Source organism: Odontesthes bonariensis, chromosome 7, assembly GCF_027942865.1.
Source record: "Odontesthes bonariensis isolate fOdoBon6 chromosome 7, fOdoBon6.hap1, whole genome shotgun sequence".
Lineage (NCBI taxonomy): Eukaryota > Metazoa > Chordata > Actinopteri > Atheriniformes > Atherinopsidae > Odontesthes > Odontesthes bonariensis.
The window spans coordinates 21,526,531-21,790,067 of record NC_134512.1 but is presented as its reverse complement, the minus strand read 5'-3'; the positions used below and the strand labels follow the sequence as shown (position 1 = coordinate 21,790,067).

Sequence of the window (263,537 nt, the reverse complement as noted above, 5' to 3'; positions counted from 1 at the left end):
TCAGGCATCCCTCTGAGACTGTTTGATGTGAGATTCTTAAACTTACATATCAGTAATACTTCTGACTCTGAGCAGCATTTGAGCAAACATATGGTCATATATGTATGTCTATATAAGCTAACCCATTTTGCTGCGTTTTAGGTCAAGTGCATCAGTGTTTTCAGTGGCAAATGCAGAGGTGAAATAAACTGAGATGCCTCTTAAGAACTTATTTGTACAAACTTTAATGTAGACAAACAACGCTGAGTGAAACAAACTGAAAAATGAACACCAGAGAGAGTTCCTCGTGATGTGAAAAAAAGTCAGAAGAACAAATTTTAAAGTTAATATCAACATAAGATAACATCACTGAGGTAAACAGGACCAGAGCTAAAAGGATACCTGCATGCACGTCCAGCTATTATTCGGTTTTCGGGGGGAACTTCCTCTACACGCACAGTACAATATGTACAACACATATGCGGCGTTAACAATTCAGTTTACAATGTGAAACACGCAGGACTGGAATCTTCAAACGTTTAGGGAACATGAAAAAAAGTTGAAACTGAAGAGTTCACTATTTTGCCCACAGTACAGACCAAAAGAATATCTGTGGTGTTATTCAGCTGCAGATTACATGACATTTCCTAATTCATTTGACTTCTTTTGGACCTGAGGAGTTGTCAGCACTGGGCTGAGAAGCTTGTCTCTGTAGAGCATGAAGGCAACCAGTGGAACTACAGCCTATTTTGCTATTAATAAGAGCAAACTGAAACGGGGAGCTTGTCCTTACACATGGGAACTGTGCTGGCTGTTCTTCATCTGGTTGTTGGTAAAAAAACAGTTGGTAGTGAGGGTCAGTGGCTTCCTAACTCATGTTAATCATCTCATATTTGTCCTTCAGACTGCTGTCCTCGTCGTCTTCATCCTCCTCCTCCTCTTCCTCCTCCTCTTGCTGCTTCTCGGACTCATCGTGGGGGTGGTGAAGCTCGATGAACAGGAGGTAGACGACAGCCGCAACCACGCCCCCAACCATGGGCCCTGCCACTGGGATCCACCACCAATAGTCTGCAGTACTGTAAGCACCGAAAGAGAAAAGAGTCAAACACGAAACTGGCAGTCACACCAGCCACTTGCAAAAACGCCGCTGTAGATGACTGGTGCCATCACTGGATCGTTCACGGACATCGACTGCTCTGGTGGGAGCATGTGACTTTATATAATACAACATGTCAGGGTTTACTTCAATAAACATCCAAATAAAGGCATGGAGGGACATTTGGAGGATTTGGGGCAAAGCAGGCATCTCAGTATTTATACGTGCACATAATGTTCATATGCCAACTATGACACATTTTTATCTTTATATATGTGTTGAAACAACAAAACTATTTTCTTGATAAATAAAACAAAACATCACAAAGTTAAACAAACAAACCAACATCCTATAACTGATGTTGGTTTAATCCATAATTAATATGTTATATACATATATATATATATGTATATATTATGAGTGTAATTCACACTAACACATTTAGACACTTTTAATTTTTAAGTTTATTCCTCATTGCTTTTGCTTTAATCACATTGTCACATTTTATTGTATTTAACAATACTACTGAACAGGATATAAATTACACAGTAGACTTAACATAGACACTAGAATTAAAAGCAAAATCCTGATCTTCACTTACCTAAAGACGTCCATCCCCCATCCTGCCACTGCTGTGAACAGCCGGGGTCCCAGGTCTCTGGCGGGGTTCAGGGGGTAACCACAGTTGAGTCCCATGGACACACCAATGGCCATGATGATCAGGCCAATAGCCAGCGGCTCTACGCCTTTAGGAGCTCCGATGTTTCCACCATCGATGATAGCAAGAATACACAGAACTAGCATACCTGTCCCCACCACCTGTAGAAGTACAACAGCTCTTATTTGATAAATCAAAACTTGTTATTAAGGAATATATATTACATTTATTTGATGTAAGCCCAAGCCCTTCTGCACATGCATATAGTTACTTTATGTGACTTAATATCATATTTTGCATCTTTCACAATCATTTAAATACTTCAAATACAAACAAAAAGAAGAACACAAAACATGGAGAGTTTATCTGTAAAGTTGTCAGACACTAAAAATATGATCAACAATATTCTCACAGTAATATTTAGATTTTTCCAAACTGGATACAGTGTTATGAAACTCCTGGTGATTTACGGTGTGTTGACAACAGTACCTTGTATACTGCAGATAAAAGCATAAAACTGAGTGAACCAACCATTACACAAACTTTCAGCTGTGTACCGACTGACAAAGATTATGGATGTTCACAATAGATCAGTTAATCAGTTGCCCCACAGGGACAAATAAAGGTTCTAAATCTTGAATCTTAAATCTTGAGCTCTGTTATCATGAGTACAGTGGCTTCATGGACCGAGTTAACAAATGTGATAAATCTAAGTAATCTAAATCGTGTTGGTGTTTAATAACCGTTATGTTTAGTCTTTATTTGATGACATTATTGGCTTGACTGGTTCTACTTATCTCAGCGGCTCACCTGACGTAGTTTGCAATAGTAGACATGTTATTTGTGGATTCTGCCACCAACTAAACAAACTGAAAATGGTGTTAAGTGTGTCTGACCTTCCAGTGAATGCCAGAAAATGGGTCATTGGACACAAACCAAGCAAAAGAGGGGGTGTTCTCAGACTAATTGGGGCAATCAATGCTGCATTAGCCACATTTCCCAGACTTTGCACTATTTAGAGGCTGAGCAGGAGCAGCGGTGCACAAAAGAGGGGAGGTCATTGGGTCATGGCGACCAGAGCTCACCTGATCGATGAAGCCGCCGAGGACTGACAGGTGTCTCGCAGGGTATGAGGCAAAAATGTGAGCTGTTGCATTGATTCCAGTCACTGACAGAATCCCACTGGTGAAGTCCATGAAAGCATCTGTGACGAGGACAACTAGACATAGCTAAGTGTGCACAGGCATCGTGTTGATTCTTATATAAGCATGCAGCTGAAATGCTTTGACTGCAACATCTAAGAGTTGACTCTCTCCAATCTTTGGAGACATGAAGCACATAAGCACTTCCGTTAGTAACAACTATCATGCTATGGTTTTATAAAAAACAAAATGTAAAGGATAGTTCACCATAGTATAACCCGAACACTGCAGCAGCTCCTGCAAAAGCACCAAGAAACTGAGCGATGACATAGAAGGGAAACTTCCAGATCTTCAGTTTACCCAGAACCACCATGGCCAGAGACACAGCAGGGTTCACATGGCCTCCTGGGACAGAGAACAAACCAGAGAGTGACAGAGGGGTGCAGTGGGTGGGGGCTGGCTGGCATAACATCCACCCCGTAATTAGTGAAGCCATCACATTTACGAGAAGCAGCAGAAGGGGAGCAGCCCCACGCCATTCAGGGTTTTTATTATGCACATCCAAGACGAATAAAGCAGAATAATGGTCACTGATTACAAATTCACCCTCAAAAAACAATCATTAATCTTGAAAAGAATTGGTGGAAAAGAGTATTCTAATTATCATTAGATTTATATTGCACCAATACACATGCATCATTAACCAGAATCAACAGATAATTTTCTTAAAGCTCAGTTCTGGAGATATCTTAAGCCAAGTCACATGTTGCAAATGATCTTAGACTCATTGGGGAGCCCAACATTTTTCAGGACATTTAAAAAAAAAAATTTGCTGAGGAATGTGATATGTCTAAATTTTGTGCAATGCTTTTGGAGTTTAGAGGACTACATTTTGGCTGGGAAAGGAATTTGGATGTACCAAGTTATGATCACAGATGGAATGAGATCTGCTGTAATACCCTGAAAATGATGAGACATCCGAGGGTGACTTATAGCTTTGAACCTTTTCTACTGGACCCGGCGTGTTTTATATCAAAAGATTCTCAAACCTGCTGGAAATGTTTAAATATTTAGGTGGTATGAACATCCCCCAAAATCCACCAATTCTTGATGAGGAATTACCGTTAAGGTGGTGTATGTAACAATAATGGTGTTTGCATGTGGTCCTAAGCTGTATATCTCAGGAGATTCCAAGATGTTATCCACTTTCTTACACTTACTGAAGCAATAGCTCCACACTGCTGCTACGATCAGATGGAAAATATTTCTCAGGAACTGAAAAGATGTTTTTGGACAAATATACGTGGGAGATATAGTTGGCAGTAGATTTTAATGCAAGCCACTCTTTACACAGGTCGTTCACCTTTGTTTCTGAGTTGTGGGGTCTGTGTCTTCATGAAATGCTGTTGGTCTTTTGATTTGGCATCAGGCTGCAGACGAGGCGAGTATTCTCTGCTGGACTGAGCCTGGTCTCTGTCAGAGGCAGAAGCCTCTAATCAATGGCTTTTGGAGGACATTTATTGCCCAGGGTTATGTACAACCCCAGAGAGGCTGTAGGCTAGTGCTAATAAATCAATGGTCAGCGCATATTCATTTAATCTGGACAGGGAAGTGGCACGTTACTGCTGACACTGGAGCTGTGGAGGTGGCACATGGCTATATGGGAAGCTATAAAGTTTTATGATTACAAGCAGCAAGCCTCATGAGAAACAAATGTTTCATTACAGCACATCCAAGAGAGCTGCGTCACATTGTACTACATCCTCTGGCAGAAGTTGTTTCTAATAACCATGAATTGTTTCAAACATAAACATGTCTGTATTGTGAAGCAGTGGCAGCAAAGGTGCCCAGTATGCAAATGACAAGTTCATTATAACCATCCCATTTATACATTTGTTCAGCAGATTTGACAGGATGTCATGCGTTGACCTTTGATTATCAAAGTGTACTCGTCTACACCAAGTGTATCGAATTCAAAGTGGCAAAGTTTCAAGCTTAGCTGGAGGAGTATTTCTGCTAGATAATTAATAACAGAAGAGCTAGATGAAAGCACATTTACCTGACACTCCACCAGCCACATACGCTGCCATCATGAGGCCCACAGAGAAGCCGATGTGGACGGTAAGAGGTTCTCCCAGGGTGTTTCGACTCAGGACAGTCTGAGCAACTGAGCCACAACCAAACAACTAACAAATACAAAGGAAGATAACAACAGGTTTGAAAGACATCTTTCAAAAAAACTAAAAAGGTAAAGCTAAAAAAAAACACCAACTCTTGGATAACTTAATGAAAGAGCTTACTGAACATTCCTAAACTTCATCTGTAACTTGAAACCATTTCAAATACTGTAGAGGGTGCAACATTTTAGATTTTTGAGGAAAAATTATACTTACAACCAAGACAAAAGTCCCAAGGAATTCTGCCAGGAATTCCTTGAATATTCCATGTTTGAGAACACAATGTTGCCTCATACTTCTCTTGTGTTGTTCTTCCATGTATCACTGCGCCTGTAATTGTTAAAACTGCCAGACATCCAGCGGTGACACTTCTGGAGCTGATCAGAATCAAATCTCCACCTCTGCACTGCTGCAGCCATTCAGCATCGACCATTGATTCATGAACTCTCTGTCCTCCTCAACTCAACAGTTTTTTTTTTACAGTAGGCAGCAAGCAGGATGACAGGCATATACATCTATATATATATTTTTTTATTAAATTAATTTTACATGCAAATATGAGAATATTAATTTCTTTGTTTATTTGTGGTCAAAAACAGTCAAATCTGCAGAAACATCACACAGCTGCATTTATTTCAGTTTCTGTAAGACACACTGGCAAATATTGAAAAAGGATTTTAATATCCATCCATCCATCCATTTTCTATAATGTATAATTCTATTCTATTAATCCGTTGGTTTGGACGCGGGGGGGGGGGGGGGGGGCTGGAGTCTATCCCAGCTGTCATCGGGCAAGAGGCAGGGTACACCCTGGACAGGTTGCCAGTCCATCACAGGGCCACACAGAGACAAACAACCACACATGCTCACACTCAGTCCTAAGGGCAATTTTAGAGACACCAATTAACCTAACATACATGTTTTTAAGGACAGTGGGAGGAAGCTGGAGTACCCGGAGAGAACCTACGCATACACAGAGGGAACATGCAAACTCCACACAGAAAAGCCCCAGCTGGGAGTTGAATCTGGAACCCTTTCGCTGTGAGGCGACGGTGCAAACCACCACACCTCCGTGCAGCCCCGATTTTAATACATTTGGTTATTTATTCAAGATTTGTAGTTTAATCTTAATTGCCATCTTAATTCACGCAGTAGCAGAATAATTTACAAGATAAAACATAAATCATTCTGAAAAATAAGTCTGCATTGGCCTGCCGTTTTGAAATGTGTAGTTATAAATAATTCCACAAGAGGTCAGCCTTGGCAAGATGCCATATAAATCAAACTGGAAAAGTCACACCTGAGTTGTTAACTGAATCAGCTTCAATATTTCTTCATAGTACGTCCAACGTTGCTCTACTGAGTCCATAAATGTCTGTTCAGTTCATTGTTCCAGGTCAGTCACTCAGTCAGATCCAAAGTCATCCATGTCATTCACATCATCATCCACAACCTTGATGATGGAAGGGGATTTCTTCTTTCGCCTGTTGATGCAAAAGAAAAAAAATTTGAAAGATGAAGGATGAAATTTGAAGAGCTGCATGACAACATGATTTAACGCAACAGAATATCAACGGCAGAACGTCACCTCATCTCATTCCGCAGTGCACTTAGCTGGCCATGGAGCTGCTCGTTGGCCTCCATCTGCTCATCAAGTTCTCTTTGCAGCTTCTTTTTAGCGTGCTCCAGACGCTCGATCTCCCCCTCTGCCTCGTCCATCTGCCTCTTCGCCGTCTTCAGCCTCTGAGTCAGCTGCCGTGTTCACCAAAGTGAGAAACTGAATGATGAGTCAAGTCTCCTGCTCTCAGGTTCATTTCTATTTCTCAATGTTCTCAGATGTGCATACCTGATCTGTCTGGCTCTGCAGGTTGATGCGCTCCTCATCCGCCTGCATCCTCATCTCCTTCACCCTGCGCTCCAGCTTACGGCTGACTTGTTGCAGGTTGTTGTTGTCCCTGAGAGCAAAAGCACCAAGAGATCAGATAGCTGCTGCAGCGCCCTGTAACCAAACACCCTTCTGTGTTTGGATGAGAGATACTCTCACTCTTACAACCATAGGGAAAGTGATATATGAGTGGGTTCAGCTTCGACAGCCAGCACTACATATAGGATGGAGCTTTTATCCACAGTATTATCCTACAGTGACACGTACATACTTTGTATATGTATCTGTTAATAAACAAATATTTCTATTAGACAGCATTAACAGGTCTGAGTTCATATTTGAATGTGTAGTTGCTCACCTCTCTTCTCCTTGCAGCCTCTCCTCCAGTTCCTGGATGCGGCTGTTGAGTTTGGAGACGAGTGAATCCTGATTGGTTCTCTGCGATCCTTCCAGATGAGTCAGTCTGCTCTTCAAGTCTTTATTCTGATCGAGGAAACACTTATTTTATTTTTTTTTTTTCTAATAGCACTGCAGCGTCACACTTCATCGGCTGAGCCCAGTTTTTTTGTTTTTTGTTTTCGCACTTGATTTTAAGTTTCACTTTCAGATGCTTAGTTCCTAATTTCACAATTGACTTCAGATGAAGAAGTTTGAAAATAAAAACTAGTAGAAGCTGACCCAAGTTAAACTTTGACCATGTGAATCTGTCTAATAAAAGTCTCAAAATGAGTGGGTTTTTTAAAAAAGTGTTAACAAGCCATAAAGGATCACAAACCAGACGTATGTTCATTGTTGGTCTCAAGGATTATCTTCAAGAACTTTTAATTGAGAAATGATTGGGCAGACATACGGTTTGTTTGTTTGCTTGTCTCAAGACCACACAGAAGCTACCTGTATGAATTTCATGTGACTTGGCAGAGAGGCAGAATATAGCCTAAGGATGAACAGACCGCAGTCTTTTTTCTTATAAATCGTGAGACAGAGCAGAGGCCCTCCCAGCTTAAGTCTGGCCTCTAACTCCTCTTACTCAGTGTTGCAGTGTGAGGGGGCAGGGACCATTACCTGCCTCTCCATGCTCATCTTGTCACACTCTAGGTCCTGCCTAAACGCCCGCTCCTGCACCAGCTCGCTCCTCATCTGATCCATCTGTCACACACACCAACCCCGGAGAGAAACATGGTTTTTAGCGTTCAATCCCAATTAAAAAGCACAACTGTTTAATGAGTTAACACAGTTAGACATGTGGACACTGAACCACTTATTCTTAGTGCCAACTTATAACCACAGAGCTTAATATGAGCTAACCCCTCATTTGTTTCTCCTTCAATATTGACAGAAAACATGGCTGTTTGGTATCACACAGGACAAGATCAGGTGACAAACACGTTCAGCATAAATCCTGACTTCACAGGAAATGCTGTCTGGTTTGAGTGGCCACATCAGATCGAAGTACATCTCGTCACTAACAACATCTAGAGGCCCAGTGAAGGGAGTGTGAATAGCTGGTTCACATTTGTTCGCTGTTTTTGTCTTTGCGCTGGACCCAAAATAAGTGCTTTGTTTCAATTAGTCTGCACCACTTTGTTCCAGAGAACGGTGGCCTACTTCACATGGACGCTGAATATATGAGTCTCTTCTGATAATATTTGAAGGTACATCACATATATCAGACCTCTCGTAGTGAGTTATAACTGAACATGAGGAAAAATAGTTGTTTCCCAGCCAGGTTCAACGCACCAATCAGCAGCTGTCATTGTCTGGGGGGGAAATCTGAGCTCTCCGCCCTTCATCTGTTTATATTGAAAACAGATGTAGAGCTGAGTCGTCATACTGGAAACAGTAATTATATGAGTGATAGGATGTAGTGGGAAAATTTATGAATGTTTGCTAATGCAAAATGAGAGCTTTGTCTTCAAAAAAAAAAGAAGAAAAAGACACAAGAAAGCATCAGTGAAACATGCCTGCTCTTTGGTTTTGTCTAGGCGCTCCATCAGGCGGTCAGCACTGCTGTGCTCTTCATCAAGATCCTCTTCCAGCTGACTGATACGCCCCTGAGAGGAGGGGAACACATGACAAATATTACACGTTGTGATATGCTGTCATGTCGACCAGCAAAGCAGATAAGACAAGGCTCTGGGGTGTGGGCAGTGATGTATTTCAAATGCATAACGAAAAACATTACAACAGTAATCAATGGATTTCATACATGTTTTTCTGTTGCAGTAAGTGTTTGACGAAGGAAAGTGTTGGTGGGGGAGAAAGAGGATCTCTTGGAACTCTCAGACAGGTCTGATAGCTTTTTACAGTCAACATGAGCTTCCTCGGTTGATATGCAGTGTCAACAGTGAGCATGCTCTTGTGTAATGTTTTGTAATCAGCAGAAAGAACAGAGCTGAGACGGGCTATGGTACAGGCATCTGAACAGATAAACACTTGAAAACAGAGAGAGATGTTGCATTAGAGGTACTGCACGTTTATGACTACGGAGTTACCTTCATGATAGCTATCAGTGTGGGAAAAGTCAAATCTAAGGGAGGATTATTTGTGGGATTCCCACAAGACTCAGCACTTGGCTCCAAACTGTTGATGCTGTGTTTAATCGTATTTGTAGTGCGTCCGCATAAACAGTATTTGTTTTATTTGCACATGTTGCGGTCAAATTGTGGAGTTACTGTGACAAAGAATCAAATGATAAAATGTCCACATACAAAGAGCCTGCTAGGTTCTACGAAGCGCTTTGTTTGCTTATCTGAAACTTAAAATAAAGTCTGAATGTATGCTCCAATGAGAATCCATTCAAGGATTAGATCTGCTCCGAGCGCAGATGTGTTTTATATCATTTGGTTTTAGGATTAGTAGAAAGTGATCTCCTACAAATAGTTAACAGCTCACTGGCATCAGGCATTTTTCCCAAGTCACTAAAGACAGCTGCCATTAAGCCACTCCTAAAGAAGAGAACTCTAGACGCCTCTATGATGAACAACTACAGACCTGTCTCTAACCTCTCTTTTATATCCAAGATTATTGAGAAAGTTTTATTTAACCAGCTCAAGGACTTTCTGAATGAAAGTGGAAGTCTTGATAACTTTCAATCAGGCTTCAGACGTCATCACAGCACTGAAACAGCTCTGGTCAAAGTGTTAAACGACATCAGGTTGAATACTGATTCTGGTAATGTTTCAGTCCTGGTTCTGTTGGATCTCAGCGCTGTGTTTGATGCTGTAGATCACAGAATCATGTTGCACAGGCTGGAAAACTGGGCTGGACTTTCTGGAGCGGTCCTTAACTGGTTCAGGTCCTACTTAGAAGGCCAGAGTTATTTTGTTACAATTGGCTACTATGAATCTGAGCGAGTGGCCATGACTTGTGGAGTCCCCCAGGGGTCAATTCTTGGACCTCTTCTGTTTAACTTGTATATGCTCCCTTTGGGTCAGATATTGCAGAATTTTAACATCAATTATCACAGTTATGCAGACGATACACAACTTTATGTGTCTCTGTCACCGGACGACTGCAGCTCAGCAGACGTACTGTGTCAGTGTCTGGAGGAAATAAACACCTGGATGAGAGAGAATTTTCTACAATTAAATGAAGACAAAACTGAGATCATTCTGTTTGGTAGCAAAGAGAAGAGGGTCAGCGTTGGTAAATATCTTGAGACTCGGGACCTTACAATCACTGACCAAGTTGGTAACCTCGGAGTGTTGATAGACTCAGATCTGACTTTCAGCAGCCACATCAAAGCTGTCACCAAGGCAGCTTTTTACCACCTCAGAAATATCAACAGAATTAAAGGTTTCCTCTCCCAAACAGACCAGGAGAAACTCATCCATGCATTCATCTCCAGTAGACTCCATTACTGTAATGCTCTTTTAACTGGACTTCCCAAAAAGAGCATTAAACATCTGCAGCTCATCCAGAACGCTGCTGCTAGAGTTTTAACCCGGACTAAGAGATCTGAACACATCACACCAGTTTTAAAATCTTTATACTGGCTTCCAGTCAGTCACAGAATAGATTTTAAAAGCCTGCTGATGGTTTACAAATCCCAGAACGGTTTAGGGCCAAAATACATCTGTGATATGTTCAGAGAATATAAACCGAGCAGAGCTCTTAGATCCAAGGACTCAGGTCAGCTGGTCCAGTCCAGAGTCCAGACTAAACATGGAGAAGCAGCATTTAGCTGTTATGCTGCAAACAAGTGGAACAAACTGCCAGTGGAGATTAAACTTTCACCAAATGGAGACATTTTTAAATCCAGGCTAAAAACATTTCTGTTCTCATGTGTCTATGCATGAAATCTGCACGCTATCTTTGAACTTATCTGGACTGTTGCTTGTTTTTAAATTCATTTAAATTATTTTATTTGTTTCTCTTCATATTCTTTTATGTATTTTTAATGCTTCTTCCACTCCCTGCTGCAATGCTTTTATTTTATGTAAAGCACTTACAATTGTTTCGTACATGAAATTTGCTATACAAATAAATTGGATTTGATTTGATTTGATTGTCCGTTTAAAACTGTACAAAGCAACATTTATGGGTCTCATCCTGTTTTTCAGGACATAAGAGTATCAATAATCTAAACAAAAAGACCATTGCACCTATAAACGACTGTTGTAAACTCCTCATTTTAAGTCTCTTTATTTATGATTTATAAGCACCACATAAACATTTAAGATTTAAAACACACTATATTGTAGCTGTAAGGAGATCTCTCCCTGTGAGATAAAGCAAACGGAGGTCAGTGTGGTGGGTGTATACTAAAAGACAAACATAGCAAAACATTGTTGTAGTACTATCAAATATTCTTACTTTGAATGAATACTATGTAAACTATTTATCAAATGTTTATGAATTGCAAACAAATGTTAAAAAAAGCAGTAAGAATGACATTTTTTGCAGGTTAGAATCAGTAAAGAGGGAGCAAATCACAGGGGCAGCATTTTGACGCGCTTTTATCTTTCTGCTTTTGTTTTCACCCAACGGTGACACCTCACTTATATGCACGTTGTTTGTAATGTTCCTTTAGAACTGGAATACCTCCATGAGTTTGACCTGCCGCTCTCGCTCCTCCAGTGAGGCCCCGTTCCTCTCCTCCAGCTCCCCCACCCTCTGCTCCAGCTGCCTCCCCCTCAGCTGGGCCTCCTGCTGCTCCCTGCGACACTGCCGCAGATCCTCCTCCAAAGGAAGCAGCTGGCCAGAGAACAGACCAGAAACTCAAACAAGTAAATCAAGATAAAGCAGCATGCATTGATGGCGAGAAGTGGGGAGTCCGCCTGTTAAAGTTCTGTCTGATCTTCGTGTCATTTTAATTGAATCTCTTGTTTACACACGTTACACAAAACTTTAAAAGATTTGATTTACGAGCCCCTTATCATAAATATGAAGGGAAAAATAACATCAAAGATATTGGAAAATAAATCTTTTTCAATTTGTATTTGATTTGTTATTTAATCGGGGACTCGGACAGCTGAGCCAATCAAAATGATGAATCCGAGACAATGAGTACCACACCTCTTCCTGCAGTTTTTTGGCTGCCTGTCTGGATTTCTCCAGCTCTGCTCCCTTTTCCTGCAGCTGTCTCCGCAGCTCAGCCAACTCCCTCTGACTCCTCTCTTTGGCCTCATCGACCTGGTTCTGAAGTACATCTGTAGACACCTCGCACTCCTCCATGATGTTATTCATCTGAAGGGACAGATAAGCAGAGAGCTCAGATACAGTATATGGACATGTGGGATTAAAGAAGCATGTAAGCACACAAATTATTGGCTGTTTCTGCTGATCTCATGCCTAAAAAGTCTGTTTAAAACAGTTTTTCAAGCTTCACTTGGTTCCTGAAATATGTGGAATTCTCTCACAAGGATGGGTCCTTGTGAGTCAGAAAGAGAACACTTTCACTTCTCACCTTCCTCTGCAGTTGCTCCATAGTCCTGTCTTGTAGGCTCCTCTCATCCTCTAGTTCAGTTTTTTCCCTCCACAGCTCCTCGATTTGTTTCCTCTCTTCCTTGAGTTTCTCTTTCAGCTCCTTGTGTTCATGGTTTAGTTTAGACAGCTTACTCTAAAAAACAAAGGAATAATCCACGGTCCCATGTCTAGACATCAATTATGTTAATTTATTTGGCTATTTATTCGGAACATTTGTGTCTTGTCACCTGCACATCTTCCAAGCGAGAAAGCAAAGACTGGTTAGACTGACACATCTCCTCCTCGTTCTTCCTCACATCATTCAGCATCTCCTCCACCTGCTGCTTTTCCCTCTGAGGAAGAAGGGGAACAAACAGGATATGTGAAAATGATCTAGTTTGTGGGATAAACTCTGATCAAAGGAATCTAGAAACCAAAATTAAATCAAATATTATGCTCATGTTTGTTTCAGCTATATCTCTCTATCACCACCCACATCTTCTCCCCACCTCCAGCTGCTTTGCTCTCTGCTCCATCAGTCTCTCTGTGGTTTTCGACTCCTGGCTCGCCCGACTCAGTTGCTCCACCCTGTCGTTGAGTTCTCTGACCTTTCCTCTCAGCTGATCTCTCACCTGGCTGAGCTCCTTCAGCTGCACCTTAACTGTACCTCTCTCCTCCTCTGCAACAACCTTTTCCTGACCCAGCATAGCATTGCTCTAGGAGATAGAATAAAGAAGTCAATTGATCAAAGTTAAAACAAAACACATTATTACAGCTTGAAAATAGACTCTCTTTTACCTCTTTAGCAACGTCTAAATCCCTTAGCAGCTTCTCAATCTCCTGATCATATTCTTCCTTCAGAGCAGCTATGTATTGATCATGAGTCTGCACCTCCTCTTTAAGCGCCCCCTTCAGGTCACTAAGTTCCCTCTCTGTGTGGTGCAGCACCTCCTCCTGCTCCTCCTTCACCTGTAGTATCTCGTGAAAGTCCCCACGCAGCTGTGCCAAATCCTGACAAATAGAACCCCAGCAAACAAAAAGTCACAGGTCAGGTAAGAAACTTTTCCAGCTGCTGCTGATTTGGGAGTTTTTTCTGCTCCATGTGGTTTTACTTACCCGAAGAAGGACTTCTTTTTCTGTATTTATCACTTCTGCCCTCTTTGCTTGGTCCAACTCATCATGCATCTCAGACAGCTGCTGCTGAAGGTCTTTCATCTGTGCCTTAGATCTTTCTTTCTCTGACTTCATCTCAGTCAGCCTAACAACATGACATAAATGCAGGAGATACACATTTGAGATCTAGGAGAAAAGCTTGCTTGCCCTTCTTTAAGGTTACATGAAGATGCTAAATTAAAGAAAGTGAAATATGGCATTCAGCCAAGGTGCATGGTATTCTGTTTAGTTTATATCCGCTTGTTGTTTTTTGGAGCAGCTGTAACACAAGTGTGGAAGAGCGATCATCTGCCAAGTGGAAGGTTGGCAGTTTGATCCACAGCTTCTCCAATTTGTGTGTTCAAGTGTCCTTGGGCAAGATACCTTGTTATACTTTGCCTCCAATACATTAATTGATGTGTCTTTTAAGAAGGGGCCTTAAAAAGACAGGGGGCTAAACTGTTTTGCTACATAATGGTCCAGTGTGAGATACATTAGAATTTTCAAAGTGCGAGTTGAAAATCTGCATAAGAGGTCTTCTGTAGAGAAACAGTTAGGTCAATCTTAAGAATATACTTATTTGGTATTTTGCAAAGCATTAGTTGAGCAGATCAAGGATGCTCTTTGTCTTTATAGTAAACATGGAGCTACTGCCAGCAGGTTGTTAGCTTGGTTTAACAATAGAATGGCACTGGGTAAACAGTTAGCCTGGCTCTGTCCAAATGCGACAGAATCTACATGTCAGCTCCTCTATAGCTCACATCAAATCTTATTCATTTGATCCATATAAAAGAAAAGCACATGCTGTTTTTATGTGAATCATGTGGCTCAAAGGTCAGGAGCAAAAACTTTTAGAGGACAGGAACTACCTGGTGCCTGAGCCCCCTGGCCTGTTTGATGGCCACGTCTTTTCGATGTATTTGAAACACAAGAAAAGCAGGACAGCTTATCCTGGTTCTACTCTTTATTCTACGCTAATCTAACTAACAGCTTGCCCTGCTTGATATTGTGTGAAAATGGCAACAACTTTGTTGTTTGACTCTAAGAAAGAGTATCAGCACAACAGATAGAGTATTCCTGTAACCAGATGCCAATGACCCGCACAAACAGTGTCCATTTCTATTAAACTGAAGAGAAGAAAAACAGATTTTGAGTATCTTCAATAAACAGTGCTTTACTTTCAAACTGTGCTTACTCCTGTTTGGTAGACTGAAGTTCTGCCTCAATTTCAGCAAGTTTGTTCCTGAGTTTGGAGAGCTCTGCCTGACTTTTGGTCAACTCCTCCTGAAGTTTCCTCTTCTCAGTCCTTGCCTTCTCAAATGCCTTGGCTAAAGTCATTTCATTCTGCACAACACAAGAACAAAAGAAGGGAACAGAATGAGTCACAGGAACGGGAAGTGAGTTGTTGGGAGTTGAATCAGCAGGATGGGGAGTTGTGCAACACCTTTATCTCAATTTCCAGCTTTTGCTTTAATTGAGACACTTCTTTTTCCAGAGCTGCCCGTTTGTCCTGCAGCAGCTTCGCCTCCGTTGCATATACCTACATATTTGAAAAAGAGACATCCAACAATCCACAATGTCATCAGGGGTGTAAACCAAAGACATAAATTATGCTGAACAGCGGTCAACTTTGGTAACATCTCACTTTCTCCTCCTCCTCCACACTCTCAGCTGTCCTCCATTTGAGCTTGTTTATTCTTGCAAGCAGCAAGTTGACTTTTCTTTGGATGGTGGAGTCATCATCGGTCGTCCTGAGAAGCAAAAAACAAAAAAAGGTCACAAACATGGTAAGAGTATGAATAGGGTGTGATGACGGAATTAGATTTTAGCGGCTGCTGAGTAAAAGCATGATTTATGGCAGCGCAGGACCTCATAGAGGTGTGAATTTGTCTTAGTTAAGGTATGGGCAAAAGAAAACATGCAACCTTTTTTTTTTTACTTGACCTGTCTTAGGTCTACAGCAGATAATAGGTCTATTTCAGCAAATATTTCAAAATGGCATAAAACAGGCACTGGTGGATGTTTGACATTTTCCATGTGAAGGAGTTATTTTATCAGTTAAAGAAAACATGTTCATGCTCTGCATTCCTGACTACTGCGTGAATGAGTGCGCACAGCTGGAGCAGCAGCCAGATTCTTACTCCACCACATGATCACTACCACAAATTCATCACTAAAAGAAAGCTTTGAGACGGGGTTAAAAAGGGTCAGTCTTATGGAAAACGAAGAGTCATTTTCAAAAACAGACTGAATAACCCAACTCATTTAAATTGTTCTAATGGTATAGAATCTGTCCGTTTCTTTATTTAGGACATTGATCCAATATTTATTTATCTGTGAATGGCAGCTCGTAAACAGCTTCGACTCTTGAGACTTCCATGGCTTTTCTCACGTGCTCTGCTCCCTTTAAGGCCTATTGGATTAAGTTTAAAGCTTTGATCTGGCCATTCCTACTCTACGGCTTTATTTGTCTTTGGTAGAGCAGGTTGTGTGTCTTACAGGATGATCCACTTTACCTCAAGAGTCTGTTTACAGACAGATATCCTAAAGTTGTCCTTTAGAATTGGTGGTATAATTCGGAAGCCATTGCTGCATCAATCAATTAAAACATGCCCAAATCGTCAAAAATAGCGCCACCATCTATGTTGGAATGCAGAGTTTTTCAAACTTTACATTTATTCAGATCACTTTTGGTTCTGTTTGTACATTAAGTCATTTTCTAGGAGCCCTCCGGTTTGACTGTGTGAACTTTGTCAAGCGACAAAACCGGCAGCGATGTTCTTTGTGGAGCGCAAGGAAAAATTTGTAGTTTGCAGTGTTATCTTCATGGTGGAATCAGAGCATTGGTATTACCCAATACGAGAGGTCTTAAGTTGTTGAAAGCCTGGGTTTCTTTGTGACCCCACAGACTTAATCTCTTTGTTTTTGGAGTGATCTGATTCCCGCCATTTGAGCACAATCTGTCTGCCTGTGGATTAGTGGAGTCCAAACTGTGTCAATATGGTTTTGTTGCCCTTTCTTGCCTGATGAGCACCATCAACAGTGTTTTTCTGAGGTCCTCAGAAATACCTTTTGCTTGTGCAACGACACACAAAATTAACAGACATATTTCCTTTTATATCCACAACATTGAGATCAGACTTATGTCCACGGTCTCCAATTAAAGCAGAGCGCACACCCATCTTTTTTTCATCCAACTGACTGGAAACAATGTTTTTCTGAACTAATAAAGGACCAAGTAAAGTATTTCAGTGTCGTTTTTTTTTACATTGTCTAATCTTTAGCTACTTTTAGTAGGCTTTACTTCTCCACTTACTTACTTTTGGGAAACCTGTAAATGTTTTGGGTTGTATTTATGCAAAGATATTTTATCATTGAGATGACGTGTTAGACTACGCCAACGTTTTTATGCCCCTTAAATATATCTATACGCCGAACATAAAACAATATAACTACCAGCTTATATTTGCCAAGGATCCCTACACCTCATGAAGGTTTTATCTCTTTTGTTTAACTTTTGATGGTTAACGCTAAATGCCAAGAAATAACCCAGAACAGCAGTTTTTTTTCCGACCCTTCTCTTTTTTTGTCACGTTAAACATAAAATGATTTCAGTTGTTATTTAGAGAGCTTTATAGGTGCTTGCGGCTGTATTTTCTTTCAATTTGCACAACGTCACAACAGCTATTCTTCCCTGTTTGCAGTTTGTTCGTTTAAAAGCTATACAAATAAAGCGGCCCGGTCCTAATGCTAAGCTAACCTTAAGTCTTTTCATATTTACCGTTCAGATTAAAATTGTCACATACTCGCAAAACGTTGACCTGCTGCTCCAACTTAACCCAAGACCTGAGGTGCTCGCTAAACATGGACACAGGTACAATGATAGGTTGCATCAGCTGTTGCTGACTTTAAAGTGCAGAAAGCTGAGAGGCACTTACCCATCCTTCAGGAAATTGATCAGTATTTGCCCTGTTGTGTCTTCGGCTAGATCAGCTGAGAGGTCTTGCCGCCCTTTCAGGAGATCAGGAGTGACCTGTTTAGGACAGATACCGCAAATAAATACGAGCTTTTAAAAGAAAACTCTGGCTCTTCAAAAAAAAATTTACCGGTGCGTCTCGTTCTTCAGATTCAGCAGATTGATCATCGCACGGCCTGGACACAGAGGGTTTCTCTCCTCTGAGAGAAGGTTTTGCAGCCTGTAGTGATACAGTCTCTTTGCCGTGTTGTCCTTTGAACAATGTCCTCGGCTGACTGTCCTCCACCTTTCTTGTCAAAGTGGCTTCTCCACCAAGGAGTCGAGCCCTGGCCGAGCCAGGAGGATATATCACACCTGGGGTTTCTGCCCTGATGCCCTTCATGGATGAGGGTCTGCTTGGAGAAGATGGCAACGAGGAATCTGAGGACTGACTGCTGTCCACACTGCGTGACCGCCGACACGCTTCCGGGTCCAGTCTATTCCTTGGACCCCTTCCCCTCCGCAGACTGCTGTTAAACTGGCTTATTAGCTTTCCTACAGACACGATGGAGTCTGTGTCCACTGTGGTTGGGAACCGTGCAGGAACATGCCCACCTGAGTGAGGTATCTTGTTTTGAGTAAACTCGGCTGGATCTAGTTCTGGGCCCTCAGCGGGCAGTGGGATCCTTGGCTTGGCTATATGAGCAGTCTGGGTTCTCTCAGAAGGAAGGCCAGTATGCAGCTGCCCGGGCCGAGAGGCTGCTTGAGAAGGAGTGACGAGGTTCAGGCTATTACTTTCAGGGTCATAAGGTCTTAGGATCTCTGGGTGTTTCTGATAATGAAACACAGAAGAGTTGGCAGACCTCTGAGGCTCGGATGGAGTCTGTCTTTCATCCACAGACCTCCTCACCATGCCCGGGTTGTACCCTTCCTGGTGAGTTATGACAGAAACGTCCTTGTGGCTCTCCTGTCCAGAGCTGTTCAGAACCACGAAAGGTTGACCTTTGATGCCCTGAACCTGGACCCTCACTCCAAACTGGTTGTCTTGGCTGCCTCGGGGACTGTTCTGCAGGATGTAGCCCTTCTGTGTCCTTACATCCGAAGAGCTGCGAGACTCCATCCTGCCTCTGCTGGATTCACAGATAATCTAGTGAAAACACAGATAGGCATGTCAAAAAGGAAACTGGCCCTGCATGGGAGAGTGAATTGAAAACTGATGCATCAGGCTGGTCAGGCTAAATAAGCTGTTTACAAAACACTGAAGCAGGGTGAGGGGTTGACAGACATCCTGGGAGCTCCTCACCCAGCTGAATTCAGCCAGCATAAAGACAGACACGAAGACCCGGTGAGAGGCTGATATTGCTGTGCAATGAAAACAGCTCCTTCTGTGTGCTCATGACAGGGCACTATTGTACAGCCAAAGCCGAACCAACTGCATGACGACTACAACTGGCCGGGGTCGCCGAGGTGTCGTCACCCACTTCATGCTTCATGACACTGGAGGAAAACGTTTGTCAACAAATACGCCACTGTGAGGCTGAAACACCCGAGCACAAGAGGTGTTGTGTAGTAACCAGTGTGGTAGCATCTTAAAAGCCCCATCCAGGGCAGGGACACTTTGAATGAACAATATGACAGAGTGGAGCACATTTACATGATCAGCAAAAATCTTCTTTAATTATTCTCCATCTCCTCAGGACTCAGTGTTTGCTTTATAAAAAAAAAAAATCATGCACAGATTTTAATAGATTTGTTAAAAGCCATTTGTGTTGCCAGGTTACTTGAAATCTCTCACACACACGCTAGAACTTAAATTCATCAGAGTCCAACATAATCCCAAAATATGTTATTTTTTACTCGTCGTTTTCTATTGGAGGAAAAAGGAAAACAATGTGAAATCCCGCTCTGTGGTCAACTCGCCATGCTTTTTTGAAATTTCATCCCCCCTCTAATTTCCCCTCATCCTGTCCCTTGTGCTCATTGGCTGTAGCTCCACACTGACTCCTCCCATCTGCCTCAAGATTGGGGCTCCTTTCAGCAACCTCCAACTTTTGAAAAGCGTGGAAAAAAAACTTGTCGCATGAACCTGGCTAAAGACTGCGTCAGGAGGTTGGTGGGGTGGTTGTGTCCAGGCTAACATAACGTTCACCCAGGAGGCAAAAGTTTCTGTCCCACCACGAATTTGATGCTTTTTAGACTCAAAAGCAGTTCAGTTTTTCTTTTACAAACATGTTAGGATAATCTTTTTTGTTTAATCTTAAAATGCATCTGTTATTTCCAGGCTTGTTGCCATTTTTTCCAGACTCCGTTCACTTTTCCATTAGTTGTTTTTATCAGACTTGGGCGACAACAGTAATTATGTCGGCATGAAAGGGCTGTGGTTTGGGTTGAAATAGACACTTTCAACAACAATCGCTAAACCTTGTCAGAGAGGTACAGTCCCTGCTCCAATGACGTGCCTCCAAAAATGAGGCCCCTTTCTAAAACTTAGAGATTAATTGCTTTATGGACCAAATGTAACTAAAAACACATTCTGATGCAATACTAGGTTGTTTTAAACCTGAATTCTGTGAAAATTTGTGTGTGTATTATAGCATCTTCACAGTTAAGCCTTAAGGCAGTAATTATTTTGAGTTGCCAGGTTACAGAAAATCCTCCTTCAATGGGACGCATGTTTTAATCTTGTAACTAACACATAAATCCATCTCAAAGTCCCTTTTTTTGTGGACTCTTCCACTGATGTGAGAAAGCAGCTAATAAATTATTTTGGTGGTTGAACGTTGGGTAACTTTCACTGGAGGATGTCCAAATGAATAACAGCTTTACAATCCATCTGAGGATGTTCTGTTGACAGCTAAATTATTCATCAACTCAAACATCCTTTAAAGCTAAGAAAACCTGTATAAAGTCTGCTCTACTTATATTAAAGTGACTGTAACAATCAAGTTCTCAGCGTTTGGCAACTATATTGTGAAGGCAGGAGATTTTATTTGTTCCTTTATTTCACTGTGCAGGTAAGCTGTATGTAAACTATACTAACTGTCCAACTGCTTGCTTTTATCCAATTTTACATTCATTTCACTCCACTACGACAAATGGACAGAAATATAGGTTTTTTTAATTAAAAATCAGAAATCGTGTTTGACACAATCACACACACACACACACACACACACACACACACACACACACACACACACACACACACAAACTATGTTTTAGTGTTGAATGCCAGCAGGAAGTGGGAAAGATGTAGTTTAAAGAGGTTCAAACTAAATATTTAAACGCACTGCCGATCACAGCAGATGGTAAATCGCTACAGAGTCAGCAGCTTCGAGCGGATCTTGGTCCCAATCGATCAGAAACTTACCCGCTGAGTGTGTCCAGTGTGAGCGGTGAGTCTTCCTCTCCTGTCCGATCAGACTGGCCTGCCTCCGCCCGGACACGACTACTCTGCCCCGCTCAGAGAGGCGTTCACTCCCGGCTCTGTCGTCATGTGACTGCTGCTGCTTAGTGCTCAACGTGATGTAATGTGTCAACGATGTGGGAGCCCATGATAAGAACAACAGAACTAACTGTTTAAATGATTCTAATATAATGATCTACTGAAGTCCCGAGCAGCATGGGAATTGGACTCATCCCGGGTTTCCAGAGGATTAAGGTTTAATGCCACTCCTTATTTTTGAAAACAAAAAGCAGTTTATCAGCAGTTCTGTATGTGTCACCATTGAACTTAACTTTAGAGGAAGCATAATTCTGTTTTGCATTACATTTGTATCCCTGTAAACTATATTTTTGTGAGTTAAAAAAATAAAGATAAAGCCATTTTATCCGCTGTGGAAAGAAATTGGTGTGCAAGTTGGATCATTTTTATTTTTGGCTTGTTTAGTTTTTTCTGTTATAGATACATCTACTTATCACCTTTCAGGTTTCTTTGAAAGCTCACACACATAAGATGATTCTTTAACCTTTATGGCTAAAATAAGATACAGCCAAGTGGAAAACAGCCAGTTTTGATTTGAACAGAACATTGAAAAAATGTTTTTTTTTTAATATACATCTGGTCCAAGTCAGCCAAAATACAGGAGCAGCGTGTGAAAAACTTTGATCCCCTTCACTGCAAACATGAGAATTAAGAGGGTAAGCACCAGCCAAATGACGCTAATGAAATTAATTGATTAACGGATCAAAAGCCACAGCATATCAGCACAAACACCTCATGCCAACTGTCAAGCACGGTGGTGGAGAGGTGATGCTTTGGGCTTGTTTTCCAACCACAGGACCTGGACACCTAGTTGTCATTGAATTGACTCACAGCTCCACTACATACCTAAATATTCTAGAGTCAAATGCGAGGCCATCTGTCTCACAGCTAAAGCTTGGCTGAAATTGGGTCATCAACAGGACAATGATCCCAAACACATCAGCAAATCTACAACAGAATGACTGAAAAAGAAGAATTCAAGTTGTTTCAAAGTCCAGGTCTTAACCTAAAATGCTGCGGGGGGACCTGAACGGAGCTGCGCATAAATGAATGCCAGCAAACCTCAATGAGCTGAAACAATGTTGTCAGGAGGAGTGAAGCAAAATACAGAAAATAATGACTTCAGGTTATTTCTGCTAAAGAGGGTTCTGCAGGCAACTGAATCAGGGAGACACTTTGTTTCTTTTTCTTTTTTTTTTTTTTACACACACTGTTCTGAGTTTTTTTTTTTAATGAAAAAAAAAAGATAATAATGACATGATCTAATATGTGTTTTTCCTCAGAGGTTGAACTTCTCTAGCTCTCACACCTGGTGAGGACTTTTTAAAAAATCTGTAATCCTGATGGTTTATTTTTAATAATTCTTGATATGTAAAACCTCACAATTGAAACTAGGGCACACTGTCTTTTTTTTTTAAAGACGAAAGTAAGTGTCTCTGCACTTTAATAACTGCACAGGATGTTTCCCTTCCTTTGTTTTAAATTTCTACACTGCAGAAAACAGAGACTCAAATGATTGGAAAAAAGACATTTATTGCTACATTGTTGTGTTGACACATGCCTGCAAGCTACCTCAAACTGTACACATACTGTACACATTATATTTTCAGATTATCTTCATTATATTAAGCAAACATTGATATTCTGTAATGCTCAGAGCATAAAATGTGGCTACATCTAATGCACAAAAACTTCTTCATGTGTAAAATCATTAAGAAAAGCAAATAGAGACATTATTATGTTCGCGATATTTGTATAAAACATAACTTAAAACTTTAAAAAAAAAATGAATGTTCTATCAGAAACTCAAACAGCAACGAGCTTGTTTGACTACATCTGGAGAGCAACAGTTACACTGAGAGGAGAGATTCTGTCCACCAGGGTTTCAGTAAGCGTAATCCCATTAACAGTGCAGTGACACAAATATATTTAACAAATGTACAAACATCAGACGATGCCCACGTGTCAGAGAACATTCTTGGGGATCTGTTCATTCACAGAATGCTCAAACCCCTGTAGCACTCGCACACAACATCCCACACCCTTGTGCGCGTATACACACACACACACACATACCACAGGACAAACTAAACACGTTGTCTGAAAACACAAATATGAGAATGTCAGTCGTCTGAGCTCAGTGGAAAGCGTATGCGGGAAATAGTGATACTCTGAGAATACTCATAAACCTGTCTGGCTCTGCCAAATTTCAAACTGCAGATGAACACGTGCCACCACCAGGGTTCCTCCACTCTGGTATATTGCAACAGGAGGGTCGCCAATAAATATACAAAATATGTACAAAACATCTGCAGCTTACAATGCATTTGTCTTTTAAAAGTAAAGATCAGGCACAAAGTTGAAAGTCCATTTTGGGGAGTGAGGAGATGATTGTTTAACTGCATCACACTTTCTAATCAGGGAGGCTGAGCTCTCTGCTCCTCTCTGAATCCATGCTGGACATCCGACACAGCTGGATGCTCCTGGGATGTTCTTCACTCAATATCTGGACAACAAAGAAAAATTGTACAGGAATTAGTGGTCATATAATATGAAAATAAAATATTATTCTACGATCTACTTTCACTGTATTTTAAAAAGCAAGAGGAGACACTATGGTTGGATAGCATTAAAAGTTTGTAACAGTCTTATTTATCAAGTTTTTCTACAGGCTGACTATAATACATCATGCGTGTCTTAGTTTGGATAATCATTCAAACTGAACACTGATAAGAAATTATATGAGGTACATACTTGATTATAGACTTTAAGTTGTCAGTATCAGGCGCTCAGAGGTGGCCCATGGGGTTTGTCGGGTCTGTCAGACTGGGATGAAAAGCGAGATGCACGGACTGTGGATCGGTCATGACAGAAGACGCCTTCTCTTCTTCTCTTCTCCTCAGACACGCTGCCTTTGGGTTCAGGTTCCTCTCTGCGGGATGCAACAACAACAGCACAGTTAGCGTTTTGACTAAATGAAGAAACAGAATCATTTAAAGTAGATGATTATTATTAACAGTAACACACTTTAGAGTTTAGTGTATGTTCACCCAGATATTTTTCATTTGTGGCTAATTAAACACAGTGCAGTTCATAAACAGGCGGCTTCAGCATGTCATTTCTATGCGATTATTTCTTCTGTTTGCACCTTACTGTGCTGCCCCCATGTGGACAAAAATGTATGTATTGATGCAGGTCTAACTTCAGCAAAAATGCAAGCAAGAAACTATGATTTGCATCACTAGATATAGTATCATAATATATGTTTTATGTCGCTGTCTAGCGTGTCAGACAGGGGACGTCCCCATATCTCGCTCTGAGGATGACTGATGCACTGACCTCTGACTTGATGCTCCAGGCTGAGGATCACAGCCACGGCCTGGTGCAGGACCAGCAATTTGGTCTGCGGTTTCTCGCTCTTCAGGTGCAACTGACACATGTGACCCAGCTCCTTGAAGGCCTCGTTGATGTCCCGCACACGCAGGCGCTCTCGAGCGTTATTGGCCATCCTTCTCTCTCGCTCACGCTCAGCCTTCTGCTCTGGGCTCAGATCCTCATCCTCGTGAGTGCTGTTCAGGAGCACACGAGTAAGGTTACAGATCGATGCAGACAAAAGAAAGACTCACATTCAAGGTACACTGGATGCAAATAGAGAGAGAAAGAGAGCCGCGTTTGGTTATGCTGTGGATTTCTCTGCCCTCTGCTGGTCAACGAATCAACGTTATGTTATTAGTTCCTCTGAGATAATCTGAGATAATCTCGTGTTCTGTGAGAAGGATTGAATCAACAATAAGCTCATATAAATTGATAAATTAACAATTAGAAGATTTGTGTTTTGAAATCACTTTTAGTTGAAGCCCGCTCTTCGAGTCACATTTTCACATTCTTGTATTTTCTGCATTATTTTGTCATTTAGTTTAACTAAAAAAAAAGGATAAAAAGAGATAAAAAGAAATTTGGCCTCAATCGACCTCTAAAAGTAGAGAAACCGGGACATGCACGATAACCTGTGAGAGGTTTTAGGGCCAAGTTTGATGTCATAAACCAATTTGAGATTCTGAGTTGATTCACCTTGAATTTTGGATGCAAATAGCAGCCTTTTTTTTTTTTTTTTTTTTTGCAAAAATGATCATTTGCTCTGTTTCACATATTTTTCTTTGATATTCTGCAACTTTAACCAGAAGCAATTTTTTTTGTCTCTATATCATAGGTTGATGGTTACTTCTAACGATATTTGGCAGAATAATCAAGTCACAGTTTATATAGTTGTGGTACAGCTCCGAATACTGATGGAAATAATCGCTGTTTCACTTAAGGAGCATTAAAGTTTACAATGTATACCAAGGCAGCGGTTGTTCTTAATCTTTTTCCTTCACGTAATTAACTGCAACTTGAAGCAACATAAAGAAGAAAACAGAGGCTCATCCACCACAGGAGGAGGTTTCACAGTACTCTAAAAAGTTCAAAATTAAGAAGGAAATTCTTGTTTTAAGTGAGAAGACTTTGAAAAAAAACCTGAAATTCATGTTTATTCTGTCACATTGATGTTTCATGGATCTAGCTTTAGTCATTACAGATTATTAATCATCATTTATGATGCTCCCTGCTCCCACATTTATAACAACAGTTTCTCTTGAACAACTGAATGTTTACCTGTTTATTTCGCTGTGTTCCCTGTGTGTGTTGTGCTCACTCTCCTCATCTGATCTCGGGCTGTCCGGGCTATGACCGTGATTGTTATGCATCATCTCTTCCATTTCCCCGCTTTCCATCTTAAGCTCCAGATTACCCAGAACTCCTGTACCACCTGTACGAGGCCACATAAGAAAAGCTTTTTTTTAAAAAGGCTCAAAAGTGTGGATAGACATGTAAAACGTATGAATGTTGAGGTTTATAAATGAGGGGAATAACTCGCCTCGACCTCCTCCTCCTCCTTGTACAGACTGAAGCGTGGCCCTTTGTCTGGCTGGGTACGGGTGGCCATTTTGTGTGCGGTTCTGGAAGGCTGAGTGGTTGTTGTTCATCGTGACAGCTTCAACCTTTATGGCACACAAAGAATGAGATAAGTGTGTTAATATGTCTATGATCAAGTATTCAGCTGATGAAGATCCTCTGAATGTTGAGAGTTAACAATCTTATGGCTTACAATACAATATCCTACCAGTGACACATAAGTCACAAGACAAACATCTGCCCTGTCATTTCCAAAGTATCCCTGCGTAGATCTCTAGCTCTACAGAATTAATTTAATCTAAGACGATCTTAATCCTTCTTTTAAAACTACTATATACTCCCTAACCATACCCCTAATTCTCTTCAGGAATGATCCACTTCAATTTGATAAACTCTTTGGAAAAAATAAAAGTAGAGAATTTAAAACCCCTCCCCCAAAGGATTAGACTAACAACCCCTTTCCCCTGCATACTGGGAACTTCCACTCCAGCTGGGCTAAAATCCCCCTGGTCTGCCGAAAGGGAAACACATTGGAACGGGAGTGCACAATGCTGCCATCCCCATCTCCCCGCAGTGGAATTACAGTCTGCACATACTGTACGCTTTCCATACAAGGGTGACACATTGCAGCGCTCTCCCATTGTGCTCAGTTTCCTATTTCAAGGACAACAACCTTTACATGAGGAAAACATGCAGACATGGCTGGTGGAAAATTCTTGAAATTGAATACCAAGAGCACTCAACATGGAATTTCCATGCAGACAGCCCTGCCCCGCTTTAAATACTTCAAAGAAATGTTTGTTCACCATGGCTGGAGTGTGACAGGTGAGTGGTAAAGTGCCGGCGGAGCCCGGATGACTGTGGTGGGTTTGGTTCAGCAGGCCATGGATGTCAGTGGGTAGACCAGCTGTGGGGCCCACGGCGTGGTTCCTCAGAACATGGATGACATCATCTAGTCTGTCCAGACGGTCCTCCACCTGAGACTGAAAACATCAGGACACAATTTTTTCAAAAACACAAGCTTAAGCAACCATTCAATTAGGTAAAGACAGAATTCAGCTCATTCGAAACACTAAAGCTACATTCATGCTTCAGTTATAAAATCAGGTTTTTGTTTTTTATTAGAGCAGAGTAACAGTCTGGGATTGTTTTAAGCAATTACAAGTCTCCATGTAATCTTAATGGGCAAATTTTCAGTCTTATGCCCTTACCCTGGGCATACATTTGGATGCATATGGAGCCAGATTGTGCTTTTGTTACCAGTGCTCAGCACCTCACCACAATTTTTGGTCTGCTATACTTTTCTACTCTATAAAGAAGCTCTTTACCATTGATATGAGTGAGGACTCATAGTGTGGTGACACCGGTGCCTGAACTGAACCGCGGGGCCACATGTTCGTCCCTGAGAGGAAGAAAAGAGCAAAGAAATAGCATGAAGGGATGTGGAATTAATAAAAGACATTTCCATAATATGTTGCAGCCATGCAGCTTCAAGCTGCATGCTGTTCATCAGTTTACCTGCAGGCTCGGCCGCGTTTGGCAGCGGAGACGGAGACCTCACTGGTGTGGAGGAGCTGGAGGGGAAGCTGCTGCTGGTGTGATCGGGGGAATAAATCTGACAGAGAGAAAGAGCAGGAGAAGTGAGACCGGGGCATGGATCATTTTAAAAGCACAACTTGTCATTTCTGTGTAGGATTTTACAGCTGCTGCCACAACCCTCAGAGCTCACCCGCTCACTCATAACCTGAGCTAAACTCATCAATTCTGGTCATTTTACAAGTCTGCAGCCAATAAAAAAGTCTTGCTGCATTAGAGTAGCCCTTCTTTAATATGTATTGCCCCGTTACTGGCAGGGAAGAAGTTTTGTATTATACCTCTGGGGCTTAAACGACTTGTTTTTTACGCTTTGACCTGGCTGTGTGAACATAACAGGGCATAGAGAAGCTGCCCTAATGGGACTGAGCCGGTGAATACTTACAGATGCCAGAGCTTTTCCCAAGGTATCACCCGTCTGTGATGCTCCTGACATATTTCCATGGGTCCCTGAGCCTGAATAAAAACACATAAGGTAAAATTATTGATGAAAAGTGCTCAAATCAGAGACAAAAAAAAAAGGCTTTTTTTTCCAAGTGTCTTCACCTGTTGAGTTCTCTGAAGTGTTGACTGACGCAGTATGAGACACTGTATTGTTGCGATGAAAAGTGGACATTGGTGGAAGACTCCTGTTCATATCAGCAGCCACCACTGAATGTGGAGAGAAGTCCTGAACGGTAGGCAAACACACAGTTAAAACCACAGGTGTCAAAAAGCTCTTTAATGTCAACATCCAGGCTGGTGAAGGTAAGCTCACCAGGTGACTGTGTGTTGGCTGCAGGCTGCTGTAGCTTCCCGGCTGTGTTTGGTTGGTCGAGGTTGCTCCCAGCGCACCTTCATAGCCCTGCTGGTTCAGCCCATTTACAGCATTCCAGATGTCAGGCGAATTGCTCATCCCCTCTGAAATGAAGAACAATGTTATAGCCTGCACTGGCACAGCATCTAAAACAGCCAGTCATGAAGTCATGAAGCAGAAAAGTGGGCCCCCATGAAAACAATGGAGTGCTATCACTGAATTCCACAAACTGAGTCAAACTATACACAACATGTTTTAAGGATGCAAATTCAGAGTGTTTGGTTCTTATTTGGTATTGTGTTGTTCATTCTGGAAGTTTCACTCTCTCTCTCCATCTCTTTTGTGCATCTGAGCTGCTAGTTTTGGACCTCTTTGTGGTCACCACCTATGTTTCTCCTACCTCCTTATGAGCATTGTCAAAGGTATAATAGTTTACAAAATCACATTTAAGACAATTTACATGATGCAACTGAAAGAAAATGTAGTTATGTGCCATGTAAAACATGTTACAATTCTGAAAGATAGACGACGGCATATAACTGTTTTATAACCGAGAAAATGGGAAGTCTTTGAGCCCTTATTGTGCAATCTCTATGTTTTTTGCCGTGGACCAACATAGCTGGAATATGTTATTATTCAGTTTGGAATGAATAAACTGGACTGGGCAGTGTCATCAGCACGTGGAAATATAAGCTACATTATTCATGGCTGTAATAAACAAAGTAGTGGTCATTGAGGAGGAAGACACAACACTAAGATCAGAACTGATTTAGAAAAGGCATTTCCTAATGCAGATCAGTTTGTTATTATCATTTTTCTTAATTGAATACTGACATTTCCATCAACATTTTTCAATCTGCAGCTATGAAACGCACATTCAAAATGATGGAAACCCAACTAATCTGGCATTAAGTCAAACTGAGCAAAAATTGGCAACACACCTTTCTTTAAAAGAATTTCTTATTCTAATCTTTTTTGTCACGTTGAAGGACAGGTAGTTAATATATGAAACCATTGATACAATGATGTTTAAAACGTTTTCTTTGCAAGCATGCATTACAAACATTATAAGAAGATAAGCCAGCTGGCTAAAATATTTTTTTTAATAATGATTTTTCCCATTAAAATGCAGAATTTTCTTGAGACCAACTTCTCATATTATACCGCCAGCAGGTCGGATCTTCAGTTTGTCCAATTCTCTGATTTCATCAAACCAAACTTACTAAACACTTCAGCTCTGAGGTCTTAACTGTTGCACATTGAGAACCTTAAGCAGACACAGCAGGTGACTCGCAGATTTATGTGGTTGTTTGATGCAACGTCATTCTGACCCATTACGTTTGTGCTTGTCAAAGAGGCCGGATTACTGACTGGATGACAGGTTCAAATGAGTAAATCCTCTATGGATAGACAACAAACATTTTGGAGGGGTTTGAGCTCACCAAAGAATGTGCTTGCAAACACATTGCTGGGGGCCTTGCTTGATGGGTGTGAAGAGGAGTTCTGGTTGATGGCATCAGCGCAGGGAGGCTGCCCATAAACCTAAAAAGATAAAGAAGAAAGATATCTAAAACAGGAAACCCATTTTTTGGTATATGTGATTCACTTAAACCGTTCTGACTGATGCAAATGAGTGAATACTCTGAGTGTAAGCTGAAGCAACAGCATTATGAAAACAAAGCAGAGAGCTGATGCACACTTAGAGCTATTGCGATAATCCATAAGCTGCAGATCCATGCACCTCCTCATCCGGATTTAGGAACCATTCACCATGAGAAATCCCTGTGTTAATCATGATCAGGTTCGTTCAGCTGGCTTCATACAACTCAGTCACAATTCACCCCAAAATAGAATTTAATTAGAACCTTTCTCAGACTTGCTCTCGGAAAGAAACCAAACATAGAACCGAGTCTGGCTTTAATGATCTTTCCTTGTGAGGAACAAAATATTCTTAAAGGCAAACAAATCTAAGAAGTAAACTTGAGATGCTTCTATTGTTTTAACTGTATGGTACAATGCAGCAAACTGCTGATATGCACACAAACCACACCAACACATGCTCGCTCACTCAAACACACCAAGAGATCTGGGCTGCACCTGCAGTTCTCTCGATTGCTTTGATGTGCCCCAGGAAATGAAAATAAACCTCCCTGCACAGCATCAATGGGGTGTCAGTTACCCGGACGACAAGTTCTATAAAGCAGGCTATTAAAGACTCTCTTGAGTATGCGTGTGCATGGCTCATACATTTAAGTACACACACACACACACGCAGCCGTGACCCTGGCTGGCATGAGTCCCATGGTGATTGTGGGCTTGGCCAAACAGAGGAGCCCCTGTCGACACTGGGCCCGTCTGAGCCTCCATGGGCAGCATATGGCAGAGGATAAAGCCAATTGTCCTCCTTACCATCAGCATAGCAGGCGACCCGTTAATAATGGTCACACCCCCGCCCCAGCACGCCCTCTCTGGCCCCCTCTGGAGAGGGGCCGTCACCATGGCATCCTCTTTTAGCATAGCATTGATTTAGGAACCATCAATCATGAAATCACAAATAATAATGGACCTCTTTTTTCTGCAGTTCAAGATGCACATAAGAAGAAATTGGAATACAATAAATCAATGTTTTCTTGAGATTATAATTTTGCATAAGTAACCTTCATGACTTTATCTGTCAACAGAGAGCTTTTTTTTTTTTAATCTTTTGAAGTTTTACAAAGAGAACCAACAGCTGCATCTCCTTCCCCTTTGTAAATGCACACAGTATCAAGATGCTAGATAAGTGCAATATCAACTTACTATTCAAGACCCATGCTTTGCTTCACCATGGCCAACTCCAGCCACATGCAACCAATTTTCTGCCTCTGTGATCCACGGTGTCTGGATATGGTTAGTCTCTCAGAGATCAAAGCTGCCTTTGATAATGGTTGCAGTGGTGGAGGGACTGCTCCAACATAGCAGGGTTAAATCAAATAGAAATAGAAGCAATCTGCTTCATGTCAAGATGTTTTCAGCTGCCAGGCTTACACGGTACTCTGCAAACAGGAAGTCTCATCGTGGCAATTTTTAGAATTAGTAGATGAGTTGTTGTTTTCTTTTTCTTTTTTATCCCTAAAACTAGAAAACTAGGCAGATATCACAGTATTATCTGAATGGATTCTCAGTGTATTTGTATGGGCATGAAGAGTTTGTCATTTTTGCTGAAAGACAATTTAATTCATATGTAAACGTATTGCATTTCATTCATAAATTTCATTCATATCTGCTGCTAATGAGAAAATAAAATGTTAACTTATGATGTCACAGACTGTAACCTGCAATAATTCTTCTAAACTGCAATTTCTGATGTGCAAGAAAAAGCTTTAAATTGTGCATGCAGCTTATCAGGCACTGACTTATTTGAAACATGAAGCTCCTTCTTCCTCTTATTTTTCCACTCCTACACACAAAACATTGCTGCATTCTGTGTCAAATGTCTAGTTCAAGATAGGAAAAATTCTCACAAACTCTTAAGTGCCTCACAAAAGGAGCCAGTGACAAAGTGACAAAATGATACAAGTAAAAGCCTCCAACTTTTACACAAGTTGCACAAGTAAATGTCTCTTACTGTGAATTTGTCCATCTACTAGAGTACATATTGTTCACCCACAAACACATGAAACAAAACAGCACAACATCTGACAAGACAATGTCAGAATGCAACAGCCTTATCACCAAACCCATTGACAGTGTCATATATTCTAATGTGTGGAGAATAAAAACAGAGGAAAACAAATGTACTCACTGGTTTCATGTTGTAGCAGTACATCAATGAGTTGTTGCCTGTGCCGGACACAGGATGAGCACAGTACATAACTCTGTCTGGTTCAGTGCAAGACTCCAGGTTCACAATACAGTCCACACGCAGTTCCTCTGTCCGTGTCTCTACTCATGTGTGTATAGTCCACATGCACTCCTTTCTCCTAACCTACCCCTGCTGGTCATGCAGCTACCCGCAGACAACTTATGCAAATCAGGGCTGGACCATTTCAGGTAGCTAGAGAGGGGTGGCCAATGGATGACACTTTTGCTGTAGCACAAGCCTGAACATCAATATTATGTGCATCATTTTGAGTTTTTGGGGAGAAAATTCTCCTGTATTATAGACTATCTGGCTGTGGTTTTGACTGTTAACTACTGACTGTTGCTTTAATGTACAAACTGGCATCACAAGAGCAAATGTAATGTCTAATAATCAGGGAATTCCCCACCCAAGCATGAGCAAACAACTCCCTGAACACACCAGAGCAAAGAAAGACTGTTTGGCTACACATATTTTGTTTTCTTTCAAGTGTTGTCCTATAGCTCCATCAGGATGTGTTAGTGAAAAATCTAATGTGAGTAGAGCTAGAAATCCAACCTCAGTAACATTGAGCAATGATGAGTGCACCAAGATAATCTTCTGTTAGGCAGGTAGAGGTTTCCAGTAAACAGAGGATACCACACCCTTGTCTGACCTACATTTACAAATAGAACCAAGTCTTAATTTGTAGGCACGTGTAGCATGGCAAGCTACTCGAGTGGCTGGGTTCAGAGGTAATGTTGTCTGTCTCGGTGATTGTCTAACACCCAACTTTAGTCAGTTTTCCTGTTTGAGGTCAAATCTACTGTCTGCTGCCCCACTGCTGAGATTTACACTGTCTGAGTGCAAATAAAGAGGTACAACAATGAAACAGGATGTGCAAAAAGTGCAAGCTAATTTGCCTCATGCATCATAGATGTTGCTTGGATAATAGTCAGAGAGTAAAAAATCCTGCAACTGGCACAGAGCCGCAGTGCGTACCCTCTCCCATATGTCATTACGTTCTACAGATGTCGTAACAAAAATCAAGTCAAAGTATTCCCTACTTAAAACATTTTGCTGACGGGCAAGTGTTTACTCTAAAGCCACGGTGGATCTGGGGTAATGTGGGGCTCTGGAATATTCAAATAATGCTTATTTCTATTTAAAACCTAATCCTATGAAATGCGTGGTTGACTACGGTATAAATTTTAATGGATATTCAAAACAGTTTGGAAATGTAGATCCAGCCCAAAAGCCAGAGAAAAACATTTACATTTTGTGTTTTGAAAAACATAGTTTTAAAATAAATAAATAATTAATAGGAAATGTCTCAGATCCTACTTTACCGTTTTACTTTTTTGGAAATGTGTGCTTTATTCTACATAAGAAAATGTCTCATCAACCAGCAAACAAAAAACTGCTTGGTTGAGTTTGTTCTCGTCTGGAGTAAAAAAGTTAGAATATAATGCATAAAGCACACACGTCCATGATATACTGCAGGTATTAGACAAAAGCGTGTACAAATTGTAAAAAAAAAAAAAAAAGTCCAAACACTAGGATAAATGCTTCCTTGAATATTTATCAAATGGAAACATCACACTGATGTTTTGAGCTCAAACATCACTTTGAGGCGCTAGTTTTACAAATGTTCCAGATGGCATTCATCCTAGTGTGCAGACAGATGTATAATACAATTTTTAAAAACTCCCAAAGTGTCACTAAGTGATGAGGCAGAGGCATACATACAACAGTGGATGTAGTCACCATGACACCATCCATTGGCTGTTTTGTGTCTTTGAATTCATCATCTAGCTGTCGTCATTGGTATCTCTGTGGCCAGAGGTGACCATATGCTCCTTAAAAGCTGATTGGGTATGTTTACATATCTTTGAGGACCGCTAATTTTTTGTCAAAATGCCCACCAACACACTGATAAGAAGGAGCTAGTCCACTTAATGACACCATCATGATTTGATGTTTCAAAGATTGGTGGAGCCCTTTATGGGAGAGCTCTTTAGACACATTTTCAAGCATTGAGATTGTACAAATAATTTCTTGTAGAAAATTAAAATGGCAATATTACAGTTCAGCTGTATTTGTGTATACAGATTGAATAAGCAGAAAGCTGTTTTTCCAGCGGCAGGATGATACATTTAGAAACTGCAAACTGTAACAGACATGTGACTGTCGTCTTCTTTCAATCTGTCTGAAAGGTGAGCCGCATTCCGCTCAGCTTCCTTAAAGGCAAAGTCTAATCCAGACTACCTATGGTAGTGTTAACTGGGTTAGGAGGTCAGTCAGTTTATCCTCAGCAGAGCAGTAATTTGTTGACCTTTACATCTTTACACAAAGAATAATTTTATTTTCTTCTAATAGATCTGAGTAAGATATAACAGGACTTTTCAGAAATTTCCTTAAACGCTGCCGTAAAGAATATTAAAGAGAGTGTTTTCTTAAAAAATAAATCCCGTTACACTGGTGGCTACTGAATGACCTTCTCCTCTGACAGAGATCAGTCATCCTATCTGACATGCTCAGCGTTCATAACACAGACAAATCTGATCCAAGAGTCAATATATACAGTCCCTTAACCCTGAACTTTGCATCAATCTTAGTTAATTGCAGTTTTGTCAGAAGTGTGATTATTCAAACAGGTAATGCAAATGTTAATGAGATAAAATTAGCATATCTTTACTTTCCCGTGCTTTAAATGTCATTGGTTCTGACACTTAACAATAAAGAATGTCACTCCTGATTGCCCCCTGATATGTTGTTGGCCATTAGAGAGGGGAAAAAAAGAGCAACTGAAGGAGATGGACGACAAATGAATGAGGAGCCTGCTTAGAATAGAACGATGGCTTTAAATGCGTACAAATAAAAAGACACTCTTGCACAGTCAAAATCCTCAGCTAACAGAAGAGCTAATTGATTTCTGTGTTGCAAACAAAAAGAAAATATGTACTTCTCTGCAGATGGAGTGGTTGTTCTTTTATTGTAAGACTGGCTGTTGTGCATACTATGCCTGCAACACACACTTCAAGGGTTGTTGGCATATTGCTCGTTGTCATGCGCCTGATTTGACATGGCTTAAATAACTATCTTCCTGCCAGTGATTGGCATTCACACAAGAAGGGGTGAGTGGGACTGGGGAGCAGATGGTGACATTCCACATGACCAAACTGATCAATCAGCATGCTGGGACGCAGGTGCAGCACAGGCGGGCAGCACCACACCATCTATTTCACCATCTACGGGGCACAAACACATGGGCACCAATCGTGGCACCCTGAGGGTCTGCATGCTCCTGTGCCCCGCTGCGCCAAGGTTGATGACATCAGAATTTCCCATCCGCTCTTCCACAGGACGCCAAGAAAAGGGAGGGAAAAAAAGCACATTATAAAATCTCCAATAACAGCTTGGCCTGGGAAAGGTTGTGTAAGTGACGTCAAAGCTAGGGACTCCCATAATTCACCCTGGCACCAAATATGAGACGGAAAAACAGAAGTGGACCAAAGTACACACACATTTTAGATAAACTTTATTTTGGGGTTGCGATAAAAGCACTGAAGTGTGAAATAAGGAACAGTACTTCCTTACAGCTTGGACAAAAGTTGTTGTTTTTTTCCTCTGAAATTGTCAAACAACACAACCATGACTAAAACACTGAAAAACTTTGCTAATCTTTTGTTATTTTCTTATGTGTTTGCCCTTAAAATGTCTGGAATTAGAACATTTTACTTGTAGTTACTGGAGTACCCCATATCTATTTGTTTCAAATAAACACTTAAATGCTTCGTATCACATAATTGTGACGAAGAAAAGTTGCCATCATGAAGTATTTTTGCCCTTGGTGCTTGAAAACTTTGCAAATTGATTTCTTAATGACTGACCAACTGTAAGGCCAGTTGCTTAGCTGTTATAACATCTTTTATTAAATGAAATTGGTCAAATAACTTTGGTTTAGCATATTTACTATTATATGTCATTGTGACTTGATTGTAGATGCACAAGTCATAAAAATGTAAAGGTGAGCTATCTCCTGCTGTGTTGGAAGACATGTCTGTGAATGCATCATACAGTAACAGTCAAGCAGGCCTGTGATATGTGTGCAGAAGTTAATAGGTTGTTTGATACCTGCTGGCGTGACTCCGTGCTGAGGATCTACTCTATCTTCGGGATAAGACCTGAACACAGCGCGTTGATCTCATAGTCTGGCCTGAGTGCTGGAGGAAGTAGGGGGTTGTAAGAGGATTGAACTGGCTGTGGGTGCACGTGACGGCCAGACTCACCAACCTCCTCATTATGCTGACCTCGCCGTCCCACATTCACAAGTACCAGAGGACGTGTGACTTCAGGTCTCTGCCAGAATTAAGTGTGACCTGTTTGATCTACTGGAGACGTGTCACGGAAACAAACAAAACAGACTACGCTCATGTTATGCATGTCGGCCCCACGGCAAGACAGAAGATGAACAAGGTGGAACTTTCTATCAGTAGATTATACCATTAAACCTCAGCAAATGTTTACTTACATTGAGAGATTAACTTTGTGTACAAGTGTTCAGAAATTTCACATTTAGACATGGCAATGAGGCATCATCTTATCTTTAATGGACAGATTTAGGCAAGGCAAGGCAAGGCATCTTTATTTATATAGCACATTTCATACCACAGGCAACTCAATGTGCTTTACATAAAGACAAGGCATTTAAAAGAACAGAAAAACAAGCATTTTAAAGAGAATAAAAAAAATAGAATAAAAATTACAACACAGTTAAAAGCAATCAAAGAAGAGGGGAAAAAGAAAAATAGAAACTCAACCATAAGCACACCGAAAGAGAAATGTTTTTAACCTGGATTTAAAAGTGCTTACAGTTGGGGCTGATTTCAGTTCTGCTGGTAGTTTGTTCCAGTTGTGTGCAGCATAACAGCTAAAAGCTGCTTCACCGTGTCCAGTTTGAACTCTGGCCTCCACTATCTGACCTGAGTCAGTAGATCTCAGAGCTCTACTGGGTTTATACTCTACTAGCATGTCATTCATGTATTCTGGACCTAAACCATTCCGTGATTTGTAGACGAGTAGCAGAACTTTAACATCTATTCTGTATCTGACCGGGAGCCAATGTAAAGACTTGAGAGCTGGGGTGATGTGATGTGATCTCTTTGTTCTGGTTAAAACTCGGGCTGCAGAGTTCTGAATGAGCTGCAGCTGTTTGAGACTCTTTTGGGGGAGTCCAGTCAGAAGACCGTTACAGTAGTCAAGTCTGTTGGAGATGAAAGCATGAATCAGCTTCTCCTGATCTGTTTGGGACATGAAACCCTTAATTCTGGATATGTTCTTAAGTTGATAAAAGGCTGATTTGGTGACTGATTTGATATGATTGTTGAAGGTCAGGTCTGAGTCTATCAGCACGCTGAGGTTCCGGACTTGGTGTTTAGTTTCTAGAGACAGTGACTCAAGGTGTTTACTGACAGCAAACCTCTTCTCTTTGTTGCCAAACACAATGACCTCAGTTTTTTCTTGATTTAACTGAAGGAAATTTTGGTTCATCCACTTTTTGACTTGCTCTAAGCAGTCGCACGATGACTCTATAGGACTGCAGTCATCTGGAGACAGTGCGAGATATATCTGTGTGTCATCTGCATAGCTGTGGTAGTTGACTTTAGAGTTCTTCAGAATTTGACCCAGAGGCAGCATGTATAGGGTGAACAGAAGGGGTCCAAGAACTGACCCCTGAGGAACTCCACATGTCATAGCCACTCGATCAGATTGATTACTTCCAATAGTCGGGTTTCCAACCTGTTCAGCAGTATACTGTGATCCACAGTGTCAAATGCAGCACTGAGATCCAACAGGACCAGAACTGACACCTTGCCTGAGTCAGTGTTCAACCTTATGTCATTTAACACTCTAATACTAACATTTTAAACAGAAATCAGTCAATTTTTTTTATTTTGTTGACACATTACAGATAACGGTTTCCACGAGGGGAATTTCAAATATCTATGATATTTTATGTTGAAAACTCCTTTAGAGATACCAAGGATACAGTTTGATACACATAAAAAGGATTATTGCACTAACAAGTGATTCCTAAAGAAATGTTGGCATATCTCAGCATGGTGTGCTGTGTCCTTAATAGATATCTAGAGCACATGAACAGTATCTGAAAGTGATGTGTTTAAGAAATAAGACAAAAATCTAAGGAAGTCCTGACACAGGAACTGAAAGATGTATCTGGACCATCTGTTGATCCATGTACTTTTCACTGAAGCCTCATCAGAAATGGTCTCCATGAAGGGTGGCTGTCAAGAGCCACCCTTAGGAGCGGGAGGCTGAGGTATGCCAAATGACACAAGAATTGGACTGAAAATCAGTGGTGACAGGTCTTATGGAGTGATGAATCCTCCCCAGAGCCCGGACCCCAACATAACTGAAGCAATGTGGGATCATCTTGACAGATAACGGAAAAAAAGGCAGCCGACATCCATAGAAGAACTCCATAGAAGAATGTCCTTCAAGAAGCCTGGAGAACTATTCCTAAAGACTACTTGAAGGGATTATAAGAAAGCTCGTCTAAGAGGGTTCAGGCCAGGATGAAGCATAAAGGTGGTCGTACCTAATACTGACTTTTAAGCTTGTTAGACTTTTACTCATTTCATAATGTGTGTTTGCACATGTTTCAGTATATCACAACACTTATTCCCTGTAATCCTGGTGATACATAAAGAAATGAGCAATGGGCTCAAGACTTTTGCAAACTATTGCATTAGTAAGTGTCAGATTAAACTTCTCCAGATGATTTCATACATTGACATTATTTTTTAAATTTACAAATCTTCTAAAACTGAATCTTTGAATTTAAAAATGGTTTTCTCACATTAAGTATGTACTAATTTGCATAAATTTCCAACTGACAAAAACAGAGTCAATTTAAAACCTAAATGTGTACTTTACCTTTCCATTTCACTTCTTTGCAAGCAAACATGTTTTTGTGGTAAAATAGTTGAAAGTTTCATAAATGTTCTCAAAAGATGTCTGTCATCGTTGTTATTTTTGCTTTCTTTCAAACTGGATAATCTTGGTCTGATTTACCTTTTTTCTAACATTTTTAAGTAATTCCTTTAGAGTGCTGTTTGCATGAATGTGTTTGATACATCATGGGAGATATGCATTCTAGAAAGAAGTGATATTCAAGAGATACTGTAAAATGTCACCATTGCATTACGTGGGCACAAAAGTAGGCGACCTCTTTGGGATGAGTGTGGTGTAAATCTTAACATTTGGAGGAATGAGCAAGGGCAAAGTCTGCAGAGATGAGACCTTCCAAGCCAAATCAGAAGTGACAGGAGATTGACAGTAAAATAAATCAGTCCAGAATAGCCAACAACCGAAGGTCAAAAATAGAGTGAGAAAACAATGACTACCAAAGAAACAACATTTTCTTGAGGTTGAGATGAAGTACCACATTGGGCTGGTTAACAGGTCAGCAATGACATAATTTTATGAGTTTGCGTGACACATTATCTAAAAAAATGGACAAAGTGAGAAAGATTTCAGTCGCAACTAAGATTGGACAACTTAGTTTTTGGCCATCAGATTGTAATCATTTTTGGAAATATGACTATTCATAGTAATTGATATCACTTTTCACATGAAACATATGATCAGAACAACCAAAAAGGGTTAAAGCATTTGCTTCTCACCCCCTAATGACTAAATTCAATCTTATAACTTTACATCATATTCGTTTTATTCCGAGGTAAGGACTTTATGTTGAATAGTCAACATTTACATTTGATTAAGTCGTCCTCAGTATAATCAGCTTGTGGTACTAAAATGAAATGGATTGATGTCTTATTTGAATGTTTAAGGCCAAAGAAGGCAGAGCTCACAATAGATGTTTCATATTCCCCAGAGAAGCAAAAAGGAGTCAAATATAACCTTTTTAAGAAATACCATACTTAGTATTATATACTTTGCTCCAGAGTTGCTCCTCACCTCATATGACTCCTTCAACACACGATGATTAAAAAAAATGTGCCTTTTCATTTTCTCAGACCCATCTAATCCCACTCTGCTGTGTTTAAACCACCAACCCACTACATTAGGTCAGTTTTCTAATGACCAAACACTGCCTGTAGAGCAGGCCTTTCACATTTTTAGTCCACTATTCTCTTTCTCTTCAATGCAAGGAAGGGGAGGGTGAAGCAGGGATACTGAGATAGTTGTAATCTCTGGCTATGCCCTTAGCTGTCACTATGTCCCACAAACTGGGCTTTTAACTCGTGGAATCCAAAATCTCGGTGTTCTAAAAGTAGGACTGGCAGTATTCGGAGAGACTCTTCTCATCCGCAAAATGTCCTAATAGATTACATGGTTCATGCTGGAACATCTGATGTATTATTTTGTCAGAAGAATATGCAACCTCCAGTGGTTGTCAGAGCTACCGCATGAAGTGTGAATATTGTGTCCAAGAGAGTCGTGCTACCATTGTAAAAAATCTTAGCCATAACCATGACTGTTTCCTAACTTTAACCGAGTGATGTTATTTTCTGCAGCCAACCAGAGTGTTGACATGCTTCACTGTAACGTGTCATCTTCATGAGTAACCACGGCAACTAAAAAAATCGCGTCAATGAAGGTGACTATTGCATAGTAAAAATAATGCATTCTTTTTAACATTAGCCAAGCAATGTTATTGCTAGTATCTGACCGGGAAGTGACAAGAGTGTTGTGTTATTGACTGTGTGTAACTCAGAGGCGAAAAAAAACATTGTCATATGTTGATCTTAATTTCACATCACACTACCGATACGGTCATTTTAATTGGATTGTCTTGTTGTTTTCAGCTATTATCATAAAAAAAAAAGCATGACCTTCAAACATTTCTTAAAAAGACACAAGCCAAACATGTCCCCATAATGTCCCCACAACATGACTAATAGTGTCTGCGCCTCTGACCGTTTGGGTCATGTCAAAGACTCATTTACAACAATGCAGACTGAGAAAAAGGCTTACTGACAGCATCAAACAAGCAGCGAGGCTGTTACGCAGACTAAACATATAATTAAGATTAGATATGGTGACATGATCCTCTACTAACTTACAGAGTAACCTTTAATATGATCCCAATCTAATCAACTCTGTGGCTATTTTTAAACTAAATGTATTGATAATTCAATCATGCTCATCGTATATTACTTTATTTTCACATATTCCCCGAGTCTGAAAGTACACATGCCTTTTGAAATTTCCCCTTGTGGGACGAATAAAACTCTATCTTGTAGAAACAGATTATGTCTATATGCACATGAACTCTTTTGTATAAACAACGTTTTCTTTATTGTTTGCTTTTAGAAAAACTAATCTATTTTGTTTGTATAATAACCTCCAATCTGATTTAGGACTTCTCTGGTACGAGTTCGATAAATTGAGTGCAGAAACTGGAGCAGAGCAGCTTTGAGTTCTGAAAAAGATCAGAGACGAAGCAGCAACATTTCTATTATTTATGACATCAGTCACCACATGCTGCCACAAACATGCCGTCACGATGCGTTTCTTTGACTGTCTCGCATCCCATTTCATTAACGTGCTGTCAGTGAAGCCGTGGAGTAACATTCCCTGTTTCCATCGACAGATGGCAGCACAAAATAAGTCATGATGAAAGCATGTATTTAGGTCTTGTTTTTCATGACCTGGTGACTTCATTCTCCAGAATTTCCACACGTTTCTTTTCGTGAGAGTGGTCCACAGACTCATCTCTGATCATTTATTGGTTAAAAAGGGGCAATTAATGTGGATAGATTGACACGTGTGTAAATTGTGTGTAGAACAGACACACTGATGGGAAATAATGAACCTCTCATTTCTGTTTCGTACATACAGTCTTAATTCAGATCATGCTCTCAGGTTTTTCTTTTCTTTACCGACTAACTGTTTCTCAGATTTCAGCTGAAGGAACAAATAGTGGCCTTAGCTGTTTGATGAGCAATGACAGTTTTGGAGCAATCTGCCTGTGATACCTGCCTCAGCATAGCCTCACTTATATGTGAATCGTTTTACAGAAACACATCTGCTGATATCGGGATCAATATATATGTGCTGATAGCTGCCCGCTTACACGGTACAGTGATATCATCCTGGCTGTTCACCCGTCATTGTCACTATCTGATCAACCAGCTTCCTGCAACAGCGCCTCTGCAGGCCGTCAGTGGATCTGCAGCAAGTACACAACGTCAAGCCACACATAATTAAGCACATATTTCCCTACGAGGTATTTTAAATTAAAACGCATCTTAAATTAGATTAGCACATGAGGGAAACGAGGATGCATTTATGTGTCGACAAATGAACTTCCCCGTTAAGCTGGATGAGGAACACACCAGGATATATTCTGGGAGAGACGTGTGGCATGTTTAAAGCTGAACGGCGAATCGCAGTTTCTAGACTTCTTCTAAAATGTTGAACAAATATAATGAAATGGCACATTAAAGATGCCCTTTAAAGCCATTTACATTACTTAGGGTTAAGCCCCAAAGATAAAGATATTCATAGAGCAAAGTGAAATAAACAACTTAAAATGGCTTGAAATACATTTTCACTGTCACATTTAAAACAATGGCCATTCTACCAAAGTTTAGATCCAGCGACTTTATCGGAAGAATTTGTTTCCAGAGCTGCCAAATCAGTAGTTTGTGATTCAGGTACGCACAGCCAGTGGCCGTGAATACTTTACTTTGGCAAAAGTGGTAATGTCAGCATATATAAATCTGCCACTATTATCTGTAAATATACCTGAAATGGTCCAATATGCTGGAAAGATTAGCTTTTGTACAGGTCATCTCATCATATATCTTTCTATAGCTTTATACATCATATAAATTACATAACACAGTCAATTTTAGTTTATTAACATGTGGTAGATTTTTCCACTGAACAGTAACTCCTATAACAACTCGGAATTTGTTTATTTCTAAATAAATGCTGTGATTTAGAGGAAATTGAAAGTTATTTTGACCCTTAGACTTCATAAAATATCATCTGACCAGCACTAAGCAATGGTGTCAACAACATGGGGGAGATGAACAGAGTTAATTAATGAAAACTGAAATACTGAAATGGTAGCAACTACAAATAACTGAACACCGAAATTGCTCACTGATTGAGTGTCTAGTAACAAGTATCTGTGTATGTGAAAACATGTAGTGGAGAAAAAGCACTGAAATATACTAAGATGAAGAAGTACAAGTTGCCTTGTTAAGTACCTCCATTAACTGGCGACTCTGTTTTCTTTTTTGACAGGAGACAAAGTCATTTGTGCATTACGGTTCTCAACAACGTGTGTGAGCAACTTGCCTCTCTTCAACAATAACTTTGAGAAGCATCTATTTGATCTGATTTATTACAGCCATGGTGCACATCGAGTGCACAACACAGTCACGCCAGATGAGTTACAATAACACAGAGAAAGTCAGAAAGTGAAGAGAAAAAAAGAAAAAGGGAGAAGCATCTTCCCAAAACATGCCAATATTTCTGGGGGAAAAAAAGAAGAAATCCTAAAAACACCATGACACCAAAGGAGAGAAACCAAAAGGGTTAGCAGTGTTTTATTTCGACTGCACTTCCGGTGTCGTCAGTGCTTCCTGCGTGCACCTTGACGCAGGCAGCTCGTCTGTAGCTGCTGCTGGCTGCTGCAGGCGTGCTATTTGCGGCAGCGGAGATACCTCTGCGAAATGCCTTTTGTATGCCCGGTTGTGTTTTTTTAGCTTTTGTTTGTGAGGGTCTGATCGCAGTGTTTGTAGCCATGCTCTGTGTTGGATTCAGCGGGCTGTCCTAGCTGACTGAGCCGCTCCAGCAGCGGTGGGTCCGGTGCAGTGCACAGCCGGGGATGAGGCCTACTTGTTAAAGCTCCCCCACCACCCCTCCATCGCGATGGCTGATGATCAACAACAACCTGGTCAGAAGCCTGCCTCGGGATTAGGCTCTCTTCCAGCGCTGGTGCCAGGACTCCAGGGGCCTGAGGCTAACGCGTTACAGTTCAAAATAAAGAATTCAATTTGGTAAGGATGGGAACGATCACCCCCAAAGCAGCCACACTGTCCTTTTCGCTAGCCGTAGCCTCATAATTAGCGTATCTGACTCTGTAGTGGAAGGAGGGAGGGAAGGAGGGGAGGGAGGGAGGGGAAGGGAGGGGAGGCACTGTGCTGCACAAAGCGGCCGAGAATAACACCAGTGCTCCCCAGCTAACCACAAATATTTAACCGAAATACGACGGCAGCGAGCCACGAGACGCTGTCCGGGTCCCGTGGATGCAGCAATAACACGGTAACATCGGGTTACTTGCATCGGTGGCAGCTCCGATCATTAGCGTCGAGCCATAGGAGGCCATGTTATAATAGATGACACCAAAAACACACCGGTGGTGCTGATGCTCGGGATGACAGGTGTCAAAGCAGACGGCTCCACGGAAGCGGCCTCACCGGGGTTTCATGCTCCCAATAAGAAAGCTGGCGCGTTTGCAGATTATTGTCGAAAAGGCCCTGCCTCTGATCGCGATTTACTTTTTGACATTTGTATTTTTTACGCACAGAAGGTTTGGGAAATTATTCATATCCCCCGTGAATTATTATTAAAATCATATATTCATCATTCCCCACGGGAAGCTGCACGGCGTGGGCAGAATTCAGACCTATTCACATTTTTTGCACACGTTGATTTGAAATGGATTCCGTTTCTGAGTTAACTCGCGGCAGAAAAAAAAGTGAAAAACGTAGCTATTAAAGGGTTTTGCTTATTTAACCAAAATAAATATTCACAGGCTGTGCTGCTCGTCCTTTGATCGCACTGCTTTGATGGTCTTTGTAAAAGTAGTGCTCTATGTGTCCCCTTCATCATGTTATCTGCGTGGCCTAAATTAGCCTATGAAAGAGCCACGGATACCTGTTTCACTCCTGATATCTCCTTATTTACACAGCAGGGAAATCGCATGTGTATAATGCAACTAATGAAGGCTGAATTCGGTCCAGATTTTGTGTGGAAGCTCTCTAACACATCGTTGTGTTTATAGAGAAAAGACCCCCTTATTAGGTGTGTTATCTGTGCTTTTAAAAGTGAAAATGTCTTTCTTGTGAGGAATGTCCTAAGGAACAATGTATAAATGACTTGTGCCTTACACTAAAGTGTGCAGCACTACATCTGTCAGAGATAACCTGAAGTGTATAGTTTAATTCAGGGGGGGAGTAGTGAACGAGCCAGGTCAGCCAGCCCGTTTCTGTCTGACAAATACACAGGTCAGGTAATCCTGGGAACCCTTAACAGATGTATACATGTGGGTGAAAGCTTAAACATTTCGAATGCTCTCAGGAGCATTGTGAGCTCATCTGAGGTTTGGGACTGTGTCCTCCTGGAGTCAAACTCTGTAGCTAAGTGAGCAGCCTGGGCACTTGTTCATGGCTTTATCTCAGGGGAGCAGCGGGCAATGTTTAAGGGCTTATAGTGCAGCTCGCAAAGATCTATGGGATGGAAATCTGAGCCATAGTTGCATGTAAATGCGCAGAAATTTTAAAAAGGCTAATAAATAAAGTTAAATTGTCATCTGACATGGGTTTTTTTGTTGTTGTTTTTTTCAAACCTTCTGAAACATGTTAACATCATGTTAATAACATTAACATTATCTTGATTTGAATCGCGCCTTATTAGCTCAAGGTGCAGTCAAAGGTCGTGTTTCATCATTTATGCCGCCTTTGAGTTCAGATTCACACTTTGTGGCCTGGCAGGCAGTTTGTAAAAGAGCCCATGTTGGCAACTTGTGATGAACCGGGAGAGCCGATTCATCAACTCTGCTGGAATGGTTGAGAAAAATGCTGAATGTATCAATGTCATTTTAATGCAGGTTTGTTTTGATTCACTTGCCTGGATTTTGCTCTTTTTCTCATTGTAGCAAATCTGTACAATCAAAAGTGGACAGCATATTGGTGAGTATCCATAAATACCAGTCTTTTTGTTACTTAACAATTACCCCATTATTTACCAGTTACCTGTAGCTATTTGCTTGTGTGCGGACCAGCTCTTATTAAATGTTAAATGTTTGCTGTATGCATGAATTCTTTTTAACGTCTCACCTAAAGTTCACATGGCTACGACGCGTTCAAAAAGGACACATTGATGTTGACACTAAAACGTGAATTATTTTCTTTGTAATAGTGCCACTCTGTTGTTTTAGATGAGCCTGTAAATGTATAATAGTACACACAGGTATATATATTTATATATATATGAGTTAGAACAAGGCATTTATTCATTTCATGTCTTTTTACACTGTCTAGTTATGCACATTGTGCTTTAGATTTGTCCGAGCTGAAGTTCATCTCAGCTTTTTTCGGCCACAAAAGCCACACCAGTGACATCAAAGCCACATGAGAAAGCTTTGTCTGTTTTGTTTTTTTTGTCATAAAAGAAGAAAAACATCTGTTTACCTTAATTTCAACCAATGTGTCTAGAGTTTGGCAGCGTTAGTTTCTTTTTGGCCTAATGAAAAATCCGCCATTTGGCACCTCTGATGCTTACACATCACATAAAACAGGATTAAATAAAAAAAAAAAATTAAAAAAAAGGGATTTAAAAGACCTTTTAAACACATAAGATGTGGCTCTTTTTGTCTTTGTTTGCTGGGCTTAAAACCTTTGAAGTGTATTCAGTTCACGTGTGTATTTTTAATGCTGAGAATAGTAGAACGTAGTAGGCTTCGGATGCGGCCGTCTTTCAGTTTTCATCTAAGAAAAAACGTGCCTGCTTTGTTTTATCCTGTGACCTACATATCAAGACACACGTGGATGCAAAATTCCCTCAAATCCAGTTTTATCGTGAGGTGATAATGGGCTTGAGACGACGAGAGATTTTGCCGTGATATAAACAGCTGCTAAGAAGGTCAAATGATTTACGGAAAAAGACTTAAACACATGATGTCGTCTTGTTTTTGTTTTTTTTTTATGTTCAAATATAATGGCTTGTGGGTGCCAGGATTGAAAGTTTAGATGGTGATTTATCTTTACCTGTATCTGAGACCAGGGATTCCTCGCATCAGGTCATTTCAACAGGATACAAATTTGGAAGTCGCTTGTTAACGTTCACGCTAGAAATTTTTGGAAAATATTTAGCAGGGTTACTATTCATAGTGGAAAACTTGTTAGTTTTTCAACATATTTATCCAATTGAGGAATGATTAGATTAAGGAAGTTAGTAAAATGTCCTGGAGAACTCTTTTCCATACTGGTCTTTCAGTGAAGTGTTATTTGTCAAATTGAAGTGATGCTCGGGGACCAGTCGAAATAGGCCTGTATAGTTAATCATCCATTACTCGCTTACTTAGTAGTTACTGTATTACTTACAATAGTTGGCAATTGATGTGCCCCCGCTTTGGTGAAGTTGCTGTACAGATGCTGTAATTTCCTGCTCGGGACACAGTTGGCAGGAAAATGTTTTTTAACTAAGGTCCAGATAGATGAAAATCTGTTTTGTGTATGTTATATCGATAATGTGCTCACTATTTTACCCTGACATTAACTTTCCAGCAGGACTTTGCTGTGTTGATTCGTTAAGAATAAAACAATACATCAGTGCTGAAACTACTTACAATTTTAGGAAATGATGGTTAAAAACAGCTACATCTGATTAGTTCTCTTCAGTGCAAGCAAGTCACAAGCAAATTGTTCAAGTTATGGGCAGAAACATCCTTCCGTGCATCTTTGACTACTTCATGTTGTTGAGGAGATTCTGCTCAGAGGCAGAGGCCGGTTTGAGACGTCAGCAGTCACAGCCCCCCCGAGGTTGCCGAAAGTTTCCTGGAAATGTCTTTCCTGAAAAGAGCTAGAAGCCCGATGTAGGTCCCCACCACTTAGTCAGACACATAATTCACTTAGTGCTCGTAGCAGTGGCTGGTGGTAAACAACGTTTTCATTCACTGCTTATTGGCTGACAGCTCTCACCTCATTCATGTAAGTATCGGTTTCCCATAGCAACAAAGAAGCAAATAGAGGAGGAAGAGGTGGCATGAATCCATTAAAAAAAGTACAACTGAAAGGCAGCCGTGGTGAGATGGTTGCGCTGAACTGTCATACACGTGTAGTACTATTAAACAAGAAGCTTCATTTTCAACCTGATAGGCTTTTTTTTTTTTTTTTTAATTGAACTATACTCTATATATAGTGTATAAATGTCTAAACATAGCTAATTAGATTATTTTTAGGAGTAGATTCGTTCTCTGTTAAAAACCTGCTCCCCGAGGCCTTGGTTCAAAGATTTCCGTTTGGGAAACTCTTAAGGCCACTGGACTACAATTTTAACTTGAACTTTATTTGAAAAATAAATAAATAAATAAATACTTTTTTGACTGTTCCTTTTTTTATATTTGAATTTCTACAGCAAGATGTTGAGAAGTTTACAGACATCGAAAAACTCTACCTCTACCTTAAGTTGCCTTCTGGTCCCAGCAGTGGCAATGATAAAAGGTATGTCACAGATGCACGTTAAACTGAGGTTTATCGCGTTGCTCTTTGGTCTATTTTTTTTTTTGTCCCCACTTCACACACACTCGCATGTTTTTTATAATTTTTTTATTTTTTTGTGGGTCTCAATGCATTATTGGCACTGTCTCATTGCTTGTCAGAAATTCAAATCCTTATCCACTGGCTTTAAACACAGACACAGGTTAGGCTGATACCCCCTAAAGCCAAACTTAATTGAAGCCTTATTTTTTTTGTCTTGTAACATTTTTAGCATTGTTCCTTTCTTTCCTTTTTTCCTTCTCTCTTATTACAAATTTCTGAGTCATGATTATCATTCTGAACCAAACCACTGAAATATGTAGATCTTTGCTATACCTAGCTGTCTGTGTTTCATTTGTTTCCCCATATCTATTCATCATCCCAACCCCCAAATTCTACCCATTTGGACTGAGAATGAGAGGGGGTCCTCCACTCCTGGATTATGGTATTAAAGTTTCTGTATTAACAAGAAATGATGCACACCAGTCGAGGGCACCGCCTCACCGGATTTATTTCTCTTTTTTGCGCTGATTTCAGTGATCAGAGTTCCATGTCGTCAAGCCGTACTCAACAGATGTATGCATTCAACTGGATACGAAATCACCTAGAAGAGCACCCAGAGACGTCCCTCCCAAAGCAAGAAGTGTATGATGAATACAAGTGAGTGCGGTCGCGCAAACGATGGGGACAGAAAATGTGTTGAGTACTAATATGCAGTATTGGTTGTTTTATAATCGCCGTTTTTTGTCTTTTCCAGGAGCTATTGTGACAATCTTGGCTACAATCCACTGAGTGCAGCGGACTTTGGAAAGATTATGAAGAATGTCTTTCCCAACATGAAAGCACGTCGACTGGGCATGAGGGGCAAATCCAAATATCCTTATATTCTCGTGAGCCCTTCTACAAAGTGTAATTGAGTGTCTGTGTTCGTGCTGTTCGCCTACAACAATCCAGGCCTCATCACTTTTAAATCTAACCATAACTGCACCAACAGCAAACTTTTTTTTAGCAGAAGTCATTACGGGATTGTGGTAAGAATCCTGCCCATTGTTGATGTGAGATCAACGAGGAGGGTTCTTATGCCAGTAGCTTGAATTATTTTCCATTAACTGATGTTCTGTGGTTTTCAAATAGCTGTTGTAGCAAAGAATATTGTTTCTAAAAAGCTAGCAAGAGCTCTCAGACAGTGTATTTTCCACCATGGCCAATGCTGTATTTTTGCATTTTTGATCCGCATCAATATCTATTTGGTTCTTTCTTTGCCCCTGAACCAACTCTACACCAAGTTTCACCAAATTTCACTTGGCAGTTTTTGCATATTCTTGTCGACAAAATGCACAAACAATAAATTAACATTAAATTAACATAATTAAATAAACACACGACTCCTCGGCGGCTCTGCCTCAAGGAACTTGCAAACCGGGCAATTTTAGCTGTCACGCAAGTTCACTGAAAGCCGCAGTGTGTCACAGGCATCTTATGATCATGGCAGAGACGTTTGATGTGTCTAGACTTGACAAGGACGATACCTGCCGAATCATGACAGGCCGCGGCCGTAAGGAGCAACACAGATTTAAACCGTCACATCGGCACAAAAGTCTTATGAGCCGAATGACCTAAAAATGAATACTACTTGAATGAATTACTACTTTGTGTAGGTTCACTGGTTTGCTACTTACATGTTATTCCTGTCCTGCCTAACTTCTGTGCTGCGTCTCTATTTATGGTTTGAGATGGAGGACACATCATACAGACAATACTTCTGCTCCACCAACTCGAGCAGATCTATTCTGTAGTTTGATCCGCTTATCTCGTTTGGTTTTCATCTAAACTCTTGAGTTTTTCTTGTTATCACACAACTTTCTCCAGCTTTGTGTTGACCAGCACGTCACTCCATCATATGCTACTGTTGGTTGATTAAAAGACGTAGGTTGTAACATGTTGAAACATGATCATCGTCATCATCACAATCAAATATTTCCCCACAATTCTTTCACCATCATCATCTTGCCTCTGGCATACGGTGTGTTCCGGGCTTTAGTGGAGAAATAATAAGAGATCCTGGGCTGAGACCTCGCTTGCCTGTTCAAGCTGATGCAAAGCTGAACACAGAAAAGATCAGGAACAGAAAGTCAGTTCAGGACTTAGATGCTGCCGGTGTAACAGTCTCAATGCTTTAGAAGCCTTAACTCCTTCCCACATACTGTTATAGCGGGTTGAGGAAGAAAGCTTTTGTTCACATGCCAACCTTACCCAACCTAGATCTACAGAAATCTGGTGACGGGGTAAGTTGCACCACGTTGCAAAACATTTGACTCAGGTCAAAAGTTTTAAACCAGTTTGATGCTCTAAACCTGCCTGCTCCTCTGCTCTCTGTGACTAGTGCGAGCTGATGGAGTCCACAGGCCAGTCTCCGAGCGCTGAGGATGAAATGAGATCTGCAGCCTGCGGACTGGTGTGTGAGTGGGCCCAAAAGGTCCTGAGTCGTCAGTTTGACAGCGTGGAGGACCTGGCGCGCTTCCTGCTCAATAGCCACTACATTGGTACTAAGTCCATGGCTGCACTCACTGTTATGACTGGAACTCCCACAGGTAGAGAGCTTTTTTTATTTGCGTGTGTGTTGGAAGTTCATCGTGTACTTTGCATAATATTTTCTATAAGTTGATAATGGACATCATAGCCTATACATCTGCGCCTCGATGATGCAGGAGACTTTTCCCCTTGTGGTCCAGCAAATGTTCTTATATATTTAAACCTGAGGCCATAACTTATGGACACTACTCACACTCATATTGCAGACCATGTAACATCCTGTTTCACAAGTGATCAGCACCTGCAAATTTCCAATAAGTTCGCAAGTTCTGCTGTTTACCGTCATGCTCATTTTTGGATTGGAAGTGATGAAGTCGAAGTTGCATAATGAACATCAGAGTAAATTATCTTGAGTGGCATGTCGCTAGAAATTTTATGAAACTGATCTGGCTCTCAAAAACCTGTGCACTGTCCTTGGTGCTGAAAACATGGGATAATACAGCTGTCTTATCTTAAGCAACCTCATAATTGCCTTGTACCAGATTGCTAGTGACCCAAGACTGCAAAATTATGCCTTACCCCTTTCCATCCACCGTGTACCTCATAATCATAATCCTTTTGTTTTATCTTGTCTCGGCAGGAATGAAAACCCCAACCCCGGCCTCTGCATTTGTGCCCACTGCAGAAGCAAACTCATTCCAGCCCCAGGTGAAGACCCTGCCCTCTCCTTCTGTTGATGCAAAGCAGCAGTTGCAACGCAAGATCCAGAAAAAGCAGCAAGAGCAGAAGCTCCACTCACCTCTGCCCAGTGAATCCCAAATCAAGCGAACAGAGGCCAGCACTCCCGGGCCCACCATTCCCTGTGGCAGCCCTGCTCTGCTATCTCCTCAGCCCACCATAGGAATCGTAGTAGCGGCTGTCCCTAGCCCAGTCACGGTATGCAGTTGACTATTGCCCATGAATTATGTCCAGAGATGTTTTCTATGAATGCGCGTGAATGCACTAATATATTTATTGCTTTTCCAGGTACAGAGAGGCAGGCAGTTGATGACCTCACCCAGCCCTGTGGGGACAGCAGAAGGAAAAGTGTTGCCTGTGAACTTCCAAGTGGTCACTCAGTCTCTTAAACAGTCTCCCAAAAATCCCCAGAACATCACAGCGAGTCCTGTAGGTGACCGGCTGGCACGTCACAGTACACGGTACGCTCAAATCCTGCCTAAGCCCTCTGCCACCAGTGCCATCACGCTGCGCTCTCCACCCACCCTGCTTATCACCAACAGCCCCATAAAAACTGTGATGCCCACTCCCCATGTCAGCTCAGTCAACGTGGTGAAGATGACGGCCATCGCTCTGGCTCCCAGCAGTAACGGCAACAGCACAACCATGCGACCAGCCTCAGCTGGTGTGAGCACCGCAGCTATTTTGGACGATTCCCAGCAGTCACAAGGTGGAAGTTCGGCTACCCCTCACTCTCCTGCAGTCAGACCATGTGCCCAGATATTAACTCCAGCCCTCTCCATTGACATCAAAGGGGTGTCCGAAGCTGGAAATGACAATAACTCCACATCCGGCACAGAAAAACATGCTATTGTAGCCAAAGAGGAGAGAATGGCTAAGTTCAGGGCTGCCAGTGAGCCAAGCTTCCTTGTTAAGTGTTCTCCAGGACCAGACAAAGGGGTAAGAATAAAAGGTGACTCCACATCCGTAGCTGGGAGTCTGGACAGCAATAACAGTAACTGCCATGACAGTACCTTGTACTTGACTGTTGATAATCAGAACTCCAGTGGCAACACATCATCGAATGGCTCGTCTGCTGTTACCCCATCATCCAAGGATCCCTGCTCAGATGCCAAGAGCCCGAGGAAGCGCACAGCCGGGGAGTCCCACGTTATTCCTGTTAAGAGGGTGTTTATCTCCCAGCAGCCAGTTGCTGTAAATGACAATCCCAAACCTGGGGTCAGTGCTGCGGTGAAGAGGATTCCCCGGCCAGGAACCCCTGCGAGACCAGAGAGTGCCCCCTGCAAAGGGACTGTGAAACACACATCTATTGGGCCCCCACAGATCCTTGCACTCAGTGATGCTCCCATCTCACACATACAGGGAACCCAGACTGCTGTGAAACAGCAAGACTTGGTGGTAAAACACGAAGACCATACTATCAGCATTGATACCAATGCTAGAGTTGTTGGAAACAACGCGTCTGATCAGGCGCTGCTGCAGCAGATCACTGGGGACCCTCGTGCCATACCAGCCAACTCAGGACCACACGAAGCCTCTGTGATGAGTGATTTAAAGAGCACAATATGGGAGACACAGCAATTACCAGCAGAACACAAACAAGCCCCGTCTGACCAACTTTCCATGATAACTCAACCTTCCGAGGCCTCCGGCCAGCTCACCCTCACACAGGAGATGGTTGACTTTGCAGGTTCTCAACCCAACATGGACTATTTCCCGTTCAATGATGATGACATGACCCAGGACAGCATTGTGGAAGAGCTAGTCCAAATGGAGGAGCAGATGAAGCTGAAGGGGCTGTTTGTAAACTGCGTTAATGTGTCCCTACAGGGTCAGTCAGCCAGCAGTCAAAGCTCTATCCTAAATGCTCACCAAGCCAGTACTACCTTCTACCACTCTGCCCACAGCAGTACCACCCCTGTCCAAACTCCTACTCCAACACCGACACCAACCCCGACACCAACCCCCACCTCTGAAATGACACTTGCACACAGCCTGACAAGAGAGAGCCCCTGCTCTCGCATGGCTCCCATCACTCCTGTGGATGGAGCCATGGGCCGCCACACCCCCATCAGCACACCGCTGTCCAACTGCAGCAGCAGTGTACCCCCAAGCCCAGTGGAGTGCCGTAATCCTTTTGCTTTCACTCCTATTAACTCCAGCATCACAGGTTATCATGATGCAAGTATCGTCTCCAGCAGCCCTGTTAAGCCCATGCAAAGGCCTATGGCAACACACCCCGACAAGGCTAAGTTGGAATGGATCAACAACCGCTACAACAGCAACTCTGCAGGTCCTTTGTCCAACCATAGTATTGGCATTTTGCCTAGCTATCAAGACCTAGTAGATGATCAGTTTCGTAAGCCTCATGCGTTTGCAATCCCTGGCCAGTCATTTCAGTCTCAGTCAAGACAGGATGCTGCTCACTTTGGCCGCTTGACACCCATTTCTCCAGTTCAGCAGCAGCAGCAACAACAACAACAGCAGCAGCAGCATCTGGCAACAGGTGTTACTACTCCTACTAAACAGGAAAGTTTTGCTGTGCCCGCACCGTTAGACAGCAAGGCTTCCACCTCATCCACAACCAGTACTTTCCGTTGCCGCAGTGTTAGCCCTGCAGTGCGACAGAGGAACTTTAGTGGCAACACCGGTCCTCCAACCACCCCCACGAGTACCACGACAACAACTAGAGCCGTGGTCTCACCCTTCAACTCCCCCATCACCTCTGAGGTGCTCAACATCCTCTCCAACAGTCAGACAGTGAGCTCTGTCCACAGCATGGTCCAGCGGAGCCAGTCTGTACCTCTTAACATCATGATGCAGAGTGAGATGCTGCCTGTGCAGGGTCAGAGTAACACAGCCAAGATCACCAATGTTCTCCTCAGCAAGATGGAAGCTGATGGGGATGATTCTGTCCGTGGTCTGGGCATGAACAACCTCCCCTCTAACTACACGGCTCGTATGAATCTCACACAGATCCTGGAGACCACTCCTAGCTTTGCAGGAGGAACTGCTCACCAGACTCAGCTGCCCGTCAGCTCCAGCCCTGCCGCCTTTGAGCTCCAGCAGCATGGCTATCTCACTACTGGCAGTGGAGAGCAGGTGAGTTTCTCCACTGGGGATAGCCAAGCACAAGCAGGTGAACAAGACCAGCAGCAGCAGCTCCAGGAGGATCCCGTGCAGACACAACCACAGCTCCTCCTCCAGAGCACACAGCAGCAGGAGGTGGAGGATGAACAACAGCAGCTTGATTTCAACAACACTGTCAAGGACTTGCTGGGAGAGGATGGTCTCAATCCCAGTTCCCAGCTCGTTGGTCAGGTAGCTTCGGAGCTCAACGCCGTGGCATCCGACTTCTCAAATGACATCAGACTGACCTCAGATCTGTCCAGTAGCATCACTGACCTTAATACTTTGGACGCCAACTTGCTGTTTGATCCTAATCAGCAGCAGGAACAATATGAAGACTCAACACTGGAAGAACTGAAGAACGACCCGCTTTTTCAGCAGATATGCAGTGATACTGTGAACTCTGGTTTTGACTGGCTAGAAAGCAAAGACCAGCCTACAACAGTAGAGATGCTGGGTTAATGTTCCCTTTTATTCTGTACTATTTCTGTTCTTTGTTGTTTGAATTGATGCATATGTAGTATCTGTTTTTACACCATAGTTTGTTGGGATTTGTCTGGACTTTGCCATTTGTTCTGTTCAAAGTGCCAGGCTTAACCAGAAAATCTCTCCTGCTGATGTTTAGTTACTCCCCTCCGTTATCGTTTTGTCACCCAGAGTTTCAGTATTTAACCACTTTTCTCCCTCATCCGAAATCAGAAATGTAAGCATTTCAAGCAAAGAGTGTGAGCACTCGGTGGCAGCATGCACTTACAAAGAGCATATGTGTGCTGTGATCAGTGAGATAAGGATAATCTTCAAATAATGCAATATTTGTACTTCATGAACAATTAAAGAAAGTGAGACGGATAGGAAATCTGGCACAAAAGACTTCACCAAAAACTGTTGTATACAATTTTCAGCGTGTGCAGTTCAAGTTCAACCAAATGGAGACAATATTGGTATTGTAGTATATGCACATAATAATTGTAGTGCGTTTGCCTGCCATATCTAAATATTAAAAAAGGTAGCATCTTAGGCTACCAGGTGCTGAATTTCTGACATAATCTTTATACTTTATCATAAACCAAATCAGTGGAAAACTGGTTCACATCTGAGCATTGTCCAAGAATGAAATTTTCTTAAAGCCTATTCTTCTTGTAATGTTTAATATCTTATAAAGGGAGTAGATGAGTCAGTAAGGAGAAGATGGGGATTCAGGCCACCTCGTGGACTATACATTGAAAGGAATCAACAACTGGCTGCCTTATTCCCAAAGTTCACGGCCTTATGCCATCTTTAGAAAGACTGTATATAGTACAATGTTAAGATATCTTCGGAACCATCCTGAGCTTCATTCTTATCAAGGCAGCTGTTACTCTTGATATTTTCAGTGCTATTTCTTATTCTGCTTTTGTTTCGCAGTGTTAAAAGTATAGATGCGCACTGTACAGGCTGACGACTACATTGAGTGTGCCCTCATCATTAGTGGATTTAGAGGAATTTGCCATGCTGTCATTTCATGAAAACTGCGGCAGGCACACTTTCGGTCATGAGATTTTTTTTTTTTTTTGTTCTTTCTTCTTCTTTTTTTCTTTTGGGCATGCTACACTCCCAGCATGGATCACAACATCAATGGTATGGAGACGGCTTCGCTACGACGACTGCCCGGAGAGGCTGTATGTTTTGATGTCATCTTGAGATCGAGGAAATTCTGTTTGTAGAGAATCTGGCCTTATGTCCATACCAAAGACGACTTTTTTTTTTTTTTTTTTTTTTTTTGTGAATCATAAAGAGATTTTTACACATAAAAACACTCCTGAGTTAAAGTTAACAACAATGGGAAGCGGGCAGCCTCAGAGATATAAAAGAGTTCTATTGCATTTGAGGGAAAGGATTAAGTTGCGTGAAACTTATGTACAATTTGTAAATTTGTGAAATGGTCACTGTCCTATGTTTTATAGGTAACCATGGACCTGAAAGCATGTTGAAACCATCACTGCAAGCCAGGTAGGCTATGTGATACAGTAGGATGCTTGCTTGAGTTTTTGGCTATTGTCAATGTTGTATAAGTCATGTTTAAGCTCCATCTGTAAATAGGATAGATACATAGAGACTTGATGTATCAAGACACTATATTATGGCCATTATTCTAGCTAAGTATGTGCCATTTAAAAGAAAAAAAAGCTTAACAGATTTATAGTCGGCAAGATACTGTATGTTGTGTGTTACATTTCTGGCTCAATGTGTCGTAACAGTAATGCTGTCTGGTCTCGCTTGCTGATTTTACTTTTTTTTGTTTGTTTGTTTTGTTTTCCTATTCAAAGATAATAGGTCTCTGCGGTCGCAGAAGTGATGTGTGCTTTGAGCAGGATCAATAGCATGGTATATTGAGGGGAAAAAAAGTTGTGATACTGTTAGCTGGTTGCAGACATCTCTGTGACAGACATTGTGCTCAAAGTCTTTCAGCAGACACTGGAGAAAAAAAAAGAGAGGAGAAAAAGAATAACTCATATTTCAACAAACTTTGGAGGTTCACATTATTGCACTAAATTTTTACGACACATGGCTTCGACACATCCTTATGGACAAATGTAATGATGGATACCCGCAAAAAAAAAAGAAAAAGGATAGTTTTTTATGATAAGATGAGTAAGGAAATTAAATGGATTGTCAGAAAATGACTAATTGTCTTGTAGCAAAATGTGCTTTAATCTCAGTGAGATACACATTTCTAACTCATTCTCATACATGAGAATACAAAGCATTGAGGGAAAAAAAAGTTAAATAACCTTTTAAAACCTACATGCTCATTATGTTGATAAATGATTGTACACACGCATGTGTGATGACTTCTGTTGTACTTTGTATTCTTGGTAACCACTGTCTTCTGTGATTTGGGCAGGTTCTGTTAACCAGACTGGCAGTGCTAGTTTTCTTTGGTTGTGTGCTGTTTACTAAGTTAAATGTTTTATATGTTTATTTTGACGACTGTTTTTCTGATGGCTTTACGTATTCTTTTTCTTTCTTTCTTTCTTTCTTTTTTTTTGCTAAATACATTTGTGAAGAAATTTTCCATGTTCTCCATTTTTCCTTTCACAATAAGGCACTGATATTTCAATTTGAATGAAGGAAATGCACCTCTTCATGATTATCGAAGCTCCATCTGGCAGTGATTCTGATTCTTTACCTTTTACTGACCCAACTCTGTTTGACTATCTTGTCCATTTCTACCAGTAGAAGAAAAAAAAAGAAAAAAACCCTCCTCTGTGGTGTTGTCTGGTGTTCTGCTTAATGTACAGTAGCTTGTTAATATTGCAAACACGTTGTTTCTTTTTTCAATGGAAAGTACTCACTGGTGAGATTTTTAAAGTGGTTTTAAAAGCCAATAAACCTTTTTTAAAGAATGCTGCGTGTTGGAAGTGTTGATGATTTTGGATGTCGTCGTAGAAAGAAGCAACAATGTGCGACTTGAGTGTCAATGTGGTTTCCTGGTTTTTCTTTTTTGAATATCACCAATTTGCTGTCATTGCTGTACTGTTAAGGTTATATTCAAAAAAGAAATATTTAAAAAATCTAGCATGTATCTATTGTGTCCGTAAACAAATGGTTGTTTCGCTCAATATATAAGAGTATCTATTGATTTTTTTTTTTTTTTTTTTTCCCACAAATGCTAATTCGGTTGTTTGTTTGCATTTGACCAAACACCACACACTTTTAGTATTTGCACAGTCAAGTTTATGCAAACTTGAAACCTTTCTATCACCCTCTTAGCATGAGGTCAGAGATCATCAGCTCTTCAGATGACATCTAAAGTCAGTGGGGGGTGGCCTTGCTTAGAGAAAAACTCCAGCCAATCAGAGCCCAGATCAGGGGTCCTCTGCTCTGCTTTCCCAGGGCCTCGTGCCATTCATAACATGTTGATGACCTTAACCCTATTGATCGTGACCAAACAGCTGGACCTTTAGCCATGTGGAGCCCAATGGTTACCTCAGCCCCCCACAACACAACATTTGACAATGTGAGTCAACTGATTTCACGAAGAACACAGGGTTGTGTTTTCCCTTTTTAAATTCTTACATCATATCTATGCACACAGAACATATTCATTAAGCTACACAGCAACACAGATCTTTGCTTGTTTTATACTCTGGTATACAGACTGAAATGACTGGCCAGGGATTGCAAACAAATGAGGCTTACCAAACTGATCATCTACTAGGTCTGGAACACAATGGGTTATTTAAAAAAAATTTTTTTTTTTTTACAGCTGAGATTATCACTATACATTTTAAGCAGTGAAGCAGTGTTTTGTCTCCAAAACAATAAAAATATTAGCGTTTTAACTGATACGCTCCAATAAATTAGGTCTGTACTCATTTACACACCCGTGTTGGTGAACTGGTAAACAACCATCTACAAAAAAAAATTAGCAACAGCTATTTCTAATCAAAGAAAATGTAGTTTAAAGACAATAATCTATGTTTTTCAGATAAGGATCAAATCTTTTTTTAAAAGAATAATTCCCCAAATCTTAACTACTGAGTAAACACATTATCACATTCTATCAAACAGACAACTAGTTTGATCCTTAAATTAAAACTAAGGCGTTAGATGGTTTCATCAATAGTTAGCTTTAATCAATACATAATTACACTCCACTCTCCTTATTTGATTGGATATTGAAGTGTGGAGGTTCCTGCTACTAGCAGTAACACCTCAAAATAATTGTACAACACTCACAGAAAGTTTCCAATAAGAGTGATATGTTCAAACAGTTACTAGACGTTATTTACTTGTTTCAGAGGATCTGTGTTTTGCTGACACAACATGGCCGATCTCACAGCTGTAGCCCATTGTACTACTTTTCAAAGAGGGCTGTGAGACGAGGGGGGTCATTGTCAAAAGGCATGGTCACTGGATCAATATCTGAATTCATTAAGCAGCCATGACATGCAGCCATCAATATCTCTTCATAATTACCAGATTCTGTGGTTGGAGCAGATGCCGTTCAGAGTGACCTTCGTACACACTGGTGACTGATAATTCGCTATGTTAATCTAATTTTACTGTTTAAAAAATATCTGATATACCAAGCCATGCTGCAGCATGGGAAATCAGAGGTGGGTTATATACACGCTACACCTGATCAAAGATGATGTCGAATGTGCTTCAGCTTTACATGGCGAGTTAAGAATCTAAAGCAAATCCATTTAACTTTTGCTTGGTGTTTTATGTTATATGCAACGCACTCCTTCTGTCATTAGGTACTCAATTTGGATTAGGGCACAAACTGTATGGAAAAGTATACTACAAAGAAACATCCAATCCAAGCAATGTCTCTCGTGCTCAGTAGGAAGAAATAGCAGGTGTTTATAACATGGAGAAACACATTTATGGCACCATGTCAAGTGTAAACGTGGAGTCCAATAAAGTTGATCCAGTGTCCAGATTTAACGTTTTAAACCCAAATGTGAAGATGGATGCAGATGGTCATACTGTTCTGTGGACAGAACCCACATCTGAGGAGATCCGTTCTATTATTTGCTCTTACAAGTGAAGATCTGATAAGCTGACTACAACATCCTACAGCTGACTACATAAGTGTAATAAACAGGTCCGTTCATTTTAAAAAGGACCCCCATCCCAGTCGTCACGTTTGCTTCCGTCCTAAGGGGTCTGCGCATGCGCCAGAGGGCGGCGTGGGCTACCCCGGCACCCCACTCGAGTCGTTGGTGCTCCGCTGCTGGCAGAAGTGATAGTGTGGACTTACGGGACGGTTCGCAGGGGAGCGACAGCTCGAGGAGGGGGGGAAATGAAACAAATGTTTGGATAAATGGCGAATTTTAAGATGAAGTTTTGCCGACGCTGGCTTCTTTTTGTTTTGCTTATTCCATTATCAAGTAAGTAACCTTTTTTTTTTTTTTTTAATGTTGACATGGAAGGTGTCAGTAAGCTATCGTACATTGTGCTGCCCTTGTTTGCGGTCCCATTAAAGCGGTGACCTGCCTTTATGTTTGGACAATATTCCCTTTTTTGTTGTTGTTGTTTTTTTTAATCAGAATGATTTGTTAGCGTAGTTGAAATGAGTTGTTTGCCGGGTACTTTATTAAATGTTTTTCCACCTCTGTGACTTGGTATTCTCACCCTCAGCACCGTGTCTGATATTTGCGATGGACGGTACAAAGTGTATAAAAACCCCGCATCAAACGTGTTTTTCTCCAAAGATAAATGGCGTCTTTTAAGCTCAGTGACTTTACACATCTATGTCAGCACGTTCTGGGAGTTTGTTATAGAAATAAATTAATTTCTGTCAACATTATTTTGCGTGGTCTTATGTATTTATCCTTCATAAGTATCTGTTAAGTTAGACCTAATTTAGAACTAATGTTCCCAACCTTTTTTTCTGTAGGTGTTTTATGCTTTAGTGAACTCTCCTTCATCACGGAGCCCAGTGATGTTACGGTACTACCAAAGGATCCTGCTGTGTTGGACTGTCAGGCTCATGGGCAGCCTCCAGTCACCATCAAGTGGCTAAAGAATGGAGTTAGGTTGGCAGAAAGTGAACACTTACAGTTTCTGCCCAATGGCTCCTTGTACATACCAAAGATAAAGCATACCAAGGAGGACTCAGATGAAGGATTCTACCAGTGTCTGTCCCAGAACAGATATGGAGCCATCTTAAGCCAAAGATCACGTCTGACTATCGCAAGTAAGTATGGAGTTCAGAGTGGAAAAAGATGATCTGGTGAGAACATGGGCTGTTTTTCCAGTGTCGGAACCAAGATTGGTTACACTTGCTGGTGATATTGACTTTGTGGTGTTGTCACCGTTCAAGCATCAGCATGGGCAGTTCATGGGTAATAAAGCTGGAGATGTGAAGCAGATGTACTTCGCACCTCTCTTCTTTTTCTTCTTTACTGGGCAAAAAACCTCTAAAGCCTGAGCTTCCGTGACACTGGAAGTTGGTCATACTTGAGTTTAAAGATGTCAGGCCAGTTATGGGATCATTTTAAGAGATAGTTAAAGATAAACGGGGAGTCTATCCAAAAGCTCATAAATACTCCATAAATAGGCAGTCCCAAGCTTGTGGCCACTAGCCTGTCTCTGTGTAGAGGAAAACATCCACTCGCACACTTACCAAGGCGCTCTGTAAACTTTAGCAAAAAGTTAGAAATGATCATTCTCTCTCTCAGTTGAAATGTTTGTGGGATTGCATTGTCACTGCAGACTATGGCTCTGTGGTAATTGCCCAGTGGCCTGCTACACAGAGGAATCTGTGAAAGGCCATTTGCTTTTTAGCCTTTGTTTGGAGTGCCCCCGACTGCCCCAGAAGAAAAGGCTAGCTTTCAGGGCATTTGTTTGTCCACATATCAGTGGACAAGACAGCTGGGTCTATTCAGTGAGCCTGGCCTACCGTGGGCTCTTTTCAAAGGTCTTAGAAGGGATATCCCATGGCTGGTGTCATGGAAACCCTCTGCAGGGCACTGATTTTGACACTGACACTGAGTGTAGACTTTTGGAAAGAAATCTCCTCTTGTGTTTTAGCAACGTTTTAGTATTTAGTATTCACTAAATACTATTTACTAAAATAGTTTGTGAAAATAGATACGCATCCAGGGAAAAAGTCAATCTTCTACATGCCCAGGCATATGTGAAATGTATTCATGCTCGTGTCCTGGTTGGTTATAATCTAAAAATAGCAACCAGAAACTTAGTTTTCAATATGATGACCACATAAACAATACCAAATTCAAGTTTGGTCTGGTATCCAGTCATAGTCAGTGAAAGGGTTAAAGGTTTTTGGTCAGCTGTAGGCTTGGAGGTGGAGGATGGGACTCCTCTATGCTCCCCTTCTGTCCAGAGGTCCCAGGGGTCTGGGGTCAACAGGAGAAAGGCTTTGTGATGTCACAGGCCTGCTCTGGCTGGGGAGTCCTTTCTCCCAGCCCACAGTCCCTTTCACTGGATCAAGCCCTCTGTTTCCCTGTCAGGCAGAGCACTTTTGTTAAAGAAAGGCCAGTTTGTCATTTAAACGAATGAGCCTGACTCTCCACAGCACAAAAATGTTGGTCCTTCCATCCAGGAAGTGTTTCCTTTGATGTAAAGTAGTCTTTGAACTGCATCATTCTACACCTCCAAAGACTTCTACACCTGTGTGAAAACTCACGTCTTTCTTAGAGTATTTGCAAAATATGTCGTTACATGCTTTCGCGGATAGGATCTATTACCACCGTATCATTTAGTGTAGAATATTGATAACACAGGAAATACCAAGCTCTCTTTTGTGGTTTAATGGTAAACTGTTTGCAATCTGGCTCCAGTTTAGGCTAAAACTGACTGGACAGGGGGTTGAGGTGACCTCTGACCTCTTTAGAGAAACCTTTGTGCTGCTTGACCTAGACATTGATTTTTTTTCCCTACAACAGACACGACCATGTTAGCAGATAGGCCACACCCACCACCTGCATCGCTGATCCCAGCCAGTCAGCAATTTTTTGTTTATCACTTTTCTTATCAATTACTCAGCATTTTCACGCTGGTCACCAGTCTGCTGTGTTGTGCTGAGACAGAATATGTGACTATTGCCGGACTTCTCAACAAGACAAATAACTAATGAATACATTTGTTTTGACCTGCAATCTTGCTGTTACATATACACAACTGCATATAGAGTGGAGTCATTCATAAATGCATCCACATATATAACCATCAGCAGGACCAACAGTTTACTCGTACAATATCAATAAGATCGGATCTTAAGGGAAAGAATTACTCTGTTGTTTTTGCTGTCCTGAAGCTCAGGGTTTAAATGCAGAGTTTCAGTGGGAGAATAAGAGCATTGATTTTCTTTAACATGATATTGACTTCTTCTCTGTGAGTGTGTCTGTGTGTGTGTGTGGGGGGGGGGGGCTTATCACCTTAATGAATGAAGGTCATTGATCATATCATATCGAGTGTGTCTCAGTTAAATGCAGACTGGGCTTGCTTGACTCTGGTCATTATTGAAGGCCTGTAACTGTTATTAATGTTATATTTATATTATGTTATAGTTATAAAGTTGAAATAGTCATTTTGATATATGTATATTTATGTTTTTTAGTCAGTTTCTACATAGCAAGACCTACATGCAGCCTGCACACACACACACACATTTTAAAGACTGCACAACATTTGCAGTCCTTTTTAATGCAAAGTGCATTGATTAAATTGTATCTATAATAATGCATCATTCACTGTCATTCTTCAATTGATACATTGATTAGGCCAGCTGGTCAGAACGGGATGTGATGGCTCATCTAAACAAAAGCAGCTGGTGTCTTACAGAGATCAATACCTTTCACATGATCTGTTAACGTATATCAAAGTCAGGCCTTTGCATACATAAAGTAAACATTATGCAGTGGTTAAGCTTTCTTTTTTTTATGAGTTACTTGCTGCAGACACGATTATGTTTCATTCTTTCACAGGAATCTCAGAGTTTGTGTTGCATCCTCTACCTATGGTGGCGTCTCAGGGCTCTGTGGCTCGATTCTCTTGTGCGGTCATTTCCAACCCTCCGGCCAGCATCACCTGGGAGCACAACCAAAGCACATTGCCACTACAAACAGACAGGTACCTGCAGACAATTTGTATTTCAGACAGGGAGAAATCCTCTTATAATTCAGTTGTATTAATTACTTAGCAGCAGGTTTGAAATTCTGTTTAATTTGACCCTCGTTTTGCCCCTTTTATTTTATTAGAATAACAGTTATGCCAAACGGAGTTCTTCAGATTCACAATGTGAAGCTGGAAGATGCTGGACAATATCGATGTGTGGCAATTAACATCGGCAGTCGTTTAAAGAGTAAAGAAGTCGCACTCGCTGTCAACAAAGGTGTGGTAATTGCACTAATTGAAGATCAGGAATGAATATTTGTCCCAATTTCCTTTGAAAACACTGAATTCATCTCTGCCATTTCTGCTGCCTTGTGAAGTCGCTGGCCCTAAACCACGTCAGAGGCCCAGAATCATCGCTGGACCACAGAACACAACAGCCTCCCTTCATCAAACTGTGGTACTGGAGTGTGTGGCCACAGGCAATCCCTCACCCATCATCTCCTGGAGCCGGGCTGACAGTAAACCCATCGACGTCTACAATGCCAAAGTGCTGGGTAATGGGAACCTGGTTATTACCGATGTCAATTCCAAGCACAGCGGAGTCTACCTGTGCAGGGCCACCACACCTGGAACCCGCAACCACACCACTGCCGCAGCCAACCTCACAGTTCTAGGTACTATAAACTTTTCTCCTTACACCTCATGGGTCATTAGTCTCCAACCTGTATCTATTTCTTGTGTTCCATATTCCACAAAATGCCTACATCTATGATATGCATGTTTTTTTCTGTTGGTTGACAAATAGAAGGCATTAGACAGAAGTTTCATCAGTTTTCTCATTCACGTCTGTTTCAGTGCCACCGACCATCGTTGAGAGGCCTGAGAGTCAGACGCGTCCAAGAGCAGGCACTGCCCGATTTATGTGCCAGGCGGAGGGAGTGCCTCTGCCACGCATCAGCTGGCTAAAGAATGGAGAAGAGGTTCACTTAAATGGACGGATTAAGATGTACAACAGGTACTGTCTCACAGGAGTGGTGTTTACATTAGATACAACGGGAAAAAAACATTCCTCTGAAAGCTCCTCACTGGTTTTTGCTGATTTTTTTTTCCTTATTTCTTTCATTGTTTCACAGTAAATTAGTGATCACCCAGATTATCCCCGAGGATGATGCCATCTATCAGTGCATGGCAGAGAATAAACAGGGTTCTGTGCTCTCCGTGGCTCGCCTTATTGTAGTCATGTCAGAGGACAGGCCCAGTGCACCGAGAAATATCCATGCTGAGACCATCTCAAGCTCTGCCATTTTACTGGCCTGGGAGAGACCTCTCTACAATGCGGACAAAGTCATCGCCTATTCCATCCATTACATGAAGGCTGAAGGTGAGACTAAGATGCAAACATTTTTAGTTTAGTTCTCCTTCATCGTTTGAGTTTTAAAACAGTCAGTCCTGAACTGGGAGGGACGAAGGTGTGAAAAAGATGCAAGATCGCCACCTTGTAGAGGTTCTACAAGCCATATCACTGTTAAATGGGATCAACTTTCCTCTGTCGAAGGCCATCTGTTGTTGCTGCACAGAGCAGAGGTCAAGGAGGACTAAGAATGGCAACTTCACTTAAATAACAACAGGCTTAGTCAGGTCTTTGTCCACTCCCAAGCTCATTCTGATTGCATTTAAAGGGACAGGGTCTCTATTTTAACGTCTCACTGTCTTGCAAACCAACAATGTAAGGAGATGTTTAACTTTAACCATTCTATTTACAGCCAAGCAACACTATAAAGTCAAGTCTTTTACAAGTTTAACAGGATTTGTTTCAATGGCCTGGAAGCAGTTATGAGTGGGAGATGAGCGGCATTCTGATGCTGCAGTCGTTCAAAACACTTGACTGTTTTTATGATGTGTGCCAGAACAACTCTCATGGAAGTCACTTCTTTTTTGTGCAGTATGAACCCGTTTGTAAACGTACTTTACGATTTGTTGCACGGCAGGTCTAAACAACGAAGAATACCAGGTTGTTATTGGCAACGACACAACCAGTTATATCATCGAAGACCTCGACTCAGCTCGAAACTACAGCTTTTACGTTGTGGCTTACATGCCGATGGGAGCCAGTCGTATGTCAGACCAAGTCAGTCAGCATACCTTGGAGGACGGTAAGCATCGAGCTTAGACCTTCAGCACTCCTAGCAAAAAAATCACAACGGCTTTTAAGCAGCTCATGGATGTTCACAGCACATTTTGAGTGACGATAAGCATGATGGAAAGAACATTTTATTTGTTCATGATAAAGCAAATGTTTGTGTTCCTAACAAATTAATCTCCTCGTGGACTGGATGTATGGTGAATAAGTGATTTTCATACCTTTCTGCAGTGCCTCTGCGTACCCCAGAGCTAAGTCTGACCAGCCACAGTTCGACGGACATTCAGGTGAGCTGGCAGCCACTGCCAGCAAAGATTAGCCGTGGACGCCTGTCGGCCTACAGACTCTCCTATCGCACAGCTGTAGACAACACTGTCAAGACTGTGGAGCTACCGCACAACTGTACTGAACATCTCCTGCAGGGCCTGCAGCCTGACACCATCTACCTGCTCCGCATGGCTGCAGCCACACGCGTGGGCTGGTGTGAGCCATCGGCATGGAGCTCGCACCGTACACCTAAAGTGTCGAGCAACAAAGGTAAACCTGCCAAAGTCCGAAAAGGAAATATCGTTGTGAATTTTGGAAGCCGAAGATGTGATATTGTTCTCCATGCAATTTCATCAAATGAATCTATACAGTGGCTTTGTTTACCTGCATGCGTGGCACAATCTAACACTCAAAAGCATTTATCTTCGGTTATGATAAGATGCAAACGTGCTATAGCTGTCTTGTCTTTTTGCTTTTGGTCATTTTTTGGCTTTTGCCGCTTTTGGAATACAAGGAGTGTCACCAGAGTTCATGCTGTGTGTTCGGCATGTGACTAGAGTTTGCTCTTGTAGCATTGTCCCACAGTCTTTGTGTTGGTTACCCAGAAACCTTTGCCCCTTGCTGTCAGTGATGTTAGAGTGGCCTCAGTCACAGATCATAAAGAGAGGGCCTCAGGCCTCTATGTGAGGGAAAGAATAGCCTGTTTAAATGGCCTACTGTGTTGGGGGAGGTTTTTGTCCTCCAAAGCTGAATTTCATGTTTAAAGTTATAGTTACCATGCATATGTTTAGGTATAGTTGTAGTGCACCACAAGAGACAGACGCACAAGTTTTTTAGGTTAGAACAAGCTAGATTGGTGATTTTATTACAAAGCAAACGTAAAATTCAGAATCTGTTATGCCAAAGGTGGTTCAGCTTGAATTTAAACTGTGCATCCATACTTTAAATGCAGTCACTGTCCTGTTGTTTTTCTTTTCATTTGTGTTTAATGATACTCTACAAATGAGAATGTATTGATCCCATGCCTTCTCTCTCTGCCCCCTCAGTGCCCTCAGCCCCTATTCTTCAACTTGAGCCTCTTAACTGCACCTCCATTGTGGCACGCTGGCAAACCTCCCCTGGTTCTGTGGCTGCTCAGGGTTTCAGGCTGTGTTACCATGAGGAAGGTCAACCAGAGCAGCCCAACATCCTGCTGCAGGCTCAAACCTATACCCACACTATTAGTGGCCTTGGTGAGTGACCAGCCCATAGTGGGTGGGAAGATAAATTTAGGGATATATTTGATTGTTTTGGTCCATTTCTATCATCTAGGCCTTCATGACAAAGAGTGACCGATGAGTTCTCACTTGAAGGGGAAATATCTTTTGCATTACCTAATTTAATTCAGTGGGCAGTTGGATGCTGCATTTGCATTTTCACCCTCTGTCCTGATCAATATGGGCTGACCCCTCTTGTCTAACCAGCAATCTTCTCCAGCCTCATTGCGGTATTGTGTGAGATCAGGCTCCCAGGGTTAGAGGTCAGTAACCAGATGTCCCTCCCACCACCGTTTCCCATCCTAACGCCTGCTTAATTATGCATGGCCATTGTGTTGTGTCCTGGGCCAGACCTGCCCTGCAAGACCCTTGCCAACACCTCCCTTTAGCTGGACACTGGTGCACACGAACAAAGACCCCTGGGATGGGCAAGAGCTGGACCGAGCCACTGACCTCTACCCATGAGACAGAAGTGTGGGATTTAGGGCCCTGCCCCCACTGGTCATCTGTGGTGCCCATGAAAATTACCTTCAGCTATCCATATGCAGTATCAACCAGAGACAAACTGAGATGAACAATATTATCCTGTCCTAAAGCACAGTGTAGTTTGTGCTCAGATCATACGAAATTAGTTAGATTGTTGAGTAAGTTCCTTGTGATCGTCTATAGTTTTGATATATCTACATTTATAACTTTATATAGACAGTTATAACTTTAAGTAAATGTTAAATTTCTCATATCTGTTTTCTTTTAATCATCACAAAACTCACTGTCATTGATTTCATATTCCATAATCTCACTTTAGTTGTTCCTCTGCGCTGTTGCTCCAAGTTTAAGGCCGTGACACAAAGGCAATGGAGACTGTGAAAAGGGAAACAAAAGGGGCCCACCTCCTATTCTGCAACCCTGCACCCAGATTCCTTCTGTTCTGTGTTGGCTTGGCCCGGTGACCTCAGTCAAATCCCCCCCAAGTCCCATGGGTCTAGGATCCCAGCAGCTGAACATTGCCCCTGGCCCAGCCCCCTAAACAAGCCTGGACACACTGCCGTCATTGGTCAATACCCAAAGGCTGACCTTTTCAGCCTTCGTAAAGCATCATGATTTAGGGCCTGGGGCAGTGGTAGTTTTTCAAGTTAAAACACATTTTCAAAAGAAATGTTCCCAGCCCCGGACCACTGTGATCATTCCAGTTCCTGATTATAAGTGCCAGTACTTCACACAGCCTAATCTAACTTCCTCTGTTTTCAAATGTACAACGAGCCACATTTGTCATCCCCCTGAAAGTCAGTTATTTATTTATATTGTGTTTTAAAGCACAGCATCATGCTAATGAGGTTTTATGATGCTAACATTCCTCTGGCTTTGAGAAGGGAAAAAAATCCCCCTAGTCTGTATTGATCATGTTATTCTATTTATTAGAGATTGGGGCCCGCTGATATTTCTCATGCTTTTGGACAGAAGGCCACGTGATAAATGAGGCTGAGGTAACAGACGAGACCGTGTATTGTCCGTGCACGGGGGATGGCCTCTCATGACCTGCGAACGCTCCCCCTCTCCCTGATTGTTCTCACGTCTGTCTGCTTTTAGAATGATTCTGCTCTGTGTGTTAGCCATCGCTCTTTGTGTTTCAAAGGTGATTTTTCAAGCTTTGGCAGCACTGGGCAAAGGCTGCTTTGTTCCGTGACTGAAATATTAGCGAAGGCAACCTTGACTTTTTGCTTCAGCCAAATGAGTGGAAATGCCTGAAAATGAGCTATTTGTTCTCCAGATCCAAGAAGAAAGTATCACATCAAGATTCTGGCTGTCAGTGAAGTTGGAGACGGCTATCAGACCGACCAAACAATTAGCACTCCGGGATGTGTTTGTGAGTACTTCGCTCCAGAGTTTATTTCAAACATCTTCGCAGCTTAATATGGAATACAACTGTTGACACTGAGTACATGTTTAAATGCGACTGCTGTGTGCATCCTTCAGCGGCTAGAGACCAACTGGCAGCAGCCCCTCCACCTCCACATCAAGTGACTGTCTTCACCAGCAATTCATCTGCAGTGTCGCTGCGTTGGAGTCATCCTGCCTTTGCACCTGGGAAGGCTGTTAGCTATACAGTCCGCTATACACCCGTGGGCACACATAATGTCTCTGCTATACGCTACCTACAAACGTAAGAGCCCCTGAAACAGGTTGTACTTCTTTCTGGCAGGCATAATAAATCCTGTACTCACAAAAAAAAAAAAATCCCTGTATTTGGTACTTCCTTCATTGTGGTACTTTACATATTTCTGGATTATTCCCTGCCAGATGCCCCGAATGCGTAAATGTTTTTTTTTTCTCCACAGTACCAAGCAGAGTGTGATGGTTCAGAATTTGGTTCAAAACACTCGCTATGAGTTCGTGGTGCGTCTCCATGTGGACATGATGTCGAGTCCCTGGAGTTCTGTTGTTTACCATCAGACCCTCGCAGCAGGTAAAAACTAAATTGGACATAAGTGCAGCATCTTATTGCTGTGGCTATGTTGCTGTGTTTCTCTCCCATTTCTCTTGTTGTAACCGTAAATGCTCTGTGTGCAGCACCTGGCCAGCAACCTGCAGGAGTGCGAGTAACTCTGATTGAGGACGACACTGCTCTGGTGTCCTGGAGGGAGCCCACTGAGCCCAATGTGATAATTACACACTACACCATCCTGTATGCCTCACAGAAAGCTTGGATGGCTGGACACTGGCAAAAAATACAGAGGGAGGGTGAGTGCTCCACTTTATCACATTTAATCGGTGATGCTGAGGTATTGAAGGCGCAACAGCACTTTTACAAAGCAGAGCAATACCTATATGAATAATGAAAAAGACAAAGTGCTGCCACTTAGGAGGTTTCCAAAACTCAATAAAATGAATAACAGGTGAACAAATATATATTTTTTAACAACTATAAGACCACGTGGGTGGAGACACAAGTACAATTTCAGTCAAATGTGCATTTTTTTCTCTATGAACATCTCGTGTGTTGCTCAATATTGAAAGTTGCTGATTGTTAGTACCTGAAGCAGCCACAAAGCAATCTCTCACAACAAATTCTTGTGGGTGTGGAACACCTGAACGCTGCAGCTTTTTCTGGCATCAGCAAATACACACGCTGTGTGTCGTTATTTATGGATCTTTAAGTGTCACACTTTCATGTTTCTGAAGTTCTCTTCCATGTTGTATGAATACAGGAAGCCATACCATGGCCCTACTGGAGAAGCTGGAGCCAGGGAACGTGTACCTGGTGAAGATATGCGCCTCCAATAGGGTAGGTGACGGCCCTTTCTCTGACATCGTGGAGCTGGCACCGAGGCGGGGACACATCCACCGCAGCAAGAACCCCAGGCACTCTGACCACTTCCCAGATACAACAGGTTAGCATCATTAAACATTGCAACAAGATTAATGATCATCCTTGTTCTTTTAACTCTTAAGCTCTGAGTTATATTGTATTAGATTTATAATTCCTTAAGAGTAAATCCGTACTGTGGGGATTGTGTCATTCGCCTGAAATAAGTTTAACTTTTCCACGTGGAACATATCAGGCTTTAAGTTATTATCAGGACGTGATGTCACTAAGGCTTTATTAACCTTTAAACTGATAATTCCCTTTCGCTTCCATGTTGTTTTAGTCTTTTTCTTCATTTTATTTTGTTTGGCTAAAGTGTTGATATTCAGGAGAAGTTCCAGGATTTCTCACACAAAATATAGTGTGCTTTTAAATGTACTCCAAGCCCTGCACACAGTTTTGAAAATACATGTACTCATGAACTCATAAAGACCTGCAGTAGCCTCTAGCCATTGGAACAGCTGCACTCATGTGCTGCGTCAGGGCCGATTGACTTTAAAAGCTTTCAGTGTTATATGCTAGTATTCAGAGAACGTGCACCGCCTTAGATTTTGGACTTTCTTAGCATTCAGGGCAATAATATGTTGCATTAAGGAGGAAATTTTGTAGGTATTCATTAACCAAATAGTTGACATATAGGTATTAAAAATATTGCAACGTGAGCATTTGCCGCCTATTATAAGTTATGGGGAAACATTGATAGCATATATATACGAATCGATATAAGAAGCCCTCAAACTTGGTTCACTTTAGCATTTTGTATAGAAACAAAATGACACGAGCAAGCAGCTCTTTAAGAACATATTTATTCTCTATATGAATGAAGCAGCTGGTGCAACATAACATCTTCACCTCCTCCTGCCAATTGTATCTGATATATTTGGTAGAATTATTTTCATGCGCTTCAGATATATGATGACAGTCACAGCTTTAAAGGGTAATGAACATCTTTCAACAGCACTTTTGTACCCCAGGATGCTATTGGCATGATCTCCCAGCTCTATCTGTCCATCTGTTAACGCTAATGTTTAACTTCTCACCTGAAACGCCGTGTGGTTTACCTTCCAGTGTTTTCCGACGGTCTCTACCACATAGACCAGAGGTCCATGACGGGGATCATGGTCGGCGTGAGCATCGCCTTAACATGTATCGCCATGTGTGCCCTGATCTTGGTCAGCAAGGGCAGACCAAGGTAGTAATGCTGGTAATAGTTTCAAATGATAAGAAAACAATGGTAGAGTCATGTTGTGAAACATTTTCTTTTTTTTTTTTAAATCTTTGTATAACAAATAGAAAATCGTCCAGTTCCAAAGTCATTGCTGCCGGGGGCTCCGAAGGTCCACGCGCTGGTTTCCCGCTGCCCGGTGAATGCCACGCTGAGAATGTCGAGGCCCTCATACCGATGATAAGTGAGCACTTCAAAGATGCTAAGGTGAGATAAACATACCAAAGTGAGCAAGCTTCTGATCACTGCTGCTCTCGCAGTTACAAGCTCTCAACCATGTGCTGTCAACCATGAAAAACCTTTTAAATATTTATTCCAGGGTGGATCTAATATAGTCATAAATGGCGTCGGCCCTGTCGGTGGCAACATTCAAAGCAAGAGGTGGCTGCTTTTCAACAGAGAGATCCTAAATCCACCTGAAATTGATGTAAGTGACGTGACATTTATCCTGTCATTCAGTCTTATTTTCACACAGATTATTATTATTATTTTTAATCTTACTCTTTACCTTCTCTGTTTCTTTAGGCTGAAACGAGAGCCAGCTTGTACGAAACTGGCAAAACTGTTCTGAGATATGACGAGCATCTGGGCTCAGCTCCCCTGCCTCCTTCGTCCCGGGAAATCATCTTTGGACCACTTCACTCGGAGAGCTCTCACACCAGCGAGGGCAGCCAAGAGACGGGAGACTCTGGACACTACTCCAATGAAGAAAGCAACGAAGAAGGGAGCAACCCGTCAACCAGCCAAAGCTCCGGAGCAAAATCTCTGGGATCAAACGGCGGTACCACCATCGCAGAGCTGAAGCAGTCTTGCAGAGTGAAAAATGAGGAGATGCTGAGCCATCCCCACCATCACTCTGCCCCGGATGCTTCCCGGCTCTGCGGCAACTCCGAAGATGCTCATCCTGCCCTGTACGCTTCCCAGGCAGCCATCTCTTGACATCACTTGGCCTGCATCTGCTCTTCAGCGGCCGAAGCTATGCCACTTCTACCTCATTCGCTTCCTGAGAGGAGCCCCTTTAGTATTTCCTCAAAGACAAGGGATCAGGAGGCCAGCTGCTGCAGTGGAGGAAATGTGCATCTGCTTCGGACTCACCTCAGGATTTTGTATGAATGTCCTTTATGACATTTTATTTCCATTTTTTTTAACAACTTTCTACCTGTTTGCGTGTTTGGTGTTTGTCCTAACCAAAGCTCACCCGTGATGAATGTTAAAAGAAGAATGTCAGAAGCGTACTGTGATGCTATTTCATTATGTTGAATTGCTTTTTCCACTGGAGCGGAGGGTGTAGTGGAGCCCCTTATTGATAGATTATCTACCTCAGTATTCTGCTCTTTGTATACATTACTACCTCCCTTTTCCCACGTATTTTGCAGTATTACCTCAGACTCAGGGGTACAAGGCGAAAATGCTTCATGTCTTGTTTCCTCTTTTAGGGCATTATGTTCTAGTTTCTATTTTCATGGTTGAAAGAGCTTTTGTTTCTCATTGTTTATCTTTGTCGTGAAAGATGACAAGTGCTTTAACATTTTGTCAAACTGTATTTTTAGCTTTATCAAACAGTGTAGTTTGGCATTCTCAGTGCACTGAACTCAAAGCTTTAACACGGCCTTAATATATAATGGGCTTTGCATACGATAGACGACTAGATCCAAAGAGTGGAAAGAGCGTACCCAAAGAGTTTTTGATAAAACAAGAGAAAATTATAAGGCAGCCAAAAATAATATAGCGGGTGTACATTGAGGGTGCGTTTGCCAAATGTTCTTCACAGAGATGCGAATATCTCTTCGATGACTTGTTTTCTCCGTGTAAATGTTATTAGAGCTTTATTCTGGCGAAAGCTTTAGCACAAGCCTTGTGCTCCACTTGCCTTCTAGACCATTGCTAAATGCAGAGGTGACGCCGATGCTATTATCCAAAGAGTTGTCTGCTTCCTCAGATGGGCGCAGCCTGTTTCATGTCGTTGATCCGCGGTGCGATGCGGTGGAAAGGATTGAGGCAAAGACCAAAGATCCAGCGTGTCCTGCCAGCGATAGACGATAGTATTTATTCTTTATCGAGAGGATCATCTGTCGCCACTCACGATCATTGTCGCAGGGATGAAGAATTCTCTTCTCGCTACATTATAATTTTACTGTCCAGGCGTGACAGTGAAGGATTCTGACTATCATCCTGGAAGCCCTCTGAGTGAAGAGCAGCATAATCAATTTTTTTATACCTTTGTAATACAAATTATCCTAACCAAAGAATCTTGAAGTCCCTGTTATTTAGTGATTTTCTTTGGTTTTCATTTACATTATATACACTATTTGCATTTGAAAGTTCTAATGATTTCCCAGTGGGTTTGGTTACTAGAAAGGCATTTTTACATAGTTCTTGTTTTTTCTTCTTTTTTTAACTTGAGATGTCAGAAGCTGTTCTGCTGTCGTTTTACCACCTTGAATTTTCACCTAGTTTACATTGGAAATGACGATGTGGATTGTCCTTTTTAAGCACGGTGTTGTAAACAGAAACATTTTTTTTCTGAAAAACGTGTCTGGTTTCAGTTTCAAGTTTGTCGTTGTATTGATTATCGACAGAGGTTCATTTGGGAGCCACGGGTAACTTTGCCGACAAGAGAAGAAGAAGAATACATCTTTGAATCCAAAGTGAACAGCAAAATATATTATTTTATGTGCTAAAATGTTGCAGAAGATTTTTTTGTCTTTTTTTTTTTGTCTGATACTCTCAAGATGATTACAAATACTAGTTAATAAAATTGTTTTTGGGAAAAATATAATTTGTGTTGAATTTTTTTTCTTATTGAGTTGATGATAAACTTAAAAAGTGTGGGCCAACTTACTGAGGAGCATGTAACATTATACCTGTTACTTGTGTATTTGCAAAGAGATTACATCAGCTGACATATGAGTGCCGGGACAATTTTTCTTTCTCAAATCTAAAGTTATGTAAGCAGAGGGTGTAAGTAATGCAGCGGGGAGGAATTGGGATTTGCCAACGTACTGCAACTGAAAGGGTTATTTGTACTGTTTTTATCAAACCTCTATTTAACCAGGACGCAAGACTCTTGAGATTGAAAATCTTTTTCTTTTGAGTGTCCTGGCCAAGATGAGCTAACGGACAGTCATTAACATTTCAATCATAGCATTTACAGCCGGATGTTCTCGCATCTAATTCATCATTTTGTGAATTCAAATTATTTGGCTTTACAGTCATTAAAGTTTCTCAGGTGTAGTTCTTTCTTTCTTTTTCTCTTTCGGGGTCTTACAAACACAATGAACCAACTTCAACTAATCTGATTTCTAATGAGAGGCTGAACAGTTTATCCAGCAGGAGGCAGACGATCTGCAACAGGAGCTATGGCTGCCGGTTTGTCGGGGAACAAGACAAAGCAGGAAGTGACGGGTCGGTCTTGTTTTCATTAGCTGCCGCACGCAGGTCCTCAGCTGCGACAATGCGCATCGAAAAATGTTATTTCTGCTCGGGACCGGTCTATCCCGGGCATGGCGTAATGTTTGTACGTAACGATTGCAAGGTAAAGTAAAATTTCATTGCTTGAATATCAGTGTACGTTTCCCCGAAGCTGGTGTTTGGACTTTCAGTGGTTGCCCGTTAGCTGGGTGGCTACTCCTAGCTTGGATCTCTCACGTGGGACCCACACAGCGATCAGATCTGACAAACCGTCAATAACAAATTGGTTAACAATTCTCGGGACATGGAGTTGAGCTATATAACCTTAAACGTCTTCGTAAATGTGGGACCGAGCTCTCATATTTGACAAACCATGAAAATTAAGTCGTTGGAGGGTCCGTAAACGGGGCCTCGTTTTCTTTTCTTTTTTTCAATATACTTCTTATGGAGTTAGTGCGCCCCCTGGTGTTACGACGTGGGAACAGGAGCTTATGTAAATATAAACACCTCCTTCATCTCAGCCCTGTAATGTACTGCACACCAGCTTTGGGTACATTTCTGGCATTGTTAAAAGTGCGTCCATATTGTTTTAATACGTGGCATTGATTTCGCGGAAGAAAACATCCTTAACATTGGCCCTAAACTGTGGAATAAGCTTTACAGTTCTTATGTATTCGCCAATTCTAACCATGTGTTCATGTAAAACAACTGGGTTCACATGGTTTTCATTGGTTGAAATTGTATCTATTTTTGCTTTTTTGGGTTTTTCATTGTTGTTATTATATATTTTTTATTAATATTAAGTTGTTATCTTTAGTACCTGGTTGGAAATTCAGGCGAGACACTGCAGGCAGAAACATTTCCCTCATCAGTTTGACGGTTGACAAAGAAATATTTGAGTAATTACTTAATTGAAATAGTCTTTCATTGAAAGAAAATACAGAAAATTGGTATTGTACAAGGTTTGTACTATTCTACTTAAACTTGTACTGAGTTGCGGTGTGGCCTGAATGTGAACACTAAACTATCAAGACACCAAAACTACCCTCAGTTCTCCATGACAGTAAATGAAACAGCATTTTAAAATAAGTTGCTAAACGGTAAGCACCTGCCCAAGGAATAACAAATGAATAATTCTGCAGTTCCTGGAAGATGAATAAAGATGTTAAAGAATCATCCTTTACTTGACTTTTCAGCTAATGCAGCATTTAGTCAGATTTCAGACAACAGCAGAGCTGATGTGGAACGATGGCCGCTGCCTTCTGGTCTTTTCTAAGGACGGACACAACGGATTTGTTTTTTTGTGCTTTTTTTTACACTGATTCTTATTTGGCTCAATCTGAACTAACCTGATGATTTTATTTTATTTGTTCCCCTTTATTTAGACATTCAGATTCTGCAAATCAAAATGTCACAGGAACTTCAAGAAAAAGCGAAACCCTAGAAAAACCAGATGGACCAAAGCATTCAGAAAGGCATCAGGAAAGGAGTTGACGGTGGTACGCTGCTCTTCTGCTGTTTTTCTGTGTTCTCAGATTGAGTGAATTCAGTGTCCGTTCCTTAACCGCCACGTGTACTCTCTTTCAGGACAACTCTTTGGAGTTTGAGAAGCGCAGAAGTATTCCCGTTAAATATAAGAGGGAGCTGTGGGACAAGACAGGTAATGTATAGATTCATGTCTCGAAAGCAATCGGTGTAAATAAAACATCGAATCGTGTTCCGAGCAGCTTGTTTATTTTTCCCTGTTTGCTGTTTCTGCAGTGGAGGCAATGAAAAGGGTGGAGGAAATCAAACAGAAACGACAGGCAAGATATATCATGAACAGGTAAGAAGCTTATATTTGTGAGTCGAAATTTTTTTTTTTTTTTTTTTTTTGTCTATCCACACAGATTTTTGTGAGAAACAGGACATTTTATTTCCAGGATTTTGAGGGGAAAAAAAGAAAAGGAAAAGAAAAAAACTGCTTGCTTTGCTTCAAGTGTGTTTGATTTGTCTCCGCTGCATAGGTTAAAGAAGGGCAAAGAGTTGGAGAAAGAAGAGGCCATCAACGAAGTGAAGAAGAATATTCACCTCATCAAAGCGCCGCATGCAGGTAAAGCATCGGTTTGTCAAATTACAGGCAAAGATCCCGTAAATTGGTGACACTTAAGTGTGAACAAGACTAGAATTTTCCATGTCAAACGACACTGATCGTGCGCACTGGTGAAAAACATAAAAATTAATTTGATTTCATGCTTCTTCTTTCTTTTTTTTCTTCTTGTCCATGAAACGTTGCTATATATTGATTTATATGTATTCAGCTAGACATATGAGTTTTTACAGTATATAGATGGATAATCTAACGGATTTTTTTTTTCTTTTTTAGGAAAAGCCAAACAGATGGAAGACAAAATGGTGCAGCGGTTACAAGAAGACGTGGAAATGGGGGAGGACGATTGATCTCAAGGCCACAAGTTTTGCTTTTGTTTTTTTTGTTCAAACTCAACGTCAAGTTGGCCTCATATTATGTGTTTTATTTTGAGTTAAACTTTCCAAATGACAGAAAAGACACAGTTAAGAGGACAGCACTCTGTCCCAAATGCTTTCAGACTGTAGTTGGCTGTAGAATTTACTCATCTTCTTGCCTGGCGAAATGTGTTGGCGTGGAAACAGAAAATGTTCAAAGGTTGCCAGTAATAAAATAGACCTTATGAAAAATTTCTTCTGTTTATTTGGATTTATTTATTTTATTTTTTTGGATGTACAAGAACCCTTATTTTATTAATAAATTCCTCAAACTCAGTGGAAATTGCGGTGGTACCAAGAATATTTTCATTCGTTGCACCAACATAACGTATGCGCTGCACAACTACGCGCACGATACCCACAGTTTACTTGAATGTGTGCCGTATAGGCGTGTCCATTAAATTCATTCATCTGCACCTTGCACATTGAGACGAAATTGGAGTTGTAGATGAAAAAGCTACTTCATCAAACAGCAGTTATCCCATGTTCTGTACAGATTGGTTTTATGGGTACGAAGACTACTGAATAAATAAGCAGAGTCTGCCATTCTACCCTCTGCCACTGTTGTCTGAGTCGGTAGGTAAAAAAAAAATAACCCTTTGAAAACAAAGTGCCTTTAATCCTGCTAGATGAAAGATTAATTCTACAGTTTTATCAAATGTTTATCTTGTAGTGCTGAGGAAATTTGTTGACCATAGAAAACGTATTCTCTATTACAGCATGTCAAAGTAGTGCTTTAGAAACATGAAAAGGCGTTTTAAACTGCCGTGCAGTAAAAGGATTTTGTATTGATGCACTTTGAAATTATAAATGTATAAGTGTAGACAATTAGAAATACTAAAAACCGTTATGAATCTTGGATTTTTCTTATGCACAACTTAGAGAATTCATATTGTTGTACATTGTTACGAGAAAGTCACAGCATAAAAGCACAGGGAACGTAGCTGAGAGAAATTTGTGGACTCGGCGTTTCTCCAATCTGCGTCTCTGGCATCGACTCGGCGGCCTGCTGCTGCTCCGGCAGCCTGATGCTGAGCCGACAGGCTTCTACTGCCGCCCGCTTCGTCTCTACCACCGTCACCTCTCATCTTCCAGAACGGACCCGAGTTGGTCGTGCCGATACATCCTTGCTTTAGTGAACAGGTCGACGCTTCACTGCAGCAATGTCCGAGGAAGCTGAGGGGACGAGGACCTCAGAGGAACAGAAGGTAAACTGAGACTATGAACTACAACAGCAATTTAACAAGAGCGACGGTTAGCTAGCACTGCTAGCACATTGAATGTGGAAGATGCCAGCTAGCAGCGAGCTCTAAGCTAGTTAGCCAGTAGCTAATCATGCTTGATTTTCCTCGTCGATGCCACCGAAATTGAGCGAATTTTCTTCCAGTATTGATTTGTGAATGGGGAAAAAACATGGCTGTTTTGAGGGCAATAAGCCTTCTGCTTTAAGCACTCCTTTGTAGGCTGCTTGTACAAACAGTAGTTGGAGTTTACCTCAGTGCCGCGCTTGCATATCAATAATGCAATCAGTAAATATTCTAGCTGTTGTTTGTAGACATATAAGATAACACCCGTCAAATAAACTCCTTAAGAAACTAGATCTACATCCCTCAAGTTCTCAGATTGGAGATTTTGTCATCTATACGCACTGTTTTCTTCCAACAGGAAATGGAGGACAAAGTAGTCAGCCCAGAAAAAGCGGAGGAGGCCAAACTGAAATCCAGGTATCCAGCCCTTGGAGCCAAGCCAGGGGGCTCGGACTTTCTCAGGAAACGACTTCAGAAAGGGGTTTGTTTCTGACCTAAACATCACCATTCTTTTATGTATATATATATATATATTTTAAATGACCAGCCTTGCAACAGTCTCACTTTATGTCCTCTTTGTTGTTTAGCAAAAGTATTTCGACTCCGGTGACTACAACATGGCCAAGGCAAAAATGAAGAACAAACAGTTGCCATCAGCCCCCACGGAGAAGACTGAGATCACGGGCGATCACATTCCAACTCCTCAGGACCTGCCTCAGAGAAAGACTTCGATCGTGGCCAGCAAACTGGCCGGTTGATGGTTTTACGTTTAGCGTTCTTCTACCATTCCATCACCCTCCTTACACATACCTGCTGTTTACGTTGTTTATTTTATTTTATTTTTTGCCTTTTTATGTATTCACTAAGAACAAGTTATGTACCAAGTCCTATTCTGGAGTATAGTTGGCAACTGTCAGAAGCTGAATTTTCAGATAAATCCAAAAAGTAGTTTCTGTTTTCATCAATGCAAAGGGATCTTGTTCTTTGGTGTTGATGGTGCAGAAATATATACTTGGGGTTTATTGATGAATAATTTACAGGTATCCCTAACTCTTGGAAAGCTTTGTATGTTTATCTGCTCATATGGAGGCATGGCTTTTTGAACATTGAAAAATCAAGTCATCTTACTTTTTCTTTGGTTTTCTGAACTAATGTGCCGTTCTAACTCCATTCTTTCAAAGTACTAAAGACTAGACGAGACGCGCTTTGTAGCAGTTGTGTTAAATTCATGTTATTAACATTGGTTTGCAATGACTTGCTGCTGGTCTCCCACCGCACCCTGACCTCTAAAAAGCCTTAAAAGTAATGAACCGTTGTTCCTCCTGAGCAATATTTGCTCCCTCTGTGAGAATCTTGGGTTGTGAATCTTGTCTGAAATGTCTCTCTCTGTCTGACTGGAATCACTTGGAATTTTATGGGAGGAAACTCCCCGAACATGTCCGAAGTGTGCATGTGCATTTACGTGGCAGACACACTGTGCCATTTGTTTTGTAAATAAAATAGTTTTGCATAATTACATTCACTCAAAGGTATTCTTTTTACTTTTTCAAACTGGCTTATTTCTTCATATATATACTGTGATTAGAATACTTGCCAACCCTACAACCAAATGTAGTGTGGTGGTGTTTTTATAATTACCTACGTAGTCAGTTATAACCTGCACATACTGTCAAGTCTTTACATTTTATGCATATCTAACAGGATAGGTGTTCTAGATACACACGTCTCCATTGAAACATTGTATATCATGAGTTTGAGAAAACTTTGACCACTCCGAGTGCAAGAGTAACAATCCTAAAGGGTAAATGAGCAAGTATAGTCATCTGTTTAGGTCTGCGTGTCTTGGAACAGGATGTGAGGAAAAGAGGACACTGTTAAGAGTGTGATATTGGTTGAATGCAGTCAGAAAATGGAATAAAGTCACCTGTGATATGCAAGTACATATATGATGATGTAATTGAACTGATTCTAAGCTGTGTCTCAAAAACTTGAGTGTTTGATGGTCCTAACATGAAGGCATGACTGCAATCCATTCCAAGTTTTGATAAGAGCAGAAAGTGTTGACAAAGAAGCCTTGAGCAATTCCAGGTGGTGCTGATGATGCCAACGGCAAGCAAGGTGGAGGGGAGATCGTACTTGTACCACATGCCTGTACCAGTTCACTCCAGCGTTGATGCACAAGAAGAAGAAGAAGATCCTGGTTGTGCCAGACAGCCAGAGTGGCACAACCATAAGGCATTTAGCATTTTCTTTGAGGAAAAAAAGAATTTAAACGTCACCGGTGTTGACCTGGTCTGTTAGATTGTGCAGGTGGGGTCATGCAACTCAGAGCGCTGAGCAGTAGTGTGAGATTTGAAACACAGCTTCTGACTTGTCACAGCAATAAAAGCATGGGTGTAATAAAAAAGGAAGGTTCCTGTTATTGCCCATAAAATTTGACAAGGAGGCGGTGTGCACAACATCCCCAAACGACCTGAAATGGTGGTATGCAGCCATCATTTTCAGACCTGCGACTTTCCTGTTGTTTGCTGTGACAAAGGTGTGAAGAGAAGGCTGTTTTACTGCACAGGCATACAGGGGCTCCAGCTTCAGGGCCCGATGGCATAGAGGGCCCACAAGGCTTGCACAAAATAAATAAATGAATAAAGGGGAACATTTCAAAAATATTGACCTTACTTTCAAATGTCGTCTGTGTGCGTCGATAAAGAAGAGGAAGGTTCATCAATAGACTTTGATGATTTCAGCTCAGCTCACCTGCAGCCCTATCACCAAAGCCAATTTTTTGGGGGGGACAAATAATATGTCCCAAAATAGCTGTTATGCACCATTCCCGATACGAATTCAAGGCTACCATAGCCAGTCAATATCAGCTGATGCCAGACTAATAAATTATCATTAAAAAAAGGGTGAGCTCCCCAGCCCAGCTTTGGATAATGTGGTACCACTGTGATAATTCTAGTAGATATGCTTTCTCACCATTTACAAGGGATCAAAACTGTTTGATTTAATGTTACCAGTTCAAAAGAAGTCCATCATAAATGAATTTACGTTAGTTCACAATTGCTTCGTATATTGCTCGATATGCAAGCAAATTAGTTGGATTCTTCTCGTGTAAAGTTTATAGAACAACACCATGTGTTTTATCATCCTGCCTGTTTAAATAAAGATTGAAGTTTGTATATAAAAACAGAAAAATTAATTTGCTTTACGGTGGTCGGTCTCATCTCCAGGGGTGATGAGGCTGCTTACAGGGAGGAGGTCCTGAAGCTGGCAGAGTGGTGCTCAGAGAACAACCTTTCTCTGAACACCAAGAAAACCAGAGAGGTCATCATCGACTTCAGGAGGCACAGCACTGATACAGCCCCCCTCTACATCAATGGTGAGCGCGTGGAACAGGTCCACACGTTCAAGTACCTCGGCGTCCTCATCTCTGACAACATTTCCTGGTCAGAGAACATCACAGCCATCATCAAGAGGGCTCGGCAGCGGCTACACTTCCTGAGAGTTCTCAGGAAGCACAACCTCAACTCCAACCTGCTGCTGACCTTCTACCGCTCATCCATCGAGAGCCTGCTGACATACTGTATCACAGTATGGTTCGGCAGCTCCACCGCCGCTGACAGGGAGAGGCTGCAGAGAGTTGTCAAGGCAGCACAGAATATAATCGGCTGCCCTCTCCCCTCCCTGATAGATATTTACACCTCCCGCTGCCTCAGCAGAGCCAAGGCAATCTCCAAAGATAGCTCCCACCCTGGCTCTGCCCTGTTTGACCTGTTGCCCTCAGGGCGGCGCTACAGGTGCATCAGGACAAGGACAAGCAGACTTAAAAACAGCTTTTTCCCCAAAGCCATGACCAGTCTAAACTCTGACACTCACTGATCATCCCTTGGACAATCCCAATTCTTGTGCAATATTCAAATTATGACCAGACTCTCTTGTGTGCAATATATCCACATCCACATACTTGAACCTACTAACACCTTATTTTATTTTATTTTATTTTATTTTATTTTATATGTTACCATTAACACCATATTTGATTCTATTTATTTTATTACCATAAAAAAACTGTGCACCTTACATCCTCCCTTTCTTTTACATTACTTATATATTTTATATTTTTTATATTTGCACTCTTTGCACTGTTTTTGGTGGCTTTGAATTTCATTGTACCACGTATAATGACAATAAAGGCATTCTGAGTGTTATGGGTAGAGCACGAGTTGTTGCCTATTAAGATATACATAAGCTTTGCTGAAAGCAGTGGAGTTTTGCACATCCAAGACACTTTGATGTTTAACTGTTAAACTATATGAGACTTGAACTTTGGGTGCAAAGTTGTCCAACTTCGATTTTCATATCAGGAATGGTAAGTGTTTTTGTGTGTGTCTAAACATGAAAGTCCAATAATCATTGGTAAGAAAACGCGATGTTGCCCCTCAATGAGCCTATCTTTGAATTTTTCATTGGGCTCTATTGCTGTTCCAAATATATTCACTTGTATTCAGCACAGCAATGGCTTTGTCGTGTGAAACATTGTGATATGTTAGTGTGGTTGGTGGTGTACAGGTTACACCCATTTATTTTTCAGTTGACATAGAATATACCCACTTCTTAATTCCATACAAAGACCATCAAATATGTTTATGTGTTATAAGTCTGTTTTGTTTTTCCCAACAAGGCAAAGACATGATCTACCCTTTTCTGCCTCTCACTGGCTAGTAGTAGTTACCCTTGTTGGGAGGGCTGGAGAAATTGAGGCACCAATTTCACAATTATTCTGCTTTACATCAACCAGTGGATGATATTTGAAAATGGGCAAACACTGCTGACCCATTTAGGGTCAACTAAATATGGCAGAGCACTCTTACAAGTCAGAGTTTCCAACATAGGGTTCTTTCCTCGCTTGAAAGGCCAAATAATTTAACTAAAGAAAAAGAAATTGGGTAAGAGCTTAGACGTATAGCCATTTTCCTGGGTACCACTATACAATTCGCAATATATATATATAAATAAAAAAGTGAAGCAAATTCATGTTAAGGTTGTGTGTGGGAAAACAGATGATGGGTTAGGGGGCCCTTGAAAAGATTGTAGCCCAGGGCCCTGTCTATTGACAGTATGGTGTGGTCAGAGTGGTACTGGGTGTGGTTTTCTTCCCCCGAATAAATGATATGCAAGCGGTTCTGTGATAGTTTGCCTCCAACAGACTCACCATTATCAGATGTTAGCTACATTTAAAAATCCCCCATTGGGCAAAACTAACAGAGCCATTTTCGTGGCTCAGTAACAGTGGACTGGAGGGTAAATACAGGCACTAGTGGTTTTCCACACCCCATGGCAACTTTGATGAAGAAGAATTTGAGTGTTTTGACCACTGGGTGGCACGCTTAACCCACGAGAGCGGGACGTGTCAGGGCACGCGCAGCTGACTGGCAACCGTGGAAGCAGTTGAATCCTTCTGTTGGCTGAGCGCAGCGGGTTCAGAGGGGGAGACCAGAAAAGTTCACGGTTTCCTTCTGTGGGACTCAGTAAAATGTTTCACCCTCTTATCTACGGAAAGAAAACGTTTCTGAAGCCTCACTGAACACGTTGAAAAACATGGCAGCCTCTGAACTTTACTCCAAGGTAGGCATACTGTATTAAATTGGTGTCGGATACCGAAGTACTCAACGGTTTTTATCTACCTAGCTAGTGCTAGTCAGTTAATTTGTCGTTAGGTAAATAACAGCTACTTCTGTCAAGATTTGTAATTTATTGTCGGTTTTAAATGACTATCGAACAAGTTTTGAGTCTTAACAATCCCAATGTATTACTTTTCTGTAAACCTGTCACATAATCTACCCCATATCCATCCCCATTATACGCATGACTGCTGTCTGATGACTTCAGGTTATCCACGCTGCCCATTTCACAAGGTTTCTGTAACTGCTGTCGTTGTACAAAGGACTGCTTCTGTTAGAGCAGTGGTTGCACTTCTCAGACCTGGTTCCCCCTCTTTCCAGCATGCCCGTGTCTGGCTCCCAGATGCAGCAGAAGTGTGGAAGTCAGCAGAGTTGATCAAAGATTACACTCCAGGCGACCTGACGCTGTCCCTGCAGCTGGAGGATGGCAGGGTGAGGCAGTCAAATCGCACATACTTCTAATAAACATCGTCACACCCAGGGAGATGCAGGCAGTGAGGTGGGCATGGGTGTGTGGTGTTCTGACAGAGCCGTGTACACATTTCTCCACAAGAACACTGGGAACGGAGACGCATAAATGTCCTTGTTATAAAGGATTATTGATGACAGCTGTGCTGTTGGATACATCTGCACTCACTCTCAGGAAGGGCAGACACCATGTGTCCATGATTGCAGCTTTACAAAATTCTGAACACCAGAAGTGTGTTTGCTGGCTTCAGAGTATGGACTGATGGAATAAGTTGGCATACTTGAAAAGCTTTCGTTCAGCACTGCTGCTACCTGCAGCTATCATGTCGAGTTTGGGCATGTAAGGAAATGGAAAGGTATGGAAATGAGGCCAAAGTGTTATCTGGAGTGAAAAAGAACAGGCCAAGCACAGTGGTTTCTTGTTTGCTCCCAGGTACAACTGATGCTTGTATGTAGGCGTTCAACCCCCCATATTTTTCCACACATATTGCTTTTTCATTTGTCTGTGTTTGTGCTTGACTCTATTTGTATTCCTCCTATGTTTTGCAGCACAAAGGCAGTGCACACTAAAAGCTACCTTTGTGCATCTTTTTCAGAGAGTGGAACACAAATTAGACCCCCGAACCAATAACCTGCCACCGCTAAGAAACCCCAATATCCTGGTAGGAGAAAACGACCTGACAGCTCTCAGCTACCTTCATGAGCCAGCAGTGCTGCACAACCTCAAAGTGCGCTTTATCGACTCCAAGTTGATTTACACATACTGTGGTAATGAGCTTCATCTGCCTTGACTCGCACTATCACTGACACTGTAGACTTTGGAGCCTTGCTCACTGTATGTGCTGACATAATCTGCAGTACATTAAGCTGATTATTGTGATGCACGCTGCTTTTAAAGGAACACAACGCTACACGCCACGCCTGTAATTACTGTGATGCTCCGACTTCATAGCAACGTATTTGTTTTAACTGAACATAACGTTGTTAAAAAGCAGTATTCGTGTTCTGGTATTCAACTCATTTTCAGTGCTAAAACAAATCAAAGCTTTTGGACTGGGTGAATCCGTGGTTCCTGACAAGTGTTAGTCACATGTGCCTGACCTGTTTTGGGGCAATCACTAAGGGTCCCAGTAACTTTATACCATTGCTGCAGATGCAACAGTAGTGTCAAGCAGACCATCAGCATTTAAAGAATAAATATGAACCGGCATTTCCTCAATATGAAAAATAAGAGTGGGGGGTTTTTAAGTCCCGTGTGTCCACAGAAATGAATTTGGAATAATCCGTGTGTTAGTTTGAATCAAATACAGGTAACCGAAATGTCTAACATAAAATGTTCCTCCTTGTGGACTTTAGGAATTGTCCTGGTTGCCATTAATCCTTATGAGAACCTGCAAATCTATGAACCTGACATCATTCATGCCTACAGTGGGCAGAACATGGGGGATATGGACCCACACATCTTCGCTGTGGCCGAGGAAGCTTACAAACAAATGGCCAGGTTTTGACCCACCCAAACAAATTTCAAGTATCGCGTTAATTTCCCTTAACACTGAACCCCAAAGACCCTTATATTTGACACATGTGTTTTACACTTTCATGCAGAGATCACAGAAATCAGTCCATCATTGTAAGTGGTGAGTCTGGGGCTGGCAAAACAGTTTCTGCTAAGTACGCGATGCGCTACTTTGCCACGGTCAGCTGCTCCACAGGGGAGACCAGTGTGGAGGAGCGAGTTCTTGCATCCAGTCCCATCATGGAGGTAACGTTCAACACTGCGGGAAAACAGAATAGAATTCTAAGTTAATGGAAGTTACAGAGACCGCTTCTATCTTTATTTGATTCAGGCCTTTGGGAATGCAAAGACGACGAGGAATGACAACAGCAGCCGCTTTGGGAAGTACATTGAGATTGGGTTTGACAAGCAGCACTCTATAGTTGGTTCTCACATGAGAACCTATTTACTGGAAAAGTCTAGAGTTGTGTTTCAGGTAAATCTTTATTGATTTCACATGCACGCATTGTTTGGATTTAAAAGAATATCAATGCACACGTACAATTTAACGTGCAACATGTTGGGATTTTCAAAGTTACTGCCGTGTAAGTTACACGTGTAATTCCTGTCATTTTAGCTGGTTTTGATTTCAACAGTTTAAGCCTGATTTCAACACTTTTAATGAAATATTTACTGAATGTCTTTGCAGTATTTTCCTTGTTACCGTGTTACATTGGTTTGCTCTGCTTCTAGACTCACAGAGAAAGGAACTACCACGTGTTCTACCAGCTGTGTGCCTCTTCACATTTACCAGAGTTCAAAGCCTTCAAGTTAGGTCTGTGAGTATGTAAAATATCCGTTTGGCTTTTAGCGTAATTTGTAAGTGACTGATTTTAATTTGTCGCTGTTGCATTTGTAACAGTTTGCTCATATTTAATAATATTCTGTATGGTTACTGTTTGAAGGTTGTGCAGAGGACTTCCACTGCACTAACCAGGGTCAGAATCCGGCCATAGATGGAGTGGATGATGCCAAAGAGATGAGCAGCACCAGGAGAGCTTTCTCACTCTTAGGTGAGTATATATGCTGTATGCACATATGATAATTAAATATAAATATTCTATTTTGGGCCTTAACTGAGCCACACTTGTGATTATTATGTATTGCTTTGTTTACATTGTAGGAATTGGCGAAAGTGATCAAATGGAAATGTACCAAATTCTCTCAGCTATTCTCCATCTCAGCAATGTGGATGTGAAAGAGCAGTCGGCAGACAGATGCAGCATCTTGGTAAACACTTATTACAGCTGGATGCAGTGATGGAGTATTTTGAAGTATTTTCTCTGCTGCCGTTGTTTCATGTAAAAGTTCCTCTGACAGTTGTATCAAGGATATCTAGGTCTCTGTCCAGGTGAGATCATTATTATTCATTTATTTCCAGCCAGATAATGCCCACCTGATGGTTTTCTGTGAGCTGATGGGGGTGCCTTGTGAAGAAATGTCCCACTGGCTATGTCACAGGAAACTCAAGACGACCACAGAGACCTTTGTTAAGTCTGTCTCCAAAATGAGTGCGGTCCATGGCAGAGATGCCCTGGCCAAACATATTTACGCCAGACTTTTCAGTTGGATTGTGGGCAGTATTAATATCGCCTTAAAATCCGCTGTGAAGCAACACTCATTCATTGGTGTGCTTGACATTTACGGGTATGTTTTCATAACTGCATTTATGCTCCACAGATCAGCCAGGCTTGGTTTGTTGTTCTAAACGTATGTTTTTCTTCAGGTTTGAAACATTTGATGTGAACAGCTTTGAACAGTTTTGCATTAATTATGCCAACGAGAAGCTTCAGCAACAGTTCAACCTGGTATGAATCTTTTGTCCTCAGCATGTGCATATATTATCAACACATGCGGTACTTCTAAATAATTTTTCACTACAGCATGTATTCAAACTGGAGCAAGAGGAGTACATGAAAGAGGAGATCCCCTGGACATTGATCGACTTCTATGACAATCAGCCCTGCATTAATCTCATTGAGGCCAAGCTGGGCATCCTGGACCTTCTGGATGAGGAGTGCAAGGTAAAATGTCACTGCTAACGTTTTTTTTCTTGCTGAAAGTCTGTCCACAACTCTCAGGACTCTCCACCCCACCATGCGTGGAGGCTATGAGTAATGCCATGACTAACTTATGTGTCAGCTTTTCCTCTTTCCGTAGATGCCCAAAGGCTCTGACGACACATGGGCTCAGAAGCTGTACAACACCCTCCTGAAGCAGAATACTCACTTTGATAAACCCAGGTTATCAAATAGAGCTTTCATTATCCACCACTTTGCTGACAAGGTAAAACCACAATTCCGTGGCTCATGCTGAGGTGCTTTTGCAGCGTAGTGGTTAGCACAGCCCACAGCAGAAAGCCTTGTTGTGTTTGCATCTGTATGGGTTTTTCTCCAGCGGTTTCAGCATGTGAAGACTCTGTTGAATGGAACCGTACTAATCAGTCTTTCTCAGTCTCTGAAGGACCTTTGCTCTCTCAGTCAAAGAACACTGTGTGACCTACTCCTTTGTGCCTAGGTGGAGTACCAGTGTGCTGGCTTCCTGGAGAAAAATAAGGACACGGTGAATCAGGAGCAGATAAACGTGCTGAAAAAGAGCAAGGTGAAATGATGGGTTTGCAGTCTCAGCATAGTCTCACTATTTTTTTTTAAGGCATTTCTTAATAAGTAAGTCGTAGTGGGAGGTTGGAGTAAGACATTGAGGAGAATCTGATGTCAGAACTTCAGAAAGCGAAGAGCAAATTACCATCTGTTGATTAAATTTAAGTTTGTGGGCACACGCCCTTGAATTGTTCAGACACAACTATTGGAGGAAATACTCGCACCCTTCAGTTTTAGATTGAATACACTGCCATCTGCTGTTCAGTGACAACATTTCTTTTTCTTTTGTTTCCGTCGTTAAAATGGTTCAGTTTGACTTGCTGCTTAAGCTATTTGAGGATGATGACACGACTAAAAAACCTGCCGGCATCGCCGGAAGAGCTGGGCCGACTCAGAAGGATAATAAGAAGACTGTTGGACTGCAGGTGAGAGCATAACAGTGAAGCTACACAACATTTGATGGTGTGCAGGTTTCCTCGACTTTAAGACAGCGGAAAAGATACATTCCTGTTTCCTGTGAAAACAATATTCAGTTGAATTGCTGTCTTTCCTCCTTGGGTCAGTATGAAGTGAGTTTTAGTTTCCTTTAAATATGATGGCATGTCAATAAAATGCTTGAGACTTGAATCTTTAAATGTATTTTTTAGATACACACATTTACTTAGCATGATTCATTGTTGTGTTTTAAATCAGTTTCGACAATCTCTGCATTTGCTGATGGACACGCTGAACGCTACGACTCCGCACTACGTACGCTGCATCAAACCAAATGACCATAAAGCGTCGTTCTTGTGAGGATTTATTTACTTTTCTGTGTGATGCAATCGCATTCAAGCGCAGTTGAAAGACTTGTATGGACGTTTTTGTCACGTGTGGTTTTTTTGGGGTTTTTTTGTATTAAGCTTGGACCCTGTGAGGGCTGTGCAGCAGCTTCGAGCATGTGGCATCCTCGAAACGATCCGGATCTCAGCAGCAGGCTTCCCATCGAGGTAGTATCAGCAACACCTTGCATAGTTCTATGTCATAAACCTCTAGACATTGTCAATATTACTTGTCTTTAAATGATTTATTTTTATGAATACTACAGATGGACCTATCAGGAATTCTTTAGTCGTTACCGTGTCCTCATGAAGCAAAAGGATGCGCTCCCTGATAGAAAACAGACCTGCAAAAACCTCCTGGAAAAGCTCATTAAGGTGTGTGTGAATGTAATCATTCCCGTGTCAGTGATGAAATATAAATAGCTTTTACAAAAATTATGCCACTTTTGTTTTGAAATGTGTTCCCAGGACCAGGAGAAGTACCAATTTGGCAAAAACAAGATCTTCTTCAGGGCTGGCCAGGTGGCTTACCTGGAGAAGCTCCGTTCTGACAAACTGCGCTTGGCTTGCGTCAGCATCCAGAAGACCATCCGCTGCTGGCTGGCCCGCAAAAAGTATCTGAGGCTCAGAGAGTCCGCTATCACCATTCAGAAATATGTTCGCGGCCACCGGGCACGCAGGTGAGTGAACATGGTAAACGACAGCTGGAACCAGAAATATCAGAAGCATTTTCTTTAATGTGTTTTTTGTTTTTCCGCAAGTTACGTCAAGTTTCTGTGGCAAACCAGGGCAGCTCTTGTTATTCAGCGCAACGTGCGAATGTGGGCGAGAAGGAGACACTACCTGCTGCAGCGCTCCGCTGCTATCACTATTCAATGCAACTGGAGGGCCCACATGGCGAGAGAGCAATACTATAAGGTAATGACCAAAATATCGATATAATCCCACAACCGGATCTCATTTACGTAACTGTGGTTAGAATGGGTTTACTCACCGCTGTGGCGAACAATGGGAAATGAGTGACACACACTTGAGTCCCAACATTGAAACAGACTGTCCCGTTTTGAAAAGAGAGCCATGTCGCCTGTTTTCACAGCTGATTTTTGAGCAAAAGGCAGCAGTCATTCAGAGGTGGGTGAGAGGCTGGCTTGCCAGGCAGCGTTACAGACGCACCCTGGTCGCCGTCATCCTGCTGCAGAGCTGTGTGCGTCGCATGATGGCCAAGAAAGATTTCAAGAAGCTGAAAGTAGAGGCACGTTCTGTGGAGCACTTCAAGAAGCTCAACTTTGGCATGGAGAATAAGATTATGCAGTTGCAGATGAAGATCAATGAGCAGGTGAGTATGGATGACTGGTTTTGGCCTGCTGTTTACTCTGAAATTTTAGCATAAGAAAAAATGCAGCGTGAGAATGAGAAACATTGGGTCATTGGGAGTGTCATATCACATGCAAAGCATGTGTCTGTATCCCCCCCCACCCGCAGCATAAAGAAAACAGAGAGCTCACTGAGAGGCTGAGTGTTCTGGAGAGGACCCACACCACTGAGAGAGAGAGACAGAGCAGAGAGATAGAAACCCTACGGAGATCAGAGCAGGAGGCCAAAGCCAAAGCAGCGAGAGTTCCCTCGCTACTGGAACAGCTATCCTTCCTTCAGCACGAGCTGGAAAACACCCGCAGAGAGAAAGAAGAGCTGGAGGAGCAGACAAAGATCTACAAGGAGCAGACACAGCAGGTAGGCTTCTTCCATTGCCATCCAAGAAGTTGATTGATTTGGTCAAATGATTAATTGGTCAAATGACTAGAAATGTATTATTAATATTCTCTTATTAGGTGGTGGAAGAGCTTAATATGAAGAACAACTTGTTGATGAGCAACATCGATGAACTGAGCAAGGAAATCCTCACACAAACTCAGCAGCTCACAGGTATGGGAGCGATTCGCCCCAAATCTTCCCAGATCTCCTGTAATGCCTGCATGTAGAACAAATCAGTTGGTAATAAGACTGTCCTCTTCTCACTCAGAGATTAAAACCAACTCCGACAACACCAAACAGCTGGAGAGGGACTTAAATGAAGAACGCTCTCGCTACCAAAGTCTGCTGAGTGAACATCTACATCTAGAGGAACGGCACAGAGATCTGAAGGAGGAGATGAGTCTCGGCATCGTGAGAAACTTGATTTTGTCTTTACCTCCTCTTTGCATAGCAACGTGGGTTAATGTGATGGATTTGATAACGGGCAGAAAGTTTTCAAGATCCAATCACAAACCAGAAATACTTTTTCTTTTTTTTTTTTACACAGTCATGATTGTCTTACTGAAACCAGTTCTGAGGAGATTTTAAATGTTACCAGGATACTGATGTGTAAAGTTTCTGCAGTAAAACATTAAAAGATTGATCTTACTGTAGAGTGTGTTTAGACCTGAGTACTAGTGCCATCAGTTTCCTTTCCAGGGTTATGAGACAACTTAATTCACAACAATAATTCAATTTCACACAAGTTTTGTTTTCGTGAGCAGCACAAAAGAGACTACAGTACCCCTTCAATTTTATTATACAGTCTCGAGTCACATTGTCATAGTTAAATTAATCTTGAATGTTTTTCTGTCTTCACTAGTTTTCTAACCAATCCAGTCTTAAGAGGACGGACTCCAACTACAGCAGTAACTCATCTGAGTTTTCTCAGAGCTTGGACTCCACTGAGAGTGAGAACGGCTCCATACAAACGGAGGTACCGCGTGAAATACTCACCATCAGTTAACGTACAGGTTTAATGAATTCATCAGCTCACTCATAGGGAAAGGATATTTTCTTCCTTGAAAAAAAAACTGTGGAGGATTTTTTTTTTCTGCTCGTGTTCTCATTCCATCAGCGCCGCATTCTAGTTAAACTGTGTGAAAATTTATTAACCTTTGAGCTTGTTTTATTGTGTTAGAACGAGACCGAGGCCACAGTGGACCTGCCAGTCCTTCTCAAGCTCCAGAGAAGAGTGAAGGACCTGGAGCAGGAAAAGCAGTCGCTATGGCAGCAGCTGGATAAAAGAGAGGAAGCACAACAACAAAAGGCAAAAGTAGGAAGTGCATTATTTCCTACTGGGAAAAAAAAAAAAATTGGCAGGATTTTTGTTTTTCATTCAACTTTTAGTTGTTTAGGTTATACGTTTGATGTCTACATTGTATTAATCATTTTTCTGAAAAAGGAGGTGGAGGAGCAGCAAAGTGTTGGCAGAACAGAGCTGGATTTGGAAACGCTGAAGGTGTGACTTGGGAGTATTCAGATTTGGCAATCACTACGACTTAAACAGTATACATAAGATAAGATAAGATAAACTGTCTTTGTATTGGCATCTTAAAAAAAGAAGAGCGACAAAACAAATATATTCGAGGATGTTTGAGTTTCTAAATGTTTTATTGCAGCGACAAGAGCTGGAGTCCGAGAACAAGAAATTGAAGCTGGATCTAAATGAGCTGCGAAAGTCTTTGACCAGTGAGAGTGGCGATTTGGCGCCCCCCGTTCCCGGTTCTTTGCCCTACAACATACTGCTGGACCAGCTGAATTCTTCCAGCGAGGAACTGGAGATGCGAAAAGAGGAGGTGCTGCTCCTCCGGTCCCATATGGTTCGCCAAGAGGCTCTTAAATATAGGGTGAGAATGAAAGTTCTTTGCGGTCTTTGACAGAATAATCATCTGACCTCATGAAGCTCTAACGATGCTAAGCAAAATGTTAACATAAACATTTCAACTTGAACCCCAGGACTCTTTACTTGGTGAATCTGTGAAGTTAGATCTCAGTGAAATTCCTTCATACCAAGATTTTGACAGGTAAGACATGCATTCAGGATTCTCCCCAAAACATAAAAGTCCAAAGAAGGCATTAAAACGCAACATTCTGCACTCACGAGCTTCTTCAGCACTCTTTTGTCCACAGTATGTTGTCTCATAATGAGCGTTTATTTCTTTTTCTTTTTTTAAATGAAAAGATTAATTTCTCCAGTTCAGGCGTTTTCTTGTTAATAAAGGTTGCACAGTTGCACTTTGAGCATGTTCCCAGGATGTGAAGGCCATGCATGCCACTGTGTTGCATTATATCCTCTTTTGACAAATGCAGCCTCCATTGTTTCAGCTCGGCAGTTAAAATTTGAATGTTTGACCCTATAAACTATTGAGCCGAATGTTTCATGTTCACTTTCTCATGCTTCCCTTCAGGTCCGCTGACATTCATACACTGAATGAGGATGGAGAGCTGTGGCTGGCTTATGAAGGCTTGAAAGAGACCAACAGGTAATGACATGATAATCTGTAATTGGTGCATTCAAACGTGTTCACGCTCTATGGAACCGAATGCTTTCTCTTCGTCCTGCAGGCTTTTGGAATGCCAGGTGCAGAAGCAGGAGCGCCACCACAATGAGAGGTACAGGAAGCTGGTGGAGGAGGTGAACAAGTTGAGGTATGAAAAGGAGCAGCAGCAAAAGCTGTTGGCTCAGAGCCTCCTCTTGCCTGAGAATGCCCGAGTTGAAGCGAGCCTGAAGCATGAGATCACAAGGCTCACCAATGAGAACCTGGTGAGTCCGCTCACTGTTTGTTTAGACCCTCAGATGTTTATTAAAACAAAAGGTTGGATATATCTGTCTGCTGCTGGATCTATTGGAATTGGCTTTTTTAAATGTCACAAAACAAAATAAAAACTCTACTAACTATTAAATTTCTCTTGACCTGGCACTGATCTTTTTTGCTTGTGTAATTTCAGGAACGAATGGAACAACAGGAAAAACAAGACAAAGTCATACGGAAGTTGAAAAAACAGCTTAAATTCTACATGAAAAGAGTTGAAGATTTTGAAGGTAATGCACTGGAACTGTGTTTTTACATAGATTTACTTGTAGTTTCACGATTACATGGGCCATGCATTAATCCTGTCATTGCCCAAATTTTCATTGCTGTGTTTAGCGAGCGCTCAGCAAACAAATAATGCCTCTGTGATGAGCGCTCCCGTCAGAACAGTGAATATCACCCGCAAGGAGAAGGAGTACCAGGGCATGTTGGAGTACAAGGAGAGTGACGCGAGCCGCTTGCTTAAGAATCTGGTCATAGGTGAGCCACATTTGTGTTGCTCATTGAGTCCTTTTTTGTTTTTACCTCCCAAGTGATGAGTAAATGAATAAAGGTTGCAGTTGTTAAGCCTTTTGCCACACGCTGTTGTAATCTCAGATCTGAAGCCCCGTGGCGTGGCAGTCAGCTTCACTCCAGGGCTTCCAGCCTACGTCATTTTCATGTGCCTGCGGTATGCAGACAACGTGAATGATGACAAGCGAGTCAGCACTCTGCTCAATTCTACCATCAGCTGCATCAAAGGAGTCATAAAGGTGCAGTATTTCACCTTGATCTGTGCTAGTAAAAAGACTGACGTGTTGGTTTTTGAATGAAGTTTCACACTGCTTCTGCAGAGGAAAGACGATTTTGAAGTGGTGTCTTTCTGGCTGGCCAACACATGCAGGTTTATGAACTGTTTAAAGCAGTACAGTGGAGACGAGGTGAGCTTCATCAGGTTTTCAATACCGCGGCTCTAAATGTCCCTTGATTAACCCCGGAGGCATATTAAACCCCTTTTGTTTTGCAGGTCTTCCTGACACACAACACATCAAAGCAGAATGAGCAATTCCTGACTAATTTTGAACTGTCGGAGTACCATCAGCTTTTTGGTGATCTGGCCATCCAAATTTACCGTCAGCTCATCAAATGCGTGGAGAACACCCTGCAGCCCCTTATAGGTGAGAGGACTTAATCTCACTGTACATAGTAACTAACGTCATATTCTTTCTAAGTTTAATGTCTTTGTCAATTTTGTGACTCATGTTTAGTGGCAAGCATGCTGGAGAAGGAGACGATACATGGAGTTTTAGGGTCCAAACCATCAGGCCTGAGGAAGAGAAGCAGCAGCTTCCCTGAGGAGGCTGTTACCTTGGAGGTCCTCCTGCAGCGTCTCAGCTACTTCCACACCACCATGAGTCAGCATGGAGTGGACTTGGATCTTATCAAACAGGTGGTCAAGCAGCAGTTTTATATCATCTGCGCGGTCACGCTCAACCACCTGCTGCTGCGGAAGGACATGTGCTCCTGGAGCAAAGGCCTGCAGATCAGGTACCACAGCGGAATGTTGTTGATGACCATATTGTACCTTTTTTGAACAAAATGGGTTATGAAAGGATTTGATTTATTTATTTTTCTTCCTTCACACAACCGTTGGCCTTATGCCTACTGCATCAATCAATGAGTCAACATGAGTATGAGCATCAATGAGTCTGAATGAAGCATTAAAATGTATCGGCATGATCAAACCATTCAACCATTCTCTGTACCTGCGCCATGGGGGCCAAAACTGCACGAGAAGCGACAGTTCTGCAGTCCCTCACAGAGAGACACACAACCATACACGTGCTTACTCATAGCCACGGCCTATATAGGATAATTGGCGTGATCACAGTTTATAATTACATGTCTGGAAGTCAAACTCCTACAAAGACCTCTACTGTTTCTAACTAATTCACTGTATATTGCATCATTCCTGCATTTTTTTTCCCCCCCATGAAGTTTTCCCTTTCAAACAGAAGTTTGATTGATCACATACTCTGTGTATGATGAATCCTCTTTTTCCAACATTTAATTTGAAACCAGTTTAAATGTCTACACCGAGTGAAATAATTGATAATGTCAGTGTTTATTATTGTGAAATGAAACTAAGTGGAAATATTGTAGTTATTTTTAGGAATGATTGTATACATGTTTCCTTAAAAATTATTTCTCACTTCATTGATATTAACACAGATTACGTTTTCAAAGGCATTAAAGTTCCTGAAAAACATTTAGTCTTCACCACTGTGGTCACACAGAACTGACGGCAGGGGGGGATTTACCATGTCTGTGTCTGGGTTTAATCTGGATTGTTTCTCCATTTCCTGTCTGGCCTCAGGTACAATGTTTGGCAGCTGGAGGAGTGGCTGACGGAGAGGGATCTGACAGACTGTGGTGCAAAGGAGATTTTGGAGCCTCTCGTACAGGCCGCACAGCTTCTACAGATCAATAAGAATACTGAAGCAGATGCCCGGGCTATCTGCAGCATGTGCTCTGCCCTCACCACAGCACAGGTCCAGTATCAGTAAAGGCCCAACAGTCTTAATCGTTACACACAATATTTCCCCGGTTCTCTGATAATCGTTTGTTTTTCCTGACAGATTGTTAAAGTGTTGACCTTGTACACCCCAGTGATCGAGTTTGAAGAGCGAGTGTCACCCACGTTCATCACAACTATTAGAGTGAGTAAAAGTTTTCTGCAGTTTACTTTCAAGCTTATAAGAAGTTCAAACATTTATGAATGTTTCGGTTTTACCTTCGCAGAACCTTTTGAAAGACCGAGTTGAGTCGTCCACCCTAATGATGGACGCCAAGAAGATCTTCTCCGTCTCTGTCCCCTTCACACCATCCTCCGTTGCTCTGGAGACACTTCAGATCCCCGCCAGCCTTAATCTGGGCTTCCTTACACGCGTCTAGATCGGATATGATGCAAATCCTGAGTACTGGAGGGGGAAGAAAACACACTTTTTCACCAAAGTTTGGTCCGAAAGGAATATTTTCCTGATCTGATTGTACAGCAAGACACCACACAGCAAGACTAGGTTATTTATATTTGTATGTACGTGCAATACCAAAGAGTAAGAAAAAAAAAAACACAAGTGTTAAACGTCATCTTTTTCACACATCTCGTTTTCGTGTATACATTGGGAAATTCTCATATAAGACGGATAATGCCTAAACTAAGGCAAGGAAATGTGACATTTCACATATTAAGGGATGTGTCTGATTATTGGGATGTCAAACATTCAAAACTATGAATTGGGGTGGTTCTCTGAACTGAACTTAAATCAGTAATTATGAGCTATGCTATATTATTTGCCTATTTCATATAAATGTTCAAAATGTCTTAAAAATCAGTTTTATACCTATAACGATATATATTTCTACAACTACAAAGTGAAACTTAAGTATTTATTTGGGCAAAAGGTGGAGGAAGAAAAATATGTTTAATTTTGGACTTTTACTGCTGTCTGGTAAAATGGTTTAATTTGCTGCAGCTGAAATTAAGAAGGATCTGCATGTCATTGTAAGCTTTAGTTTACCCGGAGCTGACAAACATGATTTAGTTTTTCCTTTGAGAGTATCTCATCATTTAGGAATGGATTTTTACCGAACCAATGTGCAAGAGCCTAACGTTTTAAAAGGCCTACAAATGCATCAATGATTAATCTGCAGCCTTAAAATTCCTTGTGCCCTCAGGGAATATGTTGATGTGTTTCCATGTAAAGGCCTTTCAGGCAAACTGGCTTATAACTTGTTTTTATCAGTATTCTAAGTGCACTAACATTTGCGGGGGTCAAGTTGGTTTTTAGTCTTTTTGAGCCAACAATTTTCTAGGTGTGAAAAGTAAAAGTGCGCACATATGGAGAGTTAGCCGAAGTTTGCATCCGGCTTCTTTTGTGGCGAGGATCCTTGTTAAAACGAGCACACCCACGCTGTCAAGCCGTGGTCATGAGACAGGAGGGCGGAGACAGTCAAAGTCTCAGCAGGTGCGCGACAAGCCGACCGGGAAGTAACGAAAAAAGCCTGGAACATGACTACTTCCTGATTCAGAATAAAAGTTTTAATGTTTTGACTCGCTCTGTTGGTCATATGTTCATGCAATCTTGGGCTGTGCTTTTCTCAGTGTGTGGCATTCGAGTTTATATCCGTGGTTAACACGCAACATCACAGATTTTTAGCGTATTTATGACCATGTTCACAACAAGTCAATGAAAGAATATCTTCACAGATTTTATAAACTTGGATTACTTTGTGATGGTATAGAGTATAAACTCTCGAAAAATTATTTAGAAGGCATGAATAGAAAATAAAAAATGTCTGAAAGCCTTTTGAATATTCTTTGAAGCGCGTTTAATTGTGAATTATTCCAGCTGGACTATTATTGTGGACATTTTGTCCGGAAGCGTGGTGTGAGTTTGTAAAACTTGTTTGATAAGTTTTTGTGAAGTTGAGACGGTCACGGAATAACTTGGGAAAGTACAAAGAAACAGCAGGTGTACAACAAAACATCTTTAGTGGAAGTTACAGGAATAATGCACAGACATGGCTTTGTTGGAGCTGTACACGAAGGTAAGGGAAAAGCTCACTTTTTCATAAGCAAGCAGGTTGTTTTCATGCTATTCTGAGGAATTTTACAGAGACATATGGCAACTTTCTCAGAGCCTGGGCATGTTTTAGGGATGCAGCCCAGGTTGGATCCGTCAGGATTTTATGTTCCAGACTTTATATTCATGACATCTTTTAAATGATCTATTACGATTTAATCATATACGACAGGATCGACGAATGAGTCCTAGCCCACTAATTTTAATTTAAGGTAATTTGTCTCTTTAGAGAATATAACATGAATAGATTACACAACTGAAATGTCCCTGTTAAAAATGGTCTCCCTCAGTATAACAGAGTGTGGATACCAGATGCAGAACATGTGTGGCAATCAGCCGAAATTACAAGGGACTTCCATTCTGGAGAAACTCTTCTTGAGCTACTCCTGGAAGATGGCACTGTAAGTACAACGTAACAAAAACATGTACCCGAAATGCATTTAGAATCGTGAGAATCACCAGCAGACCTGACTCCTCTCTTAGGACTACCACTACCCCGTTGATCCATCTAAACTTCCTCCTCTTCGGAACCCAGACATCTTGGTGGGAGAGAACGACCTGACAGCTCTCAGCTACCTGCATGAGCCTGCAGTTCTGCACAACCTCAAAGTGCGATTCGTCGAATCCAGGATCATCTATACCTACTGTGGTACTCATGGCCACTCTCACCTTGTCAAAATATATATATTTGAGAGCTGAGGCGTGGGCTCCTGGCAGGTTGTGCTTTTGGCTCAGCCTGTGCCGTTTCCTCATTTTCAGGTATCATTCTGGTGGCTGTAAATCCTTATAAACAGCTTCATATCTATGGAGATGCAATCATTCATGCCTACTCAGGCCAGAACATGGGAGACATGGACCCTCATATATTTGCAGTGGCAGAGGAGGCTTACAAACAGATGGCCAGGTAGGAAAAACCTCACATAGTCACACAGAATACACGCTAAAGAGTAGTTGGAGCGTTCTCACATTCTTTTTCTTTCTTTTCCAGAAACCACAAGAACCAGTCCATCATTGTCAGTGGGGAATCTGGGGCCGGCAAAACGGTCTCCGCTCGGTATGCTATGAGGTACTTTGCTGTCGTGAGCAAATCTGGAAGTAAAACTCGAGTTGAAGACAAAGTGCTGGCGTCCAATCCAATAACAGAGGTATGATATCTATATTTGTTCCTGGATAGAGAGGCTTATTTACACGATAATGCGCAGCTGTCCTTCCATCAGGGCTAAAGAGTTGACATCTCAAGAACTGCCCCAATGCTAAACTACAGAACAGGCTGTCATGTTAGTTGACAAAACTGGCTTTTGATTTTCTCTCAGGCAATAGGAAATGCAAAAACCACCAGGAATGACAACAGCAGCCGTTTTGGAAAATACACAGAGATCAGCTTTGACAGGAGGTACCGGATCATTGGAGCGAACATGAGGACCTACCTGTTAGAGAAATCCAGAGTCGTTTTCCAGGTAAGTATATGAGAGGAGTATGCTTTTTGTGTCCGTTTCATTTTGTCATATTTCATCCACAATAATGATTTTGTAATCGTTCTGTTGTTTGTTTTTTTTTAGTCAGACAACGAGCGTAATTATCACATATTCTATCAAATGTGTTCCTGTGCAGACTCGCCGGAGTTCAAGAACCTAAGACTGTGTGAGTGTTTGAACTAAGAGGTTTGAACAGTTACAATCAAAGATGATGTGATGCAAAAACATACCGATGTTTTTTTTTTTTAAAACTGGCATCAAACTCAGAACAAAATGAGCTTTTTTAAAAAAAAAAAAACTTCTTCAGTCATTTGTTTGTTGTATTTGTAGCATTTAAACTGGTGATTGCATTGACTTTTTAATTACATTTAACCGAGTCCAAAGTTTTTTTTTGTGAATGCAGTTGTAAGTCTTGCAGTCATGCACATGCGGTGTGTGAGAGTGCGCAGAGCAATAGTATGTTTGTTCATTTGCAGTGAGCGCAGATAAGTTCAGGTACACCTGCATGGGCGGTCACATAACCATCGAAGGTGTCGATGACGGGAAGGACATGGAAGAGACTCGACGGACCTTCACGCTGCTGGGTAAAGGCCTGCTGTTAGACTGCATCTTGCTTTTAAAGTAACTTTTAGGTTAGCTTCACTCTGTTTGCTCTCCAGGGTTGAAGGAGGACTTTCAGTCAGATGTGTTTAAAGTTCTGGCAGCAGTTCTTCATTTGGGGAATGTAGAATTCAAAAAGTTGGGAGATGAGAAATCATCAGTTGCTGTGAGTAGTTCGTCATAAATATGCAAAGTTCTTATAATTAAGTTGAATGCAAAGCTAAATTGATATATCCTGCAGCCCAGCGATCATCACCTGGAGGTCTTCTGTGATTTGTTGGATGTAAGCGCCGAGGGGCTGGAGCGATGGCTGTGTAATCGGAGGATCGTTCTGGTTGCCGAAACTTTTGTAAAGCCGGTGTCCAAGGAGCGGGCGATAACTGCCAGAGATGTTTTAGCTAAGCAGATCTATGCCCATCTGTTTGACTGCATCATTAACCAGATCAACACGGCACTGCAGGTTCCTGGAAAGCAGCACGCTTTCATAGGCGTTCTGGACATTTACGGGTAACCCAAACACGACACTTTCTCCGTCCTCCGCCGGTCTGTCTCCGTCTCTCTCCATGATCGTGTTCTTTGTTGTCCTCAGCTTTGAAACGTTTGACATCAACAGCTTTGAACAGTTTTGTATCAACTATGCAAATGAAAAGCTCCAGCAGCAGTTTAACTTGGTATGCAGCACCATCATCCACAATCTCTGCTTTGCTCTGCACACACCCCTTGATCAACTCTGAGGGGGGTGTTGTTGCGCCTCTTATGTGCTCCTTCATTTCAGCATGTGTTCAAGCTGGAGCAAGAGGAGTACATGAAGGAGGACATCCCATGGACGCTGATCGACTTCTATGACAATCAGCCTCTTATTGACCTGATTGAGGCAAAAATGGGGATCCTTGACTTGCTTGATGAAGAGTGTTCAGTAAGATTTACACATTTTCAATTCAGTAAATCCATTTCCCCTTGATTGTGTGTAAGAAGTGCTGTCTGACCTACTACATATGGATATATTTTTGCCTCACAGTTTCCTCAAGGCACAGACCAGAGCTGGCTGCAGAAGCTGTACAACTATATCGGTGCCGGGCCTCTGTTTGAGAAGCCCAGGTTATCCAGTGAGGCATTTGTGATTCAACACTTTGCAGACAAGGTGTTGTACAGTGACCCAGCGTAATGTAGCTTTCAAAACTGCAAGCACTTGCATTTAGAATTAGTGCTATTATTACCCCAGAGCTATTGAAGTTCTGGATTTCTGTCTGCTGCCCGATTCAAACTCTTGTTTTTTCCTGAACAGGTGGAATATCAGTGCAGAGGGTTTCTTGAGAAGAACCGAGACGCTCTCTATGAAGAGCTGGTGGATGCAATGAGAGCCAGTAAGGTGATCAATTTAAATGTTTTCATGACCAAAAAAACGAATACATTTTTATTATGAAAGCTGTTCCTCGCAAAACTGTTTTTTTTTGCCTCATCGTAGCACAATTCTCCTGTTTGTGTCTGGTATCAGTTTTCTTTTCTGGCCAGCTTTTTCCAAGAGGAGGAGCAGCAGCAAAGCAGTGCGGCCAGTAAGGGCATCAAAGTGAAGCCAGCCAGGCCTTCGGTGAAACCAGCCAATAAACAGCTGAGGACTTCTGTGGGAGATAAGGTGGACATGTTTACTCTGCCCCTCTGCTTGCTGTGGATTGAACACACAATAAGACTGAGCCTGCGTTTCCTGTCTTTTCTCATGAGCACCGTGTTCTCTTGCAGTTCCGCAGTTCGCTCTCTTTACTGATGGAGACGCTGAACGCCACCACCCCTCACTATGTGCGCTGCATTAAGCCTAATGATGAAAAGCTCCCATTTGAGTGAGTGCTCATGAATCTTTGATCTGTATAAGTAGCTCTATTCCACCAAAGCACTTGCAGATGTTTTGTCGTTGGTTTAAGCGAGTGTTTGCTCGGATTTTAAAGATACGACTCCAGGAGAGTAGTGCAGCAGCTGCGGGCCTGTGGCGTCCTTGAAACTATTCGCATCAGTGCTCAGAGCTATCCCTCCAGGTGACTTTATTTGTGTGCATATAGTTACCCGACTTATAACACTGTCATCCTCAAATGTTTCTGCTACCCTGGCTTACATGGTTTATGTTTTCAGATGGACATACATTGAGTTTTACAGCCGATACAGTGTCCTTATGTCACATCTGGAGGCAGACCTCAATGACAAGAAACAAACCTGCAAAAATGTGCTGCAGAGGCTGATTCAGGTTCTGTGTGTTTTATATAGCACCTCTTTGTAGAAGCATTATCAGGCACTGCATCTATATACAGCCTGTGGCCTCATGTCTTCATCTCCAGGACTCTAACCAGTACAAGTTCGGCCGCACAAAGATCTTCTTCCGAGCCGGTCAGGTTGCTTATTTGGAGAAGCTGCGTCTGGATCGGCTTCGTGGAGCCTGCGTGACCATCCAGAAACACGTCCGTGGGTGGAGCCAGAGGAGGACGTACCTGAGAACGAGAGAGGCAGCCATTGTGCTCCAACAGTACCTAAGAGGACAGAGGACAGTCCGGTTAGAACCATTCACTTGCAGTACAGTTCAGTTTTGTCGGGCACCATCCCCTGAAATGAAATTCTAAGGCTTAGAAAACGTTTGTTAAACTTACAGCAAAACAGTGACTGCTGCAGCACTAAAGCAGGGCTGGGCAGCAATGGTGATCCAGACACACTGGAGAGGTTACCGCATGAGACAGATCTACCAGGCAGTCCTCCTGGCCTCCATCACCATCCAGGCTTTTACACGCGGGTGGATGGCACGTAAACAGTACAACAAGGTTGGTAACTGAAGCCACATTCATTCATCCTATTTCTATTTTTCTATTACATAGTTCTGATGTTTTTTTTGTTTTTTTTAAATATACCTCACAGATGATGAAAGAGCACAAAGCTCTGGTTTTACAGAAGTATGCTCGAGCGTGGCTGGCACGACGCCGATTTCAAACCATGCGTCGGCTGGTACTCAATGTCCAGCTTTCCTTCAGGGTGCAGCAGCTCAGGAAGAAGATCGAAGAGCAGGTGATGATGCTTCCAGAGTTATTTCAGCTGTGGATCTTATTCTTATGACATCACTCAATCCATGTCTCTTTATAGAACAAAGAGAATCGGGGATTGATGGAAAGACTGACGGGCTTGGCCAACTCCCATTCTCAAACCGTGGACAGACTTCACGGCCTGGAGGCGCAGCTGGAGAAATCCACCAACCTGAAAGCGTCACTGGAAGCAATGGGGAGAAAAGCGAAGGAAGACGCTAGTTCGGTCAGTCTTTGAATTAACGCCTAAACTTTGATTCGGTCATATTTGAACCCTCTTTGTTTGCTTATGAAGTGGACTGTTTGGATTAATTTAGTTGACATCTTATCGTAACTCTAGACAATTGCGCAGCTTCAGAAGGAGATAGAAGCACTAAACCTTGAAAAGCAGAACCTGGAGAAAAAGCTCGAAGCTTCCATCAGAGAGGCCAAAGGTAAGAAGAGTCAAGCCTCTTGTAGTGGTGCTTGCATGTTTTTAAACAGCTGTAGGATTTTCTTTATATGTGCTTAAATATGCCCTAAAGCAACGTCAATTGAGAAAGAGCCAAAGTCAGAAAATAAGCCAAGAATTGATTATTTATTTGTTTAGGAAAATGATCCTTTATTACATATGTACAAGTGGCATAAGTTTATAAAAAGATTTGTCAGATTTGAAAGTGAAATTAGAGCTAGGTTGTCCTATTTTAAGAACTGGGATTTATCCAAGTCTAGTCTTCACAACATGTTTGTAGAAGTATGTGATGACACATAGAGGCCCTCACAACAAGAGTTGCTTATGCTTATAAGCCTGGTTTGGACTGCATCAATCCAGAGTCGTACAGATTGTTTTCAAAGGGAGGAAGTTATAGAATAGGTCACTCAGCACGATGACTATAAACACACATAAAGAAGAATAAAGTGAATGTTTTGGAAAGGCCAAGTCAATGTTCTGACCTGACGTGAGGACTTCATGTGAGGAAACCCACCAACATCCCAGAGTTTAAGCTGTTCTGTACAGATAAGTTGGCTAAATTCCTTCTGAGCAGATGTGCAGAACTAATCAGCATTGACTAGAAACAGTCTAGTCCCAGTTTTTGCTGCACAAGGGAGTCACACCAGACACTGAAAGCAGAGGTTCTCGTTATTTCGTCAGTCACAGATATGTCTTATTGCATTAATTTCCTCAATAGATGGATGACAAAGTGTATATTTTTTGTTTAATTGTTGTACTTAAATGAGTGCCTCTTTACATTTGACAATCTTTTAGGTTGTACTCACGCAGAAATAGAAGATCCGAAGGGATTCACAAACCTTTACGCATCACTGTATAGTACAATGACTGCATGCAAATGTGTGACCAGCCTTGAAATCTTACAGAGAGCTTTGATCAAGTAAGAAGGAATCTTCTGGAAGAGAAAGAGAGTGAAGCAAGGCTTAGAAAGTGAGTCATTAAAATGCGCAACGTACATCTTCAGCAGATAGATGCGGACAGTTTATAAGCTGTTTCTTTGCAGGATTGCCGAGAACAACATTGACATCCAGAGACAGGACCACAAGACTGAGGTGGAAACTCTAAAAGAAGAGATAAAGAGATTGAAAGAGGAGAGAGTGAGTCTGCAGAGGAAGGTAGAGGAGGGGGCGCAGGTGAACTCTGACCTGCAGGAACAGGTCATTCAGCTCACCAAGCATGTCAAGGCCATCCCAGAGCTGCGCAGAGATCTGAACAACCTGCAAAATCAGAGGAATAACATGGACCGAAAGATGAAGCAACAGTCAGAACAAGCAAGAGGTACAAAGTTCATACCTCCAATTACAAAAAAAGATCTCACCTTACATAGATAAAGCGTTTTGGTAATGATCCCTGAATATTTTTCTGCAGCTAAAATGAAGGAGATTGCTAGACAGCTTATTGGTGGTGTTGTTGAGGAGGAGGTCCTTTTGGGGTAAACCACTGTTTTAAGTATTCCCATCTCTCGCTACACCTCCTTTAAGCATTTGATCTCACACTCTTTTTTCTCTTTGAAGACTAACTCCAGATGACTCTGAGAAGATTTATGAACCGGAAGATTTGCTGGCAGCCTTTGAGGGCCTTCAGAAAGCCACGAGGTCTTCATTTTTACTGTTAACCATTTTGCACTTTGTACCTGGGTGAGATATCCGGATTTCACATTTGTTTTCAGGATTCTGGAAAACCACCAGAGGGAGCAGAGGGAGAGCTACGAGACTCGAGTGGAGGGCTTGACACTGAAAGTGGACCACCTTCAAAATGAGAACAGCAAGCTGCAAAACCTGTTCCAGGAGAAAAGTAACGTCAATGAAGACATTCGTCAAGAAGTTTCTAGGCTCAGCACTGAGAACTCGGTATGTTTTTGGATTCTTTATTCCACGTAACATCATTGGAATAGATGGTATTCAAAAATCGGTGTTTGATGTGACCAACAGGTTATACCAGAGCTGAAACTGCAGGTTTCTGAGCTGCAGAGACAAAAGCAAGAGCTCGAGGCCCATGTCAACGAGCAGAGCAGAGAGTTAGCAGGTATTATTATTTTTCTCAGTCTAAGAATCTCACGGTGAAGCTTTTTTTGCAGTTTAGTAATTTAATTGTCCGTTTGTTGAATTTTCCCATGTCATCCTCAAGAAAAAAAACAGGAGATCACTCACACTCTTCACAGGAGGATTACAGAAGAGAGCTCACAGCGCGAGTAAATGACTCTGTTTTGTAATCTGTTTCTTGATCAAAGAAGGGATGGTCATTTTTTGAGTTATCCTGATTTTTCATGTTTTTTTTTAGGTATTTTGAGGAGAAAGCCAAAGAGCTGGAAGAGGTAAAGGAGGAGCTTCAGTGTAGAGTCGACGACCTGGAAGAGGAGAATGATCACTTGAAGAGACAACAGCTGATGGAAGGGGAAGTGAAAAGGAAACTGAGAGAGGAGACATCACAGTTAACTGCTGTGAACATGGTGTGTGTGTGTGTGTGTGTGTGTGTGTGTGTGTGTGTGTGTGTGTGTGTGTATGAGTGTGAAGGGTAAAGCGTTACTGTATGATTATAAGAAATGAGTATAAGAATGCATATTTGACAGACTGTAAAACAACACTTTTATCCCAGGACTTTGAAGAGCTGCTTGACCAGAAAGACAGATTAATAAAGAAACTCCAGAGCCAAATCAAGAGCCTTGAAACATCACAGAAAGGTAATGTACTTATATTTATATATATATATATATATATATATATATAAAAAGAAGCATGTTAATTGTCAAATGACTGTAGTTTCACCATATTCATTGCTTGTCTTGTCTCTCGCAGCAAAACAAACCTCCACCTCTGCCATCCCTAAAGAATATCTGGGCATGTTGGAGTACAGGAGAGAAGACGAAGGCAGGCTCATTCAAAACATCGTTCTGGGTAATCTTCTCCTGTACTATTCTTTTTTTAACGTGATCACATTAAAAACATTAACTTTTATCCTCTGAAAGCTGCAGTGAACAAATGTAATTATTACATTGGAAAAACACGACAAATTCTCCTTTACATGCATTGCAATTTGTTCACAGACCTGAAACCAAAAGGTGTGGTGGTCAACATGATCCCCAGCCTGCCAGCTTACATCCTCTTCATGTGTGTTCGCCATGGTGACTACCTGAACGATGAAGCCAAACTCAAGTCCCTTATGAATGCGATCATTGGTGCTGTTAAAAAGGTCGTGGTGGTGAGGTTAATTCTCAGTGTATATGTAGCCAACATCTCTGCTGTTTTGAGTTTTTGCCATGAAAAAAGCTCTCATGGCTTTAACATCAAACAACTCTCCACCTTTTTCCTTATTCATTGTATTATAAAGAAGATATTCAAGTGCCTTTTCTGTTTGAATTTGAGCCTTTTTGGACATGTTTCTGTTTTAGGGTCACCACAAAGACTTGGAGTTGTTGTCCTTCTGGCTCTCAAACACATACCAGCTGCTCAACTGTCTGAAGCAGTACAGTGGGGAAGAGGTAAGAATTTACTCACCCGGGACTTCATCTGTCATTGATGTCACATACAGTGAATGGTGTTTATTTTTTGCATTCTGTTTCCATAAGGAGTTCCTGAAACAAAGTACCCCTCGTCAGAAGAAGAACTGCCTGCGGAACTTTGATTTGTCCGAACACAGACAGATTCTCAGCGACCTGGCCATACAAATTTACCATCAGTTCATCTCAGTCATGCAGAAAACTCTTACTCCCACAATTGGTATTGTAAAAAAAAAAACGAATAAAAAGACCACGTGCTGATTCTAACCATGGTGAACTTTTGTGAGCAAGCTAACGTGTGCTTCCGTGTTTTCATTAACAGTTCCCGGTATGCTGGAGCACGAAAGTTTACAGGGAATTTCTAGCATGAAGCCAACGGGCCTCAGGAAGCGTTCCAACAGTACTTATGAGGACGCAGAGGCATACACCATCTCCTCCATCCTGCAGCAGCTCTCCATCTTCCACTCCAACATGAGCCACCATGGCATGGACCAGGGCCTCATCAAACAAGCCATCAAGCAGCTATTTTTCGTAGTGGGTGCCACCACCCTCAACCACATCATGCTCCGCAAAGACATGTGCTCCTGCAGGAAAGGAATGCAGATCAGGTTTGTGTTTGTAACATCTGAATGATAGACAAGAAAAGGTTCAGTTTTATAGCTGCTCTGCTCTTTTAGATGCAACATCAGTTATCTGGAGGAGTGGCTGAAGGAGAAGGAACTTCAAAGTTCTCATGCTATTGATACTCTGAGGCCGCTGGCTCAGGCTGCCTGGCTACTGCAAGTCAACAAATCCACTGATGACGACGCCAAAGAGATCATTGACAAATGCCCTGAACTCAACCCTGTTCAGGTACTTTATTCAGTGACGTATGATCTACATGCTTTTGGAGGTTACGAAGCTCGTGTTTTACACCAAAAACAAACCTCTAATTTGAATTTGTAGATCGTCAAGATTTTGAATTCCTACACACCTATAGATGACTTTGAGAAAAGAGTGACCTCGGCATTTGTCCGCAAAGTTCAGGTTCGTTCGGATATGAATGCAGTGAGCCCCTTCTAATGAAATGTCTGCCATATTTACACCTGATTAAAATTCTCCTTTGTTGCAGTCATTACTTCAAGATCATGAAGGGTCCACACAGCTGATGCTGGATACAGATTATCGTTTCCAGGTCACGTTTCCTTTCTGCCCATCCTTGCAGGCTCTGGAGCTGCTGCAGGTCCCGAGCAGCCTCTATCTGGATTTCCTAACCAGGATCTGACACCACAGGCCTTTGACCTTTCACTCCTCGTGCCTGACTAATACTGCAGTGACCTTTATGCACACCTTACTCTATAAGGAACACTTTCAATAGGAAATGTACAGCACATATTTGAAATGCAGGACCAGAAAAATGATGACAAACAACTGAGCACAAGTCTTCCCAGAGCAATATTCTCAATAATATAGGTTGATCTTTTAGTCTTTCTACTATTTTGTAAATTTTATGTCAAATTCAAATCAATGAATTAGTTTTGGAGCAGTAATTTTGCAGCCATGTTAATTATTAGCTTATGTTTTCAAGCTCTAGTTTTAACTTTTAAGAAGCTTTCCTCTGTTTAGGTGTCATGTCGGCTAAATGTTCATTGTTTTGGTCACTGAAGAAAAAATGATTAAACTTCTGTGAATATTGTTAGTTTCAGAACTAAATTAAATTTTTAAACATCAGGATCTCCTGTATATATGTGGTTTCAAAGCTGCTTTGTCATGCTGAAATGTTTGCTATATATATATATATACATACAAGTCTAAAGAATGAGGTGATATATCAATTGTTTTAAATTCTAAACATATGAATTTGCAATGAAATGCAGAATTACTTAACTAACCACAGACTGTACGGGATGTCTTTACAATCATGTTACAACTGCTGTATGTCACACCCAGGGAATGGAGGACGCAGGAGCAGGAGTTGTAATTCCAAAGCTTTTATTTGTGAGGACAGATGTTTAACAAGTTCCTCCAGAGAAAAACAATTCAGGCAATAGAATATTATAATAATATACTTTTCCAAAATGGGAAAGTATATCTATAGAAATGATCAAAACTCAAAATCACTCCACTAAACGGAGGAACAAACAAAGAACTATTAAACGTTACGGTAAACTAAAGATCACTCTTGCTGCGGAGGAAAAACAAAACACCTCTCCTTTAAAAATGGAGGAACTACACTATGAGAAAGATTACAAAACAAAAATCACTCCAACTAGGAGGAAAAAACAAGAAGGCTATAAACGTAGCTATCACTGTATCTCCTACAGGATTTAATTATCAAATTTAACATGAAAACAAAAAACTCTTTCGAGGATAAATACCAACAGGTAAACTTGAGAAACGTGGCAAAGGATCAGGCTTGGACAAAGGCGAGAGTGATGCACAGTGGGAACAGGTGGAATCATTCACACAACAATCAGACTGTAGCACGAGAGGAAGGGCAAGTGACCTGAAACGAGAGGGAAGTTAATCTTTCAAAATAAAAACAGGAAATGACGAAACAATACATGAGACGAGACAAAAACCAGCTTGACCTCACCGCGGTGTGACACTGTAGGAGTTTCATAAAGACTTCTCTCCTTAAAATCTGTTACCTTATCAGTTCTGGATGTCATGTCAACACTGGATGAGACTCTGTTGGGACACGCTGACACTGAAGCGTATTATGTCAAGTTGAAAAAAGGATTTTACATGTAATTTCTTTAATTATGTGCAGATTGTTTAAGGTGATTATACTGAAAGATATATGTAGTATAATATGTAGGTATATGTAGTCAGTATATAAGTATGGCGTATATTAGAGGCCAGACAGAATACCTCATGTTATGAGCAATGAGGATCTTGGCAGAGTATCAGGGCTTACATGAAAACCAACAGCTGGAGCATACAGCCGTTGCTTTTGGATAATCAAGTTTTGTCATACTTAACTCCATCCATCCATTTTCTCTACCCGCACAATCTACTACCAGGTCATGGGGCTGCTGGAGCCTATCCCAGCTGTCTTTGGGTGAGAGGTAGGGTACACCCTGGACAGGTCACCAGTCCATCACTGGGCCACAGAGATAAACAACCATGCATGCTCACACTCACTCCTAGAGTCACAAATTAACCTAACATGCATGTTTTTCAAGGAAAGGGGGGAGGAAGCTGGAGTACCTGGAGAGAAACCACGTGTGCATGGGGAGAACATGTAAACATCCAAAGGCCCCAGCTGGGATTTGAACGAGTAACCTTCTTGCTGTGAAGCGACCGTGCTAACCACCGCACCACTGTGCAGCCCCATACATAACTCAAGAGATCATATTAAAACACAGGATTTGTACTCTGCTAGTCCAGTTCCTGTTTGAGTTGATACCTAAAATCAGAATAATGGATCCAAGCACATCTAAGATGTTTAACTTTTCTTTTGTGTGTGTATATTAACCAGTTGGGTTCCAATAAAACCTGTATAGAGCGACGGGGAAATCTTTCAATAGAGGAGCTCTGTACCATGTTCAAGAGAAATGAGACAAGCTTTAAGGCTGTATGCTGCCATCTGACAGATTACCTGCACAGAAACTAGTGATATGATTCAGAGAGGACGGAGCATAATAAATTAGGGAGCTCTCTGTCAGTTTGGCTTTGCACAGAAACAACTGGTCCGAGGTTGTTTAATCCCTTCTTTTCGTCTTTCACTTATTTGTTTCTTTTGTCATTGCTCATACGTGTTTCCAGTGATCCCACTTTGTGTGCAACATTGTGATGCACAGTCATGCTGGAACTAGAAATCAAGTACAAAAGGAAAAATGTGGACACGTACGTATCAATACTGACAGCAAAAATAAATTTCAAACAACATACATTGAATCTCACGTTTATTAAATATAAACCCATTTAGATGCATGTTTCCCCATCAGCTTACTTTGAAAATAGTCTCATTTCATTATATGTGAAAATTCCAACATCTGTCCAACAATTTTTGCAACAGTGTTGAATATATATATATATTTTCTCTCATGCCCACGGTGTGAAATTACTAAATGCATCAGTAAAGCAGGGATGCAGGCGCTGCTGAGGACGCAGCCTGCTAGCAGCATCACCAGGATACAGGATACAGGAACCCCCCCCATACACACACACACCATGGAAGCTGAAGGAGCATCTTCTCCCTCTGACGTCATGACAGCAGCATCAGCTGTTAGTTCCGCTGTAAGCCTTTCCGCCGCCGATCGCTTCCTGCACAAAGGAAATATATGAGAGCCCCTCTGATCCCTGAAATGGCGACACAGGAGGTACAGCTGAACGAGACTCTGGCCCATCTCAAAACGGAGTCGGACACGCTGAAGTCGAAGCTGGAGGAGGAAAGAGCGAAGCTGCACGATGTCGAGCGTGAGTGCCGAAAATGGAGAGGCCTTGATTCATCCCTGCTTTCACACCATCGCGGGACAAATTTCAACAAATGTCAAGTTATAACCTCGCGTTTTTTTTTTTAGTCAGGTATTGTGATGGAAGGATTGGAAAATGTCGACACAGATTATTGATCCGAATGGCCGGATGTTACGGATGTGGAGCAGGCTGTTAGTTTGCCTCCCCATTTTGTAGCCCAGTGCTTCCATCCCAATTTCTTCTCTGTAGTGGTTTTGATCAATTCCACGATGTCATAGCATTTCACAGGAACGTATGATAAAAATGTCCAAAGGCTGTTTTTAATGCAGGTGTTTATGATTTATTCTGTTTGAGAGCTCATTAAGCAAATATTGATTTGTAAGCAGTGGATTACTGTAGTTTATTCCTTATTGCTACCAGAAATATGAATCAAGGGTGTGCAGGAGAAGTATTAAGGTAATGTATAATGTGCATGTGTGCAGTGCATCAGGTGGCGGAGAAGGTGGACGGGCTGGGTCAGTTTGTCATGAAGACTCGGAGAACTCTGAAAGGACACGGAAACAAAGTTCTGTGCATGGACTGGTGTAAAGACAAGAGGAGAATCGTCAGCTCCTCACAGGTCACAAACTTTATGCTCCTGCTAAGCTTTTAAGGCTTTGACTTCCTTGTTTTCAGCTCACCGTAAAGTCATTTTGTTGATGGATGAATGTATTTTGTATTCTCTAACTGTTTAATCTCTGGATACAGGATGGAAAAGTGATTGTGTGGGATGCTTTCACCACCAACAAGGTAATTCCTTTATATCCGTATCAAGATTTTTTATTAAGACCAGAAAGCCATCGAGAAAACTTTATTCTCCGGGGCCTTGGTTCAGATTCTCTGTTTGAAATTAATGTAAGTCAGTCTAACCACCACAGATACGTGCAAAAAATGACAAAAAAAACAAATGATCAACTGCCATAAAACAGCTTAAAACAATGACAAAGGAATTAGAAGTGACCTCGACAAATTCACGAGACAACTTTAATTTTCCACGGCTTTTTTCCCTTTGGCTTTCATTTTTCTGCCCTATCTTCCTACTGTTTCAGCCATTTTTAGAATTGGGGATTTCACACTCCACACAAACATGTAAAAATCATGGCAGAGGATGCTGAGGGCCTTTGAACTCCAGATTTGACAACTGAAGACTGTCCTCACTATTGTCCAAAAACACCTACTTTCTAAGTTTTTTTGCAATCTATTTAGAAAAAAAATGTAATATGTCTTATATCCATCATCCCAAAGCTTCCTGTTCGTTTTAATTATGACTAATGAATTCTCTCTGTGGTGGTGAGGCTCATGCTGCTTTGTGTTTTGATGTTTATTAGGAGCATGCTGTGACAATGCCTTGCACCTGGGTGATGGCCTGTGCCTACGCTCCCTCTGGCTGTGCTGTAGCCTGTGGGTGAGTAGATTACTACCCATGCTGCTCAAAATCTGTGTGTGATCTTGTTATTTTTTTGTAAGTCGGGTTAATTTTCTGTCACAGCGGCCTGGACAATAAATGCTCAGTGTATCCTCTTTCCCTGGACAAGAACGAAAACTTGGCTGCGAAGAAGAAGTCAGTGGCCATGCACACAAATTATCTGTCCGCCTGCAGCTTTACCAACTCAGACATGCAGGTGAGAATATCAAGCACACAGACTTTCACTTATCAACCTTTAAATATAAAGGTTTGATGTCCAAGAATGTACTACGTGAGAATGTTTTTACTCAATGCGTTTTACTCAGAACACAGCTGCATAGCTTTTCTTATCAGTTATCATTAATCAGAAATCACTGCTTTCCATACTCCTCTTGCAAGAGCTTTCTCACTTTGTTAATAATTTACAGCAGCATGGTTTGATGTGTCGGTCACATGATGTTTCACGCAGCAAAGATGAGCCATTTATAGCCAAATGTTAAATGTATTAACGCTCCTTAAAACTTGAAAGCAGCCATCACTCTCCCTCCCGCTTGTCTGCTCTGGTTATAGATCCTGACATCCAGCGGGGATGGAACGTGTGCGTTATGGGATGTTGAGAGCGGGCAGCTGTTACAGAGTTTCCATGGACATGCAGCAGATGTACTCTGTCTGGATCTGGCCCCATCTGAGACCGGAAACACCTTTGTTTCAGGGGTGAAGTCACTACCTCAATAGTCTTCCTCAAAGCTTATTTAAAATTTGAATATGTTGTCACATTTTGCTTCGTTGTCTTGGCAGGGCTGCGATAAGAAGGCTAATGTGTGGGACATGCGCTCAGGGCAGTGTATTCAGTCCTTTGAAACTCACGAGTCAGATATTAATAGTGTGCGGTAAGTCAAAATGTAAAATTATGTGCAGGTATTATTTACTCTGGATCATTCAGTGGGGGATTTATGTTGATTTCAATTTTTTTTTTTTTATTGTCTATGGGTAGTTACTCAAAAGGAGAGCGTCTATGGGAGAACGGTTTATGTTTGTTCATAACTGCGTATGTGCGTTTACTTTTCTATAGATACTATCCCAGTGGAGATGCTTTTGCATCCGGCTCAGATGATGCTACAGTACGTATGCAGATATCATTTCATTATACCTTCTTAAATTGTTTCATTGCATTGCAATACATTGTGCTGCTTGAATCATGTTCAAATGTATTTAAATCAAATCTTAAAAATCACTCACTTTTATTCCAGTGCCGCCTGTACGACTTAAGGGCAGACAGAGAAGTGGCTATTTATTCCAAAGAGAGCATCATATTTGGGGTCTCCAGTGTTGATTTCTCCCTCAGTGGTACAATAGATATCTCATTTTCTCATCATTATTATTTGGAATATTAAGGTTAACAGAAATTCATCTCTTCCGGAGCTTATAATATTTGTAAAGTATATTGTTTTTTTAGAAAATGCTATAAAACATTTTTTATATACGTGTGTGTCTTTTTTCCCCCCAGGTCGGCTACTGTTTGGTGGCTACAATGACTACACCATAAATGTTTGGGATGTTCTCAAAGGAACACGAGTCTCTATTTTGTTTGGACATGAGAACCGTGTCAGCACACTGCGTGTTTCCCCTGATGGAACAGCCTTCTGCACGGGGTCCTGGGACCACACTCTTCGGGTATGAGATATTTTCTATAATTGTCTGATCCGACAGTTTTGCAAACTTCAGTGATCTTTTGGTGATATGTACGTTTTCTTTCTTTCTTTTCTTTTTTTTTTTTTCCAGATCTGGGCCTAATCATCAAGACACAAAGGATTTATTAGTAGACAGACCTACTGAAGGCACACTGATGTTTCGGTTTGCTAGAGTACAATCACAGAGATGGACAGAGAGACGACTCAGTCCTGGTTGTACATAGGGCATATCAAATAGGATTGTATATAGTCCAGTCTCCTGGTCAGGGTAGATCTACATATTTGCAAGAGTAATTAAACCTAACGGCACGCTTGTATTACAGTATGACTGAAAGAAAAGTGCATAGAAGAAGTTGTGGTTACAATTTATGATGTAAAAAGTATATTTCAGAAAATATCATTGGTAGTGACTTGCATTGGCCTAGGGTAGAAGTGCCATAATAAATTGATGTATTGTATTGCGCCCACTTAAAAGACAATATATATATATTTAGTTGTTTCTTTTTCAAAAGTGTTAATGGAGAATACAGTCTGAGGAGCAAAACCAAATAAATCTGACTGATTAGACTGAGGAGATTTGGGGTGGCTTCTCTGTGGGGGTGATGGCAAAGGTGGCTAGAGTCGCTTGTAGAAATTATTAGTCAGTCTGAAACCAATTTGAAATAAATGTTAGACCGGAGGGAGCACTGGCTTAAAATGCCATGAAATAAACTACCAATTTGAAGTTTATCAAAGATGGTTGGAAAAAAAAGGTTACATGCCCCATGCACACAACAAATACTGTTGAATTCTTAACTCACATGGCAATATTATACTAAGGCATAGAAAGCTCACTTACAGGCTAACCTTTATGTTGTTGATATTTCACCTCAGCAATCATAAAACATGGTTTATTTAAAATACGGTTACTCATGTTTGCTTTCAGCTGTCGAAGCCGCCTCGACTTGTACTCATTGTGCACATTCAGTCTCTAGAAATACCTGAATTTGTGGTCCACCACTAGCAGTCTAAATAGTCACACATAGAAAAGTATCAGAATGTACTCTTTCCCATGCAGCTGTCCATGACTGTAATTTCATATTTGCTGTAATAATTTTATTGTAGTTTATTGTACAGATATACAAGGGATTGTTAATCAAAAATATTACAAACATAATAAATTGAGTTTTGAATATCACCACTGTCTCACATATTCTTGGTCTTATTTTGCCGAAATGACTGAGCCAAGATCTTTTAGAACATGTCTAATAAAGTTTATTGAATGAAAGCGGAAGTGACATCATCAAGACACCTTGGTCAGTCTGTTGATTCAAAATAATGGCCGACCTGTGATGTAGTATTTTACTTAATGTAGCTGTTTTAAATGTTTAAATGGTACCTTTTGGGAAAAAGTTCTCTTGGGATGGATAGGTGATTTAATAAGTGTATTTAATAGGAGGAACGAGAGCTGTTAAGCGGCCTTTTTGCAGCTGAAATGAGCGATGTTGTGGAGAAGACGCTGACAGCTCTGCCGAGCCTCCTCTCTTTAGACACCCAGCCTGGGTCAGCAAGACTATCTTCCAACTCTAAACTAGGAAACCTCATAAGAGGAATTACTGAACTGACGTCCAAACATGTGAGTATATTTTTTAAAACTCTCAAAACAAATTCAAAACCTAAACATTTGCTCGGACGTTAGCTTGCTAAGCTGACTGAGCTAACTCAGAAAAGGTGGGTTTGCGTGCTGCCCACTTTCTGTGTGCCCTGAATTACAAGTTATAGACTCATTTACAGACCGTCTGTAGCACAAGCTTTGTTATTATTATGTGGCGAAATTAAGCAATTTTAAAGCTGGGACATTTTCCCTGAGACGTGTCCTCAGTCCTACGTTCACTTGCTTGTGCTGAGCTCGGTAATTCGAAACCTCAGAGTTCGCTGCTGATATAATTTGTACTCACAAAGTATGTAAAGTCCAACTTTAAAACATGACATTATTGTTGATGTTTATTAAAGTACAAAAGTAACAAGCTAAACGTTTTTCATTCATCGTGAAAACAGCAGCTATTTAGCTGTTAAAAGAGGTCACTATATGACGTTTTTCCTTAAAACAAAGCAGTTTATCAATAGAAAGAATGAATTTAGCATCACACCCATCAGCAAGATAATATGTAAGTATTTGGCTAAGCGGCTCTCATCTATGAACTCCGTAAGCTATCAGGTTCCAAGATGTTGTCAGCAGATTCTTTAGGTCCTGAATGTTCCCATCCATGATCTGGAGAATTTGGGAGGAGAGTTTACACCTTGAGGTGCCCCTCATCACTGTCTCACTGTCACAGTTTAAGTTTGGACTGTAGTCTTTGCAGTGTGTTGATACCTTACCTATGCAAAGGCTCATAACATTAAAGTTACTGACTCGTTTTTTTTTTCACATTTCTTTCTGTGCAGGAAGAGGAGAAACTTATTCAACGTGAATTATCATCCATCAAAGAACAGGTGTCCTCCCCCAACACCAACATGGTACTGTTCTCTTGGTTTTACTATTTTTTTTTCTAGCACAAGACACCCCAATATTCTGTACTGATGTGCTCAATTCTCCCTTGTACCAAATCTGATTCAGAGACAGATGAAGGAGCTCATGGTGAGAACAATCTACTGTGAGATGTTGGGCTATGAGGCTTCATTCAGCTATATTCATGCCATTAAACTGGCTCAACAAGGCAATGTTATGGAGAAGAGAGTTGGTATGTGGTTTTCTCATTTTCCTGAACCAATCAATACAGAGACAAACAAAAAGCTCAGTGTCGAGTGACACATTTCTGCAGATTTCTAGCTTTATTGCAGATTTGTTGAATGATTTCTGTTGGCAGGAAAATGTGCTCGGGGAGGGTTTTTATTAGAGTGGAGAACCTGCCAAACTGTAAGTGCTGACTGGAGGTGGACTTCAGCTGGTTGATCATGGTCACGAATCTGATACTGAATCCGAGGTCAAGAAATATGCAAAGAATATTCCATGAAAGCCGCCCACAAACCCCAATAAATAGAAGACTGAAGTCCTCACCAATTATGTAGTTCTCCTTAATTTGAAAGCTGTTTTAACGGTACACTTTTTAAAGATTTAAGCAACAAAGGCTCAACTTTTAACCTTTAACTCCAACCTTTAGTGCATTTTCAGAATCCATCTCAAATGATTACAGATTTGTTCACATACAAAAGTTGACTTGCTCGAAGTGAAAAAGATGTGATATGTATGTGATTTTTATTTTATTTTTTTCAGGATACCTTGCTGTTTCCTTGTTTCTGAACGAAAGCCACGAGCTGCTTCTTCTCCTGGTTAACACAGTGTTGAAGGTGAATCTTAAGTTGTTACATCACCAGTCATAATTGGCCTGTCCAGTCTATTGATATCGATTTATTTATAAAGAAGTAGTGGCTGTAATGTTCTGATTTTCATTTGGCTTAAAGTGAAAATATGCCCGTGCCGTTGCTATTGTGGTGGTCTTTGCAACTAAATTTGTGACGTGAATTTGGCCAGAGTTTGTCTGACAGAGATAACATCCAACCGTGTTGATAATTTTTTTTTGTATTTGCAGGATCTGCAGAGTACAAATCTTATTGAAGTGTGCATGGCTCTCACTGTTGTAAGTCAGATGTTCCCCAAAGATATGATACCTGCAATCCTCCCTCTGGTGGAGGAAAAGCTTAATCACCCAAAGTAAGAAAAGCTCATTCCCTCTTCACATCGATTACTTTCCTCGCATCGTGAAGTGGAACGTGAGGAATAACGATTACAACTGACGAGTATTTCTCTTTTAAAAACTTGTAGAGAAATCATCCGACGGAAAGCCGTCCTGGCACTGTACAAATTTTACCTGATTGCGCCAAATCAAGTTCAACACATCCACAACAAATTTAGAAAAGCTCTGTGTGACAAGGACCCTGGTGTGATGTCAGCTTCACTACACATCTACTTACAGCTGATCCAGGTAAAAAAAAAATTATGTGGACTCTGGTTTGAAAATGATTGGTTTCATCACATGATCCCCCTCATGTTTTACTTTGTTACAGGAGAATCCAGAGGGTTATAAGGACCTGACGGCAAGTTTTGTCGCCATACTGAAGCAGGTGGTGGCAGGAAAGCTTCCCATGGATTTTAACTATCACAGTGTTCCTTCTCCATGGGTTCAAATGCAGCTGCTCAGAATACTCTCCTTACTTGGGAAAAATGACCAGAGGTAACAGTTTCTCACTCCGTGTTCAGATGAGGTGGCTGTCGGTAATGTTTCCTGATTGTCTTTAAGCAGTTTTGAAATTTTTTTGTTTGAGTGTTTGTCTCCTCTGTGTTCACAGCACAAGTGAGATCATGTATGAAGTCCTTGATGAGTCTTTACGAAGAGCAGAGATGAACCACAACATCACATATGGTGTGTTCAGTTGGTGATTGGTGTCTCTGACAGACTTTTGGGCTTTTTCCCTCAGCCATTTACATATGTTTCTCTTTATTTCCAGCAATTTTATACGAGTGTGTTAAATGTATTTACACAATTCATCCTACGTCTGACCTTCTGGAAAAAGCTGCAAAGTGTATCGGCAACTTTGTTTTGTCACGGAAGATAAATCTGAAGTATTTAGGTAGGAGCCCAAAAAACCCCACTATTTAATATAAATCATTTTCCTGCACTGAAAATCAGTATGTATGTAACATGTATCTAATGTTCCTGTAGGCCTGAAGGCTCTCACTTACGTGGTCCAGCAGGATCCAAAACTGGCTCTACAGCACCAGATGACCATCATAGAGTGTCTTGATCACCCTGACTTCATCATCAAGCGAGAGGTGAGTCGGATGTGTTCGTGGTCTCTGTTTTTATGAAGTAAAACAGCGTTTACAGCATTATGAGCATTTTTTTTTCTTCTTTCTTGTAGACGCTGGAGTTGCTTTTCCGGATCACTAATGCTCAGAACGTCACAGTCATTGTTGAGAAGATGCTGGAGTTTCTGCGCATTAGTAAAGATGATTATACAACCATTGACCTGGTGGGGAAAGTTGCAGAACTGGCAGAAAAATATCCTTCCAAACGTCATAAAGGTTTTTTGCCAAATCTACATCTTATGGCTCGTCTGCACCATTAAACATTCACACAGATGTACACCACAGCCACAGAGTTATGCTGATATTGATTGAAATAAGAGTAGTTCATGAAACCAAGACTGCCTGCTGGGTCTGTGTGTCTTGTAGATGTTTTGCTTCCTTGTGCATCCCTTTAGTTTTTCTTTGTTTTTATTTTTGCCTGTCCTTGTTTAGTCTTTGCTCCATGTGGTATTTTTTTTTTTCTTGTGTTATATTTGTCATTTTTACATCTATTCGTTGTGATTATGTTGCTAGAGTTCAGGTGCTTCTGTGTCTCTGCTTGTCGAGGTCATTTTGCATCTGACGTAGTGTTTCTGTGTGGTTTTGTTGTCGTGTTTGGTCTTATTATGGTGAGCTTTTGTACTGTGTGGGTCATGTTGGGTCTCCTTTTGACAGTTTAAGCAGCTGAAATGGTTTAGTTGATGTTTATGTCTCTTTTTGGTTGTTTTACATCTCTCCATTAACACCGTTGGTGCATCTCATTTGAGTGTTAAGTGTCTGGCATTTTCATGGGATAAGACAGCAGGCCCCTGGACTCCTTTGGCCCCTGAGACTATGCCTGGTACAGTTGTTGGTAGTTTTGCCGGGTAATCTAACTTTTTGATAACACACCGTGCTACAACAAAATGTTGTCATTGCTTATTTTTCCTATCAACCATACATATGCACCTGACAATGAATGGTTCATTGAGACCATGAACACCGTATTTTCCATCGGTGGAGACATGATGCAACCGGACATCCCAAATGGCTTCCTTAAGCTGCTTTCTGAGGGTGAGTTAACGACAAACAGCTACTCTCTTTTAATCCTGTGTTGTGAAATTTAAGTTCACTCACCAAATACTTAAATTCTCTTATGGCCAGGATTTGACAATGTGGAGGATGACAGGAAGTTGAGGCTCTTTGCTGTGAATTCATATGTTTCACTGCTGCAAGTGGAGTCCAGCAAACTACCACAGCGCTTCCTCCACGTCATCTGCTGGGTGAGTCCTGTGAACACTGTGTCAGTGATAAAGAGTTGGTGTAATTACAAGTGATAATAGTGCAAAATGGAACCAGAAGAACACCGCAGAGAATATTTGAAGAATGCTATGACGGGTTTTTAACAAACTTCAGAAATGAAAAAGGACGAGAAGATTTGATGGAAATGCTGAATACTTTTAAGTTATTGTTTCTTAGATTAACCTGAGGATATAAAGGCAAGCCCTTTCATGATAAGGTGCACTCAGACACCTCTTTCACCAAGGCCAAAACTTGTCTTAGTTTTAACATTAGTGATCCTGAGCCACATCCAAATGGCATGGGTTCTTCCCCCCGCCCAACACTGCAAAAGCTCAGCTTTCAAAAAGAAGAAGAAAAAAACAAAAAAAAACGTGTAAAAAGGCATATGTGTTGTTTAAAATGAGCACAAATATCTGCCAATGGTACAAGAAATTTGACTCATTAAAACACGTACATTTAATTAGCCTCTGTGACGTCCTTAGGTGGTGCATTGGCTTCACCTGTAAAGAGGTGCATAAAGCATGCCCGGCTAGGCTGCAGGCAGATCATTGCTCCTGCTTGTAGTGTGTTGCTGAGAGTTTTATCAATGGCTGGTTTTGTTACTCTACCCCATATTTTTATTTTTGGAGAAGATTCCTGTTCAAGGAGACAAAAAAGGTCCACAGTGTAGCCTGAACTAAATATGATTAAAAACAGGTCAGTTTATATTGAGCTTGATACAATATAAACAATCACTGGAAATCTAATTAAAAAACTTCCATCTGGCCGGGAGCGTAAGAGTCAGGATGACCAAGGAAGTGGAAAGATAAAACAGAAAGATTGGGGGCTAATAAACCAGAAAAGAATGAGCAAAAAGCTCTATGTGTAGTCTTTTTATTTTATGTTTGCTGGAGGTTTGACCGCTCTTGCTGTGTCCAGGTCCTTGGGGAATACTCACATCTTAGGGAGGATCTTGACCCAGCTGTGGTCCTGAAGCTGCTGGCCAAGCTGTTGGACATGAAGAGCAGCAGCAGTGAAACCAAGAGCTGGGCCCTCATGGCAATGACCAAGCTCTGCTTGGGTGGAGCTGCTTCCTCTGCGGCTCGAGAGGCTTGTGAAGCATGCAGCAGCTCCCTGGATACAATACTGAGACAAAGAGCACACGAGCTGCAGTACCTCAGCCAGAACTCTGAGTTACAAGCCAGGGTGTTACCTCGAAGTGACCGTCTGGAGCCTGTGGAGGTACCGTATGTGCAGCCGTGTAGAATTACCACACTGATGTTCAAACGTACAGTGTATTTTTATTGTAATGTTGTTTTCATGCAGAAATAATCACAAAAACTAGACATGTAGGTTAGACTGAAACCTTGATTTTAGTTTGATGTCAGCTGCTGTTTGGCAGTTTAAGGCTTGGCCTCCATATCACAAAGGTGATTGGAATAATGATAGCAGAGAGCAAAATAACAATGATAAGGACTCCACTTGAAATCAGAGCACCTGTTTAAGCATGTGTGGGGAGGTCTGGGGTTTACCACCTGTCTTCATCATTTTTACAACAATAATATTTTTTTCAAATCAGAACAAATTATTCCTTCTTTCAAGTTTTATGTTGTCATTTTATTGTCTCTCGTGGCATCACAAGATATGAAAACAAGCACGTGCTCGGACATGATATCGATATCTCTTTTCAAGCCTCATTGAAGGAGTGATTTGTTTGAACAGGTCTAATTATGTTGTTTTCTAGGTGGATTCTTCGCTGTCATTCCTGGACGGATTCGTTTCTGAGGCGTTGGCCGCAGGTGCGGCTCCGTACAAACCTCCCCATCAAAGGCAGGAGGAACTGTCTCGATCAAAAGGTGAAACCTGTTTAAACGTTTTGGCAGCGTGTTCCCGGTCTTGTTTGGATTTGTACTGACTTTTTTAAATCTGTCTCAGCGCTGAGTTTGGAGCCCTATGGCCTGTCCCTGCCTATCAGCATGTCCTCCTGCAGCATTACAGACAGACAGTCCCCCACACTGCTGTCCATGAGCTCTGGGCTGTCAGGTGACAGCACTGACGTCTCGCACAAAGGAGGGTACGTGGACCCAACATGCAAACGTCAGCCGGCAGTATCGAGTCCGTTTACCTTTCTGACCACGCACTGCTAAGTCACTGTTTGGGTTTCAGCTCTACAACTTTGAAGCTGGATGGTGTGAAGAGGGTGTGGGGAAAAGAGGGCTATCTGGCCCAGAAAGAACTTGTGGAGGAACCTGCCCAGGTTGAGGTTCCCAGTCCCCTCCGGTCTCCCAGCCAGCAGGGTGACGGTGACGGCTCGCAGACGCCAACTCTGACACCGACCCCCGAAAGTGAACAAGAGAAACAGCATCTGGCCTCCTCACTTTTTGTCGGGCTTTCCTCCCAGAGCTCAGTGTGTCTGGTGAGTTTGTTGATTCTTAATTTAGGTCTTGATTAATTTGTTTATTTTATAATTGCAACTGGAGACTAAAATAATTTTCAGAGCTGGAACTCATTTACTGTGACGCAGCTGCTGACACAACGCTCGCAATCCTAAAGGAAGTGTTCAGAACTTAGAATTTTCTGTATCCGTAAAACAAATATGACCAAAATTAGACACAGACAACCCAATTAAGTTAGCAAAAATATTACACTTGGTCATTAATTCAAGAAGAAAAATTTATCCACTATTGCTTATTTGCCTGCCGCGGCAAAAGTATTTGAATCTGTGTCATTATCAGTTCATTTGAGGGTGAAATTAGAATCAGATTTTTTTTCAGTCAGTACTATGGCGTGACATCAGGTGTGAGTGACCAGCCTGTTTTATTTAGATAAAATGGAACTATCAAAATCTGAGGCCCACAACAAGTTTGTGGGTGGACAAAATATATTTCTGAGGACCTCAGTTAGTTGAATAGTTATTGATGTTTATAAAGCGAGAAAACAATCTCTAAAAAGTTTGGACCTCTTCCATCCAAAACAGATGACATACTAATAGAGGAAATACTATTGTTAGTCTTATTATGTTGTGTCACATGATTGGGGAGGAGTATCATGGTTTCTAGTCATGCCCTGCTGGATATATTCAATACATTTTCCACTCAGTTTGAAACGTTTGATGAGGAAAAAAAAATTGATTTGAAATTGCAGCATACCGGTAGGCAACAGGATTAATGCTGTATATAATGGCTATTAATGATCAGTTTGGCAGCCATTTTCTTAATCATTTGGTGGAACATAAGCTCAGTTCTTTAAGTTCCTTATCAATAGCCAGAAGATTTTCTTATTACCAGGATGTGATCTTGGTGCCCTTTTGAGGTGAAAATCCCCCTTTTTTTATTAATCCACAGAAAAACGTAGTGAATTACTGCAAATGTGTGTGCTACATCCTAAAGTTTTCCTTTCAACAGATGGGAAAATCTGAGTCGACACCCCAGCGATTCAGAAGAAAAGCCAAAGGTTCGGGTACATCTTCGACCTCCACTGAGCAACCGCTCGCCTCACCCTCCATTGCTGTGGACACCTTGCTGTGTAACAACCTGCTGGACTCCAACATCACCTCAGAACTGGTCGTTTCCTCATCTGAACAGACGTCTCAACTCTCTGAGCGCCCCACTAAGGCCGATGGCGCCTGTGATACAGAAGTAGAGTTAACTGGCAGTGACGTGATGGGAAGTGTCCCTGCTGTCAGCAGAGATGACTGCGTGGCCGCAGCTGATTCTGCTCCACGTGAAGACCCAAACAAACCTGAAGACTCCTGTCTCGCTTCTCATCTTCCCGCAGAGTTGTCTGGATTTTCTCACTCGGAAATCATTCCCGTCTGCACCGATCGAAGCCTGGATCTCTCGGCCTGCCACGTGCAGAAAGAGGATTCTTTAGTGCTTGCAGTTTTTGTCACAAACTCCTCCGACTGTGCTATTCAGCAGATACAAGTACGAGTCGAATCTGAAGAGCTTGAGGTAATTTATACAATAAAATTGATTAGTTGAGTTGTGTCCATTTTTAGTTTTTCTTCAAAAAGATATTTTTTTTGTAATGTTTTTTTTTTTTTTTCAGGTATCCTGTTTGTGTGCCAGTTCAGTGGAAGAGGTCACAGCCCACAGCGTAGCAGTGTGTCAGTATTCCCTAACTGTAAGGAGGCCCGCAGTTAACTTTGAACTGGCTGGGTCGGTATCTTACCAGCTGCCTGTTGGGACGCCTCAGTCGGTGCAGTTTTCATACAAACTTCCTCTAACAAGCTTCATAAGGTGAGATATGTTTTCTGTTTGGTTCAGAGCAGCCTTGTTGTGAAGGTAAGTGTTTACATTTTCACGTCTCCTGCAGACCTTTGACGGTGACCACGGAGGAATATGGATCGATGTGGCTGGCCTTCTCTCATGACACAAAGCAGAATCTGACGCTGATTAGTGATGACCAGGAGCCTCTCGCAGCCACTCTGAATGCCCTGAAGAAGAAGCTTCAGGTTCAGGTTGTGGAAGTTATAGGTAAAGAGACATTTGCTTCTTGCTCAGACCCAATTTCATTGACTCTGTCTCAGTCTACTAAAACAAGTAGAACATTATGATTTGATGCTTGTGGAAAATCAATACTAGCCAAATGATTTTACATGTAAATGTTTTTGAATTTATCGATTTATTTTAATTAATGTGAAACTTGATTTATAACCCTCTTTGCAAAAAATTGGGACCTTGCGTAAGATACAGATTAAAAACAGGATGCAACGATATTTAACAGTTTTATTAGGGAAACACCCCTTGTGAAAGTTAAGGTCGGTACCGATTTGTCTGATGGCTGATAGCCAGTACCAGGGGTTTGTCGTTTATTTCCCCTTTAATGCCAGGGAGACAATGAAATAGGATTTATGGAAAAAATAACTGTACAGTTTGAAGTGTTTCAGTCCATTGCCGCACTGTCTTTAACTGAACACAAATTCATACAAATGTATATAATAAAAAAAAATTAAAAAAAACTTCATAAGCTTTCACCAAAATGATCAAAAAATATATAAAAAAAGTCCTAAAAGATGTTTTATCTCATTAAACCGTCACCAACCCAAAGACTTTTCAGTGCTTATATGGTTCATCAAAATTTTCTGCACCGAGCAAAATTGAATTTTACGTAATTCTTGACAATTTTAAATTTTAAAACCATTTTCTTGCTTGATTTAGGATTTAAGCTGCTCAAAAGTTTAAGGTCTCTTTTGTCATATTTTCAACTTGAGTAATGTTGGAACTTTTCTTTGGTTCAAAACGTCTACGGCAACATTGTCGCTGGCTACGTTTTTACGCCAGAGGCAACATTTGCAGAAACAATCTACTTGCTAATTTCTCATGGTCTTAACTAGCTCGACACATCTAACTGTAATTAAATTGGTAGCTGAAGTGGACTTAAAGATCCTGAAGAAGGAAGGGCACTGTGAAAAGATTTAGTCAAATTACACTGATTAAAACACTGATTTTAAAAAAAGGAATATTTATAACAGGCCTGTGTATGAAGTTAAGATTTAACTATTTATCTGGGGCCTCTTGCCACTGGAGCACTAAACAAGAAAGAAAGAAAAAAAATAAAAAGTGTTTATCAGAGAACTTTTAAACATTTTAAGCTGCTAGCTAAAGGAAAATGGTAAAAAGCGTGACCTTTTTAGTGACTTTTAATATTATTTAATTCCTCAGGCATGGAAGGTATTGTGGCCTGCCGCCTGCTCCAGGATCAGCCGTGTCTCATGCACTGTCGCGTGCATGCCGGCATGCTGGCTGTGTGGCTGCGTTCTCCGGTCCCCGACCTGCCTGACTGCCTGCTCTACCACTGTCAGAGAGCTTTGGAGGAGCACTGAGACCCCTCCCCCGTCCAGCTGTGGCAACATCAGCGAGACCACTGAGCAGCTTCCCCTCCTGGTCCTCAACCACTGCAGAGAGACACACACAGGAGCTGCAGGAATGAACGCGACACATCTGCTGGTGTAACTTCATGTCTTCACTGTATAGTTGTTTCTTTAACTTGAATTAGTATTATTATTACACTGAATCGCAGGTTAGTGATAATCATTGAAAGTGATGGCAAGTACCAAGCTCAGGGCTAAAAGAAGATGGTGTGTTTTTAGAATAACTTTGTTGTCTTAAAAAGATGACGGGTCCATGATGACTCCATGGCTGAAGCTTTTTTTTTTTTTTTTTCAACCTTAAATGATGGCAATTTACCTTTATTTGTAGTTTTCCTCTTTAAACTAAATTCAAAAGTATTTTTAAAAAGAAAAATCTCCATCCAGATCTACAAACTGTAACAAAAGTTACGATGTTCTGCCTTCCGAATTGTGAATCGGAATCATTTTTGATGCCACAACAATCATGACTATGATTTGGATAAAGAAAAAGAAAGAAAAGAAAACTCTGTTTGGGCAATAAGTATTTTTTTTTTTCGGTTTCTACCATTCGGTGGAATCGTGTCATGACGACGTACAAATAGGTGTGTAGAGAAGGGGGTGAGGGTTAATGACTTTCTTTGTAATTATGCTTAAAGTGGCATCTACATATAATTACCATTTTTGTAAAAAGTGTCAAAAGATATCTTAATCAACGCTTTTACAATGATTTTATGATTTATTTGCTCAGCACTACTTTAGATTTGGGCCTTTGGAGTGCATGAAATTGAAAGAGTCGCTCACATTCTTACACTCGGATCTTATTTTTTAAGATGTTTTGTTCATTATGGGAAAAGCACAGGAGTGCGGAAGGTGATGAAAGGGCTTTCTGGCAGTTGATGAATCATGTAAGTTATTACTGGTATTTACCTGGTTGTTATTACAACTTGAACTTTAAGAAAATGCTCCGGCTGTCTTCAAAGCGTCAAAGAAAGCTGAGCTTTTCAGTGTCGGCACAGCAAAAAGAGGTTTACATTCTGTGTTTTAAAGTTTGCTCTATGATCACACTAACATCTCTCGTTTCTATTGTTCATCCACAGAAAGAGTTGTTGACTTCAATATAGCAGTGACGCTCACTGTCCATTTGTCATAATGATGCTTTGTAGATGTTGCCTTCTCTGTGGCATAAATATCTATGCAGTCACGTTTTCTCCGCTCAGTTCAGTTAGAGCTGAAGTTTAGTGCTCGTCGATTAATATATTTTTGTATCAGTTCAGTATTAAAGACATATTTATTGTTTATGTTTGAAACGTTTTATATTAGTTTCATAGAAAAAGTTGAAATCATTGTGCTGTTTGACTGCTCGGTGCTTCTGTCGGTGTTTCATATCTCAGCCTGATTTGTTTGATTCAGCCTGAAGGGAGAGTTTGCTTTATTTTTTCAGTCTTACATGTGTACTGATTTAAAGCACAAGTGTTGTGCTCAAAGTGTTTGTAAAACTCTATATTTAACCTTTTGCCTTATGTTCCAATGCCAGGATGGCGTGTTTAATTTGTGCCTGTGGTACAGAGAAGAATCCTTGTTTCTTGGAGTGCCTGTCACTACATTCTGGAAAATTATGAATAAATCTGACACGTGCAAATTGACCCTGATGTTTGACTGATCATTCTTTTGAAATAGGCTATTAAATAGACAGTAAATACAGATATGCTGGATGTAAACTGCAAAATAATCTAATAATAATGTTCTTTGCTCTTAAATGGTCTACTTTTTATTTGAAAAAAAATCTGTAAAGTAACGATGGGATTTGTGTACTTGCAGCACGCAACAAAAGTGAAAACGACTAACATTTCCCCATATTAATCTAATACAGTCTACATTTAAATCCGCATCCACTTTAAAAAAAAAAACATGATCACTTATGAGACTGTGATGTTACCTGCACTGTTTACTACACCATAATGCTACGAATATTAAACATCAAAAATAACTTTCATGGTTAAACAGGGTCTATGTAGTACAAATTACAAACACTACGCTATTAGATATTCCCACCACTGTAAAAGGTATGAAGTCTAAGGGCAAGTTGGCCCAATGTTAGAGCATGCTTGTTATATTATTGGAGTTTCATTTCTTCGGTCTCTCTATTGTACCCAGTGAGGCAGAAAACTACAACTTGCTCTTTTTCTGGTTAAACATTTCACCCCCGTTGTTAAAGGGGACATCAGAAGACAAAACATCCTCTTAATAGTGAACGTTAAGGATTTGAATAGATTTCTGTCTCGGCATGTAAATATTTCCAGTTCAGCAGGTCTAACACGTTAACCATTGTAGTTAGCAAATTTTAATATCTGCAAATGCAAGGTGTTGCCAAAAGATTTCTTATGTTTCAGAGCTGACTGTGCTGTGGTTGCGTTGTACGAGGGATGAAGCGCATGGTCAGGCTGTGCTCGTCCTCCACAGGCTGCTGCGACAGGTTGTTCGTCTGCTTGATGCTGTTGAGGTTGCAACCTTGGCGGGGACACACCGTGTAACGAGACAACAGAGTAATCAAGATGGCCTTCATCATCACCATAGCGATGTGTTTGCCCACACAGGAACGAGGGCCGCAGCCAAAGGGCTGGAAGAAGCGACTGGGCACCTGCCAAGCAGAGGAAGTAATGACTGTTGTTTATTTCACCCTCCAGAGTCACACATTGTTGCACAACATTCAGCCGACTTACTGTGCTGACAAAGTTTGTTAGGCTGAACTCTTTGGGTTTAGGGAAGAATTCAGTCTTATGCATGAGACCAATGTTTAGAATGATGTTGGTTCCCTTCCTGATTTTTGTGCCATCGATGTTGTCATCCTCCTGAGCTTTCCGCATTGTGAAATCAACCACAGGATGAAACCTCAAAGACTCGTTGATGAAACTTTCCAACACCGTCAGTCCTTCGAAATCAGTGTTTTCTACAGATTTTCCACCTGCAAATGAGCGACCCGTTAGACTAGTTTGACATGACAGTTACAGTCATAGTTAATGCAGGAATGTTGTGTAAATCTGCCCTAACTCAACATGGTGTTCATCTCCTCCACTATCTGCAGCTCCACATCTGGGTTCTGCTTCAGCAGCATCAGCATAAAGAAGAGGCTGATGGAAAGTGTGTCAGGTGCCGCGATCACCATCTCCAGCACGCACTGCCTGACATTATCTCCTGACAGCTCTCCGTGGTTCTGTTTGAGAGAGCAAACGGGGGATCACACAACAGGACGATAACTTGATGACACACAGATCCACAAAAGAAGACAAACCTGGGCAAAGATGAGCTCTGTTGCAAAGTCAAGGTCATCATCGAGCTTCTCGGTTTCACTGATAATCTTTCTCTTAATTTCAAGCAGGCTCTCTATCTCATCCTGCAGTTCTTGGCTGTTGGGGCAAAAACCCAGATCAGATTGTGGAAGTCTCAAACCAAATGTTCAGAAATTGTGAGGTTTGAGGATCTTACGCTGCTCTCTTGTGTTTCTTGTAAAGCCATCCCATCTTGAAGAATATGTCAGGCTTTATTAGAACTGTCTGCCAGGTCTCAAAGTAGTTGTGGATTTTCATCAGCAGGTCCTTCTCTGAGTCATCACAGAAAAAAATGATAATCAGGAGCTGAAGGCTTCCATGTAGGAACTTGTAACGTTAATTTTCCTGGAAGAAAATACATAGTTTGAGTGAAGTGTTTACAGCAAACATGCAACTGACCATTGAGTGGCACCCTGAGGAACAGCCTGTTTGAGATGTCAACCACAATGGCTCTCAGGAGATTGAGGGTGTCCACATGTCCAGAGGTGTCGGTCATGTCCTGCAGGCTGTCCAGGTGTTTGGCTGTGGAGCTCACACAGATTCCCACAGTCCTCGGAAGGCTGGGACCTGTCAGAGCTGTGGTGCACCACTAAACCATTCAGCATTTCAGTGCAGCAGTATTTCATTCACCAAACAAGGTACCACCACAATACCCTGACTTCTCACCTTTAGAAAAGTATATCCTCACTTTTTTCCACAGTGGGATATCACTGTTGAAAATGATACCCCTCCCCTCCATTCCGATACACTCGAGGCCTTTTTGGCTCCCAAATCTGGACGTGTAGTGAGCACTCCTCAGCACATGGTACACAGCAGACGACCTGCAAGAGAAGCCAGGCCAAGACATACATATTGTCACAGTTGTTTTATTTTTTTTCTGTAAAAGCGGGTGCCAAAGAGTTCAATCTAAAAAGACATACCTGCTCAGGATGAGGGTCTCCTCCCCATTTATCCACACCCGGACAATGCTGCCATATTTGTTGTTGTAGTAGTTGCTCGCTGTTCCAATCCCAGTCCAGATGAATCTGGCATAGGTTAGAAGTGGACCAAGCCCTGCTAAGAAAGAAGGACCTGACAGAGAGAAAAATGCTTAATTCAGTTTTTATTTCTGAGTAGAAACCATCTGAAGTAGTCTCAAAGTCTCACGTCAATGTAGAGGAGACAGACACATAAAGAGGTTATTTTAGTGCTAATGAGATGTTCAAGCTCTTATCTCCTTAATATTGAAGCCACTACTCATCGTGAATAAATCAGTATCATATAATTGTGGCAATGTGTGTTGAAAGTAATAAAAATAATCAAAAATACCTTATTTAATTTCATTCAAGTGTAATAGAATTAGCTTCTCACCATGTAGAGACAGTTCTGCTTGCCTCTCTGTTTGCACTTTGGGATACACAAGTTATTTGAACAAAAACAGAAGCTGAAGTGTTTTACTGTACCTGGTATGTGGGACTGGTGTCTTCGTCTGCAGGTGGTGATGAACAGAAACGACAGCAGCAGAAGAAGCAGAAGGAGGGTGACCACAGAAAAATGATTAACAACCACGGGGCCGATGGTGAGCATCTCTGATGCCATCGTTACGTTTGTTTGTCCAGCACAACAGAGTAGACTCACTGCAGCTGCTGTCTGCTCAAAGATAGGATTTAGGTGTCCTACGAGCAAAGAAAGCAAGCTTTATTATTTAATGTAATAATTAAATAATAATCCCTGTAATCCCTCTGTCCTTCTGCACTGGGAGGTAACACAGCACTGAGGTACATTCCACCCACACTGAGCGTTACGATGAACCACTTGTTTTAAAGTACATCCATATAATCAAATATATCAACTCTTATCAGTTTGATGTGGGTTATCCTCTGAGATACATGCATTTTCAAGTATTTGATTTTTGTCAATAGCTTCAGAGCTTCAGCTTTTCTGTCATTTTGTTTACATCATTTGAACAGTCGTGTAGTGAATATGTTCCTCCGGGAATTACATTAGACTAGAATGATAATTGATTTAGATGATCTCCTCCTTTGACATTTTACGCCAATGTGCACCTGAGCAGGCAGATCTCACTTGATTGTTTTACTACTGATGAATAATAAAAGAAAAAAACTATGATGAAGAAATACGATGGTGGGATTAAATTTGAGTAATTTCATAAAGGGCAGTTACGATGAAAAATCTTCAGTGCAACTACTCATTTTGAGCCTTTTAAGAAAATAAAAGAATTGCATTTTGCTTTAAGTTCGTTCGTTCCTTTGTCATAAAAGCTGAGAAGCAAAGAAAACTCTTTAAAACAGCTGGACAGCATGACTTAAAAAGAGTGAAACAATCCTAAGTTCAAGACGTGTCATGGCTTTGGATAAACACTCCAAATTCCACAAATGTGCAAATACAGTTGTAGTTGGGATTTTAAGTGAATTTCTGACTCAACTTTCTGTTTTCAGTGTGACAGCAAACAAAGTCTTTCAAAACGTTCTCATTGTGTGAAATGTAATTTTACAAATGTGCCATATTTAAGCTGTGTCTTTAAAATGCATTACCAGAAATTGTTTTCAGATGCTTGTTATATAAGATCAAATAATGCTACTCACCTCTCCTTTCCTCTTCTTCCCCTAACAAGTAGGACTACAGATATCCCTCCGTTGGTTTTAAAGGTGATCAACATTCTTCTTCCACATAAATCACAGTGGATCAAGTGTTTATAAATCCTTGGTCGAGCCTTCATTTTACCGGTTGCTTAGAAACACTGCCACTTGTGGGTTACAAGGACTGTTGTGGCAAAGTGGTGGACAGGCCAGAAAAGAGTGCACGTCTAAACCACAAATCAGCTTAAAAAAGAAGAAAGAAGAGTGTTTTTTTTTTTTTCTAAATTTCATTCTTAAGAATGCAAAAAAGAGCAGGTCTTTCTTTGGTTGTCCTCTATTTTATTTTTTTCCCCTAGATGGGCTTACTTCACATTTAGCTTTGTCATGTAGAAAGAAACCCCAGCATCCAATTCATCAACCCAGGAGGCTTTTCAAGGGGAAATTAATTAGCTGGGTCAGGCTGACCCGTGTCAAAGGAAGCGGGCACTCCCCCAGCAGTTCAAAAAGGGAAAGAAGAGAATGGTAAAGATAATATGATTCACTTTATAAGCTAAGTTGTGAGAAAATGTGTTCAAAACTTCTGTTTACATAGTTACATGCTTGGTGCGTGTTACGCTGTAGCTGGAACTTTAAAGAGAAAACACTGCTCAAGAAAATATTATGTGCTCATAATTAACTGCTCTTCAAACTCACTACCTGTGAATAGCTGCCATTCTGTGGATAAAGATACTGGCCTCTCATTTTTTTAGAGTTGATGTACTGGCTTGCATCTGAAACAGGCCAAAAAACTTCCATTACACCTTGCAACTGAAGCTGAAATGATTTGGACTTTTTTTTTTTGTTTGTTTTTTAAATAAGAACACTTTGAGTTTGCTTATGTGCTTAGTGGAAAGCTTAGTAGAAAGTTTGTGCAACAATGATTGTGTATTTGGAGATGCATAGTGGCAAAATACCCCTTTCACAAAAAGGATCATTTGACACCCACGCATGTACACCCCTCACAGTCATTTACGGAAAGCTCTCTGAAAGCTCTGTTGTAGATTCAAACAAACGTGTCCCTTGTTTCCAACTTATTTATTCCACTTCCTTGTCAATTTGAGTGGGTTGGGCTGGTAATAACATTGAAAGGATGCGCACCAGAATAATAGGAACCCCTACACTATCTGCAGGATGTGTCATTCTTGAAATATGTCTATTCGCTGCTTCTAAATCAGGCAAGTCCACTGTTTAACTGTTTCCCAGGCTCTTGTTGCGCAATCCATGTTTCCCGTGCAGTCACACAGACACATTTGGACATGTTTGTTCCTCTACAACAGCTTGAGTGCAGTTACGCTCTGACGTCTCATCCCTTGGCAGGTCGTCAGATATGTGCTGTGTGTTCTTGTGAATTTTAGAGCTCAGATCACTCTGCGGCTGAGGTCCAGGGAACAGCGCACAGACATGAAAGAAACGTGTGGAAGTTTTCACATGTGGAAAATGTTGTTGGCAGGGATGTGTGTGCTGCTGCTCCTGGGCTCTGCAGGTTTAGTTTTCCTGCTGCTCCAGCACAAAGAGCTGGCAGAGGAGGTGGCCCGGCTGGATTTCCAAATTCAGGAACTGTCACAGAGTTGCAGGCTGCAGGCACGAATCCTGCCAGAACAACTTGGAGAAGCCGGAGAGCTGAAGAAGCTCCACCGCAGCAGGCGGAATCAGGAGGGAGACCCGGCAGAAAGCCAAGACAAGGACATGCTGATGCTGATGACATACTCCATGGTTCCTGTAAGACACCTAAACGCTTGCATGTGGGCTATTTTGAGGGATTGAGTGATGTTTCAACTGGGCAAGAAATGTATGGTTCTATATTTAAAAGAGGGGAGGAATCAACAGGTTATTGTTTTAATCCTCAATTGGAAAGTTTCCTCAGTTTCCCCTTTTTGGATAAGAAGCATGTCCATGTTATTCGAGGAATCCAAGAGTCTGTTGAAGCAATTTAGAGGGGTCTGTGTTTAAAAGTTTCCTGGATAAATACTTTGGGCAGTGGAGTGTGACTGCCGCCCGCTCCTTCCTCAACTCACATCCTGAAAGAACTGGCAATTGTTCAGAGGGTGCTACTTTTTTCTTTGATGGGGAGTACAGACTGCTTTGTTTTCATTATCAACTGATGTTTAGCTTGATTAAATGAATTATTCTTTTGAAGCTGTCAAATGCAAGAAATGAAAATGGAAATAACACCTCCAAAACATGCTCACAGATCCCAAGGCGATGTCTGAAACTGTTGACAGTTTAAACCAGAGGATATTTAGTTTAATATATTTAGAAACAGAAAACAAAGATAATTCAATAAGACCAAAAGGTTGTTATTTAACATTATTTGACCAACCTGATTATTTAACTGAATTGTTTTAGTTCTAATTAAGAGATTAACATAGGTTAACTAAAATTGATTTGATTGTATTGATGTGAATTCAAAGCACAAATATGACCATATTCATCGTGTACTTCATTTTCAATTCAACCAAGACTATTTTTATTGATTCTTTCTATTTTTCTCCTTATTTCCAGCTCAAAGCCTTTGTTGATCTGTGCAACAGCTCCAGAGGAATTTGTTTAACAGGTGCATGACAAAAATATTTTCCACACCAGCTATTTGTCTCAGTGTGGCGCTTCTGCTGCATTCATTTTAAATGAAACATTATTTGTTTGTGTTTTTGTCCAGGTCCACCTGGACCCCCAGGTAAAATATTACACTTGAGTATGCCGTTCAACTTTCCTCCATCTGTCACTACGGCACAACAAAGTATTTTTTTGTATCAGGTTTGCCCGGCAGACCCGGCTCACCAGGACCACAGGGCAGACGAGGAAAAAGAGGTGGGAGATCTTTTAATGTCTCATAAATCTAATTACCCATTCTCGTGGAGTGATCTTGTACAGAACAGCAGGCCAAAACAGAAGAAGAAGCCCAGAAACAGAAGTTGCTCCCATGTTTCAAACAGCCTGTCATTGTTCAGTTGTGATTGCACAACATGAGCATCCCACTCACTGTATGCAAGACCCTTTGTCCACAGCTGCCACACAGCTGTTTACTGCGGCGCTGTCGTAAATGTTTGCTGCAGCTGATTAACATAAATTATGCTGAATTTGGAATAAACACAATTCACATTCAACAGCTCACCTCAGTTCACCTCAGTTTTATCATGAAAGAAACGCTTGTTCAGTCATGTTTTGAAAGATTCACTACAATGCAATAAACTTAGGCCCATCCTGTTTTTTGTTGTTTAGATTTCTGGTTTGGTGATTTGAGGTTATGATCGCTAGTCAATGTTTACAAAAAAAAAGTTGGCATGCTGTCTGAAATGTAAAAAAACAAAAAAAAAAACATAATGATTTGCCAATGATTGAAATACTTGACGAAGTCAAAAGTTGGACCAAAACAAATGTTAAAATCAAGGAATGTTATTACTTTTAGAAAAATGTCATTTAGACAGCAGCACAGGTCAACAACGCAGTAAAAGGGGAATGCTTAAAGGAGCACAAAACTAGGGCTGGGCAACTGTTAAAATTTTTAATCTAATTAATCACGATTTCCCTGATTAATCACGATTAATCGCATTTGTACGCAAAATCCAAAAATTAATTCAAAAGTAGTGTATAGCCTTTAGCATTTAGTTTTATTTTAAAATGTACTTCCATATAAATGAAAGTGCCATAACATTTGTTGTGCAAACACACTTTTAACATCAGCATCTTTCTGTAGTTTTTATGTAGAAGCCTCGCTCCACTGTCTGTTTCCTTGAATGACTTGCTGCTATCAGTTGTGTGTTTCGCCTTTAAGTGATATTTTAGACTGAAACTACTACGCTGAGAAGACAATTCAACTTGGCAGTGTTTACAGATGACTTTGGTTCTGTCGACTCCGCCGTCTGGAAGAACTTTAAAATGAAAATGGCCGAGTAAAAGTTCCGTACCCTTCTCCATGTTTGGTGGATCCGCCGATTACTTTCTTTTCCGGTTCCGCAGCAGACAGCAACAGTCTTTTTCAAAATAAAAGCCTGTGAGCAACGGACTTTTACAATGATAGCAGCTGGGTCCATTAGCTTCGAGTCCCGCATCGGACGGCCCTGTGCTGCGTGTCATTCCCCCTCTCTCTGCGCCCTGCTTCCTGTCTCTCTGAAACTTTCCTATCCATTAAAGGCACAAAAGCCCCCCCCAAAATGTTTGGGGTTTTTTAAAATTTTAAATGCGTCAATGCGCAATAAAATATTTATCGACGTCAAATAATTAATGCGTTAACGCAATAATAACAAGTTAACTTGCCCAGCCCTACACAAAACATCTCTTCCAACAGATCTGTGTTTAAACACTGAGTCATGCAGTTGTAATACATGCAGAATGTTGTTTAACATTGGCTTCTGACATTAATGGTGCTTTCAAAAATTTACAACTTAACCACGATGTGCAGTAATGCAGTTCGATATCATCAAAGATGCTAACTTTTGACATGTGTGCTTATAACAATGGCGACGGTCCCTCTCCTCCTTTGTCTGGAGGACGCAGTGTCCATGATTTCCAAAATAAATTTCTGGAAGATCTCTGGATTCTTGGAATATTGTATTGAGACTTTGTACCGTAGGTAATATAATCCCCACATTTCTGTAATTTCACTACACCCTTATTAAACACTTAGCTTTTCTGGAGTTTAACGCATAGGCACTCATCAGTTGAGAGTTTTTTTCTTTTTTTTTATGTCATTACACAGCTTTACACTGTTTTTTTCATCCTGTAGTGATATGAACTGAGGGGGATGTTGTTTTAGCTCAATCTTTTGAACTCATTGAAGATTTCCTCAGCTTTGAATGCGAAAATTGCCCATGTTTCATGTTTTTCTCTATTGTAGTTGAATTTGGTAGAATTTACAATAATGAATATGTGGAGTTGCATGTAAACATCAAGACATTACTGTTTTTTTTTTTATTGTTGTTGTTCTTGTAAAGATTCCATGTCACAGACCTGCAGTATTTTTTTTATAATTGTGAAAATTTCACATGTCTTTGTCTTGATTATCTATCTATATTAAGGTCCTCCTGGTCCACCTGGTGCACCCTGTCCTGGCTGTTGCTCCACTGAATTAATAAACAAGATCATAAGAGAGCACATTCATCACACCAACTTGTCAAAGGGTAGGAACTTTGATACAGTGAAGCTGTACATTTCATCTTCACAGACCAAAACATCCAAAAAACAGAGATGATCCAGAGGCCTTTCCTCAAAACATAAAATCCATCAAGTGATACACTTGTGTGTCAGCCGATGTACACTGTCTTGAATTCACGTTCTTTACCAGATAACAGGCTCCAGTGATGACATAGGTTTTGCACTGTTTATCCTCATTGTTCAAAATAAGTGCTACCTTTTCCACCTTTGTTTCCACCAAAAGTTTTAACCTCTGTGCTCGAGCACTGTGACTGTATCAGAATCTGGATTTTCATCTGATTTTCCTGCGTGGAAAAAGGAAAAACACACATAAAAAAGGCACCATCAAAAAAGTCTAACATTTTATCACCAGGAATAACATTCTGGTAGCCAGGATGACAAAAAAAGAAAGAAAAAATAGATGGATGACTCCTTGAAGGAGAAAAAAAAATCCCTTCAAAGGGACCACAATCATTGTGGCCTTGAACACATCCGCGATGCGTCAAAAACAGGAAAACCTCAAACTAGAGCCGCCTTCTTAAGTCCACATTGGAGAAAGTCTGTGTTCAAGCTTGTTTTTGATAATTTTGGCTTTAAGTGTGTAACATATTCCTTTTATATGTTGCTTTGATGGTACTGAGCGTGTGTACCATGTGTGTTCTTCTCATCACAGAGTCAACAACAGCCCGTCCAGATAGCGCCAGAGTTGATTTGAATGTTACTGACTCTAAGAATCGTCCGGACACAGAGATGGACTCTGGTTTGTTACCACTGATACTTTGTTCCATATTAAGTATTATGTAAAAAAAAGTGTATAAAACTGAACCCCTTTGATTTTCTAGAGTCTGTCTTTTTTCATCTTAACTCGAGTCGCATCTCACTAGATGATACCAACAGGGAAAATGTCACAGAGGCTCCAGTTCAGTTATCAACAGGTAAGAAATACTTTATAGTGTTTAGAGCTGAAAGTGAAAGTAGACACAGTTGTGCTCTGTCACACATTTTATTTCTTGCTTCAGAAATAGAATTGCTGCAAATTTTGATCATTAGTAATATACTGTCTTGTTTCATCCTGCAGTCCTACACACTGCAGTTTCAGATGGCAACAGCGATGCCTTCAGTGACAGCGGATATGTGACAGACAGCACAGTGATAAATGGTAAGAAACAATTATACTGTGTCCTGTGTTTGCTGTCAGTACTGATACATTCACAAGTATGTCCAACTTCATTATACATATCAGAAAACTGTTATGGAAGCACTGTGGCTCTTAGTCACTGAAAAATGATTTTCTAGGAATGACTCTGTACTGTAGTGCCATACAACGTTTGGTGTGATGGACTATGTTTTCCAATCCAGTCTTTTTCCCCTATAGAGTTGGTATCACCTCGCCCAGACATCAGAGACGAAAGCTGGATTGAATCCAGTTCAGAAACAATGACAGGTCAGGTTTGAGTCTCAGTCTTGACATGATTAAATATACAGATGAGATCTTAACTTCATCCTTTACTCATCTTCCTCAATGTCACTTCTTACTCGACAGTGTTACCACCAAACCCATTTGGTGAATCCATTAAAGATGACTTTAATGTGACTGACTTTGAGAAACTTCCCCACCCAAACTTTGAACCTGGTACGCAACCATTTGAAGGACAGAAAGACAGTGATGACAACATTGTATTGATGTTTAATTTGTGTATGAACTCTTCAATTAGAACATTCCTCTTCTTTCTGTAGACTCGTTAAAACCACATCAAGCTGAAAACGCCAGCGATGTGGTGAATGTCACCGACTCTGAGAAACTTCGAGTCACACATCTGGAACATGGTAAACCATCAAGATTTTAGAAATAACCAAAAAAATCTGAGAAAATAAAAAAATTACACTGCCCATCCCTGCCTTTTTTTTTTTCTTTTTTTTTTTACCTCTAGAGCCACCGCCATTTCATGAAGATTACAACAATTACATGGATAATGGAAATTTTACAGAGGGATCAGTTAAATCTTTATCAGGCATGAAATCCTCTACATCCACTTATCATGTTTAAAACCTTGTCTTATCGCTTTATTCAAATGAAATAATCCAAAATTTAACGTGTGAATTCACTCTGCAGATCCACTAGATGACAACCAAACCAGGGATGGCTTCAATGGCAGCCGGTCCATCAATGAAATAAGCTTGAAGAGCGGTAAAAATGTCACACTGTATTTGTTATCAGCACAACATTTCAGAGCAAGACTTTTGTATATATATATATATTTATAAAACAAGAAAGAGAAAACAAGGTCCTGGTTTAAAAAACTACAAGATTTCTTGTGATTCTCTATTCTATGTTATGGTTATGTTCCTATGCTAATTATAAGTGGTTTTCATCTCTGGTCCTCAGCGGCAACTGCCCTCCACGTTTCCTTGCTCCAACTTGCCGGATTTGAATGAAGTGGCTCTCCTCAATAGCTTGTCATCGAGCTTGTTGGCCCCCTTAATTTGAGTCAGGAGTCCTGGAGCAGGCAACCATCTAAAACATGCAGGACAGGGGCCGCTGAGGACTGTATGAGGAAGACTGATATATCTATATAGCAGTCTATCTTGATTTTATATGCAATTGTGTATTTGACTTTATGTGTTCACCTTACTTGCTGCTCTGCAGGGTCACCAACAGCAGCTGGAGACATCAGAGATGCCTTCAATGTCACTGACTCTAGAAATCATCCAAACAGAAAAAAGGAATCTGGTAAAGCAAAAAAAAAAATTTCATACAAGACTAACTTTGACTATTTATGTAAAAAAAACGCTCATTATGCCTGATCATTTGTATTCAAATGTTAGTATTAAATCATCAAGATAACAGCCGTAACACCTTGGATGATCTCCAAAGAGAGAAGGCCACAGAGACACCAGAAACCTTATTGACAAGTAAGAAAAAGTATTTTTCACTTAATGTAAATGTAATAAAGGCCTAAATACATTCATTTGTGTGTTCTTTTATATTTCAATAACAGTGGTGTGTTTGTTTTTCTTTTCATTTTACAGCTTCACCCTCTGCAGATGTGGGTCAAAGGAGAGACTCTTTAAATGTCAGTGGAGGCTTTGTCGATAAACCAATGAAAAGTGGTGAGAAACTGCCACATGTAGCTGTATTAGTTGTTGACTTTTTCATATCTCTCATTTACATTTCCTTTATTTGTCTTAAAGGCTGCCCCATACTTTTAGTATGCTGATTTACAACTTTTTACAATTGCAGACAGAATAATGATCTTTTTGAATTTTTGAGAGTAACAGTACACTTTTTTACTTAACTGATTCAAATGAAACGGCTCTCCTCACTAGTTTGTCCTCAAGTTCTGCACAAGCCTGTTAATGGCCCAATTAACTTAAGTCAGGAGAAGCTGGGAAACATCTAAAGGTTGCAGCGCGGTGGCTTCTGAGGATCGTAGATGAGGAGCACTGCTCTCTTTATTTTATACGAAAATGTGGATTTGATTATTTTTTTGTTAACCTTATCAACAGAAACATAAATTAAACCAGCACTGAAAGATTTCTGAAAAGTGATGGGTAAATTGTGAATTTCACCCTAAAATTATGATTTTATACAAGTTAACATTTAATCGGCACACTTATTCATTGTGTATACCAAATCCTAAAGTTGAATCTTATCGTTCTTTTCTCAGAATCGCCAACTCTTCAGTCGACTGAGAACACTAGAGATGCTTTGAATTTGACTAAGTCTAAGAGACATCCTAACAGAAAGACTGAACCTGGTAAACCATTAAAACCTCTGACAATATGAACAGTAAAACAGTCATGTTTGACCTCATTCTATTTAACATTTCTTGAATTCAGTACCAGCTCATGAGGAAGACAGCCATGGCATCTTGAATGATTCGGCCTCAAGAAGTGTTACTGAGGGACCAGTGGAGCTATTGACAAGTAAGAAATGCTCTGCTTTCTTTAATACTTTCAAATCTACTCTTTTTGCTGAAAAAGAATTTGAAGCATTGAATGCAAAATATAGATAAAATCTACGCTTTTGTTACTTCTACACTGGAATGGTGTAACTCCATGTTATCAGGTCCCAATCTCTTCATTCCCTGTGAAATTTAAAATTCTTATTTTCCCTTACAAAGCTCTAAATATCTGGTCTCCATCATATCTTCAGGACCTCACAGTCATTTTTATACTTTATTTTTTTAACCCTGTCCAGCATCATGGCAAGCAGAATGGTGGTCTGAATGCCGTGTTGTGCCAAATACATTTGCTTTGCCAAAGACGCTTTATGGATATAAAGCTCCCATTGATGCTTCAGTGCTATTTATTTATTTTTGTTAGAATTATATATTAATTCCGAACCTGACAGGAAACAAATAAGGGGAAGAGCAAAAGAAAGAAAGAATTTAATGGACCACCAAAGCCCTCAACTGGGCCAGACAAATAGCGCCCCCACAGTGACCAACCCGAGAGATCACCAGAAACCCACAGCTGCCAGGCCCTCTCCAGCCAACACCACAGTAGTTTTTTTTATTTTCTAAATAACGCTTTGCTCAAAGACTGTAGATGTGCTTTTGGTTCACAGAGTTTCCAAGAGCAGAATGGAGGCAGAGCCCTCAGATTTTAGGCCCCTCTCCTGTAGATCCTGCTCCTGGTTCGGGACAGGAAGGCAGACACCTTTTCGATCTCTACAGTTATAGACTTAAAACTTTCCTTCAGCTAAGTGCTGTCTCAGGTGATCCAGAATCTCCCCTTGAGTATCCTGTTGTACATCTGGTCACTTAAGAGATTCTGTGGGATCATTTTGAGCTATCCTTCTTTATCTGATGCCAGTTACCCAATGTACAAAATTGTTCGTCTGCATATCATCATTAACTTTGTCTTCTTTCTTTCTTAAACAGTCTGTGAATTACGGTCATTTTTGGCTCTGAACTGTTAATGTTTTCATTTCTTTTTAACCATGCCTAGTTTATATCCCTTGTGTGCCATAATTTCCTTGATCATCTTCTTTCTTTTTCTGAAATTGTTTTTAGATTTTTTATTTTATTTGCATGTGAATATATGTGAGTGTTATGTGCACGTATGAATGCAGTGTCATTTCTATTATTAGTTTGGTTTCTATCGCACGAAGCACCTTAATCTATATGTCAATAGGAAAGATGTTATACAAATAAATTAGATTGAAGTAGGAGTTGAATTTGAATGTAAATGTGTAATTTTATTCTTCAGATCAGGTCGAAGCAAACCAAAATGGTGATTCCTACAATGACAGCGGAGCCATAATCAAAACAAACTTGAAAACTGGTAAATATTCAGACTGTATTTGTTATGAGGACTGATAATTCACATTGATCTTTACCATTGTTTAATATTTGTATCAAAATTGAGAAACTTCCCCACACCAAACATGAATTCTGAGGGACAGAAAGACTCTGATGACAATATTGTATTTATTTTTAATTTGTGTATGAATTCTTCAAATTAGAACATTCCTCTTCTTTCTGTAGACTCGTTAAAACCACATCAAGCTGAAAACGCCAGCGATGTGGTGAATGTCACCGACTCTGAGAAACTTCGAGTCACACATCTGGAACATGGTAAACCATCAAGATTTTAGAAATAACCAAAAAAATCTGAGAGAAAATAAAGAAATTACACTGCCCATCCCTGCCTTTTTTTTTTTTTACCTCTAGAGCCACCGCCATTTCATGAAGATTACAACAGTTACATGGATAATGGAAATGTTACAGAGGGATCAGTTAAATCTTTATCAGGCAGGAAATCCTCTACATCCACCTATCATGTTTAAAACCTCGTCTCATCGCTTTATTCAAATGAAATAATCCAAAATTTAACGTGTGAATTCACTCTGCAGATCCACTAGATGCAAACCAAACCAGGGATGGCTTCAATGGCAGCCGATCCATCAATGAAATAAGCTTGAAGAGCGGTAAAAATGTCACACTGTATTTGTTATCAGCATAAGATTTCAGAACAAGACTTTATATATATATATATATATATATATATATATATATATATATATATATATATATATATATATATATATATATGTGTGTATACAAAGACAGTATATCTTGATTTTATATGCAGATGTGTATTTGACTTTATGTGTTCACCTTACTTGCTGCTCTGCAGGGTCACCAACAGCAGCTGGAGACATCAGAGATGCCTTCAATGTCACTGACTCTAGAAATCATCCAAACAGAAAAAAGGAATCTGGTAAAGCAAAAAAAAAATTTCAGACAAGTCTAACTTTGACTATTTATGTAAAAAAAAACGCTCATTATACCTGATCATTTGTATTCTAGTGTTAGTATTAAATCATCAAGATAACAGCCGTAACACCTTGGATGATCTCCAAAGAGAGAAGGCCACAGAGACACCAGAAACCTTATTGACAAGTAAGAAAAAGTATTTTTCACTTAATGTAAATGTAATAAAGGCCTAAATACATTCGTTTGTGTGTTCTTTTATATTTCAATAACAGTGGTGTGTTTGTTTTTCTTTTCATTTTACAGCTTCACCCTCTGCAGATGTGGGTCAAAGGAGAGACTCTTTAAATGTCAGTGGAGGCTTTGTCGATAAACCAATGAAAAGTGGTGAGAAACTGCCACATGTAGCTGTATTAGTTGTTGACTTTTTCATATCTCTCATTTACATTTCCTTTATTTGTCTTAAAGGCTGCCCCATACTTTTAGTATGCTGATTTACAACCGATCACAACTGCAAACAGAATAATGATCTCACAGTACACTTTTTTCTTTCCCCTTTTCTTAGAATCTTCATATCCTTTAAAGAACGACAATAAGATTAATTTGACCAATCCTGGGAGACGGACAAAAACCGGTGTGAACATTTTGTTGAATTGAGCTTCAAGTTATCCAATTTTTTTTTTCCAATATATTGATTGTGTCTGTTTCAGACTCAGTATCTGTATCTTCAGTACAGTTTGTTCAGAAACTTATTTTTTTTCTCATTACTCATTCAGATTGTAAAGTCAAAAGTATCAAATGTTCAGAGAAAGTGATTGAAATGCAATCGACCTTCGGGGCTTGGATGTTGGATGCGTCAGAGCTGGATGATACTCGAGTCTGGCTGGCCGAACATTTCTCGGGTGATTTACGAAGCAGACATTTATTCCTCACTCCATCGTAGAGTTCACTTGTCTAACACCGGAACATTTCTTCAACAGGTCGAATTTTACTGGAGTTTGGGAACATTTTAGCCTTCGAGGGCACAAACAAAAGTATAAATGTTCTGTCGTTCTACCAGGGGTGCGGCCATGTTGTTTATCAAGGGTCATTTTACTTCCACAAAGGAGGAACAAACAGTCTCGTAAAGTAAGTCTTTGTGTTCAAACATGTGTTCAAACGTTGGCTTTATTGACTCAACCATCTTGAAGTGTCTGATGTGAGTTCTCTCCCAGCTTCTCACTGTACTCATGATCAAAACTTTGATTTTACAGGTTTGCCTTGGACACCAGGAGCACAAAGACTCTGAGCATGGCACACAGCAGATATCACAACCTGACGTATCTCTTCCGCAACTCAAAGACATACTTCAAGTTTGCTGTTGATGAAAATGGACTATGGGTCATCTTTGCCTCAAACACAGATGATATCATAATGGTTGCAAAGCTCAACCCCAACACATTCAGAGAGGAGTCTGTTGTTAACACCTCCTACCCCACAGCTAAAGCAGGGAATGCCTTCATTGTGTGTGGGGTGCTGTATTTTACAGATGACAAAGACAGACGAGTGACATATGCCTTTGATTTAAAGACACAAAGTCCGCTAGATGCAAGTTTTGATTTAAGGCCAGGGAATAGTACTTTGGCTATGCTGTCATACTATCCCAAAAAAAGGCTTTTGTACATGTGGGAGAACAGAAGTGTTAATGTCTGCCGAGTTAAATTCAAACAGACCTAGAAAAGAGAAATCAAACTTTTAAAAAAAAGTAAAACTGTCATGAAAGCTCAACTGTTTTCTTTGGTTTTTCAGCCTCACATTACTGACTGATACCACGACATTACACTGCTGGATTTACAAAGCTTGACCTGATCAAAAGCACCAACAAATACAGATATTATACTGCAGTCTAAAATTTCAGTTTGCTCAGGTCAAGCCTGCTTTTAGGTTGAACAGAAATACGGGCAAAAGAGTCTGTACAGATGGAGAATAGTCTCTGCACATGTTTGCACTTTTAATGCAAGCTGTGAGCAAAAGCACAATAGAATGAAATAATTACACCCTTTGTTCATATTGCTCCCTTTGAAAACATTGTGACAAAACGTTTTTTAAATAAAACCATATAATCAAAGTAAATGGGAACCACAACTTGAAAGTAAAGATATAGAAGAAAAAGAAAGAAGTAGTGGCCCCAGACCACAAAAGACCAAAAACTTCATACTTTGAATAGTACCAAATCAATTTTTTTGCTAAATATTAGTTTTAACTCTATAATTATAATTTCTTGTAAACTGCAGACACAGAGTAGGCTTCACATTATGAGCTCACCCTGAGCACCTTTTTAAAAAATGTTTTTTGGTACTAGTTAGTGACCTTTATTTGTCAGTAGATAGTCAGGAAATGGGGAGGACATGCAGCAAAGGGCCTCGGGCCAGAACTCAAACCTAGACCGACTGCATTCAGTAACTACAGCCTCCGTACTTGGAGTGCCTGCTTATCTAGTTGAGCTATTAGTGCCCCACCATGATTTTGGTGATACCTTGAAGGAGACACGGTATACAAATATTGTAGGTGTTAATGGTGGTCAGCACTGACTCAAAAGCTAAACTTTGCTGCAGGATTTTCTTACATGATGAACCTATGTGATTTACCACACAGCGGAGCTGAGGTATTGTCCTTAGAGACATCCAATTCCTCCAGTTTGACTGAGACTAAACCTGAAATGAAGACCTACTTTGTATTGTATGCAGGTTGTTGTCACTCGGTTACTATAAACTGTGAGAGGAGTTCCACCCCCACTCTCATCTTTCTTTGGAAGTCCCTTTTCTACGAAGAAAGAATATATAAGACTTGTTTTGGGTCAAAAAGTAGGAACTTATCGCTGAAACAAGGAAAAGTCTTTATAGTTGATCAATATTCAGAAGACAAGGTTTCCATCCAGTCATCCACTTTCTATACCCGCCAAACGTCACAAAAGAAAAAAGAAAAGACAAACAAGGCAAAGAACCACGAACCCTCACAGTCCCTCCTAGGATCAATTTAGAATAATCAATTAACCTTGTGCATGTTTTTGGATGGTGCGAGGAAGCTGGAGTATCTGGAGAGAAGCCGCACATACATGGGGAGAACGTGCAGCAAGGTTTACCGGCATTACATTAACATGTTGTTCACACAGCCCAGGGGAAGATTTTTTTTTAGTAAAATAGGACAGTATCTTCTTTGTTTCCTGTCTGGTCCAACAAAGCTGTTATCGTCAGACTGAAGAGTTGTAATTTCTTGGGTTAAAAGGTGGGTGTGGGTTAGAATTGAAAGAAAACCATCTTGGCTCACAGAGGACACACATTATCAAAAACAACAAAGATTATTGTGCGACAACATTCCCTCCATTTGAGTTACGTAGAGGACTTTTTTTTCATAGGGGTTGAAAGAAATTTAATTAACACTGGCTCATTTCTACCAAGGGTCCCTGGAAACCATGTGAGAGTGAGGCTGTATACCCTAACACTAGCTTACCCACATCTGATGCAGTAGTTTTTACCCTAGATTATAAAAAACAACAGAATAAACTGCCTGTTGGGACTGTTTACAAAAAAATAATAATTTCAATATCATTAACATACTGGAAGTCCGTAATAAGTTTCTATTATCTGACCAGAACTGTGCACAAAGATAAACTCATAAAGTGTTGCATGAAGAACACGACTGTTACCAAATGTGTTACATAATTTTAACAGAAACATTTTTTTCCGGATCCGTCTTAAACGCAACAGAATTTCACAATCCCCTTGTTCACATTACGAGATGTTCATGAACGCCTCAGCAGTAGGATTTTAGCAGATCTCAAAGTATCCGGATGTGTTGGACCACCCACACATGAAGGGAGCCGCCATGTTGCTTTGGCGTTCAACATGCTTTGAATCCACCTTTGCTCAGCAACCGTTCCTAGAGGGGAGGCTAGTTAGCTTAGTTTAGCCAGAGCTAACCTAGTTCATAACAGCAGCCAGGCGTTACATCACTGTGGGTCGTGTCCCACCTGGGAAATAACGGCCTGAAGGAACCAACTCTCTCTTTTTCACGCAACAAGCCGTATAATCCTAGCATGATACGCTGACCTGTCAGACTTAAATAAAGGTGATACATCTTTTGTGATTTAGCAAATTTGTTTTTTTCTTTGCTGTCAAGACGCGACTGGTTTCATCGTGCACTGTGAGTAGAGCTAGCAGGCTTTTAAATGTTATATTTTCAAAAATGAACAGTGTACCTTAGATTTAAGTTTTCGACTCTACCAGTCTAAAGTCACCCTGCTACTTTGCTTATTCAACATCGGCTGTCCGTCCAGCCATGCCTGTTTGTCATTCCTCCTGGTTGTCTTTGGGCCTAGCTTAAGTAGCTAACAGTTATCCAACCGAGTGTGCGAACTGGGTACTTTGTTTATTTTGTTATGTATCACTAGCGTGAGCAGGAGTCGAGAAAGGTTAGTGATAGAAGCCGCTATATATATAAGCATAAAATTATTCTAACTCGTATTGAGTTGCATCGACTGCAGTGCTTTGTAAATGTTGACGTCGAAGTTATGAAATGTTTCGGGTTTGTAGTTGTGTTGCAGCCAGGCTAGTTGTGTTGGATTTTGTGACCTAACTGGGATTTTTAGCTTCTGCAAATGTTTCAACTCTTCATATAAATTCAGATAACTGTTTGCAGACATGTTTTTATGTTAGTATTACTACATGAAATAATATTTATTGCCCGGCAGATTCAGGTTCACTAAAAAGTAATGTATTAAAAAATAAAATAAACCAGTTAACCAAATATTGACAGGTGGCTTATTAAGTACCAAATTTGAGTTTGTCGGTGTGATACTTATGATTGTTTATTAGAATGGGCTCGTAAATGTTTATTTGTATATATAATCATCATAGAGTAACATCTCTCATTATAAAGTAATATGCTAAATTTCATAAAAAGTGTTACGCAAAAGCAGGACACCTCAGGTCCTATTTGGGTCACAGAATCTGACGGGTCACATAATTTGGCCCTACACCGGCCTCTACTGCTCGCAGCTGCTATCTATTAGCTTGCGGCTAATTTAGCCCCCCGTTCCCCCTCTTTGCACCGTCTTAAGTTAACGTGTATTTTCAGGATTTTTCAGGAAAGAAGAAAAGATGTCCTGTCCATGCACTTCAGCTGTCAGGTTGTTCCTAAACACCGCCAACAGAGGTAAAAAAAAGGGGGAAAGTGCATTCTGTCTTTTAAGCTACATGACATTGTGCTATTTGTGCCAGCTTACCTACATTACGGTTTGTTATGACACTTATGTAGTTAATGTCAAGAGCAGGTGGAAAAGTCACTTTAACAGTTGTGTGGCCATAGATAGGCCAGCGTTGTTACATCACACATTCTTTTGAACTGTGGATCAGGGGTGAGTTTTTAGACAATACCCAAACAGACGTGCAAAAATAGTTCTACTGATATAACAAAACTAACTTTTTTTTTTTTTATTAGTCAGTCTACCAGAGACTCTCATGTAAGGATAAAAGGTACAGTAGGGCCAAACTGAGCAAATGATGAATATTAAACATGCTTACAGCTCATATGCATGGTCACTTTATAGAAATATAGTATGAGCTCATTTTGTTGCATTTTTTTTTAATCATCTGATGTGTTTTCAACCCTCCTCAACTATAGCTATATTGCTTTTATTTTGTTAGTTTTCTGATTTTTAATTTTATTTTTTCCCTCAAGTAACAAATTCAGTAATAGCCATTCAGTGTAATAATATTGTGTAATCGGCCATGGTCAAGGTTTTCTCAGCTCAATTGGACATCTTAAACATAATTTTGATTAAAAAATATGATGTTTACTGTCAGATATGTTCTCTAAAATAAAAGAATTGAGAGGCTGTAACCACTCTTTCATTTTATTTTTTCACTCTACACTATTTCAAATAATTACATGATTAAAACGATACTTGTTTTTCTTCGTGATTGACTAATTATTGACATGTTCTTGCTGTTGGTACAAATCATGAAATCAAAGCAAATGTTGCTGGTGTTGCAGGATTGTCATGCTCCAGAATCCAGCTGTTTTCTCTGAGTCGTCAGGGGTCTCGGGAAACTCATTTTCATCCACCGGTGCGTGTGAGGTCGTTTTCAGAGACTGCTGTCTGTTATGCAGCCAAAGACGGGACAACAAAGGATGCCGGAAATGATGGTGGAAAGGTAAACTCTTGAAGGATAAATCTCATTTGCAAGCACTGTCCACTGTTGGACCACATACCACCTTATAAATGGAAGCAATGAAAATGCACACATCCTAATTCTGTCCTCCTCAACCAGAAAAGCATCAGTGAGGGGAAGAGAATGTCTGGTTCTGGAGGTTCAGGCAAGGGGGGAAGCCAGCTACGCTGCCCTAAATGTGGGGACCCCTGCACACATGTAGAGACCTTTGTATGTGAGTAAATGTTTTAACTTCAACAGCTGCTATTCTTTTGTATTACTCTTCACCTTAATTCACACTTCAAGAATCAAGCGGACTGAGTTTGAAGTCATTTGTGGGATTTTTCGTGATAACGGATAGTGGTTTGCGAAAAATAGGAAATATGGATAATGAAATCCAAACAACAAATTATTATGCAGTTTCTGTCTCTTAAAATATGCTTAGGAGAGGTTGTAAAATGATTAATCATGATTGCTGCCAGAGGAAATGTGGCTGTCATTGTTTGATGCCATTCAACGTTCTCGTTCTCAAGTCTGTGAGGAAGTGTGTTTTTTGTTTTTGTAGCATCGCAACAACTTTTACTCTCCTCTGTGGGACAAAGTTTGGAGGCGGACTGAATAAACAGAAGTGCAAACACAGTAATGTGATAGCGCAGCACGAACAACCACAATAAACAGCTTCCAGGCTCAGTTTGTCAAAATAAGGACTCACAATGGGAAAACTGAGGTGTCGGTTTCACTGTTGTCCAGTGACTATTTTCTGCTTTGTGTTGCAACATAAACTGTGCGAGTGAATGAAATGCTTGCAGAAAGACAAGTAGACGAGGAATTTCAGCAGTTTTGTCATTGCAATTTCCACAATGTTATCTCTGTGGTGAAGTAATTCACAATGACTAACATTTGGGAAAAGGCACCTGCCTACCCCCCTGGCTTCTCATCATGTTCCACCTTTTAGTTTTTAGTTGTTGTTTTTTTATCGTCACTGTCGCCATGTTCCCCTCGCATTGACCTTTCCACGTTTGGTCACAAGCTGTCGTTAGAGCAGCAAAATATAAAACATAGAATCTGTCTATTTTAAAAAAAAAAAAAAAAAAAGGAAAGAAGAAAAACAAACGACAACAAAGAAAGCTAAAAATGTATTCAAATGCTTTAAACATTTATTCATCATACCAGAAACCCCCCAACACAGCAATCAGTAGGTTTAAGAGATAACTCATTGAGAGAGTGTAAAGACAAAAATATAATAAAAAAAAAAATCTAAGACTTATTTTTAGTTTGAGTGTCACTTGGTGTAAGCTGCAACCTTTATGTTGCTCTAAACCTCCTTTTTGTTTGTGTCGTGTGTTCTTTTGCAGCATCAACACGATTTGTCAAATGTGAGAAATGTCATCACTTTTTTGTGGTTTTGTCTGAAACGGACTCCAAGAAAGGGCTAAACAAAGAGCCAGAATCTGCTGCGGAGGCAGTGAAACTGGCGTTTTCACAGAAACCTCCCCCTCCCCCCAAGAAGGTAGGAAATTGAGGCTGAAGGTATTTATTCAAAATTTCCAACATTCTGTACATTTTAAAATACTTTTTTTTTTTTCTTCTTCTTTTTCCCCCTCAGATTTATGCTTATCTGGACAAATATGTTGTTGGTCAGTCCTATGCAAAAAAGGTTTTGGCGGTTGCAGTGTACAATCACTACAAGCGCATCTACAACAACATCCCTGCAGGGAGTCGACAGCAGGTGGAGGTGGAAAAACAGCCGTCTTTAACACCTCGTGGTCAGTGTTTCTCTTTCTAGAGACAGCGCTTCATTTCTCTATTTAACTATATTTATCACTTTTCTCATGACCTAGTTTTTGACAATGTACCGTGCATGTTGCACAACCTGTCGTCGCAGTCTGATGTGGCATTTGAGAAAGAAAGAGAAAGTCCGGTTTCGAGGTTTAATGCAAAATCTGTTTTGCCTTGGCACACAATGTCGAGTTTAATCTCATTTTGAGTGCCGCTGTTGCCACTTGGCATTAGTAATGACACATATAGTAACTGCTGTTATGATGGTGAAAGATTTAATTTAACAATGGGACCCTGAAGTGTTTTTTTTATTGGACCTTAAGACACATACACTCCCTCTGTTAACGCCTCACATTGCAGTGCAGTCTTTGAGATGCCAGAGTGAGTGTTGTCCTTCTTAACAGCTGTGACGTTTCAAAATAATGATAACTTACTGAAGCCTTAGTTTACTACTTACAATTAAGTGTCCATTAGGTATAGTGGGGACGTATGAAATGCAGTTTTAATCGGCTTTAAATCGACGCATACGAAAAACCTTTTATTTGTACCAGGACGTTTCCATCACAATGGCACATTTATGCATTTCAGACAACTTTTATGTAGAATTCAACATTTGTTTTAATTCAGAGACTAGTAATTTTTTTTCTTAGCTGCACCAGAGACTGGATGGGTCAGCTGATCCAGTTCAGGTCCAACTGAGTCGGCTAGCTGTGCGCCCTCGTTTGAGCAGAAGAGATGGACACGAGAAACCCTTTTAGAGTAAATGGGGGTATTAGAAAATAAAAGACGAGTGAATTAATGAAGTTTGTCCTTTAGAAAGATATCTAAAGAAAAACAAAAAAAATATTTAGATAACTAAATCAGCTCAGATACGTAGGTGTATATATATATATCTTAATTAGTTTATTTCAGGATTATTTAATGGGTGTATTTATTTGTTAAGTTGGTTTTTTTTTAAATTTTATTTGATATTGACAGAAATTACTTTTCATACACTGTTTAAAAAACAAAAACAAAGGGTGATTTAATCCTGCAGGAATACATCTAACAGTAGTGATTTGTTCTCAGTGGATTTGCATGTTCAGATCTGTCACACTTATTCGAACTAATAAGGGCACATCAAAGCTGGAACATATCGAGAGTCTTCTTTAATCCACGTGAATAGCGGTGGCCTTAATCATGGCTTGTCAAGAATCATAATCTGTATTATTTGGCATTTGTTCAATAATTCTTACATGAAATTACACGAACCGTCTGACAGGGACTGTATTGATTATGTCGTAGTGGTAATGATAGATGATAATATTGATACAAGCACTTTGATCCTCTCCTTGTAGAGCTAGAGATGAGAAGACGAGAGGATGAATACAGATTCACAAGTAAGTGACTGACCTCCTTACTGTTATCTGACTGAATTCTATTTTGTTATCAGCGGTGACTTTAGGCCGCATCACTTAATCAGCAGTTTTCTGTTATTTTTGAGAGTTGCACAAATGCCAAAATGTACAGACCACAGTGACTCCTCAGACACATTCTGCCTTTTACAGCTCTAATAATGTATGTATAGTCATGCCCTCTCTAAAAGAATTAAACTACAAAATTTAAAAAAAAAAAGTTAAGTAAAGTCCTCTGAGATATCTACTTAAAGTGATACTCCGGAGTAGATTCACCCTCGGGTCATTTGAACCGTGATATCCAGCCAAGTAGCCCACCCGAAGTTTTTTCGATCTTGGCTGAACATCAGCCGAGTTACTGAGTTATCCCGAATAGCTTCGTACAAGCGCTAACGGATCCTGGCAGTATCTCAAATTACCACACTAAAATCACATGCCATGACACCAAACTTCTACAGTAGTACAAATATGGTCTGTACTCACAAAACGATGCATTTGGAAGTTTTTTACATAGTCCAGGAGTTTATTATTATCAACACAAGCCTGATAGCTTTTCTGCAGCTAAAGCTGCGTCGACGTCACTTCCTTGATCTGGGAGCTTCAAAGTAAGATGAGGGTTGATCTACTACTGTAGACAACAAAGTATATGCTATATTCTACATGATTTTTTTTATGAATTTTTATGTTGTAGAGTTGTGAATTTATTTTATCAATGGATAAATTGAGCAGCCTTGCCTCGTTTGCGAAATTATCGTGAATGTTGTTTTGACGATGAGTAATTTTGCAATATCGAGATATAGGCTATATATATATATATATATATATATATTTTTTTTTCAATCGCCAAAAATCAATAAAGTGCGGTGCCAGTGGTCCTCTGCCCTTACCACGGCGCCACGCCCTGCTTTGAACACTCTAATTTTTTCAAAGTAAACGCTTCGGACCCCGCGGGACACTCGGCTAAGAGCATCGAGGGGGCACCGAGAGGCAGGGGCTGGGACAGACGGTAGCTCGCCTCGCGGCGGACCGGCAGCTCGATCCCGAGATCCAACTACGAGCTTTTTAACTGCAGCAACTTTAAGATACGCTATTGGAGCTGGAATTACCGCGGCTGCTGGCACCAGACTTGCCCTCCAATTGATCCCCGTTAAAGGATTTAAAGCTGCAGTAGGCAAGTTTTCAAAATTGCGAGTCTAAAGTCGGAAAATTCGAACTGATACAACTTTCAGGTCCCTCCCCCAACCTCTAACAAGCTCCGAATCGCCCCCCAAACCCCTCCCCCTCTGTGGACGAGGTTGTGCACGTGAGTTCACACCAGTGTGAGCGCACACAAGCTGGGGAAGACTCACGCTCAGCAGCGTGTGCACAAGCTGTGATTGACAGGTAGGATTCCTCCACCGTAACTTGATTGGTTAAAAACAGCCGGGAGCGCTCGGTTTTTGTAAGCATGATTACAGGCTTCAGAGGGAGCTACAGAATTCGTTATTTTTCCTAAACAGCCTATTTAATATTCTACTTCCAGAATCCCATGACAGTTCAAGCTAATATGACTAAAAAAAAGTTGCCTACTGCCGCTTTAAAGAGTCCTGTATTGTTATTTTTCGTCACTACCTCCCCGAGTCGAGTCGGGAGTGGGTAATTTGCGCGCCTGCTGCCTTCCTTGGATGTGGTAGCCGTTTCTCAGGCTCCCTGTCCGGAGGGAGAAGTAGCCTGAGAAACGGCTCGAGGTTATCTAGAGTCACCAAAGCGACCGGGGCACACCGAGAGGCACCCCGCATGGGTTTTGGGTCTGATAAATGCACGCATCCCCGAAGGTCAGCGCTCGTTTTGCATGTATTAGCTCTAGAATTGCCACAGTTATCCAAGTAACGGTAGAGCGATCAAAGGAACCATAACTGATTTAATGAGCCATTCGCAGTTTCACTGTACCGCCCGTGTGTACTTAGACTTGCATGCTTGTGTTCATTTTATTGTGATCTTAACGCAAGTTTTAATTTTTTTTTTAAATATCGTCAAAATATCTTTATCGTGAAAATCCTAAAAAATATCGATATTTTTTTTTGCCCATATCGCCCACCCCTAGAAGTGACGTCGACGCAGCTTTAGCTGCAGAGAAGCTATCAGGCTTGTGTTGATAATAATAAACTCCTGGACTATTTTCAAACTTCCAAATGCATCGTTTTGTGAGTACAGACCATATTTGTACTACTGTAGAAGTTTGGTGTCATGGCATGTGATTTTAGTGTGGTAATTTTGGAGATACTGCCAGGGTCCGTTAGCGCTTGTACTAAGCTATTCGGGATAACTCAGTAACTCAGCTGATGTTCAGCCAAGATCGAAAAAACTTCGGGTGGGCTACTTGGCTGGATGTCACGGTTCAAATGACCCCAGGGTGAATCTACTCCGAACTATCACTTTAAGATGAAGAAAAGTATATTTTAGGTTGTAACCGTGACGAACAACTGTGTTTCTCCACTGATTTTATTGGTGGTACAAATGAGCTGTTGAAACTCATGTTAATGTTTGACAGACCAGTATTGATTGTAGCCACCCAACCTGTTAAAAGAGCTGGCCCACACTCCCTAACCTGAGAAAATCTCCATCAGTCAGCCCTCCAAATCTGACCTGACCCACGGCCCCTTTTATAGGACAGTTATTGCACCACGAGAGGACCTCTGCTCTGCAGGCCCATGTGTTAGAGAGGATGGGCTTAGCTTACTGTACTGGACACTTCCTGCCAGATCTTTTAGAGCTTAGGTTGTCACTTTGTGACCTGACCTGCCCCCAGCCAGTGATATTCTCTGTAAAGCTTACTCGAACCAGCACAATCTCAGTCAACAAGACCTTTGGGTTATGGGTCAAGCTGCACATCACTACTGAGCAGACAAAGGGAAGAATAAAACAAGGCAGCCTACATTCAGACCCTTGCTATTTTCAGTTAAGCCGTCCTCACTTGCAAACTTCTCCGGCACTTATTTTGCCATATCTATTTTTATCCTGCACAAGGAATCTGTTACTAAGCACAAACTGCCACATGCATCATTCATGAATCACCTGCTTACACAACGGTGTCTAAGTTGACAGATGAACTTGTTACTTTTTACTCACAAAGCTAACCTTGTGGCTGGCTTGCTGTTGCAGAGCTGTTGCAGATTGCGGGGATCAGTCCTCATGGAAATGCTCTTGGAGCGTCCATGCAGCAGCAGGCGAGCCAGCAGACACCTCAGGAGAGGAGGGGCGGGGAGGTCCTGGACTCCACACACGTTGAAATTAAACTGGAGAAGAGCAACATTATACTTCTTGGTCCAACTGGTTCAGGTTTGTGTTTTGGCAACATTTTCCTTGACTGTAACGTGGCGCACTGTCAGCATTAGCGCGCCCCATATGCGGTTTGTGTTCTAGATTAACCAAAGCTGCTCTCCTTATGAATGTTTCACAGGAAAAACACTGTTGGCACAGACGCTGGCCCGTTGTCTGGATGTTCCATTTGCAATTTGTGACTGCACCACTCTTACTCAAGCTGGATATGTGGGAGAAGACATAGAGTCGGTTATCGCTAAGCTTCTGCAAGATGCCAACTACTCTGTGGAGAAGGCACAGCAAGGTGGGTGGAGGGAGTTTATTTAACAGCAGCGCTGTTTGCAGTAATGGGATCCTACCACAGGTTGCGTAACAACTTGGCTGTTCTAAAAACACCAGTCACAAAAAATCTAACCAGCTTTAGTAGATAACACAAAACATGAAGTCTGTTCTTTCTTATTTATATATTTTACGTAAGAATTCTGTCAATCATTCAACTGTCAGCAGTAATGCACTGAGTGAAGGGGTGATTTCTCTGTAGTGAGTAACTGATATCTGACGTCTTGTATAAACATCGTGTGCACTTTAAAGACATTAAGCTCACGCCACCATTGTCTTTCTGCGTCACGTGCAGGTATCGTGTTCCTGGACGAGGTTGATAAGATTGGCAGCGTGCCTGGAATCCATCAGCTGAGAGATGTGGGTGGAGAAGGAGTTCAACAGGTCGGTGTTTAACCACAGGTGTCCTAAATCTAACCGTTAAGGGGCACTTTTTTTATCACTATTACCATATAAACTGAAAGTGTTTTTTTTTTTTTTTTTTTTTTTTTTTTTTCTTTTCCCATTTGATATTTCTTTCATGGTAAGAATATCTTTTTGAAAGGTTTTTTTGGGATTCTTGATATGACTTTTTTACTCAGTAAGTGATCGATGGTTGCTTCAGTTGGTCAAGTTTAGCTTCAGCAACAAAATGTGCTTGAGTTAGCTTAAAGCTAATGACAACGCAAGATTTTGGTGAAAAACAAATGCAATTTTAAATGGAAATAATAAATGTGACATAGATGTGACATTGCATAATAAGCATGTTAAAACAAGGCCTGTCAGTGCACGTCATGACCTAAGTTTTTGGCCATGTAGTGAATATTCACTTTAGTCTAATTTTATTTTAAATGTCAGGATCCTTAAATTACAATTGATATTTTAACAGTACTATGTTTTATGAAATGTTAATTTAAAGTGGGACCAGAGATTTTAACATGCACTGCTAATTGTAATTGTTTGTTCCTGATGGAATATCAGGGTTTGCTGAAACTCTTGGAGGGCACAATTGTCAACGTTCCTGAGAAGAACTCCAGAAAACTACGTGGTGAAACGGTGCAAGTCGACACGACAAACATTCTGTTTGTCGCATCAGGCGCCTTCAATGGTCTTGACAGGATCATTAGCCGAAGAAAGAATGAGAAGGTTTTTTTTTTTTTTTTAACACATCTCTAGTGTGTCAGCACTTCCTGCCGCTAACTTGATTCTCACGCGTCCTATTTCCTCAGTATTTGGGTTTCGGGACTCCGTCTAACCTGGGAAAAGGGCGCCGTGCAGCCGCTGCAGCAGACTTGGCCAACAGCAGCGGGGAGACGGACACAGTGGCAGAGATCGAGGAGAAGGACAGGCTGCTGAGGCACGTTGAGGCCAGGGACCTGATTGAGTTTGGAATGATCCCAGAGTTTGTTGGCCGTCTTCCAGTTGTCGTTCCCCTGCACAGCCTGGATGAGGAAACACTAGTCCGGATATTGACTGAACCACGCAATGCCGTGGTGCCCCAATACCAGGCTCTGTTCAGCATGGACAAAGTAAGAGCTCTCTCGTTGTGTTTGATCTTGTTTGAAAGGTCGACAACATTTTGTGGAAAACTAAGATGCATGTCCACCACACCAGATAAATGCAAATTAAGTTGCCCCACTGACAGTATTTAGCCTCACTGGTTTCCTCTTCTTCGATCAGTTCTGCAGAATAACTCATTCACATGTTAGTTGTTTGCTCTTAGATGTCTTCACACCATTGATTGAAGTTAATTTTAAGTCTCTTTTTGTTTCAGTGTGAGCTCCATGTGACCCAAGATGCCTTGAAAGCCATTGCCAGGATGGCTTTGGAGAGGAAAACTGGAGCTCGTGGGCTCAGATCCATCATGGTTGGTTATTTTACTGGCTGTGCCGTAATTTTTTTTTTTTTTTTTTTTTTTTTTTTGTATTTTATTAAGCAAAATCTTCTTCCCATGTACAGGAAAAACTGCTCCTCGAGCCCATGTTCGAGGTGCCGCACTCAGACATTATGGCGGTTGAACTGAACTTAGAGGTCGTCCAAGGAAAATCAATAGCCAGATACATCAGGTCAGCATCTGTCTGCTCACAGGTCCACATGTATGATGTTATAGATCCCATTCATTAAGCTCAGCACTCTTTAGTCTCTTTTGGTGTTTGACACTAAAATTGGAGCTTCTGTTTGAATTTCAGAGCTCCAGCCAAGGAGTCGGCAGAAGAGGAGTACGACTCCGGCATTGAGGAGGAGAACTGGCCTCGGCAGGCAGATGCTGCTAACAACTGAACCAGATGGGGTCAATTTCACCTGAAGGCCAACATGAGCTTTTTGGGTACCAAGTTTGGTTCCGGTTCTTTTATTATAGCACCTGACAAATAAACTGTGGACATTTGTGAAGAGATTTTCATGATGAACAAGTTAAGAGAGAGTAACAAGTTTAGGTCCTTTGCATCAGATGATAATCCTTTAGTGGTGCACTTACAGCGTGGACCTGTATGAAATATTTCAATCTCTGGGGATTGTTAACATTTTATCTATATAAAGATAATGCAATTTTATTCATGCAAGTATTTGTAGCTAGTTTGTTTTCTCTTTTTGTGGTGATGGGCTGTAATGGCGAGGGAAGCAAATAGAAATAATGGGATCATACTGTACATTTGAAAAAAAAAAAAAAGAAAAGGGAGGAGCTCAGAAGGTGTAGATCTAATGTTACCATGTCGAGAAATGCCTTGCACCATAAGGGCATGATATTCCATGAGCACATCAATATTTTGATGTTTCCTTCTTTACCACCATTGTGATAATGGTGCTCAAAGTGAAATTGGCTCTAAATGTTTAGCTTCACTGCATAGATGGCCTTTGTAAGCAGTTTGTATGACATGACCTCAAATTAGGAGAACATGTTGTGAAATAAAACACCAGCACACGAAACACAGCAGGTTATAAATAGTAGTGACTTTTTAAACAGCCAGAATGGTTATTTTACAGTTTTCCGCTTCCACCTTTGGCCCACTCTTGAGGATGTGCTTACTCACAGACGTCTGTATTCGCAGGGCTGCTTCACAAAGCAGGATTAACAGTCTCGCTCGGTAGCTTTGAAGTGATGACTAAATAAACTCTTTAGTTTTGTTTTGTACTTGCTATGATTGAATCATATCCCTTCACCCTTTATCTCGCATCTTAAGATTTCTTTGTCCAGATGAAAAGGATCTGATCATCTTCCTCTTCCAAACCTGCTTTATCAAACGCTGCAAAACAGAGCATACTTTAATTTTCCTTTGTGCTACAGTGTCAGAAACTCACTTCACCTTTAGTGATGTAATATGCTGTTACTAAACAGTACAAGTGTGTAATCCAAACTCCACCCAAATGCTCTCCACCACGCTGCTGTTCTCTTGAAAAATGCTGTTTGTGCCCTGAAATTAGATTAAACTAGATTTGTTCTTTCTTGAAGTTGTTTTTCTTTCCCTGAACTTTCAAATTGCTTCACTATTTTCAGACATCTGTTACAAAAGCTGTCAACAGCCCCCCCCTTCAGAGCTTGTGAAAATCCTAAATTTATTGTGATTGTTTAAAAATACATAAATAAAATGTATAACTGTACAAAATTTGTTTTTTTTTCTTAACCTTTGAACTGGATGCAAAACAGAATAAATTGTAGGTGGGATTAGAGGTTTGTAATCGCGTGAGTGTTGTACTACACTGATGGGCTGTCACCTTTATGTAAGCAGCTAATCTCTGGAAAGGAGTGTGCTGTTCTTTGTTTCCCGGTACCTCAGCATTTCCCTAATCCCCCTTCCAATCCACATGGAAACTGCATGAAAAATGGTGCTTTCTCTTTAATGTGGTTTCAAATAAAGACGGAACTCCCACATTCTGCGGTGAATTGTGAAATACCGAAAAAGGTTGTTAAATTATGTTTAATTGTCCTTCCTCATAGTAAAATGGGAACGTAGAGAATCAGCGGCCTCTTTTGATCCGATTCATTTTGGTATTACTTTGTTGGTAGCCACGTGTATACGTTTCAAAGCGCTTATTATGTATAGTGGACCTTTATAGTGGATTACACCGGGTGTCTGAGAGGTGGTAAACAAACCCTCAGCTGATGTCAGAGGCTTAGTGATGAAGAGGTTTATCACGCAGTGATGTTTGTGTCAGTCATTCACTCCAGTCACCTGTGGATGATTCAGAGGGCTGCGGACAGTACCTGGCACGGGTAAGAAATTGCTTTAATGCAACGACAGAAAAACAAAACAAAACAACGAATGTCACCTTTAACAAGAAACCCAGAAGGTTTTTGTTATTCTCCTGACGCAGGTCATTTCTTGGTGCATTGATGAGCGTTCTGGAGGACGTCCCTTTTCAGACCCTTGTAGGTCCGCTGGGGGCTGAAATGCAGCTCCCGACTGCTCCAGACATCACCGTAGCAGATTGCCACCAGATGATGCAGGAAACTGAGGTCCCTCATTTTTATTAATAAGCTTTCTGTTATTTGTTAATCTATTTGTATTTTCCTTTTTAACTGTAGTTTTAAAGAGTTGATATGCTTCCCTTTACCCCATTTTAATTTGATAAGACCACATTTTGGCTGTTTTCTTCAGCCTCAAGTTTAATCATTTGATTTGAATGTACTTTCGAAGACAGACATTAGACCCGACACAAGTCAGGTTACTCAGTAATGCTCTATTGTGTGGTTTTTTTTTTTTGGAAAATCTAAACTTTTTTTTTTTTTTAGAGCTTAGTGAGTCTCAGTGAGAGAAGAGTGGATGTAGATTAAATTGAACGTTTGTTCCTGCAGTATGGATTCAAACTGGAGAGATGGATTTTAACCAGGCAGGAGCCGGTCTGCCAGCCTCCATCCTGCCCACCATACTGGATGATGTTCAGCAGCCCTCAAGAGTGTCACATGCTCAGTCACAGGGACCTGTGGTCCCCCAGGCCTCGGCCCCGCAGCCACAGTCTGAGCTCTGCAGACACCCGCCGGCAGCACCATCGGACCGTCACGTTCCTCATAAATGACTCTGATGACGAAGATGGTTACGGTGAGGATAACGAAGCGTCTTCAGCTGAAGGTGTACGTCACCGTGCCAACAGCAGAGAGCGGCCCCGCAGCGCCGCACCCAAAGACCCAGTCTCTAGAGTCAAGGACATGCACCTCAGACCTTCTTCGCACCACTGTAAACCTGACTCAACTCACTTCGTCAGAGGCCACAGACACACGTCTTCTCTCCAAGACTGCAGACAACCTCCGCGTCCTGTGGAGCAGCACAGGTCACAGCTGGCCAGCCCCGTTCCTCAGGGCCAGAAGAACACCAAAAAGAGGCAGCGTTCGCTGGGCTCTCTGGTCAGAAAGCACTCCCAAAACACACCGCCGGCTGGTCCAGCCCCATCCAGGCCACAGCAGCAGCGACCCTCCTCTGCAGGGCCTGTCGTCAGAAACTGCAGGAAAAAGGTCAGTTTCTTAGAGGACAACTCACGTCCCTCTCCTTCTCTTGAGTAACCTTTCGTCTGGCTTCTCCCTTATAAGGTCCTGACAACCGGCGGCTCTCGTGGGGTTTTCTTGGACTCTGCAGCTGAGCTTCTGACAGCACTCAGCCAGGAGGAGAGGGAGTTACTTGAAACCATCACTGATAAAGGATACCCGCTGCGCACAGCTATTCTGGCTCTGCAGAAGACAGGCTACAGGAGCCCAGAGAAGGTAAAAACTTTTTTTTGGGAGTCATGGTCAACTGATAACGTAATTGATAGATGAATACGGTCTAACAGGTTAACAAAATACAGCCAACAAAAATCCTCATGTGCCCGACTTTTGGTCAAAACCTTCAACCACAATCTTAATTATGCACATCAGCCTGTTAAGTGATTGTTAAAGCACTGCAACCATAATAAATCCCACAGCGAGTACATTAAGGCCTGGTGTCTGTTGTAAGGTCCCAAGCTTGTCGTTGCAATTTTCTCCTCGTTAATAGGTCTTGAAATACCTGGTTACCAGTGACCGTCTCTGCCAGCTGGGTTATGATGAAGAACAGGTCGAAGAGGCTTTGGAGATGTTTCAGAACTGCGAGAGCAAGGTAAACCCGACTTGTTTATCTTAACAGCCGAGCTTTTTAAAAAAAAAAAAAAAAAAAAAAAACACTCTTTATAAACTTGGATCAATTAATGCTTAATCGTTTCAGGCTGCCGAGTTCCTGCGCCTGTTGACTCAGTTTAACGAGATGGGCTTCCAGCAAAGTGCAATCAAAGAAGTGCTGCTCGTTCATGAAAATCACCGCGAGCGGGCTCTTGAGGAACTCATGACGCGCATGGCTTGAGCAGAGCATTTTCTACTCGGATACCGCCTTCAGCCCAACTCGCTCGTCATTCAACTCAGCAGCAAGACGATCACAGATAAAAAAGCACTAAATAACAGTTACTCAGTATAGATTAGCGAGGATTTTTTTTCCCTTTTAAATGTTTATTTACAGCTTGATTCAAGAGGAAAAAAAAATACATTTGAAAAAAAGCACTCAATACTTAGTTTTTAAAGAGCAAAACGTAGCTGTCATTCCAGCTTGAGGAAGAAAATCATGGTGCAAAGTAATGCCCTAATTGTACTTAATGACATTTCAGTTAAAAATTCCTTTAAAAAGATAAAATCAAAAAGCTCAAAAGACACAGTCCAAGTATCAAACAGCCACAGAAATATATACACAAAAAAAAAAAAAACTGCTAAAGCAGAAACCCTGAAGCGAGGGTTTGGGAGAAAAAAAAAAAAAAAAAACATTTCCATTTTTTGTAAAACATTTACAGTGAAGTTCCCTCTCGTCCTTTACACCAAATTACCGCTGAGCTGGACAACTCGCGGAGCCAGAGCAGCTCCTTTGAACCATCACTGGTGACCGACGGTGGAGTTGAGCAGTCCCGACTTCACAGTCGCTTTAGAAGCCTTCGTGAGTTCTCTCTAGAAAGACAAGTCTCAGTTAATCTGTGAACGTGTTAAAGTCTGTCAACTCAAGTTTGAATAAAGAAGATCATCAATGCATGTACTTGTGAAGTTTATCTGTATTCATTTCAGAACACGGTTTTCATTCAGACTTGTGACAAATGTGGTGGATAGTTAAATTTTTCATGGATTTGTGGTAAAGGGTTGAGACCGACCAGTTTCCTCGTGACTTACTGCACATGCGTTATTCTGAATGCAACTCTGTCTCAAACACTTGTGTTAAATAAATTCTATGCATCATGTTGCCTGTATGCTGGCTCGTCTTATAACAAAAACACTAAAAGACGGATCAAAGCTTTTTAATGAAGTTTTAACATCGTGCTCTCAATCATTTATCAGTTTACACAGAATCAATCTTTTGCCATTTCAAAAATCACATGAAAATTGTACATTTGTCCGCTAAATGAGAACATCTTCATTTATAATCTGCTTCTCACAAGTCTCAATACCAACGGGTGGTTACATGGTGCGCCATAAGCTTAGTTTTAATATAAACCTTCTATAATATTGCCCTTTGTTTAAGCATTACTGCAATAAAAAAAAATAAAAAAAAATTTTTTGCATTTCCCTTTACATTGTACTTCAGCGGACTCTGCAGTCAAGGACTAGACGTATGTAAAACCCCATTTACCGTAAATTCTGAATAGGAGCCAGCAATAGAGTTAAAGGTGAAGGTTTGATCTTGAGGGTCCTGAGGCCTTGGTGTGCTACATGGAGTGTTTCTGTTAAGATGGGAGAGGTTTTCCTTGTTGCGGTCTAGTGCGCGGGGTGTCCTTCCCTGTCCTGGGGTTCGCAGGCCAGTACCCTACAACAACACCAGACAGTAAAGATTTATTCTTCGTCAGCCTTAATTCAAAGTTCAAACTACAGGAGCGCTACCCAGGCTCCGCCCTCGCAGTGACGCAACACCTTCGGCTCTGCTACACTTACTCAGGCAAACTGCTCATTCAGGTGGATTCGAGTTCCCGAAAAAATGGGAACTCCACTCACTTTGTCGGGAAGCAATCAACTTTGAGCAGCGCCAACGGCCCAGGGTAGAGGCGTGTTCAAGGTAGTGACGTGGTTGAACTGCCACTCAACCCATGGATTGTACACGGAAGCGCTTCATTCAATATCAACATGGAGCAGCGTCAAGCTTTTGACACTGCTGTAGATGCTGTAATGAAAGTGTTCGACGGGAGATTCTCGTTAAAAATCGAGCAAAGAACAGCCCTTGAATCATTTCTTGACAGGAAAGACGTTTTCGCCTTGCTCCCTACTGGCTTTGGTAAGAGTTTAATCTACCAGTTAGCCCCGCTGGTAGCTAAATCATACGTCAGAGGAAAGAGTGGTGTGATTGGCTTAAGCTTAGGCACAGCCTTTTCTGGCCACAACCAGTAGCAACCCGAGGGAGGCGGGTTGACCAGGCCATTTCGAATCGTATTCGTAATGGTCTTGGTCAGACCAGAATCTCGAAGAGATTTGAAAGTCTATGTTAATCAGGCTACAGGAGCGCACAATCTAAAAAACGCATGAAAATTTCAAGCGTCCACCATCATCCAATCGCATAATCTAAAACTCAAACTGTATATTATTCTCTTTGGAGATATTCAACCGTACTGGTTTAATAGAACTTTAGAGTCAGTCTAAATGTACATTTACACACAGTATTGAAATGCTGACAAGCTCAGGAAAAAAAAAAAATGTTTGCTGCTCTCAATTGAAAATCAAATAAAGTGGATATCATATCATACCGATTTGAGATAAATTGCAAAGATCACAGTAAAAAACACACCTTGCTGGCAGACAGAGGCGGTTTCTGCATGGAGGACTGGTACATGGTTCCACCGAAGCCTGAACTGAGAAAGCTGTTTGGAGTGGTCGAGGTGCCGTTGAACTAAGAAGACAGGAGAAAACAAAAAAAAAAAAAAAAAAAAAAGGGGTGAGTCAACATGCTATTCATTAACTCAAGCACAGAGATGTCGGCATCAAATGAATGCAATAGATCTCACCTTTCTCACTTTGGCTGGGGTGAGAGTTGCGGCCAGCCGCCGTTTAGACGGCGTTCTCGCCGCTGTTCCGTACAGCATATCCTCCTGCGTTTGCTTAGTTTTCTTCAGTTGCTGTTTATAGACGGAATTTAAATCATTTTGTCAACGCCCTTCTGACAGTAGGACAACAGTATTTTACTGAAGCAATCCCATAACGTACTCGCTCAAGTTTCTCCTTCTCCTTTTCTGCGTGGTGCTGCTCCCACTGCTGCTGCACGTACACCAGGAACTTCTGACCGCTCACCAGGAACTCCTTGCAATGCTCCTGCTCCCACGCGTCAATCTGGGCCCTCAGGCTTTTCTCCAACTGAAACAAACATGTCACACCATTTTGTCTGGTTGTCATTTACATTTTTGTGCCAACGGTGCGCTGGCGGACATCAATGTCAAATGTCTTTGTAGTAATCTAATGCAGAACAATTACATACACAAGAAGTACAGACAGGAAAAAAAAGAAAACGTTTTGAACACCCCCATCTGCTGGCCAAAATCTTATTTACACCGTCAACCTGCCGTTTCCACTCTGGCTGTTAAAGGGATAATCCGGCGTAAAATGTACTTTAGATCAATTTACGGGATGTTGGGAGTACATACGTTGAGTTGACATCAAAATCATGTCATTCGGATGCGTTTCGAGAATTTCGATTTGACCGTTTTTAGCCAAAAGTCGTTAGCCTGGAAGTGAATGGGGCAAATCATGTCACCGCTACAAAACGCTATTTTTATGCCTCTTCTACAGCTCCAAACAACATAACACTTACGTGGTAGTGAGTAGAGGGTCCCTAAAGCCAAACCGATGTGGTCGGATAGAGAGTCCAGAATGAATTTAATCAAGCCAGTACCTTTCCGGAAATGTTGCTGCTGCAGCTGCCGCAACAGACCGTGGTGAAGTTGGTTTGATATTCGACAGATATTCACAATAAGGAAATAAGGTGTCTTTTTTTTCAAACCAACTTCACCACGGTCTGTAGCGGCAGCTGCAGCAGACACATTTCCGGAAAGGTACTGGCTTGATTAAATTCATTCTGGACTCTATATCCGACCACATGAAGACCTCGGGACACTTCAGTTTGGCTTTAGGGACCCTCTACTCACTACCACGTAAGTGTTATGTTGTTTGGAGCTGTAGAAGAGGTATAAAAATAGCGTTTTGTAGCGGGGACATGATTTGCCCTCATCACTTCCAGGCTAACGACTTTTGGCTAAAAACAGTCAAATCGAAATTCTCGAAACGCATCCGAATGACATGATTTTGATGTCAACTCAACGTATGTACTCCCAACATCCCGTAAATTGATCTAAAGTGCATTTTACTCCGGATTATCCCTTTAAGAGCAGGCGCTCAAGGAAACGATGCAATTTATCCCATTTGTACTTTTAAATCCCTCCAAACAGAAAGAGAAACATCCACTTACAACAGCAATCCTACTTACCGATCTATTCAATAAGCAGAACAGATGAAAAATAAACATTTTCTTACCTTGGGCAAACTTTTCTGCAGGTCAGCCCTTTGCTTTTCTTCTTTCAGCAGGTTTCCCCCTCTATTGTTGAACCTTGAAGGGTCATTAGCCCTCCTCTGAAACGGGAACAACACGCATTCACACCCGACCACATCAGCGGAAGTGTAGAAAGCTTCCCTGGTAAGCTCACGAGGATGGTACTCACGTCAAGCTCCAAGTACAAGGTCCAGTTCTCCTGCCACTTTGTGACTCCCTCAAAGAGTTCCTTGTGGTCCTCGTAGTAATTCTTTAAGTTCACGACTTCAGCCTCGTGCAGGTTGAGAAGCTCCTCAGTGAAAACATCTGTGAAAAAGAAAAAACACACTTAGCCTGCCCTTTACACCACATGTTCAAAGCAAAGGGTTTCGTAACTAAAGTAGAGCTATTCACCATCGTGATATGGAAGAAAAGCGTGCTGCTGTTCATAGCTGTAGAAGCATCTCTTCCACAGAAGAACCATCTCTGCTCTGATGGCCTCGATGAAACTTTTCAGGCTCTGCATTTTCAGCACCTCTAGACGCTGGACCTCTGCCTGGAGCTGGAAACAATACATACGAAAAACTTGTTATGAAGGTGTTAATGTGGGCTTTGTTTACAGCACAAAAGAAAAAACCCCATCTATAATTTAAAAGACCAAATGGAGGTAGATTTCTTACCGCTTCAATGTTTTTCTTCTTTGATTCGACCATATGCTCGGAGAGGGCTTCCCTGTCTTCCTGAGGAATCTGAAGCCTTTCCCACAGCTCCTGGATCTTTGTGCGGAAACCTGAACAAAGGAGGTCCTTCTCAACCTGGCGCTCTTGTAACTGGGGGGAGACATAACAGCCACACATCCAATTTACTGTAATTTTGTGGACTTAAATCACAGCGTCAGATTGGCAAACACCTATACAGAAATTTTGCAAACTGACCTGACTCAGGAGTAGTTTGAGAGTGGCAATGTTGTCGTTTGACAGACAAAATGCCTCCTCATCCTCACACATCACCTCCATCTCAAAGCTGGTCTCCGGGCTGTGCTCCAGATCATCCATGCAAACAATGATCTCCTTTTTGATGCTCACAAATTCATCCCGACGGCGTTCCTGAAACATCCAAACTGGTTAAAAATCTGACAGAAAAAAAAAAAAAAAGACACCCCAATATTTATGAAAAAAAGACCACCACAAGCACCTTCTCTTTGGTTAGATCGTCAAGGTAAGCATGGTAAGTCTCTAGTTGCTTCAGTGAGGGTACAGCGCTCTGATCAATGCAGAAAGTGGTAGTGCACATAATATCGCACAGCTTGCGGTCTTTGACAACGAGGCCTTTGAGCTCCTCCATTCTCTGCTTCTTGTGCTCCCTCATCACCTCTAGACGGGTGCGGCTATTCTTCTCCATCTGCAGCATGGAGCAGCCATCCTCCTCCTGCAAAGAAATTAAAAATAAAATAATCCCAGTAGGACTCTTCTAGATGACAAAAACATATTTATTATTCAATTGAGCATAAAAAAAAAAACTGTTGCAGTGAAAAAACCTTGTCAGTCAAGGTGCAGTTTATTTTCCAAATGATCAGACTAATTTCCACTAAGAGGGGGTTCGCAGCATTTCAAAGGTACCTTTGAAAATGCATTTTGGCACCTTGCTTTCTGTGAGAGCCACAGTCCAGAAGAACACCATCAGATGATCTTATATGACTATTAATGATTAATATGAAATTATTGTTTTTTTTTGTTTGTTTTTTTAAAACTCTTAAGATACTAGTTATAAAAGTTGTGCATATGTGTGAGATGTATTGTAGGGTGGCTTCTGTATCATGTGCTTTGCTTACTTAGTCCCGCTCCTCCTCTCTTTAAGTGTTAGTCTGTTTCTGGAAGTTTAACCAAGGCCTTGCATTGGGTGTGGCTTTAATGGATTAGCCCTGTACAGGATCCCTTCTAAATTAAATACTTTTTTTTTCTCCCATTAATGTGAATGTACCTCAAAGGGGGGCAGCTGAAGTTCGCTGCACAGGTTGATAAGTTCATTACGACAAGAGTCAATGCTCGTCAGTAATCGTTTCTTCAGCTCCTCCTCCTCTGCAATCATAAGGTCCAGCATGATCTACATGAAATGAGAGCAAATGAAAAAAAATTAAATAAAATGCGTTAGGTTAGCTGCGTTACGTCAAAAAGCTGACCGAGTGCTGAACTGCGGCACCCACTTTAATGTGCTTGTGAACTTCATTGGTTCTCTGTAGCCGCTGCTCCTCCGGAATGCCGATTTCTTCCCAAATATCCTGAAGCCTGAATAGCGCCCTATTGAGGTAGGCAACAGACTCCGCTGCGTGGACTTCACTGGAAAATAATCAGGGGGCAGGTTAGTTGCAGTTCAATGATTTAACAATTCGGTTATGATGGACCGAATCCAATTAATGTAAACATCAGCAAAGAATCATTCAAATCAGATGGCAAACTGTTAGCAGTCGAGAGCTAACGTTAGACGCCATATTCAGCAGCTGACCAGCTAACGTCAGCTAGCTGCTGAGGCTAATTCTTATACAGGTTAGGTTTTGGTCACTAGAAATAAACTAAAATATCGCTATCAATCAGGTTTACTTAATGCAGATAACACACACGGGTACTTTATCCAAATGTGTCGAACAGTCCGTGTCACAAAGAGTTGACTTTACCTATTTTGATGAGATCAAAATACACCAATGATACAAAATAAGGATAGTCTTAAATACTGACCTCACTCTCATGTCGCCAACGCAGACAGATGAAGCAAAATTAAAAACAATCTTCCTGAAAACGTAAACGGGCTTTCTCTATAAAAACGTAATTAGGTTAATACCGGTGCTGCTGTCGTCGTTTGACTACCCGTTCGTTGGTCGAGTGCATTTGAAATTTGCACCGAAACAACGTCTGAGCGATGATTGGCCGATTATACTGACGTCAACGAAAGTTTATCCCTTATTCTTCTTCTACGTTATTTTTTCGGTCGCATTACTACCGTTACTACCACCTACATGATTGGAGTGGGAAACAGGACGTTACGTTAAAAAAAACACACACCGTTGTTTTAGCTTTATGCGATTCTTCAGACATTTATGTAAACACATTTTCTCTTGGCCAAGAGACATGATATGGAAAAGCTTAATTTTTCTGCCTTCCCTACTATTGGAGGAAGTTTATTTGACTTCATGTTGTTTTTGTTTTTTTAAGTCCCGTTCTTTTTGTGGTTGGTCAAGGTGCGCATTTTATTTTATTTTTTTAATTGCTGTTTATTTAGTATAATCTGTGGTTTATGTGGCCTACAATAACCGTTTATCTGACAACAAACTCCTTTACGTTCCTGTTTTCAGCAGCTTCCTCCCTGCACCAAAACCTCTTTAAGATAATCATAATTTCTTCCAGCGTCATTGCCAGTTGTCTTGCAGTAAAGTGCTCTGTTGAATCTTCTATTACAATTTCAAGTGATGTAACAATTTAGCACTTCAGTGAAGTTATCCCAGAATGCAACGCGTGTGCCCGAGCCCTATTCGACAGACACAGAGCTATAGAGTAATACATATATTATATATTCTTTTTACACCACTCTGGACAGACATTCGCAAAACACTCCAACATTTCAAGTTCACTCGTATTGCAGACTTTACAGTAAACACACGGAGAGGACGACTGCAGCGTGTACCAAATTCCTGTTTTCAAAATAAAATTTAAAACATGTGATATTTATAGAAGAGATGAGCTACTGTGTATAAAGTTATTGAAAATTATGAACAGATATAAAATGTAAAAAGAAAAAGGTGTATCTCATGCAGCCAGTGTAGTTACATGATCCCACACTGATTTGGAGTCAATTGACCACGTTATCTAGAAGCTATTGAGCTAAAATGCTAATATTTACATTTAAATATTAATAAAAATTATGAACAGAACTAAATTGTAAAAATAGTAGTCTTTGCCGAAACCCAGGGTTGAACCAGGGACCTTCAGTCTGACGGTCTCCCAACTGAGCTATTTTGGCTACAAAAGGCTAAAATTGCCATTTTCATTTGGAAAGTAAAACCAGGAACTCACTCCGTGGAGCGTGGATGACAAAGCTGGGGAACCAGATAAAGGCCACAAAAAAAATGCAATAATTGACTGTTGTAGCTGAGGAAGAAGCCTCCTGTGTTTTCATTAATCTAGGTTTTTTTTAGATAATTCCTTTTTACCAGTTGACTTTCCTAACATGGGCTGTTGTTCCCTCTTGAAAAACATCCACAAATCATAGTAGTCTTTGCCAAAACCAAGGATTGAACCAGGGACCTTCAGATCTTCAATCTGACGCTGTCCCAACTGAGCTATTTCAGCTACAAACGGCTAAAATGGCCGTTTTCATTTGGAAAGTAAAACCAGGAACTCACTCCGTGGAGCGTGGATGGCAAAGCTGGGGAACCAGATAAAGGCCACAAAAAAAATGCAATAATTGACTGTTGTAGCTGAGGAAGAAGCCTCCTGTGTTTTCATTAATCTAGGTTTTTTTTAGATAATTCCTTTTTACCAGTTTACTTTCCTAACATGGGCTGTTGTTCCCTCTTGACAAACATCCACAATGCATAGTAGTCTTTGCCGAAACCCGGGATTGAACCAGGGACCTTCAGATCTTCAGTCTCCCAACTGAAATATTTCGGCTACAAAAGGCTAAAATGGCCGTTTTCATTTGGAAAGTAAAACCAGGAACTCACTCCGTGGAGCGTGGATGACAAAGCTGGGGAACCAGATAAAGGCCACAAAAAAAATGCAATAATTGACTGTTGTAGCTGAGGAAGAAGCCTCCTGTGTTTTCATTAATCTAGGTTTTTTTGAGATAATTCCTTTTTACCAGTTCACTTTCCTAACATGGGCTGTTTTTCCCTCTTGAAAAACATGCACAATTCATAGTAGTCTTTGCCGAAACCCGGGATCTTCAGATCTTCAGTCTCCCAACTGAGCTATTTTGGCTACAAAAGGCTAAAATGGCCGTTTTCATTTGGAAAGTAAAACCAGGAGCTCGCTCCGTGGAGCGTGGACGACAAAGCTGGGGAGCCAGATAATGGCCACAAAAAAATGCAATAATTGATTGTTGTAGCTGAGGAAGAAGCCTCCTGTGTTTTCATTAATGCAGGTTTTTTGAGATAATTCCTTTTTACCAGTTCACTTTCCTAAAATGGGCTGTTGTTCCCTCTTGGAAAACATCCACAAATCATAGTAGTCTTTGCCGAAACCCGGGATTGAACCAGGGACCTTCAGATCTTCAGTCTGACGCTCTCCCATCTGAAATATTTCGGCTACAAAAGGCTAAAATGGCCGTTTTCATTTGGAAAGTAAAACCAGGAACTCGCTCCGTGGAGCGTGGACGACAAAACTGGGAGCCAAATAAAGGCCAAAAAAAAATGCAATAATTAACTGTTATAGCTGAGGAAGAAGCCTCCTGTGTTTTCAGTACTCAAGGTTTTTTGAGATAATTCCTTTTTACCAGTTGACTTTCCTAACATGGGCTGTTGTTCCCTATTGGCAAACATCCACAAATCATAGCAGTCTTTGCCGAAACCCGGGATTGAACCAGGGACCTTCAGATCTTCAGTCTCCCAACTGAAATATTTCGGCTACAAAAGGCTAAAATGGCCGTTTTCATTTGGAAAGTAAAACCAGGAACTCGCTCCGTGGAGCGTGGACGACAAAGCTGGGGAACCAGATAAAGGCCACAAAAAAAATGCAATAATTGACTGTTGTAGCTGAGGAAGAAGCCTCCTGTGTTTTCATTAATCTAGGTTTTTTTTAGATAATTCCTTTTTACCAGTTCACTTTCCTAACATGGGCTGTTGTTCCCTCTTGGAAAACATCCACAAATCATAGTAGTCTTTGCCGAAACCCGGGATTGAACCAGGGACCTTCAGATCTTCAGTCTGACGCTCTCCCATCTGAAATATTTCGGCTACAAAAGGCTAAAATGGCCGTTTTCATTTGGAAAGTAAAACCAGGAACTCGCTCCGTGGAGCGTGGACGACAAAACTGGGAGCCAAATAAAGGCCAAAAAAAAATGCAATAATTAACTGTTATAGCTGAGGAAGAAGCCTCCTGTGTTTTCAGTACTCAAGGTTTTTTGAGATAATTCCTTTTTACCAGTTGACTTTCCTAACATGGGCTGTTGTTCCCTATTGGCAAACATCCACAAATCATAGCAGTCTTTGCCGAAACCCGGGATTGAACCAGGGACCTTCAGATCTTCAGTCTCCCAACTGAAATATTTCGGCTACAAAAGGCTAAAATGGCCGTTTTCATTTGGAAAGTAAAACCAGGAACTCGCTCCGTGGAGCGTGGACGACAAAGCTGGGGAACCAGATAAAGGCCACAAAAAAAATGCAATAATTGACTGTTGTAGCTGAGGAAGAAGCCTCCTGTGTTTTCATTAATCTAGGTTTTTTTTAGATAATTCCTTTTTACCAGTTCACTTTCCTAACATGGGCTGTTTTTCCCTCTTGAAAAACATGCACAATTCATAGTAGTCTTTGCCGAAACCCGGGATTGAACCAGGGACCTTCAGATCTTCAGTCTGACACTCTCCTAACTGAGCTATTTCGGCTACTAAAGGCTAAAATGGCCGTTTTCATTTGGAAAGTAAAACCAGGAACTCGCTCCGTGGAGCGTGGATGACAAAGCTGGGGAGCCAGATAAAGGCCACAAAAAAAATGCAATAATTGACTGTTGTAGCTGAGGAAGAAGCCTCCTGTGTTTTCATTAATCTAGGTTTTTTTGAGATAATTTCTTTTTACCAGTTTACTTTCCTAACATGGGCTGTTGTTCCCTCTTGACAAACATCCACAATGCATAGTAGTCTTTGCCGAAACCCGGGATTGAACCAGGGACCTTCAGATCTTCAGTCTCCCAACTGAAATATTTCGGCTACAAAAGGCTAAAATGGCCGTTTTCATTTGGAAAGTAAAACCAGGAACTCGCTCCGTGGAGCGTGGACGACAAAGCTGGGGAGCCAGATAAAGGCCACAAAAAAAATGCAATAATTGACTGTTGTAGCTGAGGAAGAAGCCTCCTGTGTTTTCATTAATCTAGGTTTTTTTGAGATAATTTCTTTTTACCAGTTGACTTTCCTAAAATGGGCTGTTGTTCCCTCTTGACAAACATCCACAATTCATAGTAGTCTTTGCCGAAACTATTATTTGACATTTTGTAAATCCCATCGAGTTCTATTGAAGACTGGATGTTCGTTGATATTACTCCTTCACTGAAACGAAAAGTCAGATTCAACTGCTGAGCGGAAGTTTATCCACGGCTGCCAAATAAAACACGACAGAAGCAACTTTTCGCAACGAAATTTGATATGGATTACCAGTGCACACCAGTAACCACTCTGTTGAGTTGATGATTTTGAAAACGGAGGTTTATGGTGCTTTTACAGACCTTTTTGGACATGCACATGACTTGCCATTCTGAAGCAGGTTGAGATGAATCAAAATTAGGCAAATACCGGAGACAGCAGTAGACATCAAAAAAGCAGTTAGGGGGGTTCTAAAACATTGCAGACGACTCAGAAAAGAGGCTTAATGTTGAAATACCGCAGTTATCCTTTAGTTATCTTGCAAAAACCTGGATCGGGACATCCCTAGCATTAGTACACTATTACTTTAGTATCAGTTATTACAGTGTTATTACACTATTACTGTAGTATTAGTACACTATTACCGTAGTATTAGTTATTACAGTGTTATTACAACATTAATGTAGTATTAATTATTACAGTCTCCACTATTACTGTTTTATAAGTACACTATTACTGTAGTATTAGTTATTACAGTCTACACTATTACAGTAGTATTAGTTATTACAGTCTGCACCATTACTGTAATTTTAGTACACTATTACTGTAGTATTAGTTATTAAAGTGTTATTACAGTGTTATTACACTATTACTTTAATATTAGTTATTACTAATAACTAATTAGCAGATGGACAGAGAAACTTTGCCGAGTGTCAAGGTCAAAGATACTCTTGTGCTTGGAGACGGAGCCATATCTAATATAAACATAAACAGAATGGTTACATGCAGCTATCCCAGTGCCACTGTCTCTGACATCAAAAGATTACTTCCTGATTTACTTGCAAAACATCAAGGGGTGAAACAGCTGATTGTGCACGTGGGTGCAGTGGACATCAGAGAGAATCAGTCTGAAATCTTAAAAAAAGACTTTGAGAAACTGTTTGAGAGTCTTGATAAAGTGACGATACCAACATTCATAAGTGGACCTCTCCCAAACATCGACAGGAGGATCAACAAATTCTGCCAGCTGCTTCAGTTGAACACATGGCTGTCCAAAGTCTATGAGTCTTTGGTTCACATTTGGAGAGACTATTTGTCTTGGCTGGCCTGGGAACGCCTCGGGGTCCCCCCAGAAGAGCTGGAGGAAGTGGCCGGGGACAGGGACGTCTGGGTCTCTCTGTTCAAGCTGCTGCCCCCGCGACCCGATCCCCGGAGCAGCGGAAGATAATGGATGGATGGATGGATAGTTATTACAGTCTACACTATTTACACAGTAATAGTGTAATAAAACTGTAATAACTAATACTACAGTAATAGTGTAGACTGTAATAACTAATACTAATGCATTTGATTGAGAACTTTAATCTTTTCTGGCAAAGAGATGATCTGTTTCAAAGAAAAGGCCCACACCTGAACAGAGGTGGAGTGAGACGACTGACAGATAATCTCCTCCACGCTCTGAGGCATCAGAAGGGGCCAGGGCCAGGAACAGGACCAGGACCAGGACCAGGACCAGGACCAGGACCGGGTCCTGTGCTGCCGCAGAGAGAGAAGACGAGCCAGAGAAGAGCTCCTGCCTCGCCACCCAAGGACCCAGCAAAGGATTCAGCCACAGCAGCCACAGCAGCACCTCCAGCATCCCGAACACAGGATTCAGCAGCTCCACCATCGCCTTCACCACGGGCCTCACCACGGGCCTGACGTTACGGCGGCTAGCATTAGCAACGAGGCTGCTAGGCATGCTAAAATCGGTAAGCATTAGGCTACTGAAGAAAGCTAGTCTTTTTAGCTACGTTATATTATCATCTTTCTTCTCGGCTATAACCTTTGTTTACGGCCACTGGCTCTAACCTGACGCCCTAGCTGTCAAATCACCGGAAGTTTTCACCGGAAGTACTGGCGCACACACAAAAGCTCTCTCCAGACATATCTTTCTTTCATTCCGCCCAGATGAAATTTGATGCCACTCTTCGAAAATCGGCGAAATTTAAGACATTTTAAGACCTTAAAAAACGTATTTTTTATTTAAGACTTTTTAATACTTTTTAAGGATCCGCGGAGATCCTGTAATGGCGGTATGGACAGATCCACTTGAGGGATGGGGGCAGGGGGCGCAATCGTAACACGCACCTGCTTCTGAATTTGTCCTGAAGAGGCAAGGTCTGTGCAACCCCCCCCCCAAAAAAAATGCATACAATACATTACGAGCCACATGGCCATTAACGGGCTGCTAGCAAATGTAGACTAGATAAATACATTTAGAAATCGTTTAAAAAAAATAAAATAAAAAATCGGAGGCCACAGGCCCAGATGTGGACCGGCCCACCGGGCATTTGCCCGGTCGCACAGATTGCCAGTCCGAGCCTGTCCTCAACTCCTCCCCCTGATATGACGTACAATACACACTGGTTACACTACACACTAATTGGCTGTCTGTAAGCTAGTGCTGATCTGATAGGTTAGCCTGGATGCCACATTTGAATTTTATTACAGAATATTGATATGGAATTTTCAACCGCACAGTCATTTCTGGACGTCAGCACAGTACACGGATAGTTCTTCTAAAATCAGCAAATGGATATACGAGCTTGGCTTGGTGGCGGAGGGGGGGATGGAGGCCCACGAAAGAGCAGCAACGACAACCCCGGAGCCGCAAGCAGCTTCAACAGCGAGGGAAGTGCCAAAAATGGTCAAAATTCAGCCAGTGTCAGCAGCAGCAGAGACAACACCGGAGCGGCTAGCAGCTACAACCCTAGCAGCAGTGAGGGAATCGCCAGAGCACCACCAGGTGACCTTGGACTTGGAGTTGACAAACCTAAACAGCTTACACCACGACAGTATCCTGGCAGCATGTTTGGAGGAAAGAAGCGCTCGTTTGTTTCAACATGGTTTACCTCCCAAGAGTGGCTGGAGTACAGTGTGAGCGCTGACGTTGCGTTTTGCTTCTATTGCCGCCAGGCAGCTAGTTCTAGCTCGTCCAAAAGATCGGCCACAGATGTGTTTGGGAGCGTGGGCTATCGCAATTGGAAAAATGCCACGGAGAAGGACAGAGGATTCCACAAACACGAACAGTCCAAGGAGCACCTGGCAGCATGGATGAGTTGGAAGGAGAGGAGAGGCGTGTGCAGGCAGGGAAGGAAGTATCAACGTTAATCAACGCGGACCAGCTACAGCGAAACAGGTACTACATCTCCAGTGTAATCGATGTCATCGGGTTCCTGGTGGAGAACCAGTTACCATTGCGAGGCACCATGGACGTATTTGAAGACATGGACAAAGGGGGCTCTGGGCTGTTTCTCTCACTTCTCAATTACACTATCAAGAAAGACGCCGAACTGGCTGCAGTTGTGAAATCAATTCCACGAAATGCAACATACACGTCCCACGACATCCAGAATGAGTTAATCAGTACGATCAGCAGCGTTGTAACAGATGCTATAGTGGAGGAGGTCGGCGATTCATTCTATACAATCAAAGCAGACGGCACACGGGACCCGATGGGCACAGAGAATATTTCCATCGTATTACGGTATGTGAACAACGTGCACGAAGCCACAGAACGACTGTTGTGTATTGCTTCGGCAGACAAGGGCGATGCCGAGAGCCTAGCCACCATCATCCTATCAGAGCTAGGCAAGGCTGGGCTGCACGCTGCCATGATCCTAAGCCAAGTGTATGACGGGGCTGCTCTGATGTCCGGAAAACACGGTGGCGTCCAGAGACTTCTTCAAAACAAGCTGGGGAGAGAAGTGCCGTATGTGCATTGCTTCAACCACCAGCTCCATCTTGTTGTTGTGCATGCCATGTCTGCAGAGCCGGCTGTCTCTGATTTTTTCGAGGTATGTAATGCTCTCTACAAGTTCTGCAAGAGACCCACGATTTCGGCACAATACAAGAGTGTGCATCTCAAACGCTTGCTTGAACAGAGGTGGCAATCAGTCGGTGCCAGTGCAACTAAAGAAACGCAACTATACACACGTATTGAGCATGAAATTAAATGAGAGAGAACATGGTATTCATTAAAACCAATCAATACCTAACAAACATCCGATCTACACCCACGTAGGACCCGACTCAGAAAAATGGGGGACAGGTAATAATGTTAATAATACAAATTATTGAAAGCTCCTTTCAAAACAGTCAAGGACACTGTACAAATAAGATATTAGATAAAACACAGGAATTAAAACATCATACCGTATTAGAGATATGACCTCTGTCCTTTCAGGCTGCTGCTCCACATTTACAGTAGCCGATAATGTAAAACAACCTACTGGCTGAAGTATTTGCATGAAGTTCATCATCTCCCTCAGGCTTCCCTAATGTTATCGGTGCACTACACTGTACCCATATACGCATCCAAGGCAAGGCAATTTGTAGAGCACAATTCGTACACAAGGCAATTCAAAGTGCTTTACAGCTACATAAAATCACAAGAAGGCAATAAAATCATTCCAAAAAACAAAAAAATCATTAATTAATTCATTTAAAAGTGAAGAGTGCAGATAAAATACTTTCAGGTGTCATATGCACATCTAAATAGAACTGTTTTCAGTCTGGATTTAAACATTGTCACATTGTCCAGGCCCCTGCTGGACCCGTGGAGGCTAACTATGTAAACCGAACATTTTTCCATATCCTAAATGTTCAGGTACACTTGGGGATAATTGTCCATAGACTCTGAACTGGATTTCTCATTTTGAAAAATACCACATCAACCCCTTTGAGTAATGCTGAGCAATGTTACATTTATGCCCTGTGAAAGCTCATCATTGACTCCTATCCTCCGTGCATACAGATGATCTGTGATGGAGGTCATTTCATTTCCAACATTGAGGCTAAATGGCCGAGATCAGTTCATGATTCTCGGATCTTCCGAGCATCCTCACTGGCACAGAGGTTTGCACAAGGCGCAAGAATTTTACTTACCCGAAGGAGTGTACTTTTGAAGTAAGGTGTAGCATAGGCAGAATTTTGGTGATGTAATGAGAGGTCAGGTATAGAGGTCATCTTAAGGAATTTAAAGTGCTCGTCATTCTTTATTATAGATAGCCATATAAGGCACATATTGCATCAAATTGCCTAAAGTCTTAACACATGTATATCCATCCAAGATTTCTCTTATTCTGCAGGAGAGTTCAATGGTGTCCTGCTTGGGAACAGAGGCTATGCATGCTGGCCGTACCTCCTCACGCCATATCCTGATCCAGGAACAAGGGCAAGCACATGCACATGCACATGCACATGCACATGCACATGCTAAAACAAGGGCACGGATAGAAATTACCTTTGGCCCAATTTAATACAGGTTCATTGCTTAAAGTTCTCAGGCACCATGGCTGACTTCTGACAGAGCCATCTTAAATTAATAGTATACTTCATATTTTATACATTTTGTCTTGTGGACAACTTTTCAGGCTGAAGTCTTTTCTTCGTTGAGTCCCCCAAAAAGAGCATTAAACATCTGCAGCTCATCCAGAACGCTGCTGCTGGAGTTTTAACCCGGACTAAGAGATCTGAACACATCACAGCAGCTTTAAAATCTTTACTCTGGCTTCCAGTCAGTCACAGAATAGATTTTAAAAGCCTGCTGATGGTTTACAATCTGTGACATGTTCAGAGAATATAAAGCCAGCAGAGCTCTTAGATCCAAGGATTCAGGTCAGCTGGTCCAGTCCAAAGTCCAGACTAAACATGGAGAAGCAGCATTTAGCTGTTATGCTGCCAACAAGTGGAACAAACTGCCAGTGGAGATTAAACTTCAGGTTAAATCCAGGTTAAAAACATTTCTGTTCTCATGTGTCTATGCATAAAATCTGCACGCTATCAATTAATTTATCTAGACTGTTGCTTGTTTTTAAATTAATTTAAAAGATTTTATTTGTTTCTCTTTAATGCTCGCTAAATGGACAGAGATGATTTATAACTTTCCACACGTTAGGTCATGGCACCCCACTGTGAATATAAATGTAAAAAAATACAATTCTAACACGTTGCATGAACCGTACAATAATGACAGGTTTGAGTTCAAGTTGAGTTAAATTGTTTAATTATTATTACATGTTTCTCAAGCTGTGGAGAGAAAACAGAATTAAATACAGTTCACAACACCAAATTCTCCTTTATCTGAATTTATACTAACATCCCTCTCCAGTTTCATGATCTCTGGCTTGATCTTTTTTATTTTCAGTTTCTTCCATATCTCTCTTTATTGGAACACATTTCTTCAAAGGCAACTTAACACTCTGAAATATGTTCCTGTACTTTACCTTCACCTGCTGCCAGGTACGCTTTTGGCTGTTAAGATCGCTCCTGTTGAGATGTAACAGTGAAAAATTAATATGTGGGTCTCACACTCACGATATTATAGTCACAAAGTATGATGATGCGTGTCGATTATTGGGTTATTAATAAACTGAGCAGGGGCAGTATATTTGTGCTGTACATCACATTCAGAGACAATTCAGCATGCTTTATGTAAACAAATTATAACACAAAGAGGAGAGCATAAATACATGAGGACAGTAAAATAAATGTCTAACAATTGACAATGGTATGAAACTTTCATAACTTACGCATTTAGTCTTTCTGCAGTTGTTTGCCATGCCGTTTCTTCGCTTTATTGATCGCAGCTGTATTACCATTTCTGGTGATGACACTTTTAAAATCCTCATACAGCTCCATAAGCATTATTTGTTCAGCTGCCGAAAAAATAACAGCGCTTCTCGCTCTCATTTTCACACAGATCTCGGTTTTTCCACCATCCACTCGTCAGGGCTTCTTACGTTGCTCGTGCACTCGCACTAAGCTAGGCTATCTTAAGCCTGATTCTTACTCGGCGCAACCTCGCTTTGACCCATTCTTACTAGCTGGTCGCAAATGGCGCAAACGGTCACGTGACCCAAAATTCCGCCACGCCCCCCGTCGCAAGCTAAAGGCTGATTCATACTCGGCGCAACCTCGCTCATACTAGCTGGTCGCAAATGGCGCAAACGGTCACGTGACCCAAAAATCCGCCACGCCCCCCGTCGCAAGCTAGAAAATCCTTGCGCGTCGCAAGGGCGCGCACACAACTTTTTTTCTGACTTTGCGTGCGCTCAACCGGAAACAGCTGACCAAGAAAAAGAAAAAATGAACACTGCAGAGACCGCGGTGACCGAGAGGATGCGCCTCTACAAACATCTGTACGACACGTCTATGAAGTTACACTGGGACAAGTTTGACAAAGTTCGTCTTGTTGCAAAGGACGAACATTCCACCTTCTCTTCTGTTTTTGCCGCAGCCGCTTAGCTCTGAGATACATATACAGTTCTACACCCAGAGTAAATTCATTCCGCATCAGATGTGCCAGCCTCTGCTGACGTGACACCACAGTTGGCATTGTGTATGCTTTCTTCCTATGCTTTTCAGCTTGTTTCCTCAACAGTGACGCCCGCTGGTCTGGAGAGAACTGCAAATGTGACGCATTCTCGGCACAAACTGCGCTTATGAGCTGAAGGAACTGTGAAGGGGCTGGCGCTTTCGATGACGTCATTAATGGTTCTCGAGCCAGAACAGTTGCGCGGTTGCGCCGAGTAAGAATCAGGCTTAAAGCCCCATACACACACGTCGCTGCTATTTACTCGCTACTCGCTCACTCGCCTACTCGCCACTCGCTTGGGTGCTTTTGCTGACTTGGTGTGTAGAAGTTGGGTGGCCACTGTTTGGAGAAAACTGGGGGAACGTCACCTGTCAATAATCTGTATTCTGCATTTTAATTGGCTACTCGCTTTTACTCGCTTACTCGCGTCGCTCGAAGTTGAAATGTGTTCATCTCGGAATCCGCCCACATCGCATCGCTTGTACTCGCTTGTACTCTCCTCGCCTCGCGTGAACACATAGACATTCTACTCGCTGAGCGAGTAAATAGCAGCGACGTGTGTGTATGGGGCTTAAGCCTCGCTTGGATTAGCTTCAACAAGATGCAGCTGGAATGGCTTCGGGGAACGACTTGAGGCTTAAATGGGAGATGGCGCTAGTTCAAGTGACGCTTACCGGCTATAGCCTGGCTTACTTTAGCTACTTTCTAGGAATACCCCCCTGGACATGAACTGAACACCTAAAACATAAAACTTAACACGAGTCCATGGACGTGACAAATAATCATAGCAACTAGCCATGCAAAGCTAGCAACAGTTGTCTTTGTAACTTTACAAAACCTGTTAAGAAATAGCCTCGTTCTGTAAATTTTGCTTCAGTCATAAATATAAAAATAGTGTAGCAATGGTAGAATAAGCGGGATAATGGACTTCCCAGTACAACCTTGAATGTGTGTTTATTTTTAGATGTTCAAATAGCATGTCATCCACTATCCGTTACATACATGTGATCGGTTCTTATCAATATTTTTCTATATAAATATATTTAGTCACTACATATATATAATGTATATTATCATTATTATTATTATTATTGTTGTTGTAAGGTGGTGAGAGCTGCAGAAAGGGGGATCCGCCAAGCTTCATTAATGCAAACTCAAGCTCCTACGGTGTCAGCAGTCCTACACATCGTCCGAGGTGAAATTGGAACAGAGGATGTATTTATGCTGGGGAAGCACATTGAGGAGACACAGTTTGGATAAGACTGCACCACATTGCAAAGCTCGCCACTCTGGAACTTCAAAGAGGAAACACAAGAAAGAAACTCTGCAAAACAGTCCTCTTTCCGGAGTTTTAATTTAATTTACATTTTGATTTTATACCACCTGCTCCTCTGCTGCCCAGTGTCCACCTGCTCCTCTGCTGTCCTCTGCTGCCCTCTGCTGCCCAGTGTCCACCAGCTCCTCTGCTGTCCTCTGCTGTCCAGTGTCCACCTGCTCCTCTGCTGTCCTCTGCTGTCCTCTGCTGCCCAGTGTCCACCTGCTCCTCTGCTGTCCTCTGCTGCCCTCTGCTGCCCAGTGTCCACCTGCTCCTCTGCTGTCCTCTGCTGTCCTCTGCTGTCCTCCGCTGCCCAGTGTCCACCTGCTCCTCTGCTGTCCTCTGCTGCCCAGTGTCCACCTGCTCCTCTGCTGTCCTCTGCTGTCCTCTGCTGCCCAGTGTCCACCAGCTCCTCTGCTGTCCTCTGCTGTCCAGTGTCCACCTGCTCCTCTGCTGTCCTCTGCTGTCCTCTGCTGCCCAGTGTCCACCTGCTCCTCTGCTGTCCTCTGCTGCCCTCTGCTGCCCAGTGTCCACCTGCTCCTCTGCTGTCCACCTGCTCCTCTGCTGTCCACCTGCTCCTCTGCTGTCCTCCGCTGCCCAGTGTCCACCTGCTCCTCTGCTGTCCTCCGCTGCCCAGTGTCCACCTGCTCCTCTGCTGTCCTCCGCTGCCCAGTGTCCACCTGCTCCTCTGCTGCCCTCTGCTGCCCAGTGTCCACCTGCTCCTCTGCTGTCCTCCGCTGCCCAGTGTCCACCTGCTCCTCTGCTGTCCTCCGCTGCCCAGTGTCCACCTGCTCCTCTGCTGCCCTCTGCTGCCCAGTGTCCACCTGCTCCTCTGCTGTCCTCCGCTGCCCAGTGTCCACCTGCTCCTCTGCTGTCCTCCGCTGCCCAGCAATCAATCAATCAATCAATCAAATCAACTCTAACCCTGTGTGTGTTTGATATATAACCCTTAAAAGTTTGGGTGAAAAAAAATAACTTAATTAAAAAATGTATGAAAATCTGGTGTGCTGTATTCACTATGACTTTTTTATGGAGTTGCAGTTGAATCGAACAGGCAATGCATGACCTTGCATTAGGTTTCTGGCAAGCTGAATGAAATATAGGCCTATAACAGTGTAGTGTGAATGATAATAAAATAATAAACAAAGGATTGCAGCTAATGCACTTATTATATTATTCATATCCATTTTATTGATTATAGACCAAAAAAAAAATCTGCTCTCTACATTTGTCTCAACCAGGATTCAATAGAATTCCTCCCCTTCTTTCTCCTTTTTCCCCTTTTTATGGACAAACGTTTCCCTGGCTTTGCTTTAAGCTGAAGTAGTGATGTATGGTACAATGGGTCAAAACGCAGCTTCTAATCACACAATTTGCAACATTTTGCTCTAAAAACAAATAATCGTGTGTCCTTTATCATAGCTTCGCGTATGACAAAAAAAAAAAAACACGTGAAAATTAGTGGTATGTAGTGAGGCATTATTTCTAAAATGTTCTGACTATTCATTTCTCCTGCCAAAGCGACTACACGGAGTGGAACGCATCACCACTCCAAGATGGCGGCCCCGCGTCTCGTTAGCGTCTATTGGCAGAACGTCGGTTGCTCAGTCTAGTGTACTATGTCTATGGGCACACCGGCGTGGATGGGGGGGCAATGCCCGCGAGTGCCCCCCCGTGGCGCCGGCGCTGTTCCACTCATCCCAGTATTAAGGGAAATGTGGTCTTAATTGAAAATGTATTGGCTGTGTTGTTTCTTTTTTTGTGGGATGTTTTATATGTAGACATGCATATTTGCAAAAGGGGACTTTAGTATGTTGTGGTAAAATTGGCTCTTCCCTTGATTTTGCTCAGCCAATGTGGCTCGTAAAAAAAAAAAAAAAAAAAAAAAAAAAAGTGATTATCACTGAATTATACAATAAAAACTAATTTAATGCAACATAAACATATCTCCACTCCACCTGTTGGAGGTCTGGGGGCTCGATGACTGGAGCTGGTGTCCAGATTAAAGTCACTGGAGCTCAAAGTGTCTGAACAGTTGAAGCTCGGGCTGCTGCCAACAATCCAGGAATTCTGGGGGAAAAAAACGAGGAAAATGTAAACCCGGAAAAGAGGCCAAACTGAGGAGCTACAACGGGGATACCACATCCGGTCCTGGAGGGCCGCCGTCCTGCAGGTTTTAGGTGTTTCCCTGCTTCAGCACCTTAAAATGAGCTCCCTTTATGCTGATGATGCACTGATCTGAAGCAGGGAAACATCTAAAATCGGATTGCACTGGAACTTTTTACTTTAAATTTGACTATTTTTATTCTCTCTCGTATTATTGAGATATCCTTATACTGTGTGCCTTATATCTGAACTAAATTTCATTATGCCTGCAGAGTGACAAAGATTCTTGATTCTTGAAAACCTGCAGGACAGCGACCCTGCAGGACCGACTTTGGACATCCCTGAGCTACAAGAATCAGAGTCAAAATGAATCCTGTTACCTGAACTTGAACCGACTTATCGGCGTATGCGTGGGACAGAGAGGGCGGGCCATAGATGAAAGGCATGACGCCCATCCCGTTTTCCACCAGGGTGACGTTGGAAATGCTGACATTCATGGTGACCTGTTTACGGGCAGAGGGAGATCTACACCTTTGTAGATTTAAAAAAAAAACTAAATAAGAAGGTAAATAACACAACTTATAAATCAAACCTGACGTTTTTAAACATTTTATTTACACAAACAGACCCGTGGGGGATATTTATTCCAACGAATGAAAAGTTAAACATGTCACTACATTGTTCTGCATGAACAATCTAAATATACTCTCTGTGCAGGTTAACGGATGATAAATACAACCGGCACGTTGTTGCACCATCAGCTCTTTAAATGAGAGGCAACAGTCTAAAGTCGCATGAAAATGTTGAAATAACCTTTAATGCTGTAATTTGTTTTTATTATGTTCTTTATATTATTTTATGTATTTTTAATGCTTTTATTTTATGTAAATATTTGAATTGTTTTGTACATGAAATGTGCTACAAATAAATTTGACTTTGACTTTTTATTTAATTTAATTAATGACAGAAATCAGGACATTTGACACTCCTCTCCCAGAAAACTCAGGACTTTATCGTGGAAAAACAATAAATAAACACATGCTCTTTTTAACCAAGCTTCATCGTATGTATTATAGGTTAATGGGTCTCCTGTGGCTCCAAAAATTATGGGACAGGAACAAACATACCTCCAGTGTCCTCGGTCAAAATTAGAAATCAAAGGTTGTCTGAATCCCAACTAAAACGTGTGTACTTTTCCTTTAATTTCCTGATCTCATCTTTCGGCATATTAAGCGGTTACAGAGTGCTGAAAAATACACCACCACACTCCTCTAATGTAAATGTATTTTATTTATACAGCCTTTTACAGACAATCCTTACGATGTACCAAAGTGCTTTACAGCGGGTAATAAATAAAGAGAAGAATAAGTAAAAACTAATAAAAATATATACTAATATATATAATATTATTATCTAAAAAATAAAAATAATATAAAAATATAATATACTAATATAATAAATATACTAAATAATAAACTATATACAAAACTACTAAATACTAAAAATTAATACTAAATACTAATACGCCAGATGCAATTTGAAGGTGAGGCAGTGTAGGCGATAATGTCCTCAATTCAGGTGCATTTGTTTTATACTTTATAACAAATATATCTATACTTCACTAATAAAAACAAAAGAACAGTGAAAGCAATAAAATATAACAAAACCGATTAAGATAAAATAAGATAAAAGTGTCATCATGCTACTCGGTATTAAAGCCATCCTAAATAAGTAGGTTTTTAGCCCAGGTCAGAAATAAGACGCAGCTGGACGGGGGGCTTATTCCAGAGCCTGGGGGCAGCTTTGGGAAAAGGCTTCACCCCAGGGTTTGTATTCTGACCTGGGCACTTCCAGCAGAAACTGATCCGTTGACCTCAGAGCTCTACCAGGACTGTTAAAAGCTCAGATAAATACAATGGGGCGAGGCCGTTAAGAGCTTTAAAAACAAACATTAAAAGTTTAAAATCAGTTCTGTAAAGGACAGGAAGCCCATGGAGGGAGCTAAGAACAGGAGTGATGTGCAAAAAGTCGATCCCCGAGCTGGAGAAGGCTCCGACCAACAGCCGGGCTCCGAACGACTCGGACATCATGGCCGGATACTCCTCACCGATGATCTTGATGTTTCTGGTCAGGAGGCCGACATCAGCTGCCTGAGTGTAGGAGAAAGATGCTCCAGACACCGAGTGAGTCTCACCTGCAGACGGTGAAAAAAGGAGTAAACACCTCTGGAAACCTCTCAGTTTAACAGGTTAAACAGCTTAAAGTTTCCCTAAAAGTGCAGCTGACCGATGTGAGTGTGGCCCAAAGGCTGGTTCAGGGTCAGCATGCGGCCATCGGCCGACACGGCGGCGATCTGACGTTTTTCTGTCTCTGATGCGTTGTAGCTGGTGGTGGAGATGGCGAGCTCATCTCCAACCTGCGCGCAGACGCAGGGTGTAAAACAAGCGTTCGAAGCCATAAGAGTCAGAGTCAGAGTGATGGAGCCGGCGGTGGCAGCCAGCTTGGTGTGGTACACGCTGCGAGGCTCATAGTTTGTTTTGAATATAAACAAACAAACAAACCAAGAAGCATCTTTTAAACTGTCCCAGTGGAAAAGTATGGTGGCCCTGGAGGTTCAAAGCATGACAAAATCAAGTAGAAAACAAGAAAAAACACAAATATAAGACTGATTTTCAGGAAGCACAATGAAAAATAAGAGAAATTATATTATATTTTCAGAAAACGTTTCCTGAAGGTTCGATGCCGTTCTTCTGTGTTGTTTCCTCTGCTGTGAGGTTGTGTCTTTGTCTAATATGCTGTTGTGTTTTGCACCTCAGGGCCACCGTAAGAAAGCAGATGACTAAAGGGAATGAACCCCAAAGCATTCAGTGATGACACCGAAACACGCCGACGTCTCATGAAGACGACCGTGTTAAACATGGAAACCAAGGGAAAAGAGAGAGAAAAAAAGAGAGAAAGAGAGGGAAAAGAGAGAAAAAGAGGGAAAAGAGAGGAAAAAGAGAGAGAAAAAAAGAGAAAAGAGAGGAAAAAGAGATTTTTTTTTTTAACAAAACGTTTATTAACACAAATTTTACCATAAACTTTTCACAATCACATCAAAAGAAAACATAAAAACAATAAATATTTACATTATCAATTTGTTATAGATTAGTTCTCCCTGATCAGAAATGGTGCACAATACATTCTTAAAACCCCACAGTTGTAAAAAACTATTTAAATCCCCAGTGGCTCTGTGGAACAAAAACTCCAACCTCAACCTTGCCTTGACGTTACACTTCCATAGATTCACAGCATCAAGTTGAGGTCCAGCCTGCAGTCTGTCTGTGCGAGTGATATAAACAGCCATTTTGGCCTCTGCAATTAAATAATTTAAAATCCGTGATTTAACGCTGGTGGCTCGACTGTAATGCACACTGTTGATAAAAATGGCATTGGTAAAAACTACGCCAAAAAGGCTAAAAACGAAAAAAAACAGTCAATCGTACACACTCTAGAAACACATGAAAAACACTCTCAGCCAGACTATAAAAAGGACACTCATTTAAAACCCCAGGACTAATGATAGATAAAAACGAGTTTGTAGCGATGGCGCCGTTTTTTGACATTTAAAGAGGTTTTTAAGCTAATTTCAAGATCACTTTTAACTCAAAAGTCCTAAATATCACATCTTATTTAAAAACATCTTGACAAGCCGATTTTCACTAGTTCCACTTGCAGATTTTTTTGCTTATTTCAAACGAAAACTTCTTGTATTTGTTGGTTTTTTTACTTATTTTTGGAGGAGCATTTTTTCCAGTGTGTCTTGTGAAAGCTTCTGAATTATACTGATTCTTCAGGTTTTGCAACATCGGAAGCCAAACATTACACAACTGAAGTGTTTCCACGTGAACCTTTGACCTGCAGGTGACGGTGGAGTCGCATGTCAACACCAAAGCCGAGATTATTCAAGCAGGACGGAGACTTCATGCATGTTTGAGCCAGAGAGGCGTCTCATGACCGATGTAATCTGAAGGTTTCACTCCTAAAACATCTGGAGGGAGGGTCTGACTTTCAACACAAAAGCCATCCAGATTTTCCCACAGTGTTTCCATAGAACTAAGTCCACAAAGCATTTGTACTGTGTTTATTCAGCATGTGGAGACAATGAGTGCACCTTGAATCCTTTTGTCTTCATGCACAAATGGAAAGCAGATTCTCCAGGTGAGGTCTGTTCACCTTTACAGACGGAGCTAAAAGTGCTCGTCCAACTGGATTTTTTCCTTTAAATGACTCAAAGATCTGAGCTCTCTGGTTCGTGCAATGATCTGACCGCACTCAGGTCTTTGGCTGTGTCAGTAAAGGCTTCCTTTCAGAGAATGAGCCGGCTCACCCATCACAGTGGTGCTCCGGGGACTCAGGCTGGAGATCTGAGCTGTGAGGTTATCATTGTAGGTGAAGGAGCTGCTGGCGGTCTGACTCGTGCTTCCCACCGTCACTGTGACCGACTGCGATCCTGCAGCGCCCTGAAACCAGTCAGAACAAATGTAAATGTCTCTGATGCACAACTAAAGGCTCGTGTATACTTCGCAGCAGTGTGTCGCAGTGAGCTTGTCGCAGACACGACGCAGTTATTTTTGATTTATGCCTTGAAGCGCTGTCTGCGCTATGTTAATCCCACGCCACAACGCAAGAGGGACAATCACGAACAAGCTAGGATTGTGGGTGTTACGGTTACGGAGGTCATTCAACAACAATGGCGACTGGACGAATGCGCACTTTGATTGAGATGCAGCTGATCGATCTAAAAATAGAAGAAATATTGCTACTACTGGAGCTGGCAGAGAGGGAAAGAATTGTCACGGTTAGCGTCAGCCGGTTAGCAAACCGGAAATACGCATAGTGTAGAGCGGATGTAGAGTTGACCAATCAGAGGCCTCCTTTCTCTCCTCCCTGCGGCGATGTCTGCGGCACCGTCTGCGGTGAGTTACAATTTTGAGGAGGTGCACCAGAGTGTCTGCGTAGTGTCTGCGTTAACTGCGACACACACGCAGACGACCTGGTTTCCGAGTATAAATCAGGCTTAACTATGATGAAGCAAAGCTTCCCCCTGTAGTTTATGTAGCCTTTAACAGGACCCAGTTTAAAGAAGTTTCAGTGACTTTAAGACTCTTTTGGCTAACTTCTTTGTGTTCATATAGAAACATCTGAAGCAGCAACACTCAGAAAAGTTGTTCCAGAGTTTCCTTTTAACCTTTTAATTAGGGCTGGGCAACGATTAAAAATTTTAATCTAATTAATCACATGATTTCCCTAATTAATCGCGATTAATCGCATTTGTACACAAAATCCAAAAATGAATCCAAAAGTAGTGTATAGCTTTTAGCATTTAGTTTTATTTTAAATGTGCTGCCATATGAATGAAAGTGCCATAACATTTGTTGTGCAAACACACTTTTAACATCAGCATCTTTCTGTAGTTTTTATGTAGAAGCCTCGCTCCACTGTCTGTTTCCTTGAATGACTTGCTGCTATCAGTTGTGTGTTTTGCCTTTAAGTGATATTTTAGACTGAAACTACTACGCTGAGAAGACAATTCAACTTGGCAGTGTTTACAGATGACTTTGGTTCTGTCGACTCCGCCGTCTGGAAGAACTTTAAAATGAAAATGGCCGAATAAAAGTTCCGTACCCTTCTCCATGTTTGGTGGATCCGCCGATTACTTTCTTTTCCGGTTCCGCAGCAGACAGCAGCAGACTTTTACAAAATAAAAGCCTGTGAGCAACAGACCCCGGTTCGAGTCCTGCATCGTTAGGCCCTGTGCTGCATGTCGTTCCCCCTCTCTCTGCCCCCTGCTTCCTGTCTCTCTGAACTTTCCATTAAAGGCACAAAAGCCCCCAAAAATTTTATATATATATATATATATAAAAACTGTTAATGCGCGATAAAATATTTATCGCCGTTAAATAACTAACAGGTTAACTCAATAATAACGAGTTAACTCGCCCAGCCCTAGTTTATATCACACTTTTGAATGGTTTGGGAGGGATTTTACACATTTCTTCGTATCTCCTGACTGTGTGAGGTAGATAAAGATATGAAGGCGTGCAGCACCCTGCAGACTCACCGCTGGTGTTCTGCATCTCAGTTCCGTGTCTCCTGCATCAACCGGCTCACACTCGTCGCCGCCAACGGTAACCGTGGCGTTGTGGCCAAGCCGAAACCCCTCACCGTCAGCAGGATGCCTCCTGAGAGAGAAAACGCCATAAGATTTTAGTTCAAAACTAATTTAAAAGATGAAATCGGGTCGAACGTGAGCAGTTTAATGTTCCACCTCCAAGACTTCCAGACAACGGGGAGAAAGAGGAGACGATGAGCCGGTAGGTGAAGTGGAGGATGCTGCCGCCGGCGTAGCGTGCATCACCCAGAGAGGGGAAGCTGACCCACACCGGGTAGGTCCCAGCGCTGGAGGCGCCCAGTCTGCACACCTGAGTGGTAGCTGCAATAAAAGCCACAGAAAAAGTTAATTTTCTAACTGGGTTATGTGGAAAATGTAAAAATAAATAAATCTGTGCAGTCATCTACGTGAATTTGTTTACGTCACGTGACCCACGTGGTTGAATGACGGATGAACAGACGGCGTTGATGGGAAAAGCAAAGGTAATTAAAACTGCGAGCAGTGATATCGGCCCTCGCAGCCAAGCGCCGCTCCGGCCTTGCGACCGCGGGAGTGCCGGCACCGCCGCGCCGACGTGGTCATAAACGCCGTCACGCGTCTCCTGCACACGTCCACCAGGCGGAGCACGTGACAAATCTCCCAAATCGCCTTCAGGGCACGACAGCGCGACACCAGTGGCACGTGTTCAAAGTTGGAGCGATATCTCACCTTCCAGACAGGAGTTACCGTCACTTCCTGTTTTGTGGGGGCGGGGTTTAGTGACGTCAACAGTGTACCACACCAATCGTTCAAGCGCTACTCCGTAATAATGCACAAAAAATATGGTGCAGATCGGATGATGTCTCAAGGAGATATAGCTGTTTAAATGATCTAGGAGGCGCACTGGAGTCACATTCCAATATAATCCTATTGGGCTCTTTAGAGGTTAACAATTGTCATTCTTTTTTTTTTTTATAAACACTTTATTTATAAAGTTTTTCAGGTATAAACCACATATAAAACACAAAAAAAATATACAACAAAAACAAACAAACAAACAACAACAACAACAAAAAAAAAACTGTCAGCCCACAGGAATGCAAAGGTTACAGTTGTGCATATCAGTGCAAATCACAAATCAAAGGAACAGGGATGGATTTTAAAGTCCGAGAAAGAGTCCAGAGAGCCAGGACCAGGTAAAGTCCTAGGTAGAGGAGATTATTAGCTGCACAATGCAGACAGTACAGAAAAGAACAAGATAGAGTAATAGTGTCCAGTAGCTAGTCCAGAGCATGATGCCTGTCGTTTCTAATATACTCAATAAAGGGTCCCCAGACTTCAAGGAACTTGTGATGAGTGTCTGACAGAGTATATCAAATTTCTTCCACATAAATACAAGAAACCATATCATTCAACCATTTTTTATAACAGGGAGGAGAAACTGATTTCCATTCTCTAAGAATGACTCGTTTTGCTACGACCATGCCGAACATGAGCGCTTGCTGTAATGATGAGGGAAGAGTGAGAGAGAAGTTGGAGCAGCCCAGTATTATCAGAAGAGTGTCAGGGATCAACTGTTTACTGTATACAACACTGTACAAGTGGAAAATGTCATCCCAAAAACTCCGAAGCTTGGGGCAAGACCAGAAAAGGTGACCCAGAATCATCTAATTTGGATTTATCACAGATAGCAGAAACAGAGGGAAACATCCTGTTCAGTTTGGTCTTAGAGAAATGTAACCGGTGAATGACTTTAAACTGATTAAGTTGAAGTCTGGCATTGATAAAGCAAGATTTGATCCTATTCAATCCCTGGGACCAGAGCGCATCAGAAATCTCAACACCGGTGTCTGATACCCAGGCTTCTTTAATATGGAGGGAAGGGGCTGCCAAACTAAAAAGGTTAACAAATTGAGAGATCAAGCGTTTGGAGGTGGGAGGTTTGGACATTAGGTCATAAAAGTTGTGTTGCTCAGGCAAAGTTTCAAAGTGAGGGATCGACTGCCTAACAAAATTTCTGACTTGCAAATATCGGAAAAAATGGCTGGAAGGGAGACCGAATTTTTCCTGCAATTGTGCAAAAGACGCAAAGCCTTTGTTGGACCACTGTACAAAAGCAGCATCCATTGTGCCTGGTTTAAAACAAGGGTTCTGACAAATAGGGGCGTAGATAGACAGTCCGGGGAGATTTAACACACCCTTTATCTGTTTCAGAATCTTAAATGTATTACGCATTACAAAATCATCCTTAAAACATCTAAAAGGGAGATTTAGTTTTGAGAATAGGATGGCCGCTAGGGAGGCACCTGCGTGCACTGAAGCTGCCCGAGTCTCTATTACAGGGCAACTGGGGCAAAGGGAATCTCTCTGCTCGGCAGCAGTAGCAGGGTGACTCCAAAAAAACAATGCTCTGGCATTACAGGCCCAATAGTAATGGCGGAAGACAGGGAGGCTGAGACCTCCCTCGGTTATGGGTTTGTGTAGGTGAGCCTTAGAGATACGAGAAGGCTTATCAGCCCAAATAAAGGGAATAATGATGGAATCTATCAACTTGAAGAAAGAGGCTGTGAGATATATGGGTACGTTTTGGAAAAGATGCATAAATTTTGGAAGAACTACCATCTTGACAATATTGACACGACCAATTAACGAGAGAAGAAGAAGTTTCCATTCGTCAATCATAATTTTGAGTTTACCAATCAGGGCAGAATAGTTTAACTTAAAAAGAAGCTTTGGATTCCTGGTAACGTTGATCCCAAGATAGACAAAGTACTCTGTGGAGACTTTAAATGACAAGTTGTCGAGAAAGACAGGTTTGGGCCCATCAGACAGAGGCATAAACACAAACTTCTCCCAATTAATGGTAAAGCCAGAGAGCTGTCCGAAATTCTTTCTAAGATTTAAAAGTGGAGTGAGGGACACCCTAACATCCAACAAAGTCAGAATTACGTCATGTGCGTACAAACCAATGGGACTATCAGATGCTCCACGCCCGATGCCAGTAATCTGAAGACAAGATCTAATGGAGATAGCCAGAGGCTCTAGAGCAAGTGCAAAGAGCAAAGGGGAGAGGCTGCATCCCTGTCTAGTTCCGCGATGCAATGAGAAAGGGGGACTTCTGTCATGGTTAGTCAAGACCGTGGACTTGGGGCATGCATAAAGCATTTTTAAAAGAGTCATGAATTTATCACCAAATCCAAACTTTTTGAGTGTCGCAAACATGTGTCTCCATTCAATTTGGTCAAACGCTTGTTTAGCATCTAATGAAACAGCAGCAGAGTGCGATAGATTGGTGGAATACATAACATTTAGCAGACGACGGGTATTGGAGAAGGCAAACCTATCTGGGATAAAGCCTGTCTGATCGGGGTGGATTAATGTGCCAACATGTTCATTTAATTGGCTAGTCAAAACTTTTGCAACAATCTTTTGGTCGCTGTTCAGGAGGCTTAAAGGGCGGTAAGACCCAACATTAGTGCTGTCCCTGTCTTTTTTAAGGAGAAGGCAAATATGAGCATCATACACGCTACTGGGAAAGATTCCATCTTTCACAGAGCAATTTATCATTCGAAGAAGAAGAGGGGCAATTATATTAATATGTTTTTTATAAAATTCTATTCCAAAGCCATCAGGGCCACTAGCTTTACCATTGGGAAAGGAGCGAATGGCTGTTTTTATTTCCTCTAGTGTGAGGTCAGAATCCAATTCAAGCTTGGCGGCTTCATTAAGAGTTGGAATGTTCAAAGAGTTAAAAAAAATGATCAAGGACAGAGTCAGTGGGGTTAGATTTGGAGGTATACAGCTGACTGAAAATATCTAAAAATCTGTCATTAATAAGTTTGGGATAAGTTATTAATTGTCCAGTGGCAGAGGAAATTTTGTGTGTTGCCCTGTCTGCCTGTATGCCTTTTAAAGTGATACTCCGGAGTAGATTCAACCTGGGGTCATTTGAACCGTGATATCCAGCCAAGTAGCCCACCCGCAGTTTTTTCGATATTGGCTGAACATCAGCTGAGTCACTGAGTTATCCAGAATAGCTTCGTACAAGGGTTAATGGATCCTGGTCCGTATCTCCAAAATTACCACACTAAAATCACATGCCATGACACCAAACTTCTACAGTAGTACAAATATGGTCTGTACTCACCAAACGATGCATTTGGAAGTTTGAAAATAGTCCAGGAGTTTATTATTATCAACACAAGCCTGATAGCTTTTCTGCTGCTAAAGCTGCGTCGACGTCACTTCAGGGAGCTGGGAGCTTCAAAGTAAGATGAGGGTTGATCTACTACTGTAGACAACAAAGCAAGGCTGCTCAATTTCTCCATTGATAAAATAACTTCACAACTCTACAACATAAAAAAATCATAAAAAAAAACATGTAGAATATAGCATATACTTTGTTGTCTACAGTAGTAGATCAACCCTCATCTTATTTTGAAGCTCCCAGCTCCCTGAAGTGACGTCGACGCAGCTTTAGCTGCAGAGAAGCTATCAGGCTTGTGTTGATAATAATAAACTCCTGGACTATTTTCAAACTTCCAAATGCATCGTTTTGTGAGTACAGACCATATTTGTACTACTGTAGAAGTTTGGTGTCATGGCATGTGATTTTAGTGTGGTAATTTTGGAGATATGGACCAGGATCCATTAGCGCTTGTACGAAGCTATTCGGGATAACTCAGTAACTCGGCTGATGTTCAGCCAATATCGAAAAAACTGCGGGTGGGCTACTTGGCTGGATATCACGGTTCAAATGACCCCAGGTTGAATCTACTCCGGAGTATCACTTTAAATGCCTAGCAAGTAATTTGTCAGGCTTATCTCCTAGCTCAAAGTGCTTTTGCTTAAGTTTGCGTATATAATTTCCAACCTGTTCTCCCAACATCTGGTTATGGTCGTACTTTATCTTCAGGATGGCGCTAAGGGTGTCTTCATCATTTGCATTGCGGTAAGTGTCCTCCAATGCTGCCAAGTCAGCCTCAATAGCTGCAAGACGCCTCAGCCAGGACCTTTTAATGGAGGATTGATATGAAATGATATCACCCCGTAGTACAGTGGAAACCGCTTATAGTGGTCACGGATATAGTAATCAACCGCTTATATAGATCAAAAGGCTTGGGACGGAATCATTTCTATACAAATGCTGTTTAAATAATTCGTTTATAGTGATCAAGAAATCCGCTTATAATGTTCATTTTTGGCCATTTTATGAATGTAAACATGTGCAAAAATAATTTTAAAACTACGTGTAGCTATTTTATTTTTTACTCTCTTGATTCCTTTCTGGACGTCTGCTTCTGCCTCGCTAGCTAACGTAACGAGTTGACATCAGGCAGCAAGCGCGCGAATCATGGCTGGAAAAAGGAAGTCATGGAGGAGCATGTGTCCGAGGATGGGTGCTGGAGAGCGGATTGAATGCGCGTGTGACCGCTGGAAGCTCCAGGCTGGTTCTTGTAAGATGGGAGGCCGGTGTTCATTCGATTTCTCCTACTTGTCGAGAATTGCTACTTTGTGGTTTTGTGTCAAGTTTTGTTTTCACGCCAAGTAGCACAAATCGACAGAACACCGGCACGGAGGAGCATGGATCCGAGCAGGGGTGCTGAAAGGCAGATTGAATTCAAACTTTTTTTTCTGACTTGTAAGAAAAAAAATGCACCGGCGGCACAGCAGAGAATAAGTTACGTACTGTATTTGAGTTAGCCTACAGTATGTCTGCGCACTGCGCAGTAGGCCTACTGTAATTAAACTTGCATGATAATAAAATTCAGTAAATGCTGAAGCTATCCGTTTCATTTAATTTTTCTCATTGAAAAACGATACAAATGGCATTTAGATGATATTCTGCATAAAAAAATAAGTGAAATACCTGTACTGTAATACAAATTCAGTTTTAGTAATCAACCGCTTATAGTGTTCAAATTGGCTCTGGACCAACGTGATCACTATAAGCGGTATCCACTGTACTACCTTAAATGACTCCCATAAAACTGAGTCAGAGACTGCCCCGTTATCATTAGTAAGCAGGAATTCTGAAATCTTCGCAGAAATTAAGTCATGAAATGCTTTATCAGAGTTTAGAGAGGGATTAAATTTCCAGTTGTATGAAGGTGTGTGGAGGTTGAAATTAATTTGAATTGAAAGAGGAGCATGATCCGACACTAAAATACTATGGTATGTTGAACTGAGTGTGTGCGAGATTAGGTTAGAGTCTACTAAGAAGTGGTCAATTCTGGTTAAAGTACCATGTACAGGAGAAAAGAAAGAGTATTGCCTCTCAAGGGGGTGCTGAAGCCTCCAAATATCAACTAAATCGAGCGATTTCATCAAAGTATTGAGGACTGGCACAGATTGCAACGTTGGGGCAGCTTTGTTGGAGGACCTATACAAATGAGGGTGAAAATAGCAATTAAAATCACCCCCAATGACTATATTATGAGTATTGTATTCTGCACAAAGATTGAAAACCTTACTGAAAAAAAAAAAAAAAAAAATCAGGGCAGTCAAAATTGGGGGCATAAATGTTTAAAAGAGCTAACGGAAAAGAGTTGATTGCACCAGTAACAAGGACATATCTCCCACCTGGGTCCGCTGTTATGGAATTGAATACAAACGGGATAGTTTTGCGGATTAGGATGGCAACCCCTCTCGCCTTAGATGAGAAAGCGGATTGGTATACTTGTGACACCCATAAAGATCTCAAACGTCTCTGCTCTGTAGGTTGAATATGGGTCTCCTGCAAAAAAATTATATCAGAGGACAAGGATTTTAAATGCGAGAATACTTTCCCCCTCTTAAGTGCCTTGCCAAGACCTCTACAATTCCAGGAAGTAAAAGTAATAGGACTCATTCCCTGCCTGGCGAGATGACTATCCTGCATTTAGGAAACAGAAGGACAGAAAATAAAGGCTGACATGACAAGAAACTGGCAGTTTAATACACACCAAAAACAAAAACAAAAAACCCAGAACACGCCAAAAGCCACAACAAGAACTAGGTGGCAAAACCCTCTGTCCATCGCGGAGGCTGCCGGGTAACAGAGACGGCTAAACCGCACGGAAATAAACTTGCCTATACTAAGATCACAGTGAGCACCTCCAAAATGTAGATTAATGAAAGAAAGGTGCACCTATAGGAACATGCTTATAACAAACAGTCGCTTAAGCCCATACTTGGAATGTTTGAGGGAGTGAAACATAGGTAGATCAAACATAGAAAAGAAAAATGGATCAAAATCGTACCGGGGTAAACAAAGTTGGGCTAAATACTTTAAGTAATAGATTAAAAACATATGGCACTGGGACGATACCTCAGCCGTGTAGTCGGGGAATATGTAGACCCTCTCACCTTGGTACTGTAGCGGGGCTTGTTGGCGGCTGAGTCGGAGGATACTGACCAGGTCGGGCTGCGGTGGGCCCGATCGATTTTGACGGGCTTGGTGAAGTTATCCCGGCCAAGAAGCTCTGGTATCAGTCGCGAGACAAACTCAGTTGGGCGACCGTTTTCTTCCCCCTCTTTAATGCCCACTATCCTGACGTTAAGCCTACGAGAGCGGCCCTCCAAGTCATTCCCTTTAGCTTTGAGGAGCCCGTTAGCCGTCGATAAATCCCTGCATGTGGCCTCCAGCGCCGCGATGCGGCTATCGGTGGTGGAGAGAGCCTCGTCCATGTCGTCCGGGCGGTGCTCAGCTTCGCGGTGTTCTTTTTGAAGAGTGGATGGGCATGCTTCGATTGAGTCGAGGCGCCCCTCCATCGACTTCTTCAGGTCATCCACAAGCGTGCAAATCTTGACGAGCTCGACGCCATGGCTAGCGATAGCGGCTAATATAGCATCGGTGTTAGCAGCAGACGGGCTCGCCTGGGATGTCATCTTTTTACCCTCGTCCTTCTTAGGCATAGCGTAAAAACAAAGTGCAATCGATTATGATGCAGAACGGCGACAGGGCAGCGATAAATATAATGTTCAGGTGCAGTAGTTTAAGAAAATGGAGGTAGCGGCACGGAGCTAAGGCAAACCACGTCTACTCCATTACAGCACACGAGCGCCCCCAACAATTGTCATTCTTATCTAGTTAGGTGCAAATCGGATGATGTATGTGTGATTTAGAGCTGAACTATGCAAGCGGCGAGGGATTGAAATTTGCCATTCTGCCACGCCCACAGGCTCCAGTCAGCAGCCAGTGGTGAGAGAAGGATGGTGAATGTCAAACACAGCATTAAACCTGCATGAATTTAGGAGTAATGTAAAAGTAAAAAAAAAAACAGTTCTGGATGGTGGATGGGTTTTGATTAAAAAAAAAAAAAAAAAAAAAGAAACACAGTTCTGTTCAAAGGGGGCGGGGCTTAGTGAAATGTCAGACTTTAAAGCTTAGCCACGCCCACATACTGTGACGTAGACAAAAATGATAGAACAGTCATCAAAAGAATGTCATCACTGTGATGTCATAATGAGATCAGACACATCAGTGTGATGTCAGCAAACATTCAATATATATGGTATATATACCCCAGCCAAATAGTTAACCAACTCCCCAACTGGTAACGGACACATCTGGACAAGTTAACAGTGAATACACAAAGATCATAAATCTGAGTGTTTGGAACAACAACACAATGTCAGATTCTCTCCAGGCTCTCTCAAAAGAGAATGAGATTCTCAAAAGTGAGAATCAAATCCTTCAGAAAGAACTCAAGGATTTGGACAAGACAAACATTGCAGAAACAGAAGAATTGGAGAAGACGTTACAGTACTTTCAAAATATGAATAGGAACTTGAAGCAACAGATTCGGACAAACGATGCAGAAAAAGAAGCAATGGAGGTAAGTTTACAAGTGGAAAAAGAGAGCATAGCTCTGCAGAAACTCAAGGATCAGATGAAGAAAATCACCCAAGAGCTTGAAGTAACAGCGCAGACCTGTCGAGACATGACCCAGGAAAATGTTTCTGTCCGTCAGGAGAATCAGGCCCTGAAACTGCAAGTTTGTGAGCTCCTGGAAAAAATTCTGGATGGAGAAGAAACGATAAAACAGAGGAGGGAAGTCGAAGAAAGTCCTCAGTTCCAAGGGACTTTTGGGAGAATTACTTGGAATGACTTGGATACAGAACACGGAAGATTGATTGAATGCCTTCGCAAAGAAATAGACCGTTTGGAGCAACAGAATCCGACAAACAATGCAGAAAAAGAACCAATGGAGGTAAGTTTACAAGTGGAAAAAGAGAGCATAGCTCTGCAGAAACTCAAGGATCAGATGAAGAAAATCACCCAAGAGCTTGAAGTAACAGCGCAGACCTGTCGAGACATGACCCAGGAAAATGTTTCTGTCCGTCAGGAGAATCAGGCCCTGAAACTGCAAGTTTGTGAGCTCCTGGAAAAAATTCAGGATGGAGAAGAAACGATAAAACAGAGGAGGGAGGTCGAAGAAAGTCCTCAGTTCCAAGGGACTTTTGGGAGAATTACTTGGAATGACTTGGATACAGAACACGGAAGATTGATTGAATGCCTTCGCAAAGAAATAGAGCGTTTGGAGCAACAGAATCCGACAAACAATGCAGAAGAAGAACCAATGGAGACGTTAAATAGGACTTTGGAGCAACAGAATCTGACAAACAATGCAGAAGAAGAACCAATGGAGACGTTAAATAGGACTTTGGAGCAACAGAATCTGACAAACAATGCAGAAAACGAACCAATGGAGAGGTTAAATAGGACTTTGGAGCAACAGAATCTGACAGACAATGCAAAAGAAGAACCAATAAAGCAGACGATAAAGGATTACTGCAGAACAAACGAGCAATTTGGATATGTCTTTTGTTGTATACTTGCAGGGGTCCTTGTTGTTGGGGCCATTTTGATCATTTTACTCATTTAATGACAGGACAGTTGGAGAGAGACAGGAATGCAAGGGACAGAGAGAGGGGGGAGACATGCAGCAAGGGGCCGCTCGGTGCGGGACTCGAACCGGGGCCAGCTGCAGCGAGGACTGTAGCCTCTGTACATGGGGCGGCTGCTTAACCCACTACGCCACCGACCGCCCTGGAAAATCTATCTTTAAGACAACAAAAGGATGATATCCTGAGGGCAAAGATTGAAGTGGAGCTAAGTTTACAAGTGGAAAAAGAGAGCATAGCTCTGCAGAAACTCAAGGATCAGATGAAGGAAATCACCCAAGAGCTTGAAGTAACAGCGCAGACCTGTCGAGACATGACCCAGGAAAATGTTTCTGTCCGTCAGGAGAATCAGGGCCTGAAACAGGAAGTTTGTGAGCTCCAGGAAAAAATTCAGGATGGAGAAGAAACGATAAAACAGAGGAGGGAGGTCGAAGAAAGTCCTCAGTTCCAAGGGACTTTTGGGAGAATTACATGACTTGAATACAGAACACAGAAGATTGATTGAAAGCCTTCACAAAGAAATAGAGCATTTACAAAGCAAAAGCAAAAACTAAAAGAAAAGGGACCTCCAGATACAAAATGAACAGTTGACCATAAATAATGAGTACCTGGTCAAAGATACCAAATTCCTATAAAGCCGAAACAATACCTACAAATTAAAGAACGAATAAATAGAGAAAACGTTACAGGACATGGAAAATAAGAATAGAATTTTGGAGCAACAGATTCTGACAAACAATGCAGAAAAAAACTGAGACAAAGTAAAGTACAAATAAAGTAACAACATAAATATTATCTGCTGTTTCCGCCTCATTCCTGTGATCAAAATGTTTACCTGTAATTTGTAAGTGATTCCAACCTTTATTTAAAAAGACGAGCCAGAAGAGGAAGAACTGAACAAAGGAAGGAAGGCTCTCCTACTACCAATCGATGAGCTTAGAAGAACGCTCCGATATCCTGCTAAATATTATTTACAAATAAAGTAACAACATAAATATTATCTGCTGTTTCCGCCTCATTCCTGTGATCAAAATGTTTACCTGTAATTTGTAAATGATTCCAACCTTTATTTAAAAAGACGAAGAAGGGGTTTTCAGAGCTTTTGACCAAAGAAAATGAAAATAAATGTAGAATCTAATGCGTCAACAAACTCAATAAAAGTTGTTCTAGAGTCAATTTTCCCTTCCTTTAATGACAGTTTTTAATGCTTTGGGAACTGAGCATACTGATTGTTTTTCAGGGGAATCTGTGTCCACTTTGGTTGAATCCAAGATTTCAGCTGCTCAACAGTTTGTGGTTGTTGTTGTCTGATTCTCCAAATTTTCAATAGCCACATCTGTACTATTGGGCCAAAAGCATTTCCACCATCACTTCCAGAGCTTCTTCGGGGCTTTCAGCTCTCGATAAATTAGGCTTTGACTCCGAACCATCTCTGGAACTGCTTTGGTGGATAAACCCACGAAAAGATGCAGATGAGGAAATCCAGGTTTTAATAAAAATGCTTTGAGGGTTTTTAGAGAGTTATTTGTGTTTAATATAGATTTGCATTGTTGTGCCAAGCCAATAAGTATGAAAAACTGTTAGTAGGACAGTGATGTTATTTACTTATCTTTCTAACGGTCAGGGTAGCAAAATATAATCCGTTTTTCTGTCAAAACGAAAAAACTGAAAAAGCTGTCCTTTTTCCATTTTTCGTTTTAAACCAAAAACAGAAAAACAGATTTTTCTGTCTTCATAAAAAAAAAAGAAAGAAAAAGAAAAAACCCAAATCAAATAACGGCCCAAATTTGTTTTTTGGAAATTACTTTTTTCATTTTTCGTTTCAACTCCCGGCTGGGGCCTTTCTGTGTGGAGTTTGCATGTTCTCCCCGTGTATGCGTGGGTTTGAAGATGACGGCGGGCAGACCGGAAGCGGAAGTAATGCCAAAATAAAAGTAGCGTGCTAATTTAATATCAAACACATTTACCGCTTTTTATACACCCATTGTAGGTAGTAGGCTGCATTTATTTTGTGTAAGTGAAACTACAACTGCTGGTTATTTGGGAGAACGTGATAGCCTATATAGAATTATTATTGTAAGCTATTTTTATGAGCCCTGGATAGAGGGATGTTTGAGCAGGGAAACGTAACATCCTGTAGTGATGTTAAGAGCTTTTATTTTGTACGCAAGACAGGAAATAGTTCTCTTGTTAAAGGGGAGACACGGCAGGCAAAAACAGTGATTTTTCATGCAGTGGTCAATTTTTTGATTTTGGGCTAGTCTACTTCACATTTTGTTTAATCGCGGCAGTACGTTTCGCCCAAATTTACCAAAATGAATTCCCCTATTTAAATCTTTAAAGCTGCAGTTGGCAGGTTTTCAAAATTGCGAGTCTAAAGTTGGAAAATTCGAACTGATACAACTTTCAGGTCCCTCCCCCAACCTTTAACAAGCTCCGAATCGCCCCCCAAACCCCTCCCCCTCTGTGGACGAGGTTGTGCACTGAGTTCACACCAGTGTGAGCGCACACAAGCTGCAGCAGACTCACGCTCAGCAGTACCCAGGCTCCGCCCTCGCAGTGACGCAACACCTTCGGCTCTGCTACACTTACTCAGGCAAACTGCTCATTCAGGTGGATTCGAGTTCCCGAAAAAATGGGAACTCCATTCACTTTGTCGGGAAGCAATCAACTTTGAGCAGCGCCAACGGCCCAGGGTAGAGGCGTGTTCAAGGTAGTGACGTGGTTGAACTGCCACTCAACCCATGGATTGTACACGGAAGCGCTTCATTCAATATCAACATGGAGCAGCGTCAAGCTTTTGACACTGCTGTAGATGCTGTAATGAAAGTGTTCGACGGGAGATTCTCGTTAAAAATCGAGCAAAGAACAGCCCTTGAATCATTTCTTGACAGGAAAGACGTTTTCGCCTTGCTCCCTACTGGCTTTGGTAAGAGTTTAATCTACCAGTTAGCCCCGCTGGTAGCTAAATCATACGTCAGAGGAAAGAGTGGTGTGATTGGCTTAAGCTTAGGCACAGCCTTTTCTGGCCACAACCAGTAGCAACCCGAGGGAGGCGGGTTGACCAGGCCATTTCGAATCGTATTCGTTATGGTCTTGGTCAGACCAGAATCTCGAAGAGATTTGAAAGTCTATGTTAATCAGGCTAGCTCAGCAGCGTGTGCACAAGCTGTGATTGACAGGTAGGATTCCTCCACCCTAACTTGATTGGTTAAAAACAGCCGGGAGCGCTCGGTTTTTGCAAGCATGATTACAGGCTTCAGAGGGAGCTACAGATTTCGTTATTTTTCCAAAACAGCCTATTTAATATTCTACTTCCAGAATCCCATGACAGTTCAAGCTAATATGACTAAAAAAAAGTTGCCGACCGCAGCTTTAAAGGCCGTTTAATCTTTAAAGGCTCAAAATCAGTTTTTTGTATTTTTCCAGTATCAATATCTCAGACTATGGAGCACCTACTGACACCAAACTTTCCAGTTATACACTTAGCAGTATTCTGAAGATATTTACTGAAGGATTTGTTGATAAATCATTTCTGGCCTGATTTATGTGACATTATAATAAAAAAAATATGGCGAAAATCAATGTTTTTTAGCCTATGGGTGGTATATTTTGATTTCCTAGGAAATGAAAGCAGATATCCTGAAATCCCTCTGTAATGTTCTTTTCATTTTGTGTGTAAACAAAATGAACAAAGAATTTTGCATCTGGCTTTATCATATGTTCAGATCTATCTTCCGGAAATATATGCAATATTGTGCGCATATTTAATGAGATAATGCCTTTTTTGCATAATTAAACATACAAATTTCTAAAACTTGTAATACATTTTTTTTCATACTTGTATAAGTAATCAACTGAGGAAGTTTCATGGTGATATCTATTATAAGGTCCAGTTCTTTGTACCTTTTTTGTATTTAAGGTTATATATAATACAACAATAGAAATAATATGTTGTTGTGTTGTTGCCGGGGTAAGGCCGACTGACCTGTGGTCTCTTCCACCCGACACCTGGCTCTTCCCACCACGATGGTTGCGTTTTCGTTGCTGAAGCCCGTCCCTCGTCAGAAGGGTCCCGAGGCCGCTCGATCCTGAAACCATCAGCGGTATTTAGCCAGCTTTAACAGGCGCGCACACAGAGCGTGAAGCATGCGTCACATGCGTGAGTCTCATTTCCAACACACCTGAAGACGGGCTGATCCCAGTCACCACTGGAGTTTCCTCCTCTGACCACTCAAAGCTGCAGTCGCCCGAACATTTCGAGGGAATGCCGTTGATGTGCACCTCCACCTGCGAACAGCGTTGCATCTAATTTCTGCTCCCCGGAGGCACAAACTACATAAATTCTACGCAGAGGGACAAAAACAGCGTCTGCTCTGAAGGTTTTATAGATGCAAACACATCAGCTGACGGGTGGCGTTGAAGTGCTTTCTGCACCTGGGGTTTGTTCTCCACCACACGGAAGAAATCTCCCGTCAGGCCTCGGATCAGCAGTCCACCTTTCTTCTTCTCGTTGGCCGAAACGACGACGTCTTTGCCCACAACGGCCGAGCCGTCGACCTGAAAGGAGCAGGAGTCACCATCAGAACCAGAACTTTCACAGGTGGTCACAAAGTTCCTGGAGAAACTCCAAAAGTCCGAACAGAGGAGGTCGGAATCAGAATCTGAATTAGAATCAGAATTCGTTTTATTGTCATTGTTAGTGAACAGTGTTCACTAACTAGGAATTTGCTGCGGCGTAAGGTGCAAACACGTAACATAGGATATAATGATAAAAAATAAAGAATAAAAATATATGTATATAAAATGTACAAGGTGTGTACAACAATACACATGTTGCTCTGTATATTGGTTACATATAATGAGTGAAGACTGCTAATAAAAATACTGATTCTAAGCTCCGTATTTAAAAAAAAAAAATTTTAAACTTTTTTTTAAAACTTTTTTCTTTTTATTTAATTTTTTTAAAACATTAAAAAAAGTATTACATTTTTTTTTTTAAATATATTTTATTCATTTTTTATTCATATTTCATATTTAATTTTAATTCTCTTTTTATTGGTAGCAGGACAAGGAAGAATTTCACTGCACATTGTACTGTGTATGAAAATAAAACCATCTTGAATCTATGTAATATGATAATATGCTGTAATTTGACCATAAAACTAATTATTGTTGCATCCGTAATGGGTTATGTTAGTGTAAAGCCTCACTGTGCAGTTTTATAGCACAATCATCCCTAATTTCAGCCATAAACACATTCATTTCTATATCTAAGATGCCATGTTTTCTAAAGGCAAGCAAAGGTAGCATCACACAAACTGTTTGTTCAGTTCTGAGCAACTTTAAAGTGAATATCTGCACACCATGCTGAGATATGCCAAGTTTTCAGCTAAAAGCTCTTTGGGAATCACCTTGTTGCTGCAAAAATCCTGTTTTCTGTCTGTCAGACTGTGTTATCTTTGCTGTTTTTCACAGATGCAGAAATGGGAACAAATCTTAATTCCAGTCTAAAACCAACAAAGAGCTTCTAGATTTTTCATTTCTGGTGGCATAAAACAGTTTAATCATGTAATTTATATTATTTTTTCCATAATTAGTCATTAGATTATATCTTATATTCCTTTTTAAGCTTTAAATTGAATCAGTTTTAATGTAAACGTACAAAAAAGTTGAAACTATGAAGCTGTTTTTCACAGATGCAGCTAAAGAAATGGGAACAAATGATGTGTCTCTGTGACAGGCTGCTGGTAACAAAGTGCCTAAAGATCCAGTTTAAAATGGCTTCTTTGCTAAGCTGTCTGTTCTGTGTGGACACAACACTGGTTCATCCCTTGAGTTAGGAACCTTTTTCCTGTCTGAATGGTTCATAGCTCAGAGTTAAGTGGCTTAACACAGAAAAAAATGGACTGAAGATGAGGGAAAAAGCAGAAAATGTCCAAAGAAAACTCTGAAAGAGCTTCAGAAAGCTGGAGAACTGTTGATCAGGACACTTTAAAAGATTAAAGGAAAGTCTGGCTGCTTGGAGAGAAACAAAGAAGTTAGGTGATGCATTGACTCTTTAAATTACTTTTCGTGACTTTGACTTTGATTTAAATCTTGTGTCCTACAGACATAAGCAGGTCATTTCACCTTAAATCTAACTGCACAAACTTCCACCCTGTAAATTACACGTTATTTCACGTGTCTGTGGGATCTTTTTGGGTCAGTAACAGCTGTTCGGAGCACAGAGTGGGACCTTCATCAGAGGCTGGTCTCCGGGCTCCGTCAGCCACTCCACACTCCACTTGGGCCGCCTGCAGCTTCCCTGCTTTGCCACTTTCAGCCGGCCCATCCCTGCGACTCCCTCCAGAGCGTACTTCAGATCCTCCTCACTGATGTCCGTGGACAGACCTGAGACACGCAGAGACAGCCATGAGATGCTGGATCAGACCTTCTCTCTGGGAAACTACTTTAATTGTGAGAATGCATTAAGGCATTCTCACAATTAAGTTCCTGTTTCTCTTTATTATTATTATTATTATTACGCCAGTTTTCGACACCTAACTACTCCTGTATACTTTCAGCTATTTCTACAATTCTGCCATCAAAACGTTCAGCTCTTTCAGCAGATTCCTTCTATCATTTTTGGTGTTTTTAACTTTTACGCTTTTTAAGATATTCAACTTTTATTCAAATTTTCCCGTCATTCAAATGAATGGAAACTGCTTTCAGCTCTTCCAAATCATCTCCCTCTTTCCAACCCAACTATTTCTGCATGCTTTCAGCTAGAGACACCATTCAAACTTTAAATGGGTCACAAGACATTCAGCTATTACCAGTTGTTTCAGCTTTTTCAAATCTTCAGCCAATTTTGAAATATGACAGTTTCAAAAACATGAACATTTTGCTCCTTCTTGATTTTTATGAATGAGACATTCAGCAGTGCGTGCTGATAAGTTTCAAATTTTTCAGTTTTTTTCAAACAAATAGCTCAAACAGTTTAACTTAGAGAAACAAATTATACCTTAAAATGTAGGAAATTTTGTCCTCTTTCAGCCGATGTAACTACTAAAGAGCTGACACTTGGAGAATTTCAGCTATGAGCCGAGATCAACCTCTCAAATTCTCTGACTAACTCCAATGTTAAGTTTGGTAGTACACAAAAATCACAAAATGACCTCAACCAATACCTTAGCAACAGTTTTTACTGCTAAAATTGAACCATTTTCAGCTTTTTTAGCATGGTCAGCTATCCCCATTCAGCTCATAAGCATTCTCACTGCTGTTTCACAGGAACTGCTCCTTCTAGTTCTATTTGTTGAAGAAGCATTTGGAAGCCATCCAAACGTCTTATCTGCAGCGGTTTGGTGTCATCTCGTCATTCTTACTGCGGCGAGTGGCTTAAAAGTCAGTAATCAGCTGTGGGTCTAAAGGAATTTCAATTGTTTTGGATCGCTTTGAAATGTCTGTGTGATCTACCTTCAGCTCGGTCTCCGTAGATCTCGACGTCAAAGGTGCCGCTCAGAGGAGGCGTGGCTCTGCAGAGACGAGTGATGGTGAGGGTGGCTCCGCCTCCTCTAAACTCCGCCGCGTCCTCACTGATGTTGAACGGCTTTGAACACACGTCGGAGGGGAGAAAAGATCAGCCCGCTTGTTTCATCGCTTTCAACACGTTATTTTGTTTTCTAAACATATATTTATTGGTTTGTCATGTTAACAATTTCTCCCCCTACCTAACAATGCCAACAATTTAAACATCCCAAACATATGTGCAGTAAAGAAAATAATAATTAAATAATTAAAAAAGATACAATAAACCGCAGTAATTAGACAGCAAATTACTCTGCAATGAATATGAAAAAATGAAAATAATAAAAATGAATAAGTAAATAAACACACATATAAAAATAATAATAATTTTAAAAAAGTATTCAAAATGTAGGTTACAGCTTGCACTCCCAACAACTAATTAAATAATTTTCATTATCTCATTCTCCCTCCCTCAACAGTTCCAGAAATATCCTCCAAATATTATAAAATTCAGAAGCCTTCTTTCTAACAATATATGTCAGTTTTGTAAGAGCCAAACTCGATGTTAAGTTATTTAACCAGTGGGTAAAAGAGGGACAACCAACATTTTTCCAGCATAATGCAATGACAACATGTTATTTTTAAACCCACTACAGGATTCTACTGTCATTTATTTCTGTTTCTTATGTTTTCGGACGTTTTGTGTTTAATGCCCCGGTTGACCTTTTGAGTATTTGTGTAAAAAACCTCTTAAGGTGAGATGATGCCAACAAACTCCGGCTGTAAATACTGTAAAATTAGTCCAAACATTGTATGAAAAGCTGTTAATTGAGAAAATAACCTCATAAATGTAATTGTGAAATAAAAAGGGACATTAACCATATTTTAGATCTTTAAATTCAATTCATTTTTATTTATATAGCGCCAAATACAACAAATGTCATCTCAAGGCACTTAGATTGTAAGTCCAATTCAAGACAATTGGAATTCAATTAATTAATAATAATCATAATTCATAAAATAATCCAATTCGTTCATATGGAGCCAATTCAAAAACAATTTCCTAGCTAAGAAAACCAACAGATTACACTGAAAACTTTTTGTTTTTCGGTCCAATCTCCCGTCCTGAGCGTGCCTGAGGCGACTGTGGAGAGAAACGACTCCCTTTTAACAGGAAGAAACCTCTGGCAGAACCAGACTCAGGAAGGGTGGCCATCCGCCTGGACCAGCTGGGGTTTGAGAAGACAGAAAGGGGGGGGGGGCACTGTAACACCATTCAAAGGATATCTGTTGGAACAGGGAAACACAAGTTAATGACCACAATAATATCACATATACATAAAGAGAGTAAAGTGAGGAAAGGTGTGACAGATGAGGCCCCCCAGCAGTCTAGGCCTATAGCAGCTTAACTATGGGATGTTTCAGGATCACCTGAGCCATCCCTATTCAAGGTAAGCACAAGAAACTTGTGCTAACGAAAAAATAAATAATAAAATAAAGGACCAGACTCAGTGAGTAATTCCCTATACTCCCTAAATAGATCTGCTCCTCACACCACAACAACCATCTTTTTACAGCCACAAGCTACCTCAGCCTCTCACCAACTGCACACCAGTTACAGCGGGGTGGGGATGCAAACCCTGGTTCGGGTAGGGGGAGAAATAAAAGAGGTAAGATAAGCGGGAATGGGATTCAAACCCTGGTTCGGGTAGGGGGTAATGAAAGTATAGAGGGTGCCAGAGGTGGAGGCAGAACAAGACACACTAGCAGATACACTATCAGATTCAACAGACCTAACTATAAGCTTTATAAAAAAGGAAAGTTTTAAGCCTGGTCTTAAAAGTGGAAAGGGTGTCTGCTTCCCGGACATTTACTGGCAGCTTATTCCACAAGAGAGGGGCCTGATAACTGAAGGCTCTGCCTCCCATTCTACTTTTAGAAACTCTGGGAACCTCAAGTAAACCTGCAGTTTGGGAACGAAGTGCTCTGTTAGGAAAATATCTTACAATGAGATCTTTAAGATATGATGGAGCTCGGTCATTAAGAGCTTTATATGTAAGGAGAAGAATCTTAAATTCTATTCTGAATTTAACAGGGAGCCAATGAAGAGAAGCTAAAACTGGAGAAATATGATCTCTCCTGTTAGTTCTCGTCAGAACTCTGGCTGCAGCATTTTGGATCAGCTGAAGGCTTTTCAGAGAATATGTGGGACAGCCCAATAATAAAGAATTACAGTAATCCAATCTTGAAGTAACAAATGCATGGACTAGTTTTTCTGCATCACTCTGAGACAAGATGTTCCTGATTTTAACAATATTATGAAGGTGAAAGAAGGCAGTCCTAGAAACCTGTTTTATATGCGAGTCAAATGATAAATTCTGGTCAAAAATAACTCCAAGGTTCCTCACTGTAGAACTAGAAACCAAGGAAATACCATCTAGAGTAACTATATAGCTAGACAATTTCTCCCTGAAACGCTCAGGTCCAAAGATAACGACTTCAGTTTTGTCTGAATTTAGCAGCAGACAGTTCTGAGTCATCCAGGTCTTTATGTCTTTAAGACATGCTTGTAGTCTGAGCAACCTATTGGGTTCATCTGGTTTTATAGATAAGTACAGCTGAGTATCATCAGCATAGCAATGGAAATTTATGCCATGCTGTCTAATAATGTTACCTAATGGAACCATGTATAAAGCACAGAACCCTGGGGAACTCCATGACTTACTCTGGTGTGTGAGGAAGATTCTTCATTTACAAGAACAAACTGAAATTTATCAGATAAATATGATTTAAACCAGCCTAATGCAGTTCCTTTAATCCCAATAACATGTTCAAGTCTGTGTAATAAGATACTGTGATCGACCGTATCAAATGCAGCACTGAGATCCAACAGGACAAGCACAGACACAAGTCCGCTATCAGAGGCTAAGAGGAGATCATTGGTAACTTTCAGCAGTGCAGTTTCTGTGCTATGATGCACTCTGAATCCTGACTGAAACTCTTCAAACAGATTATTTCTGTGTAAATGATCACAAAGCTGAGCTGCAACTATTTTTTCAAGAACTTTAGACATAAAAGGGAGATTGGATATAGGTCTATAATGAGCCAACACTTCTGAATCAAGAGTAGGTTTTTTACGTAAAGGTTTAATTACAGCAACCTTAAAAGTCTGAGGTACATATCCTGTCAACAAAGACAGATTGATCAAATCCAATATGGAAGTGTCAATTAATGGGAAAACCTCCTTGAACAGTCTGGTGGGGATTGGGTCTAAAACACAAGTTGATGGTTTAGAAGAGACTATTGCTGTTGTTAGTTCAGAGAGATCAACTGGGCAGAAGCCGTCTAAATACAAATCAGGTTCTAAAGATACTTCTAAAGCTGCTGTACTTGATGATACATCACTGATAATAGTGGGAAGGACTCCATCAATCTTCTCTCTGATAGAAACAATTTTATTAATAAAGAAGCTCATGAAATCATCACTGCTGAGAGTTAAAGGAATAACTGGCTCAGCAGAGCTCGGACTCTTTCTCAGCCTGGCTACAGTGCTGAAAAGAAACCTGGGATTGTTCTTATTCTCTTCTATCAATGATGAATAATAAGCAGTTCTAGCTTTACGAAGGGCTTTCTTATACGTTATTAAACTATCTTTCCGGACTAACTGAGACTCTTCTAAATTAGAGGAACGCCACTGTCTCTCCAGCTTTCTTGCAGTCTGCTTTAAAACACGCAGCTGTGAATTATACCAAGGAGCCAACCTCTTCTGACTGATTACCTTCCTTTTCAGAGGGGCAACATTGTCCAGTGCTGTACGCATTGAAACTATAGTGCTGTCAACAAGAGAGTCAAGTGTTGCTGGAGTAAAGTTTAGGTAGTCGTCCTCTGTCATATCGAAGAAAAGGATGATGGAATTAATTCTTTAAATCTGGTTACAGCATCCTCTGATAGACACCTTCTATACGTAAATTTCTTCTCTGAAACTGTATAGTCAAGTAATGTAAACTCAAAGGTTATCAGAAAATGGTCAGATAAGACAGGGTTATGAGGGAACACAGTTAAAGGATAAGACCGGTTTTTTGACATTGGGCCCTTGATTTCACATTATAACATGATGTTCTACTCACCCCTGCTTGTTGTTGAACATTTGGAGCTGTTCCGAAGATATTCGAGAGGCGTCTGGCTGCTCTCTTGAGATATTCGGCCATGAAACGGTTTCCTATGGGCAAGCTTACACAGGCACAAACTATGCTGTTTATAATTTATTAATTACTGTACACTAGCACTGATAACGTGGAGGTGCGTCGCTTACTTAAAAAAATCCGGGTTACTGTAATTTTGATTTTTTTGTCGTAAAGTGGGTGTTACTGACGTCATCGTCGTGCTACTGCCACAGACAGCCCACAGACCTGCTGCCTATTTATTCATTCGGCTAAAATTCAAAATTAGTAACCCGGATTTTTTTAAGGAAGCGACGCACCTCCACGTTATCAGTGCTAGTGTAGAGTAATTAATAAATTATAAACAGCATAGTTTGTGCCTGTATAAGCTTGCCCATAGGAAACCGTTTCACGGCCGAATATCTCAAGAGAGCAACCAGACGCCTCTCGAATATCTTCGGAACAGCTCCAAATGACCAACAACAAGCAGGGGTGAGTAGAACATCATGTTATAATGTGAAATCAAGGGCCCAATGTCAAAAAAACGGTCTTATCCTTTAACTCTCAACTCTCAATGCCATAAGTCAGCACAAGATCAAGGGTGTGATTAAGGCAGTGAGTCGGTCTGTGAACACACTGAGAAAATCCAATAGAGTCCAATATAGAATTAAAGTTCATATTCAGGCTGTCATTTTCAACATCTACATGAATATTAAAGTCACCCACTACAATGACTTTATCTGTACTCAGCACTAACTGGGATAAAAACTCTGAGAATTCAGACAGAAACTCAGAATAAGGGCCAGGTGGACGATACACAACAACAAACACAGGAGGTTTCTGTGATATCCACTTTGTGTGGGAAAAACTGAGAATCAGATATTCAAAAGAGCTCAAACTAATCTTGGGTCTGGGACTGATGAGTAACCCTGATCTGAAAATAGCTGCCACTCCTCCTCCTCTGCCTGTGGTTCGAGGAACGTGAACATTTAAACAGTCAGAGTTGATTCATTAATGCTAACATGATCCCCCTGCTGCAGCCAGGTTTCTGTAAGACAAAATATATCAATATGATGATCACGCCTCTATGCTTTACACTCAGCTCTAATTAAAAGCTGGACTTCCGGTAGCTCGAGGGTGGGGATGGCTGCGTGAGAACTCTGCTCCAGACCGAACTGCTGTAAACCCCCATTGAATACAGGAGATCTGTCTCGCAAGAGGTCAGTAGTAGATATTAATGTTGGGGGGAGCCGATCGTGGCCTTAGCATGCCGTTGAGAAGCAAGAAAAGGGAAAATGACTCGGAAAACACGGGTGGTGGCGACGAGGCTATTGGCGAGCCGGTCTCGTTAGCTTCCATCCGCAATATCATAAGTGAAACCATGGCTAATGCTACATCGGAGCTGGAGAACAATATTTCTAAACAGTTCTCAGACTTCCGGTGCAATATTCAAGAAGATATTAAAAAACAGCTTGGCAAGATGAGATCGGATATTAATCTAAAGATAGAGGAGACCTTGAAAAAAATCGAAGGGGTGTCGCAGAGACTAGGGGAAGCCGAACAACGGGTTGGAGAGGTGGAGACATTCAGCATGGAAATGAATGACACTTGAAACCAGATGCAGAGAACTCAACTCCAATTGAAATCAAAACTGACCGAACTTGAAGGGCATTCCCGCCGTAATAACATAAGGATCTATGCCATAAAAGAAGGAGCCGAGGGCACCTCCATGATTCGCTTTGTGGAGAACCTCATTCAAACAGAACTGGGTGAGGGCATCAGCCCAAACGAACTTGGTATTGAACGTGCGCACAGAGCACTCGGACCCAGCGCAGCTGATAATGGCCCGCCGAGATCAACGATTGTTAAATTCCTGAAATACACAATCAAAGAAAAGATTATCAGCGCAGCATGGAAAAAGACCATCACGGTGGACGGGAATAGGGGTTTTTTTTGACCACGACTACGCAACAGCTGTTATGGATAAAAGGAGGGAATATCTGCCGATCAAGAAAGTACTAAAAGAGAAGGGAATAGATTCCGCACACCGATGACAAAGATGCGTGTTTTTTTGGACTCGGGGACAGTTACACATGACAACGCGGATGAAGCCGGAGATTACCTACGGGCGAAGGGGTTCCCGATCCCACCGAGACTCGAGATCAGACTGAGGGAGACGGCGCGGCCCGCTTCAACTGGGAACAGGTGAAACGTCCCCAGCGCAAAGACGGCAAGGAATATCAACAAAGGATCTGGGATAAACTACGCGGATTTCAACTAGAGACTGAAACGGACGCCGACGATTGTTAATCCACACCGTCCCATCACAACCCCAGTTTTCCTGAACATCTGGTACCGTTTCCATCTTTAATATATGACACCTGACGGAGACAGTAGGTTGCACCTCTTTGAACACATGAATGACTTTCTTCTCCGTCTTTTTTCAAAACGGCATGTTACAATCTAATTGTCTTATAAACACACATTAAAGTGCACTCCTGTATTACATTAAAGTCATAAAGCATATTATAAGTTGATTAAGTGCACTATTTAAGTACACCTTTTTTCAATGTGTGTTTTCCACCGACTTGTCACCCTGATGATGCCAGTAATTACTGTCGGGTTGGACCTACTTCACCCTGTACGGGTTTATTTTACATACAGAGTTGTTGTTTTTTCTTTTTTTCCTTCTCCTATCATAATACAGTTTAGTTGCTTCATAGGCCAAGACTTTCATATATTTTTCAGAATAAGGCAGTTGGTTGGTAGTGTTTGAATGACAGCCACCCACGCAGATAACTTGAGGGGGCCCCGCGACTCAGCGGCCGAAATATCCCCCTATACAAGAGGTTCAGGGAATACCTCTTCTATGGAAGACCATTTTTTTTTTTTTTTATCATGTTTTGTTGCTGTGACTGTTCTGTTATTGCTGTTCACGATTTTTATTTGTTGTTTACAGGGGGGGCGAGGGAGGGTCTGGGAGAATACTGGTCTATAGTTGAGTAACAAAGAATTTAAGGTAATGTCTCCTAACCCTGCAGTATCAGTGAGCTGCACACAGTGTGAGTTACTCTTTGCGAAGGTAGCACAGCTCGAGAAGAGGATTGAAACGCTGCAAGACATTCGTAACGACGAGGAATTTATTGACTCTATTATAGTTCCTGCGCAGGCTGTGGAGCCTTCATGTGCCAAAGGACTAACTCAGATCTTTCTACACGAGATCACAGCTGATGTGGAATCTCACACTGCAGCCCTGGCTGACACACTTCCCTGGATCTGTCCAAATGACACTGGAATATCTGGTGAAGCTTCCAAACCGGACGGTCCGACTGACATCTCACACTGGAACAGTGTTGGTGCCAAACCCAAATCATCAACCCCAGCCAGGATCTGGTCTCATGTTGTCCGTCGCAGAGGTAAATCCAGCACTAAACCTAAACCTCCAACACTCACTCCGCCACCTGAAGTTCTATTGCACAATAGATACGATCCATTGACTCAAAATAGAGTGTGTGATGATGAATGTAACCCAAACATGAAGACAAACAAAATAAATGGCCCCAAACCTCAGCCTAGGGTTAACCAGATCATCAGGAGAAGCCCAAATCCCACAACCAAGGTGAGGACTACAGAAGTGATCGACACCTCCACACATATAACAATGAGCTGTGCAAGGCCAGACAGCTGCATTTATCTGAAATGATTAATAAGAATGTCAACAAGTCTCGAACTCTGTTTGCTATGGTTGAAAAACTCACAAATCCTCCTAAACAGTCAAACCCAGACCTCCTCTCCACTGAGAAATGAAACGAATTTGCAAAACAATTAGACAAAACATTCACGCAACACAGACAAACAAGAAAACTAATCTGTGTCTAAAACCTAGAAATACCTCTGACGTTATGTCACAATTTAATATTGTTAATTTAAAAATCCTAGAGGAAACAGTTCGGCAGCTGAAATCAACAACTTGTTCTCTGGACATAATACCATCCGACTTTTTAAAAACTGTTTTTACCTCAGTAGAAAGTGATCTCCTACAAATAGTTAAGAGCTCACTGGCATCAGGCATTTTTCCCAAGTCACTAAAGGCAGCTGCCATTAAGCCACTCCTAAAGAAGAGAACTCTAGATGCCTCTATGATGAACAACTACAGACCTGTCTCTAATCTCTCTTTTATATCCAAGATTATTGAGAAAGTTGTATTTAACCAGCTCAACGACTTTCTGAATGAAAGTGGAAGTCTTGATAAGTTTCAATCAGGCTTCAGACGTCATCACAGCACTGAAACAGCTCTGGTCAAAGTGTTAAACGACATCAGGTTGAATACTGATTCTGGTAATGTTTCAGTCCTGGTTCTGTTGGATCTCAGTGCTGTGTTTGATACTGTAGATCACAGAATCCTGTTGCACAGGCTGGAAAACTGGGTTGGACTTTCTGGAGCGGTCCTTAACTGGTTCAGGTCCTACTTAGAAGGCCGGAGTTATTTTGTTACTATTGGCAGCTATGAATCTGAGCGAGTGGCCATGACTTGTGGAGTCCCCCAGAGGTCAATGCTTGGACCTCTTCTGTTTAACTTGTATATGCTCCCTTTGGGTCAGATATTGCAGAATTTTAACATCAATTATCACAGCTATGCAGACGATACACAACTTTATGTGTCTCTGTCACCGGACGACTGCAGCCCAGCAGACGTACTGTGTCAGTGTCTGGGGGAAGTAAACACCTGGATGAGAGAGAATTTTCTACAATTAAATGAAGACAAAACTGAGATCATTCTGTTTGGTAGCAAAGAGAAGAGGGTCAGCGTTGGTAAATATCTTGAGACTCTGGATCTTACAATCACTGACCAAGTTGGTAACCTCGGAGTGTTGATAGACTCAGATCTGACTTTCAGCAGCCACATCAAAGCTGTCACCAAGGCAGCTTTTTACCATCTCAGAAACATCAACAGAATTAAAGGTTTCCTCTCCCAAAAAGACCAGGAGAAACTCATCCATGCATTCATCTCCAGTAGACTCGATTACTGTAATGCTCTTTCAACTGGACTTCCCAAAAAGAGCATTAAACATCTGCAGCTCATCCAGAACGCTGCTGCTAGAGTTTTAACCCGGACTAAGAGATCTGAACACATCACACCAGTTTTAAAATCTTTACACTGGCTTCCAGTCAGTCACAGAATAGATTTGAAAAGCCTGCTGATGGTTTACAAATCCCAGAATGGTTTAGGCCCAAAATACATCTGTGATATGTTCAGAGAATATAAACCCAGCAGAGCTCTTAGATCCAAGGACTCAGGTCAGCTGGTCCAGTCCAGAGTCCAGACTAAACATGGAGAAGCAGCATTTAGCTGTTATGCTGCAAATAAGTGGAACAAACTGCCACTGGAGATTAAACTTTCACCAAATGTAGACATTTTTAAATCCAGGTTAAAAACATTCCTTTTCTCATGTGTCTATGCATGAAATATCTTTTAACTTATCTAGACTGTTGCCTGATTTTAAATTCATTTAAATGATTTTATTTGTTTCTCTTTATATTATTTTATGTATTTTTAATGCTTCTTGCACTCCCTGCTGCAATGCTTTTATTTTATGTAAAGCACTTTGAACTGTTTGTACATGAAATGTGCTATACAAATAAATTTGATTTGATTTGATTTGATCACCCTGAATGTCAATGGCTTATCGACTCCTGTCAAGAGAAGTAAAGTGATATCAAATTAAAAAGGGAAAAGGCACAAATAATATTTTGTCAAGAAACCCATCTAACAGATCAAGAGCATGAAAAGATAAAGAAAATGGGTTTTAGACATACTTTTTATTCATCCTTTAAAACAGGACGCAAGAGGGGCGTGGCAATCTTGATGCCAAATGGGGTCCATTTTGAACTCCAGTCGGAGATTAAAGACAGGGAGGGCAGGTTTATTATGGTAAGGGGCAAATTAGATGACAAGGATGTGACCTTGATGAATGTGTATGCGCCTCCAGGCAGCAACAAGACATTTTACAAGAAGATATTTGACTTAATAGCATTCCAATCTGCTGGAGTATCAATCTGTGCGGGTGACTTTAACATAGTTTTGAACCCAAAGTTGGACACGACTAATCAAAGGAGGAAAATTACCCCCACTGAAAGATGGATTAAAAAAAGGATCCAGGATCTTGGTTTGATGGATGTCTGGAGGGATTTCCACCATCAAGATAGACAGTTTACCTTCTACTCAAATCGTCACAATGCATATTCAAGAATTGACTATCTATTTGTGCATAACTCAGAGAGGCACAGGCTAAAGGAATGTGAGATAAACCATAGAGATATATCAGATCACTCTAGTGTCCACTTGAAACTACATCTAGATTCTAGGCCCAAAATGACAACGTGGAGATTAAATGTGAGTATGTTAAATAGCCCTGAGTTTAAAGAGAAAATAAAGAAAGAATTTAAAACATATTTGGATTATAATGATGATGGGAATGTGAATCCAATGATGTTATGGGATGCAGCCAAAGCGGTCCTGCGGGGGAAAATTATATCAGAGTCTGCGTTTATTAAAAAAATTAAAACCCAAAAACTCTTAAAACTGCAGAAACAGCTAACAGAGCTTGAACAACAACATAGCAATAGTAAAGACCCACAATTACTCATACAGATGAGACCACTCAAACAAGAAATAGACAAAATTCACTGTGATGAAGTAGAGAAAAACCTCCGATTCTCAAAACAGAGACATTATGAGGCGGGTTCCAAAGCATCCAAGTTACTAGCCTGGAGGCTGGGGAAACAGCAATCGGAAAATACAGTCTACAAGATTAGGGATCCGACCACTAAAACAGTTACACATAAACTGGAGGGCATACAAAAAGCATTTGAGAAATTTTATCAGACCCTGTATACCCAACCCACACCGTTTGACTCCACCAAAGTGGAAGAGTTCCTGTGCCAATTGGACCTGCCCTCCCTGGGGAAATTGTACAACAAAAAATTAATAAAAGAAATTTCAGCTGAAGAAATTGATAGGGCGATTTCCTCCCTGAAGTCCTCTAAGTCCCCAGGGTCTGATGGATTTCCGGGAGAATGGTATAAATCGCTGAGGGAGCAGTTAATACCAATACTGCATAAAAGCTTCAATTATACCCTGAGGGAGGGAGTCCTCCCCCCTTCTTGGAGGGAGGCTATGATTTCGGTGATTCCAAAAGGGGGCAAGGACCCAATGGAATGTGGATCTTATAGACCTATTAGTGTTTTAAACCAAGATTATAAATTGTATGCAGCCATCCTGACCAAAAGAATGGAGGAAGTGTTGCCTCTTCTAATTGATGAAGATCAAACTGGGTTTATTAAAGGTAGACAAACTCAGGATAATATAAGGAGGACCCTCCACACTATTGAACATATAAAAAATGAGAAAATTGGATCTATCTTACTAAGTATGGATGCGGAAAAAGCATTTGATTCGGTGGGGTGGGAATTTCTCTATAAAGTTATGGACAAATTTGGTTTCCACGAGAAGTTCATTAAAGGCATCAGGGCACTATACACGTCCCCTATAGCTAGAATTAAGGTAAACGGAGGCCTGTCAGGAACTATTCACCTGCAACGTGGCTGTCGTCAGGGCTGCCCAGCCAGCCCAGTTCTCTTTAATCTTTTTATTGAACCTCTTGCTCAAGCCGTAAGACAGAATCCTGACCTGGAGGGCATTACAATAAAAGGAAGGGAATACAAAATTTGTCTTTACGCGGACGACGTTCTGGTCAGCCTAAAGAATCCAGAGTCAGGAATACCAAAATTAATGGACTTCCTGAGGGGGTACGGAAACATGTCCGGCTACTCCCTAAATGTGGATAAAACACAGGCCCTAATATTCAATTTCATGCCATCATTAGATCTTAAAAATAAGTACAAATTCAACTGGGATTCTTCCTCTATTAAATACTTGGGTGTGAAATTAACAAAGGATATATCACATTTATTCTTGGAAAATTATACAAGTATTAATTCCAGATAAAGGAGGAACTAGACAAATGGGTCTCCCTGCCCCTGGAGCTTGGCAATAGGATTTTGACAATAAAGACAAATATTTTACCCAGATTACTTTATCTGTTCCAGTCTTTACCCATTTGTGTTCCTGATTGTCAATTTAGAGAGTGGGATAAGAGGATATCTCGTTTTATCTGGAATGGCAAAGCTCCCAGGGTGAGATACAAGACTCTACAGTTGCCAAAGTGCAGCGGGGGGATGGGCTTACCAAGATTTAAAGATTACTATTTAGCGGCACAAATAAGACCGTTGTTGCTCTGGTGCAACAAAGACTACTCTGCAAAATGGAAAGAGTTAGAATTATCAATGTCAGACAGGCCTTTACAGAGTCTATTAGGAAACCCAATGTTGGCTAAACAATATGATTTCCAGAGCCGGTGGACTAGATTCTCTATGGAAATCTGGTCTGGCCTGGCGAAACAACTCAATATTCAGAACGAAATTAGAATTTTAATGTGGCCAACTCACGATCCAGATTTCAAACCAGGTTTAGGTGATGGAGGTTTCATTCAATGGGCGAGGAAAGGACTCTCCACATTATGCCTAGTAATTAAAAACCAGGATTTTATAGACTTCAAAACCATCTCAGATAAATACGGCCTTGCTCGGCAGACCTGTAGAGAGATTTTTCCTGGAAAAATGGCATTAGATTTTTCATAACACCTAAGCAAAAGTCTAAGCAGACAGGACTACAACCTACTTGCTGGAGAGGATGTGGACATGGTATGGCAGATCATACACATGTATTCTGGAGCTGTCCCACTCTTAAATCATTCTGGGATAGAGTCCAAAACATAATTAGAGAAGTCCTGCAGTATAATTTTGATTTTACCTGTTTATCATTCTACCTGGGTAACATAGATAAGGAACTACCAAAGAAAGACAGATATCTCCTGAAAATCTTTATGGCCGCAAGTAAAAAAGCCATAACAAGGAGATGGCTCAAAACAGAACCTCCCACGGTTAAACAGTGGAAAGCCATAATCAAAGACATCCAAACTATGGAACTATTGACTTTTAGCCTCAGGTTACAAAGGGGCAAAGGTGATGCCCTCTGGGAAAAATGGGACACCTACATCGCAGGAGGGGGTGATGACCTATCTTGATGCCTTGTGCAATCTGGTAATGAAAAGCAATGACCAGAATGTTTGAGCCTGTGGCTCCCCTGAGTTTTTTTTTTTTTTTTCTGTTTTGTTTTTGTTTTTTTGTGAATATGCGCATGTATGCTTATATGACTAGGTTTGGCAATCATTAGGATGTGTGCATGCATTTTTTTTTTTTATTATTATTTTTTTATTCTATTTTTATTTTTATTTATTTTTTTCCCTCTTTTTTTTCTCTTATTTCTGTTGTTTCTCGTTTGTTTTTTAGGTCGCATAGCTGGTATTTGAATTGTTTCGCCACACCTGATTGTGACCTGAAAAGATAGAAAAATAAAGTTTAAAAAAAAAAATATGATGATCACAAATCAACTCATTCACTAACAGAGACTTCGAAAGGAGAGATCTGATATTCAGCAAACCACATTTAATAGTTTGATGTTTTTGTTCAGTTAAAGTTTTTGTTTTAATAATTTCTTTTTGCACAAGAGGATTTGCTCCTTTTGTGTTAATCGATTGGGTGGGTAGCAGCAGGTGGGAAGCTGCAGAGAAGTGTGTAAGACTACAACTCTGCATCCTGGTCTGAGCCCTGGGTTGTCATAAATGGCACCAACATTTATGTAAAGTCGTTTTATTGTAAATATATTGCAACAAATTCAATCCAATAAAATCCAATCTTATTTATAAAGCACTTTACAACAACATCAGTTGACCAAAGTGCTGAATTTGTACATTTTGATTCACAGGATTGAATCTAGAGACGAATAACTAAAATAAATCCAAACTTTGTGGAACTTTTATTCCACAGAATCTTGTTTAATCATTTTCTAATCGCACATCAATCTGTTTTGGAAGGATTTTACATTTAATTCCTTCTTTAGTCATTTCAGGAGACTTTATTTATTCAATTTACTTTATTTCCGAATCCCTTTTCTTTTCAGGCTTTATTTAATTACATGTTTTTTCTAACTTCTTCTTCTCATTATTATTATTATTATTATTTCCATCTCTAAGTGCGACAGAGGTCGGCTGATCTCTGAAACATTTCTCTGAAGCTGTATCTTGGTTTTGTTTTGTATTCTAGTTCATAGTTCTGTCAGTATTTGCCTGGTCCATAAGTTTTCTGGTTCATCAGTTTTCTGGTCTTTTACTTTATGTATCTGCAGGTTGTGTTTGCTGTGCTTGTTGTGTGAGCAGTCACTTTGGTCCTCTTTACTCTGTTTGAGCTTTATTCTTCCTGGCAACTCAGCATTTGGGTCCTCAACCTCCCGCTCCCCCCTGACCTCTGACAAACTGTTACATGTTCCTGGACTACCTTTCAGGAAAGTCTTTCAACTTTAATATGACACACAATGAAATGAAGGAGCTACCTGATAGAAGCCAGCGTCCAGCAGTGGGAACCCAAACGCACAATCGAGCGGCGTGGCTTTGATCTCGTACCGGATCTGTGAAGCAGCTGATTCATATCTGGTGACAGAGAAGGCTTGGAAGGACTTTCCGGAGCTCTCTAAACGGGGAGGCCTCCTCTTTAGGGACACAGCTGAGAAACGACGACAAACAATCAGAAAAATGGCAAGGCAAGGCAAGGCAAGGCAATTTTATTTATAGAGCACAATTCATACACAGGGCAATTCAAAGTGCTTTACAGCTACATAAAATCACAAGAAGGCAATAAAACCATTAAAAAGGAATAAAATAAAATAAAAGAAAGAAATTAAAAAAGAAAGAATATTTAAAACCCATTAAAATAATCATTAAGTAATTAAAAAGTGAAGAGTGCAGATAAAATACTTTAAGGTGTCATACACTGCACGAAAAGAGGGATTTGTGTCACTGTGGACGGCAGTGAACTTCCGCGAATTTGCCTAATTTTCGGACGCACCTGGGCGCTTGCAGGCAGACAAACTTTAAGTTTGTTGAGCGAGAAAATCGTCGGAAACGAACCCGACTCGCGGCGGGCTCTCACAGCGGGGTGCTAATGGCCCAGCGATTAGCACCCCGCTGTGAGAGTGCCTGGACCTCTCACTGGCCTCGCTGGTATTGGACGAAAAAGGCACGTGATTACATAAAAAAGCTCCTGTAAAGCTGTCCGCCCATTGGCCAATAAGGTTAATATATGCATACTTTATATGGGCATATCATTCAGCAATTATGATTAATAATTGTGATTATGATTACTAATATTTCTGGGATGTTTGTGTACTTCATATATTCACGCCATTCTTATAAGCTGCACTATGACTAGGCTAATGCAGGCATGAATGACGTGAATCTATTGAGAATGAAAAAGAAAACTTTTTTTTTTTTTTAAAGCGCTTTTATTGCCACACCACACAATGTACATAGCTTACATTGTAATAAGAACCATGTTGATAATAAAGAATTGAAAACTATATACACACACTGCTGTAGCCTACGATATACACAATAAGCCTAAACGCCGCCGTTTGGAATCCGCATTCCTCCGGTCCCTGCAGGGTCTGCGGAGTTGTCAGACGTCCTCATCCTGGATCAGAAGCTGGTTTCTGGGAGCTGTTGGAATAACCAATAAATAATCCATGCACAGCATATTGACAACTTGTCTATAAAGTAACGAAAGTCATATTGACAGCGTATATGTTCTTACTCTCTTTCACTCTTCTGTGGTGAGACTGTGAGTATTTCGGGTTGGCTTCAAGACGCGCCTGTAGCACAGCACACAGGTCCGTCACGCAGCTGAAAAAAACAAACAAGAGGAATGAATAAAATGACCGGTGCTTAAAAGTATCAGTGCCAGAGCCGTGGTAAAAGTCAGCGCCGCTCACCCTCGATAGTGTCCCCGTCTGCCTCTCTGAAGTTCGGACTGTTTGACACCGCCTCCTTCAAGCGACTCGTTACATCCATATTGTGAGGTGACAGTAGCCTGTAAAAACAACAGGCCTATGGTTAATAAAAAAAACTGCATTAACGTAACATCGGGTCCAACTCAACTAGATATTGGGAGAACATTCACTTATTCTTACCCTTGACCTGGATTATAATGCCACGGTGAGTTATGCAGGCGGCGAACTGCTTCCTATAAATTGAAAACACGAAATTCATTTTTTTAAATAAAGCAACTCACACTGGTTTTCACGTGATGGACACAATTAAGTTGAGTTTAGCCTAAAGCCACAGTCAATAACCTACTCTTACCGCGGTTTTCGGATTCTGTATCCGCCTTCTCTTGCGCTCTTCAACTTCTCTGGAATGTAACTTCAGTCCGTTCTCGACGGCCATCTTGCCTCCAACCTAGCGAATCTCTGGTCGATTCCATCCAGCACCCTCTCCACGACCGTATCCACAGTGCTGGCCACCATACGAGACATCCCGGTCATAGCATTCAACAGGACTTTCATTTTATCTGCCTGTAAGCAAGTGAGTAAGTAAGTTTAATATACAGCACATTTAAAATCAGCGAGAACTGTCCCAAGTGCTGTACAGTGTCAACAAGACTAAAATTAAACAATCAAATGGTCATGTGCAAGTAGAAAAAAACACACAAACCTGTAGACCCGCAGAGAGTTGCTGGGGAGTTGAAAGCTAGTCGTCTTCCAGCCACAAACCAGGGCAGTTTTCACAGTACGGGACTCTGTCTCCCTTTCTGCCGCCAGATCTGCTCCTTAAACTTTTTGTTTACACTGCACGACACAATGTTTCTCATACGTGATTGAACGAGAGCTTATGCGAGCCGTTAAGCTCCACCAATCATATGCGTATACGTCATTACACGGAATACTCGCGAGACAACCTCCCGTCCTTTTGCTATTTAATGTTGTCTGACCACAGCTGGCAATTTGCACTGTTTTGACACAAAAATGGACTCTGCAAGGACAAAGAAAAGACCTCGGCGATATTGTGACCATTGTGACACCGAATTAAGCCATACACAATAAAACACTGAGCGCACTACTGCACATTATGTATACAGGCCAGATTTCTATATTTTTATTTCTATATTTCTATTTTATTTAAGAAACCTTTTAGAATATTGCTGTTGCATGCTTATTTTATCTTTATCTTATCTTTATTATTATACATTTGGACATCCAGTGCGGGCAACAAAGAAAATAATTTCATTGTTCAGGGAAACACGTTTCTAACTGCACACATGACAATAAACCTTTGAAACCTTGAATCCTTGAATTTTGCCCACAAAAAGCGGTTACAAAAGAGGTGTTTGGAAAAAAAAACAGATATGCATCACCTGTCACCAGCAGACAGCGTGCACCTCTTCTTTTTCAAGACAACACAGCAACAAACTTGGCTGGAGTTGGAGGTGATGGTCAGGAACGTGTAGAAACAGGCCTGCCCACCCCCCACCTCACCTCACCCCACCCCACTTGAAAATGACTGTGGCAGCTCCTGACCTGATCACTGGCATTTACATATTAAAGGCTCTCCTAAGTAGGGGAGGGGAGGGGGGCATGGGGGAGCAGTTGCCAGGTCAATTTGCGACAATTTGGGCCAAGTTTTCACTTTTACCACCGCAAATGCAGGGGCTTAACATATGCGGACATGTAAGGGGCCACATACATCCGTAAATCCCTCTTTTCATGCAGTGATATGCACAGCTAAATAGAACTGTTTTCAGCCTGGATTTAAACATTGTCAGAGTTGAGGCCTGTCTCACATCTTCTGGAAGACTGTTCCAGATTTTAGGGGCATAAAACTGAAATGCAGCCTCACCTTGTTTAGTCCTGACTCTGGGCACCAGCAGGAGACCCCTCCCTGAGGTTCTCAGAGCCCGAGTTGGTTCATATGGCTCTAACATGTCAGAGATGTACTTTGGCGCTTGACCATGAAGAGACTTGTACACAAGCAGAGCTGTTTTAAAGTCTATTCTCTGAGCGACAGGAAGCCAGTGCAGAGACCTGAGCACTGGACTAATATGGTCGTATTTCCTGGTTCTAGTCAGGACTCGAGCAGCAGCGTTCTGGATGTACTGCAGCTGTCTTATAGCCCGTTTAGAGAGCCCAGTGAGCAGGCCGTTACAGTAGTCTAACCTGCTGGAGACAAACGCATGAATCAGTCTCTCTAAGTCTGGTTTAGACACTATTCCTTTGATTCTGGCAATGTTTTTTAGATGGTAAAAAGCTGCTGATGTTACTGATTTAATGTGGCTGTTAAAGTTCAGGTCTGAGTCTAATATTACCCCGAGATTTCTAACTTGATAGTTAGGTTTTAGAGAGAGAGTCTCAAGGTGACTGATAACACTTTCTCTTTGTTTCTGTGGGCCACAGACAATGATTTCAGTTTTGTCTGAGTTTAGCTGGAGGAAATTGTTTTGCATCCACACACTGATCTGTTCGATGCAGCGACACAATGTATCTACAGGCCCGTGTTCTCCTGCCGTCAGTGACACGTAGATCTGAGTGTCATCTGCATAATTGTGGTAGGACACATTATAGCTGCGTATTAGCTGGCCTAGTGGAAGCATGTACAGATTGAACAATACGGGTCCCAGGATTGACCCCTGGGGAACCCCACAGGTCATAGCCATTTGGTCTGAGACACAGTTACCAATTTCAACAAAATATTTCCTGTCCTCCAGATAGGACTTGAACCAGTTTAAAGCACGACCAGAGATTCCCACCCAGTCTTCTAACCTCTGTAATAAGATCGCATGGTCAACTGTGGCAAAGGCAGCACTCAGGTCCAGCAGAACTAAGACTGTGACTACTTGCATCTGTGTTCAGGCGGATGTCATTTGTCACCTTGATCAGAGCTGTCTCAGTGCTGTGGTGGGGCCTAAAGCCTGATTGGAAAGTATCAAAAGCATTGTTAGACAGGAGAAAGTCACCAAGCTGTTGGTATACAACTTTTTCTAGGACTTTGCCTAAGAATGGCAGGTTTGATATGGGCCGGTAGTTGTTCAGTACTGTGGCATCAAGATTGCTCTTCTTTAGAAGAGGCTTAATGACAGCGGTTTTTAAGGCCTTTGGAAATGTTCCAGTCTGGAGTGAGATGTTGACTAGATGAGCAAGTTGTGGTAACAAACTGCTCAGCATAGACTTTAGGAATCTAGTGGGCAACTCATCAAGGCAGCACGTTGATGAACTCAGACTGCAGATGGTCTCTTCGACTGTTTTGTCAGTAACAGGTGTGAAATGTGTCAGCTCTAGGTGTCTAGCTGGATGCAGAGTAGTTATTTGTGTTGTGGAAATTATTGCATTTTTAATGCCTCGAACTTTGTCATTAAAAAATATTGCAAACTCATTACACTTGGATGTAGAAATTAGTTCTAAAGGCAGTGAAACTGGAGGGTTTGTTAATCTGTTTACTGTAGCAAACAGGACACGAGAGTTGTTACTGTTAATGATTTCAGAAAAATAACTCTCCCTTGTTCTACGCAAAGTCTGGTTGAACACACATAGCTTTTCTTTGTAAGTCTCATAATGAACCTGGAGCTTTGACTTGCGCCATTTCCGTTCGGCTCTCCGGCACTCCCTTTTCTGTGCCCTGACCAACTCTTCTTTCCTCCATGGCGCCCTTTGCCTACTTTTAACCATTCTAACCTTGACAGGAGCAATGGTATCCAAAACATTTAAGAGACTTGATGTGTAAGAGTTCAACGGATCATCAACATCAGAACACAGGGTGTTCTCAAACCTAATCATTTCCATAAACTGTGTCCATGTTCTGTCAATTATGAGTCTTCCCCAAAAAACTGCAGACCCAGCTGGTGTTTTGGGTAAAGTAGATAGGTCGAAGAAAACACAGAAATGATCAGATAAAGCAACATCAACGACATTCACGTTTGAAATAACAACACCCCTTGAAATGAGCACATCTAGAGTGTGCCCTCTGTTGTGGGTGGGCTCAGTCACATGCTGAGTTAGACCAAAAATTTCAAGGACAGCAGTGAGCTCTTTAGCTTCCTTGTTATGCGCTACGTCCACATGCACATTCAAGTCCCCTGTTATGACTAAACAGTCAAAAGCAGTGCACACAATTGAAAGTAGTTCAGTAAAATCATCAATAAAACAATTCTGTGGTGGTTTATAAATGGTGATATAAAGTATGGAAGATTGTTTTATCTCCATTTTGAATGACACATACTCAAATGATGAAAAAAACCCAAATGACAACTTGTGGGTGGGTATATTGTCCCTGAACATGGCACAAACACCCCCACCCCTCTGGTTTTCTGGTTTCAGACACAAAATTGAAGTGAGGTGGACTAGACTCAATCAGGACTGCATTTGCTGTGTTTTTGTCGAGCCACGTCTCAGTTAAAAACATAAAATCAAGAGTGTGCGAGGAAATAAAACTATTAATTAAGAATGATTTGTTACTTAAAGATCTGACATTGAGTACTGCGTGTTTGAGATTAGTTATAGTTGAACTAGATGCTGTGTTCTTGCAAGGGATATGGATCAGATTTCTCTGATTGGACAGTCTGATTGTCCCTCTCTTCACTCCATCCTTGGACATCTGGTTGAGATGGTGTTTACCAACACAGAGGCCCTTAGTGTCCTAGACAACAGCATTGACGCTGTTGGAAATGACAGCTGTGGTCACCGGTGGTGGGGGCCAAGCTGGGGGGGCTTTGGTCGATGGAGTAGGCTGGGGAGGGAGAGGGGCTCGATGCTTCTTTGAGGATAGAATTCTTGATCTTGCCATGTTTGGCGTGAGAGGAACCATTTTAATCCCCGATTTCACCAAGCTTTCAAGGTGATCAGGAAATCTCCTGGGTGACGGTGGAGAAGAGAAAGATGGTGAAACATCTCTGGAGGGTGTAGATGCAGCAGGTGGTTCCCAGGCCCGTGGTGAGGCCCGTGGTGAAGGCGATGGTGGAGCTGCTGAATCCTGTGTTCGGGATGCTGGAGGTGCTGCTGTGGCTGCTGTGGCTGAATCCTTTGCTGGGTCCTTGGGTGGCGAGGCAGGAGCTCTTCTCTGGCTCGTCTTCTCTCTCTGCGGCAGCACAGGACCCGGTCCTGGTCCTGGTCCTGGTCCTGGTCCTGTTCCTGGCCCTGGCCCCTTCTGATGCCTCAGAGCGTGGAGAAGATTATCCGTCAGTCGTCTCACTCCACCTCTGTTCAGGTGTGGGCCTTTTCTTTGAAAGAGATCATCTCTTTGCCAGAAAAGATTAAAGTTCTCGATGAAATGAGGTCCTCTGGACTCACAGACTTTGGACAGCCATGTGTTCAACTGAAGCAGCCGGCTGAATTTGTTGATCCTCCTGTCGATGTTTGGGAGAGGTCCACTTATGAATGTTGGTATTGTCACTTTATCAAGACTCTCAAACAGTTTCTCAAAGTCTTTTTTTAAGATTTCAGACTGATTCTCTCTGATGTCCACTGCACCCACGTGCACAATCAGCTGTTTCACCCCTTGGTGTTTTGCCAGTACCTCTGGTAGTAATCTTGTGATGTCAGAGACAGTGGCACTTGGATAGCTGCATGTAACCATTCTGTTTATGTTTATATTAGATATGGCTCCGTCTCCAAGCACAAGAGTATCTTTGACCTTGACACTCGGCACAGTTTCTCTGTCCATCTGCTTCTTTGTACCGTCTCTCTGTCTGTTACACTCAGTCACATTTGGCTCTGACAGTGGTAAAAATCTGTTTGTTAACTTTATTCCGGGTGATGTTACATATTCTCTGTTGATACCAACAGTTTGACGATTCTTCGGCTTTGCACCAAGTCCATCATACGTGCCTTTACAGAGTCTTGGAAAAGACACAGTATCATTTAGCTTTAAGTTGGAGGTAGCAGTTTTTTCACCCTTTCCTTTGAATGTGGACTTCTTACCACTGGATTCCATTGGGAGCGTTTCATGAAGTCCCATTTCAGTTTCTAAGGCAAAAATTCGTATCACTGCCTGCTGTGCAGACCGAGCAGACCGAAGTGCAGACCGAGCTGTCCCCTGCTTCCGAGCAGCAAACACCGTAACAAGTGCGGCTGTCGGCAGGCGGCAGCAGGCAGTGATAGGGAGAGAAAATAGGGCCAAGCGATAGTGAGGTCTGACTTTTTCCTGGAGAACGATTTTGTGATGCAAATGTATTACTCTTTTGAACACATATTGTTTTGAGAAGCAAAACGCTTTATTTTTTAAACCCCAGCCAACTAGCCGGACTAACTTCATCAACGCCAAAACTCGGCTGGAACTCTGCTCACAGGACGCAGCGGGGGGTGTGTAATTTGTATTTGCTGTTGCCCATCTTTGCCAGGTCTCCCCTTAAAAAAGAGGTTCTTAATCTCAATGGGATCGTCCTGGTTAAATAAAGGTTATAAAAAACTATATATATATACATATAAGGTGGTAATAATCTGTTGAAGCAGTTCTAAGAGTCTCTCACCTCTGTCAGAGTGGAAGGTGACGGTATAGTGGGACCCCTGACCGTCCTCCTGTTTGCTGACCTGGACTGTGTCGGGTTTGATGGACCACAGGCTGCTCAAGGCTGCTTCCAACACAGCTGCTGAGGCACTGACGGGGATTGGTCCTGAAGGGCACGAAGGCAACGCTCATGAACAAACAAACTCACCTTTCCTCCTGAGTCTGTGGCTGCCGCTCGTTTCCAGCTACATTACCGGTTTTGGCTGAAGAAGGTGCTTCCACAAAGATGACGCTGACGCTCACCTTCTGCACCTCTTTGACTGCCGCGACGCCGGCGGGCCACGAGTCAAAGGTGACCACCTGAGGAACAGCGAGGCAGATAAGAGGATTTCAAAGTCACTTTTATGGACCACGACAAGGTGAAAAATAAAAAATAAAACAGACGATAACATCGTCATACAGAAAATAATAAAAAAAAAAACATTATTACATTCTTTCACAACACAAAAAATCTCTTCCCACAGAACACAAAACTTTCCCAACAGCCCACACACGTGTGAAATCTTGCATGTTATCCATCATCGTGTAATAAGTGTGTTCAACCCTTAGACTTTAATTAAGAACCATTATTGCATTTGTGCTTCCCGAGTTTTGGGTCCCGTTTCTGCGTGTCAGCGAAATAAAAAGTTCAACAAAGTCAAAATACTTTGGACCAAATATAAATAGATTAAATGAAAAAGTCATTTCTGTACGAATGCACACAGGTACAAGATGAGGAAGCCTCGACTTAAAGTGTGGAAACCCTGGAAACCCTTATTTAAGAACCTACCTTGCTGTGGATGGATAACCTAAACACTGCCGTTAATTTATCCAACAGCAACCTATATTAAACCCTTTTAGAGTCTGCCCTCCTCTGCACACGGCAGACTGAAATTAGTCCTTTTTTCATTAAACCAGGAATAATTTATACTCAAATTGTGACCTTAATCATCCAAATTAAATGAAAACATGTGCCCCTTAAAGATTTAAAGCCCCAATGATCAGAAAAGTGAACCCTGAACCGTCAACGTTAATCCTATAACAGCCTCTGAAGGTCATCTTTGTTGTTCACATGAATGGAAAAGATTCTCCGGCTCAAAGAAGCAACACGTCTGCTTTTAGAAAGCGAATAACTCAGAAAGCGCCTTAAATTTAGAGAAAAGCTCGGCCTATTTTTCCCAAAGGCTCCGCTGCTGAGCAGGTAGTTCTGGATGTTTTGTGTTTAACGTGGTAAAATGTGCCGTACCTGCTCCTCATCAAACACTTCGTAATCTGCCACGATGTTCTGGACTTCATTGACGGCATCGTCCGTCTGCTCCTCTGTGAAGGAACTCTCCTCTTGGAACAGAGCGATGTTAATATGAGCCTTGCCTCCGTTTTCATGCTGCAGGAGCTCCATGTAGTAGCTGCAGAGAGAAACTCACGGTTATTCACGCCGTTTCTTCTGCGTCGTGCTGTGAACACATGCTGCCATGCTTACGGTTTTCCCTCCTCCAGAGCCATCACTTCTGAGCGCTGCGACTCCAGCTGTCCGTAGCTATGGACGTAATACGGCTGGAACGCAACTTTTGCCTGGAGTAAAGAAAGTTAACAAGTGAACAATAAAAACTAGGGCTGGGCAACGATTAAAATGTTTAATCTAATTAATCACATGGACTGTTAAAAGTTCAGATAAATACGATGGGGCGAGGCCGTTAAGAGCTTTAAAAACAAACATAAAAAGTTTAAAATCAGTTCTATAAAGGACAGGAAGCCCATGGAGGGAGTTAAGAACAGGAGTGATGTGCACACGTCTGTTGGTGTTGGTTAAAAGACGGGCAGCAGCGTTCTGCACCAGCTGAAGGCGACTGAGAGAAGACTGGGAGACGCCGACATAAAGAGCATTGCAATAGTCTGACCTTAAACTTATTAGGGCATGGATGGCTTTCTCAGGGATTAAAGCAAAAAAAAGTCGTCTGACTGAAATTTTTAGCGATTAAACATCAGATTGAGTTCCCCCCCTTGTACCCCTTCGGAAACCAATGTAGCCATACCTCTGCCCTCAATACAGAACGTACATTGGTTCTATGCAAGGAATGGAAGGATAATGGAGATACTTGATCAGATGCCTCAGCAGACTGTATGATTCTATAACATGTGAAAGTGTGTCCTTTATGCTGTCCTAGCCTATTTTACACATACCTTCCTAAGAGCTAATGCAAGTGTTCAGTTTTGTTTCCAAGGGATAAAAACTTTCACAGTGGATTACGCATTTATTTTAACCGCCTGGAAGGGGGGAAAAGTTTTACTCTATGCATTCTTGTGGCAGCACATTAGATAGCTATTCTGGCTATTTAATGGCATGTAGTTGGCGCAGTGCAAAAATGCTAGAATTCTATAGAATAGAATTCTACTGAATACCAAGTGGTTTTTAATTGAGCTGTGTTTATGGAGGCCTACACCGTCATAGGTGCCCTTCTTTTTGTTGATCACCTACAAATGACAAAAAAAAATAATTAAGTGCAGAGATTTATTGCTGTATCACATTTATTACTGTATCACAAAACAGTTGTAATGCTTAAACACCAAATGCAAATAACAGAACATAAAATAACAATATAACACAACAATAACAACATAATATTAACAAGTCTTTTAACTCTAAAAGTTCTTTGGCCTTTTAGTAAACCCAAAGTCATCCAACTTAAGTACACCTGCTGCACGTTTCTTAGTGCTTTTTGAGGAGGAGGTGGAGGTGGTTGTGCTTCTGGAGGATATCCCTGTAGAGGAGGTGGAGGGAGTTGTTGCATGTGTACTTTTGGAGGGAGCTGCTGAGCTTTTGGAGGATTTCCCTGCTGAGGAGGAGGAGGTGGAGGGAGTTGCGTTTTTGGAGGAGGATATCCCTGTAGAGGAGGTGGAGGTGGAGGTGGAGGGAGTTGTTGCATGTGTGCTTTAGGAGGGAGCTGCTGAGCTTTTGGAGGATTTCCCTGTAGAGGAGGTGGAGGTGGAGGGAGTTGCGTTTTTGGAGGAGGATTTCCCTGTAGAGGAGGTGGAGGTGGAGGGAGTTGCGTTTTTGGAGGAGGATTTCCCTGTAGAGGAGGTGGAGGTGGAGGGAGTTGCGTTTTTGGAGGAGGATATCCCTGTAGAGGAGATGGAGGTGGAGGGAGTTGCGTTTTTGGAGGAGGATATCCCTGTAGAGGAGGTGGAGGTTGAGGGAGTTGTGAATTTGGAGGAGGATTTTCCTGCAGTTAAAAACTTGGTGGAAGTGGAGGGAGTCCCTGCTGCAGAACTTTTGTAGGAGGATTTTCCTGTAGATGACGTGGTAGATGAGGAGGTAGAGGTGGAGAGAGTACTTTTAGAGGAGGTTGTGGATTGTTTGGAAGCAGAAATGGATGGATGAGATGTGGTAGCTTGTTTCACCTTCTTCACCCTAACTGCTGAAAGGACCTTCAGAGCTTCCTTGATTTTTCTTTCTTTGACATAATTTTTTTTTTTTTCTTGTCCTCAAGATGAACTTGATAGCGTTGAAACGATGACAGACAAGACCGCTGCAAATCAGCACTGATTTTCATTGTGGAAGGGGTTTCCTCAGCTGCCTTCAGGTGACCTTTAATGATGGCAAAGCCTTCGTAGGTTTCTGTGTTCAGCCGCGTCCGGTCTTTTTTTTCAATGATGTCATCCATGACATTGAAGGAGCCCTCCACAAGAGGGCCAGTAAACACAGAAAGCAATGCCTTCACCAATTTGCCCAGGACTGGAAATTTAATGGAGCCTTCTGCTGTCTTCAGTAAGAAGATAGGACTCCACCAGTCAGCATCAATGTGTGCAGCATCCTCATCAAAACCTTTGGCCTTGTGTGCCAGGTCAGGGTCTGTCTGGTAATCCCTTACCTCTTCATCCAGCTTGCCCAGCTCATCAGTGGTGATGACGTTTGGCAAGGCCCTGGCCAAAGTGCTAGTGTCACCATCTAGCACCATCTTTTGAAAATAACAGACACACTTTTTACTTTATGTTAGGTTGCCAGCGTGCTTCCTCTGCCATAATGTGATGCGAGTAGATTGGCTTGAGTAGGCTATGTGTCCGCTGTGGCAGCGGACAGACTGGTGTGAGCAACAAGTTTGAACGTAATGTTGTGCCTGTGTGATTTAGCACTGTACGAGGCTACTGTTGGAAGCCCGCCGGGTAGAACTATCTCTTGAAAATTGTCGCCTACAACTGTTGTGCGTCAGATGAGATGAAATAGAAAGTCCGCACTGTAGCTCATTCACTCAGCTTTTTTTTTCCAAGATGAAGTTGATCAAAACTGATTTGAGGAACACAGTGGGCAAAGTAGCCTTTGTGGATTGGCTATTTTATCCTTAGTGAACGGGCTATGAATGAATGAGATGGACAGGTATGCCTGTGTGTGCGTGTGTGGTTGCGTACACGGGCTGGGGCTGTCTTGCCCCTGGACCTTCTATGCAGCTGTTCCACCACAACGCACAGTGCGACATCTGTCTGCTTGTGAGCAGTAAGCTCCGCAGATAACTTAAAGTTTACAGTATGCAAGGCTACATTACACTATGCAAGGCTGCATGCAGACGGTGGAGTAATGGGTCAGTAACGTTGTTGCGTTGATGCGCGGGGGGGTGTGCTGTTTTGACTAGCAACCCCTCACATTCATGCAGCAACTGCATAGCAACCCCAACGAAAAATCGCTGGCGCCGCAGCTGATCAAGCCTCAAATATCACCTAAACGCTAAACATGTAGCAGCTTGCGTGGAAGCTAACGGGGGCCCAACGCAGCTTAACATCCAAGATTCTATATACTGTGTTTTCATGCATGCTACATTCAGATTTCAATTAGGGATATGTTCTGTGTTTGTTGAAATATTGTTGAAAATGTTAATTTTCTAAAGGATAAAGTATATGCGATTAAAATGCGATTAATTTCGATTAATTCATTTGAAAGCCTGTATGTAGTTAACGCGATTAAAAATTTTAATCGAGTCACAGCCCTAAAATGAATACATACATAAGTAAATACCCCAGGTATATATATACTTTTTAACTTTTACTTAGTTCATAAAAAGGAAATACTGAAAGGAAAGACTAGTACTGCCATCTCACCTGTATTTGTGCTGATCATTGGGTGAAAGGAACCTGTAGTAGTGAGCAATCAGTGGATCCACAAGCTCCCTGACCCTGTTGCACACATCTAGCATCTGCAGAAACCGACTGCTGATGGGGCGGATCAGGCTCTTTTTCTTCATATGTAGAAGGGATTGCAACTCTCAGTGTTTCCCATACATTGAGGAAACTATGGCGGCCCGCCATAGTTTCCTTTTGGCCGCCATAGTTTCCGAATCCCAATCGTTTGAAACACAGCGATTTTTTTTTTTTTTTTTTTTTTTTTTTTTTTTGAAACACAGCGATTTCCTCGAAAACCAACCAATATGACTATACAACAGGTGAATTAGTAATTAAACATGTTCTAAAGTGTGCAATGTCAGAGTTTTGAAGTTTAGTGGCAAAAAAGGTTTATGTGTTATTAGTCGCTGTCGGGGCGATTGACACACGTTATAGATCAGTGGGTGCGCGTGCATAAAGGTCAGCTGTAATCATCGTGATTTCGTTGACAAACATATTTTTTTGACCTATTTATATTCTGAGAAATAATGTGAAATTTGAGCAATGACGAGTACACTAGTATGTTGTCCGGGATGTTGCTTAAAAAAATAGTAAGCTCAATAGTTTCTGTTTAAAATAAGGTGTTTCATCCGTCCCGCATGTGTGGTTCAACCATATCCGACTAGTCGGAGCGGGATGAAGTTGGTTTTATATTCGACATTTGCCTATTTTCCAGCTTTGTAATTGTAATAGCGTCACGAAAACCGCACCAATTAGCCTCAGGATGGTATTAATATTTACAGAAAACTAAGACTAACATACCACAGGCTTTATCAACTCACCAAAGCAAGCCTGAAAGATCAGAGTAACCGCGCCGAATATATTTCTAAGTGAACTACGGCAGCCGGAGCGCTTAGGGACCGTCGCAAAAGTGCAACGCCTTTTTTTTTGTTCTCACTGGATATTCAACCAATGAACACCAAACCACTTCGGATGGGTTTGTGAACTCACTATAAAGCTTTCACAGTCTTTTAGTTTCCAGAAAAATCATTTTAGGTAGAACATTTACTCAGTGTGCATAGTTAATTCCATTTCAGATTTTTATTTTGTAATAGCTCTCTTGTTTTTAAAGATATCAACACCAAACCACTTCTGATGTGTTCCTGAACTCATTGTGTACTTCCCACACCCTTTGTTATCAAGGAAAACCTTTTCAAGTTTCTCAAAAAGGCATAAGTCCTCACTGTATATGATCCATTCATATTTTTCATGAAGTTTAGTTTTAACCTGTAAATATTTTCGATTACAATTGTTATCATTGGGTTTTAATGACAAGATGAGGTTTCCTCATAAGCCCACAAGGGTTTCTGACATCTCCAGCACACATTCCTTTTTTTTAATTTGTTGTGTTTTATTGTGTATTTTTTTGTTATATTTGAATGAATGTGTGCAAATCAATCAAATAAAATAAAATCTGCAGTCGCACAAATTCACGCCGCGTGAATTTACACCCCCCCCCCCCCCCCATAGTTTCCAAAAATTCTGTGGGAAACACTGAACTCTCCAAACAGTTCCTTCTGCTTAGGGAAATTTTCAATGTCATAATAGACATCCATGCAAAACTCTTCCACATAATTCTGAAAATACCCCAAAAGGGCCTTGGCAGCATTCGACACCATGTGGACTGTGTCTCCACTGATGTCAAGGAGAAATGGGTTGAATTGCCTAATTTTGGGTTTCCACTCCAGACCACTTGCCTCTCATGACGTTGCAGTTGTCCAGCAAAACTCATGCGACTTGATCCCAGGTCAAGTTATATGACTGGAGGATATCGTGCAGTGCATTGGTGAGGCTGGAAGCATCTGCGATGTTTACTATCCTGGACCCAAAGTGCTGTGTGACCACCTTCCTCATTTCCTCATCAAAAAAGCGAACAAGCACATTTAACATCTTATCCGTGTTTGCAGTTGTTGCCTCATCAGCATTGAGCGAAAACATTTTCTTTTGCAGCTTCATTGATAAGACATGTTTGAAATGAGGTGCAATATCATGCGTGCTTAAGTAGGAGGCGTGTGCATTGGATAAGGACAGCGCTCCTGTCTTCAGCTGCTGCTCGCATCATATTGACCAGAGGCTGGGATATGGTCAATGGCAGATCGTGCTGTGCTATGAAAGAACATATCCTTATTTTCTGAGCGCAGAAACGATTGGCCATGGATGGTGCAACCTCACTGCTGTTGGGTGCACCTGGCAGAGCAGACGTGTGCTTGAGGCTTCTTATGTGGGTTTTGTGGTTACCCTCGAGCTGATGGCGCGTTAGCACCTTCTTGCCGTTGCTACCATACACAAGTTTCTTGTGGCAAGCCATACAGAAGCAGACGCCAGGGATTTTCATCTTTTTACACCAGCAAGGCTGCTCAATTTCTCCATTGATAAAATAATTTCACAACTCTACAACATAAAAATTCATAAAAAAACATGTAGAATATAGCATATACTTTGTTGTCTACAGTAGTAGATCAACCCTCATCTTACTTTGAAGCTCCCAGCTCCCTGAAGTGACGTCGACGCAGCTTTAGCAGCAGAAAAGCTATCAGGCTTGTGTTGATAATAATAAACTCCTGGACTATTTTCAAACTTCCAAATGCATCGCTTTGTGAGTACAGACCATATTTGTACTACTGTAGAAGTTTGGTGTCATGGCATGTGATTTTAGTGTGGTAATTTTGGAGATACTGCCAGGATCCATTAACCCTTGTACGAAGCTATTCGGGATAACTCAGTAACTCAGCTGATGTTTAGCCAATATCGAAAAAACTGGCTGGATATCCCGAGCACTCCCTAGCCACCTAGCGATAGCTGCACCTGTTACGGTGTTTACTGCTCGGAAGCAGGGGACTGCTGGGTCTGCTCTTCGGTCTGCACTGTTTTACATTGGACGCATTGATATCAAGGGAGGCAAAAATAGCGCCAAGCGAAGCGAGGTCTGACTTTTTCCAGGACAACATTTTGTGATGCAAATGTATTACTCTTTTGAATGGATATTTTTTTGAGAAGCAAAACGCTTTATTTTTTTGACCCTAGCCAACTAGCCGGACTACCTTCGTGGAACGCAAAACTCAGCTGGGATTCGGCTCACAGGACGCAGCGGGGGGTAAGTCAATGTTCATAAATGATATTGCTATATGGGATGTCATACAGCTTCATGTCAAAAAAGGCGAACTATCCCTTTAAGTAAAATTTAACATTTTATTAACGTAATCCATGAATTATGGGGGAACAGTAAGTTTTACTTAGGTTTCCTCATACAATTTAAATGTTAAATAGTTGTATGCAAGGCAGGAATTTCACGAGGGCCACGAGGGCCATGGCCCTACAACTTTGGCCTTGTGCCCTTGAAAATTATATCTGCCTTAAGGCCACAGTGGCCTTGATGCCCTCTCTGACTAAGTTTTGCGGTTTAGCAGTCTGCCTCTTTTCTGACACGGCTTCAATGATCAATGAGCATCTGGTGGAGGAAAAAAAAAATCAGCGGTGCGCTTGATTCGAGCCTGGATTTACACCGCTCGGACGGTCTATGATGACAGTTGACATCAGTCTATCTCCGCCCACCCCCTTACGCGTCCGTGTGCGTAGCCAGCTGATTCTCCGCTCAAGAAAAGGCTGAGGTGAGGTAAGGTTTTGTGATGATCCTGTTTGCCTTAAGTTTTTCATTTGTCCAGCTTTAAGTGTAATTTTATGGATAACATTACTATTTCTTGCTCGTATGGTAATACATAATTATAATATTTTGAAGTGTTTTTGTTACTACTTGGATAAGTTACATTGCAGTTGTGTTCTTTTATTTTTATGTAGTGCTAGGCAGTTAGCTAACAACTAGGCAGTTAGCGCTGTGTTGTTAGCTGTCAAAGACCTCTGTGCAGACTTGGTTCGTTTGCTGCTCGTTTATATGATATAAACTCTAAATTAACACCCGCCAACCCGCCAAATGCGGGTGAAAGTTATTTTTGGCGTGTATTAAAAAAAACTCACTAGCCGGCTTGGTCGATGATAAATGAGGAACTTTACCATCTATTTCGCGGGACGCGCGAGCGCAGTTTCTATGGGAACGCATCCGCCGAGGCTGCCGTACTAGGGGAGTGGGTCACTCTTGGTTTGGAAATACGATAGACGCCGGTGTTCAGCCGATTTCTCCTACTTGTCGAGAATTACTACTTTGTGCATGCGCCAAGCCGATTTTCTAAGTTTCGTTTTCATGCCCATAATGTTTTGCTACCCTGCGTCTGATTATTTTCTCTTTTGGAAGACATGCAAAGTAATAAAACACTTATCAGTTGCAGTTAGCTAACTTGCAGTTAGATTATCATGCACAAATGGGGTGTCATTCACCATTTGATTTTTGTATTTGGGACACTTCTGTCTTTATTTAGGTGACTCTGCTCCATCATTGTAAATGAATGCATTGCGTTATTGGTACAAATACAGACGCAAACACTAACAAAATGTGGCGATGGTTGGGACAGCCGGCCGTGAAGAGAAAAGATATGCATGCCAAAGGAGGGGAGGAGGATGATATTTTGAATATATTGAATCTGGCATGGGGACAGTTTGCGCACACGCCGGCCACACTTTGTGAGAAAAGGGAAAAATGGAACTGATTTAGATGGATCCGAAGACAGTTCAGAGAGCTCGGACGATGTTTAAGAATTTCACAGTATCCATAATTCCATAATTAGTCTCTGCACATAGTTTTGTGTGTAATTTTGTGCATTATCTGCACTAAAACATGGTTAGAAAGTTGTTAAATATTTCCATTTTTGTAGATTCAGGGTTCACATGAATATAGGTCAGTTTTAAAGTTATTTTTTTTATGTACAAAAAATGTGACCCTGAATAGTCTGTGAGGGTTGAGGAGTAATGAAATGTTAGAATAAGTTTTGTATGTACATAAGTTTAATTATTGTAATTATTTTAATTGGATATACATTCCCAATTTCACTGTAAAATGAATTTAAAGCTTTAGTTAATAAATTGATCAAATTAATTCAGTGTGTCTCATCTGTCTGTGGCTAGTGGATATAAATGATATTGCCCCATTTTCAAAACGCAATCAAAATACCCATTCACATGTCTTGTGGCATGCCTAAACTGTCCACAAAAAAATACATTACACCCACTGGCCAGAACTAGCTTAGTTAGCTTAGCATAGCAACTGCCATTCACTTACATTGTAAGTGACGTCCTTTCAACGTAGGCCCACTAACACAGTCTCACAGTGAGCCAAACATGTCTGTGCTATAAGAATCCTGTGTAGTTTTAATAAAAAAATTGTTTAATTGCAATTTGGTGTCCATTAAAGGTAGGGTAGGAGATCCTGGATTTTGAGTCCAGCGAAGCTGCATTTTGAAAATACACAGGTAAAAAGTCCCAACCCTTTTCTTCACTTTCCCCCCGAAGGCACGCCTCTAGAGTACATGAACGCGCACGAGCACGAAGGTGCACGAGCGCTGTTCTGACAGCAAGCATCGATCGTTGCCGTATTTAGTATTTAGTATTTAGTTTATGCTAACTATACGTTTAATAATGCTAGGTGCTAGCCAAGCTGGCTCTAGTTTAGCTTCCTGCCAAGCTTCTGGACGTGTAATTCGTTCACGGAGCGGGGTACGCGCACAGGGGGGAGGAGGGGGAGGGAGAAGCAGATTGCAGTTTGATAGACGGCATCAGAATCCAATCATTGTGAACGGTCCGTTCACAATGATTGGATACTGTTTTTCCTAGATTGTACGTTCTAGAGGCCACTAAAAATGTTCATATTTGTGTCAAAACTTTTAATTAATTGGTTGCAATGGGGGTGTGAAGAGTATTTCAAGCAATATGTAAAAAAATGTTCCAGAAATAGATCCCCTACCCCGCCTTTAAATGCTTAATAAGTATATATAAAAGTATTGTAAATGCATATACAATCGTAGTCACTTCATATCATATGTTAAATCATTGTTTTAATTTATGGCCTTGGTGCCCTGGCTTTTGGCCTTTGTGCCCTTAAAAAATTGACAGCTCAAAAGGCCAAGTGGCCTTGCCCCTAAAATGACGAAATTCCAGGCCTGGTTGTATGTACATAAACCTAGACATACTACATAAACTTTACTCTGAAAGTGTATCGTTAAAATCTACTAAGTTACTTCATAATAGCAAATACTACAGATATATAAAATTTACTTAAAATTTTGAGTAAAATGATGTTCCTGCCTATGAAAAACAAGTAGACTTTACTTAATTTGTTTAACTAAATATAACTTAAAACTTAGATGTAATTAAGTAAATGTTACTTAATATCTTCGAAACTGTTGTGTTTTATGGTAAGTAAAATTTACTTGATATTGCAGCATTAAATATTACTGAAATCATTTAAGTGCAAATACTTACAAAGGGTTTTTTAAGTGAATCTTATGAGTAGTTGTTTTTCAGTGTGACACCTGGAACCAGGCTGCCCATTCTCCTCTGACCTCTCACACCAACAGGGCATTTTCTCTGGATATTTTCTCTTTTTAGGACCATTCTCCAGAGGTGGTTGTGGGTGAAAATCCCGACAGATCAGCTGTTTCTGACACACTCAGACAAACAATGCCACGTTCAAAGCCACTTAAATCCCCGTTCTTCCCCGTTCTGATGCTCGGGTTGAACTCCAGCAGGTTGTCTTCACCACCTCTACAGGCCTAAATGCACAGAGCTGATTGGCTGTTTGTTAACAGGTAATTAAACAGGTGTAATTAATAAAGTGGCCAGTAAGGGGCAGGGTTACTTTGAAGTATTTTCTTTAGGGCTGGGCAATGATTAAAATGTTTAATCTAATTAATCACATGATTTCCCTGATTAATCACGATTAATCGCATTTGTACGCAGAATCCAAAAATGAATCCAAAAGTAGTGTTTAGCCTTTAGCATTTAGTTTTATTTTAAATGTGCTGCCATATGAATGAAAGTGCCATAACATTTGCTGTGCAAACACACTTAACATCAGCATCTTTCTGTAATTTTTATGTAGAAGCCTCGCTCCACTGTCTGTTTCCTTGAATGACTTGCTGCTATCAGTTGTGTGTTTTGCCTTTAAGTGATATTTCAGACTGGAACTACTACGCTGAGAAGACAATTCAACTTGGCTGTAAATGCAGGAGTTTTTTTTTTAAATTTATTTTGAAATACGTGCTTTTATGTTGAAACGAGTAAAACAGGAAGTAGCGCCGGTTAGCTCCGTTAGCTTCACACCTGTAACAGTCTTTCTTTTCCGGTTCCGCAGCAGAATGCAACAGACTTTTACAATAATAAAATAATAAAACCTGCGTTAAACAAATAAATGTGGGGTAGGGGATCTTTTTCTGGAGCATTTGTTTACATATTGCTTGAAATCGGGAACGATCGATACGCACGCACGCCTCACAGAGACCCAAAATTCAATGGGAAAATCGATTGAAAAGCACTTAACGAGCCAAAAATGCCAAAAATGCCCTGTTTTGGAGGCCTCATAACTCAGCCATACGACATCACAGAGACCTCATTCAAAGTTTATATGTGACAGAAGACTCAACTTTATAGGGTTTGTTCCAGGCATATGCATCAGGATTAAAACTCAGAAGAAAAAGGCACTTTTGCCTCAAATGCCAGCAGTGTTTCCCATGCATTGAGGAAACTATGGCGGCCTCCATAGTTTCCTTTTGGCCGCCATAGTTTCCGAATCCCAATCGTTTGAAACACAGCGATTTCCTTGAAAACCACGCAAGTCTGACACGTCAAATTTCGTCACTTCGTTCAGCCCGCAAGACTGACCAACCCTGCGAAATCTCGCGTGAAAACGTCATGCCGTTCAAATTTTATCCCCGCGAACCTGTTTTTCAATGCGGTAAGTAAAATCTTCTGTGCGGTATTTTTTTTGTAATAAACACTTATATTTTTTGTTTCATGCAATAATAATATGACTATACAACAGGTGAATTAATAATTAAACATGTCCTAAAGTGTGCAATGTCAGAGTTTTGAAGTTTAGTGGCAAAAAAGGTGTATGTGTTATTAGTCGCTGTCGGGGCGATTGACACACGTTATAGATCAGTGGGTGCGCGTGCATAAAGGTCAGCTGTAATCATCGTGATTTCGTTGACAAACATATTTTTTTGACCTATTTATATTAAGAGAAATAATGTGAAATTTGAGCAATGACGAGTACACTAGTATGTTGTCCGGGATGTTGCATAAAAAAAAAATAGTAAGCTCAATAGTTTCTGTTTAAAACAAGGTGTTTCAACCGTCCCGACTAGGAGGAGCGTTTGAAACAAATGTCAACTTACGTTCAAAGTTAAAACAGCTCGATCATCCAACATTTGTATTAAATTACACATGTAACTAAGAGAGTACACATGTGAGTTGTTAATCACATGATCAAATTATTTGTATACGTAATGTCATCTTTGAAAAAGACGTTTAACTGAAGTGTTTCAAACGAACCAGGATGTGGTTTTGCGCATGCGCCGAGACGATTTTCTAAGTTTTGTTTTCAGGCCCATAATGTTTTGCTACCCTGCGTCTGATTATTTTCTCTTTTGAAGACATGCAAAGTAATAAAACACTTAACGTATTAACAAGCAGTTAGCTTAACATGCACAAATGGGGTGTCATTCACCATTTGATTTTTGTATTTGGGACACTTCTTGTCACACCCAGAGATTTGCAGGACACAGGAGCAGGTGTTGTAAATCCAAAGCTTGTATTCAGGAGGAACACGGTTGTCCAAACTCTCCAAGAGAGAACAAAAAGGACTACATATAAGTTATCAATAATACCATATACTTCTCCCAAAATGAGAGAAGTATATCTATGAAAAGTTATAGAAATAATAATCACTCCACTGAGGAGGAAAAACAAAGGCTTTGAAACGTTATACTTTAAACTAATAATCACTCCTGCTACGGAGGAAAACAAAAACCCTCTCCTGTAAAAATAGGAGGCACTAGGATATGAAACTTTACTAAGAAACGAAAAATCACTCCACTCGGAGGAAAACGCAAAAATGCTATTTAACTTAATCTGTTCTTTAACAAGGCTATAAATACAACAATTATCCAAAAACAAAAACTCTCTTAGCGAGATCAGAAACGTGGCATAGAACCAGAGTTCGCATTAACCGACAATTGTCCGTCATTGACGGATTTTTTTCAGCAAAATAACAATAAAACACACAATTGAAATCATAGGCAAGTTATGACATTTTTCTTACTCTACATAAGTTTCATTGCCGTCACCAACTTTCAATCTGAGCCGCAGCTTTGGTGTTCAGTGGGCCGATACATTGTAGCCAGCTGCGCGAGGGTGTTCTGAAAGCCGCCCGTCTGTAACTTTGACAGATGATGAATCATAAAAGTAGCCTACCGGTAACCTCACACCCGACCTGGTGGTGGCGAACTCGTGCATATTAATTAGCAATTTATTAGCGATTGATTAGCTGTCATCACGTTCAGAGGCTCTTGCCGGCTTCTTATCGTTTCATTGGGAGACATGTTTCCCGACTGAGCTTTGGCTGAAGTGGCGCTGGTCATTCCAGTCTCCAGCGTCGCAGCTGAGCGTGGGTTCAGCCTTCAGAATAAAATTAAAACCTCAATGAGAAGTCGTCTGTCGGAGGCAAGGACGCAAAATTTAATGACAATCGCCTCGGCAGCAGTCTCAATTGATACGTTCGATTACACACAGCTCCCTATTCAAATCAATGCGGGCTAGAAGGAAGGTTTGAGCTACAACAGGTCAATTGCAGATTTCCACTGCAACCATTCTAAGTGCACTGTTAATATTTCACTTCAATTGTTCTAAGTGGACTGTTCGTACTTTCACTACAATTTTCTTCGTTCGACTACGTTATAAAATAACATGTTCATATGCCCAACAGCCGCAATGTTTTTAGCAGCGAAAAAAACGAGTTCACAAGTGACCGAACGTCAATCTCTGAAGAAATGCATAAATAAAAAAAATATTAGATAATACACACTTGTTCTGTGAATTTTTTTTAAATAAAATAAGTCAATAAAACACGAGTTATTATAAGCATTAGGATATAGCCTGTATATTAGCCTACCATTTAAAAGCCTGTATATTACCATTTAAAATAAAATGACGGATAATAATGGACAATGACGGAATTTTTACGACCCTGTCCGTCAAAATGACGGACAGTGAAAAAGTCTAGCGCAACCACTGCATAGGACATGGACTTAGGTTTTGAAAGCAAGAGTGAGGTATGTTGGCTACAACGATAACGACACACTGGCACAAGACAAGGGGAGACGTCAACTCTTAAACACACAGTGTTAACAGGGAACAGGTGGAATCACTCATGCGACAATCAGACTGGAACACAAGAGGATGGGCAAGTGACCTGAAACGAGAGGGGAGTTAATCTTTCAAAATAAAACAGGAAGTGACGAGACATGACATGGAGACGAGACAAAAAAACCCACTTGACCTCACCGCGGTGTGACACTTCTGTGTTTATTTTGGTGACTCTGCTCCATCATTGTCATGAATGCATTGAGAAGGGGGAGCATTATTTGACAGCGTGTTACTGGACTATCAAAATATGCTACCCTCTTAAAGGAAAACATCGGAAAATTTCAATTTTCCTATTTTCCCTGACACCTGTCCTCCAAAATCGATTTCTCACACTGTTTTACATTATTCAACCCATAACCTTGCGCTCCCAGACTTTTTCACTACTGGCCATGGGCGCAGCCATGTTCAGCCACATCCGGGCATATTTTACTCAGAAATGCAATTCTACTTGTGCAGCGGAAATAAAATTCTACTTGTGTGGCGGGAGTGTGCTCTAACAAAGTGTAGAGTGTAACTTGGAAATACACAATGATTGAATACTACTTCTATATAGTAGAATTAGAAATTATTTTTATTTCAACATGTATGTTCACATGTAGTGATAGTCTACAACTGCCTCGTCGACGTGAAGGAAACCCTTGTAGGTCCCGTCCTGCGACTCATATTTATCCCTGATCGCCCACACCGCACAGGAGGGAATCCCTCTATGGAAGCGCTTCCCAAGTCTCCCATGGAGAAAGTAGGTCAACTGCCGGTAGGCCTGGAAACGGTACACAAGGTTGGGTATGGGGTCCGGAAACGCCTCACGGCTCGTGGATACAACCGGTGAGTCGTTAGCATTTGGCGGCGGTGCCGCGGCTGCTGCGACAGCCACTTGTCCATCCTTATTTTTAGCCTTATCCGACCATCTCGGCTGATGGCTATAAGCTAACATAACTTGGATCGAGAGGCTGATCATGATCTGACTCGGACTCAGGCAAAACTTCGCATTCTATCTCCGGGTCCGAGTCAGACCAAGACAGTTCGTAAGTGTCTTCCATTGCTGTAGAAAAAATGTTTGCATTTCTGACGTCATGTTGAGTGAACATGGCGGCGCTAGGGAGGGAGAGCCAGAGCGGTATAACTTGAATTTCAAACATTCGCGAATGTTACTCTCTCGGGCTGACAAATGTAAACAAGGTGAGAAATCGATTTTGGGGAACATATGTACCAGGGAAAATAGTAAATTTGAAACTTTCCGGCGTTTTCCTTTAAATAAATCAATTTCATTACACTTTTTATAATTACACACATGAGAGACAAAAACACTTACTTTACGACTTTATTTGATATACAGAGGTACAAAACCATAAAGTACCATTTTTTTGAATAGGGTAGCTTGAATTGATAGACACGCCTATTGGTTTTTGCGGCGGTAGCATTTGTCGACGAAGTAGCACAAATCGACAGAACACCGGCGCTCCCCTACGAACGCACACCAGGACCGGGTTTGAGATATTGCTTATTTTGCGCATCTGAGACAGCGAGAGGAGACAACCTTCATAAGCAAACAGTAAAAGAAGACCACTAGCAAGCAACAAGCACTAGAGCTCTTTTTTTCAAAGCCACGAAAGATTAGATGCTCTAATTCAGGGTGTCGTCTTTGCAATTAGAGAGTTTTGTGCATGTGATGTTCTCTTTCAAACATGCTAGTGTTGTGAATAATTTTCAAAATAAATTATGCTAGATTTCTAAAAAGATAGGTATGTTGAGTCTATTTTCAAATTTGCACTCGCACAAATTTACGCCACGTGAATTTACTGTGCTAACTGTGCAACTGTGCTAACTCCGGCATATTTACATTGATGCTTTGCTAATATGTTGATTAATGTGCAGAGTCCTAACCAAATAAATAAGAAATAAAATAAAAACCTCCTCCACACTGACCTGTGGCCCGGTGGACCCAGAGGATGAGCTGGCTCTGGAGGAGTTCTGCTCCTGGTTCTGCTCCTGGTTCACCTCCTGGTTCTGCTCCTGGTTCTGCTCCTGGTTTAGCTCCTGGTTCTGCTCCTGCTTCAGCTCCTGGTTCTGCTCCTGGTTCTGCTCCTGGTTCTGCTCCTGGTTCAGCTCCTGCTTCAGCTCCTGGTTCAGTTCCTGGTTCGGCTCCTGGTTCTGCTCCTGGTTCTGCTCCTGGTTTAGCTCCTGGTTCTGCTCCTGCTTCAGCTCCTGGTTCTGCTCCTGGTTCTGCTCCTGGTTCTGCTTCTGGTTCAGCTCCTGCTTCAGCTCCTGGTACTGCTCCTGGTTCTGCTCCTGCTTCAGCTCCTGGTTCAGCTCCTGGTTCAGCTCCTGGTTCTGCTCCTGCTTCAGCTCCTGGTTCTGCTCCTGGTTCTGCTCCTGGTTCTGCTCCTGGTTCAGCTCCTGGTTCTGCTCCTGGTTCTGCTCCTGGTTCTGCTCCTGGTTCTGCTCCTGGTTCTGCTCCTGGTTCAGCTCCTGGTTCTGCTCCTGGTTCAGCTCCTGGTTCTGCTCCTGGTTCTGCTCCTGGTTCAGCTCCTGCTTCAGTTCCTGGTACTGCTCCTGGTTCTGCTCCTGCTTCAGCTCCTGGTTCAGCTCCTGGTTCTGCTCCTGGTTCTGCTCCTGCTTCAGTTCCTGGTTCTGCTCCTGGTTCAGTTCCTGGTTCTGCTCCTGGTTCAGTTCCTGGTTCTGCTCCTGGTTCTGCTCCTGGTACTGCTCCTGGTTCTGCTACTGCTTCAGCTCCTGCATCAGCTCCTGCATCAGCTCCTGGTACTGCTCCTGGTACTGCTCCTGGTTCTGCTCCTGCTTCAGCTCCTGCTTCAGCTCCTGGTTCTGCTCCTGGTTCTGCTCCTGGTTCTGCTCCTGGTACTGCTCCTGGTTCTGCTCCTGGTACTGCCCCTGGTTCTGCTCCTGGTTCTGCCGAATGGTTCGGCCGAAGAGGAGACCCGTGCTCTTGTGGACGTTTGGGCAGATGCCCACATATCATATACGTTGAAAAAACATATAGTTTTGATTATATTAAAAGCAATAATGGCACGGAAAGCGTCCATGACTACATTCACTTTTGAACTTAGCACTTTGTGTTGCGCGTGTCGATTCTGACCAATAGCCGAACGACTTCAGGGCGCGTGGCTTTGTTGACATATTTTGGTCCGTTTACTGAAATGTACAGTCTGAAAGCGAACCGCACCAAATGAAAAAAAAAGGTTCGGACCAAAGCAAGTGAACTATCGGACTTTCCTGGTCTGAATACGCCCTAAGACAATGATCCTGTTTGAGGAAAGAGTCCCAATATCATCCCAAAGACTGAGGTTCAGATTCTCTCCGTTTCTAAACCTGTTCTCATTTCCAGAACCTTTTTATCATGTGCTCAGTCCTTGTTGATTTGTGGATAAAAGAAAATATTGGATATGTAAAATTATATGTAAAATATGTAGAAGTGTCTCATGAAAGCTTCATTATTCAGTTTCCTAATAATGAAGCTTTCATGAGACACTTCTGAAACACATCAAATCACATGTTTTGGCTGCACACTTCTATCAAAAAGCCAAATGATACTCAGATAAGTCTGGAAAGAACCATTCTACATTTGACATTGATCATCAAACTTTTTAGATCACAAAAGATTTCAGCAAAACTACAGAAAGAAGTTAAGAAAACTGCAGATTTTAGTGGAAAATGTGACAGGATGGTCAAAAACTGCCACAAAAGGTTAGAAAAGAGGAAGAAAAGGGTCCAGAAGTATGTTTCACACACAGCTAAAAGGATAAAGCTCCATCTTATTTGGCGGTTAACGGTTAACGATCGTTAGCATTAGCATTAGCGGGACGTGCTAACTGTGAATAGCAGCCAGGTTATTTGAACCTTTTACTCTCTGCTGCATGTTCTGACTGCCCGTGTACAGGAGCAGGAATCACACCAATGACACAGAGCACTTTGAAGACATTTCTGCTAACGTCTGACCGCTAAATTCATTATTTTTCTTGACTCACCTGCTTGTAGCTTTCTGTTGCTATGTTCATAGGTATAGAATGGCCAGATGTCTCGTCCGCGTTGCTGGGCAACGGAGTCGAAAGTCGCAGATGGCCGCCATCTTACCACAGGCAGCCCTCTCGCCGACAACATTGTGTTGATGGTGAAACATTCAAACATTCAAGACATAGTTTGCTTAATTCTCAAACGTTTAGGTTATTATAAACATCAAAGTAGTATAGATGCTGAATAGCTAGAATATGCTGAGTTTTGCATCTAAGAGAAGCGTTAGTTTTCATATGAAGAAAGGCAGTTGATCACGTCCTTCCGGGTGCCATTTTAGATAAGGACCTGTTTTACGTGAGCTGATGGTGGCTTGGTTGGTAGCTGAGAAGGTTTAGGCTCAGAGCTCCAGATTGCCACTAAATGGTCGCATTTTTGCCCCTAAAATTTGAGACAGTGTACATTTTTCATTTGCTAGCTAGTGCATTTGCTACCAGTACATTTTCAGATTTAATTTAATTTATGGCCATTTTCTTGGGGTGGCTTCAACTCAAACAAAATATAACATGCCCAGGGGGAAAAAAAACATGTTTTCTATTTGTCTACAGCGAAATGGGAATGTGTCTCTCTTTTTGTTTGTATGAATTTATTTTTGTGAAGTAAAAATACACATTTACTTGTACTACATGTGTTTTTATCTACAGTGTATTATTGTCATGAATGATGATTTCTACAATAAGTGTTCTTATTAAGAAATTTGCTGGTGGAGATATAGATTATTGAACTCATTAAAGTTAAACTGCTCTGGTGAAATACATGTACTGATATACTATGATGTATCAATGTTTAATACTTGCTCCTATTTCTTTTTCAGAATAACAGTCTGCTGCTGATCGAGCTGCACAAGTTGCCAAACTACAAATAAGTTAGTGATACTGTAGTGCCATGGATAAAGAACAGTGGAATGCCACACGCAGTAATTTAAGGAAAAGAGCTGTAAAAAGAGTTAAGCAGTTCTTTAACTCTTTGAGTGCAGTTTTCAGGATGAAGCAATTGCTGATTCACCACCAAACTTTGATATAGACAGTAGAGATGGTGGTTTAAGTTACGATGATGATGATGATGATGATGATGACAGAAATGATGTTGATGACAGAAGGGATTTAGCAAGTTGTTTTAGAGACTGGAGTACACAATTTCTCACCATTCTGTGTAATGTATCAAAAGCTTTACAGTCTTCTCAATTTTTAGGAGCAGTCAGAAACCACCAGTTAACTGCCACTGACCAGGAGGTGGAGGCCTATATTAAAGGTAAGTCGGCTACAATACCTTTCTTGCAATATGTGTGATGCTGTTCGACAGCAGAAATCAAGATGAACCTGCCAGCATGCGTTTATAAAATTTTTTAAAAAAGAATGCAGGTGTATGCAGGAATCCTGAGGTTAATTTCAATATTATTTTAAAACTTTAGTTGACTCAGTAATGCTTTACTGAGTCAACTAAATTTGTTCTTTTGTGTATTTCTTAAAGCAGAGCTCAGTAATACGGGGTTTGTTTACCATGCAATACACACCCCAAAGCTGTAGGGGGAGCGCCGTAAAAAATAGGCGACAGTCTAGCCAGACTGTCGTAAACCCACCAGAGGCAATTTACGGTTTATTTTTCAAGACACTGGCAGAGAGTTGGAGAAGTAGAGATGCTTAACTCGAATCTTTTGGGCAATCCGGGCTGATTGGATCATTTCGAGGAGGGGATTCGAGTTATACGGACCACTTGAATCACTTATTAAAAAAAAACAAAAAAACCTTTCTGCCGTTTAGTGGCTATGCGCCTCGCCTTTTTTTTGTCCCATTTATCAATTCATTTTGATAAATCAAAGAGCAGCCTACGGCTACAAGTTCATTCATTTATTTTTGTCAAGTAATAATTCAATGCCATTTTATCTGAAAGCCAGACAAACAGCTAGTGTGTGCATTTACACAGCAACAAATGTGGTAGCATTAGGCGAGGCAATGCTGAGTTTAGACCTACAAGTAAACAACATGGAATGATCTTGCCCTCCCTATATCACTAAATGATTATTTTTCAACGACTGTACAAGATGAATGAAGCCACGCTAACCGAGCCTGTAGCTGCCTGTAGCTGCCTGTAGCTGCCGACTGGGCGCTCGCTCGTCAAGTCACGAGACAGAATTTAAACTTAAAAAGCTCCGAGTTGGCATGGATTCGCTGAATCGCTGGCTCTGGGTTACTCAGCGGTCAGACGGGCAAGTAGCGGTGGTTCTGCCATCACGATATCTATTACAAACTATATTACAACTCTAGAAGCTAACCGCATTCAATTTAGCCGTCGACAGCTAATGGAGAGGGGGTGTTTTTTTTTTTTTTACTTTATTAGTAATTCAACAAAATAACAGTTTACAAATGTGAGCATAACGCCAAAAAGAAGATAGCCAGGGGGAGAATGGAGAGGGGGTGTGTCTGTCAGGCTACCTGGCTCGGCTCAGAGCCCTTTACGACCTGCCGTGAAGCAGTAGTTCTCGGCTCTCGTGTGTCGCGAGACTTCCAGAGCTAAACAAAGCACGCGGCGCCACAGGCAAAGTTGCAAGCGCTGTTTCGGGATAGGGCCACCAGATGGAGATGGAAATGTCACCGTTTTCATCGGAACGGGTCAGCCAAACAAACTGATGATTGCCAAGCAATTTTATGACCATGAAAAAGTTGCATAGCATCTTTAAAGGGCCACAAGACGGATTTGGATTTTTTTTGGAAAGTAGCCTAGTAGCCTTGCAAAAAAACAACAGAAGCAATGTAAGTTTCTTTATTAAAGTGTATTTTTTGTCTTGTATTTTACAGGAAGCTGTACGCCGACTTCACAACTCGGAGACCAATCCTAGGCGCTACGATCCGGAGCAAGGGTAAGATATTTAAATAATATGCTTTCATTCTTCTGTATAAGGCAATGGACACGTTAATAGATACCGATCTTAACTGTATAATTTGTTTTCACAGGCTAAACTCTCCTCACAACGAGGCCGTCAGCTCTTATTTGCTAGGAGCTATGTCCGCAAGTCCAGATTTACACGATGCTGAAAATGACGAAATTGTGTGTAAGTAACTTTTTTTTTTTTTTACTGGTTCTCCTTCCTTGCTTGATGTTACTGTGACTTATGTTTGATTTTTATTAATTCCACTCTCATTTAATTGTTTTCCAGCGGCCTGTAAGACGTACTATGAAAGCATACGCCGGAGTTTCCGATATAACCAGCCAGAACTTTCAGAGCAGGCGGAAGCTGCGAAGATTTCAGCTCGGAGTAGGTCGAGAAGAAAGAGGGTAAGACTTTTTTGACTATTTTTCAGATGCATTGATAGATGTTGGAAGCGAGACAGTGTGCTAGCAGCGGAGGTGGAACTCTGGAAGTCCGCTACAGTAGACCTGATGTCCGACGAGGAAGACGGCACTGTTGGCGGGGTGTCTGGATAGATAGTTCGTTCTCCCTCCTTCCGTAGCCAGGACCTCTCCGAACTCTGTACTACATTGCAGTCGCGATTGGAGGGGACGCCGAAGTACAGAGCGACCCACCATAGGCGTCTGCAACACGGCCAGCCCTCGCACAGAACGCCGCCAGTCACCTACTGCTCCGAGGCTGCAGAGCGGCAGTTCACGCAGTTGTAGCCAGGATTTTGGGCTCTTTGTCAGCTACCCATACATGTTGTGTGGGCAGATCTCTAAAATCTTTAAAAAATAATAAAGCTCTTTCTTTGCATAAACGTGTTTCTGGTAACTGTTCCTTGCCTCAATAAATTCAATCATGTTGTGTAGTAGCCTACATAAGAGAACAATGATATACAGCATAATAGCATAGCATATAAATTAAATAATAAATATATAATAATAATATGTATAATATAATATAATAAATATATATATTATAATAATAAATATTATATTTTATTATTGGGGTTTACATCTATTATGAGCCTGTCTACTGGTAGCTCTACCAACCAATCACAAGTGATTTTACTTGTTTGAAAAGTAGTGGTTTCATCCAATCCTGAGTAAGGACATTCAAGCCTGGCCATGCCAGGCGCGCGGTTTCGCTGCATTCATATGCTAATTAGAGCTGCGAGCTCGTACGTCATGGTACGTTTCCGACAATTTGTGGCACCGACAAACGGCACGTTCGCAGGTTGTAAATTGTCGTTAACTGCCGAAAATTAGGGAGATTTTCGGGCGTTTACGGGGATGAAAATCCCACTTTTCATGCAGTGAAGAGTATAAAGTATGTATAATGCATGTATTTATATTAATAGTTGAGTACTTTAACACTGTGAAAGGGCTGGGCAGTATACCGTTAAAAAACCGTGATCTCGGTTCACACCTACACAAGGTTCACTTTTTGATGAGAGACGGTTTTGTTCTGTTTTGTTTTTTGTTTTTTTTCATAACGAGCCGCGTAACACTTCAATTTGGGATGCTCCCACAAAGTCCACTGTTGTTGCTTTCCCTTTCAACTAGAGCTGGGTCCAATAGTCGACGTATTCGAGTTACTCGACGTCATAAATTCGTCGATTCGTCGCAAATTATTATTATTTTTTGTCTAATATCGAGGCTGGAAGAGCTCAGAGAGTCAAGATCGAGCGCAGGCGATACTTTTTCATTTCATGAAGGAAGAAAGGAGAGCAGAGCGCTGCAGACAGATGAGACAACGTGTAAGTTTAACTTATTAAACACCCGCCGGTTGTGTCCGTGTTGTATGAGTAAACATTTCTGCCGTCAGGACCGGCCCGAGGCATAAGCGAACTATGCGGTGGCTTGGGGCCCCCAAACTTTCATGGGGGCCCCCCGAGAGGACTCCCTACAGGGTGAGCACCGACCACAATGAAGAACGCCATCTGTATCTGACTTCTCAGTGACCTATATTTTTCAACCGAGTGATTCATCCTGTCTACACAATCTTTCTTTTCCCCTGTGCTCTGCGTTACGGTCACGTGACCGTAGCCAGCCAATTAGCTGGCTATATTACCGTCAATCTGGAAGTGCCGGGAAATACGAGAGAAGCCTTGATTCGTTTGCTGCAGGTACGGCTATTAACTTGTTTTACTTTGTTCTTCGCCTTTATTGAGCACTGATCTCTTATACTATGCATTACCTAATTGTAGGAGCCGAGCTACCATGTCCCAAAGTGCTGTATAGGAGTGTTAGTTTAACAAAACGCGTGGAATTGGTAAGCTTTGCATTTGTTTGCATCTTAGTTTAGCATTAGCCGCTCCCTGTGTTTTAATGGGTCCGGTTAGCATTGTTAACACTTATGCCAACTTTCTACACTTGTTTTTGCACTTATTATGATCTAAACTTAATCCCGATCATGTTGATTTGGACAATACATCGATCTAATACTGTTTAACTATTTCTAGGTACATCGTGGCACTTTTAGCCTTAACATTGTGTCATATTGACTGTTTCCAAGCATTAGCACTTTAGATGCTGTCTGCTATCAAACTTTTAAATGTATTGAATGTGTATTAGCACTATGCACTTTCTAATTGAATGTAAATGATTTTATTAAGCATTTAGTCAATGTCTTAATTTAATGCAGAATCTTATGTGCAATAGTAATTTATACAAATTATTTATTACATTATGACTTGCATATTGACTAACTTTATTTTGTGTACACATGGATTGATTATGATAGATTACAAGTTATTTATTATTGTAATTTATATATAGACAGACAATTTGTATTGAGTGGTCCTGTTTCTATTATACAGACCAGGTCCCTGATGGCGAGCTAAAAGAAACCTGAACTAGCCTCTGAGCTCAACCGACTTGCACCTACCTCCATGGGCTGGTAGGAGGCTCTTGCAGCAAACTTGTCCCCTCTCACACCTTACACTCCGTTCTACAGCCCCAACACACAAACACACACTTCCCTCACGAACCCTTCCCTTGATTTTGGGGCTCGTATGAACTGTTTTGCTCATTCAGAGCTGTGCAAAGGCTGGACTTTTTGGCATGTGGTTTCACGCCACAGCCACATGTTGTTGAACATTTACACCATTATTTCATTTGCAATTATATGTTGGATCTTGTTTTGTCTAGTGAACTGATTGTCTATCTCGAATGGCCATTTAATTCATTTATGCAATTATTCTAAATGTTTAATGTTGTTTGTCTTGTGTTGTCTCAATACATGGTACCTTTTTATTTTGCAACCCGTCTCCAGTCTCCGTCTCCTCTCTCCTAGAGTAGAATCTAACCTTCTGATACTAGCCTGTGTATACATATCAGCCATACGTTATTAATACAATACATATTTTACTAGTGTATATGCTACACATAGTTTTCAGAAAAGCATTGTTCATTGCACTTGTTAAAATGCTGTTCTGTTGTACAACTCGATTGATTTTGTGACATTACCTTATCTATTTGTTTTAAGCATTTTATTTATTTTTATTTGAACTATTATTATGCAACAAGACAATGTCATTTGGGTTATTTAAGTTGTGAGAAATTGCACATTTTGCACATTTGTTGTGAATTTAAAAGAAATTAAACGGGTAAACTTTTAAATACAGTGTCTTGTCTGCTGATTTTTACTTTCAAATGGTGAAATTAATATGCCACGCATGTTCACTCCAGTGTACATTTTTGTTTTAGTTCAATCCACAAGTAAGATTAAAACCAGTCAGAATGACACTGGTATGTTTTAAGCAATGAACCATAAGGCATTATGCATGAAGCATTATGGTAATGAAAGTGGATATGTTACACGCATTGTGTAGCCTATAGGATGATGACACATCTGATGATGAGATGATGATATGGGGGCCCCCTAATGAAATTTTGCTTAGGCCCCCATAAAGGCTTGGGCCGGCCCTGTCTGCCGTGATAGCATGACAAGGGGCGAAGCTACCGACCACCACACACCTCCGTCAGATGTTAATTTATCAAGCAGTAGCAGTAGTTGCAGTTGGCTAAACCAAAGATCATCTCTGAATAAACGCTACTAAAAAGGAGAGTTTGGGGTTCTCCAGGAATTAGCTGTGTTAGTTTAGAGCGGCAAGGTGTATGGTGTGTGTGTCCGTTAAAAGACACGGATACAGATGTCCAGTTTGTGGTGGATTTATTTGGCTGTGGTTCTTCTGGCATTTACACACAATAAACCCAGGATGTACAGGCGAATGTTAGGTGAAAACAGCAAAGGGAAAATTACAAGCTGTTCACTGCTGCATCGGGAGGAGAAACGAAACTTTACAGCAACATCGTCTCACACGAATGTGCGGTACATTCAGGAACATCGGAACGTCTATGGTGCGTTCACGAACGTTGGACGTATGAAAACTCACCGGAAAACACAATATAAATGAATGGTATTTAACTGAAAATAACCAAACAACATGGGCTTTCTAACAGCTACGTTAGACTGTTGAGTTGTTGTCTAGTTATATTCCCGGCGTAAAATTTACGTCTTTTAGTTAAATAAAGATTTAAATTTGTTTAAAAAAAAACGTGCAGAAAACCGTGATATAATTTTTTATAAAAAAAACCGTGATACTCATTTTTTCCAGAACCGCCCAGCCAATAAAACATGACAATTTCTTTGTGCCTCGTTATTTACACATTACTCATGTGACCAGTGGTGTAGTCTACCTTTTTGAGGTGGGTATACTGTATAGTTGGCCAGTCATTGGCCCGTGGTACCAAACTAGGGGTCGGGACTCGGGACCCCTCGGAACCAATAGTAGCCCCTTAATGCACGCCGTACCTCCAGTGGCGCGCTGTAATAGTCATTGAAAAGTAATAAGTACCATAGTACTCCAATACTATGACATAACACAGTTCAGATGAAAAGCCCTCTAAAAGCTATGACAAAAAATAGGCCAATGTAAAGTTTCATTTTTAAGCATTTTCATCTATGACAATCAAAAATGTTACTATCAAGTAGCAAGTCAAGCCCAAACAAAATGAAATGAACTGATTTTTAAATGTAGGCCTATAGAAATATAGCCTGTTTTGTAAACTCATCACATGCACTAAAGGTTTTTGCATCTGACATTATATCGCAGTAACAGTGTAGTAGATAATGTAATTACCATTGCCTAAGTACAGATACATCTCCCCATCCATGCATACCTTGGAGATAGCATGGTTCTGGCTAGTAAATAAAGTTTAGTTTATGATAGATAAATTACTTAATCCAGACAGCCACTGTACATATCATCATGTAGACCATATACAGACAGGTATGGCGATTAGGAGTTATTCCCAAAGAAGAATCCCAGATAAACAAACGTCTAGAATTTTAAACTAAGTAAGCAAACGTGGATCAGAGTAGCTAGCTTGCTAGTATTGAGAGAAGAACGAAAGCTAGACTACAGCATGACTAGCCTGTGTTTTTGCCGTGTTATGTCCACAAATTAAACAACCTAGAAGGGTAACTTGGTAGCAATACTAGTCTCATAAAAAGCGTGAATTATGTTTTTGACTCAACTTAACTTACTTTCGGAAACGTCAGGTCGGGCAACCTTATTAAAAAAGTTCCTAAGGTCTTGCTGTCCCTTGCGCCTGGCCATGATCCTCGTCGTCCCCAACTAAAAACCTGGAACGCTGCTGCTTTGTTTAACCTGGCAGCTCGCGGTCGGCTACCTAGCGAAATTCACTGGCATGTTTTCATCACGCATTGAGGCTTTTCAAATAATAATGATCATCATCATAATAATAATATATTGTAACGACCCAGAATGAGGGTAAAAGCACACGGTTTCCTCCTCTCCCTGTCAATCACTGGACCGCAGGTCATGTCACTCAGGTGTGGGCTGGTGATTGGGGGAGAAGAGTGGGCGTGGGCCAGTCTGTGTGCAGGTCTGGTGTTCTCCTGGGGCTGGTTACGGAGCAGGACTGAGAGTCACCCGTGTTCTGCGATTGTACTGCTTGTAATAACTTAATAAAGAGCCGTTCGGCAACTGCCGGTCTCAGAGCCTCCGTGAAGTCATTACAATATGTTCACGAAAGTTAGACAACGTGTCAATAAATCACTACCATACCTGTCAACAGCCATGGAAAAGTGTGCCCTGGAAATGCAAACTCTCGGGTTGAGATGATGAGATGATAATTCCATAATCCGATCAGAATGGTGAGAACATGGAGAACATATCGTATCAGCCCATTCCAGATGTACAATGACTTTTCGTAGAAGCCTCGACTTTACAAAGTCCTTTCCTTAGCCACTAAGCACCTACGTACGCACCCCATGATAGATTTTTGTTTTGGCTGACAGCGAGACATAAAAAACGCGTCTGATTGGTTGGAGATTGACTGACTGCCGCAATTTCTGTATGAATGCAATTCTGAAGTGTTGTCGTTGTATTGTTAAATTATAACAAGGCTTCCATGAAATGTGGTAGTTGATGTAACGTGGCTGTGCTATTCTAAATATTGAAAAACGAATTTTAGGTTGGTATACTGAGCATTTTAGGTGGGTATACGGAAATCCCCCCAAAAAAAGAGGTGGGTATACGCCGTATACCTGCGTTCAACGTAGACTACACCACTGCATGTGACCCAAAGTCAGTAA

General features: G+C 41.4%; 18 protein-coding genes and 1 long non-coding RNA gene across 25 annotated transcripts; 11 read left to right on the top strand and 8 right to left on the bottom strand.

The window, feature by feature from the left end:
• Nucleotides 1-245: 245 nt before the first annotated feature.
• On the bottom strand, nt 246-5,457 carry LOC142384108 (aquaporin-9-like). 3 transcript variants are annotated; one of them, XM_075470072.1, is made up of 6 exons: nt 5,269-5,457; nt 4,935-5,061; nt 3,143-3,280; nt 2,819-2,937; nt 1,677-1,894; nt 246-1,055 (listed from the first exon to the last, which is right to left on the bottom strand). In XM_075470072.1, exons 1-6 carry the CDS (start codon nt 5,368-5,370, stop codon nt 848-850), a joined length of 912 nt encoding a protein of 303 aa, XP_075326187.1. In that variant the 5' UTR covers nt 5,371-5,457; the 3' UTR covers nt 246-847. The 3 variants fall into 3 exon arrangements, with proteins under 3 accessions (XP_075326187.1, XP_075326186.1, XP_075326185.1); XM_075470071.1 differs by lacking the exon at nt 5,269-5,457 and having other exon boundaries at nt 4,935-5,172; XM_075470070.1 differs by lacking the exon at nt 5,269-5,457 and having other exon boundaries at nt 3,143-5,172.
• A 169-nt stretch (nt 5,458-5,626) lies between these two features.
• Nucleotides 5,627-21,402, bottom strand: LOC142384107 (cingulin-like protein 1). The gene is made up of 19 exons (XM_075470068.1): nt 21,322-21,402; nt 18,103-19,098; nt 17,935-18,029; nt 15,642-15,747; nt 15,441-15,536; nt 15,192-15,340; nt 13,961-14,102; nt 13,643-13,855; nt 13,354-13,560; nt 13,093-13,197; nt 12,846-12,998; nt 12,455-12,625; nt 11,981-12,133; nt 8,899-8,988; nt 8,000-8,083; nt 7,296-7,420; nt 6,899-7,007; nt 6,641-6,804; nt 5,627-6,536 (listed from the first exon to the last, which is right to left on the bottom strand). Exons 2-19 carry the CDS (start codon nt 19,069-19,071, stop codon nt 6,458-6,460), a joined length of 3,210 nt encoding a protein of 1,069 aa, XP_075326183.1. The 5' UTR covers nt 19,072-19,098; nt 21,322-21,402; the 3' UTR covers nt 5,627-6,457.
• A 1,573-nt stretch (nt 21,403-22,975) lies between these two features.
• LOC142384710 (transcription factor 12-like) lies at nt 22,976-32,693 on the bottom strand. The gene is made up of 13 exons (XM_075471014.1): nt 32,562-32,693; nt 30,220-30,319; nt 28,739-28,881; nt 28,528-28,651; nt 28,367-28,437; nt 27,907-28,003; nt 27,717-27,790; nt 27,195-27,371; nt 26,357-26,474; nt 26,089-26,242; nt 24,775-25,004; nt 24,190-24,367; nt 22,976-23,941 (listed from the first exon to the last, which is right to left on the bottom strand). The coding sequence occupies exons 1-12, from the start codon at nt 32,628-32,630 to the stop codon at nt 24,225-24,227; spliced, it is 1,500 nt and encodes a 499-aa protein (XP_075327129.1). The 5' UTR covers nt 32,631-32,693; the 3' UTR covers nt 22,976-23,941; nt 24,190-24,224.
• Nucleotides 32,694-44,243: 11,550 nt separating this feature from the next.
• rfx7b (regulatory factor X7b) lies at nt 44,244-58,929 on the top strand. 2 transcript variants are annotated; one of them, XM_075470066.1, is made up of 10 exons: nt 44,244-44,662; nt 46,543-46,576; nt 49,023-49,109; nt 49,552-49,589; nt 49,682-49,804; nt 49,902-50,021; nt 51,348-51,429; nt 51,528-51,735; nt 52,317-52,612; nt 52,703-58,929. In XM_075470066.1, the coding sequence occupies exons 1-10, from the start codon at nt 44,535-44,537 to the stop codon at nt 56,003-56,005; spliced, it is 4,419 nt and encodes a 1,472-aa protein (XP_075326181.1). In that variant the 5' UTR covers nt 44,244-44,534; the 3' UTR covers nt 56,006-58,929. The 2 variants fall into 2 exon arrangements, with proteins under 2 accessions (XP_075326181.1, XP_075326182.1); XM_075470067.1 differs by lacking the exon at nt 49,552-49,589 and having other exon boundaries at nt 49,023-49,108.
• A 2,429-nt stretch (nt 58,930-61,358) lies between these two features.
• Nucleotides 61,359-74,310, top strand: LOC142384709 (protogenin B-like). Its single transcript, XM_075471013.1, has 19 exons — nt 61,359-61,425; nt 61,935-62,234; nt 64,990-65,134; nt 65,263-65,396; nt 65,497-65,793; nt 65,975-66,134; nt 66,253-66,500; nt 67,108-67,272; nt 67,491-67,796; nt 68,573-68,758; nt 70,551-70,646; nt 70,757-70,943; nt 71,119-71,246; nt 71,351-71,521; nt 71,989-72,171; nt 73,215-73,338; nt 73,440-73,578; nt 73,691-73,798; nt 73,897-74,310. Exons 1-19 carry the CDS (start codon nt 61,359-61,361, stop codon nt 74,308-74,310), a joined length of 3,558 nt encoding a protein of 1,185 aa, XP_075327128.1.
• A 2,460-nt stretch (nt 74,311-76,770) lies between these two features.
• On the top strand, nt 76,771-79,482 carry rsl24d1 (ribosomal L24 domain containing 1). Its single transcript, XM_075471011.1, has 6 exons — nt 76,771-76,906; nt 78,168-78,281; nt 78,370-78,442; nt 78,544-78,607; nt 78,789-78,874; nt 79,148-79,482. The coding sequence occupies exons 1-6, from the start codon at nt 76,826-76,828 to the stop codon at nt 79,219-79,221; spliced, it is 492 nt and encodes a 163-aa protein (XP_075327126.1). The 5' UTR covers nt 76,771-76,825; the 3' UTR covers nt 79,222-79,482.
• Nucleotides 79,483-80,296: 814 nt separating this feature from the next.
• arpp19b (cAMP-regulated phosphoprotein 19b) lies at nt 80,297-82,110 on the top strand. The gene is made up of 3 exons (XM_075471010.1): nt 80,297-80,495; nt 80,953-81,075; nt 81,182-82,110. The coding sequence occupies exons 1-3, from the start codon at nt 80,451-80,453 to the stop codon at nt 81,350-81,352; spliced, it is 339 nt and encodes a 112-aa protein (XP_075327125.1). The 5' UTR covers nt 80,297-80,450; the 3' UTR covers nt 81,353-82,110.
• Nucleotides 82,111-86,065: 3,955 nt separating this feature from the next.
• On the top strand, nt 86,066-100,419 carry LOC142384103 (unconventional myosin-Va-like). The gene is made up of 40 exons (XM_075470064.1): nt 86,066-86,219; nt 86,597-86,707; nt 87,340-87,511; nt 88,100-88,244; nt 88,349-88,505; nt 88,591-88,734; nt 88,992-89,073; nt 89,204-89,311; nt 89,422-89,528; nt 89,680-89,945; nt 90,025-90,106; nt 90,182-90,322; nt 90,459-90,584; nt 90,816-90,899; nt 91,210-91,323; nt 91,592-91,689; nt 91,801-91,887; nt 91,986-92,094; nt 92,188-92,399; nt 92,481-92,637; nt 92,816-93,055; nt 93,202-93,450; nt 93,549-93,642; nt 93,740-93,882; nt 94,334-94,447; nt 94,652-94,786; nt 94,916-94,972; nt 95,133-95,360; nt 95,470-95,537; nt 95,922-95,996; nt 96,079-96,277; nt 96,463-96,556; nt 96,663-96,806; nt 96,924-97,078; nt 97,160-97,246; nt 97,333-97,483; nt 97,574-97,853; nt 98,683-98,857; nt 98,945-99,025; nt 99,108-100,419. Exons 1-40 carry the CDS (start codon nt 86,193-86,195, stop codon nt 99,258-99,260), a joined length of 5,451 nt encoding a protein of 1,816 aa, XP_075326179.1. The 5' UTR covers nt 86,066-86,192; the 3' UTR covers nt 99,261-100,419.
• A 345-nt stretch (nt 100,420-100,764) lies between these two features.
• myo5c (myosin VC) lies at nt 100,765-111,775 on the top strand. Its single transcript, XM_075470065.1, has 40 exons — nt 100,765-100,916; nt 101,242-101,352; nt 101,435-101,600; nt 101,711-101,855; nt 101,940-102,096; nt 102,265-102,408; nt 102,511-102,592; nt 102,903-103,010; nt 103,086-103,192; nt 103,268-103,533; nt 103,616-103,697; nt 103,802-103,942; nt 104,045-104,167; nt 104,312-104,395; nt 104,522-104,659; nt 104,764-104,861; nt 104,967-105,053; nt 105,148-105,259; nt 105,351-105,562; nt 105,659-105,824; nt 105,919-106,065; nt 106,141-106,305; nt 106,420-106,513; nt 107,436-107,499; nt 107,573-107,847; nt 107,938-108,001; nt 108,084-108,164; nt 108,239-108,419; nt 108,501-108,594; nt 108,697-108,760; nt 108,850-109,018; nt 109,165-109,249; nt 109,365-109,463; nt 109,613-109,767; nt 109,958-110,047; nt 110,135-110,285; nt 110,388-110,673; nt 110,743-110,917; nt 111,011-111,091; nt 111,177-111,775. The coding sequence occupies exons 1-40, from the start codon at nt 100,890-100,892 to the stop codon at nt 111,327-111,329; spliced, it is 5,229 nt and encodes a 1,742-aa protein (XP_075326180.1). The 5' UTR covers nt 100,765-100,889; the 3' UTR covers nt 111,330-111,775.
• Nucleotides 111,776-114,211: 2,436 nt separating this feature from the next.
• gnb5a (guanine nucleotide binding protein (G protein), beta 5a) lies at nt 114,212-118,778 on the top strand. Its single transcript, XM_075470063.1, has 11 exons — nt 114,212-114,469; nt 114,949-115,085; nt 115,214-115,255; nt 115,834-115,910; nt 115,995-116,127; nt 116,481-116,624; nt 116,709-116,800; nt 116,983-117,031; nt 117,161-117,257; nt 117,418-117,584; nt 117,693-118,778. The coding sequence occupies exons 1-11, from the start codon at nt 114,334-114,336 to the stop codon at nt 117,702-117,704; spliced, it is 1,086 nt and encodes a 361-aa protein (XP_075326178.1). The 5' UTR covers nt 114,212-114,333; the 3' UTR covers nt 117,705-118,778.
• A 127-nt stretch (nt 118,779-118,905) lies between these two features.
• Nucleotides 118,906-131,172, top strand: ap4e1 (adaptor related protein complex 4 subunit epsilon 1). The gene is made up of 21 exons (XM_075470061.1): nt 118,906-119,216; nt 120,026-120,097; nt 120,198-120,321; nt 120,855-120,928; nt 121,171-121,292; nt 121,404-121,563; nt 121,646-121,812; nt 121,928-122,001; nt 122,087-122,209; nt 122,302-122,411; nt 122,501-122,644; nt 123,371-123,479; nt 123,570-123,688; nt 124,626-124,928; nt 125,431-125,542; nt 125,622-125,760; nt 125,853-126,102; nt 127,091-127,639; nt 127,737-127,927; nt 128,004-128,164; nt 129,353-131,172. Exons 1-21 carry the CDS (start codon nt 119,076-119,078, stop codon nt 129,511-129,513), a joined length of 3,405 nt encoding a protein of 1,134 aa, XP_075326176.1. The 5' UTR covers nt 118,906-119,075; the 3' UTR covers nt 129,514-131,172.
• A 120-nt stretch (nt 131,173-131,292) lies between these two features.
• Nucleotides 131,293-135,554, bottom strand: LOC142384101 (aromatase-like). The gene is made up of 10 exons (XM_075470062.1): nt 135,452-135,554; nt 134,309-134,521; nt 133,787-133,937; nt 133,533-133,687; nt 133,266-133,442; nt 133,024-133,138; nt 132,830-132,944; nt 132,589-132,751; nt 132,261-132,502; nt 131,293-132,178 (listed from the first exon to the last, which is right to left on the bottom strand). The coding sequence occupies exons 2-10, from the start codon at nt 134,442-134,444 to the stop codon at nt 131,927-131,929; spliced, it is 1,506 nt and encodes a 501-aa protein (XP_075326177.1). The 5' UTR covers nt 134,445-134,521; nt 135,452-135,554; the 3' UTR covers nt 131,293-131,926.
• A 1,188-nt stretch (nt 135,555-136,742) lies between these two features.
• Nucleotides 136,743-148,602, top strand: LOC142384099 (uncharacterized). 2 transcript variants are annotated; one of them, XM_075470060.1, is made up of 29 exons: nt 136,743-137,203; nt 137,987-138,038; nt 138,141-138,158; nt 138,239-138,292; nt 140,500-140,601; nt 141,288-141,374; nt 141,457-141,549; nt 141,693-141,773; nt 141,990-142,058; nt 142,158-142,247; nt 142,352-142,441; nt 142,546-142,626; nt 142,728-142,802; nt 143,262-143,345; nt 143,441-143,527; nt 143,645-143,725; nt 144,283-144,372; nt 144,455-144,541; nt 145,829-145,903; nt 146,107-146,196; nt 146,293-146,373; nt 146,475-146,549; nt 146,759-146,842; nt 146,938-147,024; nt 147,142-147,222; nt 147,401-147,469; nt 147,612-147,737; nt 147,816-147,963; nt 148,089-148,602. In XM_075470060.1, the coding sequence occupies exons 1-29, from the start codon at nt 136,886-136,888 to the stop codon at nt 148,549-148,551; spliced, it is 3,018 nt and encodes a 1,005-aa protein (XP_075326175.1). In that variant the 5' UTR covers nt 136,743-136,885; the 3' UTR covers nt 148,552-148,602. The 2 variants fall into 2 exon arrangements, with proteins under 2 accessions (XP_075326175.1, XP_075326174.1); XM_075470059.1 differs by having other exon boundaries at nt 136,744-137,203; nt 146,932-147,024.
• Nucleotides 148,603-150,781: 2,179 nt separating this feature from the next.
• On the top strand, nt 150,782-163,481 carry clpxa (caseinolytic mitochondrial matrix peptidase chaperone subunit Xa). Of its 3 annotated transcripts, none has more exons than XM_075470056.1 (15): nt 150,782-150,942; nt 151,951-152,028; nt 152,869-153,029; nt 153,147-153,261; nt 154,382-154,536; nt 154,633-154,792; nt 156,143-156,184; nt 159,341-159,517; nt 159,639-159,803; nt 160,134-160,222; nt 160,799-160,963; nt 161,047-161,346; nt 161,592-161,684; nt 161,777-161,883; nt 162,007-163,481. In XM_075470056.1, the coding sequence occupies exons 2-15, from the start codon at nt 151,974-151,976 to the stop codon at nt 162,095-162,097; spliced, it is 1,875 nt and encodes a 624-aa protein (XP_075326171.1). In that variant the 5' UTR covers nt 150,782-150,942; nt 151,951-151,973; the 3' UTR covers nt 162,098-163,481. The 3 variants fall into 3 exon arrangements, with proteins under 3 accessions (XP_075326171.1, XP_075326170.1, XP_075326173.1); XM_075470055.1 differs by having other exon boundaries at nt 150,782-151,017; XM_075470058.1 differs by lacking the exon at nt 156,143-156,184 and having other exon boundaries at nt 150,782-151,017.
• A 406-nt stretch (nt 163,482-163,887) lies between these two features.
• LOC142384097 (uncharacterized) lies at nt 163,888-166,516 on the top strand. Its single transcript, XM_075470054.1, has 6 exons — nt 163,888-164,027; nt 164,129-164,270; nt 164,610-165,263; nt 165,339-165,509; nt 165,781-165,882; nt 165,988-166,516. Exons 1-6 carry the CDS (start codon nt 163,957-163,959, stop codon nt 166,120-166,122), a joined length of 1,275 nt encoding a protein of 424 aa, XP_075326169.1. The 5' UTR covers nt 163,888-163,956; the 3' UTR covers nt 166,123-166,516.
• Nucleotides 166,517-166,559: 43 nt separating this feature from the next.
• LOC142384095 (protein regulator of cytokinesis 1-like) lies at nt 166,560-173,170 on the bottom strand. Its single transcript, XM_075470053.1, has 14 exons — nt 173,031-173,170; nt 172,502-172,634; nt 172,279-172,401; nt 171,493-171,726; nt 171,234-171,404; nt 170,979-171,128; nt 170,713-170,860; nt 170,489-170,625; nt 170,304-170,399; nt 168,984-169,130; nt 168,785-168,895; nt 168,568-168,669; nt 167,425-167,598; nt 166,560-166,751 (listed from the first exon to the last, which is right to left on the bottom strand). The coding sequence occupies exons 1-14, from the start codon at nt 173,039-173,041 to the stop codon at nt 166,680-166,682; spliced, it is 1,809 nt and encodes a 602-aa protein (XP_075326168.1). The 5' UTR covers nt 173,042-173,170; the 3' UTR covers nt 166,560-166,679.
• A 16,720-nt stretch (nt 173,171-189,890) lies between these two features.
• On the bottom strand, nt 189,891-194,757 carry LOC142384874 (uncharacterized). The gene is made up of 4 exons (XM_075471182.1): nt 194,708-194,757; nt 194,464-194,584; nt 192,730-192,862; nt 189,891-190,554 (listed from the first exon to the last, which is right to left on the bottom strand). The coding sequence occupies exons 1-4, from the start codon at nt 194,755-194,757 to the stop codon at nt 190,235-190,237; spliced, it is 624 nt and encodes a 207-aa protein (XP_075327297.1). The 3' UTR covers nt 189,891-190,234.
• LOC142384706 (fibrocystin-L-like) lies at nt 194,682-226,692 on the bottom strand. The gene is made up of 7 exons (XM_075471009.1): nt 226,564-226,692; nt 211,843-211,975; nt 210,620-210,774; nt 208,819-208,941; nt 208,566-208,671; nt 208,370-208,472; nt 194,682-194,835 (listed from the first exon to the last, which is right to left on the bottom strand). The coding sequence occupies exons 3-7, from the start codon at nt 210,713-210,715 to the stop codon at nt 194,757-194,759; spliced, it is 507 nt and encodes a 168-aa protein (XP_075327124.1). The 5' UTR covers nt 210,716-210,774; nt 211,843-211,975; nt 226,564-226,692; the 3' UTR covers nt 194,682-194,756.
• Nucleotides 226,693-228,016: 1,324 nt separating this feature from the next.
• LOC142384704 (uncharacterized) lies at nt 228,017-228,604 on the bottom strand. Its single transcript, XR_012770097.1, has 3 exons — nt 228,368-228,604; nt 228,196-228,248; nt 228,017-228,095 (listed from the first exon to the last, which is right to left on the bottom strand). It is a non-coding gene; the product is annotated as an uncharacterized LOC142384704 (long non-coding RNA).
• Nucleotides 228,605-263,537: the final 34,933 nt, after the last annotated feature.

Coding starts and splice junctions, on each gene's coding strand:
- clpxa (XM_075470056.1), top strand. CDS start 151,974: ATGTCCTGTCCATGCACTTCAGCTGTCAGGTTGTTCCTAAACACCGCC. Junction 159,518..159,638: donor TCTTGGTCCAACTGGTTCAG/GTTTGTGTTTTG, acceptor AATGTTTCACAG/GAAAAACACTGTTGGCACAG. Junction 160,223..160,798: donor GTGGAGAAGGAGTTCAACAG/GTCGGTGTTTAA, acceptor ATGGAATATCAG/GGTTTGCTGAAACTCTTGGA.
- LOC142384103 (XM_075470064.1), top strand. CDS start 86,193: ATGGCAGCCTCTGAACTTTACTCCAAG. Junction 89,074..89,203: donor GTTCAAAGCCTTCAAGTTAG/GTCTGTGAGTAT, acceptor TACTGTTTGAAG/GTTGTGCAGAGGACTTCCAC. Junction 90,107..90,181: donor TTCAGCAACAGTTCAACCTG/GTATGAATCTTT, acceptor TTTTCACTACAG/CATGTATTCAAACTGGAGCA.
- LOC142384709 (XM_075471013.1), top strand. CDS start 61,359: ATGGCGAATTTTAAGATGAAGTTTTGCCGACGCTGGCTTCTTTTTGTT. Junction 67,797..68,572: donor TAAAGTGTCGAGCAACAAAG/GTAAACCTGCCA, acceptor CTGCCCCCTCAG/TGCCCTCAGCCCCTATTCTT. Junction 70,647..70,756: donor TAGCACTCCGGGATGTGTTT/GTGAGTACTTCG, acceptor TGCATCCTTCAG/CGGCTAGAGACCAACTGGCA.
- myo5c (XM_075470065.1), top strand. CDS start 100,890: ATGGCTTTGTTGGAGCTGTACACGAAG. Junction 106,066..106,140: donor GGAAGAAGATCGAAGAGCAG/GTGATGATGCTT, acceptor GTCTCTTTATAG/AACAAAGAGAATCGGGGATT. Junction 108,420..108,500: donor GGCTCAGCACTGAGAACTCG/GTATGTTTTTGG, acceptor TGTGACCAACAG/GTTATACCAGAGCTGAAACT.
- LOC142384101 (XM_075470062.1), bottom strand. CDS start 134,444: ATGGCATCAGAGATGCTCACCATCGGCCCCGTGGTTGTTAATCATTTT. Junction 133,139..133,265: donor CCTCAGGGTGCCACTCAATG/GTCAGTTGCATG, acceptor GTGATGACTCAG/AGAAGGACCTGCTGATGAAA. Junction 132,945..133,023: donor AAGAAACACAAGAGAGCAGC/GTAAGATCCTCA, acceptor TTGCCCCAACAG/CCAAGAACTGCAGGATGAGA.
- LOC142384108 (XM_075470072.1), bottom strand. CDS start 5,370: ATGGAAGAACAACACAAGAGAAGTATGAGGCAACATTGTGTTCTCAAA. Junction 5,062..5,268: donor TTGGGACTTTTGTCTTGGTT/GTAAGTATAATT, acceptor TGTATTTGTTAG/TTGTTTGGTTGTGGCTCAGT. Junction 2,938..3,142: donor AGTGTTCGGGTTATACTATG/GTGAACTATCCT, acceptor TCCTCGTCACAG/ATGCTTTCATGGACTTCACC.
- rfx7b (XM_075470066.1), top strand. CDS start 44,535: ATGGCTGATGATCAACAACAACCTGGTCAGAAGCCTGCCTCGGGATTA. Junction 51,430..51,527: donor TACAGAAATCTGGTGACGGG/GTAAGTTGCACC, acceptor CTCTGTGACTAG/TGCGAGCTGATGGAGTCCAC. Junction 52,613..52,702: donor CTGTCCCTAGCCCAGTCACG/GTATGCAGTTGA, acceptor TTGCTTTTCCAG/GTACAGAGAGGCAGGCAGTT.
- LOC142384107 (XM_075470068.1), bottom strand. CDS start 19,071: ATGGAGTCTCGCAGCTCTTCGGATGTAAGGACACAGAAGGGCTACATC. Junction 15,341..15,440: donor AGCTGGAAATTGAGATAAAG/GTGTTGCACAAC, acceptor TGTGTTGTGCAG/AATGAAATGACTTTAGCCAA. Junction 14,103..15,191: donor CTTCAGTCTACCAAACAGGA/GTAAGCACAGTT, acceptor TCATGTTGTTAG/GCTGACTGAGATGAAGTCAG.
- arpp19b (XM_075471010.1), top strand. CDS start 80,451: ATGTCCGAGGAAGCTGAGGGGACGAGGACCTCAGAGGAACAGAAG. Junction 80,496..80,952: donor GGACCTCAGAGGAACAGAAG/GTAAACTGAGAC, acceptor TTCTTCCAACAG/GAAATGGAGGACAAAGTAGT. Junction 81,076..81,181: donor GGAAACGACTTCAGAAAGGG/GTTTGTTTCTGA, acceptor TTTGTTGTTTAG/CAAAAGTATTTCGACTCCGG.
- LOC142384710 (XM_075471014.1), bottom strand. CDS start 32,630: ATGTACTGTGCTCATCCTGTGTCCGGCACAGGCAACAACTCATTGATG. Junction 27,791..27,906: donor AAACGCGGCCGAGCCTGCAG/GTAAACTGATGA, acceptor TCTTCCTCTCAG/GGACGAACATGTGGCCCCGC. Junction 24,368..24,774: donor CCTGGAGCATCAAGTCAGAG/GTCAGTGCATCA, acceptor TGCATCCCGCAG/AGAGGAACCTGAACCCAAAG.
- ap4e1 (XM_075470061.1), top strand. CDS start 119,076: ATGAGCGATGTTGTGGAGAAGACGCTGACAGCTCTGCCGAGCCTCCTC. Junction 120,322..120,854: donor TGTTATGGAGAAGAGAGTTG/GTATGTGGTTTT, acceptor TATTTTTTTCAG/GATACCTTGCTGTTTCCTTG. Junction 124,929..125,430: donor ACCGTCTGGAGCCTGTGGAG/GTACCGTATGTG, acceptor GTTGTTTTCTAG/GTGGATTCTTCGCTGTCATT.
- LOC142384874 (XM_075471182.1), bottom strand. CDS start 194,757: ATGCACGCTACGCCGGCGGCAGCATCCTCCACTTCACCTACCGGCTCA. Junction 194,585..194,707: donor ACTTCACCTACCGGCTCATC/GTCTCCTCTTTC, acceptor TTTCTCTCTCAG/GAGGCATCCTGCTGACGGTG. Junction 190,555..192,729: donor CCGGAGCACCACTGTGATGG/GTGAGCCGGCTC, acceptor CACCGTCTGCAG/GTGAGACTCACTCGGTGTCT.
- LOC142384097 (XM_075470054.1), top strand. CDS start 163,957: ATGTTTGTGTCAGTCATTCACTCCAGTCACCTGTGGATGATTCAGAGG. Junction 164,271..164,609: donor AGATGATGCAGGAAACTGAG/GTCCCTCATTTT, acceptor TTGTTCCTGCAG/TATGGATTCAAACTGGAGAG. Junction 165,883..165,987: donor TTCAGAACTGCGAGAGCAAG/GTAAACCCGACT, acceptor TAATCGTTTCAG/GCTGCCGAGTTCCTGCGCCT.
- LOC142384095 (XM_075470053.1), bottom strand. Junction 171,405..171,492: donor ACGATCTAACCAAAGAGAAG/GTGCTTGTGGTG, acceptor TGGATGTTTCAG/GAACGCCGTCGGGATGAATT. Junction 168,896..168,983: donor AGAAGGAGAAACTTGAGCGA/GTACGTTATGGG, acceptor GTCTATAAACAG/CAACTGAAGAAAACTAAGCA.
- LOC142384706 (XM_075471009.1), bottom strand. CDS start 210,715: ATGGGCCGGCTGAAAGTGGCAAAGCAGGGAAGCTGCAGGCGGCCCAAG. Junction 208,473..208,565: donor TGGGATCAGCCCGTCTTCAG/GTGTGTTGGAAA, acceptor TGATGGTTTCAG/GATCGAGCGGCCTCGGGACC. Junction 194,836..208,369: donor TCGGGTGGAAGAGACCACAG/GTCAGTCGGCCT, acceptor CTTTTATTGCAG/CTACCACTCAGGTGTGCAGA.
- gnb5a (XM_075470063.1), top strand. CDS start 114,334: ATGAGAGCCCCTCTGATCCCTGAAATGGCGACACAGGAGGTACAGCTG. Junction 115,911..115,994: donor GGCTGTGCTGTAGCCTGTGG/GTGAGTAGATTA, acceptor TTTCTGTCACAG/CGGCCTGGACAATAAATGCT. Junction 116,801..116,982: donor TCAGATATTAATAGTGTGCG/GTAAGTCAAAAT, acceptor ACTTTTCTATAG/ATACTATCCCAGTGGAGATG.
- LOC142384099 (XM_075470059.1), top strand. CDS start 136,886: ATGAAAGAAACGTGTGGAAGTTTTCACATGTGGAAAATGTTGTTGGCA. Junction 141,550..141,692: donor TCCAGTTCAGTTATCAACAG/GTAAGAAATACT, acceptor TTCATCCTGCAG/TCCTACACACTGCAGTTTCA. Junction 146,197..146,292: donor AGTCACACATCTGGAACATG/GTAAACCATCAA, acceptor TTTTACCTCTAG/AGCCACCGCCATTTCATGAA.
- rsl24d1 (XM_075471011.1), top strand. CDS start 76,826: ATGCGCATCGAAAAATGTTATTTCTGCTCGGGACCGGTCTATCCCGGG. Junction 76,907..78,167: donor TTGTACGTAACGATTGCAAG/GTAAAGTAAAAT, acceptor CCCTTTATTTAG/ACATTCAGATTCTGCAAATC. Junction 78,608..78,788: donor GCAAGATATATCATGAACAG/GTAAGAAGCTTA, acceptor TCCGCTGCATAG/GTTAAAGAAGGGCAAAGAGT.